Raw genomic sequence first — 240,901 nt, 5'->3', positions numbered from 1 at the left:
AGATGGAGAGACAGGAATAACTGAACATGTGGCAGCCCTGTCATATGTCTTATTTTACTGAGCCCTCACAAGTCGATGATAGAGGATTGATTGATTTCATTTTGCAGTTGAAGAAATGATAGTTCAGAGAAGTTAAGTAGCTTGTCTAAAGCTATCAGCCATCTTGATCTCTTTGGGAATATTTAAATTCTCTCATTAGCAGGATGACCTGGTAGTATCATTATTCATCTCAAATAAAGTTATGAAAAATTTTAATGAACAACTTGTATGCTTAAGAAATATTTAGTTGTGGAGATTTTAATGAGGCACTCAGTTGGTTTTGCCTCTATCTTTTCAGACATTTAGGCAAGCATTTGACAGAAGTGGAGACTGTTATGGGTCCTACAAAAAAACCCTGATGTCCCTGATTTCTGCGTCTTTCTCGCATGTGCGAAGGAATTTTTGAGTGATGTGAGGAGAAAATCAGAGGCCCACTAGGAGTCTGTAGTGGTGTCAATGAGGAGTGATTTTGCCCTTGAGAGGACCTTTGGTAACATCCAGAAACATTTATGGTTGTCACAACTTTGGAGATTGTGCTCCTGGAACACAGTGTGTGCTAAACATCTTACAAAGCATGGGAGAGCTCCCCACCCCCAGGCCCAATGAGGGATTATCTGGCCCCAAATGTCAATAGTGTCAAAGTTGGGGAACACCACCCCACAAAAAATCTGGTCTGCTTTCCCCTGATGCCTGGGATTCTGGGGAATTCATTTTCTTCTTTTTACATGTGGATAACATCATCTTTTTTCCCAGACCAGCTCCTTCTTGAGATTTCCCTGATGGCTTTTCTCTTCACCCAAGACTATAGTGGCCTTCCTTAACCACTGCTCACCTCTCTCATTCTGCACCCCTCAACATGGTCCCTTAAATTCTGTCCTATTTCCTCTGCAATGTTTTTCCTCCAAAGCTTCCCTCCTTCATTCTTACCCTTGGATCCATTTCATGGCCTGGGGTCTTCCCGAAACTATCACGACAGATTCCTAGTGGGCCTCTGTTTTTCTCCTCAGACTAGATCTGCCTGTGCATTACCACTGGACTCATCATCAAGAAGACAGCTCCTGACAACCTAAATCTCCTGCTTGGAAACCTTCAGTGGCTCCCCCATCATCTATCAAATTAGAAGTCCAAATTCCTCCACACATGGATCCAAAGCTATCCTTGCAACCTTCATGAACCATCACCCTCAAATTATTCCTGACATTCTCGGCTAGATTCTCCTGACCTTCCTCACACTTTCTCACTGCTGTGACTGTGCATGCTCGATCCTTACCTGGACTACCTTTATCCATCCTCTCGTACCCTTCTGCCAAGTGTCTTCTCAAATAGCATGCCCACCACAGATCCTTGGCTGATGGTCCCATCTGGAAAGTAACTCCATGTTATCTTTGAATCTTGCAAATATATACCAGCATTTTCCAGTTTTGACTCATACTATGTTTTTCTAGGAGCATGGGGTACATCTCAGTAATGAAAGTTTCTCTAGGGAAAATCCTGTGTCTGATCCTTCTCTGTAATCACCCATATCACTTAACACTGAATCTTTAATAAGAAATAGTATTCGATTGAGTGAACCTGTGAATCAACTAGAGAGAGTTTACTATTCATAATACTTTCAGGTATATTTTCTCATTTAATCTTCAAAATAATCTTGTAAGATAAATATTATCCTCAAGAGAATCCTGACAGAGAGATAGTGATTAAGAGGGAAAATGGAAACAAGGTAGCTAGAGTATCAAACCCTGTACCTGCCACTTTACATGGTTTTTTCAATAATCTTTTTCAATCTATTTAATCTTCACAGTGATCTTCCAAGGCCCGTAGTCATGGTGCTATTTTAAAAATGAGGATATTGAGTTCAGCCTGCTGTCACACAGCTGGTGAATCTCAGAGTCACAGATTTATAATCTTTCCAACTTCAAAACCTGAGACTATTTTGGGGTCTGGTCACAGAACTACCATGTGGCATATCAGGACAGGGCTTGGGTCTTCCAGCTTTAGGTCCTGTTCTCTGTCCATTATGCCTCAGCTCTGAGAATGAGTATCATTTCCCCGGGGATGAAGAAAGCAACCCAGAGTGAATGGAGGGATAACCACAGAATAGAAGCAAGAGAGAAGCTAATTCAAATGGGATCGTGTCATGCCTCTATGACTCTGTGTGTGTGTGTGTGTGTGTGTGTCTGTGATCATGATGATCTTCTGCCCTTTCGCTGGAGAAACCTACAAAATATTCAACACGACATCAGGCACAATGTCTGCAGACAGTGAGTGAGCAGCCCCAGTCCATTGGCTTTCCTTCCCCGACCTCCTCTCTCCATCCTTGGTGAGACCCAATGTCTGTGATGTTTGTTTTCCTTCCTGATCCTTTCATCAGGCCAGGCCAGGGCTGCAGCCAGCAGACAGCGGTGGGTTTTCAGCTGGAAATGAAGTGGGGCTGGTTTAAGTAATTGATCTCAAGAGAGGCTTTATAAGGGGTGGGCTAATGCGTGCCTCCTGCTTCCCACTTCATGTCCACGCTCTGCATTTGCATTTAAGGGGTGGGATGAGAAGGAGCCATCGTTGGGCTCATTAGCATAGAAATGCAAGATCTTTTCTCAGGTTGGAAGCAGCTCACGCCAAATCTGGGTGGTCCTTTGGGAAATTCACGAGTGTCCATTTTACACCTGAGCCAGTTCTCCAGGCTCCATGGTTGGATCCGCTTCCTTCTCTGTGATGCCTTTCCCCCGAGCACAGTGTGAGCCGTACCTCACCTCCATTCCCCTGCACCCTGGCCACAGCTCCCACCTGGAATTTCTTCCCCCGCCCCAAAGATTTCACTTATTTACTTGACAGAAAGAAATCACAAGTAGGCAGAGAGGCAGGCAGAGAGAAGGGGGAAGCCGGCTCCCTGCTGAGCAGAGAGGCCAATTCGGGGCTCAATCCCAGGACCCTGGGATCTTGACCTAAGCCCAAGGCAGAGGCTTATCCCTCTGAACCACCCAGGCACCCCCGACCTGGGATTTCTGTGAACGCCTGGAGACAGGGCTGTGCTGGCCCAGAGTCCGTGTGCAGCAGATGTACAGGTCTGGGAACGGAGCTAGCTTTCCACAGCAGGCCGACCCCACGTGCTCCAGGAGCAGGCAGTGAGGGACTGCCATGTGTGCACAGATATTAGAGACAATTCAACGCTCCATTCCTGCCAGCATCCCACTTAGGGATCAAGATAATTTCTGTTCCCCCAGCGCACTGGGAGCTTCAGGAGGACAGGGGCTGGTTTTAAATAACTTGTACCCCAGGGCTGGCACTACTAGATATTCCATACTTGGGTTTTACGAAGCCCAGTAGGAAAACTACAGCTTTCACGTACAGCATACCTGGATTGAAATCCAAATGCCACCATCGATCAACTGTGCCACTTCGGACATTCTGCCTTAATTACCCCTCCTGTATAATGGGCTTGATGGTTTCATATATACAAACATAACAAATATTTATATATTGCACACACATCATACCTAACAAATATTCACCATGGATGCCGTTTCTCTTTGTAATCAATCCCCTTACTTCCTGCCCTTTCTGTCACGGCCTGTACTCCATAAACACCCTCCTGGGGACATTCAGGAGCCTGTTCTCAGCTGGTACTCATGGCGCTATCTGAGAAATTGGTAATGGAGAGAGGGTTGCTGAGAGACAGACGCAGTAGACATTCATGTGTGCCATTTCCCTATATATTTTAGGCATCTTTATGCTATCTAGCCAGGTATCTACTGCTTAACTGATGCTTCGTAAAGATATTGTGACCTCTCAGCCTCAGACCACCAGTGACCAAGTGGACTGGTCCATCAGAACATAAGCGTTGGGGGGCTGACCAAGCCCATCTCATTCACCATCACGTAACGAAGTAGCTGCACATTCTAAGCAATCAGCTATTACATTGGCTCCACTGGGGGTTGGGGTTAGGTACAGGGAAGGGCACTAAATGCCCAGAGATGAAGAGAATGCAGCCCGGCACCCCCGTCACAGTGCATGACCCAGACTGAGTACCATGGAGATCAGCAGGGACCACGTGGGGAACATCCAGAAACAGCTGCTTCCTGCAGTTTGGGCTTTGAAGGAGGCAGGGGCAGGTAGAAGTGTCTGCAGACAGAGGAAGGGAAAAAACAGCATGAGCAAAACCACGAAGATGCAAAAGGGACACCATCAGTCATCTGGTGAGCAAAAGGACAAAGACCAGGTTGGTTGGTTGGTTGCTTGCTTGCTTTTTTTTTTTTTTTTTTTTGGCCAAGATGATTTCAGTTCATTCCATTGCTGAGGATGTGGAGGAGCTGCTGAACAGACTGAGGCAGCAGAGCCCCATGATCCGCCTGTACTTGGCACTCTGTGGGGCACACTCTGGGGCAGGATGGAGAGGAAACAGAGAACCCAGCTTGGAGACGACTCCCAGATGCTGGAACTCCATGCACCAGACACGGAGGGGAAACGCTGGAGGACAGAAGGGAACAGTGGGAATCAGAAGCTCCCCCGTCAGGCCTGGGATCCGTGTGCTGGCCTCACCAGGATCACACCGCATGACCTTGGTACGGTCATTTGACTTCTCCGGGCCTCAGTGTCCACACCTGCTGGCCGGCTCTTCTCCACTGCCCCCTGTAGGCTGAAATCCTGTGCACGGAGAGCCCCATCTAAGCCGCTCCCTCTAGAGCTGCAGCACTAGGAAACAAACAGATAGCTATTTCCAAACCAGGCAAGTCTCTCTTAATACTTTTATTCAGGACTTGTCTTCCCAGGAGACACTCCGGGCTGTCAGTCTGTAATTAGACTTTCTCCCGCTCGGAAAGCCGGGCTGTGCGGAGCAAGAGACGGAGCCGGATTAGCCCACTGTAAACAAATGTGGTCAGTCCCCTTCTCGCTGGTCTCGGTTCCAGCTGAGTGGATTTCTGCAGCTCCTGGGTGAATGTTAATGCCTCCAACGTACACGGTTGCAAGAAAAGAATCGCGTGTGCCTCCCTATCTCGAGAACGCTTCGCGAGCATCTCTGTGATGCAGCGTGGGGCACGGGGCAGCCAGCAGCGCTAAGAACTTAAAGGGCCTAAGGCAGGAGATGGGCACCTGTGTTTCAAGGGAAGCTCAGCCACTAATTTCCTTTGTAACCTTGCAAGAGTCACTTCAGTTCTCTGAGCCTCAGGTATCTCAACTGTAAAATGAGGCTGAGAACACCTGCCTCGCAGGCCTGCTGGAAAGTGTAATTGAGATAATGTCCATGAGAGCTTTTGGTAAAGCTCTGCAGGCACGGGGTCAGGGTCAAGGATGGCGGACTCAGCTTTCCAGCGCCAGGGGGCAGGGAGTCGGGGGAGGTACAGAGCAAGCGGGAGGACCAGGTTCCAAATCGTCATCAGCATCAGAGTCCTAGAGGATGGGGACAGGGGAGCAGAATCAATGCCCCCCTGAACTGCCCTCTGATGAAGATTGCCCTGAAATCAGATGCAGGTCCACCCCACCTCACCCCTCCCCCGCCGTGGGAGCAGAAGAAAGAGTGCTACCGCTTATGAGCATTTGCTCTTCCCGTAATCTTGACAGTGGCTTTAGAAGATAATGCTTATATCCACTCCACAGATGAGGAGGCTGAGACCAGAAAAAGAAGATGGGAGGGAGAGAAGGGTTGAGGCCAAGTTGCTCTGACATTTAGCCTGCTGAGGCTCCCTGTTTCTCAAATTATAAGCAGATTAGAATCGGCTTTAAATGGGGGACAGACATGTTGTAGGTCATTACCACACATGAAACAATTGGGGGATCATCACGAATGTTTTCACAGAGCATCAAGGAGGATGAGTCCATGTCATGAACCATAAGCATCACGAAGGCAGGGGCTGTACTTGCTGCCAGAGCCCAGGACCAGCAACACTGCTGGAAACAGAGCAAGCACTCTATGAATACTTGTTAAATGAAGACACCACCTCTCTGAGACTTACTGTCATCCCCTGGGCTTTTCTGGGTGATCACAACAGTAAGAAAGGAAAGCAAGTCCTTCATATAAATTGCCTGCAGATTCTGTATGCATTTGTTCCACTGGCGTTTCCATTTCTACTACATTTCTACTGCTGTGTAACAAACCACCACAAAACTCAGTGGCTAGAAACACCATGGGTTTATTATTTCTCAGGATTCTGCAGAAGGTCACTTACGGATGGGGCTGCATTCAGCCGAGAGCTCAGCTGGGGCTGGAAAACGCATGCGATGGCGTCTCATCACACAGTAGTCTAGCCGAGGCTTCTTCCCAGCCTATCCGCTGACTTCCCAGAGAGAATGCTTATGCTTCCATCACACTTGCTAACATCCCATTGGCAAAGCAAGTCACATGACCAAGCCCAGATCAGTGTGGGAGGGGACTGCACAGGGTGTACAGATCTGGAAGTAAGGTTCATAGAGATCAGTTTGATGTACGGATCTTCATGAGCTACACTTAGTAATTAACTTAAATACGTACAGCAGTTAGAAAGGTGCCTGGCACTTAGTTTGTACTCCTGAGGTATTAGGGATAGCTAAACCCGATTAATACCTAATTATAGTATATTATCATAATTATTATTAAGTTCCTTACTGGGACTGCCTTTATTTTTTGGAAAATGAAACGAGAGCCCCGTGCTAGGGATGCTTTGGTGTACCCTTCAAACTCTGAGCATATTAACCCTCTGTATTTCTGAAGCTCCACAGCTGTGTTTGAGCAGCTGGGTCGGCAATGAAAATGAAGATGAATCCCTCTTTCTCCTCTTCCCCTGAGCCCTTCATTTTTACATGGTTTCCCTAAACCTGGGTATACTTTTAGCTTGTTCCTAAAAGTGCTGTTGGAACGTAAAGGAGGATTACTCATCTCTGGAAGAATCCATTCACTCACTCAGCATTTTCCTAAGCCCATCATGGTAATCTCCTTCCCTTTTCCAGGGATACATTTGGAGGCGGATGTGGGATCCAGTTCTGGCAGACGAGATGTGGATGAGCTGCAAATCTGTTGGGTAACTTCTGAGGAAGGATGCCTCCCTTGATCCAAAGAAAAAGGTATGTCTTGTGTCCCTTCCTACTTTTGGACATGGTTGCCTGAGGGTATAACACTTGGAGATACCTTTTATACCTGTTGTCATATCATGACAAGAATATGCTCTGGATAACCCTCTATTCCCAGAGGGAAAGAGACCCATGAACTGAAAAACTCAGCCAGCTTAGAGACCTTCAACTTGAAACAGAATTGTTTCATCAGACCCAGACTCACTCTCACTGTCACAGCTTGAAGCAGAGCTCCGTAGCTGACCTCAGAAAACTGTCGAGTTTGGGGATGGCTCTTATGTAGCATTATGTAACAACAGCTAACCAATACAGCGTTGTATCCCCCAGTCTGCTGTCAACTGAGCTGCAGCATCAAAGGTGTACGCCCAGGACCACCCTAGTATGGAAGGCAACGTAAGAGAAATTTTGAGAGAGATTGCCCTTGGCCTTTAGGAACCAGAGCAGCCATGCAAGCAAGGTTGAGTAAGAGCCATGGAGTGTTGTGGTTGGGACCAGGAAGTTAAAATACTAGATTGAGTCTACCCTAATTGCTGAAACTAACCAAAAAGCTATGAATCCACCAATAAGATGTAAGAAACTCTATCTAAACATCTTAGCTGAAGGCAGTGACATAAAAATAGGTAAAACTCTATATCTGGTTTATACCCTTCATCCCAATTGTTCAGTAATTCTGCTCCACTTAGAAATTCTCTCTCTCTAAAAATCGGTGTTGCCTTTAACAGGGCAATGCCAGTCTAGGCTCTTTGCTCTAGACCATAACTAAAATTATGGACCTTCATCTCAATATGGCTCCCTTTTTGTTTCCATTGTATTTCCTTGTTTTGTATCAGTCTGTTGCTCATATACCTCGCTTTTGCAAGAGAAATCTTTCAAAGGATGTTTGACTCTATACATAATTTAAACCTTGTCTTATAGAAACTTTCAAGGAATATTAGGACTTTATTCAAGTGTGATCAAAACACTGTTACTGCTAAAATTAAAATGATTCATGACAGCGGTAGCAGCTACCATGTCCTGAGCACTTTCTACAAGCCTAGCTCTATAGAGGTGCTCTGTGTGCCATTTATCCAGGCTCATACCCATCAATTAGGTGGGTATGATTATCCCATGTTCTTCCAGTAATAATACAGCAGCATATGTCTGGCTCTGCCTCTACATTGGACATTGAATGGAGCCCTTTGCATGCCTTGTCTCAATGCCTTCCTACAACCCCTTCCTCTGGAATGGTAATTTTCCCATTTGTTAGAAGAGAAGGTTGATCCAGTGGGTGAAGGAGCTTTCTCACACCACCCAGTCAAGATGTCATAGTGTCAGGATCTGAACTGGTCTGCCATTTTCTAAACCCCTGTTCTTTCTGCTTCATGATTGTCTCCTAGACACAGAAGCCATGTTGCTATTCCTGCTACACCGACCTTTTGTCCCCAGTTGAGACTGGCTTGTGCATCTACTCCATAGATCTTTTCTAGCACCAAAAAGTTGGAAGGCAAGATTTGAGTGGCATCCCATGTAGATGAAATCTGGTGATCCCAGGGCAAAGGCAAACACAAAAAGAAAGGAAAAGCCCAATGACTTTTAGTTTATGTCTAACTAGCAGCCCCCTCACTTAGCCACACTGCCCCTCACCGCCCCAGCCTCCAGGCAGAGGGGCCCCTACCCTACTAATGGTGAGCCTTTGGGGAGAAGCCAATGGGTGTTAGCCAAAGAAACACAGACATTATTCTTTCATTCACAAAATTTAGAGTTTACAAGTACCTCATATCTATTTTGCATCCACTGTGTATGTCCTTGTATATAGTCTTGCAGCCACTCTGTGAAATAAACATCATCATGCCCAAAATATTGGCATAGCTCAGATTTCAAATTCAGCTCTCCTTTATTAGAGTTCAAGAATATGCCAGGGAACTTTCTGGACATTTTCTAGTATAAGACCTCATTTAAATCTCACCAAGCACCTATCAAGTCGAGATTATTATTCTCATCTTGAAGAAAGCAAATTAAGGATTTGGGTGACGGTGTGACACATTCACCGCTGCCCTTACAATCAGTGTGTTTGAGCCCAGGCCATCATTCAACAGACCTGTGCTCAGTCCACAGCACGAGGACATGGCCGGCAGGCTCTGACTGGCAGCCTGGCTTCCACTGAGCTCTGCTGTGCTGATGGCTTGAGTCTGTCTGTCTCACTGTCATATGTGGAAGTAGATGACTTGTCTGTAGTTGACAGGACTTCTGAGCAAGAGGGAGCTGTATGTGAGGAACTGTATCCAAGGAGATTGACGACACCTCAGGCAGATTAGGTGGCAAGACCCTGAACATTGAGCCCGAACCTAACACCATCATGGGGTGAGACCTTGCGGGATATTGGGAGGTGCTGGGTCAAATTAGTAAAGAATTACATTAAAAATGTAAATAATTTGTTGCCAGTGGGCAGAACTGTGCCATGGCTGTTTGTAAACATAGTCCAACTTGTTGATAGACTTTCCTTAGGAGTAGAAAGAGTCTCTGTCCCCTCCCACCAAATCTGGACTCTGGAACTGCTTGACCGATGGACTACGATGAAGGGGGGGGTAGTTTCAGGGCGAAGATTTTTTTTTTTTTTAGTTTTTTTTTATTTATTTGACAGACAGAGATCACAAACAGACAGAGAGGCAGGCAGAGGGAGAGAGGGGGAGGCAGGCTCCCTGCTGAGCAGAGAGTCCGATGCAGGGCTCGATCCTAGGACCCTGAGATCATGACCTGAGCCACCCAGGTGCCCACTGAGCCACCCAGGCACCCCCACAGGGCTAGGATTTAATGAATGGACAGTTTTCATTTCCTGTCTTTTGGGTCACCTACCCTTCAATTTAGCAGCCACACAGTGAGGAAACCCAAGCCACACTGTCGGGAGACCCACATGGAGGGGAGCGGACAGGCAGCTTTTCGAGAGCTGGGAGTGAGCTGTCTGGAAAGAGGTCTCCAGATCAGCCAACCCGGCCGGCACAGCATGGAACGGGGGTCTTGGCTGATCCCTAACCAAACTGCAGATTCATAAACAAAATAAATGATTGTTATAGTTCTACACCACTGTGTTTTGGGGTGCTTAGATACACAGCAATGGACAATTGGAATAGAGATGAGCCTGATTATCTGTGGAGTCTCTGCTATATGCCAAGGTCATACCGGTGACAATCACTTTGCATTCTTAGAGCAATGCACTTAGACGAAGAAACCAATGATCAGGAGGGATACAAGACTCGCTTGAGATGCTGTGTCTAGTGAGTGGCTCAACATGGATCTGAATTCAATCTGGATAAATTCTCCAGTCCCCTGAACCATGGGGCAGCGAGGTAGAGACAACCCCTCTCTAGCCCCCGAACACCTTCAAGGACCTAAGTATAAAACAAGTGTACAGCCCATTCTGTTTTTAGGCTGCATGATGCTTATTTGGGAATAGTAAATGTATCCAGGTTTGAATTCCTGGCACAATTCCAAGGAGTGCCCCCCCACCCCAGGGTAGGGGATCAGCTAAGCAACTGTCCGGCTGGGCTCATCACTTAACTTCCCTGATCCTCAGTTTCCCCGTCTATAAGATAAGGACACAAATGCTATCAGCCTCATAGGGTTGTTGCAAGGATTGAATGAGGACATATTGGTAAATGACTTAATACAGTACCTTGCCCCAAATAGATAACTCAAGACATCCCATATTCCTAATATTGAGGACTCAGAGAGAAGGCTTTTCTTCACACATTCCTTCTGACCCTAAAGAGAGAGCTCCGTAGGGTCGTGATGAGACAGATGCATCCCACCCCTGAGCCTCATTTATTTTAACCTCCTCGAAGGCTTAGCCCTTGTGCCTCCACTCCTGCAGCCCCTCCGGCCAAGAATAAAGCTCAAACCACAGCCCGTAAGCTTTGCTCACAAATTCCTCCTTCACGACTGACTGAGCCCCGATACTGGAAAGAAACATTCTGTTGAATCATGTAAATCCCCACTCATCTCCAAATTGGGTGCTGGAGTGCCTCGGGGAAGTGATTTTACAACCTCACTGACTTCAGCCAAGGTAGACTCCAATTGCTCTTGCAAGATAATTCAGCCTGCGTCTGGCAACAAGACCATGCAGGGGCTTCGTCCCTTCTCCCCTGAACTGAAGGGGAACAGTTTCTTCCTTAGGGAGGCAGAAGAGGGAGATCTTAAACCTGCCCCCGCCGGTCCCCCTCTGAAGCCCTCTCCAGATGGCACAGGTGAAATTCAGAGACTCATCACTCGCTCACCCTCTCACTTGAACAAAGGATCTTGGATACCGGCAGGGGTGGGGAGGGCCATCTTGAGAGATGGCATCTGCACTATGAGGTCAAGTTTGCCTGCGCTTTCCCTGACAGCCTCCTGGATTTCAGAGGCAGGGTACTGCTGTGATTCAGCTATCCTGACGTCCCCACGTGGGAAAATGCTTTCCAGTTGCTGTGCCTCTGGGGAGAACTGTACTCTTTTCTTGTACCCCTGCCTTTTTTTTTTTTAATTTTTATTTTCAAATCTAGGCCTTGCAATAGATCATTCCACCCACAGCCAATGGAGCTGCACATAGTACACACCCAGCCCTGTCTATCCCAAGATGCCGTGACTGTGTGGCCACAGACGGCACAATTCCTCAGGCTGTTTTGCAAAATAACTGTCCTTCCAGTGGCCCAAATCCCACTGCAAATATTAGAAAAACAGGTCAGCAGTAATCATAATCATCGTCATAAAAATCACTATCTGTTTTTGAAAGCTCCATCTCCAAGGGCTTAATAACCACTATGTTATGTGTTTGTTGCTTCCGCTTCAAAAGGTAGATCTTATCGTCTGTATTTCATGTATGCAGAAAGAGGCTCAATAACCAAGTTATTTGTCGAAGGCCATACAGCTAATATGTGGCAAAATTAGAATGTTTTTACTGAGGGATAATTGACATACAACATTGTATTAGTTTTAAGTGTGCAACATAGTGAGTCAATATTCATATACATTATGGGATGATCACCACAATGCACAGTTGTTAAAATATTATTGACTGTATCTTTGATGCTGTACAGTATATCCCCATGACTTATTTATCTCATAACTGTAAGTCTGTGCCTCTTAATCTCATCCACCTATGTCACCCATCCTTCCCATCCTTCTCCCCTCCAGTAACCACCAACCTGTTCTCTGTATCTATAAGTCTGTTTCTGGTTTTGTTTATTTATTTGGTTTTTTTAGATATCACAAAGACGTGAAATCATAGGATTTTTGTCTTTCTCTGTCTGCCTTATTTCACTTAGCAGAATACCCTCTAGGTCCATCTATCTTGAAACAAATGGCAAGATTTCGTACTTTTTTATGGCTAAGTTATGTTCCATTGTGTATATATTCTCCATCTTCTTTGTCCATTCATCTGCCAGTGAATACTTGCTTTGCTTCCATATCTTGGCTCTTGTAAATAATGCTACAATGACCAGAGGGGTGCATCTGACTTTTTGAGTTCATGTTTTTGTGTTCTTTGGAAAAATACTTAGAAGTAGAATTGCTCGCTCATATGGTAATTCTATTGTTTTTATTTTTTGAGGAACTGCCAGGCTGTTTTCCACAGTGGCTACACCAGTGTACAAGGCTCCCTTTTTTGCCACATCCTCTCCAACATTGTTAGTTCTTGTGGTTTTGAACAGGGATGAGTTTATTTCTCATTGTGGTTTTGATTTGCATTTCCCTGCATCTGTTGGCTATCTGGATGTCTTCTCTGGCAAAGACAGAGTCAGAATTTCGGGTCTTCCATTGTTGACCATTGATAACTATCTGGGGAAGGTTTTCTGATGGCTGTCCACACTCCAGAAGAACATGCTATCCAGACTGGCTGAGCCTTCCTCAGCCATGCTCAGCAGAAAGATCTTCAGCCATGGTTCACTTTCTCCATGTCCAGAGACGGTTCGGAACAGGCTCTGTCCTTACCAGCAGATGGTATCCATCATCTGTCTTGTAACCCCCAGCTCACTTTCTGGTGTGCTTGGGGACCAATGACCTCACCAAACCCAAATGACTACTGTTTTGGCCCAGACTGCATTCCACCTGCTTTCTAGGTCCTGCTCGCAAGACTATAGGTGGATCAGAAGAATTTGTGAGAGGATTGACCCATGATAGAGACTCCTAGGAGCTTAAAGGGACCAGAATCCACAGACACTCACAAATCATTCACAATGTCTTATGAAGAGCATACATGATTTCCAGTGTCTTCCTTGCCCACTGTCCTCTTCTAAAGGCAGTGGCCCTGCCCGCACACAGCATGACCCCTGAGCTGCCATGTTTAGCATTTGACTCCTTGGTAGCTCCCAACTGTGCTAAGTGTGGACACGTGACCCAGGGCCAGCTATAATGTGGCCAATATGAAAAGTTCTGTCCAGAGAGGGGTGAGCCGGCCAATCAGATTTCTATTCAGGGAAACTGAATGGAAAGATGTAAGGAAAATACAGTTATTTGTAGCAGAAACCAAGGCTGGCTGGATGCCCAGAGAAAAGCTATCAGGTAGAATAGAGACCCTAAATAAATTAATATGATATATAGATTAAAATTATAACAATATGAAAACACAAGTAAGCAGAAGCTCTGAGGAAGACCAAGGACATGTGAGGAAACCAGTTGTTGGTGGGAAGAGAAAAAAAGGTAGCACTTGCATAGAGCTAAGCACTGGGATGGAGATGCGCTGATCCTTTCTGCCCTGGATCCAGATGCCTTGACTGGGAGTCCTGGTCACACTCTGGTTCCTGCTCTTGGACTCCCTGTATAGCTCCTTCTCATTTATTGCCAAGGGCATCCTTATGGTGACACCTGTCCCTCCTCCTTCCTTCTAATGCTGTCTATATAAGTCTCTTTTCATTATTGCTAAGAGAGGGTTACTAAGACTTCCATCTCTGCACACTTGTAGTTGTGTGGGGGAATAGGCTTATTTGTATTTTATGGACTCTGACCTTCATGGATACTACACCGTATCCACAGGCATTTGGGGTAACATAAGAGGCTACAGGTGTGGCCTGCCAGTAGTCAAGTGGCGAGGGGGTGATGCTGGGTAGTTTTCTTGGTTTTGTCTTGGCTTCCAATGTATGCGTTTGTTCCTGGTTTTTTAATTCTACTTTTACTTTTGGTGCTTTCACATTTGATACCATCTGATAAGCTCCTTTCCAAAACATGAAAAGTCAGAGCCCTGATGGAAAACAGAATTCCCCTCAGGTGACTCAAAAGGAGAGACTTGAACACGGGTCTTCTCATGGAGGTCTGGACGAGGTGGATGCAACGACCAAGGGCTGTTGAGGCGCCCAGAGATTAGCAAGAGCAGGACATCATTATTGTCCAGACGGCTGGAGGAATGGGAGAGGAAAGATAAAGACTGGAGCCCAGGGGGCTTTCCTTCTAGGACCGTCGGCTTTGTTCCCGTGGCAGAGTGCTGACTTGACCCCCCGCGGTCTGGCACTCCCCGAGATGCCCGTCGTTCATCCTGGGCCCAAACCCTCGCGCTTCAACATCTCCAGATACTAGCTGAGCCTCTGGACTTGATCAGCTCCTGTCGTTCTGCTTTCCACACCATCAGGGAAAGGGTGTCTAAGAGGTTACTGCAGCTGGCAGAGAGCTTGGGGTATGTGTGTTCTCGTTCCTGCTCTCCGCTGCTTTGTTCCCCGTCCTTGAGAAAACACTTCTCAGCTCGGTGAAGTGCCCAGTTCTCTGGAGAACACGCACCTCCTCAGAGGGCCTGCCTGTATCCACACTAAGGGGTTCAGCGACACAACGTCCCCACACAGTGTCCCCCACTCCTCATTCCTGCCGTGGCTGCCACAGAGTAAATCTTCAGGAATCCAGACCCACGGATGCAGAATTTCTGAAGATGTAGACTCAGACTCAGTTTGAATTTATTTGTTGCAGTCTTTAGGCAAAGCAGAACAGATGAGAGTATAAAGCTAATATTTATTGACCGGCCCTGACAGGCTAGGTGCTCGTGTATACCATTTCATTTCATCTTGATGTTCATTCTGTGAGATGAGTACTGTAGAAATGGAATAGCAGAGAGGTTAATTTGCCCAAACTCTCATATTTAATGCTCCACAGAGGCAAGATTCAGGCTCGGGCTCTCTGGAGCCAAGCCCCTCCAAGCCCCTCACTCATCCCATTATATCATACTGCTGTTTGGCAAAAAAAAAAAAAAGAAAGAAAAAAGAAAAAAAGAAAAATATATATATATAAAATTAAAAAGGTGCTGATCGTTGGACTGGTTGGGGAGGACCCAAAGGCTCTTTCTCATACAGCAACCTGGCTTATTAAAGCTCCATCGTATCATATGTCTGCGGAGCTGAAAATCATAAAACTGTACTTCCTAGGGGCGCCTGGGTGGCTCAGTGGGTTAAAGCCTCTGCCTTCGGCTCGGGCATGATCCCAGGGTCCTGGGATCAAGCCCCATATCAGACTCTCTGCTTAGCAGGGAGCCTGTTTCCTCCTCTCTCTCTCTGCCTCCCTCTCTGCCTACTTGTGGTCTCTGTCTGTCAAATAAACAAATAAAATCTTAAAAAAAAAAACAAAAAACTATACTTCCTAAAATAATTTTATAATGTTCATCATTCAGTTGTTTGGACAAGATTATTCTGACTCACCTCCCTTGTGCTGGGGAAAGGATAAGGATTCACGTTTACTGTGTTAGCACGCGCGCACACACACACACACACACACACACACCCTTCTCCAGCCACCTCCCCCACACCTATCAAATTCCACTGCCTCCAGGCAAATATCTCCTGCCCACCAGGGCCAGAATTCACATCCTCTGATTTGAGTTTTAAAGACAGATTTACACAGGATTACAATCTTTTTTGGGGGGGGGGGGGTTGTGGTTGTTTCCAATTTCCATTGTCTGAATCATAGCCATGGAATAAATTGAATCTTTTTCTAACATAGAATATATTACTCTTGAAATAGTAGGAAATGTTGATAATTGCCTTTTATTGGACTCACAAATAATTTATAAGTTGGTCCAGTTTGAAAAAAATATATATATCTTGGTCTTTTATTTCTTTGGCTTCTTCCTTGAGGCTAGAAGCAACCTCTAAAAATAGCTGTTTGTGCGGGATGGGCCTAGCGCTCCGCCTGGTGGCCATTGTTTGGCATTGCGGGCTCGGTAACCGGGCCTGAAGCTGCAGACCCAGCGTTTGAATAATTCTCTCTCCCCTAAGTACACAGAGAAATTTGATTTATTCTTCACAGTCATGTCTGCATTACAGAGCACTTCTCCTTAGAAAGTCCATCTGCTTTGAGGATAAGTAAATGATCAATCCCTCATATACATTATCATGCAGTGAACATTTCTGTGAGTTAGTAACAGCTTCTGTGGTTCTACCAAATGTCAGGGAGGCTGGGGGTTTCTTCTTCCCTTAAGAAGATACTGAGAAAAAAAATACAAATTGATCTTTACATAAGCAGGGTAGCTACTTACTAAGGGTATTAAAGAAACACGAATGTGTGTAGCATGGGGGTGCGGCAGCGGAAGGAAGAGCAGAAGAAAGAGAAGTCCATGGAAGTGCCTTGCTTAGCTTAGAGTCCTGGCTCCACTTACAAGCTGTGGCAGGCAGCATGCTAAGATGCCCCTCCATGAGGGACACCCTCGCTGTTCCCCTGGGCACACTGGAAGGCTATCTCCCAGACCCTCTTGCAGCTAGGAGCTGTGTGACTGAGTTCTGTGGGAAGGGATGGACCTTGCTCCTAAAGCAGCTTTAGTCATTTTTCCTACACTTCCCATCTCTGTGTCCACACCACTGGAAACAAAGGAATCCAAGATGTCACAGTCACACCAGAGAAGAGAGCCAAATCCATGACTCATCACATAAAGGACACTTGTCCAGGAGAGTCTCCCGCTTCTCTTCAAACTATGAGGTGAGTGAGAATATACTTGTATCTACTAAGCCACTGAGATGTAAGGGCCATTCGTTACAGCAACCAGTGTTAATTACCCTATTAAAGCAAGTCTTAGCCACAGTTTCCTCACCTGAAAACAGGGACGTGCAGATTTGGTGAAACAATGTATGTGAAAACATTTGGCTAACTTGGGATTGATAAATGCTGGTCAAAGCAATTGGGTCTCACAGAAGCAACATTTTCATTCTGAAAAAATATTTTTATTGGTATCCCGCAGGTTCCTGATGCACGAGAAAGAAGGCCCGACTCCAACTGGCAAACCAAATGGAGATTTCATAGGCTCCCAGAGCTGGAAACTTCAGGGGTAGGTTAAACCACAGGGCTGGTTGAATCCAGCCAGCAGCTTGAGGACCCAGGTCCTTTCCATGGTTCAACTCCTTCTTCTTCTGCCTGGTAAGTTTCATTCTAAACCTGACTCCTGTAATGGTCAAAGATGGTTGTCAGTAGCCCCTGCTACTACTACTGTATTTTCCTAGCTTACTCTGGGAGCAAGAAGACATCTCATCCCACTACTCTAATGAAGAATCTTCTGATTTCTCTGATTCCGCTGGTTTGGATTACACGCTCACCCTGGAATCAATTACTTTGTTGGGTGGAAAACATGCTGATAACCTGCCTATTAGGACCCATGCCTAGAGCCGGAGCTGGGATCAGCTTTCCTTGAATCACATAATCTGTTGGGGAAAGAATGAGAGCATGCTTTTTTTTTTTTTTTTAAGGATGTTTTTAAGCAGAGGAAAGAAGGAGCAGGGGGACATGAACATTAGATAAGCTTCCAAACCTGTGGTTGCAATGGTTATATTTATTTCCTTAAGGCAAAAAACAAGTTGTACCGGAGCTTGGTGTTACTTGATCACTTTCAGCAATCCAACCTTTCAGAAATCTGTAAGTTAACTGGACATTATAGTTTTCAACTCCCTAACGTCTGACGATGAGTTCCCTAAAATATCCTCAGATATTGACTTCTTGAAATATACTCAGATATTGACTTCCTGTCTTTCTTGACAGTGCAGTGTTAAAAAAGAAAAAAAAAAGTCTCTTAAGAATAATTTGCTTTCTCCCTCTTCTTTCTTTCCCTCTCTTTGTTTCTTTGTGAGTCCCTTCGATTTCGTGCAAGCATTTTAGAAAGCGTAAGATGCTATACAATTGGGAGGGATTATTTTTTTCGTCGGCTCTTCATACCTAAAGTGAATCATACGATACATAATCATAAAATAATGAGACAGATTTCAAAACCAACTACGTAGCTGTTTGAATGTGTGCTGCTCTTCTGAGCAGTCACCTAAAGATACACTTCTCGTATTTCAGCGATGCAGCTGTAGCTCAAATAGTATTGATTACACCTCAATTTTAACCAAAAAAGTGCAGCGACTTGATCGACCCATGCTATGTAACCAATTCAGTTCTCAGTCCCTTCTAAGACCTTCAACAAAATGAATCTATCTTCCAAGCAAAGATTTGTCTTTTCAAATGACATAGCTTGGGATCAGAAGATAATTGTTACTGGAGGATTGCACACCTATTCTGAATAATCAGTAAAGAGTGAATACTGAGGAGAGCACGTGAGATTTACATGGTGGTTCTGCTCAGGCCATCGCCTACCCTGACCTCCTCCTGGGTTTGTGTCAGATCTGTGTCTCATTCAAGACCCAGCTCATCTCTCCTCTCCAAAATTGTTCTTAATCCTTTGCTGCCACAATAAAAGGACTTTGTTGCTCTTTCTTTTCTGATCTTGTTGCTTAAAAAAAAAAAGTCCATATCACTCTTACTTTTTCTCTTATACTATTTTCATTGATCATATCTGCTTGGCCTAGGACAGATTCTCCACAGATCCATTGTTCACCCCAGCCCAGCAATTTTCTGTGTGGCAGGACGACCTGACCCCTGTAGGCTGCATGGCTCAGGCTCCTGGGTCAGCTGGCTGTGCCTGGATTTGGCCAGTGAGAGACACTGGAAGGAGACTGAAGGACGGGAGGAAGGGAGACGACTGAATATTTCGTCCCTTCTCAAGAAGCCCCAGGAGCTAGATGTGCTCATGGCTTGTTCTCTCCTCCAGTGGTTCTAATCTCCTCTAGGTGGTCCCAGCTTCTGGGCTTTGGTGATACCACCTCTGCTTTGTCCCTCCAACCTAGTGGCTTCCAGTTGTTGCTAGTCCTCCAATTGTTGTGGCAACTGTTTCCTCACAGTTGGAGGAACTGTTCCTTACTCTTGGTTCCTTACTTGGTTCCTTACTCCTCCATCCCTGATGAGACCAAGCCTCTGCACTAAATCCCTTCTGTTTCAAATGTTTAGAGTGATTTCTGTGGTCCTGACTGGACCCTGACTAACACATCAGCTCTTCTCCCCCACGTAACAGTAGAGGATGGTTGATTTCAGGTATGATCGATCCGTAGGGATAGAGAGCCATGTTTACATGTCATACGCAGTTTTTATATGTCTGCTTTCTGAGATATTTTCATGACTCGTCCTGTCTATCTCTTTTTTCCTCCCATGGATAAAACTATCTTTTCCCAAGCTCTATCCACTTTTCCTAGCTGGATTTCCCAACCTCAGAGCCCTGGTCCAAGTTTCCCCATACTCGAGTCCTACATGGCATCTGCATTACTGACAGATGGTGAAGACATTGGGTCCAGAGTGAAATCATCAAGATTAGAGCAGTTGCAGAATCCAAAAGCCGAGGTTGTTGGCTGCTACCCACAGGACAATGGTGAAGGATTCATTATCTTTCCACTCTTCAGGTCTGATATATGACTTAAGCCAGAGCCAGGCCAATTTACAATTATTCCCAGAGCCCAGTGCAATTTGCAGATAAAAGGAGGATTCACATTTGTGGCCAAAGTGGAAGATGTGAGTATTGGACCGGGTGCTAAAATGCTCCCCAGTGCGTAAGGCTAGCCCACAGCCTGATGGTCTCCACATTGCTGCCCAGAGCATTACTTTATTTCCACAATCTGGACGCCAGGTGAATACAAAATAGCATTTGGAACGGATCTAGGAATGGCTGGGGGTTAAAGTTTCTGCTCCAGTGAAGAAGATGGTCTTCACTGAAGAGGATGGTCCGCCCAGCTTTCTGCCTCCTCCCGCCCCACGCATCTCTCCCCTCACCTTGACTCCTCCTGGCCTTGGCCATAAATGAGGTTGAGCAGCTATTGAGAAGACTCTTAGCACTAATGCAGGAAAAGGAAAATAAGACAATTTCTTGAAATCTCACCTGAGAGGTAACACATTTATTGTGCTTTGTACTGCGTTCGATACAGAGGATTAGAGTAAGTAAGAACCAACTCTTGCTCTGCTGTCTACTGCTGAGAGACAAACACAGACAGAGGGACAAAGGCAGGTTGATGGGCTGACCCAAAACCCAGATGATCTTCATGACTTTAACATCTCTGAGTCTCAGCTTTCTCATCTCTAAAGGAGGATTTAGTGCCTGCCTCACAGACTGTTGTGAGTGCAACATGAGCTTAAGCACAGAAAGTTCTTCATACCTTGTCTGATGCAATGTGAACCCAAGGACACTGATGTCCTCATGAGAGGCCCCCTCGATGATGGTGGTAGTGAGACTCCACCAATTGCTTCATGGGCTCTGGACATTGCAAGGAGGAACCAGGGCTGGAAAGAAAGACCACGGGGATGTCCAGTAGTGACTGCGGCTGACAGCCTGCTTGGTGGGCACGTAGGGAACCCCTTTTGAACATCCTCAGAACTCCTGGGAGCATGAGGAATTTATAAAGCATTCAGAGATTTTATCGCATGGACCTAAACTGGACTAGTCGTGTGGTCACGGTCGGGTTACGAGATCAATGATGCAGGAATTATGAGAACAGAGGCTTGAGTAAATCACCTGGCCTGCAATTGTCAGGAAAGGCTCAAAGCCAACTATGACCTGCACCAGTTCTGAAAGGTTCGGGGGAACGCATGGGTGGATGGCAGGCATGTCAGGGCACAGCATTCCAGGCCGAGGAAATGGGAGAGGCAAGTTTCCAGAGGCAAGAAATGGCAGTGCGAGCCCAAGAACGGAGAACTTCAGTATGGCAGGTGTGTAGGGAGTCAAGTGACAGGGGCTAAGGCTGGAGAAGCTCCACGGGGCTAACCAAGTCTGAAGAGCCTTGCGAGTCCTGGGACAGAGTCTGGGCTTTTCGCTGTGGCATGAGAGAGTCAGAGGAGGTTTTTAGTGGTAGAGAACACGGTCAGATTTGTGTTGGGAAAGATCTCTCTCGGGTAACACTAAGAAGGCCGATTTGGTGTCAAGTGGGAGATGGGAGGCAGGGCACCCCAAGCCTCAATGGAGGCTCCTAGAGGCAACAGGGAAGCAAAGTGATCGAACAGAGGTTTCAGAGTAGTCTGGTCACTTCCTGAGGTGAAGCTAAACTAGAATTGCCTTGATGGAAAGAACTATACCTCTTCTGTGCCAGAGGTCAGGTGCCCCACAGAACGGGCGGGGAGTAAAGATTTGCTGAAGATCCCGGGATGAAACATTGCCGGCTGCATTTGGGAGGTGACGTTGAAGGACTGATGGGGGTTGGGAAAGTCCAAGGTTCGTTTGGGGGAAATGGATGAGTTTGGTTTAGGAGATCAAGTCGTTGGTTCAGTTTTGGTTGTGCTCGAGTCCGAAGCGTCTCTGGAAACCGCATGTGAGCGGTCCAGCGGTAGTTCTGCGGACACACACCGTGAGTCCTCACCACAGAGAACACGTCCTAGCTCAACGCACTGAATACGTCGTCGGCTCAGCGAATGAGTGAACGGGTCTGGAGTTTAGGAAGGACCTAGACTCCTTGAACACCTTCTACAGAGCAGGGACCCTTGTCCTACTATTTCCTGCCATTTTCCTTTGTAGTACTCACAGGTGTGAACAATCATGCAAGGGCTCACCGGTGTAATGCCTGACTCCCTGTTTCCCTAACTGAACTCGTTAGCTACATCTTGGCCTAACCGAGCCCATGATAGAGATTAGGTGAACAGTTGTCGAATCAGTGAAGGGCTAGGTGCATGGACGTGTGCATGGGCAGGATGGAGACAGAAGCCGAGGGAATCTATGGGGCACGACAAGCTGGTGACGGGATCAGGCGTGGGGCTTCCGCATTCCAAGTGACGTGTTCGTTCCAGTCGTCTTCAAATGTCACATCCCCCGTCCACCTCTTCCACGTGCCACATCCCCAGAGTCCAACCTGGAGGCAGTTCTCTCGAGTCCCTCTCTGAGCGGCTGTTCTGTCATCAGTGAAAGGGGGATTTATTGCATACCCTTCCCCACTTTACTAGACGGCCGGGAGCATTAATGAACTCATTCCGTTCAACAAATGTTTACGTAGGTGGTTAAATGCCACAGTGATAAATACCTTAGAATAAAGTCCTTGACCTCCACACTCCACCCCACTTGGCTTGGAACAGCATCCTCTGCTCTGGGAGGCAGTGGGAAAGAAGATCTCTTTGACACTCACCACCTTCCTTCCCTGGAAGCCCTTCATTTCAATACAAAAGACCCTCACTCATTCTGCAGCAGGAACAAGGGCCAAATGGCCTGTCCCGTCCAGCAGTCCAGCACTGTATTCAGAGCTGACCGAGATCTGTCCCTCCGGGGCCGTGCTAGTGGGGCCTGGCTCCCTGCAAGCTGTTGCCCCGGCTCCTGGCAGCTTGCAGCCTGAGCTGCTGGACACTCTGGTAATGGGGCTCGCAAGCACAGAAAGTAGATCCTTAAAGCCCAAAAGGATGCACAGCCCCAATGCCTGCTGTTGGGTCAATGAAGGGTCTGGGACAGCGACTCCTGCAAACAGAGACCATGTTTCTTAAAATTTTTATCTCCCTGAAGGGCCCCCTTAGACTTTATTGTTGATGGCAGCTCTTTGCACAAGCTGTTCTCTCCCTCTGGACTACCCTACCTCCGAGGACTTCAGGACGAAGATCCAGCCTTGTTCCCATGATGAAGCCTCTCTTTACCATCTGGGCAGACACAGACACCTCCTCTTCTATGGACAGGAAAGCGGGGGCCCATCCAGGCTTTACCGAGTGTCAGTTAGGTGTCGATGACTCTGTGTGATTCTTCATGTACCTTCTACCTGTTTCATACACAGAACCATCGGCAAGGTGGAGTTTGCTGGCCCCATTTTACAGATTGGAAAGCTGAGGGTCAAAGACACAAGTTGCTTGGTCAAAGATATACCTACTGAATGGTGGAGCCAGAATTGGTCAAAAATCATAGATACACAGTGTTGACACAGCTCTTTCTCTGTATTTCTAATTGGGCGCTAATTGTGTGGTTTAGTGAGGGTCTCGGGGCAAAGATCCTCTTCTGAGGTTGCTGCCAAAGGGGAAGAGGAGAAGTAGACAATTGAGCAGATCTTGGCGGAACATTCATTCCTTCTTCCACAGCCCATGGACAAGAACATGATCACAGAGCCAAGTCTAATCACAATGGAGGTTGGAAAACAGAGTCTTATCATATACCCAAGAACTGGGACTTGGTGAGCACAAAGCATTTTTCGTCCATCTAACCTCCATTAATAAAACAGCCTCCAGAAGCCTGGTGAGGAGAGGTAGCGGTGCCTCGGTGAGCCTGAGGCTCCCATCAGCTCTCCTCCATCTTGTCAGCCCTGTGGAGTCACTCAGGAACCCGTGCTGTGGCCAGGCTGACCTCAGAGGCTGCTGTTCTCCCTCTGTCTTCATCTAAAAGTCCATCCTAAAAGTGGGCCAAGCTACTTCCTTTTTCACTCTGCCAGAGCTGAGGTTAAATGTCTTATTATATTAGATTTTACCAAAGATCAGCGAATGATATGTGAGGAACAGACAGAGTAAGCTATAGTTGCTAATTTGCTTATTATTTTAGGATTTTTTAAAAAAGATTTTATTCATTTATTTGAGAGAGAGAGCCTGCATGATCAGGGATCAGGGGGCAGGGGGTGAGGGAGAGGCAGACTCCCCACTGAGCAGGGAACTGGACCTAGGACTCGATCCCAGGACCCCGGGATCATAACCTGAGCCAAAGGTAGATGCTTAACCGACTGAACCACCCAGGCGCCCGCACTAGTTTGCTTATCTTTTTTAATAGAGTCTATGCATCCTCAGCTTGACTCTTCCGTAAGACCTCCTACCTGCCACATTCCTGTCCTTTAGCCCAGCTGAGAGACCCCTGACCCCGACTACACAGGAATGCCCACACATGTGTCTTAAGCCCACAAAGCATAGGCATGATGTTTACAAGGGAGCAGTTAGAGAAGGGGATATACCCCTGGGTGAAGGAAAGAAGCTGTGCCTCCCTTACTCCTTGCAAGGAAAGTGGTTCTAACTCTTCTCCTTAAATAGAGCTTTCAGACACATAGGAAATCAGCTCCCCAAATCAGGATTCACAAGTCACATGCCAGTTGGCCTGGAGATTTCCTGGGGAGACCTACCTATCCTCTGTCCTAGTACTCTGAGCCCCCAAGCACTGCAGTCATATAGTATTTCTGTGCCTTCAAATCTTTACCCAAGAAAACAAGATCCAAAGACAGAGAGAGAGAGATCCCTGCTTGAACTTCCCATCTGAGGACCCACTTTTCTGAATGATGGGACGTGAAAGTGGTTGATCTTGGGGATGATCCCATACTTTCAGGCAAGCCCCGTCTCCTTCCTACAGGGGAGTGGCCTTCCTTCAATCTCAACAAGATAAGCACATCAGAAAACATCTTAATAATTCATCTGAGTGACACATACATAATGTAATGGCTTTAGTGGAAAAGCCGGTTCCCTTACAAGAAACTGAAGTGTTGCTACAACCCCAGCTCCAGACACAGGACCTGGCACAGAGTAGGTGCTCAGACCCTTGGTTCAAAGGCTGTTAAAAGGAAAGCAGCTTGCCTTGGTCATGTTTGCTTAGCATCCTTTAAGAGAGCTCTTACTAAATCACAATACTCGATTAATACGATTACTTAGACAAGCACAGAATTGAGATGGGAGCTTCCTTCAAGGTGAAAGAAGAACCAGCTGGACTATAGTTTTCATAAGCTGGTAAAAAGGAAAGAGACCCTTTCTTGAGCTCACATACCTCCTGAGATAATTTTAGGCATTTTATCCTTAAATAATTTGCCTTCCAGTAGCTGTATGCCTTGCAGTAATCATTCCTTGTCTCTGTGCTGTTTTTCCACCCCTTCCTAACCTTCCTATCCGCTCTGTCCTGTGTGAGGCTATCCCTTTCAATTTCAACAATCCTACTGTACTTGATCTTGTGTTTCCCACTCCCTCAAGTCCTTCCGGGGGCAGCACAGCGTGGAGGAAGGAGCAGTAGATGAGGGCAGGGCAGATCGGAGCCGAGAATCAGACCCGTACTCTTCATGGCCAGGGCGTCTGCCTTGGCCATCCACCTTGACCGTCCTGAGCTCCCTCGTCTCCATTCATCAGCTAGGGCTACATCGGTGATCTCACCCCGTGGGCATGAGGAGTACAGGAAAATACGTGCAGACCAGGTACCTTGTCACACGACAGACTCTCCATAAATTTAAGTTCCTCTCCTCCTTCCTTCTCCTTTTGAAAAGAGTCATGAGATAAATTGTACATAGATAAATTACATGTTACACTGGAAATGCTCAGAAATGATCAATGTAACCAATAATAATTTTAATATTAATAATAGGTTACTTCGGCAGTGCTGCCCTAATTCTGACCATCAATCTACGTGCTCCAGCTCTGCCATCACAATAGCACGTAGTGGTCACAATTTACCCTAGAAAGAGCTGAGTGCCCCTAATTTCCCATTTCCAGATATTTTTTTTTTTTTAAGATTTTATTTATTTATTTGACCGATCACAAGTAGGCAGAGAGGCAGGCAGAGAGAGGAAGGGAAGCAGGTTCCCTGCTGAGCAGAGAGCCCAATGCAGGGCTCAATCCCAGGACTCTGGGATCATGACCTGAGCCAAAGGCAGAGGCTTTAACCCACTAAGCCACTCGGGCGCCCCCAGGTATCTTTTAATCCTCCTTTTCTACATCAGAGTATTCTGCTACAAATCATTACTTGTGGGGCAAAGTGTAGGCACTGTTTTTGCCAAGAAATGAGTGACACACATGAATGGGAATACTGCAAAGCCACAAGCAGTACCTGAAACCCAGTGTAAGGTTGGGAAGCATCAAGAATGTGCTGGAAACACAGATTTCTCTGGCTCAGCGGACTAAGCAAGCGGACCTCATTGGAGAGGATGGCACACCATCGCCATTCCCAGAAGCAAACTGAAACCAGGCCCTTGAAAGACAGAAATGCCTAGAAGTGTCTGCTGAGTTTCAGCCCAAGGATCTGCTAAGCTTTCTGCCGACTTCTTTCAAACTTGAGTTTGGGGAAAACGGCTAGAAGAAACCTTCAGGCTTCTAGATTTGTGTGTTTATTATTCTGTATTTCTCAAACATGTAAATGGGGCGGGGATGGGCTCCGGAGTCAGACCGCCTGGGCTGGAATATTTGTCCTTACGCTTGCTAACTGCATTTCCCAAAATCAGTGATGAACTCTGATGCGCCTCTGTTGTCTCAGCTGGACAAGGGGTGTCATGAGGACAGTGCGAGGAGGCTGGGGCACGGTCCTCGGGGCCGTAGACAAGTCAGTCGGCCATTTCCTGTCCATGATGAAGTGGGGGGCATGGGCAGAGTCCTCCTGGTCTGAAGCCAGAGGCAGGCCACCAAAGCCCCTTGTGTCTATAGTAGCATCTTTCTCTTCTTTATTCAATTTAATTCTTTTTTCCTATGGTATAATGAGATCTGTCTAAACTTAGACCGAACCCCTGATCTCACAGCCAGAGCCCCCCCACCACGTCTGTACCTTGTAACTGCCTTTCCTGTCCCCATCCTCCCATGACATGTGTCTGAGCTCCTGCATCGAGCTGGAGGCAAGGACCTGCTACCAAGGGGTGGGGACCATGAGCAGAATGGGATCCTTAGAGGGCAATAAAACAAAGCGACATCTGTACCCTCATGCATAGCATGTGCATGGGGACAGTGACACAGCCACCATGAACTGAGGACAGAGGGAGGGGGGGAGGGGAATGGGCATTGTTGGTGCCTATTTCATGCTCAGCGTGGTAGAGAGACTCACATGGCCCATGAATCCTTGGGCCAACACTGCCAACCCTCTTACCTGGTTTTGCAGATAAGGGATGTACATCATCTCAGAGATGGCTGTTAACATCCCCAAGGCCAACAGTGAGGGGGAAACAGAGTCTAGCACGTAGACTCATGAGGTACTAACAGGAGATCCTATGAGGTTCCATGAGTCACGGTTCTTAGGCCTGCTTGTAAAACTCTCCAAACAACTACCAATATCTGGCGTCTCCTACATCCTACCCCCTACCATTGGAGCTTGTCCTGAACCAAACCCAAATAGCACAGAGCTCATGGTCCCTCCAGGTGCAAGGAGGTGAGAACCCTCCCAACCCACTCTCCACCCCCAACCCATCCTCCCCTTCAACCTCCACTTCTGTAGGCCTGTCTGAAGCCATCGGGGGAGCCCCTAAGTAGAAGCAAAGGCAATTTGACAGCCCCCATGGCCAGCTGCTGTGGGGAGGAGGTGCCTCATTCTTTGGAGAGCTTCCACCATCCTTGATAGCAGTTGCAGGACCTCCTTGCCTTGAGCTGCAGTGAGAAGGGTGTGAGAGGCAGAGCCAGAGTCTTCAGCCTGTGCTGCGTGGAGCTCTAGGGCCTCCGATCTGACTGTGAGGACAGCAGCAGCGCGGGTCAAAGAGAGTCACGAAGTCAATACAGTGAGGTGTGCTGACCGTTGACGTCTCCAACCGAGTGTCACATCATGGCTCAGAAAAGAATGGAAAGGAGCAGCGCGATCACCCCCATAGTAAGAGTGATTCTCGTTTTGAGAAATTTGTATTTTACAGATTTTAGGATCTGGGTATGCATGTGTCTGTGCATCCGGTCATGATGCAGAAAATTTCTCTTCTTGCAAGTCATTAATTATTAAAACAAACCTGCAAAGCTTACTTAAAATCCATATTTCCAGGTCCTAGAATAGAACTGATTCTTATCTGCCCTGGGAGCTTGGAACCTGTATTTTTCCTAGATCCCCAGGTCCCGGTGGTGATCAGCCAGGTATCTATGAGAAATACCTGTGAGAGGTCATGGGTCCACAGATGGGCTTTCCTCACCTGCCTTCTACCTCCTCTTCTCAGACAGCTTCCCACTCGAGCTGAGCCCTAACAAGGTGGGAGAAGTCACAGAGACCTGGCCTAGAGCAGCTCAGGCTGGTGCCCTGCTGGCTTCCAATCCCAGGACAGCCCTGAGCTCTTAAGAACTGGGAAATGAAGCTTGGGTTTCCCGCACCAACTGTCCAAAACACAAAAGCAAAAAAACCAAAACAAAAAAACCCTTCCCCGACAACCCCCACCCCCAACACCTGCACCAGAAAAACAAAACTACTTTACAGTCAGCCAGACCTAGGTTCAGGCCCTGATTCTGGGGACCACAGGCAGGTTATAGGATTTCTATGAGCCCCAGTGTCCTCACCATTTAAACGGGAATAATAGCTTCTCCCAAGTGTGTGGCAGGATTTAATATAAGAACATGTCCACAGGCTTAGATAGGGTCAGCCCCCAGACAGGTGCTGTGTTATAGCAGCTCCCTTTCTGGCCCCCACTGTACTGTCCTGCAAGCTTAGGGACGCTCTGTCCCCTGTGGGAGCCTTGGGTGAAGTTAAGTAGCCATCTGAGGGGCGGGGCGGGGCCAAGGCTGTTATTCACGGAGATTACATTGTCCAGCCTGAGCATTTTGTTCTAACAGGAGTCCTGCCACCCGCTTCTTCAGCAGCTCCCCCGTGCCTCAGGCACAAAGTAAACTCCTCCGGAGAGTGACTGTTGGACCAGCCTGGGGTAGAGCCGCTTGCTGCAAAGGGCGGGTTTGGTGGGTCCTAGGTGAGAGAGGACCCCTTCCCTGCTGCAGCTGTCCGGCAAAGTTTGGCAGATGGAGTGTGGACGGTGCCCAGCCAGTGCTGGGAAAGCTCCAGTCCCCAGAGAGGGAGGAGCCGCTCCCCAGGTGGGGCAGGTGGGGCACCTGAGCTCAGGTGTGTCCCGGGCTCTGGGAGGTGATTGCTCCCTGGCTAGTGCCAACAAACCAAAGCGGACTCTTGGCCCCAGGATACAGCTCTGGGAAACTGCTTTTGTCTCACAGACTCTGCCTCGGAGGAAGGCCATGGAAGGGGTAAGGCGGGTCAGTTCCATCTCCGCTTTCTCTGTGTCCTTTCTAGAGCCTGCCCACGGCTGTGGGAAAGGGCTGCCTCTGCCTCCTGGAGAGGAGCAAACACATGTGCTGCTTGTGCAGTGCAAGGTGGTTCGCCCTGGCCTTGCTCCAGGGTGAGGGGACTTGGGGGGTGGAGCGTGAACGGTGTGCCTCCTGCCACCTCCGGGGGTGAGGGAGCTAGGGCCTCTGGGGAGTGGTGGCATGAGGGGTCCTAACTCTCACTGCCCTTCCCCCACTGGGTTTCAAACCTATCCCCCCAGCCTGGGGCTATGTGCCTGTTGGATTTTCTCTGTTTGTTTGCCCTTGTGGGCCCTGCTGGTCCCCCTGGTGATCAGAGGGTTTCCTGGTCAGAGGGCCGGGCTGCCCCGTGCTCTTTGGTGGCTGTGGCTTTACCGTGAGCTCTGTTCCTCATTAGCTGTGTGGTCTGGGGCAAGCGAGTTCCTCCTCCTGCGTCCCCTGTGTTCCTCACTCATAAAATAGGATGACTATTAGAGTAACTAGTTGGTGAGATTATTGGAAGTGCTTGTAAAATTAGAGATGACCCTGGGCTGGTGCCCAGCGCCAAGCCAGGTGGACCCGCGTTCCTGCACGGCGGTGCGCTGTTGGCGTGGTTGCAGAATTCCTCAGCAGAATGCCCTCCTCCCTTTCCTTCTCCAAGTCTTTACTCCCCTCTTTTCCCTTCTTCAAAGTCCATTTCTTTCCAAGGTGGGGGGCAGGGAAGTGTTTTTTCATATGTTCTTTATTAGACATTTGGAGTCAAGTCGTTTTCTCCCATGAATCATCTGGATTCCCTTCCCCGAGGTTTGGTTTGAAGTTGGGGGGTGGGGGAGGGACACATCTCCTCTGTCAGCCATCAGGAAACAGCTCCCTTTTGTCCCGCCCGGGGCAGGAGACCCGTCTCTCTGGCTGATCAGTCCAATCAGCTGAGTTTGGAGAAGAGGGAGCAAGGGCACGCTGGTATTCCATCTCCCTTCTGAATTCTCTCCCCCTAACCTGTGGCTCAGCAACGGCTGAGAAACTCCTCCTTGATGTGGAAATGTCAGGCTGAATGGAGTTAGTGTGGTCGTAAGAAAGAGAAGGTGACATATTTTGCCCTCTCTGATCTACTGAGGTGTGCACTGGCATCCGTTGGAGTCTATCTACATATTAGCACAGTTAGATCAATACCATTGGCCCCATTTTGGTGGTGGTTGCTGTTTAGTTTTTGCCAAGAGAGGAAACTGATGGTCAGAATGTCACTTACCCCGCATCCTACAGCGAGTTGGTAGCAGTGCTGGAACAGGAGGGGGGCTGGTCAATAACAAATATGGAGTGCCAGCTGTAAGCCAGGGATCGCAGGCCAGGATTCCAACAGGCCAGCCAGTGAAATGTTAGGCAATTGAGAAAAAAAAGTACAAAAGGGCATGTTAGCTAATGTCGTGATGCAACTTTTTCTGCTCACGCAAAGGAAAAAAATATCAGAGCAATATGGGTCATTTCTCATCTTGGAGGATTTTGTTTTGTTTTTAAGAAGTTGACAAAATATTCATCAGTGCCACCTGTGTGTACCGAGCCCCTGCACTGTCAGGTGTTGGTGGATGAAGCCGTGAGCCAACCAAAAATGCTGCCTTTATAAAACCTATTCTAGCAGAGGAAACTACAACAAATATATATATTTATTTTTTAAATCATACACATATATATTAAATATATATTTAAATATACATAAATATATGTCATATATAACACATTATATATAGCATACATTATGTAATATATAATATACATTACACAACACACATTATACATAAAATACATATTATGCACATATAATAGGTGAAATGGCAGTGATTACAATGTAGAAATGGAAAGCAGGGAAGGGTTTAAGGATGTTGAGAGAGCAGGCAAGGCTATTTTATTTGTTTAAAGATTTATTTGTTTTAGAGAGAGCGTGTACACGAGTTGGGGGAGGGGATGAGGGAGAGAGAATCTCCAGCAGAACCCCCAACCCCCAACTGAGTACAGATCCCAATTGGGGGGATCCTGAAATCATGACCTGAGGTGAAATCAAGAGTCAGATGCTTAACCCACTAAGCCCCGCAGGTTCTCCCAGGGTAAGGCCATTCATTGTAAATGGGATCGTTTTGAGAAAGGCATCCACAGGTGACATTTGAGCAGAAACTGAAGGTAGTAAGGGAGTTGGCCATGTGGGTGTCTTAGGGGAAAACTTTCTACAGAGAGAGAACAGTAAATGCAAAGGCCCTGAGAAGCTTGTCAGTGTGTTCAGGGGTAGCAAAATGTCCTGAATGGCTGGCCTGGAGGAAGCAGAGAGTGGTCAGATCATGCAGGGCCCCGGCACTTCTGCCTTTCCTCTGGGAGCGGAAGCTCTGTCTGAATGTTGTGAGTGCTGTAATGGAATGGTCCAGCTTGGATTTTCAAAGGATCACCTGGTTGTTGTTTTGAAAATAGATGAGAGGGAGAACAAGAGCAGACTCTGGCTGACCTGTGAGGAGGTGATAGCCCTCCTCCAAGCAAGAGGGCGTGGTGATGCAAGCCAGGGTTTTCGCAGTAAAGGTGACCAGAAATGCTCATGTTGGGGGTACAGCACCAACGTAGGGTCAGAAGAATTTACTGATGGAGTGGATAAAAAAATGTGGGGGGTGGGCGGGGAAAGAGGACTCGTCCATGACTTCAAAATGCAAAGCCTGAGCCCCTGGAAGAATCTGAGTGAGTTGACTTAGGATGGAACCTGTTTGCAAGATGTCCAAGAGTTCGTTTTACTTTTCCACGAAATTGTGGGATATGGAGAAATGACTGTTGCTTTGGGCAGCTCAGTTTGGGAGTGGTTTCTTCTGCGTCAATAGATATCTGAACGATGAGATATCCTTCGCTGTTTTTAGTCCTAAAAAAAGTATCCTTCTCCCCCATAGGTAGAAGTCTCGAGAGAATTCTGTAAGAATGTGCTTTATTATACAGTTTAGGCATCCAGACAGAAAGGTTGAGGAGTCTTCTCCAGAGCTGTCATGAAAGGATGCCTCGGTGATCTCCCCCAGCCACAGAGATTTGTACTTATGCACGGGGTCTTGGCAAGAGAAACGCTTGCACAGCACTTTTTGTTTTTGTTTTTAAAATATTTTACTTATTTATTTGACAGACAGAGATCACAAGTAGGCAGAGAAGCAGGCAGAGAGAGAGGAGGAAGCAGGCTCCCTGCGGAGCAGAGAGCCCGATGCGGGGCTCAATCCCAAGACCCTGGGATCATGACCTGAGCCAAAGGCAGAGGCTTTAACCCACTGAGCCACCCAGACACACCTACAAGAGCATTTTGTTTTTTGGGTTTTTTTTTGTTTTTTGTTTTTGTTTTTGTTTTTTTAAAGATTTTATTTATCAGAGAGAGAGAGGGGGAGAGAGCGAGCACAGGCAGACAGAATGGCAGGCAGAGGCAGAGGGAGAAGCAGACTCCCTGCTGAGCAAGGAGCCTGATGTGGGACTCGATCCCAGGACACTGGGATCATGACCTGAGCCGAAGGCAGCTGCTTAACCAACTTAGCCACCCAGGCGTCCCTACAACAGCATTTTGAACTGGGAATGCTTTTCAGTCAGGATGCTTACCAAATGGCACTTGAGTCTTGATGAATGAGCCTTGAAGTTGTAGTTGAAAGACCTGTATTGATGTTTACCTCTGCCTCTTACTAGTCAAGTGATTTCAAGCAAGTCCTTGAATAATAAAAGGTAGGATCTGGGAGATTTCTCAAAGCCCAAGCAGACTAACAACTCCCATTTCAGAGATGGGGAAGCTTGGGGCCCACGGGGAAACGTGGCCACACCCGTGGTGACCGCTTCCTCACTGTGCCACACATACAGTGAATGCCCCATGACTGTTCTCCTTGGTTTTGAGGCATCAGTCACAGCAGCCATCTAGTCACTCCAGTCTTGCAAGAGAGAATGTCAAGAAAACAGACAATTTGGGTACTAAATGAAAAGCGGAGTGATGAAGATATCTAAGTTTTGACAGGAAGCACTCAAAATGGATGCTTAACCCAAAGTGGGGATCATCCCAGGCTCATTAGAAAAATTGGTGAGAGATGGAGGAAGGAGAGATGGGGAGGAGGGAAGGGGACATGAGAGGGTGGATAGATAGGGAGAGGGAGGGAGACAGAGACAGGGAGACACAAAGACAGGGAGAGACAGAGACAGAGAACAGAGCCAGAGCCAAATTCCCAGAGGGCCAGATATCCAAAGACTGAATAGCATGTTCTCTTTGTCCTCTAAGCCAAGAGCGCCCGGAAGGGTCTTCACCTCCAGGATGGGAAGAGTGAACTAAATGTCACCCTTGACGTTTCCTTGCCCTCTGACATTCTGGCACCACGGGGCTTTTTCAGAGTCAAGGGTGGCTTATTTTTGACAGAGCTGAGTCTAGAACCCAGTTCTGAATGCCTGTAGAACTCCTTCGCAAGCCCTCAAGTGCAACTTCAGCGGGGTTTTATTTTGTTTTTTTGTTTTTTGTTTTTTTTCCTGGATCATCTGATTTTTAATGAGTAAGTCACAAGACAGGGTATGTGTTAAGAGAAGAAAAGAAAAAAGAAAAGTCGCCCAGCCCATGGAGAGGGATAGTACTGGAAAGGACTGTCTCCTATTAAGAGCTTGTTCTGGGGAGAGCAGAGTGCACTGGGGATTAAGATCAGATTGCCAGGGTGAGGTTTCTTGTGAGTTCCAGAAGAATCTCTGCAAAGGGGAATAGGGAAGCTCACTCCGCCATTCACAGTTCTGAAAGACTGGCCCCATCACTCCTGTCTATGCACTCCATCCTCCTGCCCCTCCCCCGCCCCTTGTGCCCCAGTCTGGCATCTCCCCATGTACACATTTCTTTCCAGAATGCTGATTTCTACTCTAAGACTCTACACAGCTAACACCTCCCTGAGAAACCTGCCCCAGACCCTTGGTCACAGATGGTCTCTCCTCACCTTGCAAGAGCTCAGCCCTTGAAGCAGACCCCATCCAGGTCTGGACTAGGAGCTCCCAGAGAGCAGGGATAGGTTTTACTCACAGACGCAGCAAGGCACGGACACCGAGCAGCCTGACTGGTCTCCTTTTCTGGCTCTGCCATTTACTAGCTGTTTGGCCTCGAGCAAGTTACTGAATTGCTCTGTGGCCCCATTACCTCACTTGTAAAGGGACATAATGGTATTGACTTCTTAGCGGTCAACTAGGTTTAAATAAGTTAATACATACCAAGAGCTTGAACAGCTCCCAAAGGCAGGTGATTCTACACACTAAAATATTAGTTATCATCGTAATGAACTGCTGTGTCTTGAATTGCGTCCCATCCTCCAAAATCCATACCTCGAAATCCTAACCCTTAGTATTTCAGAAGTGAGCTTATTTGGAGATTGGGTCTTTACGGAGGTAAGTGAAATTGAGGTTATTAGGGCAGGCCTCCTCCAATATGGCTGCTGTCCTTATGAATAGGAAGAGTATGGACATAGAGAAAGACCCAAAGGGAAGTCAGGGAGGAATCCATACAAGCCATGGAGAGAGGCCTGGCAGGCCTTCTCTCGAAGCCCTCAGAAGGAACCAACCCTGCCCACAGCAGGGTCTGGGCCTTCTTCTAGTCTCCAAAACTGTGAGGCAGTCAATTTCTGTCTCTCCAGCCGTGTAGTCTGGTGCACCTTGTTAGGGCAGACCCACCACACTCCTACATGGAGCTTCTCAGCTAATTAACTAAGAGGTAATGAGGATACTCTGTAGCCTCCCCTTACCAATCTGGGAGGTGTTTTGCACCATGTTGTTATTTTGACGGCTCTGTAAACAGCAGCTGTGCTTAGCTCTGCGGAGAAGAAATCTGAGAAGTATTTATTACCACTCGGCATGGGAAATGGACGGCAGGGCTCCGGGGACCATGGTCACGATTCCTCCCTGATCACTGACTCGTGGATTGGGTTTTTCTCGTCTGTAAAAATCTCAAGTGGCAGACTCTGGGGATGGTTTTTAAAGATTAACCCTAACCTTCTCTGAGGAAGTACCAAATACAAAAAAGTTACAAATACTGTGCTTCAGAAACAATAAGCAATTTTGGGATCCTAATACTGGAAAAACTCAGTTTTTCTTATTGCTCTTCCCTATTGCTATGAATACTACTGTTTCCATCTTCACTTCATCACTGAGACAGAATCAGGAATTGAACTCCTACTTGACTCCAGAGACCCAACTGTTTACCTAGTATTGGTGAAGGACCCACCAATGTATGCATTATTTCATTTAAACCTCACAGGACACATGAGCTAGAGATGATCCTCATTTTAGAGGAAGAAACAAGTTCTTTAGGGTTGCATGATTTCATCATCATTATTAATGGTAGCAGCTGACCCTGATTGCTTCTGTATGTTAGGCATAATTCTAAGGGCTTTATATGTATTAACTCACAGCAGTACTAGAGTAAGCACTGCTGTTGGAGGGTGTGTAGTTTGCTGAAGGACACACAGCCAGTCGGTGACGACCCTGGGATTCCAGACCAGAGCTGGAGGTTTCAAGGATGCTTTCTGCAAGGGTTCCTCTTTCCCCAGAACCTCCTGGATATTGGTATCATGCTGCTGAAAGTACAGAGCTAGCTAAAAACGGAGAGGCACCTAAGGCACCAAAGCTATTAAACCCAAGAACGCAATTTGCCTCTGAGTGTCCGCTTGGGAGGATAAAACAACCCACAGGTAGAATGACCTAGTCAACCCGTTCTTGCTGTCCCTCAAGACTCTTTTTCATAAAAAGCGCCCTCCCTTCATGCCGTGAATTCACAATAAAAACCTATGAGAACTCTCCCAGCAGAAAATCAGAGCCTGGCATCACCCTTCCCATGAAAGGTCACTTGAAGTCTCGCTATAGCTGTTGGGCACCTTCCCAGTCAACACTGTGAGCTACCAACAGGTGAAGCTACCATCAGGGACTATAAACCTCCCATAGCTTTACTGTTGCTGTGGAAGTACTTAACTGACTTTTAGCTTCACAAGACTGATGTGGAAAAACATATTCAAATTCTAGACTCCCTGTTGGGAACGTTTGCCATAAAACTCTGTGTTCTGCCCCAACCCAGGAAGGCAGTATGGGCTGGGGTGGGGGGCGCTGTGAAGAATCCCACGTCTTGCCCTTCCATACCCCCAGCACTGGGTGAGATAGGGTCCTATCCTCGCAGGGGAAACTGTGTAGTACAGGTGAGGTCATGGACAGGGCTTCCACAATTTCAAGTTTAGGCTCCACGTCTTGGGATACGAACCATCAGATCAGATTTCCTGTGTGAAACGTTAGATTGCCAATACATGGGTGTATCTTATTAAGATCATTCAAAGGTTTACAGGAAAGGCCTTTATCTCATTTAGTTCTCCTACCAGACAGGTCGGAAAAGTCCTGTTTCAGGAACCAGTCTTGGCAGCTTGTCCCTGTGACTTGGGGCAAGTCTCCAGAATCTTCATCTGTAAGATGATGGGTTGAATCAGAGGGTCATCAATCACCGCTCTGAGCGCTGACGTTAAAAGATTTTATACCTGGAGATGTATGGCTCATGCGGAGGTCAAGAAAATGAGTGGTGCTTGTTCTATTTGCTGGTAAACCCAAGGTTTTACTCCAGGTAGAATTTGAGACAACTTTTGGCTTAATTGTCTCCATGTTTGTTTATGCTTCTCTGGCTAGTGAGTTCAAAATGGAGTCTGATGGTCCTGAGTGTCTAAGAGCCTCAAGTCAAGCATTTGGTTCAAATTCTAGCTCCTTGACTTTCAAGCCATGTGTTGAGTCACGAATGGAGAGCCCTGAGTAAGCATAAGGAAGCAGAACGCCCTCCAGCTCCCATTAGGCTGTTAAAGTGTGTGTGTGTGTGTGTACACAAATGTGTGTGTGCACAAGAGCAACCTTTAGGTTAAATCACGGAGATTAGGTGTTGCTAGGCTACAACAAAACCAAACCTAACCTAACCTAACCACTATATGCTGCAAAGTTTTGTTTACAGAGCAAGTATGTTAGTTTCCTATTGCTCCTGTGAAAAATGACCACAAAGTCATTTGTAAGTAGCTTAAAGCACCACAAATTCATTCTCTTACAGTTTGGGAGGTTAGGAGTCTCCAGAAGGTCCGTAGCGCTGCGCTCTTGGAGGCTGTTGAGAGGAATCGTTTTCCTTGACTTTTTCAGTTCAGAAGTCACTCACATTCATGGGTCTGTGACCCCTTCCCCAGCAGCAGAGCACCGTCTCTTCTCTCTCACTTCTGCTTCCATCCTTACATCTTCTAAGACTCTGATCTGCAACCCCCCCTTCCTTATAATTACACTGTCCCCACTTGGTGCTCCAGGAGAGTCTCCCCATGTTGAGAGCTTTAATGCTATCACATTTCCAGATCTCCTTTACCATATAAGGTAATCTACCCCGTGTTCTGGGGATTAGGGCAAGGACATCTTCGGGAGAAGGCATTATTTAGCCTCCCACATTTGTAGACTATCATGACCATCATTCACCCCAAAGCTATCTTATTTTTCAGAGAGTGTGCCACATTTGTTTAAAAAAAAAAAAAGGTATGTAAATAGCTAATTTCTTCCATTTCAGATCATAAATTCCATAGGAAGAGACCATGCTTATTAGTCACTGTTCTCTCTGGTGATGTCTTGAATTGTTAACAACAATGATGACAATGGATAGCACTGTAGGGGCTAGGCCCTGTGCTTAGCTCTTCCTATGAATAATATAATTTAATCTGCATAGGGGTGCCTGGGTGGCTCAGTGGGTTAAGCATCTGACTTTGGCTCAGGCCATGATCTCGGGGTCCTGGGATCAAGCCCCACATTGGGCTCCCTGCTCAGTGGGGAGTCTGCTTCTTCCTCCGTCTCTGTGCTCTCTCCCTCTCTCTCAAATATATAAATCTTTAAAAAAAAATTTTAGTCTGCACAGGGGTCTGGCAAGGAGATGGAACATTACTGTTCCTGTTTTCAGGTGGAGAGATTAAGCCTATGTAGGTTTAAGGCCACACAAATATGAAGTGATCAGTCCAGTGGGCTCTCTGACCCCAGAGAGCTTTCATTTAACAGGCAACGCACTTGAGGCCTAGGAAGTAAAACATGATTTAGCCCTCCCTCAGATGGCTGAGTTTAAAAGGAAAGATGTACAAAAATAATATGGTGTGATAACTTTAATGTAATATGTGGATAATAATGTCCATATGTTCAAGTAACTGGCAGAGCTGAGAGGAAGAATGTTATTAGAATGTTTGTACTCAGCTTGGGTGAGTCAGAGAAGACTTTCACAAGGGAGATCATTTTCTCTCCCAGTTTTAAAAGATGAAAAGTGGGGCTCTGGGTGATTCAGCCATTAAGTGTCTGCCTTCAGCTCAGGTTATGATCCCAGGATCCTGGAATCGAGCCCCGCATTGGGCTCCTTACTCTGTGGGAAGCCTGCTTCTCCCCCTCCCCCTCTCCCTGCTTGTGTTCCCTCTCTTGCTGCATCTCTGTCTGTCAAATAAATAAATAAAATCTTGAAAAAAATAATAAAAGATGAAAAGTGTTCACCAAGCAATAGACAATGGGGAGGGCAAGGCATTCCAGGCATAGAGAATAGTACATGGGAAGAAACCTACGGGGGGAAACAGCAGGGCATGTGTGGGGCCACAGGGATGGGGCAGAAGAGAGACGTGGAGGGTCCCGTGCCTCTGCTGAGGACTGCATGCTCCACACAGTGCTGGACAGGTACAGGGGTGCAGAGTGGCTGGCAGGAAAGATATACTTGGGGCCAACTTCACTAAGCCCTTCTCTTCCTCATGTGGCTCATGAGCCTGTGGGTATGTGGTTAGAGAATTGCTTAATTCCAAAGTTTGAGATAATTTCACAGAATCGTTATAATGAGCCCTGCTTTAAACCACTCCCCTCCCTCTCCCTTCCCCCCACCAAATCCTGGCTCCCGTGAGATTTACTCATCCATTCATTAATTATGTATCATTTGAGTACTCTCCATGTGGTAGGTGCTGTGTGAAACACTGCAATCCAAACTCCTTCTCTTTGGTAAACCAGTTCCAAGGGTTAACCAAGCTTCCCATCTGGAAAATTCTTGTGCTGTCCGGCATTTATACATATTTAAGATAATGTCTTCAATCTGTGTTGGATTCTGTTTTTGTTTTTGTTTTTCTTGTGTTTTTTCTTTTTCTGATCAAAGTTTTGTCATATTTGATATCTGTGAGAACCTTGTGAGGTAGACAGGGCAAATACAATTATTTATATTTGAAATGTTACCGAAAAAAGAATTGGATTTTATATCTTCAATTCATCAACAAAGATTTTCACTAATGTTCTCAGGTCATGATAAGTTCTGCAAGAAATAATTTCTGTACAGTTGTATAAGATTGAGGTTAATGAATTTCACATATGCATGTTTGTGTAAAATTGCTGCTTCCTCTGACAGGTCACAAGCTAAACTCAGCGATTTCTAATCCTTACCACAAGTTTTCAAAACCAGAGGGTATCCCATTCTATAAATGAGCAAATTGAGGCTCTGAGAAGCTGGATGGGCTCTCCAAGATCACAGAGTGACATAGCAGATATTCAGATCCTGAGTTGATTCCAGTATTATTTCTATTTTCATTTTAGCCTCAGTGAGCCAAAGGCTTATACACTCTTCTTGAGGACCCAAGGTTACACATCTTACAAATAAGAAAGCTAGAGTACCTCTTCATTTTTCTTTCTTCTCTCAAAGCTAAGTAATCACCCATGTTTTTTTTTTTTTTATTCTTTTTGCCAGCATCCTGATGTTAAAGCCTTATTATTTCTTCTTGTCACTTCACACAGAGAAACCTCATTTAATGTTCCATGAAGCCTTGCAGTCTCATCAGCAGACCCTGACTCAGTCTGCCCTTCAAGTATTTTGGCTGTTTGCAGCAAGCTAGTAACGAGCTAAGTAACAAAGTCTGAACTGACACCCATAAGATCAATTCAAGACCATATACATCTCGTTGCCTTTGTCATTTTTTTTTTCCTTGCTGGGGTACCCTTTGGTATTTTCCAGATTTAGCTGACAATAAGCTAAGAGAAGCCTCCAGGAGTGAGTGCAAAATTGGGTGCATGAGTTAAAGGACAGCAGAACTAAATGCATAAAAGGGTGGACCCTGTGTTGCTGTCCATTGTTTTGAACTAGTATTGTTGACTTTGCTGAGTACAAGGTGGGAAAATGGGGTGGGTAATAAGGGAGAGAGGGCAATTTCATAGGATCATTTCACAAAATGAGTAGGACCAAGCAGTAGATTGGAATGTAAGCTCCAAGAAGGTCTATAGATACTGTGTGTCAGAAGAAGAGGAAGGCCAAAATGGAAGTATCTCTATTATTGGAAACCAAAATGGCCACCTCTCAGAACAGATACAATCTGTTCTGTATACAAAAGATTGTATCTGTTCTTTCCCATCTGAACCCACCAGACCAATTAATTCTGTGCATATTTCCTAAGTGTGTCCCCCTGTCACAGATAAGCATTTCATCATTGTCAGAATCACCATGATAATCACGATCATCATCTTTATCCTTGTCCCTCTCCTCCTTTTTCTCCTTCTCCTTTGTCTCCTTATCCATATCCCAATGGTCCTCATCAAAATTCCATTACTGTGGGCCTCCTTCGTGCCAGGCACCCGGCCGGCACTGATGTCATGGCAGTCCTAGGATGTGAAGAGTTGTGTGCCCATTTTATTCATCAGGAAATAGCGGACAGTGAACAGAAATAGTTTTGTGAAGGAGACAGAGCCCGAATTCATAGGGCTAGGATTCCGATCTAAGACTTTTCAACCCCGGAACTGAAGATCTTAATCCCATTGCCACACTTGAAGTAGCTTTTAGTCTAGGGAGGAAGGGAAATCATAAAATACAGGAGAAATGCAGGGCATCTTGGAGCACAGGGGAATCACCACCTCTTCTGCATATCTGATGGATGGTTTCCTCAAGGAGTTGCAACTGAGCCCGGTCAAGCAAGACAAACGTTTTTCATACAATGAAAAGGGAGATGAGCACTCAAGGCAGTGGGTGAAATGTGTGCAAAGGCACGGAGGCATACAGTCCTCCAACAAATACTTCCTGTTTCCTCTGCTCCAGGCACCATGTTAGGAAACCCGAGGATGAGCAGAAGACAGAAGAGTGCATCCAGTGTGGGACATGAACTAGGGGGGATAAAATGGAAGCTTCAAGAGCCAGTGGACAGTATCTAGAAGAATGATGGGAGGAAAAACAGCTATTAATAATGTTTCTGTATGATGCTTTACGATGCACCTTCACTTGCCTAGATCGTGACCTATTACATAGTAGGCAGTCAATTAGTTACTGAATGAATAATCTCTGTTGACCTTTAAAACAACAGATTTGCTTATAATTCCTTGAGGATGGAGAACACTCGCTCATCCCATCACCACTTGAATCTACAGTGGGACTCCTGAGTCCCACAACTCCAGGGGAAGCAGGTCACATGGTTGTCCATGTGACCACAGTGTGACTAGTGTCCCTTCATACAGCATGGGGGAGCAGAGTCAGATCTGGTTTAGGAGATTAACATTTGTGGACTGAATAAGCCACTGAATGAAGACGGCAGGAAGGATGGCGAACAGAGATCTCTGTTAGCAGTTAACTGTGCTGTGAATCAGCATCTTTTCCCCGCTGGGTGGAGAAGAGACCCACAGCGCCTGCCTCAACACCCCAGGTAGTGAGGGCAGGAGCCAAAGGGGACCCGGGGCTTTCTTGGTCAGTGCTTTTATACCACAGCACAAAGTTTCTCTGGGACTTCCATCAGTTCATGGTTCCCTCCAAGAGACGGAGGGGGCTGCTTTCCTAGGAAACAGCTGGACTGCAGAGGGTGGTCTTGGCCCCACACAGCTGGCAGCCTCCCAAGACTATGGTGACAGCAACGGTGATCTGGTTCCGGATGCTCAGAGACAGCATGCGACTGACTGGTGCTGTAAAGCTCTCTCGCAAGTGGCTCTGGCTTCTCTCGTTCTTTGAGTAAAGAAGATTCTGAAGTTTAGTGAGTGGATTAGCCTAATACTTATTCAGAAAGCACAAAGACTTTTGAGCCTCAATTTTGGCTGAATAAATTTTGTCATAAAGATAAAAAGGTCTTGCCTCCGAAACGCTCTTCGGCTACATTTTTTTGACTGTTGGCAGGCAACAACTGAGGCTGTGTTGGTGTATTCGTAGGAGCTAGGGGAGTGAGGTCAGAAGGTCTAGTGGGTCAGCTAATAAGCTCCCTAGCTGTAGGCAAGCACCTGGGCCCCCCAGCTTTAATGTCTTTGTCTGTGAAAGGAAGCCACTCACTTCTCCATTGCCCATGGAAAAAGAGTAGACAAAATGGTGCATGAAAAAGGACTAACCCAATGTGGTAATTAATACAGAGCTTCAATTTTGGAATCAGACCTCATTTTATTTTATTTTTTTTTTAAAGATTTTATTTATTTATTTGACAGAGAGAAATCACAAGTAGATGGAGAGGCAGGCAGAGAGAGAGGGAAGCAGGCTCCCTGCTGAGCAGAGAGCCCGATGCGGGACTCGATCCCAGGACCCCGAGATCATGACCTGAGCCAAAGGCAGCGGCTTAACCCACTGAGCCACCCAGGCGCCCCAGACCTCATTTTAAAAAGTCCAAATTTACCTATAGTAATGATGCAACTTCAACTAGAAACAATAACAACAATAATGAGAGTCATGGTAGTTAGCTAGCATTTGTAGAAAATATACTATATATCAAGCACTGTGCTAAATAAAGCTTAACATGGTTTGCCCAAATACACGGGCAACAGTAGTATAAATGTTGTTACTGTTGCCATGTTATTGACAAGAGCTGAGGTAAGGCAAGTATGGCTTAGTCTCCTGGTTAAACGTGAGAAGGCCAGGATCTGAACACTGACTCTGAAGTCTACAGCATGGTTTATGAAGCTCTAAGCTAAACTGCTTGCTCTCCAGGCCTCCGTTTTCTTGCCTATAAAATGGGGCTAGTAACACCTGCCTGGCCAGGCTGTTAGGACAATCTGAGCTTCTGTCCGGAAAGCACAGATTACAGCAGTACAAGCTCAGTGAATGGGGTGGTGGGTGATGGGAGATGGTGGGTGATGGTGGGTGGTGGTGAATGGGAGGCTGATGATCCGTAACAATGATGACAAGGGTCCTCCACACTCAGAGATGACGTCCATTACTTGTATTGGACAAGGAAGGTGCTGAACAGACAAGAGACCAGACAGAAGCTGCTTTCTCCTATTTGAAAAACAAAAATGAGGGCCATCTGGGGGGCTCAGTCATTTAAGCATCCAGTTCTTGATCTTAGCTTAGGTCTTGACCCCAGGGTCCTGAGTCCAAGCCCTGCACTGGGCTCCAGGCTGGACGTGGAACCTATGTAAAAGAAAGAAAAACATCTAACACCTGTAAAACTGTCCCACTTGCCTTTAGGATGGTGTCTTTGAATTCTTTGATTGTTGCTTCATGCAACTGGGACTTCAACATGAAAAGCAAACCTAAGAAATTAAAATGGCCCTACTGGCTAAGGGGTTTCCATCATAAGCTGGAGGGGGGTTAAGGCAGTAAAGTAGCTCAACAAAGTTCTCCAGCCCTTCACTTTCCAGCTTTCAGTAAATTGCACTTTAAATAAAACTGTCATGAACCCCAAGGACACCGAGTGGCCATTCCGTCTGGAGCCCGAGAGGGAAGCCCCTTCAAATTACACTCTGTATTCAACTTATTCTAACTTGCTGGCAGCAGGTTTTGAGGGAAGCCTCTTGGTTCTTGCCCCAAGTGACAGTGCCCAACGAGCAGAAGGGAACGTGATGGGAGGCTAGTCATGGGGAGCTCGAAGACGGGCCCATGTGCAGAGATCATCCATTCTGACCTGAGGACCTGATCTCTATCTGCTAACCAGTCCAACAGGAGCCCTTTTGCTGGGAGCCATGTTTTGAACTTAGCATCTGAGAATGTATAACCCAGCTTTCCTCAGAGACCCTTACCCCCACCATAAAATGCCATTGGTCAGCAGCGTTTTCAAATCTTAAAGAAATATGGAACCCACTGTGGTTTTTTGTTTGTTTTTGAGATATTGAGGATTTTCTAAATACCCACTTCCCTTTTATTTCCACTGTGCATGAGGGTTTAGTGTCTTGATTGAGGGAATTTGGAAGATGCAGAATACCGATTCCTAATTCACCCTCTCCCTCTACATTCTGTGACAGTGTTTTAAACCAGAAAATGTGAATGTGTGTTGAAAAGTCTTTTTATTTATTTATTTATTTATTTATTTATTTATTTATTTATTTGACAGAGAGAGGTCACAAGTAGGCAGAGAGGCAGGCAGAGAGGGAGAAGGAAGCAGGCTTCCCACCGAGCAGAGAGCCCGATGCGGGGCTTGATCCTAGGACCCTGAGATCATGACCTGAGCTGAAGACAGAGGCTCAACCCTCTGAGCCACCCAGATGCCCCGAAAGGTCTTTTTTTAATGGCTTGCAGGGCCTTTCAGGTGGAGCCCGATTCTCTCCCTCCCCATGTCACCGTCTAGCCACAGGCCCACTCGGGAAGGCCATACTTGCCACCCTTTCTCACAAATTTTCTCACAAATGTCTCCTATCTGTCGTGCACCCCCACTTGTTTTCCACATCTGGTTTTCTCCGGGAAGGTCTCGGTGCCCCCCAAGCCCAGTTCGGTTTCCCCCACTGCCTGCACCCAGTGCTGTCCCGTCACAGCCGTTATTGTGTTTCCCTCTCTGGCTTTTCCGTAGGACTGTGGACCCCATCATGGCAAGGCCTATACATCTCACTCATTTACATGACCCATGGTAGGCACAGCACATGATTGCTGGATCCATTTGGGAGTGAGTGAATGAAGATTTGTTCCTGGAGAAGAGGCGTGCCATAGCAGAGTTCATTTTAATGTCCCTGACCCCTGTCCTCGGTGCCACTCGAAGCCACTTGGGCGTCATATTATCCACCTGGATGAGGCCACGGGGAATCCTTTCTGCGGCTTCTCTTTAAACCTAAAGTTACTCCAAATAAAGAGGTTTATTCCAAACAACAATGACAATAAAAAAAATAACAAAACAGAACCACCCAGGCCTTGGGCATCAGGGCTGAGTTCCCTAACATTAGCTCAGACACTCATTAGCCATACAGAATGTTGATGCAAAAGGAGCCAACCTTTTTACAAATTTTAAAGCAAAAGGAACAAAGGTGTATTTGAACCCAAGTTAGGATAGCCCAGGATACTCAATCTTCACAAAGAAGAAGCTCCAAGGAAGGAACATTTGGCGCAAGGTTATTGATGTGTCTTGTTTTTGTTTGTTTTTACATGAAGAGTTACAAATCATCCTGACCAAAGATATTCCAGAAAGTTACAGACTTGATGCTTTCAGCATGTGCAACGCTATATAACTTTAATCCTCTGGGAATCAGGGAGCTTTTCTCTGTATGTTTGGAATGTTTCTTTTTGGTTATTTTTTTAACGAAGCAGATGTACAATGTGAGTCAGGGCAGAAATAGAACCCATGCTTTGAGGTTTGGCAGAATCATTTTAACCTTGGTAAATATTCGAATATTTTCTTACTAAGAGTAAATGTTCATTCTGGGGCCCGTGAGCTCTGCAAAGATAAGTGTGTTCTTCTACCTGCCTTCAAAGAATTCACAGACTGTTGGGGAAGATGGGGCATCTACTTGAGTAATTGCAGTCGGACCCGGGAAGTGGTGAGAGGCATGAGGCTATTAAGAGAAACGCTGTTGAGGTGCTGTAAGACATGTTTCCCAATCGATTCCTTGGACCAGGTGCTCAGCTGACCATACAGTAGGTCCTCCAGGTGATTCATGAAATAGGGACTTCCCGGAGATTCTCCTTCAAGGGGGCAGGTTCAGAAATCCACAGGACATTCCAAGGCACAGACAGACCTAAGAATATTACCAAATGAGGTCTGAGAAGGGTGACATTTTAGGCTACAGCAGAGACTAGCCAGGGAAGAAGTATTGAGGCCCAGGGACTCATTTGGTGGAACCAGCGATCTTCTAGAGACGGGGAACCAGAAGAGGCAAGTGGGTGAGAGACAGGATGGTGATCCAAGAGTTGGGTCCTTGAATTTGATGTGCTGGAGATGGTCCACTTATCGGTAATGACAAAGACTAAGATGGATGCATGTTGAATGGCGGCTGAGATGGGGAGAGACAAGATCATTAGGAATGAAGCCATCCAGTTGGGAAGGTTATCTAAATGGATTCTAAATCTGCTTACTGTCCTGGGAGTGGTACTAGATGGAAAGGAGTGTAATGGGCACTAAAAACTTCAGTAAATGAAGGATAGTGGCCAGGAATATGAAAGACCTCTTCAACAGGGAGAAGTGGGTTGGTGGGTATACCATTAGTAGGAGTTGGTGTCTGTGAAGAGGAAATGATGCAGAAGCCACAGCGAGGAGCTAAGAGAACACTTCATCACCCCTCCCCGCCAACACCCTGGCTCAGTGATAGAGTAGTGTAGAAGACAAAAGCCATGCTTGGGAGAGCATCAGGGGAAGCTGGGTCTTGAGAGGCGGTGTGAGTTTGAGTTAGAGCAAAGAGGTGGAGAACATTAGCAATTTTGCTAACCACTGACTGAGTTCCAGATAGCTACATGGAAGTGTTGCGAGCTGAGGGAAGGGTGAGAAATGGGCTTCATTGGGGGCATTAAAGAGGCCTGTGGGAGATGGGGCCCTTTGTTAATGGACTAACTTGGCTTTCTGGTGATGACCAGGGTAACAGAGATGGGAGGCATGGTGGCTGTTGCTTTAGGGAAGCAGGAGTCCTTGGTTCACCAGTGCCACTAGTAAGAAGTGGGGGCTTCAGGCAGCTCTAACAGTAATGCAGGGGGTGCTGTGGGGAGGGGGGCTTGGTGGTTTCATTAGGACCACGCAGGACACAGGGGCTTGCTCAGAAAGTCAGCAGTGGGCATCGTCACAGTTGAACAAGGAGGGATTTTACAGGTAGCCCCGGGGAGCTCTGGCTCTTTCCTTCCTGACATGCAGGGTGGAGGTCACCACTAGAGGAGAAGCAGGCTTACCAAGAACACCTGTCGGGGGCCAGACGCTCATGAGGCTTTGAGAGGCCTGGGAACTGAAACCTGACAGTCCCGGTGGTGGGCATCATTAGTCCCATTTTACAGATGCGGAGAGATTCAGTAGTTTGCTCGAAGTCAACATCTGGCAGAGCTGGGACTCCTGCCCATATGTAAACTGAAGGATGGAAAGTACTAATTTGGTCTGATAGGAAATGGGGCGGGAAATAACTGATTCTTACACCTTTACGATGGAAGCTTTTAACGTTTCTGTCCTGAGTTTGTTCAGAGGGCGAGTGGGAGATTCAGACAGTCCTTCTCTGCTCTCTTGTTCCTACCCCTTCCTTGGGGGCTTTGGAATTAATCACTGGTACCAGGAACATAGGCCGTTTTGCCATCATTATAGCTCTTGTAGTGGTGAAGGTTGGATCGAAGCTCTTTTATTCATGAAGGATGACTCAGATGCTCTTCTTAATCGACTTTTCTTTCTTTCCATCTTAGGAAAGGTTTGACAGCTATTACTGCCTCTTTTTCTGAGCTCCTAATTTCTTAGCTTCTGCTGCCTTTCTCTGGGCTTTGGGTTTTGAGTCTGCATTTTTCCTTAAGGCTCTTTCAGTTGCTTATCAGGAGAAGAATGTGCAGTGTATGGTAAACTCTGGCCATTGAGGCTGCCATTGTCCCTCCCTCCGGGAAGGCAATATTCAGCAATTTGCAGACATTCAGAAATGAGTCACTTTTTTTTTTTCTTAAATCAAGAAAAATGCATCAAAACAGTGTCTTCTCTCTTTGGAACTTATTTTGTGTATATTTTATGACGGAGACTGCCAAGACAGGAAACTCCAGGGAGCGTGTAGCAGCTTTCTGTACTCTTTTTGAACCCCGGAGTCAGAACGTGGGATTCTCATTGCAGATCTATTTTGAAAGGGTGTAGCACGGAACTGTATTTTGTTGCCTGGTTCTGCATCTTCATATCACCTTTAAATTACGTTACGTCAGAACTACCTTGAAAATGCAAGACACACAGTCACGACGTCCTAGAACGTTAAGAAATTTTTAAGATCCCATTAAAGCCATGCGTTATTAGATCCAATGTTTTGCTCATCTCTGTATAAATAACAAAATGTCTTGAGAGAGTGAATCACTTTTTGGATTTGCTTATTTATTTATTTATTATGGAGAGAGTGTTTTAAAGGCAAATGCAGATTGGTTCCTAGAATTATTGTTTGTTAAGAAATATGATTAGAAGTACATTTGTTATATCATTTCTAACGTAAGTGTGACATAGGCAAAATTGATTATGAAATGTCTCTGAGATAACAGAAGAGTTGTAAATTAGACGTTAATTTATAAATAAGGCATATTAGCAGAAGAGGGAAGAACAGTTCTACAGCCAAACAGACTCGGATTCAGATTCCTAACTTCTAAGTCTGTAAACTAGGGAAAGTTTCTCAATTTCTGTGTATCTATCTGCCCATCTGTGAAATGGGGCAATAGCAATAGCTCTGTAGGGTTATTGTAGAGATTATAAGGAAGAGTCGTTTAATAAGGATGATAGGGATAGGAGAAAAAGTGTAATTATCAATTCTCTGAAACTGGCAAAGTAGAAAAAGACTTCCCAGGAAGCTAATAGCACAGTATGTATATTCTTTTGATCAAATATTAGTCTCTAAAAAAAAAAAAATTAGCAAAAAAAATTCTAAAGACAACAACAAATTCTTGGCTTTAAGGAGTCCAGAATAGAGCATGGTTGTGAACCCAGATTGTGTGAGTTTGAATCCCAGCTTTGACCATTCCATACTGTGAACTTGAACAGGTTTTGTGGGTTTTCAGTGCCTCAATATTCTGGTCTGTATCTTAGGAAAACATTGGGCTAGACATAAGGCTTAAATGAGTTAAGTGCTTAGAATAGAGCCTGGCACATGGTAATGTCATATTAAGTGTGTGTGTGTGTGTACTAGACATAAATGCCTACTTTTGTTATAGTTTCTTAGATTTGTTTAAAATAAATATTGAATGAGAGACGTGTCTGCTGGAGTCTTGTCCCCTACTTGGGCTAAATATATTCATGTAAATATAATAATACTGCATTTAAAGAACCGACATTCAGGCTTGTAACTGTCTCACACTGGCCTCCTGATGTGTCTAAAATAGCATTATCTCTGTACTCTTGGCTGGTTGCTACCTCCTTGGTCAATTTCCATATCAAAGAGATAAACCCATTGTGTTTCCAGGACACCCCTACCTTTTATCTCCGGTTGTTCCCACAACATCTCTGAGATTGTTTTGGCCTTTGCCTCCCTGATGAGGTATTTATTTGAAGTGCTCCCAGTCTAGATCTCAAGTGCCCGTGCTGTCTTCAGGGCTATTTTCAGGGTCATCTTCTGACATTACAGCAACTGGAGAATTTGTTTCTGTGAGCCTTCTAAGCTGCCCTTAGCTAAAAAAACACACACAAACAAAACAAAACAAAACCAAAAAATTTTGTGTAGTTACAGCTCATGAATTACATAAACCTGCTAATTTTTTAAGTGTTCATTCACCAATTAATTCACCAAACATTTTGTGAGGCCCAGCGCTAGTAATGGGGGTACGAAAATAAATAAGGCACTGTCCCCATCTTGAAGGGCTACTGAAGGATTTGTCTGTCAAGGATTCATTCTTTCACCAAATTTTTACTGAGCACCTACTATGGGCCAAATATGCTTCCAGGCACTGGTGCTAAGGCACTGAACAGTCCTGACAAGGCTCCTGTCCTCTGGGAGCTTACAACCTATGGAGGGAGATGAGCTGTAGGTCAGGGGCTGATAGGTGCTATGAGGAAAAACCAGAATGTATTGTTCAGTGTTTTTTGTTGGAGACAGCCAAATCTGGTGTTGCCAGTTTGAGCAGAAAGGGGTTTATGATAGGTTATTTTAGGAATTTCCAGAGGGGCTGGGGAGGAGCTCATATGCTGTGGGTTAGGGAGAAGTCTCACGTGTATGTGGGATTATTCCAGTAGGAACACATTTGGGCTGCTGCCCTCTGCCCAGCACAGGAGCATCTCTAGCTGCTTTCCCGAGATCTGCTCTCCTGTGAGCCGCAATCCCCTCCACCGCTCACCCCCCACTCCTCCCTGGATGCCTCTGCTTGGCAGAGTTCTAGCCAAAAGAGCTCCTGGGAAGTGTAGTTCTTAGCGTTCCAGGATCTGGCTTAGGGGAAGATTCACTAGAAAGAAAAATTAATTAAAACCTTGCATTGACCCCGAATCCCATTCTAATTATCCTCTCTCTTTCTTTGGTCATGCCAGCTTCCTAAAAGCAAAAAAGTCAGTCATTTATTTTCACCTCCCCTCCCATCACTTCTGGGGGCCCCTGCACTTAGGCTGCTGCAGTGACATTCTTTGGCGATGTCCCTGTAACGGTTTCCATCTTGACCAAGTCCACCAGACATCTTTCCGTCTTTATATTCCTTTTTTTTTTTTTTTAAGATTTTATTTAACTATTTGACAGAGCGAGTCAGAGAGCACAAGCAGGGCGAACAGTGGGGAGAGAGAGGGAGAAGTGGACTCCCTGCCGAGCTGGGAGCCTGATGCGGGGCTCGATCCCAGGACCCTGGGATCAGGACCTGAGCCGAAGGCAGACGCCTAACCATCCAAGCCACCCAGGCGCCCCTCCATCTTTATCTTCTTAGAACCTCTCTGCTATACCACTGCTGGGCACTCATTTCTCATTAATACTGTCCACCCCATCTCTTATTCTCTTGATTAACTCTGACCTCTTTGTGTCTCCTCAGACTTTTTTCTTGCCCTCTGCTATTGTCCCTTGGCTCTGATGCCAGGACCGATTCTCCTAAGTGATCCCATCTAGCCCTGTGGTCTCGACAACCAGCTAGAATAGCCAGAGTTAAAGTTAGTGGGCACCTATTATTGCCTTCTGATTGCTTTATGTGTACTTAATAACTGAATCCTCCTAACAGTTGTATTCATTGCCAGCATTGTTCTGCTGTACCAAGTGACCACAAATTGAGTAGTTTAAAACAGAACAAGGTTATCATCCTACAGTTGCAGAAGCCAGATGTCTAAAATCAAGACATTGACAGGACAGCATTCCTTCTGGGGGCTCTAGGGAAGAATCTGTTTCCTTGCCTTTTCCAGCTCCTGGAGGTTACCTGCATTATGGCTTCTGGACCTTTCCTCCATCTTCCAAAGCAGCACACAGCATGTTCAACCCCCATTCCCTCATCTCTGTTTCATTGACCCCCCTCCTTGTCTCTTGCATCCCACTTATAAGGGCCCTTCTGATTATATTGGGCCTACCCAGGTCGTCCAGGATCATCTCCCCATCTGAAGATTCTTCGCTTAATTATGCCTACAGAGTCCCTTCTGGCTTACAAGGTGACATTAAATTTCAGGGATTAGGATGTGGCCTTCTTAAAGGGGCCATCATTCTACCTACCACAACAACCCTATGAGGTAGGGTATAATTACTATCCCAGAGAAGGCAACAAATGCAGAGATGTTAGGTCACTTGCTCAGTGTCCTAAAGACAATCAACGGCAGGATTGGAATTTAAACTTAGGCAGCTGGACTCCAGGGTTCATATTTTTAAGCTTCATGCTCACCAAGAAATGAATAACTACCAATTTAAATTTCTAACCCCCCAAAGATTCCATACATAACTAACTACCTGTTAGATGGCTTCCCTAAGAAGGTAAACCACATCCAGAACTGGGCTGATCATCTTTCCCCAGTACTGTTGTCTTCTTTCTGTCCTTAGGCTTAGTTTCAGGTACCAACATCCATCTTCTCTCCCAATTTAGAAACCCGGGAATCATCCTGGAATCCTCCCTCCCCTCTCTGGGTCTGGCTCATACCACCCCCTGCACATTTCTCTTCTCCATTCCTGCCAACACTGCCCAAGTCCCATCTTTCATCATTTGTACTTGGCCCTTCGAGTTGTCTCCTAATGTGTTCCTAGTCTCTAAAATGCATGAAGCGTAAACCAAAGTCTGTCCTAGCCCTGTGTCAAACTCATCAGTAGCTCTGCATCACCTCTGACGATTAAGCCCAATTACTTTATGAAGACTTGCCCTTGACTTTCTTCTCCAGCCTTCCACTCCGAACACTGGGGCTTTAGCAACATGGGCTTGCTTATTCCGGTCTACACGATGCTGCTTCAAACTGCCAAGCCTTCTCTGTTTCGGCTCTTCTTGATGTTGGGATCACCTTTCCTGCCACCTTCACTTGCCTGCCTCTTCCAGCTGAGTCATCTTTAGGGAGCCTTCTTTGCACCCCCACTGGCATCATGACCCATTCTCCATGTTCTCACAGATGTCACACTGTGTGTCTGATAACTGTCTCTCCTATAGGAAAGTGATCAGGTTGTGTCTTCTCCTTTGTTCCACTAGCTCTGGAAGTTCAGGAACACCTAATCATCGTGGTAGCCCTCATACCTAGACATAGTGGGAAACCAATGAACACTTTGAGGTGACGTGAGTTAAACTGTGAATAAGCAGGAAAGTGCTAATTCCAGAATTTGGGAGAGAGATGGGCTTTCCACGCAGAAGAAATAGTACACTCAAAAGCCCAGGCATGAAAAAGCAGAATGGGTGGGAGAACATGGCTACTTCAATGAGGTCAGAAGGAAGGAAGCATGTTGGGGAAGGACCGGCTATCATGGCCAAAATGAACAGAGTTGGGATTTGGAAGGGCATTATGTGTAAGCAAAAGAGTTTACATGGATGTGAAAGCTTTGGGGAAGTCACACTGAAGAACTTCGAACAAGGGACATACCTGATCAGACGTATGTTTTCTTATCCACTTTGTCTAATAGCTGGGGAAGTAGTGGATTGGAGGGATGCAGAGTAGAAGCAGACAGACAACGAGGAGACTATGGGTCATTGCAATGCATGAGGAGGACTCAGAGGCAGGGACCATGGCATGAAGAGGAGACAGGTTAGTGGGCAACTTAAGAGCTGACATCTGTGGGGCACCTGAATGGTTCACTTGGCTAAATGACCTTACCATCATTATATTCCTTTCAATCATCCTTACATTCCCTTAAAAATATTAACTGCTGACCACATCACACCTTTGTGATGGCTGCTGTAAAAATACTATGTTACGAGAAGGTAGAGCAGTTGGAATACTATGTACTATGTAGGAACACATAGGAATACCATGTAGGAGTAATGTAAGATGGTACAGCTGTTATGGGAAACAGTATGGTGGTTGCTCAAAAAAAATGAACATGGAATTACCACATGACTCAGTAATTCTACTTCTGGGCAAACACCCAAAAGCATTGGAAGCAGGGTTTCAAAGAAAAATTTGCATATCCATCTTCATAAGAGTGTTATTTAAAGTACCTAAAAGGTGGAAGCAAGACAAGCCTCCACCAACAGATGAATGAATAAGCAAATTGTGGTAGATTAGATAGATAGATCTAATAGAAATATAGGTAAATATATACAAATACTATTATTCAGCCTTAAAAAGCAGAAAATTTTGCCACATGCTACAACATGAGTGAAACTTGAGGACAGTATCCTAAGAAAAATAAGCCAGACACAAAAAGATAATTATTGTATGATTCCATTTATATGAGGTACTTGGAGTAGTCAAAATCATAGAGGCAGAGGGGCACCTGGGTGGCTCAGTTGTTAAGCCACTGCCTTCAGTTCAGGTCATGATCCCAGGGTCCTGGGATTGAGCCCCACATCGGGCTCCCTACTCAGTGGGGAGTCTGCTTCTCCCTCTCCCACTCCCCCTGCTTGTGTTCCCTTTCTTGCTGTCTCTCTCTCTCTCTGTCAAATAAATAAATAGAATCTTTAAAAAAAATCATAGAGACAGAAAGTAGAACAGTGGTTGCTGGCGGTAGACCGTAGGAAGAGTGGAGAATTATTGTGTAATGGCTGTGGAGGTTTTTTTTTTTGCAAGACAAAATGTTTTCTGGATATTTGCAACAATGTGAGTGCCCTTAACACCACTGAATTGTATGCATAAAATGGTCAAGATGGTGAATTTTAGATTATGTGCAACTTAACCACACAAAACCACAGTTTTAAAAGTACGGACACTGAGGTATGCATAGCTCTTTCCTTGATCCTTGAATGGTTAGAATGGTCCCATTTTATAGTGAGGAAAATAAGGCTCGGGGAAGTAAAGTGAATTGCCCAAGGCACATAACTAGAAAATGGGGAAACAGAGCCTCATGCTTGGATCTCCTGTTTCCGTGCCCAATGCTGGCTTCCCTCACATCAGGGGAGAGAAAGGATAGTTGAATTAATTTGACCTCTGGTTGAAATACATGCAAGAAATCAAGACTTAGCTATTTATGGAGGGAAAAATACTAGAATGCGTGTGTGTGTGTATGTGTGTGTGTGTGTGTGTGTGTGTGTGTGTGTTGGAGGGAGGGAGGGCAGGCAGGCGGACTGGGAGAGAGAGCATATAAGACAGCTCCCAGACACCTGCCTCATGCTTCTTCAATTTCCCTCCCTCCCTGGATCTTCAGAAGGCAGGTGTGAGTCAACTGTAAACACGGTGAGAAAAGGTCACCCGGCATTCCCTCAGATGACAAAATGAGAAGTGACTGGTGTGGATTGTCTGTCTACATGAAACTCAGCCCTGTAAGATGACCAGGAGAAGACAGTGGCTCTCTTCGAAATGGCTCCATTAGCTGTCCTCTCACACCCTACTTCCACCCCTGCCTAGCTCCTGGGGAGATGAAAGATGACAAAATGTGCTTATAAAACTAAATCAGACCTAGTAAGAGAAAAGGGGAGCAGCAGGAGCAGCTCTGAGAAGGAGTCAGGCACAATCCTACTTGCCCAGACCACCAACTCCCCGTGTAAGTCCGAGCACATCCTTCCTCAGCCCCAAGGGTTGGGCTGCTATTCCTACCACCATTTTCCATTACTGAATTCATACTAAATTTAGAAGGTAGAGCACACTCTCCCAAGGGGAGTCAAAAATACAAAAAAGGATCAGCTAGCCTTTTCAAAATAGCTCTAGTTCATCACGGGCTTACTGGCATTGTGATGGACACTTCACGTATATTAGCCCTAACCTTTCTACTACTTGAAAACTTTTTATCATGAGACTATACTGAGAGGTATTATCATATTGCCCAGAGTATTTGCCTAGAGGATAAAGAACAGAGTCGGTGTTTGTCTAGTTCCAAAGTTAAATTCAACAGCCAAGTTATATAGAGCTATGGAAGCATGAGGAGACAGGGAAGAAGTTAGCTCTACCTATCAACCCCTGGGAAAATCTGCATGGAGAAAGGTGGGCACCAAGGTTGCATGAAACCAATCAACAAGGAGACAGAGGGTGCATTTTGTGAAGTAAGTACACTTAAGCAAAGTCAGGTTGGTGGAGAATACAGATTCCTAGAAAATGGTAAATAATCCTATTTGGTTTAAGAGTAGTTGTGTTGGGCTGTGGTTGGAGACCAGAACTCCACAAGATGATGAAGAACTTTGAATGCTGTACTAAGAGGGTTAGAACTGACTTTTTTTAAAGATACTAATACATTTATTTTTTAAATATTGTTGTTATGTTACAACAAAATTTAAAAAATAAATGTATTAGCGTATTATTGTATATTATTGTAATATATATATGTGTATAGTATAATATTGTATAGTAATGTATATTAGTCACCATACAACACATCATTTGTTTTTGATGTAGTGTTCTGTGATTCATTGTTTGCATGTAACACCCAGTGCTCCATGCAATCCGTGCCCTCCTTAATGCCCATCACTGGGCTTACCCATCCCCCCACATCCCCTTCCCTCTAAAACCCTCAGTGTGTTTTTCAGAGTCCACAGTCTCTCATGGTTTGTCTCTCCCTCTGATTTCCCTCACTTCACTTTTCCTTTCCTTCTCCTAATGTCCTCCATGCTGTTCCTTGTGTAGAACTTACTTGTGTAGGCAACAAGTCACAACCAAAAATTTGTATCAAGGGATTTATCTACAATGATCAATATTTATAAGTTTATAAGTATTTTTATAAGTATTTGTTACATGTTATGAAGAAGTTAAACATATCAGAAGTGTTTATTTTTGTTGTATCTTACATAGGCCATTGCATCACCAGCTGACAGCACCTACCGGGTGAGTGATGGATGGTTTTGTACCCGCGTTGAGAACCCCTTACATGCACAGTGACGTCAACTAACCACACCGGTTCAGCTGGCTTTTCAAAATAGCTCTAGTTCATCATGGGCTTACTGGCATTGTGATGGACACTTCACGTATATTAGCCCTAACCCTTCTACTACTTGAAAACTTTTTATCATGAGAATAATGAGACATTTTGTTTGTTTGTTTGTTTTCTCTGATGCTTTAGGAAGGGTTAAGAAACTTCAAGGAACTTCGAGCCAAATTTCAAAAGTTTGACATGCCATTGCCTCCAGGACCTATTAAATTCTCAGCAGGTGTTTCTCAAAAGGGTAACATTGGAAACACACAGTCAACAAGAATTTTGGCCAATGGGAAATCCCTCTCATCCAGCCACAGTTTGCTCCCATTATGTTCTAGTGCTGAATCCCAGCTTCTTAAAGACCAGGAAACGAAGCTAGCCCAGAGAAGTGAGATTCAGAAATGTTCTAATTCCCCAGGACCTCTGGAAAGGTCCTCTGGTCCTGCAGTAAATTCCCAGAAAAGTTCTCCACTGTTAGACAGGAACCCGTCAAATGCTGAGATAACCAACAAGAGGAGAGTCACCATGAATGAAAGCTTCAAAGATAAGCTCTGGAACTGGGAGAAGTTTTCATCTCAGAAAAGTGAGTCGTCTTCAGCCTCTCTCCTTGCCAGGTGTGCTTGCAGGATCTGCCACGCGGAGGAGCAGAAAAGCAGAGGGCTTCTTCCAAAGGAGCCCAGGATAATGCTGGAAATAAAAGGAACACAGACCTTGCCTTCCCAGAGGCATTTAGTGGCTCAAAGAGAATCACTTACCTTTCCTGAAGATCCCACTTTTCTACTTTTTCAACATGGCAAGAAGAACCTAGAAAACCCTCTTCCTGAGAAGAGCCCGGTGAGGGGCTCCTGCCAGCTTGTCTATGAGAGTGAACTTTCCAGTCAGGCCCCAGGTGAGATGTACTCCCTGTGGTCCCAGGGGAGGGGCCACTACATTCTTCTAATTTAGACCCTGCTAATGGTCGTGTATGATCTGGGTGAATTTTGCTCCAAATGCCAGGGCAGGTTTGGGTAAAGTGCTTACTCTCCTGGAATTCTATTGAAAGGCAATTTGGGCAAGCTTGGGTTTGAATCCTAGCTCCGATTCTCACAACATGAATGAACTTGGGCAGTCTATTTCGTACAGCCTGTTCTGCTGTCCTGTAAATCGGATGTATCACCAATCTGCCCCAGCTTGGTAAACAGCACAGCCATCCTCCTAGTTGCTCAGGCCAAACACCTAGGAGCCATGCTCTATCCCTCTCTCCCCCTCACTTTTTGCATCCACTCCATCAGCAAGCTCCTGGTTCTACCACCAGAATATGTTCTGTATCCCTCCGCTTTGGTCCATTTCTGCCCTCTGTCCTATCTATACCGCTGTCATCTCTTACCTGGACCACAGTGGTGCAGCTGGTTTCTTTGCTTCCAGCCTCTTGCCCCTTCCTCCTGGCAGTCACAGTGATCCTCTAAAGCACAAATTAGATCACACCACCCCCCCTGCTCAAATTCAACCCAAGCCATCTTACACCAGCTGATGCCATTTGGCCCTTCCTACCTCTCTTACTTCCTACCTCTACTCTCTATCACATTGGCCTTCTTGCTTTTCCTTAGATAAACCAAGCTAGTTCCACCCCAGGACCTTTGTACTTGCTGATCACTCTGCCTGGCACATGTTTTCCCCAGGTCTTTGATATCTCTCTCCCTCACTTCATCATGGCCTCTGTTGAGGGTCACCCGTGATGAGTGGAATTTGTAAGTCGCCAGCTAAAATAACCACCCCACCCCCCTGAGTCTCTGTCTCTTTATGTTGCTTTAGTTTTTTTCTTTACAGCCCATCCTTACCCAGTATATTGTTACATATCTGTTTGTTTACCTCAGTAAAATGTAAGTTACATAAGGATAAAAACTGCCTTCTTTATCACCATAAAAGCACCTAAAAGACCAAAGCCAGGTTCAATAGGTCCTCAAAAACTATTTATTAAAAATACCTGATTGAATGGTTGGACAGATGGGTGGGAGGAGGGATCTCCTGCTTACAACCATGTATGGTTTCTCTCTGTATTTGGAACAGAACCTAAACCACTGACTACTGATTTCACGGCTCTGCACATTCTGGGCCCTGCTTAGGCATCTTACTTACTGCTTCCTGTCTCTTCCTGCTCCCGAGTGGACACACTTGGTTTCTTGATATTCCATGAAGAGACCTTGTTACACTCAGAACATTTCCATTAGCTCTTCCTCTTCCTAGAAACTTCCTCTCTGAGCTTTCTGTAGCCATGTTTAGGTCTAAATTCACATGACTTTCTCAGATAATCCTTCCCTAACCTCTTTATCTAAACCCACTGCTTCACCATCTGCAGGTGACAGTGTTTCCTATCAGCCTGTTTTCTTTCTTTCATGGAACTGACAGGTCTCTGTAATTATCTGGTTTGTGTGTGTGTTTCTCATCAGTCGCCTGCTATTAGCATGAACATTCCTGAGGGCAGGGCTCTATCTGTTCTTTTGTTTGTTGGTTCTTGTTCTTAACTCTATACCCAGCTTCTAGACCAATGCCTGGACTTGAGTAGATACATTGTTACCAAGGAAGGGATAGGAGAGAAGGATGAATGGGAGGAAGGAAAGAAGGCTGGATTGCCTGCCTGACAGAGCTGTTGAGTGGATTAAATGAGATGACCCATGTCCATCTCTTGGCACAGCACCTGGTAAAAAAAATTAGGAACCAAATTAGTAAGGGACCATTCATTTTCACTATATTTTCTCCTTAATTTGACAAAGACTGGAATTTCTGACATCAGGACTTCTAATTAAAGCCTAAGAAGAGAGGAGCTTAGTCCTGACTACTGTAACCCCTGCTGGAGGAGCAAGAAGGAAGCTTCCCTCCCTGCCTCTCTCCCCCATTCTGGCTCCCACAGGGCAGCAGGGCTCTGAGGAATTTGAACTGAGGAACTTGTAAAACACTGGCCAGTATCTTTATTTTTGATCTGGATGGTCCATGCAGTATTACATGAACCCCAAATCAAGGCGTTTGGATCATATAAGGTTTTGTGCTATTTTCCGTGTAAGAGGCAGATATGATTTTCATATATAATATTGGAATTTCTGTTGGAGTTTAGCTTCTGAGTACAGAAGGACGAAATGTATGAAACTGAGACTGTCCTGGAAAATTCCAGGACACAAAACCGCAAAACCCACATGTGCCATGTACCTCAAAGTTAGCCTTAAAGCTTGTCCCAGGCTATGAGTCCTGGAAACCAGAGATCAACTCATCCTGCTCTTCAGATCCCCCATGTAATTTGTATGTTCTCAGTGCTTAAAGCATCCTTTTGGGGGATAGTCACCATCCCTTTTCTCGGAAGTAGGCACTGTGCTTGATGCTGGCAGCCATCACTCAATGGGAGGATGGATTCACCCCTCCAATATGCCACAACCCTGATAGAGAGGTGTTCATGATACATCGTCATGGGGGTACCAAACAGAGAGTGATTAATTCTCCTCTTGAGTTTGAGAATGAAAGCTTCCCAGAGGAGGTGTCTTTGGAGCAGGGCCTTAAAGAATGAGTCTAAGACAGAAGTGAGGGGACATTCCAGAACCAAGAAGGGCATGAACAAAGTCTTAGATATACGATGGCTTTTTAAATCCAATTTGGAGAACTGAGAAGCCATTGGTGTGAGTGAAAGATATTTGGGTTTAAGGTTGGGAAAGTAGGATGGTAAAGTGTGGTAAGAGAAGGATCTGGAAATGTGGATTGGGGTCACGTAATATTTACATGCCAGAGGCTGGAGTACATACATGGATGTCAGGCCAAGGAAGCCAGGCTTCAGCCTCTGGGCAGCAGACTGGTGACATGATCAGCTTTGTGTTTTGATCAGGGCACTTTGGCCAGTAGGAGGATAATAGATTAGAGGGGAGAGAGATTGAGGCAGGCACTGGTCAGTTTCATCTGAGAAATCACGAAATGGAAATAGTAATAACATGTTTTTGTTTTTGTTTTTGTTTTTTTCTTATCCAGACTCAGAGAAACAGTCTGTTGATAAGCATCAACAACTTCTCAAAACGAAACCACTGCCTTCCATCGAATCCCTGGGGCCTCCTCCCCCAAAGCCTCCGAAACCCCCAGTTGTGAATCTCCAGGCCTTCCAGAAGCAGGCAGCTACAATTTCTAAGACCCACACAGAAGGTAAGGAAATGCACCAGCCAGCCAGCGTGAGTCACAGCCCCAATGCCCATGTCCCCACTATTACCTCCCTCTCCGCGTCAACTCCCAGGTGATAATGCCCAACTGCTTTTCCACGGGACCGGACATCCATCACTGGTTATTTCACATAGAGGCTGTGGCAGCTTGCCCGTGAAATGACAAATCTGCGGGAATTGGCCCCTTATCGCTCCCGGGCCAGCCTGCTTCCCCTGAGAGCATTGCATTTGATCATTGGGAATCTGTCCAAGAGGAAGAAAAAGAAAAGTAGTCGAGCAGGGAGCAGGCAGCTTTTGTGTTTCCTACAAAGCCTGTGTTGTCAACACAGTTGGTGCAGTAGAAGAGGGGAGGGAGTGGAAAGGGAGGAAAGGCAGTGTGAACTTGACCTGTGATCTTAATGCGGGTCCCTCAGGTCTCTGTGACTGGCCTTTAGTAATTAGTTGAAGGGCCCCCACCCCCACCCTCACTGGTCCTTTCCAGAAACTAAAGCTTCCTTGCAAGCTTCCTTTTTCTGTGTTCTTTTTGTGTCTTCCTCTGCAACTAACTTCCTTTCCAGAAACTAAAGCTTCCTTGCAAGTCCTTTTTCTGGGTTTTTTTTGTGATTTCCTCTGCAACACCTTCTCGTTCCCTCTCCACCCGCACTGTGGACACTTCAGATGCCTTTGCTTATGTTTGCTCTAATGAGACATGAGGGGAGCACACACTTTGGGGTCCTATGTAAGTGCTAACATTGATCTTACTGGGCCCACGAGTGCCAGCAGATGGTATGCTCAGAGAGCTAAGGCCATCTTGCATTGTTCTTTTTTTAATTTTTTTTAAGATTTTATTTATTTATTTTACAGACAGCGATCACAAGTAGGCAGAGAGGCAGGCAGAGAGGGGAGGGGAAGCAGGCTCCCCACTGATCAGAGAGCCTGATGTGGGGCTCAATCCCAGGACCCTGAGATCATGACCTGAGTCTAAGGCATAGGCTTAATCCACTGAGCCACCCAGGCGCCCCTGCATTGTTCCTTTGACCGCTTCGAACAACCTCATGGTTGTTACATTTCTTGAACTCACTTGGTGGTTCTCACACTTCAGCCTGCACCAGAATCACCTAGAGGACTTGTCAAAACACAGATCCCAGGACCCCATTCCCAGAGTTTCTGATTTATTTGGTCTGGATTGGCTGCGTAAGAATTTGCCTTTTTAACAATTTCCCCAGGGGGATGCTGATGCTCTCTGGTCCAGGGACCACACTTGAAGAACCACTGCTGCAGAACATCTAAAGTCTTATCCTAAAAGAAATTCTATATAATGAAATAGAGTTCTGGCTGCCACCTTGTGTCCCCTTGTGCATGCACCTAATCTCAGTTGGTTTGACAGAGACCCCTGAGTGCCAACTCTAGGCCCATTTCCGCTCCACCAAGATAAGAGAAACTATCATGAACCAGGAGAAACTCACCAGACTGTAAACCCAGGTGCGCATTGGTAGAAAAGGAACAGCTGGCTGGAAGAAGATGGCTCATAGAATGGTTACAGCAGATGATAAAACCTTAGTTCTCTCTTTCATTTAAAGATTTTACTTATATATTTGTGAGAGAGAGAGAGAGAGAGCATGAGAGAGCATGAGTGGGGCGGGGCAGGGGCAGAAGGAGAAGCAGACTCCCCACTGGACAGGGAGCCTGATGAGAGACTCAATCCCAGGACCCTGGAATCATGATCTGAGCTGAAGGCAGATGCTTAACCGACTGAGCCACCCAGGGACCCAAACCTTAGTTCTCCTTATGGAAGTTAGGGGTAAACAGTATCTCTGGTATTGAAGAAGTGAGTAAGTTCACAAACCAGGGAACCATGATCCTTTCCCACAACCCGAAAGTCTAGGCATCGGGGGCAGCGAACGCTTTCACCATCACAGGCCATGCTGAGAGGAAGCAGCTGACAGGAATGCTACCAGTGTCTTAAACCAGCTTAGTGCAGGAGTCCGACTAGTCAGAGAAGACTGGCTGAAGCTCTGGCCACACAATGCATGGATGGGACCACACCACTTGCTACCAGAGAAGAAGAGGGGGATAAGGAGGAAGAGGAAGAAGTTCCAGATCTTGTGGAGAATTTTGACAAAGCTTCCAAGAGTAAAGCAAACAGAATTAAGTCAATTTCTGAAGAAGATGGAACTTGAAGAGGTGACTAGAGCTGTTGTTTTATATGATGACTGCTTTTTAAAATTTTGTTAATGGATCTGGTGGACTCTAGAGCTCTAGTATTTTTAAGCTCACCCCCTTGGACACAGCAGCACTTTCCAGTTTTTGCTTAGACACTATTCATTCTTTGCAGCTCATTAAACTGAAGAAGCCTGGGAAGTTTGAAACAAGGTTCATGAAGTTCTTTACCTGGTTTTAAAAAAAAAGAAGAAGAGAAGAAAAAGAAAAGAAATGAAAGAGCTCTCTTATAAGTATACTTGAATAATAGTTTGGACACCTCCCTAATGGGGAAGACTAAGTATGATTTTTATAAACATTAAATAATTCAGACCTTAAACCCTCTTTCTGGAAGCGAAGAAGATTGTCAGAGAACATAGAACAAAGCACCAAGTCTTCTGTCATAAAATGGCCTTTATAAATCCTAGCCTCTCCCCTCCCCCACTAGCTATTTAAGTTTGCACATGTTACTTACTGAGCCTCATTGTCCTTATCTGTAAAACGGGGGTGAGAGTAACACTCCTCTCTCAGGATTTTTGTGAGCATAAATGAGATGAGTCACGGAAAGGGTTTAAACAGTGCTGGGCACACCAAGGAAGTGCTCAGTAAATGCACGGTGATCAGTTATCCTTATGGAAAGCTTGTGTTGAGCAGCTATGCTGTCCTTGCCCTGGACCCTGTGATGGACACAAGAGTTAAAGAGAGAACCCCCACATCAGTTCTGGTGCTCCAGAAGGTCAAAGTCTAATCCGAAAGCTCAAGCTTGTCTTCATAATGAAGCACCATATGGTGTGGGTGAGCGCTGCACTTCGGGAAGGATGGAGGGTCTCCTAGGTGCCGGGGTGGGCGGCACCAGTGAGTTACCACTCCTCATTTTGTCTCTGGGGTCTGGGCATTGCACAAACAAAGGCTGCTTTCATCAGGCTGCCGCCTACACCCCTTTTCACACTACCTTTTGCTCTTGCAGCAGCTGTGGAAGAGGGCTGCCTGCCTCCAGAGAGGTGAGTACCTTTTTATTTGTCGTGGGGGAGCACAGCACGTGGAGCATTGACAGGCTGCTTAGCCAGCCTGAGAGCAGGCAAAAAGCCCAAACCAGGTGTCTGGGTATCTCAGAAGGGTTGCCGGAAGAACAGATTTATAAGCAACAAACTGCAACTTTTGTTTTAGAGGCGAGATTAAATAAACTCCATTTAACTGCTGTGCTGACATTAAGTTGCAAAGATGGTCCTCTGAGGTACTTTTATTTATTATACAGCTGGGTTTGGTAAATTGAAACATCAGCTTCCACAGTAATAAATCGAATTAGAGGCTACAGAATGCTGTGGGCAGCTGGTGTGACATTAGAACTTGATAATGGGACAAAGGACCTTCTGTTTTTGCTGTACTTGTTCTGAGAATTTTGCCATGGAATCATCAGTCCGTTAATTCACTCAACCAAATACTATCTCTTGAGCCCTTTGATGTGTCATGCATTGAACTGGCTACTTTTTACACATTTTCTTACTTTCTTTTCTCAAGGCTGGAAAGTTGCTGCTGCTGTCCTTATTTTGTAACTACAGACTTGGGCTCAGAAAGTCTGGCCACTTGCAGAACCATGATTCCAACCCAAGTATCCCTAAACTATTTTTTTCTTTTGGCTATAAGGGAAACATAAGATTGTGTAAGTTTGAGATATACAAGGTGTTAGTTTGTTGCATTTACAAATCACAGTATGATTACTACAGTAGTGTTAGCTAACCACTTGATCACCTCACATAATTCTCATTTTTTTTGTGTGTTGAGAACAGTTAAGATCTAATCTCTTAGCAAACTTAAAATTTATAATACATTATATTTTTTACCATAACCACTCTTTGTACATTGGATCTCCAGAACTTACTTATCTACTATTACTTAAACAATCTCTCTCCAGTTCACCCACCCCTCAGCTCCTGGTAACTATGATTGACTCTGTTTTTATAAGGTTTGGTTTTTTAGATTTTGTGTATAAGTGCTACCATACAGTAATTGTTTTTCTCTGTCTGACTTATCTCACTTAGCGTAATGCCCCCAAGGTCCACCCATATCATCACAGATGGCAGGATTTTCTTCTTTCTTGTGGCCAAATAACTTTCTATTATATATATACTTCACATCTTCTTTATTCATTCATCTGTTGATGATCGCTTAGGCTGTTTCCATATCCTGGCTCTTGTGAATAATGCTGTCATATTAACATGAGTGTAGTGGTCTCTCTTTGAGATGCTGATTTCATTTTCTTCAGATACAGACCCAGGAGTGCTGGGTCATGCGACAGTTCAATTCTTAATGGAACCTCTCTACTCTTTTCTGTAATGACTGTACTAACAGGTATGACCAAACTGTTTTGATTGTATCATGTCCCTTCCCTCAGAAAGATATTCCTCTTCTCAAGAAGGTCAGCCTTCAAAAAGATATTCCTCTTCTCAAGAAGGTCAGCCTTCAAAGAAGTAAACATAAAAACAAATAATCCTATTATTTACTAAATTTTTATAATAGTAGAGTGTGTTTAGTTTTCTAATAGAGGAAATATTGTGCAAATAGGGGAGTGATCGCCTGTCCTTGGATAGGCCAGTGAAGTGTTGATAGAAAATGTATCTGTTATCTTCTGCTACAATCATACCACATAATAAGCAACAAAATAGCAATAGCACACAGCAGGAGTGTGGGGTCTGCTGGGCTGAGCTCTGCTGATATTGCTAGAATGTTGCAGACTACCCAGGCAGCTTTGCTGATATGGACTTGGGTTTCTGATGTGTAGGAGGATCAGCCTGTAACCAGCTGATCTAGAGTTGCCTTGGCTGGCACAAGGGGGGCAATATGACTTAGCAGCAGCTGTCTCACCCTCCAGCAAGTTACCTGAGGAACAATCTTCAGCCACAGCTGCAAAGCAAGACAATTCCCATTGCACAAACACTTTTCCAACTCTGCCATGTCATATTTGTTAACATCCTATTGGTTAAAGCAAGTCACATGGCCCAGCTTTGGAGTGGGAGGATGCCAAACTTTACCTATAGGGAGGCAGGGATCCAGGCAGGAAACATTTGCAGGGAGTACCAAGGATAGACACAGGCTGGGTGACATAGGGAGGGGCGCTGTAGGCAGAGGTGGGAGGTGTAAGGAAGCAGGTCCCAACAGGGAAAATCAGAAATAGCTAAGTAGACTTGGTGTGGAAACGGTGGTATGAATGGAGATAAAAGCTATCACGGAGGAAGACAGGAACCAAATCTTGGAGGTTCTTGTCTACCAAGGACTAGATACGATAATCTTGTTCCCCAAGGGACTGACCGTGTGGTGTTGGGCATGGTTCATGTGTCCCAGGATCTCCTAGTTTAGTCACCCATTCAGGAGAATAAAATGACAGCACAGCGTGGGTCACTGAAGCCACATGCTATGTGCATTTATGTGAAAGAGAAAATTTAGACAGCTAAGACAATGATTTGCACTGTTCACTTAATGAGCATGGGCCCCCCAGGGTGACAGTTTCAGTAGACACTATAATTCCGCTGTACTCTGAGCCAGTCTCGGTTCCGTCAGGACACACATTCTGTGAGCCTCTCAGCATGACTACTTGTGTGCTGTGATTGTAGTGTATGACTAGATGGGTCTTCTTCCTACCATTTGGCTCTGAACTAAGCTGACCTCTTCTCTGGCCCTTTACTCAAAAACAGCCGTCTGTCTCCACATGGAGGACAAAATTGCTTGACAGGCAAGTATTGGGAAACAGTGACGAGTCTCCAGTGTGACAGCTTCTTCCTAAGGGTTGTAGAAGGGCAGTTGGAATGTTGTGTCATTTCACACTGGCTCTAGAACCTAATCGTCATTGGAAATGAGGTTCGTTGTACCTCAGATTTGATATGGACCGTAGTGTTGTCAGAGTACAAAGCAAAACAGACCAAGGGGGACCCGGGATACTTAGGGGTGGCTTCATGGAGGACGAAAGATCTTCAGATGTCTTCTGTGTGATGTGTCTGAATTAGTAGTTTTACTTATTCCCTTTTGTGAGACTATACGGTAGGTGAGGGCAGAACATGGTTCCTGGCAAGAACCATATTCCTGACTTATCATTGGTTAATGGATGATGGATGGACCAATGGATGTTCAGCGCAGAGACAGACCATGACTGAAAGCAAGGTGGTAGGAAGAAAGTGGAGGACAAACAGACACAAAGTATTCTGATGTGGAAGAATAAGAAAGAAGGTTGGATCCTAATGTTAATCAGGTGCTATGCTGAGTAGTTAGGACCATGAGCTTGCATGAGGTAGTTTAAATGAGTAAATGCCATGATACTGAGCAGTCTTAGAAACAACTTCCATGGAAACCAGTGCTTGTTTGGAAAGAACATCTCCTGTGTTCATGGTATTAATCTTCAGTACAGATACCAGATTAGAAACAGAATACATCAGGTCTGGAGGGGGACCTGGCAATTATTAACAAGTCTGGGGTTTTTTCATCTGAGCCCTACCACTTCACACCTATGTAACCTTGGGCAAATGCCTTAACCACTGCAAACCTTAGTTTCTACTTACATAAAATGGTAGGCTGATAGGACCTAACTCATACAGTCGTGGTGATGTTAAATGCAACAGTGATTGTAAAGGGTCGAGTGCACAATTGAGCATCTGCAAAGTGTTCCGTAAAGCTTGCTTAGCTTCCTATAACCCCTCTAAAGGCAGGGATCCATGATCAGAACCTTAATCTCTTCTAAAATCCTTGAAGAAGGAGCTCGTTCCCTGAACAATAAGAGATATGAGGTTGGATCCTAAAGTTAATTAGGTACCATGCTGAGGAGTTGGGCCTATAGCTTATAATGTTGAGTTAGCTTAAACAAGTAATGTATTTGTCCTGTTGGGGCAGATTTTATTCATTCAACATTTTTTTTTAATTTAAATTCAATTAGCCAACACACAGTATATCATTAGTTTCAGAGGCAGTGTTCAACAATTCATCAGATATGTACTCAACGTGTATTTACTGACAGTGTACTATATTTTAAGGCCTCTTATGTACACTGAGAATATAGCAGGGCACACATGCACACTTATGGGCACACGTGCATTTGTTTTATCTATTCAAATGTCCCAATTGAACTGGGACCAAAAACTGGCATCCCTACCCCAGACTTCCAGCCATCTGTCCAAGATCTGCTCATTGGTTGAGTAGACAGGGTCTTTACCCTTCCTTACCTGGTGGCTCTTAAAACATCTAGGGACTGCATTGTGTTAAATAAAACTGTCATCATTTTCAACCTCTATTCCCCAAATATGTTATATGTTTTTGCCATATTTTTATGGATATATGTTTTTAATCATCTTGTCAGAAATTCAGTGCATTTACAGTAGCCACTTTCACCTTTGAACCTCTTCATATCCTCTATTAAATATGAGAAGCAGCATTGTGTCCTGCAACCAGTACAGGTCTGGAGTCAGACTCCCATAGAGCCAGACCCCTCCTCTATGCCTATGACCACTCAGAGCATTGATATACACATCTGTGAAGTGGACACAATAGTACTTCCTTGATTGTCATGAAGACGAAATGAGATAAATTGCATAAAGCATGTAGTATACAGAAGATGCTTGGTGAGTCTTGGTGTCCTCAACCCTTGACCTCTCCATCCCTTGTTATCTCTGGAATAAATATCTTGTTAGTTCCCAACAGTGCAATGACTCTTTGGAGATTCTTCTTTGTCATCACTCTTTCATGCAAACCACGCTGGCTGGCATCCCTCTTGAATAAGCAGCCCCTACTTGTGTGAGCAAAGCAGGTTAGTCCCAGGGCAGCAATTAGCGCTGGGTCTCTGTCAGTACTTAGCAGAGTCGGCTAATATTTTATTCATTAGCTATAAATATGGCTTTTCTCCCATTAAGCAATGTCAGAGGCTAGTCCTGACTCAGGAAATCTCTGACTCAGACACTAAGGAGGGAAGAACCTTATTTCAGAAGAGAAGACTCCTACGGATTCTCAGACAAGGATTCTTGGGTGGGTTCCAGGAGTCCACCATTTTCTCTTCTGAACTTTTTAATTTTGGGTCTCATCTTAATGACAGTCTTTAAAAGATAATATAAGTTTATTTTGAGTCTTTCAGATGATCTCACTCAACCCAATATTTTGGGACACGCTTGTGTTTTGATATTTCTACCTCCTGCAGAAGGAAAAACACAGATGCCTCCCCGGGCTGGGTGGATTTTGTGACTCTGTGTAGAACCCATATTAGACAACGGGAAGGAGAGATCCTATGGAAATGGGAAGAAATGCCTTACCTAAGGCATTCAATTAAAATATTGATAATAGGGGTGACTGGGTGACTCAGTGGGTTAAAGCCTCTGCCTTCAGCCCAGGTCATGATCCCAGAGTCCTGGGATCGAGCCCCACATTGGGCTCTCTGCTCAGCAGGGAGCCTGCTTTTCCCCTCTCTCTCTGCCTGCCTCTCTGCCTACTTGTGATCTCTCTCTGTCAAATAAATTTTTAAAAAATCTAAAAAATATATTGATAATAGCAGAACAACAATACTTGGTAAAACAAAATGCATCTCTTATCTTCACTTGAATGGTGGTAAGTGCTATAAAGAGAGTGTTTTAAAGAGCCTTCAGGTAGTAACTGGGGATGGGGAGTGGCATAAAGGAAGTGTCAGATGATCAGGCCTGAGGTCATGACTTGTGATTTGAGACCAGCATGATGAGGCCTCAGTCATGAAAGGTCTAAGAGATGGACATTCCAGAAGAGGGACCAGCTGGAGCAGCGTCTCAGGGGAGAACAGTATTGGCACACTGAGGTAACTAGAAAGGAGGGGGGACAATAGCTAAGCACAGTGCACTGACGGAATGGGATTGTACTGAGAGCTGTGGAATCTGAAGGCTGCTCTCTAGATATGTTGGGAAACCACAGGAGTTTTAAACCAGGGAGTGACGTGAGATGACATTTATTTTGTAAAGATCACTTTGGAGGCTGCATAAAAAAAAATTAGTGTGGAAACAGGTAGAGACAGCTTTAGAAGCCACTGCAACAACAGAACAGTAACAATAAATATAGTGATCTGCACTCGTACTGATGGTGTTCTACGCACTTTAAATATAGGGCTTCATTTATGGCAATCCTAAGAGATAGAGGGTATTGTAATTTTATAGATGAGGAAACTGAGTCACAAAAAGGTTTAATCTCTTGATATGGACAAGGTGGTAGAAATAGAGGGGGTTTTCTTGTTGTTGTTTAGAAAAAGAAGGGACTCAGGTTGTATTTTGGAGGGCATGCAGTGATTGTGGGATCAGCTGTGGAGAATGAGACAGGTGGCAAGAGAGGACTATAACACCCTTTCCAGGCGCTTTGCTGTTTCCATCATTGTGGGCTTCTGCACGTGTGGAATGTTTGATACATGGTCAGTGCTCAGTATAAGACTGAAGCTCCCCGAAAACTATTTGGGATTGTTTTTTACTTAAAACAAGCATGTCTTACATGTGCATGTAGGACCAGAAGCTCTTAGGACTAGTTTTTAATTTGTTTGGACCAACAGCATTCTTTCATAAATGGCTGCATTTCAGGTAGTCAAGACTGGTATAGACCAGCTCTGATTGACCAACAGCAAAACAGGTTCCTCATGATGGTATCTGGGAGGTGAAGGTGGGCCATCACATCCCAGTGTGCTAAACTCAATCACTACGGGGCAAGAAGGAAGACTGGGGATTTTTTTAAGCGTGTGCCTTATAAAGGTTTAGACTCAGAATATTCAGGTGGCTTCAGCTCAAGCCACTTCAGTTAATTCTTATTACCCCTTTTGAATTGGCTTCCAGAAACACAACAAGGCTACTGTTTGGCCTGTCTTTCCAAGGGCAGTGGCGGCTAGAATGGTACATTTATTTGGGGGGTTTCTTTCATATTTTCAAGGATTCTTCCTTCAAAAAGTTACCTTCCTTTAAAAAGTTCACCTAAGTTTCTGTGTGTTGAATACTTACCATAGACAAAGGCTTGTTCCCTATACTTAATGTCCCTCTCTCATTTTCCAACTCCCAACCACAACCACTCCATGAAGTTGGTGGCTAGTGGATGCTCTGACCACAGAGTCAGGTTAAGGAACCCAACCTGATGCCTCTGTGCCATCACTCTTGTAGAGTCTGACCTGGTCAGTGTGGCTCCAGAGCTTCACTTCTCACCCCCCACTGCAGACTGCCTTCCTGAGGATTCATGTTGGGGCTTTGCCTACAACAAAGGCAGCCAGGGTTTACCAGACTCCTGGTCTGCTCTGCAAGTTGAGCCGAGACATTCTCCAGGCAGGTATTCTTGAATACCTCTCCTGCCGTAGGATTTCCTTTTCTGTCTGCAGAGAGATCTGTGTGAGGGAGCCTGGCCAGGTTGGAGCTAAAGCATCGAAGCATTTGGAGCCAATTCTCAGCTTTTCTCTTTTGTTGCATTCACATGACAAGCTGGAAAGACTCATGAGTTAGGAAGAAACCAGGCAGTAATGTTGCAGAATTGGAGCCCCTTTTGGTACATAGGTTTGTTCAGAAAGGTTGACTGGAAACTAATCTTTGACTATGGGCACAGGCTAGGCATTGCTTGGCACTTTCCATCTGTTAGACTCATTTTAGTCCCATGATCATCTTTGGAGGGCAAAATTAATATTCCCATTTTGTAGAGGAAAAAGCAAGGGCGCAGAGACTTTTCATGACTTGCCTTAAAGTATACGATAGTACAGAGCTAATTGAGGATGTGAACTCAGGACTGAATGTTTGTAAGAATTTGCAACTGCACCGTCCTATCTCAGAATTTTCCCAACATGAGCGATTTGGGGAGGTTATCTGTTAGATTTTAAATTCCATGATTGACTGTCTCTCTCACCTTTCTCAGTTACCAGAAAGTAGATGTGCAAATAGTAATTATTTAATGACGAAGTAAGTAATGGACCAATGGAGTGACAGATTGAGGGAGAAGGATAGACAAATAAAATGATACCACCTTCCATGAACTTTTATATAAATAAAGCATTTCTAGGCTCTGTCATCTGTATATGTTGCATTGACCTACCTGTCCAGTATCATGTCCTTCTAATATGAAACAAAGGCAAATAATCAGGACAATCTGAGCTCTTCATTTGCCCTTGTGTGTCACGGAAGGACTCTTGCCTTGTAAAGATGTGGACTCCCCTGAGAGCTTCTCTGTCCTCTGTTCCTCCTCAGTCTGGCATTCAACTCCGAGTGAGCCTGCCACGAAGCTCATCCTTATTATTCTAGCCGTCCCGGAAGGCACTCCCCTCTCGTGCTCCATTCTGTAGTTATTTACTCAAACTAATCACTGAGCACTTCGCCTCCATTTTACATTCAGAATTAAAATTCAGGAACCCCAAACTCCATACCAGGGCCAAGAGGGCCCTACAGGTTCTGGCTACTCCTACAGGTTCTGGCTACTCCTACAGGTTCTGGCTACTCCTACAGGTTCTGGCTACTCTGTGCTCTCTCCCCGGTTCACCGCCTTCAGCCCCCTGGCTGGTCTTTTGGCCTCTCCTCAAACACAGCAAGCATGTTCCTACCAAGCACACATGTTGGCTGCTTCCTGGGAAGGAAGGAGAGTCATCTCCTCCCAGACCTTTAGCTGATGGCTTCTTCTCATCGTGCAGGATTCGTTCAGTCCGTGAGCTAGTCAGTGAACGTTTATTGAGTCCAGCTACGTGCCAGACATGGTTCTAGATGCTGATAAAGCAACAGAAAGCGAAGTCTCTGCCCTCGTGAATATACCTTTTAGTTGGGAAGAAAGACAGAGAAGCAAATAATGATAAAATACAAGGCAATGGTAAATGCTTACATGTCTACTTCCTCAATCACACCCGTGTCTCCTGTCCCAAGGCACCATCTGTTCCATGCAGAGGCCTGCTTAGCTCTTCTGTTAGTACTTACTAACGCTTCGAGTAATAATTATTCTGGCTTCTTTTCTTGGTTATTCTACACCATGAGAGTCTTGAGTTCAAGGACCTTGTCTATTATTTGCTTTTATATAATGGCACAGTACTTGGCACTGAGGAGCAGCTCAGTGAAAATGTTCATGATGTGATATCATCTGTCTGTGTAGGAGTTTTTAGTGTCAGCGTGAGTGTCAGAGGGGGTTCTAGACAACTGGGAGCCTATAGCATGCCAGGCATTGTATTTGTCACCAGGGGCCCAGCATTGAATGATCTATAAGATTGCAGAGCAAAAGAAAAAAAATTAGGGGCACCTGGGTGACTCAGTCGATTAAGTGGCTGCCTTCAGCCAAGGTCATGATCCTGGGGTCCTGGGATCAAGCCCTGCATTGGGTTCCTTGCTCAGCAGGAGCCTGCTTCTCCCTCTCCCTCTGCCTGCCATTCCCCCTGCTTGTTCTCTCTCTCTCAGATAAATAACATCCTTTTAAAAAAGAAAATTAGAGTAACAAGATTTAAAGATGAGGACAACTACTAAGTATAATATAAAGCAAAAGGTTATATAGTTACAGATGGTAGGGAAGAGGGCTATTTGGAAAAGGAAGTAGAAGGACTTTCTTGAAGGCATCCTATAAGGGGAGACCTCATGGTTGAAAAAGAGCTTGGCATACAGAGTCATTCCAGGTGGCAGGAAGAGCCTTTGCAAAGTCCTCGAGGTAGGAGAGAGTGTGGCATCCTTGCAAGACAGATGGGAGGCCAGTGTGGTCAGAGTGTCATGGGGGAGGAGAAGAATGGTTGGACAGGAGTTTGGAGAGGTTGCTTGAAATAAGATAATGAAGGGGAGGCTCTTGATGGTTTTGCTGCTGTTTTTCATTAAGAGTCATAGGAGGGGCGTGCCTGGGTGGCTCAGTCAGTTAAGCATCCGACTCTTGATCTCAATCTCAGGGTCATGAGATGGAGTCCTGTGCTGGGCTCCATGCTGGGCATGAAGCCTGCTTTAAAAAAAAAAAGAATCCTAGGAAGCCTCAGAAGACTTAAGCAGCATTGTGACAAGGTTCAGATCCTCTTTTTAAAAGATCATGCTGACCACTTTGTAGAGATGTAGACAATAGATTATAGAAGGAACAAAGAGAATGACACTTACTTTGTATTTTAAAGAAGTCAAAGTTGGTGAAGAGGCCATTGGTGGTAAGGATCTGACAAGCAGAAGAGTCACATATATGGAAACTAAGGGTCAGGAGGCACTCTGGTGTGTTCAGGAACCATCACCTGACATGTTTAGAATGGATGGTGGCAGGGTGAGTGTGAGGCAGTGCAGCACGGAATAGTTCATTAAATGTTGGCTGAATTAGATGGCACTTTGTGTACCTAACTGCGTATGATTATGTACAATCTGTTTTTGTTACTTCCCAGCTTCTCGGGTGTCCCCCACCCCAACCTTCCTGTCTAAATTAGAAATTCTTTGAAAGCAGGGAGAGGATCTGCCACCTCTTACCAGCTGCGTAACTGAAGTTTGCTTAAATGGAATGCTTTTGCAACCCTTGAGAATTAGAAGATCCAGGGAGTATGTTGTAAAGGGTTAAGAACAGAAACTTTGGATCAGATAACCTCAGATTCCTATTTTGAGCTCTGCACACAAGCTGTGTGATCTTAGGAAAGAAATTTAATATCTCTGAGTCTCCCATTTCCTCACATGGGGGATGGTGCCATCAATAAATCCTACCTCCTAGGATTGTTGTGAGGGTTGAGATAAATATCTTTAACTCCACAGCATGCCCGGCAGTGTTGTCAACACTTGATAAATGGCCACTCTTCGTTGTTTGTTGGGAGGAGTGGGGTTTGTCTGTAACAAGGTCTAGTGCACAGAAGGACTGGAGTCTGCAGACAGGGCTCCAACTTGAAGTCTGCTGCTAGCTCTGAAGATGACCTGCTCTCCCTCTCGGTGAAACAGGTGGGGTTGGATATTGTGGCCACCTCAAAGAGACACCCTGAAATTTGACATGCTGATATGTTACAAGCTGACCTTACTACTGAAAATGAGGGCTTAAGGTTATTTTTTTTCAGGCTACAGAAGTGGCCAGTATTTAAGACTCTGCTTTAGCGGTGGCATTACAGAAGTCAGAGTGCTTTAAGAAAGTCATGCATGCCTAAGGGGCTCCTGGATGGCTCAGCTGGTTGGGCGGCAAACTCTTGATTCAGCTCAGGGTCATGAGATCGAGCCCAGCATTGGGCTCTATGTTCAGCAGGGAGGCAGCTTCAGGATTCTCTCTCTCTTCCTCTCCATCTGCCCCTCCCCTGCTCATGCGTGCTCACTCATTCTCTCAAATAAATTAAAAAAAAAAAAAAACCGGAAAGAAATAACATTTAATTTGCACACCTTGTGGCCAGTCAGGTTAACACGTAGAATTATCACAGGCATCATAGTTTTGTGGCCCTTTATAGGAAGAATGAGGTTCTATATTTTCTATATTCATAGATTAAAAACAAGTACCTAGTCTCTAGAGTGATGTTGGGGGCATTGAATTTGTTGTTTGTTGCAGCTGTTATTGAAACCAAAGGAGAATTAGGAAGGTCATCATTAGTAAGGTTGAGCTTACACACACACACGCATATATATGTAACTCTACAGACACACATATGTATATATTGACGTTTAAACCACATGTATCAGGGTGCCTGGGTGGCTCAGTGGGTTAAGCCTCTGTCTTGGGCTCAGGTCACGATCCCAGGGTCCTGGGATCAAGCCCTACATCGGGCTCTCTGCTCAGTGTGGAGCCTGCTTCCCCCTCTCTCTGCCTGCCCCTCTGCCTACTTGTGTTCTCTCTCTCTGTTGAATAAATAAATAAATCTTTAAAAAACAAAACAAAAACACATGCATCATATACAGAGCTATGTATGCACAAGCGTGCTTGTGTGTGTTCTGTTGAAAGGGAGGAAGTGGTCGAGGTAGGGACAGTTGAGCACCAGTGGTAGAAGTGTGGAGTAGTAGAGTAGTAGAAGAGGAAACGTAGAGGACAGGGTTTCAACAGCTTGTGAAAGAAGAGTGTCCTTAAAAATGTATCGTGTATTTTTGTGAACCTGGTATAAACACATTCCGAGATCCGTTGTAGCATCTAGTCCTAGTCTTTTTTAAAAAGTCTCATCCGCAGTCACTTAACTCAAGAGGAGGAGTTCTTAAGGTGAAGCCCTGTGGGCAGAGTAGTCTTACCAAAAGTTATTTATTGGAGATGGAACTTGCCCAGTTTGGGATGTTGAAATAATTGACAAATCAGATGGTCTTCTACTTCCCTGTCACCAGGCACCAGCGGAATGTCACATAGAGCCATGCCTGGCTAAGCTACTCCTGTTCTTATCTGCAAAATGGATAGCCCACTGAAAGGAGAAGTGAAAGAAGCTGGGCTTTCTACTTTGCTTTACCTCCCTAATAAAATAAATACAAAAGTGCACCTAACAGGCTTTGCTGTTCAAGTCTCAGCTTTTCCACCTAATAGAAGCTCTTCTTTAGATTTTCCAGAGCCTTCTTGGTCTAGAAATTTTCATCTTACCCTCTTGTCCTGTGGCCACAGGAGAAGATGAGACAGAATATGTCTCATTGAGATTGTTGTCAGGCATTGACCACATGTTAATGGAGTTATTCCTACACTAAACCACAGTGAGCCAATGAAGAAATTAAGGTTCTGGGATCTTAAATGACTGCCTGAGACCCACACAGCCAGTAAGAGAGGATGTGACGAGTCTAAGTACGGCCCCTAACACATGGCGAACCTTCCACAATTGTAGCTAATAGTGTGGTGGATCCTTTCACCATTCCACTGAGTGATCAGATGTTGGAATGAGCTGTGTGAGCGGCTTCTCGAGAGCTTACAGCCTCATGGAGTTTGACTAGATTATTTTCCAAAAGAAGGCTGTGGTCTAGGGGTTGACATGGCAAGTGGAAACAACTATCAGAGGAGGTCACAGCCCATGATTTAACCAGAGACCCCCACTGTTCAAAAATTGATTTTGAAAATAGGATTCCAAGAATAATTCAAACATAATTGGAAAATTTCTTTTGTAAATCATCTGTGACACTAAGTCTGCATTTACAGAGCTACTGGTTCTTCTCGAACATACATAACATTGAAGATATCATTAAGAGACAATGTAATACTTAAGTTATTAGAGGTTTTCTATGAGAAAGTCAGAAAAGAGAGAAAGTTGATGCTCTATTATATATATAATAAATATAATAAAAAAATATATAATAAATATAATAAAAAGAACTTTCAAAAAAAACTTTTTCAGTTTGGTATAATTGACATGTAATGTTACATCATTTTCAGGTATGCATCATAATGATTATTTGTATATATATTATAAAATGGTCATAATAAGTATTAACATCTGTTACTGTACAGTTACAATTTTCTTCTTGTGATGAGATCTTCTAAGCTCTACTATCTTAGCAACTTTCAGAGATGTAATATAGTATTAACTGTAATCAATATGGTGTACATTATGTCCCTATGATTTTATTTATAACTGGAAGTATGTACCTTTGGCCATCACCCTTCACCCATTTCTCCAAACTCCACCCTACACCTTTGTCAACCATCATTCTGTTGTTCTCCATATCTGAGTTGGGAACTTGCTTTCTTTTCTTTTCTTTTCTTTTTTTTTTAGATGACACATATAAGTGAGATCAGATGGTGTTCGCCTTTCTATATCTGCTTGTTTCACCTAACATAATGCTCTTAAGGTCCATCTGTGTTGTTACAAATGGCAAGGTTTCTTTTTTTATGGCTGAATGGGTGTGTATGTTTGTATTCATTGTATATATATGTACCACATTTTCTTAACCATCTATCAGGACATTCAGGTTGCTTCTCTATCTTTGCCGTTGTAAATAATGGTACAATGAGCATGAGGGTGTTCGTATATCTTTTTGAGTTAATGCTTTCTGGTCCTTCAGATAAGAACTCAGAAGTGGGGACACCTGGGTGGCTCAGTGGGTTAAGCCTCTGCCTTCAGCTCAGGTCATGATCTCAGGGTCCTGGGATTGAGCCCCGCATCAGGCTCTCTGCTCAGCGGAGAGCCTGCTTCCTCCTCTCCCTCTCTGCCTGCCTCTCTGCCTACTTGTGATCTCTGTCTATCAAATAAATAAATAAAATCGTAAAAAAAAAAAAAACTCAGAAGTGAAATTGCTGGATCATATGGTTGTTTTATTTTTAATTGTGGAACCTCCATTTTGTTTTCTGTAACAACTACATCAATTTACATTCTCATGTAACAGCTCACAAGTGTTCCCTTTTCTCCACATTACATTAACATTTTTAGTTTTTGTCTTTTGGTAGTAGTTATTCTAACTTATATGAGATGATATCTCTTTGTGGTTTTGATTTGCATTTCCCTGATTAGTGATGTTAAGCATCTTTTGAAGTACCTATTGGCCATCTCTATGTCTTCTCTGGGAAAAAAGTCTATTCAGATAGTATGCCCATTTCTTTTTTTTTTTTTTTTTGACTTAATACTTAAATGATTTATTAATGCCTATGAAAGCCAAATACCCACATGTAATATAATAGGAGGATCAGTTTTTTGTTAGTTCAAATAAAGAAGAGTGATGGAGAATTGAATTACCACCAGAAACACAGCAATTTTGGCTTAACAAACTCAACAGAATCTGTGTCATGGTAGTCAATACTATATCTGGGTTTTTTAAAAAAATGTTTTATTGTTTTATAAATATATAATGTATTATTAGCTTCAGGGGAACAGGTCTGTGACTATATCTGGTTGTTTTTTTTTTAATTTTTAATTTTTTATAAACATATATTTTTATCCCCAGGGGTACAGGTCTGTGAATCACCAGGTTTACACACTTCACAGCACTCACCAAAGCACACACCCTCCCCAATATCCATAATCCCACCCCCTTTCCCCAACCCCCCTCCCCCCAGCAACCCTCAGTTTGTTTTGTGAGATTAAGTATGCCCATTTCTTAATTGGATGGTTTAGAGGTTTTAGTTACTGAGTTGTAGAAGTTCTTTATATATTTTGGATCATGACCTCTTGTCATAGATCTGATTTGTAAATATTCTCTCCCATTAGTAGGTTGCTTTTTTTATTTTGTTGATGGTTTTCTTCACTGTGCAAGATTTATCTTTTCAGAGAATCAGATCTTACATTTGTTGGTTTCTTCTGTTGTCTTTTAATTTCATTTATTTCTTCTTTGATCTTTGTAATTTCCTTCCTTCTACTGACTTTGAGCTTCATTTGTCTTTTTTTTCTAGTGCCTTGAGGGTTAGTGTTGGGTTGTTCATCTGAGATTTTTCTTGTTTCTTGAGGTAGGCATTTATCTCTATGAACTTTCCTCTTAAAACTGCTTTTGCTGCATCCCATAAGTTTACGTATGTTGTAGTTCCATTCTCATGTCCCTCAAGGTATTTTTTGATTTCTCTTTTCATCTGTGACAAGTAACATGTTGTTTAATCTCTATAAAAATATATTCATGAGTTTTCTGGTTTTCTTTTTGCAATATCTGCTTTTATGCCATTGTAGTCCAAAAAGATCCTTGATATGATTTTAATATTCTTTAATTTGTTAAGACTTGTTTTGTGGCTTAACATGTGATCTATCCTGGAGACTGTTCTATTCACAATTGAGAAAAATGTATATTCTGCTGCTTTTGAGTGGAATGTTCTTATATATCAGTTAAGTCCATCTGGTCTAATGTGTCATTTAAGGCCAATGTTTCCTTATTGATTTTCTCTTTGAATGATCTATCCATTGGTGGAATTGGGTTATCAAATTCCCTTACTAGTATTATATTACTGTCTGTTTCTTCCTGTAGGTCTGTTAATGTATGCTATCTATATTAAGGTGCTCCTGTGTTGGGTGCATAAATATTTACAAATGTTGTTATCTTCTTATTAGATTGGCCCCTTTATCATTATGTAATGCTTTGTCTCTTATTACAGTCTTTGTTTTAAAGTCTGTTTTTTCTAATGTAAGTATAGCTACCCCAACTTTCTTTTGGTTTTCAATTGCATGGACTATCTTTTTCCAACACTTCACTTTCAGTCTGTGTGTCCTTAAATCAGAAGATCAGTCTCTTGTAGGTAGCATATAGGTGGGTGTTCTTTTCTCATTCATTCAGCCACTCTTTGTCTTTTGATTAGAGAATTTCACTCATTTACATTTAAATAATTATTGATAAGTTTTTCTTGCCATTTTGTTAATTGTTTTTTCAGTGTTCTATAGTTTCCCTTTTTCCTTTACTCCTCTTCTTTCTCTTTCCTTTTGTGGTTTGATGACTTTCTTTAGAGGTATGTTTAGATTTCCTCATTTTTTTTTTTTTTTTGTATATACAAGAGGTTTTTGCTTTGTAGTTACCATAAGGCTTACATATAGCAATTTAGATTTATAAATTGTTTTAGATTGTTTTTAACATTCATGTTGGCTTTATGTGATTAATCCACTACCTTATTATATATTTATCTTTACCATATAGTTACCTTTACCTATACTTTTATATATTTTCTTGTTACTAATTAGTGCCCTTCCTTTTCACATGAAGAAGTTCCTTTAACATTTTTGGTAAAGTTGGTTAGGTGGTGATGAACTCTTTTACCTTTTGCTGGTTTGGAAAATTCTATCTCCCCTTCAGTTCTTAACATTAACTTTGCCAGGTGGAATATTCTTGGTTGAAGTTTTTTTTCTTCTAGCACTTTGAATAAATCATGCCATTCTGTTCTGGCCTACAAAGTTTCTACTGAAGAAATCTCATAGTTTTATGTGTGTTTCCTTGTATGTAACAAATTGTTTTTTTCTTCCTGTTTGCAGCATTCTCTTTTTCCTTAATTTTCAACATATTAATTATAATGTGTCTTTGTGTGAGTCTCCTTGAGCTTATTTCATTTGGAATTCTCTAGTCTTCCTAGGGGTGTGTGTGTGTGTGTGTGTGTGTGTGTTCTCCAGGTTAGAGAATTTTTCAGTAATTATTTCTTTCTGACCCTTTCTCTCTTTTCTCCTGGGAACCCTATAATGTGAACATTAGTCAGCTTGATGTTGTCCTATTAGTCCTTTAAGCTTTCTTCACTTTTTGCCATTCTTTTTATTTTTTACTTCTCTGAGTGAGCGAGTTCTAGTGTCTTGTTTTTGAGGTCACTGATCCTTTGTCTTGCTTCATCTGCTCTGCTCTTGAACCCCTTTACTATACTTTTCAGCTCAGTTGTGTTCTTCAACTTTGTGACTTCCATTGGTACTATTTACATTTTCTCCTTGTTGGAGTTCTTCCTGAGTTCATCCATTCTTCTCCTAAGTTCAGTAAACATCTTTATGACCATTACTTTGAACTTTTTATTAGTTAGATTGTTTATCTCTATTCCATGAAGGTTTTTTCCCATGGTTTTATCTTATGAGGTTGTTTTGTTTTTTTTGTTTTTTGTTGTTGTTTTTTTAGAACATATTCCTCTGTTCCTTCATTTTGCTTGACTCTCTGTTTTGGTTTCTGTATAGTAGATGAAACAGTCACCTCAACCAGTCTTGAAGGAGTGGCCTTGTGTAGGAAATAAACCTTATCATTCATGGCCCTAGCTCTTGGTATTCTCAAACTTTTCTGATCATCCAAGTAGCCTATTATATGTTTATATTTTTAATAGCTCCCAGTAGTGAGGCTATGCCAAGAACTGTCAGTGTCCCAAAGGAGAGAGCCTCAGTTAGCACCCAGATTTAGGCTGATTAGGAGCCAGACCCTCTGGCAGAAGTTTTCAGAGTATGCGAATATCTGCAGTCTTGTGTGACTACATACATAATGCCCCACTGGCTACCAGAGCTGGGCAATCTGAATGTGTTCCCTGGGTGACAGTCAGAACAGTCCGGGCTCCAGATGGGTGTATAAGCTCCTTTCTGGAAGACGCATGTGAGTAGTAGCAAGGCAGAGGGGGAGTACAAAGATGGTAGCCACTGACCTATGTTCCCTGAGAGCCCTTCAATAGGCCTCTAGATATATGGCACACCTGAGGACTGTCCTTCAGGGTGAAACTCCAGGATAAACAAATGGGCCTCTTTTAGAGAATGACTGAGGTTGTGTTTCAATCTGATGTTTATATAATACTCTAGGGGTGACAGCCTGCCAAGAACTGTCTCTCCAATTGTTCAGCTCTGTGGGACACAGGTACTAAGCCCCTCTGGCTGCCTGAATCAGGTGATCAAGGAGCATTTTCTGGATAGCATCCACAAAAACCATGGCACTAGACTAAAAACCAGGGCATCAGGTATGTGTAATAGCTCCCCTCTGAGAGATACTCACATGCCTGGAGCACAGCAGAGCAAGACTAAGAAGATAGTACCCACCCTCCAAGGTTTTTGGAAGGGATCACAGTCACCCATTAGATGTATGTCAAAACATTTTTTTTAATATTATAATTTCTGTCTTCCAATATAATAATATTACTAGCACACTTTATTGGAATGCTTGTGTGCAGAGAGCAAATATTTCATTCAATATCCACATTACACTTTAAATTAGATTTTATTATTACTGTTTTATAGAGTAGGAAACTGAGATTAAGGTATTTATTCAGTACTTTATAATTAGAAGGTAGAAGAGCTAAGATTCAAGTTTATATCTGTCTGACCCCAAGTTCTAAGTTTGTCTATAATCCTGTGCTGTCTCCCAATAATGTCTATAGTCCTGGAGACAGACTATAGACAGAAATTTTAATAAATGTGGAAACAAAAAATTGACAGAAAGATTTATTTAAATCACAGTTATTTCTTCTCTACAATCCAAGTTCTTTATATTGACCCAGGCTGTATTAAATCACAGCAGATTTCAGATCTGGTTTTAATGGACCAGGAAAAGGATAAAAGATATTCTCAAGTATAAAAAAGGAGGTTTAAATACATCCACAATATCTTTTTTCATTTTTAACATTAATCCTGGGACTACCCCTCTGTAAAGACAATTGATTTGAAAGATGCTTTCTTTTATATTCAGTTGAAATTCTTTTTGATCATCTAAAGTCAGATACTTATTCATTTCTGACAAAAGTAGTCCAAGAAATTGATTAGACATATTCTTTCAATTTTTCCACAAATTGTTTCTTATTAATAAAGTTAATTTACCATAGACCTGATGAGATTGTTAGGTCATTGGAGCATGAGATACATGGCATAGTCTATAATTTAAGAAAGTTTTTCTCGATTACTTTATGATAGGGGAGGGAAACAAAATAGAGGAGAAATTACAGATGCATTAGAGTTCATAATTTTTCCTTTTCAGCAAAATGAACTATTCATACATCTTTAGAGAATATGATTAAAAAAAAATCTGAAAATACCCAAGCTGGTCAAATGAGGGAAAACAATTGGATAGAATGTGGTTGTAATAATAAATGGGGAAGGGGGGGACAAGAAAAGAGAGAACTCCAGCCTCTTCATTATCTGTAACTGCAAGTAGACAAATATACCAATAAATGGATAAAATCAGGAAGAATACCAAAATACTAAGACCTCACTTGTGTTAAGGTAGAAAGATCACAGGTGATTCTTTTCTTTTCTCTCCTATGTGCCACATTTAGTGAAGTAGTGATTTTCCATTTGCTACAAATACAAATGAAGTCCCCTTCATTTCACTCCCTAAATTCATTCTCCTCCTTCCCAGCAGCAAATTGTAATATGGATATAAGAATGTGTCCATTTAGTGTATATCTTATACTTTAACTACAAATTCATATTTGTTAATAATACAGTATTTTACATTCTTTAATAAATGGCATCTTATTAACCTATTATATGATTTTTCCCAGAGCTGTGTTTTCATATTCTATCTGCATTGATGCATGAGTCTAGTTTATTCAGTATAATTGCATATTGTAGACATTCCATCATATGAACATAATACATTTCATGGGTTCCTTTACCAAGGGACATTCCAGTTGTTTTGAATGGTCACCCTTTCAAATGATGCTATAATAATCATCTCATATATGTGTAACCAGGTTTCCCTAGGTTATTTTCTTAGAAATAACTCCTAAACAATAGTAAACAACTTCAGTTTTACTCTATATTGAAAAACTATATTCCAAAATGGTCATGCCAGTTTATGTTCTCCAGCTAGTGTGAAGTTACAGTTTCTCAGTGTTCTTGCCAAATGAGATATTATTTTCAAACTTTGGGATTCTTAAATTGGTGGGTGTGAACTAATTCTCATTGTCTTCATTCCACTTCCCTGCTTACTACATGGTTGTGAATTTATTTTTAATTTTTTTGGTGTGAATTTATTTTTATGAGCTATTCAAAATTTCTCTCCTGTGGTATCTGTAATATCCATTTGTCCAATTTTCTATGAGTTTCTTTTTTTCCTATAGCAGAAGTTTCGAGTGGAGCTGAGATATTAACTCTTTGTTAGAGATATTAACTCTTTGTTAGAGTTCACAATTAAGATATTTGTTGGAGATTAATCTAGTTAAGAAAGTTTTCACTTTTAACATTAATCCTATCTTATTTTTAAACTTCTACAAGTTAGTCATTTTTACAGTTGATATGTACTTATATTTACCAAGAGCTTTATTAATTTATTTCTTTTTTTAATTAAAATATCATGAATACACAGTGTCTTATTAGTTTCAGGTACACAATATACTGATTCAACAATTCTATGTTATTCACTCACCATACTGTTATTACAATATTATTAACTATATTTCCTGTGCTGTACTTTTCATCTCCATGACCTATTTATTTATAACGGGAAGTTTGTACCTCTTAATCCCTTTCACCTGTTTAACCCATTCTCCTGCCAACCATCCCTCTGGTAACCACCAGTTCTCTGTATTTATGAGTCCATTTCCTCTTTGCTTGACATTTGTTTGTTTTTTAGATGCCACACTTAAGTGAAATCATATGGTATTTGTCTTTGTCTTTGACTTATTGCATTTAGCATTATACCCTCTGGGTCCATCCATGTTGCCACAAATGGCAAGATTGCATTTCTTTTTTATAGGTAAGTAATGTTCCATTGTGTATGTATACCACTTGTTCTTTATCCATTCATCTACTGATCACACTTGAGCTGCTTTCATGACTCGTTTATTTTAAATAATACTGCAATAAACATAAGGGTGTGTATACCTTTTCAAATTAGTGTTTTCATTTTCCTTGAGTAAATACCTAGTGGTGGAATTACTGGATTGTCTGGGAATTCTATTTTTAATTTTTTGAAGGAACTCCATACCTTTTTCCACATTGATCATACCAATTTACATTTCTACGAACAGTATATGAGGTTTCCTTTTTCTCTACATCCTTGCAAACACTTGTTATTTCTTGACTTTTTGGTTCTAGCCATTCTGACAGGTGTAAAGTAATATATTATCATGGTTTTAATTTGCATTTCCCTGATGATGAGTGATGTGGAACATCTTTTCATATGTCTGTTGACCATCTGTATGTCTTCTCTGAAAAAATGTCTATCCAGGTTTTTGGCCTATTTTTTTAAAAAAAACTTTATTTATTTGTTTGAGAGAGAGAGAGAGAGTACAAATGAGAGAGCAGAAGCAGGGGGACCAGCAGCAGGACTCTATCCCAGGACCCCTGAATCATGACCTATTCTAAGGAGAAGTGATTAACCAACTGAGCCACCCAGGCACCCCTCTCTGCCCAATTTTAAATTGGATTATTTTTTCAGTGTTGATGTGTATAAGCTTTTTATATATTTTGGATATTAACCCTTATCAGATGTATCATTTGCAAATATCTTCTCTCAGCCTTTTTTAAAAAATTTATTTATTTTCAGCATAACAGTATCATTATTTTTTCACCACACCCAGTGCTCCATGCAATCCATGCCCTCCATAATACCCACCACCTGGTACCCTGACCTCCCACCTCCCCCACTTCAAACCCCTCAGATTATTTTTCAGAGTCCATAGTCTCTCATGATTCACCTCCCCTTCCAATTTACCCCAACCCCCTTCTCTCTAACTCCCCATGTCCTCCATGCTTTTTGTTATGCTTCACAAATAAGTGAACCATATGATAATTGACTCTCTCTGCTTGACTTATTTCACTCAGCATAATCTCTTCCAGTCCTGTCCATGTTGCTACAAAATTTGGGTATTCGTCCTTTCTGATGGAGGCATAATACTCCATAGTATATATGGACCACATCTTCCTTATCCATTCATCTGTTGAAGGGCATCTTGGTTCTTTCCACAGTTTGGTGACTGTGGCCATTGCTGCTATAACCATTGGGGTACAGATAGCCCTTCTTTTCACTACATCTGTATCTTTGGGGTAAATACCCAGGAGTGCAATGGCAGGGTCATAGGGAAGTTCTATCTTTTTTTTTTTTAATTTATTTATTTGACAGACATAGATCAGAGAGTGAGGAGGAAGCAGGCTCCCTGCTGAGCACAGAGCTTGATGCGGGACTCGATCCCAGGACCCTGGGATCATGACCTGAGCCAAAGGCAGAGGCTTAACCCACTGAGCCACTTAGGCGCCCCGGGAAGTTCTATTTTTAATTTCTTGAGAAATCTCCACACTGTTCTCCAAAGAGGCTGCACCAACTTGCATTCCCACCAACAGGGTAAGAGGGTTCCCCTTTCTCCACATCCTCTCCAACACATGTTGTTTCCTGTCTTGCTAATTTTGGCCATTCTAACTGGTGTAAGGTGATATCTCAATGTAGTTTTAATTTGAATCTCCCTGATGGCTAGTGATGATGAACATTTTTTCATGCGTCTGATAGCCATTTGTATGTCTTTATGGGAGAAGTGTCTGTCCATATCTTCTGCCCATTTTTTGATATGATTGTCTGTTTTGTGTGTGTTGAGTTTGAGGAGTTCATTATAGATCCTGGATATCAGCCTTTTGTCTGTACTGTCATTTGCAAATATCTTCTCCCATTCCGTGGGTTGCCTCTTTGTTTTCTTGACTGTTTCCTTTGCTGTGCAGAAACTTTTGATTTTGATGAAGTCCCAAAAGTTCATCTTCGCCTTTGTTTCCTTTGCCTTTGGATACATATCTTGAAAGAAGTTGCTGTGGCTGATATCGAAGAGATTACTGCCTATGTTCTCCTCTAGGATTCTGGTGGATTCCTGTCTCACATTGAGGTCTTTTATCCATTTTGAGTTTATCTTTGTGTATGGTGTAAGAGAATGGTCGAGTTTCATTCTTCTACATATAGCTGCCCAGTTTTCCCAGCACCATTTATTGAAGAGACTTTTTTCCACTGTATATTTTTTCCTGTTTTGTCAAAGATTATTTGACCATAGAGTTGAGGGTCCATATCTGGGCTCTCTACTCTGTTCCACTGGTCTATGTGTCTGTTTTTATGCCAGTACCAAGCTGTCTTGGTGATCACAGCTTTGTAGTAAAGCTTGGAAGACCATTCCATGCTCTTGGATCGGAAGAATAAACATTGTTAAAATGTCTATACTGCCTAGAGCAATCTATACTTTTAATGCTATTCCAATCAAAATTCCACCGGTATTCTTCAAAGAGCTGGAGCAAATAATCCTAAAATTTGTATGGAATCAGAAGAGACCCGAATCGCTAAGGAAATGTTGAAAAACAAAAATAAAACTGGGGGCATCATGTTACCTGATTTCTCTCAGCCTTTTTGTTTTGTTGATGGTTTCCTTTGTTGTGCAAAAGCATTTTATTTTGATGCAGCAACATAGTTTACTTTTGCTTTTCTCTTACCTGAGGAGACCTATCCATAAATATATCACTAAGGCCAATATCAAAGGGATACTGTCCGTGTTTTCTTCTAGGAGTTTTATGGTTTCGGGTCTCACATTTAGGTCTTTAATCCATTTGAGTTTATTTTTGTGTATGTTGTGAGCAAGTTGTCCAGTTTCAGTCTTTTGTATGCAGCTGTCCAGTTTTCCCAGCACCATTTGTTAAATAGATTATCTTTTCCCCATTGTATATTCTTGCCTCCTTTATCCTAGATTAACTGACTATGTAAGCATTGGTTTATTTCTGGACTTTCTATCTTGTTCTCTTGATCTAGGTGTCTAATTTTGTGCCAGCACCACATTTTCTCGATTATTACAGCTTTATTGTATATCTTGAAATTGGGGATTGTGATACCTTTAGCTTTATTCTTGTTAAGATTGCTTTGACTATTTGAGGTCTGTTATGATTCCATATAAATTTTATCATTTACATATTTTACGTGCTATAAATATTTTACCTGCATTATATTAATTTATAAACAATTATTCTAATTCTATGAAAAACACTATTGGTCTTTTGATAGAGATTGCATTGAATCTAGATTGCTTTGCATAGTATGAACATTTTAATAATATAAATTCTGCCAACCTATGAGCATAGTATATCTTTCCATTTGTCTCATCTTCTATCTTTTTCATCAGTGTTTTATAGTTTTCAGGTACAGGTCTTCGTCTCCTTGGTTGAATTTATTTCTAGGCTTATTCTTTTTGGTACAATTGTAAATGGAATTATTGATTTCTCTTTCTGCTATGCCATTATTAGTGTCTAGAAATGCAAAAGATATCTGTATACTCATTTTGTATCCTGCAACTTCACTGACCCATTTATCAGTTTGAATAGTTTTTTGGTGGAGTTTTCAGGGTTTTCTATATATAGTATCATATCCTCTGCAAATAATTACAGTTTTAGTCCTTTGTTACCAATTTAGATTGCCTTTTATTTCTTTTTCTTACCTGATTGCTATGGTTAGGATTTCCAGTATTGTGTTGAATAAACGTAGTTAAAGAAGACATCTTTGTCTTCTTCCTGATCTTAGAGGAAAAGTTTCAGTTTTTCACTTTTGAAAATACTGTTAGCTGTTTTTCATATGTGGCCTTTATATGTTTGGGTCTCTTAACCCGAGATTTTTTTTTGTCGTAAATAGATGTATGGTTTTTTTTTTTCTTATTTTTTTGATGTATTCTGTCAAATGCCCTTTTATTTTGCTTCTGTTGAAATGATCATAAGGTTTTTATCCTTTCTCTTATTAAGGTGATGTATCATACTGATTGATTTCCAAATATTGAACCACACTTGCATCCTGGAATAAATCCTACTTGATCTTGATTTTTTTTTAAAGTGTATTGTTCAATTTGGTTTGTAAGTATTTTGTTGAGTATTTTTGGTATATCAGAAATATGGGCCTATAGTTTTCTTTTTTTGTAGTGTCTTTGTTTGGTTTTGGTATCAGAGTCATGCTGACTTCATAGAATGAAATTGGAAGTTTACTTTCTCTTCTGTGTTTTTGTTATAGCTTGAGAAAAATAGATATTAACTCTTCTTTAAATATTTTGTAGAATTTACCCTGAAACTATCTGATCTTAGACTTTTGTTTGTTGGGAGTTTTTATTTATTTATTTATTTTTTGACAGACAGAGATCTACAAGTAGGCAGAGAGGCAGAAAGAGAGAGAGAGGAGGAAGCAGGCTCCTCGCTGAGCAGAGAGCCCGATGTGGGGCTCAATTCCAGGACCCTGGGATCATGACCCAAGCCAAAGGCAGAGGCTTTAACCCACTGAGCCACCCAGGTGCCCCTGTTGGGACTTTTTTGATTACTGATTCGATATTGATTACTGATTACTAGTAATCAGCCTGTTCAACTTTTGTAATTCATCCTAATTTATATCTCTAGGACCTTATCCATTCCTTCTAGTTGTCCAATTTTTTGTCATAAAATTGTTCATAATGGTCTCTTATCATCCTTTGTATTTCTGTACTGTCAGATTTTACTCCTCTATTTCTGATTATATTTACTTAACTCCTCCAGTTTTCTTGTGAAACTTGGCTAAAGGCTTATCAATTTTGTTTATCATTTTGAAGAACTGGCTTCTTATTTCATCAGTCTTTTTTATTGTGTTTGTTTGTTTGTCTCAAGTTCATTTATTTCTGCTCTAATCTTTATTATTTCCTTCCTTCTATTAGCTTTGTGCTTTGTTTGTTGTTTTCCTACCGTTTCCAGGTGTAAAGTTAGGTCATTTATTTCAGATTTTTCTTGTTTCTAGAGGTAGGCCTCTATTGCTGCAACCTAAAGATTTTGGACCATTGTGTTTCATTTCCATTTATCGCCGTGTATTTTTTAAATTTTTTCCTTTATTTCTTGTTTGACTCATTCAGTGTTTAGTAGCATATTACATAGCCTCCTATAGTTGTGTTCCTTCCAGATTTTTTCTTAAAATTGATTTGTAGTTTTATGTTGTTGTGGTTCAAAAAGATCCTTGGTATGATTTCAGTTTTCTTAAATTTATTGAGACTTCTTTTGTAGCCCACTGTGATCTGTCCTAGAGAATGGTCCATGTGCACTTGAAAAGAGTGTGTATTCTCCTCTTGTTGGGTGAATATTCCGTATATATCTTTTAGGTCCATTAGGTCTAATATGTGCTTCAAAACTACTATTTCCTTGTTGATTTTCTGTCTGTAGGATTTATCCATTGATGCAAGTGGGTGCTGAAGTCCCCTAATATTGTATTACTCTCAATTTCTACATTTAAGTCTGTTAATATTTGCTTTATTTATTTAAGTGCTCCAATGTTGGGTGCACAGATTATTTTTTATTGTCTTAAATTTTAATTCCAGTATAGTTAACATACAATGTTATATTGCATAGATATTTATAATTGTTATATCTTCTTGTTGGGTTGATCCTCTATCATTATGTAGTGCCTTTCTTTGTCTTTTGCTAGTCTTTGTTTTAAAGTTTATTTTGTCTCATATAAGTATTGTGGCCCTGGCTTCTTTTTTTTTCTCCACTTTCATTTAAATGGTATTTGTTTTCTAGACCTTCACTTTCAGCCTGTATGTGGCTTTAGAACTGAAATGAATCTCTTATAGGCAGTATATACATGGGTTTATTTCTATATCCATTCAGTCAACCTGTGTCTTTTGATCAAAGCATTTGGTCTATTTACATTTAAAGTAATTATTGATAGGTATGTACTTACTGTCATTGTGTTAATTGGTTTCTGTGTGTATGTGTAATTCTTTGTTCCCTATTTCTTCTCTTACTCTTCTCCTGCAGTTTGATGTCTTTATTTAGTTTGATGTCTTTATTAAAATTTATTTAGTTTATTTATTAAATTAAACTTAATCTAATTCAATTTACTTGAATTCCTTTCTTTTTTTATGCATTAAAGGTTTTTTTTATTAGTGGTTACCATTGGGTTCATATATAACATCTTAGGTATATATAAGTCTTTATTAAGTTGATGGTCACTGAAGTTTAAACACATTCTAAAAGCACTAAATTTTTACTCCCATTCCATGTTTTTTGTATATGATATCGTATTTTACATCTATTTTGTGTATTCTTGATTATTATTTGTAGATATAATTGATTTTACTACTTTTGTGTTTTAATCTCCATATTGGCTTTATCAGTGATTAATCTACTACCTTCACTCTATGTTGCTTTTATCTGTGAACTTTTTTCCATTAACGATTTTGTTCTATTCATGGCCTTTTCTTTGCTCTGAAAGTATTCCCTTAAATATTTCTTATAAATCTGGTTTAGTGGTGACAAACTTTAACTTTTGTTTGAGAAATTTTTGCCTCTCCTATTCTGAATGAGAACCTTGATGGGTATGTTATTTTTGGTTGCAGGATTTTTTTTTCTTCAGTAGTTAGATATATCATCTCATTTTTTTTGTCCTTTAAAATACCTGCTGGAAAATCAGCTAATAACCATATGGGGTTTCCCTTGTATGTAAATCTTTTCTCTTGTTGCCTTTAAAATTCTCTCTTTATCATCGCTTTTTGCCACTTTAATTATTATGTGTCTTGGTGTAGACTTCCTTGGGTTAATTTTGCTAGAGTCTCTCTTTGCCTTCTGGATCTGGATTTCTGTATACTTCCCCAGATTAGGAAGTTTTGCAGCTATTATTTCTTCAAATCAGTTTTTGCCTCTCCTTTTCTCTTTCCTACTCCTTCTGGGACCCCTGTAATGTGAATGTTTTTGTAATAGATTATGGCAGTGAGTTTCCTTAATCTATTCTCATTCTTAATTTTTTTTTTCTTTTTGCCATGCAGCTTGGGTGCTTTCTATCCACCCTCTCTTACAGATTGCTGATCTTTTCTTCTATGTCCTCTAATCTGTTGTGGATTTCCTCTCATGTATTTTTTAAGGAGGTGAAGGACAGAGGGAGCGGGAGAGAGGGAATCCTAAGTAGGCTCTGTGCCCAGTGTGAAGTCCACTGTGGGGCTCAGTCTCACAATCCTGAGATCATGACCTGAGCTGAAATCAAGAGTCAGACATTTAAGCAACTGAAACACCCAGATGTCCCTCCTCTCATATATTTCTCATGCAGTTCAGTTATTGAATTCTTCATCTTTGACTGGTTCTTTTTATATATATATTTTACCTCTTTATTGAAGTTCTCACTGAGACCATCCACTCTTTTCTCAAGTCCAGTGAATGTCTTTATGACCATTACTTTGAATTCTTTATCTGATATACTGTTTATCTCAGTTTCATTTAGCTCTTTTATTGTGATTTTTGTCTTATTCTTATATCTGAGACATATTTCTCTGTCTCATTTTATCTAGCTTCCTCTATTTGCTTCTGTATATTAAGGAAGTCAGCTACATCTCTCGGTCTTAAAAGTAGTGGCCTTGTGTACAACAGGTCCAATCATGTCCTGTAGGACAATCCTTCTGGGTCACAAGAACCAGGCATTCCAGGGGTGCCCCCCTTATGGGATGTGTGGGCCTCACTGTTGTATCTGAGCTGTGATTGCCTTCAAACCAGCTTGTTGAAATGACCCACTTTCCCTATTGTGAGCACACCCCCAAGGTTTGGTCACTGAGCTGTTGAGAGCCCTGTCTGTCTTCCCCACTGTTAACTTCTCTTTTAATATTTTGCATCTCTTCATTTCTCCATGCTACATTCTGGGTGTCTTCCTTAGATCTAAGTAATTCCCATATTCTCTCTTCTGCTGTGTCTAATCTCTTTTTCAACCTCTACATTAAATTTCTTTATTATAAGAACTAATGATTTTTGTACTCCTTTCTCTTGTCCCTAAATCTATGTTCTTTTTTCACATTCTTGAAAGTGTTTTTTGTTTGTTTGTTTTGTTTTTTACCTAATGGATTTCATTCTTTGAACATTTAAAAAATAGTTATTTTAAAGTCACTTTCATGTCATTCTGTTACTGAATCCTTTCATTCTGTTATATCATCTGACTATGTGTGGTAGCTCATCTCTATGTGGTTTGCTTTCCTTTTTTTACTATAAGCTTGTTTTAAGTGGAAATTGTTTCTTTTGCCTACTGTACATGTCTTGGGTTGTAGAAGCAGCTTTACAGAATGATTTCAGATTTACTTTACAGTGGTTAGATTACAAGCACCATTTTGTCTCTGTGTCTCTGAAATACACAGTGTATATTTAGAGCCTCACCTATACTTGGCTTTCAAGTTCCCGATTTCTCATGGGTGATTCTTTTAGCTCCAGCAATCATACATGTATACTAAGCTTCCCTGTTATTCCCTGGGAAAGTGTACACATATCTTTTACAGTTTGTTTTACAGATCAAATGGCATTTTATGACTCTGAACTTTATGCTGATAGCTTGGTTCTAGCTTCCCATTCAGATGAGGCCTGTGGCTCAGAATTAACTCCTGACTCAAAGTAAATCCTCAACCATCCAGTCATTAAGATTTTTCTTTATCTGTCTCACTTTTCCTTTGCATGTAATTCTTACTTACATGTTTAGTTTTGTTTTCCTCCCTATATCTGGCACCTGGAGATTTTATTGATTTCTAGATGAGTTATGTATTTTTCATATAATTCTTTGTGTTGTTGTATTTTTCAGAATTTCTATATGTTTAGAGTAGGGGCAATGTCTTCCATATCTGTTTAAATCACCATATTTGTCAGATATATTACTTCTCTAATGAAGAAAAAATACAAAAAGTTTTAAAATATGTTTAAAGCAATGTTTTATTTTAAGTAACCTTTTTCTCCATGCTTCTCAGTGCTGAATTTGAAGAGCCACATAATTATGAGGCAACAATTTCATATCTGAAACACTCTGGCAACTCCATTAACCTGTGCACCGCAAAAGAAATTGCTGATTGTAAGTCTGCTAAGCCAATTAATATTGTAACCCTGTGTGGAATGAAAATGTGGCAAAAATGGTATTTTCCCTCTAGCTAACTATAAGTTTAAAAATTCAAAGCCATGCTGCTCTACCATCTCATTTCTTTTTTTTTCCCCTGCCTGGTCTCTTAAAAATATAAATAAATCCAGTTGGGCATCAATGCTATCTCACAACTCCTAGTGCTGCCTTCTCTCTACCACTTCTATTTTCTCCTTCACCAATCTACTTAGATGCCTTGCCTTCTGTAGATATGTGGGAGGGAAAATCAAGATACGATAATCCATTTTTCTTCCTTCTCCTATAGAAACTTCATCTCTCTTCTTGTGGTGTCTTTCTTGAACTCCCCTGGTAACTCCGTGTGTGGAGAGGGAGATAACAGACTATGAGAATTAGGTCCCTCTGTTTAGTCTGAATAGGAGCAGAGAATTCATTTAATGGATCTGACCATTGGTTCAGAGCTAAATCTTCCCGCCTCTGGTATTACCAACAAAGCTCAGACCTTTCTATGAAGAAAAGAAACCCTGTCAGGTAAGAAAATGAAGAAGCAGGGACTCATAACATTTCTACAGTTTCTGTGTCTTTGTTCTGCCTGTAGGATCAGCTGGTTCTCTACAAAAGGCATGAACATTTGTGCTGGAATAAACATTAGTATTTTGTGAACATATGCTATGGGTCACAGTTCAGTAGTAGGTTCTGTGTGTGCATCCCTGCTGATACAGCTTTTATTAGCCCACTTTTTGAGACAAGAAACTGAGGACCAGAGATGTTGAGTTGTACAAGGTCAGACGAGGAATATATGGTAAAGACATAATAAGAAATAAGCTCAGACTGCCACTAAGATGCATGCTGTTTTCACCGTTTTATGCTGCTTCCCATTCAAGGATGCTTTGCTTCCCTGGAGGGAGGGTTAGAGAGAGATCATCTGATTTATTTTCTTTATTGTATGGATAAAAAGCAGAAGAGTGTGGGAGAAGTCATTTGTCTGAGAATACATACATAAAAGATTTGTGAGGTAGGAGTTAGGATCCATTGAAATTTCCCTCCCCTTCCCAAGGCAATAAAGGGTTGAAGAACTACTGGAAAATCTCCCTCTCTCTTTCTCTTAGACTAGGCAAAGTCTCGATTCTCCCATATGGCTTATAAAATACTAGTCATAAGACAAGCAACTCCTGTCCCTTCTTACCCCCATAAGGCAACATTGTTCCAATTTTGGAGCATCTAGGCACCTGCATCAGAATATGATTTCTCAAATTCTAACACTTAAAATACAAATCATCTGGGGATCTTGCTTAACATATTCTGGTTCAGAAGCTGTGTGGTTGGGCCTGAGAGTCTCAATTTCTAACAACTTCCCTGGTGGTGCTGATGCTGCTGGTTTATAAACCAGCCTTTGAATAGAAAGGCCATGGGCCCTATTTGGACTAAATTCCAACTGTATGTCTTTCTGCAAAGGCCTCATAGGGCTATTTAGATGCCCTTGTTGGAGCCTATATCTTCCCTTTCTGGATACAGGAGACCCCCAGAATGCTCCTCCCAAGAGACTTGGGTCTCTTCCCTAAGTCCCAGGACAGAATGGGCTGCAGAGAGAGCAGTTCATGGGGGGTGGTGTGCTTGGGATTTGGACCTATGCAAGGCCCCTTTCCATGTAGGATGAAGCTGTGGATTAAAAGTGGGAAGCTGGACCAGACTCCTGTATTTGTTCTTCCCAGGTCATAAATGCTCAAAGTGGCCTGCCAGGGAAAATCACCTAAGGTACCCAAAGAAGGAGCCACTAACTCAAGCCTCTCTTGTCTTTCACTGAGGGATTTTTTGTGTACTTCATAAAGAGGCAAGTGTCTTTGGCTGAAAGAGAAAGGTCTCAGAAAATAAGCCACTGACGCAATTGAGAGTAACAGAGCATGGAGTAGTGGAAAGGGAGGAAGGTGGGAGACAGGTGAGGGTGGTGAGGATGTCCTTTGCCAGAGAGAACATCTTGGTGGGATATAGGAATAGACCTACCAGGGCTAAAGAAACTGAAGTACTACAGTCTGGGATCAAAAGGATCCTGCCACATGTCCCCACCCATTTCCTTCTTCCTCTTTAAAGGATAAAGATGCAGTTAGAAAAAACAAAAACAATAAACAAACAAGAAGGGGTTGAGCTATTTTCCCCCCACTTGTATTTATTCACTTGACTCTTTCTTCATTTATCTTCCAAGTATCTTTATACCACTTACTAGATGAATAACATCTGAGCCTCAGTGTCGTCATCTGAAAAGTGGGTATAATATCACCTTCATGGCTTTGTTCTGAGAGTTTGATAAAACAATACATTTAAATTCAAGTGAAATTATGCTTCTGGAAGGATGGAACATGTGTATTCTTCCTTATTCCTTCTGCTAAGTACAACTAAAACTGTCGGATATCATATGTGAAACAAACACACGAAAACTGGGAGATTCTGAAAAGTTAGAAATAAGAAGGTATAGCAGCTAGAGACCTAGAAACCCAAGTAAGAATAGGTGAGTTCCTTGGGATTTCTTCTTGTCTCATATATCCCAGACTTGGAGCCAAAGAAGCTGGCAATCCAGAAACACCAGTGGGTACAAACAGAAACATCTCCAGCAAAAGACTGTTCTCTCTAGCCTAAGAACCAGAAAAGGGGCAGTCTAGAAAAACAAAAAGCCTTAGACAATAACTGTTCTGTTCTAGCCAAACATTACAGTAAAAACTATGGCTCTACCCCACCAGCCAGTGATCAGTGAGGATCTTAGACACCCACCCTTATCAGGCTGCAGTTATGTACTCCAGCCCCTTGGCTGAGGTGGTGCAGAGAAAGCTATGTCAGAAGCTTGGACTTTCAGCCCTTCCAGGAGTAACAAAACTCCACCTATAATGAAGACCGCATGAGGAGCTTGTATTCCTGTCTCCCACCCAACAAAAGTACCCTTCTCCTCTCTGTTGGTCTGTTATTAGAGAAGACTCATTGGAGAATCAGGACTTTCACAACTACCCAGCAGTAAGTAGGACAAATGGGGAGCAAAAACAAGCCCTCCTACCACCAGGATGTTATCAGCAAAAGCTGAGTGGGGAACTGGAGTTCCCACCCTTGACCAGGAGCAGTGAGGAGCCTTGCCCTCAGTTGGATATTGGAAGGCCAAGAAGTGGAGAACCTAGATGTGTACCCTTTGCTGACAGAAAAAAGTCATCCCATTTCTGTCACCAGAAAAGCCAACTAAAACAGAAGTTTAAATAATATCCAGTCTCATAAGATAATACTTAAAATGCCCAGATTTCAACAGAAAATTACTCATCATATCACAAATCAAGAAAGTCTAAACTTGAATGAAAAGAGATAATCAAAAGATGACAACATTGAGACAATTGAAATATTAGCGTGTTCTGAGAGACAATTTAAAGCAGCTGTTAAGACTTCAGTGAACAATTATGAACATGATTGAAGCACACAAAGAATAGTTTCACTCTATTTTTAGAAGAAATGGGATGCCTCTGCAAAGAAATGGAAGATGTAAAGAAAAAAATAAAAACTTAGAAGTGAAGAACACAATAAGAAAAATAAAAAGCTCACTGGATGGACTCAACAGCAAAATGGGGAGAATAGAAGAATTCATAAACTTGAAAGAAATGATAGAAATTGCCCAATCTAACAATAAGGACAAAACAGATCAGGGGAAAACAATGAACAGAGCTTCAAGGATCCATGGGACTATAATGAAAGTCTTAAATTGTAGTACTGGAAAGAAGGGGGAAAGAGGATGCTACTGAAAGTACTTGAAGAAATTGAAAACTTTCCTAATTTGGTAAAAGACATTAAACAAAAGATTGAAGAAGCCAAGAAAATCCCAAGCAGGATAACCCAATCCACACAAAAACATAATCAAACTTCTAAAAATAAAAATAAAAAGTAAAAATCTTGAAAGCAGTAAAAGAAATGATACATTACCTATGGGTGAAAAACAATTTAAATGGCTGAATTTCTCATCAGAAACCATGAAAGCCAGAAGAAACTGGCACAACATTTTTCAAGTACAAGAAGAAAAGAACTATCAATCCAGAATCCTATTACCAGTGAAAATATCCTTCAAGATTGAAGGGGAAATCAAGATATTCTAAGATGAAGGAAAACTAAGATAATTTGTTCTAGCAGACCAATCCTAAAAGAATGGCTAAAGGAAGATTTCTAGACAGAAAATAAATGATGAAAGGAAGTACTTTGGACTTTCACTTCAGGCGAAAGAAAAAATGGAAAGAATACAAATGTGAGTATGACATATTTTCTTTCTTTTGATTTTTTTAAAATTATGTTTGATGGTTGAAGCAAAAACTCTTAACATTATCTGATACAGTTCTAAATGTGTATAAGAGAAATACATAAGACCATTATAATGAAAGTGTTAAGGGACATAGAAGGAAATAAGGTTTCTATACTTCACATGAACTGATAAAATGTCCATACCAGTAGACTGTGATTTACATGTATTTATAGTGTAATCCCTGGAGGAACCACTAAAACAGATATACAGTGAGATATTTAAAAAACATAAAACAAAAAACTATAGGTAAATAAAAAATAATTCTAAAAAATGTTCAAGTAACCCACAAGAAAGCAGGAAATATATAACACAGAGGCAAAAAAAAAAAAAAAAAAAACCTAAAGAGAAAATAAAAAATAAAGGCCAGATTTAAGCTCTAATATATCAGTAATTGCATTAATTACATTATATATAAATTGCCTAAATATGCCAATTGAAAGAGAGAGATTGGAAGATGTAAATTTAATCTAAAGAATATTAGTGTGACTATATTAATAACTGAAAAAGTAAATTTCAGAGCAAAGAAAATTACAAGAGATGCAGAGCGATATTATGTAATGATAATAGGGTCAATCCATCAAGAAGACAAAACAATCTTAAGTGTGTGTGCACCAAGCTCCAGAGCTATAATATATGTGAAGCACAAACTGAAAGAAAAAATAGACAAATGGACTCATAGTTTGAGACTTTAACACCCCTCTGTCCACATTGACAGAACACCTACTCAGAAAATCAGCAAGGATAGAGAAGAATTCAGCAACACCATCAGCAACAGGATCTAATTGATATCTATAGAAGGTGCACGAGGAGCAGAATATATATACTCTCAAGCATTCATAAACATATACAAGATAGACCTTATTCTAAGCCTTACAACAGTGCATTTTGAAAAATTGAAATCATAGTGTATTTTTTACCACAATGTAATCAGGCTAGAAATCAGTAACCAAAGGATAACAGAAAACTCTCTAAATACTTCGAAACAAAAGCCCACGTTTCTAAAAGGAAATCAAAATACATATTAAACTGAACAAAAAATGAAAACATATAAAAATCCTTGGGACAGAGCCTAAGGAATGCAGAAGAGAAATTAATAGCACTAAATGCTTACATTAAAGAGGAAAATCTTTAAACCTAAGATCCTACCTCAAGAACATAGTAAAAGAATAGAAAAATAAATCTAAAGCAAGTTGAAGGGAGGAAAGAATAAAGATTAGGAACAGAAATAAATAAAATTTAAAACAGAAAAGCGTAGAGAAAATCAATGAAAGCAAAAGCTTGTTCTTTGAAAAGATCAATAAAATTGACAAACCTCTAGCAAGACTAACAAAGAAACAGAAAGAAGACACAAACGAACAATATCAAGAATGAAACAAAGATATCATTACAAACTTTGCAGACTTCCAAAGGACTATAAGAGGATATTATGACTAAATCTACACGTCTAAATTTGACAACTTCAGGATGGAAGAATTCCTCAAAAACTCAGATTACCTCAGATCACTCAATATAAATCATTTTGATAGTGCTGTAACTGTTAAGGACATTGAATCTGTAGTTTTAAAAGTAAAACAAACAAACAACAAACAAAAAACTTAAAACACTGTATGTTAACTATACTGCAATTAAAATTTATAAATAAATTAATTAAGAGAAAATAGAACTCCGAAAAAGACCATCTCAAAGTCCTGGGAGATTTCACTGGAGAATTCTGCCAAATATTTAAAAATGAATTAACACTAATTCTGTACAATCTTTCCAAGAAAAATGGAACAGGAGGAAACCCTTACTGATTCAAGAAGCTGGTATTACCCTGACAGCAAACCAGACAGAGACAGTGCACAAGAACACTACAGATTAACACCCTTCAGGAGCAGAGTCATAAAAGTTCTTTGCAAAATATTAGTAAATAGAATTCAGCAAGACGTAATATGGAATTATACAACAGAATGCTGTTTATTCTAGGGATGGAAAGCTAGTTCAATATTCAAAGATCACTCAAAAAAATCAGTCAATGAACTCTTTATTGACAGGCTAAAGAAGAAAAATCACACAATCATAACAATCTATGCAGGAAAAGCATTTGACAAATTTAATACCCATTTATGATTAAAAAAAAAAACTCAGAAAAATAGGAATAGAGGGCCACTTTCTCAACTTGAAAAAAAAAGAGCATTTGCAAACAAACAAACAAAAACCTATAGCTAGTATACTTAATGGAGAAATATTGAATACTTTCCCCTAGAGACTGGGAACTAGGCAGGATGGTCACTTTTTTTTTTTTTTTTTAAGATTTGATTTATTTATCTGACAGAGAGAAACAGTGATAAAGGGAATACAAGCAGGAGGAGTGGGAGAGGGTGAAGCAGGCTTCCCACTGAGCAGGGAGCCTGACAGGGGTCTCAAACCCAGGACCCTGGGATTGTGACCTGAGCAGAAAGCAGACACTTAATGATCAAGCCACCCAGGTGCCCCAGGGATGTACACTCTTACCACTCCTATGCAACACAGTGCTAGAACTTCTAGCCAATGCAGTAAGTCAAGAAAAGGAAATCAAATGAATACAAATCAAAGAATTAAACTGCCCTTATTTGCAGATGACAGGATTGTCTAGATAGAAAATCCCAGGGAATTTACCCAAAAAAAAAAACAAACAAACAAACAAACTTAGAACTAACAAATGAGTTCAACAAGGTCACAGGATACAAAATAGAATTTTAAAATCCCATTTCTATATGCTAGCAATGAACACACTAAAATCAGAAAATACTACAACATTCACAAAAGTTAAAGAAAGAGAAATTGACTTGTGTTTAACAAAACGTTACAAGACTTAAATTTGATAACTACAAGTTGCTGATGAAATAATTCAAAGGAAACCTACATAAATAGGGGAGATATACCATATTTATGGATTGAAAAACTGCATATAGAAAAAAATATTCTCCCTTACAAAATTGTAAAAGGAAATTTAATGGAGGAAACATTGCCTTTCATGATGTTGGAGCAGTTGGATAGCCATAAATAAAAATCATCCAATCCATCAATCAATCTTAATATAAGTCTCACATCTTCTATAAAGATTAACTCAGAGGGGATCCTTCTTTCATTCTCTGCCCACCAAGGGTGAAGAATCTAAGTTTTACGTTTCTGGAGGAGACGGGGAGAGAGAAAGCGGAAAATAAGGGGAAAGATGAGGTGGTTAGCTTTCACTGTCACCGTTGTATGAGATTGTCCCTTAAACAATGCCAGGAAAACAAAGACCATCCCTTTGGGGTGCATAGTTCATCCTGGGTGCCTTTCTGAGGCTTTGCCCTTTTATATAGAATGTGGGTAAGCAGGATTTAGGCTGTTCTGGAAGTTCTGCAGAATTGTCCTCAGAGGTCATCTAGACCACCCATTCAGACCGTGCTTCCTAGGCCCTAGGGCTGTCCTGAGGGGTACTGGAGACTTTGAGCGTGACATCAAGCAGAGAAGTTTTATGTGTGCCCGCGGGCAATATTCCACTCAAATGAATTATTCCGTAGCTGGGAGGAAGTTTGAGAGCCATTTGCTAATGGAGTGACCTTGGGCAAGTTACTTCACTCTTTGGGCATCTGCCTCCTCATGGGTGAAATGCCAGTGTCAGTAGTGATCACTGAGTGAATTAAGTGAGGTCATACATTTAAACACGTAGCACAGTTCCTAGTATTTGTAAGTATAAAAAATGTTTGTTGCTTTTTTTTTTTAAAGATTTTATTTATTTATCAGAGAGAGAGGGGGAGAGAGCGAGCACAGGCAGACAGAATGGCAGGCAGAGGCAGAGGGAGAAGCAGGCTCCCTGCTGAGCAAGGAGCCCGACACGGGACTCGATCCCAGGACGCTGGGATCATGATCTGAGCCGAGGGCAGCTGCTTAACCAACTGAGCCACCCAGGCGTCCCTGTTTGTTGCTTTTTATTACTGTTTTTATATTATTAGTAACAGTGCTCTCGCATCCTAGTTTTCCAAGGTCACACAGCGAGTTAGTACTTGGAGAAAAAGCCTGCAAGCTGCGGTCATGTAATGGGGCCAGCAGTTGGAGGGTACTGAGGACCATCTTGTGATGAGTATCCTTTTCCCCCAGCTGGAACAAAGCTGTCAGTGGAGAGAATCGGCTCCAGTACTGTGGGTCATATCCTCCAGATAGGATTCCCTGTCCTTTCCTGACCCCATGGGGTAGAATCCTTTGTCTTTTATATTCCTTCCATTGGAGCAAGTTGTGATGGCAAAACTTTGGAGAACGTCTGGTTTGTTAAAAAATCATAATCAAGTTACGAATGCATTATTAATTCAGTGTGTATTTTTGTGTACTAGCCTTGACAAGTAAGCTTCCTCTGAGCCTTGGTTTCCCCATTTCTAAGAATAATATCTCCCCTCTCCCCAGGTGACAATGAGAAGCAAAAAGATCATGATGTGTTATTTCTTTGTAAAACAAAGAATGATACCTCAATTGAGGAAGGAGATTATCATTTTTAAAATTGGAAAGGAGACCCATATTTGGAATAGATATGGAGCAAACTGCAACAAAAGCAAATATTCATTGTGTATTAATAGCTAAACAGAGGCTTTAAAGTAAACTGGCAAAATAATACATTTTGATTAAAAAATCAGTAAAAAGAGAAGTGTACAATGGCTTCCATTGAAGTGCATGCTATGAATCATCCACAGAGAATTTTAGGTCTTTGTGTCAAGCAATCACGTGCAGGCAGTGCCTATAGAAAACCTAGGATTTCCTTCGTTTTATCAATGGATTTTGTGTGTAGAATAACAATGACCTTGAAACGCAACCTGGCTGGTTCACTTAGTTAAGCATCTGACTCTTGGTCTCAGCTCAGGTGTTGATCTCAGGGTCATGAGATTGGGCTCTGCTTTGGGCCCCACAGTGGGCATGGAGCCTACTTAAAAAATATAAAATAAAACATGTTTCTTGGTCACTTTTCTAAACTACAGCTTCAGGAACCTAGCAGCAAGAAAGAGAAGAAAAACAGGGGGGAGTCCTACTTATTATGCATGCATATTCATTAACAGTAGGGGGAAACTTTTAGAGATGACATTTCAGCAAAGAAAAGTCAAATAAGTAATTTTATCAAAAACCCATCACTTTCTATACAATATCTGGTGCTCTGCTAGGCATGTCCCATTTTTTTACATCATCTCCTTTAATCTCCCCATTAACTGTGTAAGGCAGGTACTAATTGACTGCATTTCTCAAGTGAGCAAACGGAGACTCTAGGAAATGAAGTAATTTGTCTGCAATCCCTCAGGTAGGAAGCGGCAGGACTGGGCTCTGAACCCGCATTCTTGCCACTACTTGTGTTTGTTATTAATGAAGGTCAGTGTCACATCATTCAATAAAATCCACAGAACAATCAGAAAAAAATCCAAAAGGAACTCAAACCTCAGTTGGTGGCCAGTCTCCTCTTTTCAAGCTGTGCTAGGGAAACAAAACAGTTAAGGAACAAAAACACTTGTGAGTGTGCTGTGGAGTTCATTTTGTTGAAGTGGGATCTAGGCTTTTTTTTTTTCCTTTTTTTTCTTTTTTGGAGGGGGGCTTTTTTCCTCTCCTTTCCCTTTCATGTTCCCCTTCTGACTGCAAACCACTAAATTTCAGCGCTGTCTCTTCAGCATGGAGTATGTATATCTATTTACTGAAACAGGAAACTGAAAATTGTTTCACATGTTTTCACTGACCATACATTCCATCCTGGAAATCCCCACAGAGATAAAAAGCCATGGTCAGTGACCCGACAACTCCCCACACAGACAAGGCCTCACACCGTTCCATTTTCCGGAGGCTGAGAAAACTGAACTCTGCCATCCTGCGTAATTGCTTGAATCCTGGGTGCTGTAAGAAATGGGTGAATAAACGGCCTCTGACATCATTTTTTTTTTCATGTTTATTTTAGCAACTTATGAAGTCGAAATTGAAGAACCCCAAAAGGTATTGTTCCCTCTTTTTACCAACTTCATAACTACAACAGGTATGCAGAATTGACGGTAGAGTGGTTTCTTTTAGGAGCCAGGAGGGAGGTCTTTGTTTTCAGTTTTCTCCCAATTCCTGAGGCTTTTCCAAGACTCCAGCTGCTAAGATTCTGTCGCCTGTAATAACAGAGATAGAAAAAGTGGTGTGGGGAGGAGGGAGGGAGAAGCTGGCCCTAATCCACTCCCGGCCTGTTATCTGTGGTGAACAGCATCAGCTGGCCTTTAATAACGGTCCCTTCAGAGAGGGGAGTGCTGTGGCCCAAGCCAAATTTGTACCTCCTGCGCTTTCGGGAGGATGGCCCGCCCTCTGAAGGCACATTTTCTGGCTCCTGGTAAGCCCAGTGCAAAGTGCCCCTTGGAGCCACTTGATTAGAGCCCAAGCAGAGTCCCTGCTGGCCCCAGTCCCAGCACCTGACCCTGTGATCTCAAACCTCCATTTCCTCACCTGTAGGATAGAGATAGTAGAAGTATCCACGTCTGGGTCATTATGGAAACGAGAGTGAGGTAAATTCAGGGAACCCGTGTGATGGTAAATGCCCGTACCTTTCCCAGACATTTTGCCTCTCTGGGCTCCTGCTGGGTCTTCTGGAAAATGGCGTCTTCTCTGCGAGGGCAGGAAGCAGATGCCCTGTGGCGACCGCATTTGCTGTAGTAGATGCTCAATAAATAAGGGGGTTTGTACTTGTTTCACTGAGTTGCTGAGAGAACTCAAAGTAGCTAAGCTCCCAGTACAGAGCCTGGCACACAGCAGAGCCTCCCCTCATGTTTCAGCTCGGTCAATGAGGGTCACTTTTTTCACACAGAGTTCATTTCGTCCAGATCTTTCATCTTTCTGCTTGTTTTCTTACACCTACTGGAAAGGCCTGTTCATTTGTGGTATACTTTCTAGCTAGAAAACTATAAATGATTATTCTTATTAATGAAAGTAGAAACATTCTATTAAAATGCTTCAATTATCTGGCAATATCTCCAAAATAATAAACTTTTCTGTACAAGTAAACTCTGTAAATAACTAGAGTTTATCCCATTCAAAAGGAAAAAAAAACACAAAAAGTATTTTTAACATGTTTTAAAAACATTTATTTATTTGAGAGAGAGAGAGAGATGGCGGGGGGGAAGGAAGAGGGAGAAAAAGAGAGAGAATCTCCAGTAGACTCCTTTAAAATTTTAAAATATATTTTTAAATTTTAAATCTTAACTTTCAGACATGTATTGCGTTCATCTCCGTGTTCTTGTCTCGACAGGTGGAATCTGATCTTACTCTGTCTTCATGACATGGAATCCTCTGTAACATAAGGGATTGAACGGCTACAGTTCAAGCTCTTCTTTATAAGATGCTCCTAGTTCCTTAGGGTGCCTGGGGGGTTCATTCAGTTAAGTGTCTGCCTTCCGCTCAGGTCATAATCTCAGGGTCCTGGGATCGAGCCCCACATCGGGCTCTCTGCTCAGCGGGAGCCTGCTTCTCCCTCTCCCTCTGCCTGCCTCTCTGCCTACTTGTGCTAAATCTTAAAAAAAAAAAAAAAAAAAAAAAAAAGAAAGATGATGTTAGGTCTTTCTCAGGTGTTCAGAGTTAGCTGTCTTTCCACCAAACCAAGTCTGTCTGCTGTCATTATTTCCTGTTCTCTGACAGTTTCGACTTCTCTATCAATATCTTTGTGTTGAGCAGGGAGTCTTTCACATGGGTAATTCTGTACCAAGATCTTGTTGCATTTCAGGCACTTGTGCAAAGGTGGGGCACTTCATCCTCCATGTTTCCCGGTGAGCTAGTATCACAACTTGCCTCTTATAGGTGAGGACTGGAGGCTTAGAGAGGTTCGGCAACCTGTCAGTAATGTAGCAAGGGTCCATCTGACCTGTCACTCTACCATCCATGTTGTTAGAATTATACGGGAGATAAGAACTAATCGTCCCTGAGTGAAGGCCTGCGGGGCCCTCCTCAAAGGAGGGCAAATGAGCTTTTAGGCTGGTCTTGGTCACAGCATGTTCAAGGCTTAGCTATTTTCTGTTTTCTTCAACGTTGTTGTCTAGATTCAAAATAATGAGTCAGATCTATGTGATGACTGAATCAAAGAGTTACGTTGTGGTCACTGGGACATAATCTTAACAGAACCAAATCTAGATTGTCTGGGAGTAAATTTGGGATCAGGGGGTGTGTGACCAGCCAGGGAGAATTCCCAGCATGACTTACACATTTGTGTTACTGACTCTGCCCACTGAAACATTGCTCTGATAGCCCAAGTATGTATTTCCCCAAATGATGGAAAGCTTTATTCTGCAAACATGTTCCTGGAACAGCATGCAGAAAACAATTTATACTTCTAAGTTAGATTATACATTCCCTCTGGCATGCTGCTTTTCCTTTTAAACTGACCTTCAGTTCCACCGGCCAGGGTTTCTGGAAGTTTCTGTTGTCCGTGTCTACCTTTGCTCCATCCTGAGACCTCACCTGTCTGGTCTTCTGGTCAAGTCTCTAATGATCTGTAATCACACATCAAAGGCATGGTTTGGATTGATTTATGAAAATGACCATTTCCCTCTTTACTTGCAGCCTAGGAAGAATGGTCTCCATCAAGAACTTAGGTGAGTTTTATCTTCAAATGTTAAAGTGTTAGTCCAACCTTTGTTGACTGAACCAGTTTTCTTAGATGGGTCAGCTATGCTTGCAGACACTGAGCTGGTCCAGCTTCCCCAGTGCCTAGTGAGGTGCCTGGTACAGAGAAAGGTACTCAAGGGTCCTGCCTGGCCTTTCCCTCCTGCCTTGTTCTAGGCCACACCACCCTCATTGGTAAACACTTACTGAGTCTCCAGCATGGGCCAGCCACTTGCTAACCACTGGGGGAGCAGCAGTGATGGCAACCTGGCTGCTACCCTCAGGGGCTCCTGGCCTGTGGGAATCACACAGTCGAATAGGTATATAACCATCATGTGACTGCCAAAGGACTTAGTTTCCAAAATGCACCATGCTGTTTTAAATCTCTGTGCCTTTGCTGCCTTAATTCATTAATTCATTCCAACTTAATGAACCAGTAAATATTTAATGAGCATCAAACATTCCCACCTGTAAGAAGCCTTCCTAATTCCCCTCCTTCAAAGAAAAGTAGCCAGACCCTCCCACCCACCCCCACCAAGGTACACAAGTTTGCACTAACCTCACTGCATGTCATTTGTTTGCTAACGTGCCAGTTTATCCTGACTCTCCTTCCCTTCCCTGCTTCTTGTGTGTGAGTTCCTTCTGAGAAGGGCCCGTGTTTCTCGTTCTTGGTGTTCCTGACACCTCTCATACTTCTGGGTCCAAAGCAGGGCCTTGGCAAGGCTGTGCTCTGACCCCCCTCTTCAGAGTCTGTGTCTATCATTCTTCTCCTGGAGTTACTTTTAATGCATTAGAGGAAACATGGTTGGTGAAGTCTAGAGAGGCAAGTATCAGAATTCCCTGGCTGAGGTTAAACACTTAAGCAGTGGATCATGAGGGAAACCATGTTTCATGTTTGTCCTTGAGTTCTGGTCTGCCTCGATTCATGCCCCCCACCCCGCCCTGTATCTGCCCTCTAGCATCTAGTGTGGTGCTGGGCGCTTGAAAGGTACATGTCACATGGTTAATTCAGCGTTTATTGAGATTTTACTCTCTCAGATGCTGCTAGATTCTAAGATACAAAAATGAATGGAGTATATTCTCTGCCCTTGGTTCCAGATGGGCAAGGAGGCTAGAATGGATGGGGGAAAGGGGCTATTTGGAGCGGGGGGAAATGATCATCTTAGTAGGAAGTTACAATATAATCAGTGATAAGTAGTTGTAGGAACACAGAGATGAGGCTCCAGGCATACTGTCTTGAAGAGTTGACAGCTGAATTCAATCTTTAAAAGACCTATAGGAGTTGTTGTAATGATTGTTCCAGGCATAAAGAAAAGTTTGAGCAAAGACATGAGGTCGGTCAAGGACTCCCCAAACAGGGATCATGCATGAGCATGAAGTGCAGTGTGGAAGCAGAAGGAACAAAGCCACAGGGAGTATGCAGAGCTGGGTCCAGGAGGGCCTGCACCCCCTAATTTACAATGAGACCAGCTCCGTCCAATGGAACTGTAAGGTAAAGCACAGATGTCATTTAAAATTTTTCTAGTAGCCAAATGTTAAAAAGTAAAAAGGAAACCCAGCTTTTGCATCAACTTGGACAGGACTGGAGGAGATTATGCTAAATGAAATAAGTCAAGCAAAGAAAGTCAGTTATCAGATGGCTTCACTTATTTGTGGAACACAAGGAAAAGCATGCAGGGCATTAGGATAAGGAAGAGAAAAATGAGGGGGAATCAAAGAGGGAGATGAACCAGGAGAGGCTGTAGACTCCAAGAAAGAAATTGAGGGTTTTGGAGGGGAAGAGGGTGGAGGATGGGTGAACCTGGTGGTGGGTATTAAGGAGGGCATGGATTGCATGGAGCACTGGGGTTTATATGCAAACAGTGAATCGTGGAACACTACATCAAAAACTAATGACATACTGTATGGTGACTAACATAACATTAAATTAAATTTTAAAATGTGAAAAGAAACAGGTGAAATTAATTATGTGTTTTATTAATCCCAGTGTATCCAAAATATTGTCATTTTTTTTTTAAAGATTTTATTTATTTATTTGACAGAGAGAAATCACAAGTAGACAGAGAGGCAGGCAGAGAGAGAGAGAGAGAGGGAAGCAGGCTCCCCGCTGAGCAGAAAGCCCGATGTGGGACTTGATCCCAGGACCCTGAGATCATGACCTGAGCCGAAGGAAGCGGCTTAACCCACTGAGCCACCCAGGCGCCCCAAAATATTGTCATTTTGACATGTAATCAATATAATAACTATTACTGAGGTATTTTATAGTCTTTTTTCTCTAATTCTTCAAGATCCAAATATATGTTATACTTATAGCTTAGTCTAGACCGGATACATTTCAAATGCACAATATCCATACATGGACAGTGGCCGCAGGTGGAGAGCACAGATTTAGACTTTATATTCTAGGTCAGGGGGAGCCACAAAGAGTTTCAAAGCAGAGATAACGTACTCCATCGCCTCATAGTATTCCTAGAAGTCACCATATTGAATTTAATTTGATAATTACTTATAGAGATCCAGTTATAAGTTACTGGATAAGACCTGACAAGATAAGATGGATTACCAAGGGCATGTACATCAACAAGGATTTATGTTTTAGGAGAAATACCAACAATGTGCAATGGGGAATAAGAACTGGGTAATTCTAACACAGCAAATGCTTCCATGAAGACAAGGATCCCAACAATTATTGCAGGTCCATTATGTACTCTGAACAATGCTGAGCTTTCAACATTTTTCTCACATTTCATTCTCCTGGCAACCATGGACATTGGCATTGTGACCTTTCATTTATGAATAAGAAAATATGATTTTTTTTTTAAAGGTTAACCATGGACTCGCAGAAAGAGGGATATATAGTGGAGATTAGAAGCCAGCCCTCCTAGGGTGCCTGGGTGGTGCAGTGGGTTAAGTCTCTGCCTTTGGCCAGGGTCATGATCTCAGGGTCCTGGGATCGAGTCCCTCATTGGGCTCTGCTCAGCGGGGAGCCTGCTTCCCCTTCTCTCTCTGCCTGCTGCTCTGCCTGCTTGTGATCTCTCTCCCTCTGTCAAATAAATAAAATCTTTAAGAAAAAAAAAAAAAAGAAGAAGAAGCCAGCCCTCCCCCACCGCCCCTGATCATCATGGAACTGGCAGATGGCCTTACTGGTGGGCACGGTGCTCAGTAATTACGTGAATGAATGAAACTCCTGACAATTCTTTCCATTGTCTTTCAGAACAGTACTGTCTCTGGTGCTTTTCCTCTCTTGTTGACCTCCTCTTCTGAGTTTCTTTGAGGGCTCCTCTTTTTCTGCCTTCCGTATGAATGTGGTTGTAAGTCTAGTTCACTGTGCCAGAACAGAAGTCCTCATCTCGGAGTTGATGACTCCTCCGCATTCATTCTCTCCTCGGACCTCAGGTTTCTCCTGACACTGTCCACCTTGCCTCTCTCTCATACTCTGTCCAATGCAGCTGTGGTGCGTGGTGGTCCTTCATTTCCTTAGGGAAGACTGTCTGAGTACCTGCCAGGCCCCATGCTGTTGCTACTCTAGATCACACAGCATTGGTGCTAGGAATACATACAGAAATATTGGAGCTCTGCCGCTTTATAAGTTGATTGTTCGTTTACAAGGCAATTGGAAGAACTGGAGGCTGATCCATAAACAGTGTTTTATAATACAAATAGAAGGACAAAGTGTTGGGGCAGCAGATAAGAAGGTATGACTGGGAGAATCAGGGAAGGACTCTCAGAAGTAAGATGATTCAGACAAATTGAGAAGGGTTTGATGTTCGCCAGCAAGATGCAGAAGGCATGTCTGTCAAGGGAAATGGCAACTAAAAAGGGAGAGTTGCTCAAACAAGGATGGTTGGTTTGGGGAATGTGAGTCTAGAGCAAAAGTTGAGGGAAGGAGTAGAGGGAGGTGGGGTTGGAAAGAAAGATTGCAACCACATCACGATGGGTTTATATTTTAGCCTACAGGCAATGGGGAGTTGCTAGGAGATTTTAAGCAGGGATTCCTTCTGGCATTGATTGGAGAGGGTAGAAACTCAGTGAAATGATCTAATGGGTGACCTGATCCTCATCTTAGAAGAAGGTAGGGAGAGAAGAGGAACTATTCAGCTGTTTACATTCACTTTTTCCATTCCTTTCTTTTAGGATTGGGTAGTACACTATGATCTAAACACTCTAAACCTCACTTTTCCCTTGTTATCTCTTCACATCTAAGCCCTAAATATGAAGATGAAGATGAAGATAAAAAGGAGAAGGAAAAAGAGCCATGTGAATTGGAACCTCAAAAACCACAAAAAGATTTACCTTCAAGTCATCTTTTCAAGGTATCAGTGTTCTAGGGTTCAGGGCCAAACAGTAAAAGTCCAGGGGTATCATGGGAGTAGTTCATGGAGTGACTTTTTAGAGCCTGAGACAGCAGCTCTCTACAGAGAGCATCAGAAGACCCTGGGGTGTTGGGTGTTTTCTCAAAGAAATGAACTTGACAGTAACACTGAGCTCTAGCCTCAGGTGTCTACTTTTTAGCCATGAAGCAGGCCTTAGGGGTGGGGCTGGGTCTAGTATGAGTTCAGCAAGGCATCCAGAGGACAAAACATAGACACTCATTTGGGTGTTGTACCCTGCAATTGAACAGCCCCAGAAGGAGGGCCTCCTTAAGGTGTGTGCTTGAGGGCCCTACTTAGAAGAACAACTTACCTCTGAGCTCAGTCATTTCATCTGTAATAGAAGAACAAATCATCCCTACTCAATTACCATCCGCAGTCCCACCCTGATTCTGTCTGGTTTATGTGGATAAGATAATGTATGTGAAAGTGCTTTGTAGACCATGAGATACCATAAAAATGTAAGGTATTCTTAATTATTACTTATTAGTAAATACTAGATTCATGTGTATACTCCTATCCAATCAATTGACATTGTCCCCCTCAGAACAACTAGAGTGGTCAGAGGCTTAAATTATCGATATCACCAGTGCTGCTAGTAATGCTCACAACATTCTGAAAACCTGTTTGAGTTGTGCCTATCGTAGAATATCAGATTGCTCCAGTCCCAGCTGCAGGGCTTGGGAAAATCAAGCAGCTTGGTGGTGTTTGTGGGCCTGAACTGGTGGGCAGGCCGGAGTTAGGGAAGGGGCATTGCATCCTGAAGCCAGAGAGCAGACAAGGCCATAAGTGGGTGATGGGGCCAGAGATCAGAAAGGGGTTATCAGGACCATGAGAAAGATAAAGGGGAAGTCACAGTTATGGACATTAACCATGAAAGAGAAAAGCAGGGATATGTTCTTTATCAGTGCTGGCCATTTGACAAGAGCCAGGCTGCAACCAAAGGGACATATTCCTGCTCTTTGATGTGGATTTGAGTTTTGGAAATTGTTGTAGGTGATTTGGATTATGTTAGGTAAAAATAGTGCGTGGCGTAGCTGGGCAGTGCTGTTTGGGGTCAGGTGTAAATGGAACATCAGTAGATACAAATTCAAACTGACCCTAGGAAGCATTCCCAAGGACAGGACAAGGGGAACCCACACACAGCCTTATTAGGGGCCACAGTGAAGGAAGGCAGTCACTGCATTTATGTGAAACTCTGACTTATTACTTTGTCATTTTTCCCCATTAAAAAATTGATTCTTGGCTGTGTGACTTGAAAAAATGCCCCTCCTTTTAGTTTGTCCAGACCACATCAAGAGCTCAGGAAAGCCCATACTTTATAACTGTTAAGTACTTCGGCTTCTTCCGACTGCTTTCAGATATATTGTCATAGTCAGTGCTCCTGTCCACTTGCCATCGGAAGGACGATAATCTCTCTCCTATCGCCATCTGATAAATAGCCAGAAAGGCTGTAATTCCCCTTGGTTTCCGGTGTCTATTCCGGAAATCCATCCAGAGCTTTCTGAAATGCACATCTGCTCCGATTGCTGCCTGGGGTTCAGTGAGGCCCCCATTGAACCTTGCACACAAGACCCTGCATTACTCAGCCTCATTCTGTCACATCTTTCTCACTCGTCTTTTCAACCTGTCCCTTCCAGTCTTCCCTCAGCATCAGCTTCTGTACACCCGTCTGAGGACCCTAACTTCTCCAGATACCCATGCGTTTGCTCGTGCTGATTTGTCCCTTTATCTCCTTGGTCCATCTCTTCCTTTCATTTTAAAGTACTCTTTAATAAGATCTGCTCTGGAAGTCTTCCTCCACCCTGTCTCCCAGCCGAGAGAACGGACCTCCCCTCCTCCGTTTCTGTCTCAGAGAACAACACAGCTGCAAACGGCCCTTGCCACGTGGTACCTTAAGGTTTGTGTGTCTTGTCTCCGTGATCAGTGTGTAGGCCACCGTGCCCATGGTGTCTCTCTATCTCCGGAACTCAGCATTCATGTCTGACCAACACTGCAGAGAGGGAGTGGGAAAGGAAGTACAGAGGAACAGAATGGCAGGGGGCCAGAAGAACTATCAGGTGAATGGAACACAGCCCCCCCTTGGTGGTCAAGAGCACAGGGCTCAAGTTCTGTCTTAGTAGACTACTGGCTAGGAAACCAGAGGATTTGGAGACCTGTTATTTAACCTTTCAAAACTCTTTATCATGTGGTCTAGTGATATTTTCCCAGTGGGGGGGGGGGGGTCCTGGAGATGAGGTGAGATAAGATATTTGAAGAACATTCTCTGTTACATGCTGCGGCCTCCTGTGGGGCTGCCTCCCCCGGGCATTCGGTGGCCGTTCAGAGGTGACCCAAAGACTTGGTGTGCATCCTTGTGAAACTTTGTCTAGGGGGACTGCGTTCAGTACCACAATAAGTCCTTGCTGTCTGTGAAGCACGAATTACGGAAGAAAAGCACAAGTAAGTGGGCAATGGAGCAGGTAAGTCAGAGCTCTATAGCACTCTCCCTATTGCGTGTGTTTAGGGGGCCACGCGTGGAGGGATGCTGGGAAGAAAGCAGGTGATGAAAGTCCTCGGAGGCCGCAGGAGCATGCTGCCCAGGAAGCAGGGCCCTGTGAGCGATGCCACCCAGACAAAGGCCTGCCTCCAAGACCCGAAGCTGGCCAGGCACTCCCTAGGCCACTGTGAGTTGCCTTTCTTCCTGGTTCTGTTCACCGTCATCACATGATTTACAAGTTGTGGGTGTCTAAGATGTTACTTTCTTTTATAAATATTTATTGAACATTTATTATGTGCCAGGAAACTTACGCTCATGAGGCAGTTGTGCAGTCATGGAAAGAGCACTGGATTTAGAAGTAGAAGACCAGAGAGAAATAGGTATTGGTTACACAAAGAAAACAGATACCCACTCCAGCCCAATAAACCATGGCAGACCACTGACATTTCATGTGTTACTAATCAGTTATAAGAAGAATAAATATGCAGTGATCATAAGATGAACTCCAGGTCCCTTAAAATATGCCTCTGGGCTAATTGGCCACATCCTTGCCTCGCAGGTCCTTCCCTGTATACTCTGCTGTATTCTGCATATCCTGTCTTAAGTGCTTAAATGTCCCTGTAATTTCACCTGATCTCTGTCTGGAATTCTCTACCTGCTGATGTCCTAGGCATCCTTTAAGTTCTATCTGAGAAGTCACTTCTTCTGAGGTCCCCCTTACCTCCATCCATTCTCCTCTTCCCTGCTCCCCAGGGACCACAATTCCTCACTCTTTCTGTTTCTGTGGCACTGAAACAGCAACCAAGTGACCGCAACTCCATATTAGGCTTTACAGTTAAGCATTTCTGGGACCCTATATACTAAGCCCATCATCTTAGAAAACTTACAGGGCTTCATGTACAAATGGGGTTGATATTATTTTCCAGGGCTATTTGTCAATGTTTGTAAACTGTATATTTCATGTGATCACTAACTGTTTGTTCTCTTCATTTATTTCCTTCTCTAAAAAAAAGTATAGCATACCTTACATTATAATACATGGGGTACGTGTTTGTCTCCCATGGTACACGGTGGGTACCATGTGATCAGAGACCATTTGGTATTTTTCTCTGTATTTCTGCAACCTGGCACAGTGTCTGGCACACTGGAGATCCCCCAACAAAACTTTGTTAAAGAAAGGAGTAAAAGAATAAATCCAGCTTCAGTGAAACTATGGTAGATTTGACAACATGAATTATTCTCTTGACTAAGAAAAGTAAAGAATAGATTTTTAGAAAATGTTTTAAAGTATCATAGAACAGATGTAAAAAGAAAGCATCCATCTACTCGCAGGAACCAGGAACCCTGGAAGGTGAGTGCCAGAGCTACTCTTGCCCTCGGGGTTTTTACTGAGATCTGAATCTCTTGAGCTCCTGTTTTGACTGTGTGATGTGCAGAGGACAGGAGCTGTATCCCAGGGCCTGCCCCAAGTGAGTTTATAATTGGGAACTCCTGTATGAAGTCAGGACCTCACAGGATTATGTCTACACAGAATGAATAAGACTGTGCCTATAGTAAAAAATACCATATTATGTACTTATAAATTTGTTATAAAAAGATTTCAAGCGTTCTGAACACAACACAAGTTTTTTCAAAAATAAATGGAAAAGGGAGGAAAAGACATTTTGATACTAATGACACATGAGAAAGCATAAAGGTGGCATAAAATAAAAAACCATGCCTTAAATTGAGAAGTAGGTAGACTTAATCTGGAATACGGGGCGGGGTGGGGGGGGGACAGAAGTAAGACCAGCTGAAGTGAACTAAAGAGTTACAGGAGAGCCTTGAATATGGGGCTGAAGGCTATTTTCATGCAATTGTGTACTGTCTGTGAGGAGTCACTATAGATTTGGAGATTATACCATGAAGAAAATAGTCCAAAAAGGATTATTCTGAGTAATCTGTGCATGCTGCTAAAGCACAAAGGGAGTTGCTGAGCCCGTCAATAGTTCTTTGCAGGACTTGTTTGAGTAGCACAAAATGTCTAGTCAAGGACAGTGGGCATAAAATCAGAAAGTTTTGAGAAGCAAAAATACAATAGAGTGTCTTTCTATACTCCTTCTATGCAAATAGACATCTTGGAAAGATGAATGAAATAAAAGTATCACTTCTTTTCGTTGAAAACAATTAACACAACATAAACCCTTGTAATCAAAGGAAACTTGGTGCTGGGCGAAGAAAAAGGAATGATTACCATAAGCTGATCCTCATATCCATCAGCAGTTCAAATCCCCACCACTATGTGTGTGGTCCAAAAGAAGACCATCTAACGTGATATCAGCTTGGTAGCTCTCCCAGACAACTGGTAGAAGCAAACAAAATCCTCTTTGATGGAACAAACTTCTATCCCAGGTTTAAATAATTCCACAATATATACTTCTAAAAATTAACAGTTCATAGACAGAAATTATTAAACACACAAGCAAACAAGTCACAGTGACTGAAAACCAGTGGAACAACAGACTCTAGGACCCAACCTGCAAGATAGTACAGATATTAGAATTATTAAACACAAAGTATAATATTTAATATATTTTAAAAATTAAAAAATATGAATAGGGAATAAACAGATTTGAAAAAGATAAATAATTTGATAAATTGATGTAGAAATGAATTAATTATATATCAGATTAGATACAGGAGAAGAAATTAAGGAATGAGAAGATAAATCTAGAGAAATTATTCAAAATATATTCCACAGAGGAAACGATAGGAAAGAATGAAAGAGAGGATAAGGGTCCTCCAGGATAAAAGGAGAAGACTTAAAATAACATCAAATCAGAGTTCTATGAAAGGATCCTAGAAAGAGTGGAAAGGAGGAAAAAATAGATAATGCCTGATAATTTTTTAGAATTGTTGAAAAATATCAATTTGTACATCCAGATGCCCTTAAGTTCTCAAGCAGCATAAATAAAAGAACTCCACACCTAGTTATATCTTAAGGAAATGGAAGGATATTGAAGAATAAGAAAATATCTTAAAATATCTTAAAAGCAGACAAAGGAAAAGGCCAGTCACCCAGAAAGAAACAAGCAGGCTGATTGCTGAGTTCTCAAAAACAAGAGTGTGTAACTTGAATACAACAGTGCTGTTGAAAGATATTGAATGTCTACCCAGATTTGTATAACTAGTAAAAATGCATGTCAGGAATGGAGGAAAAAATATGGTATTTTCAAACAAATAAAAAGAGATTTTAATCACAAAATAAAACCTTCTTTTTTTTTTTTTTAAAGATTTTATTTATTTATTTGACAGAGAGAAATTACAAGTACACTGAGAGGCAGGCAGAGAGAGAGAGAAGGAAGCAGGCTCCCTGCTGAGCAGAGAGCCCGATGCGGGACTCGATCTCAGGACCCTGAGATCATGACCTGAGCCGAAGGCAGCGGCTTAACCCACTGAGCCACCCAGGCGCCCCAAAATAAAACCTTCTGATGGAGATTCTAAAGTGTTCAGTTCAGGCAGAAAGAAGATGATCCCAGATGGAGAATTTTGGATACAAGAAAGAATAGCAGAAGTGTCAACCGAATAAAACAACATCAAACTATGGAGAGGGGGAAAAAAAATTGAGCGTTAATAGCACATACTTTGGGAAGGTGACTCAAAGCATTCTAAGGTCTTTAATTGTGAGTAACAATAGTAATTTATGCAAGCTTTAGAAGAGTAGCTAGAATATATTCATCAAAAGATACCAGGGTGAAAAGCAAGGCGCAGAGTGGGAGAAGTTACTTGATTTATACATATATTTGACAAAGGATTCCAATATGGAATATATAAATCTTCTATAAACATCACTTTATCCAGAAAATATAAAGTAGAAATCAGAAAAAGAAATTGAGAGACATGGGAAAAGAAGAGATACGTCACTCAAGAAGATACTCAAAAGGCAAATACATAATGGAGGAGCTGTTCACCTTCATTAAGTCTCCGGGAAATGCAAATGAAACCTACAATGTGATATCACTACCCGCCCACCCAAACGGCTAAAATAAAATCCACTAAAAATATCAAGTGTTAGAGAAGTTATGGAAGAACTAGAACTCTCCTACATGGCTGGGACTGTAACTGGGGTAATCACTTTGGAAAACTGTCTGGCAGTATCTATTAAAGCCCAGCATATGCATATCCTATGACTAGCAACCCCATGCCTATTCTTATACCCAATAGAAATGCATACTTCAATTTACCAAGACATATACAAGATGTTCACAGCAGAACTTTTTATAATAACCTCAAACTGGAAACCATCCACATGTCCATCTAAAGTAGAAAGGATAAATGTAGCATGTTCACACAATGGAATCGTTACAGGAATGAACAAATTACAGCCATGCGCAACAGCACGGATGAATGTCACATAGTATGGAAGAGAAGTAGGCAACACCAAGAGAACATTCTGAATGATTCTATTAACATGAAGTTCAAAAACGAGCAGAACTGACCTCTGATATTAGGCGGTACCATGGTGGCTCCCGTTGTGGGAAGGAACAAGGACTAGAACAGCATGGAAAGGGCTCGGGGGAACTAGCAGGGTTAGGTTTTTAGATGAATATGTTAGATTTGGGAAAATCCACTGAGCTTGACCTTTAAGATTTGTGCTTTTTCCTGTATGTTACCATTAAAATTTAAAACACACTAGGATATCGAGCTCTTTGCTTGGCAGGGAGCCTTCTTCCCTTCCTCTCTCTCTGCCTGCCTCTCTGCCTACTTGGGTTCTCTGTCAAATAAATAAATAAATAAATAAATAAATAAATAAATAAATAAATAAAATGAAAAATACTAGGATAACTATTAAAAGATAGCACATATTCCTTCCAAACAAACAGAAAACAAGAAAAAGGAAGATGAGGGGGGAAAATAGAACATACAAAAAGTATGTAATGAGATAGCAGGTGTAAAATTTAATATATCAGTAAACGTTATTAACTCAATACACAAAACACTCTAGTTAGAAGATGTACGCATTCAAATAATCCAGTATTAAAAAAATATGGGAGTGCCTTTTATGTGCCTGGCCCTGTTCTAGGTGCTGGGGTTACAACGGTAGACAAAACTGACCAATATACCTATGCTTATGAAGGTTGCATCTGATCAGAGGAGACAGATGGTAAATCTGTAAATAATGAAATACCCTGTCTGTGGAATGGCATGGTAGTAAATGTTATGGGAAAATATAACATGAGGAAAAAGCATCAAGCAAGTGGAGGCAGTAGCAGTTGCAAGTTTAAAGTTGTTCACAGGTGACTCCAAAGATGTCAAGTAGATGAGAGCCAAGTGTGTCTAGGATAAGAATGTTCTGGGGAGAGGGGAGAAGACATGCAAATACCTGAGGCAGGAACCTCCCTGATGTGGGGGCAGAAGAGCAGGAAGGCCGTGCAGCTGGCGCAGGGTATATTAGGAGATGAGGTCAGAGACATGACAAGGGGCGGGCCAAATAGCGTGGGGGCTCCTGTAGACCATTCCAAGAACTCTGGCATTTCCTCTGACAGATTTTTAAGAATGAATGAGAGGTTTTGAGCACAAGAACAGAATGATCCGATTGTATTTAAAGAATCATCCTGGCTGAAGTCATGAAAGAAGAAATGCGGAGGGATAAATCAGGGACCCGTTAGGAGCTCGTTGCGGTAACATGAAAGAGACGATGGGAGCCTGGAGGAACATACGTGGTAGACTTGAGATGCGTTTGGATTCAGGATAGCATTTGGAATTAGAGAAGGGACTCAAAGATGTCTCTGTGTTTGGGACCCGAACAACTGAAAGGACGGGTTGCCACTTTTTATTGAGATGGAATTGACTTCAGGAAAAGCAGATTTGCAGAGAGAAACTGTCAGTTTGGTTTGGAGCATAATGTGTTTAGACAACCAAATGGGAGTGGTGTGAAGGCTGATGGAGTATCTAGAATTCGTGAAAGATGTCTAAGTTAGAGATGTAAATTTGGGAATTGTCTGTGTTTTTAAAAAGATGCCATAAACTTTTACATATGCTGCAGCCAAAAGGAAGGATTCAAAAAGAAAAAAAAAAATGTCTTGAACTAGGAATTAAGCACCTGGGTGTTTAGCATCTCTACTTTGTGCTGGAGAAATTTACTGGTGAAATTTACTGGTAACTCCTTAAGGAAAAGGAGCACTTTATGGGATAATAAGGAGGTGACATGCTTGAGATGGTTCAGGGTCTGCCTGCTAACTGACTTCTGATGAGGGGGTAGAACGTTGTTGCTTGGTTCATTTAACTGACACAAGGCAATTTGCTTATTGCTTATTTCTCAGATGTATGTATCCCTTCTTCCTGATTAATAGTTCAAAAATGGTTCTGAGTCAATATTCAAAATATTAACCTATGCCAGTTGATAAAAGTGTGGCAGTTTTATGGTTATGACAAGTTTACAGCTCTGTAAAATAAACCAGCACCTGCAACTAGCTACTTGGGCCAACAATTCCTGTACATTTTTCAACCTGGCACACCATCTTCTGGCTAATTCCCTCACTAAGAAATAAGAAATGTTAACATGTTCAATCAACTCCTCTAAGAAATTTGAAGAAAAAAAATGCCACAAAACTGGATGAGTTCATCTAGATTTAAAGAGAGAGAAGAGGTGCCTGGGTGGTTCTGTCTGTTGAACATCTGACTCTCGGTTTTGACTCAAGTTATGATCTCAGTGTCGTGGGAAAGAGCCCTACATCATTGGACTCTGCCCTCAGTGGGGAATCTGCTTGAGATCCTTTCTCCCTCTTCCTCCTCTGCTCCTCCTCCCATGCACGCGTGTGTGCTCTGTCTCTCTCAAATAAATAAATAAATCTGTAGAAAAAGGTAGAAATTCCAGGGCTGTACCCTGGAGGATCTCACTATCTGAGGTCATAGATTAGAGAAGAGCCACCCAAAAAATTTACTGGTCAGCAGGGTAGGGGTAGGGTGGCTGGGTTATGGACATTGGGAAGGGTATGTCTACGGTGAGTGCTATGAAATGTGTAAGCCTGATGATTCACAGACCTGTACTTCTGGGGCAAGTGATATATTATATGTTAATAAAAATAATTTTTAAAAAATTACTGGTCACTCTTCATAAATACATATTCATCCTTGCCACAGTCCTATAATAGTTGGTGTTATTATTGTCCCAACTTCAGAGAACCATAACTGAGTCTCTGCAAGGTGAAGCGGTGTGCTAAAGAAGTGTACAGACCGAGATTATAACCCAGTTTCAGTGTATGAAATCTGCTTTTCCTATTCTCGCCTCCACCGCCATGGCATATGGAAATGCATTTATGGTAGCCGTGGATGAGTTATTCTTCGGGACTGTCTCTGCTTTCTTTACAGGTGGGTATGTGGAGACCTTGGAAGACACTACAGAAATGCCAGATGGGGGGGCCTGTAAGCCTCACTCCAACTCAGAGGAGACATATGATGACGTTGAGTACCCTGGGAGAGCGGGGTAAGTGTGGTGAGACTGGAGATGACTGTGGAGAGACTGAAGGTACGACACACCAGGTTAATGGTCTTTGCATTCTTTCTCCTTGCAGACCACAGTCCGACCTTTCTAACTCATTTGCTTCTGATAATGGTAAGTATAAGAAGACATTTGGAACTGTCAATAGGAAGTGCTGAGTGCTTCTGCGGCTGATTAGTGTAAGGTGTCTCTTATCTATATGTACTTTCAATAATGCCAGTCGGGCAGGGTGATAATAAGCTGGGTAGGAGAAGTGGTCCAAGGTATGTGTTAACAAATGCACTTAGAATCATGAAGGTGAAGATGCTAATAATGGGGCTCTTGTGGCAATAAATCAACTTCACTAGGAAATGTCCTCCTTCCTGACTGCTTCACAGTGCAGGTCTGATGATAGGAATGCTTTTTTTTTTTTTTTAATTTAAATTTTGTTAGCTAATATACCATGCAATATTGATTTCAGCGGTATGATTCAGTGGTTCATCATTTACATCCAGCACCCAGTGCTCATCATAATAAATACCCTCCTTAGTCCCCATCACCCTTCTAGCCCATCCCATACCCACTTCCCTTCATCAACCCTCAATTTGTTCTCTATCATGAAGAGTCACTTATGGGTTGTTTCCCTCCCTCCTTTGTTTCTTTTCCCCTTCCCATATGTTCATCTGTTTTCTCTCTTAAATTCCAGGAACGTTGCTTACTTAACACAGAATCATGGTTTCCCAATACTTTTAAGATCAACTTTTGCATGGTCTAGAGCCCTGAGTGGTTTGCCTCTACTTGCCATTGAGGACTCTTCACACCATACTCAGTCTTCACCCTCGAGATCCATTCTTGCCTTCTTCCTTTTAGCTTCTCTGACTTGCCACGCTCCACCACAGGGTGTTCTCGTGCTTTCCTCCTTCTTCCCTCCCCTGGGCCCCTTTGCCCATGTGACTCTTAATATTTCCTCTAATCCCAGCTCCTTCATTATTGCCCCAGAGAATACTGCCCTTGGTACACAGTCTCATCGGTCTCCTAGTACCTAGGCCCTCCCTCTTAGCACTTTACAGTTATAATTTTGCATGTATGCAATTCTTCCATTAATAACTATCTTCCCTCCTGGATTGTCACTTTCTTCATGCTTGCTACTTTTCCTAGCCCTTAGCATAATGCCAGGCACATCTGAGACACACCAAAACTACCTACGGAATGTGAATGGATAAAGAAATAGAAAAGGAGGATAATCAAATGCCACTCTGGTTGCTTTTGTCTTCCTCAGAATGTCAGAATTTTAGGTGGTAAAACCACCTCAGAGATCATGAAATCCCGTACGCCAGTTTAGAAAGGAACTAAGGCATGGAGAAGTTAAGGGACTCTCCTCGGCTCACTATGTGTGAGTCACATTGTAAACTTGAAAATCCTCCATTGCCGGGTAGCCTCAAAGTGTATCTATATGCTTTAAGCTCATGCGTTGGGCTAGGGGACAGGTTATTCAAGATGCCTTCTATTTCTCCATTATTGCCCCAACCTTCAACACAGCGTGTGATGTTTAATAGACTTTGAATGTTCTATATGAAATATGCAAAGGACGAGGGTAGAAAGATAAAATCTGTTAGTAAACCCACTTTCTTTTACTACAACAGATCAGACTTGGAATCAGGTGGAAGCCAATGTGAATTTTCGTTTTGTACATACTGTTATAGAGGTTTAATTATTTCTTACCATATGCTTATTAAAAAAACAAACAAACATGTGCCTGACATCATACCTAGCACCTGGTAGGTATGCAGTAATTTCTTATGAAATATGAATCTGAACTATTGTCATTATAATAAATGAAAATCATTTTTTTTAATTTCAGAAGAAAATAATGAAGAAATGTATGAAGAGGTCTATAAAACAAAGAGCAACTACCCAAAAATAGAGTGAGTTTCTGTCTTTCTCAGCTTTGTAGCTAATGGTAGTTCCCTGTGAGTGTAAGAAAACCAGAGTTCAAGAAACAACCCCCTTCCCTTGACCCTATCATCCTTAGGGAGGATTTGCATCAAAAGGAAAGATAAGATATTCTAATACTATATTGTGATGAATAAGAGACTTGTGATTGTATACGGTCATATGCTATAATTTTTAATTATATTGCTTCCTCTTTTGAGAAAATGTCCACCTCTCAAAGTATAGGGCTTTCATATTGTGTTAGGACATAAGTGAGAAAGGAGAAGTAAATATCAATAAAACTTGCTTCAGTTCTATCATAGCAGTTCCAGGAAGAAATCAATGGTTATGACTTAACTTGTGTCTTTGCAAGTTATTAAGACTGTCTCTAGGATTTGGGCTTAATTTAATATCCATGTTATCAGGAATACTTGTTCAAATGGGCATTATTCATCAATTTTAGTTAGTGGGGCACTTTGTGGAAATGAGATAGCAATGGTTGAAAGCAAGAAGGATGAGGGTTAAAGGGAAGAGTAGGAATCCATACTGCGTGGGATGCTGTGGGTGTATCATTCCCTCTCCCTACCCCCTAAAAAACCTGAGAGTATATCTGGAAGAATTTTAATCCTTAACTGGGCAGTAAATATACCACCATTGTTGTGACATCATTCAATAAATTAAAGGTCAATGACATAGATTTCAGGAGCTAGGAATTTCAAAACATATTTCCAGTATAGTTTATAAACTATGCTTCCCTAACTCATCTTCCCTAAAAGGAAGACCTTGCTTTGTATCCTCAAAATAGAGACCATTTGGGGTAGATGAAAGTTTGTACTGAAGTATAATCCCCTTCAAAGCTGGCTGGTATGTGTTAATTCATATTGGTATCTAAACAAAGAGGAAGAGCGTGGATGTTCCTGTCTCTTCCTGGAGTGGAGGTGTGTTCTGGGATGAGCCTCTTCCATCTCCAGGACTCTCTGAAATGCCATGTTATTTATATCCTCTGATTCCTCTTAGTTTAGATGGAAAAGAAGCACTGAAAAGACTGCGGAAATTCTTCAAGAAGGAAAAGGATAGATTTAAAATGAAGAAAAACAAGTTGAAAGAAAACGTAAGGTAAAAAGTCTTTCTTATCCCCCCCCCCACCAGGGGAGGCCTAGCTGTGCTAACCTGGTAGTTTTATATCCTATTCTCAGAAACAGAGCAGAGGATATCTGAACTAAAACCAAAGGCACTAGTTAACACCTGCCTCCTTCTTTCCAATTTGTGAGTGAACCATACTAATAAGACAGGGACCACATCCCTTTAGGAAAAAAAAAAAATTGATAATAAGTGGTTGTAAACAAGAATAAAAGGAAAGTCTTAAGCAAAGTCTAGACAGTAAATTTTTTCTATCACCTTTGGCTTATATTCCTGGAGCACTAACTATTATTAATTGTATCCTTTTATGCCTTCTTAGCCCTACAAGTTCCAGTGGATTTTGTTGTCTGCACTTGGTATTCTAATTTGCCTCTCTGGAGTGAGGCCGTGTGTATAGAGGGGAGATGAACTTTCCAGCTAAGTGGTTCATGTATCTCAAGGTCTTAGGACCCTCCCAGATCTCCCTATCTAATTACCAACATTTGAGAAGGTTACAGATTTACTAGCAGTAGAGATGGGAAGCCTGAATTCTGGATTCTAGTTTCAGCTCTGCCATTTTTCATTGTGCAGTCGGGGGCAAATCATGATCCAGCCCACATTTCCTCTTGCATACAAGGGAGACTCAGAGGTACTTCTCTAATATGTAGAAATGGATCTGTTTTATGAGGCAGGGGATGATAAAATAATTTCCCCAGTGTCATCAGGTATACTGGCATGGGACTGTTACTCTTCCCTGAAGTTCTTGTCAATTATAAAACCTCAGAGTTACATGATTTTAAGTCCAAATGTCTGCCTGATCTAGATCTACCAAGAGAGCCAAAATAATATGAGGTTCATAAATCATAGTCCTGACCATGAAAATAGAGCTGCAGTGGTCAATAAGAACTATGCACAAAGGCAATCTCTGGGCCTAACAGGTTAGATGCTTCTGACAAAAAATTATGATGTCTGTGGTCCCTTAGAAATTTGATCCAAGTGAGGGGCACCTAGATGGTGTAGTCAGTTAAGTGTCCAGCTCTTGGTATCAGCTTAGGTCATGATCTTGGGGTCATGGGATCAAGGCCCACATTGGGTTCTACACTTGCCATGGAGTCTGCATGCAGTCCCCCAAAGGGATTCTCTCTCCCTCTGCCCCCACCCACTCACACACTCTCTGAAATAAATAAATAAATCTTTAAAAAATTGATCTAGGTGAGAATGCTAATATTTTTAAATGCAAATCTGATTTCCTTTTTCTTAGAAATATTCAGTGAGTCCTTACAACCTTAGGACAAATATCCAGTACCTTCCCATGGCAAGTAAATACTTTACGGCCACTCCCTTCTTACCTGTGCAGTTTTATCTCTCACTCAGATTTCCATGCTCTACCATGCCCTATAAATGCCCCACAGATCTAACTGTACCATCATATTGCGTGCCTCTTGCCTTCCACCAGGACATTCCTTTGGTCTTAAATACACCTGCCCTCCCCCAACCTCCTTTGATTAGACTTGAAAGTTGTAGTCTTCCCTGAAAATATGGCCAAATAGTATCCCTTCCAGGACACCTTCCCTGAACCTCCCTACCCAAACCTGGATCTCCTGTTTCTCCTGTGTATCTCTCTAACATCTAGAGCATGTCTTATAACATCTATTAATACTCTGAAAAACCCTTTTTCTTAGAGTCAGAGAGCCTCAGGGTAACAAGAGAAATCCACATTATGTAGTCCAACCCAGTACAAAAGCTTCTCTGGAAACTTCCTAAAAAACCAAGTATCTGTGCCTGCACACCTCTATAAAAGCAAGTTACCACCTGCAGAAAAAGATGTTTCATCTTTAAGAAGGTCTCTTAAGATTTTTTCCCATAAATTTTAGCAAAATCTGCCTCTCGGCCTTAATTGTTTCATTTAATAACATGTAGCTATAACAAGGGAGGACAGAAATTTCATTATCTTCTGCTGAGCCTTTTGATTGAGGGCTCCTCTTTTGAACACCAACTCCTGTTGATTACTTTGCCTTCAGAGGGAAGTTGTAACCATGGGAATGTGACATTTAAAAGGAGTAAGGTTCTTCCAAAACCAAAAACCAAAACCAAAACAAAAAAAGAGTAAGGCTCTCTACCCTCTCTTTGTCTCAGACATACACACTGCCTATTAGGATAGTCATTAAATGGCTTGATTTAGGTATAAATAAGTCAAGAATTAAATGCCACCAGACGTAGCTATACTACAAATTTTATATGGGAGTTAGTTGTTAAAGCTGATCTCACTCCCTCTCCTCCAGATGCGCTGACTTCCTTGCTTTTCTTTTAAAGACCAAGCACACCTCTGCCTTAAGGTCTCTGCATTTGTTCTTCCCTTTCCCAGAACACTCTTACTCAGATAACCATGTGGCTACTCCCTACTACTCCCTACTACTCCCCTACTCCCTTCAGGATTCTGCTCAAGTCACCTTACCAGAAAAGCCTTCCCTGACTATCTTCTGAAAAATGGCAAACCAACTTTCAACTGCAGCTCTCCTGCCCCTTATCTTGCTCTACTTTTTTCAACTGTATTTATCTCCTCACATGACCCAATGTAAATTTCCTTGTTTTGTCTGCTTCACCCTACCGGAATCCATGAGGGCAGGGATATTGACTGTCTGGTCCATTGCTAGATCTCCGACATGAAGAACCATGCCTGGGACATGATAGGTACTCAATAAACGGCTATTGAATGAACAAATGACCTAAAGGAAGGAAATATTCTAGATTTTTTGTAGCCTGAATTTCTAGGTTTAAATAGGCGCTACATCCACTCTGGCCCAACTGAATCAGTGTTAAGAAAGTCTCCGTTGATCGAGGAGCCCTTGAGTGGAGAAGCCAAGGATATGTGCTAACTGGGCCTTGAGGACAAGGATGGTGAAGTGCTTCACATGCGTTTTCTGTCCAATCTTCACAATGACCTCATGAGATAGAAACTCTTCTCTGCATTTCACAGATGAAAAATTAAGGCTTTGAAAAGTTATGTGACTTGCACAGGGTAAGTGGGTAAGTGGCAGAGCTGAGAGTTGGATTCAGCTGTCTAACTCCAGAGATCACGTGCTGCTTCTCCTCTATTCTGACAGCACCCAGTCTGGTCATACAGTTACTGACATCAGGACCAGTGAACACCCTCAGCTCCTTGGCCAGGCACATCCACTTGGGTACACCCCACCCAGCTCTAATATTAATATTCACCCCGTGAGACAGAGCTGGTATGCACTTTAGAAATGAAGAAACCAAGGCTTGCACAAAGGTTAGCTGGTTTTTCCTAAAAGTGCTGTTTCTTTGGACAGTCCTGTATTGTGTTCCTATCACAGTGTTGTACTAACTTACTTTAGGTCTCCCTCATTAAACACTAAGCTACTTCAGGGTAGAAACTTGGTCTGATCATTTTGTATACACAACACATGGGCCTGGACCATGGTCATTGTCCCCTTAATACCTGTAAGGCTGAACTTAAATTAATTGCTTAAAATACATGAATTTTTTTCTACCACACCATACTTCCTTTCAGCTCCTTAACTGTGTAACCAGTCTACTTGGGCCAAATGTCCTCTCCCACTTAGCAATCTGCTATCTTCCATTTCTCCCTGGCTTGGAGCTCTGTTCTCAAGATATTCTTTTGGCTTAACCATATACAAAGGCAGGGTCCTGTGTCTGCAGAGGGTAGTTCTCTTTCACCATATTTATCCTACAGGGGATATCCAGCTGCACCTCAAGATATTGTGGGTTGGGTTTTAGACCACTATAGCAAAGCAGATGTTACAATCAACTGAATCAGATTTTTTGATTTCCCAATTCATAGAAAAATTGTATTTACACTATAGTGTGGTCTATTAAGTGAGAACAATGTCTAAAAAAATGTATATTACTTAATTAAAAAGTAATCTAGTGAGTCATAATCACTGATCACAGATCACCATAACAAATATAATAAAAGTGAAAATGTTTAAAATATTGTGAGTATTAACAAAACATAACAGAGACACAAAGTAATAAAATGCTGTTGGAAAAATAGTGCTGATAGATTTGCTTGATGTAGGGTTATCATAACCCTTCCATTTATACAAACCACAGTTGATGTATGAAGTGCGGTACAACCAATTACAATAAAATGAGGCATGACTGTATTTGGTAGGTATCTGAAGAGGTTAGAAAGCAGAAACAGGATCTTGTGGATGGACAAAGGCAGAGCCTGAGGTTGTCTAGTTAGGAAAGGGGAGCAGATAATGGGTGGTCCTTTATGGGATACATAAGCTCATTTTTAAATGGTGGTTTGGAATCGAGGGGAAGGTTAATCAGAACAAAGCTGTAGGGAAGTTTTGCTTCACAACTTTGCCTAGGCACACCTGCATCAAGAAAACTAGTCATCAATAGGTTATTTGAGATGGATCAACTAATCTCTCTGAACCTGGTTTTTTTCTGTAACCCTTTTGTGTCTTTTGTCAATCTACAGTGCATTTTCAATTTCGCTGCCTGATTTAGGTAAGTGACGTTCACTAATTGCTGGTACAAAACTATGCAGCATTACCATATTCAGGGGCAAGGAGAGAGGAGGAGTCATTCTTCCTTCATTCTACATTTAATGAAAAATTGATACATAAAAATCAAAGATGTTTTACACAACCTTATTCCTTACTTTGAGGAAGATGAGTAACGAGTAACGTTTCTTAAATAACTACTGTATACCAGGCCTCTTAAATTCCCAGAAAAATAGGGATAATCTTTTCAGGGAGGCTTAGACCCACATCCATACTTCAGTGATTTGAGATTTGAGATTTGTACCCAAATCTCTCTGATTACAAAGTTTGTGCATTTTACAGTATACCACATATCCTCTTGAAGGAATTGACAGCCAAATCACCCTAATTAAGACATAATAAGCTGGGCAGGATCACATTGCAGTACACATACTAATTGCATCAAGAATGGGTCATTGGAATATTCTTTGCTTCAATATGAAAAACTACTGTTTTTGTAGTGCACAAATTAGCATATTGCCTGATATACAGTATGATCTCAATACATGTTCAGTAAGTTGAATCTGTCAATAAAAGAGGGCTGAGTTGTTTCTCGGTTTTTGTTTTTGAGCTCTAGCCATGATGGTACTTTGAGTTCTCTCTGATTAGACAATTAAAATGTATATTATATTTCAGAAATATGAGTTCGCTGTTCTAAACCAATGAAGGCTATATAAATAAACCTGGTAAAATCACAGGTCTCCCAAAATTCCCTTGGTCCAAATAAAAATCTAAAAAGCCAACTTAAATGGTATTCATTAATGCCCACAATAGCCAAACTATGGAATGAACTTAGATGTCCATCAATAGATGAATGGATAAAGAAGATGTGGTATATATACACAATGGAATACTATGCAGCCATCAAAAGAAATGAAATCTTGCCGTTTGCCACAACATGGATGGAACTAGAGGTTATTATGCTTAGCAAAATAAGTCAATCAGAGAAAGACAATTATCATATGATCTCCCCGATAGGAGGAAGTTGAGAGGCATTGTGGGGGGTTGGGGGGTAGGAAAAGAATAAATGAAACAAGATGGGATCAGGAGGGAGACAAACCATAAGGGACTCTTAATCTCACAAAACAAATGAGTGTTGCTGGGGTGGGGGGTAGGGAGAGGATGGTGGGGTTACGGACATTGGGGAGGGTATGTGCTATGGTGAGTGCTGTGAAGTGTGTAAACCTGGCAATTTACAGACCTGTACCCTTGGGGCTAATAATACATAATGTTTTAATTAAAAAAAAGAACAGGTATGCATCGTACTGCCACCTAAATTTATGAATAATCAAATATGTATTATGAATAATTATACAAGAAGTTCTCAGACTCAAGTGGTGAATCACTTAAATAAACATTATGGATTCTGGGGCACTGGGTAGCTTAGTTAAATGTCTGACTCTTGATTTCAGCTCAGATCATGATCTCAGGGTTGTGAGATAGAACCTTGTGTTGGGCTCCACAATTGGCCATGGAACCTGCTTAAGATTCTCTCTCTCTCCCTCAGCCTCTGCACCACCCCCACCTGTTTAAAAAAATTGTGTAATTCTCTGTCGAGCTCCAGGAATGTGAATATCCTAAACTGAAAATGTCTAATTGTGATTATGCACTAAAATTCAATTTTATGCAAGATTATTATAGAAGTGCGGTTGCCCATGGTTTGAAAGAAAAATAATGGAAGAAAAATCTACATGAATATTCTCCTTAAACTGTCTTTTTCCCAGGAATTAGGAAAAGCCCTCTTACTATTCTAGAAGTAGAATATCTTTGTCCAGCTCCAGGATGATGGGAACCTACTCTGAAAATGATCCTTTCAGCAACGCATATTTTCTGAAAATCTGCAGGAAATTAAATTGATATAAATGTATGTCTGTGTTTGAGACATTAGGGCATGCTACTGTTTTTTAACCTCTCATTTAAATTTCTTCTCAAATGGAGGTTGTTTTTGTTCTTTGATCCTTCCAGCCTATCTGCATTCTATGATAAGATTTTGATAAAACAGTTGTGGGGATACACCTGGATAACTGGGTTTTGTGGATAATTTGTAAAGTGAGGGATTGTATAAACCACACCTAATGACTGTTTTGGTCCTGTCTTGAACCCAGAACTTAGGTCTCAGGAAGCTATTATCTATGATAATGTGGACATAAGTGAAAAAGAGTCAAGGTAAGTCATTTTACCTCATTGGTCATCCCTACTGATATGCAACATATATTTTCCAATGCTTTGTTAAATATGGTCAGAGGGCCACCTTTTCAGAGACGTAGAGACTGGATGAAAAGTCAGCCCGTGATATAATGTAGACAGTTAGTAGTAGTCTGAATCACCTAACATTAGTAGGTGATTCAGAAGTTACTGGAGCTTTTCAATCTGTTTCATATCTTCAAATCTAGAGGCTTGGAACTCATTTCAATGTAACACACCATTATTTAATAGCCTTTTATGTACCAGGCAGCCTGGAGGATAGCAAACACTGTCTGACAGAACCTCTGGTCTCAAATATGAAATAACTATAACATATCGAGAAACTGTCCTGAAACTCAATAACCTCTCTCTAGCTATTTGTTATCTGTGCTTTCTATCTGAACTAGATGACTAAAAATAAAGGTCTCCTGTGCACATTTTTTATTCATATAGGGTTCTGAATTTTTTGCACTTATAAACACTATTGCTATAAATATTCTTACTAATCTCTTCTATGACTATGTCCAAGAATTTGTCTAGGAGATACTTACGGGAAGGGAAATGCAAATTATGTAGAGAAGGCAAATTTATAAGAAAAAGGCCAACCTGATTTTCCAGGTTGTTATACCAATTTACAACCTTCCTAACCATTTCTAAGGGGAATATTGATCCACCTTCTCACCAATACTTACCACAGAGGAAATTCTTAATTTTCATCAATTTAGTAGGCATAAATTACTTAGTGTTGAGCCCCTTTTAATATGTTTATTCACCTTTCATATCTTTCCTTCTGCAGGCCTATTGACACTTTTTTCCTATTTTCCTATTGAGCTGATGGTCTTCTTATTTATTTGTAGATTTTTTTACTTTCTGAAAAATTATTATTAATACATAATGTATTCTTTACCCCAGGGGTGCAGGTCTGTGAATCATCAGTCTTACACACTTCACAGCACTCACCATATCACATACCCGCCACAGTGTCCATTCCCCAGCCTCCCTCTCCACACCCCTCCCCCCAGCAACCCTCAGTTTGTTTTGTGAGATTAAGAGTCTCTTCTGGTTTGTCTCCCTCCCTATCCCATTTTGTTTCATTTTTTCCTTCCCTACCCCCCACAACACCCCACTCTGCCTCTCAAATTCCACATATCAGGGACATCATATGATAATTGTCTTTCTCCAATTGACTTATTTCGCTCAGCATAATACCCTCTAGTTTCATCCACGTTGTTGCAAATGGCAAGATTTCATTTCTTTTGATGGCTGCATAGTATTCCATTGTATATATATACCACATCTTCTTTATCCATTCATCTGTTGATGGACATCTAGGTTCTTTCCATATTTTGGCTGTTGTGGACATTGCTGCTATAAACATTCATGTGCATGTGCCCCTTCGGATCACTACATTTGTATCTTTAGGGTGAATACCCAGTAGTGCAATTTCTGGGTCATTCGGTAGCTTTTTTTTAATGTATTTTAGATACCATTCTTTGTCAGTTACATATGTTGCAGACACCTTCTTGTACATTGTAACTTGACTTTGCAGTGTTCTTCCTAGTCTTCTAATGAATAGAAATTCTTAAGTTTAATGTATTTGAATTTATCAATTGAGTGTTGCTTTTAAAATCTTTTAAAGAAATCTTCATCCTAAAATCATATGATATTCTCCTGTATTTTCTTCTAAAACTGCTAAAGTTTTTGCCTTTTATATTTAAACCTTAGACCTATCTAGAATTGATTTTTGTGTTTTTGTATTATAATGAAGTAGCTAGAAATCCAATTAAATTTTCTACCATATGGATAAATGCCCTGTGTGATTAATTGACTAGTCCCACCTTTCCCCATGGAGGTACAATGCCGTCTTTGTCATACTAAGTTTCCATATGTCTGAAGGTCTGTGTCCACGCTCCCTGTTCTATTGTCCTTTCCATCTTAATTGTATGGTGCTCTGAAACATATTAAGATATTAGTAAGTACTAAATAATAAATACTAAAGTAATAAGATATAGAAGCATGGATAAGATATTAGTACACTGAGAGAGTAGTTGATATTAGTGCTTTTACATGTTCTAACATGTGATTTATGCCTAGTGTATGGTCAATTTTTATAAATGTTCTTTGAACATTTTAGAAAAACATGACTTCTCTAATTGTTTGGTACAATGATGTTCTTTAAAACATTCTCTTGTTAAAAATCTATTTATTTGTGCACTTTAAGATGCTTTACCCATCAGTATTTGAAAGAAATGGGTTGAAATCTTAAATAAACATGGTAGATGGGTCAATTTCTCCATAAACGTGGCTACTTTGCATGTCACACCTTGGTGGGTAAGGTATTAGATTGAGAAACCTAAACAGCTCTAGATAATGGTCACTAGATATTCCAGACCTCTGCTTTCATTTCCTTTTGTTCATTAGAATGTCTCCTAGAGACTTAGCAAGGGTAGGAAGAAGATGGGGATCTTGAAAAGGACACTGGTACATTTTCTACAACATGGCATCCATGGGACTTGTAGTATATTCTCTTAATTCTCTGAACCTTAGTTTCTTAACCTATGATTTGGTAATAAAAATCCTCATGTAGTGAAAATAAGGGCCATTTGTAGCCCAATGTTCATAGCAGCAATGGCCACAGTTGCCGAACTGTGGAAAGAGCCAAGATGCCCTTCAACAGATGAATAGATTAAGAAGATATGGTCCATATGTACAATGGAATATTATGCCTCCATCAGAAAAAACGAATACCTAACTTTTGCATCAACATGGACGGGACTGGAGGAGATTATGCTGAGTGAAATAAGTCAAGCAGAGAGAGTCAATTATCATACGGTTTCACTTACTTGTGGAGCATAAGGAATAACATGGAGGACATTGGGAAAAGGAGGGGAAGTCAGTTGGGGGAAATCAGAAGGGGAGACAAACCATGAGAGACTGTGTACTCTGAGAAACAAACTGAGGGTTTTGGAGGGGATGGGGATGGGGGTTTGGGTGGGCCTGGTGGTGGGTATTAAGGAGGGCATGTATTTCATGGAGCACTAGGTGTGGTGCATAAACAATGAATCTTGGAACACTGAAAAAAAAATTACAGTATTAAAAAAGAATGCCAGCATAAAACTTGACATGTAGGTGCTCAAAAAGTATTACTTCCTTCTATAATACTCTCTCCCCTCTCTGCATCATTTTTTAATGATCTTATTAAAATTTTTTTGTTACTGAGAATTCCAAATGGAAAATTGCATAGAATCTTATAATGAACTCATATATACCCAATACTCAGCTTTAAAAATTACTAGTTTGTGACGAACCTTGTTTACACTGTCACCTACCTCCCCATCTCCAGTATTTTTAAATTAACATAAAGTATTATATTAGTTTTAGTATAGTGATTAGTACAATATAGAGATTCAACAATTTTGTATATTACATCATTTTCAAGTACTCTTAATCCCCTTCACCATTTCAACCATTCCCCCCACCAACATTCTGATGGGTGTGAGGTGGCATTTCAGTGTGGTTTTGGTTTGCATTTCCCTAATGATGAAAGATGTTGAGAATCTTTTCATGTGTCAGTATGTCTTCTTAGGAGAACTGTCTGTTCATGTCTTCTGCCCATTTTTTAATTGAATTATTTAGTTTTTTTTGGTGTTGACCTTTGTGAGTTCTTTACATATTTTGGATACTAACCCTTTATCAGTTATGTCATTTACAAATATTTTATCCCATTCAATAGGCTGCATTTTGGTTTTGTTGTTTCCTTTGCTATGCAGAAGCTTTTAATTTTGATGTAGTCCCAATAGTTTATTTTTGCTTTTATTTCCCTTGCCTTAGGAGACATAACTAGAAAAATGTTGGTAGGGCCAATGTCAGAGAAATTACTACCTGTTCTTTCTTCCAGAGATTTTATGGTTTCAAGTCTCAAATTTATGTCCTTAACTTTATTTTTTCAGTGTTCCAAGATTCATTGTTTATGCACCAGACCCAGTGCTCCATGCAATACGTGCCCTCCTTAATACCCACCACCAGGCTCACCCAACCTCCCACACTCCTCCCCTCCAAAGCTCTCAGTTTGTTTCTCAGAGTACACAGTCTCTCATGGTTTGTCTCCCCTTCTGATTTCCCCCAACTGACTTCTCCCCTCCTTTTCCCAATGTCCTCCATGTTATTCCTTATGCTCCACAAGTAAGTGAAACCGTATGATAATTGACTCTCTCTGCTTGACTTATTTCACTCAGCATAATCTCCTCCAGTCCTGTCCATGTTGATACAAAAGTTAGGTATTCGTTTTTTCTGATGGAGGCATAATATTCCATTGTACATATGGACCATATCTTCTTAATCTATTCATCTGTTGAAGGGCATCTTGGCTCTTTCCACAGTTCAGCGACTGTGGCCACTGCTGCTATGAATATTGGGGTACAGATGGCCCTTTTTTTCTCTACATCTGTATCTTTGGGGTAAATACCCAGTAGTGCAATTGCAGGGTCATAGGGTAGCTCTATTTTTAATTTCTTAAGGAATCTCACTTTTCCAAGTGGCTGCACCAACTTGCATTCTCACCAACAATGTAAGAGGGTCCCCCTTTCTCCACATCCTCTTCAACACTTATTGTTTACTGTCTTGTTAATTTTGGCCATTCTAACTCGTGTAAGCTGGTATCTCCATGTGGTTTTGATTTGAATCTGCCTGATGGCTAATGATGATAACATTTTTTCATGTGTCTGTTAGTCATTTGTATGTCTTCTTTGGAAAAGTGTCTGTTCGTGTCTTCTGCCCATTTTTTGACGTGATTATCTGTTTTGTGTGTGTTGAGTTTGAGGAGCTCTTTATAGGTCTTGGATATCAGCCCTTTGTCTGTAGTGTCATTTGCGAATATCTTCTTCCATTCCGTGGGTTGCCTCTTTGTATTGTTGACTGTTTCCTTTGCTGTGCAGAAGCTTTTGATCTTGATGAAGTCCCAAAAGTTCATTTTTGCTTTTGTTTCTTTTTACTTTGGAGACATGTCTTGAAAGATGTTTCTGTGGCTGATGTCCTTATACTATTTTGAGTTTATTTCTGTGTGTAGTATAAGAAAGTGGTCCAGTTTCATTCTTTTGCATGTAGTTATCTGGTTTTCCCAATACCATTTGTTAAATACACTTTTCCCCATTGCATATTTCTGCTTCCTTGTCAAAGATTAATTGACCATATAATTGTGAGTTTATTTCTGGATTTTCTATTCTATTCCATTGATCTGGGTCTATTTTGTGCCACTACCATACTGATTTAATTTCTATAGCTTTGGTATATCTTGAAATCTGAGATTGTGATGACTCCAGTTTGTTCATCTTTTTAAAGATTGCTTTGCCTATTCAGGGTCCTTTATGGTTCCATACAAAGTTAAGGATTGTCTGTTCCAGTTCAGTGAAAAACGATATTGGTATTTTGATAGGAACTGCATTAAATTTCTAAATTTCTTTGGGTAGTGTGGATACTTCAACTATATTGATTATGCCAATCCATGAGCATGGGATATCTTTCCATTCATTTGTGTCATTTTCAATTTTTTTCATCAGTGTTTTGTAGATCTCAAATTATAGGTCTTTCATCTTCTTGGTTAAGTTTATTCCTAGATTATTTTTTGTGCAATTATACGTGGGATTCCTTTCTTAATTTCTCATTCTGCTGGTTCATTATTAGTGTATAGAGGTGTAACAGATTTCTTTATATTGATTTTATGTTCTGCAACCTTACTGAATTCATTTATCTGTTCTAGTAGTTTTTTTGGTGGAGTCTTTTGGGTTTTCTGTATAGAGAATCAGATCATCTGCAAATAGTGTAAGTTTGTTATTTACCAATTTGGATGCTTTTTATTTCTTTTTTCTTCTTTGATTGCTGTGGCTAGGATTGCCAGTACTATGTTGAATAGAAGTGGTGAGAACGGACATATATGCCTTATTTCTGATCCTAGGAGGAAAGCTCTCAGTTTTTCACCAGTGAGGATGATGTTAGTTGTGGGTTTTTTTTGGTTATGTCCTCTACTATGTTGAGGTATGTTCCCTCTAAACCAACTTTGTTGAGAGTTTTTATCATGCACAGATGTTGTAGTTTGTCAATTTTTTTTCCTGCATCTATTAAAATTATCATATGGTTCTTATCCTTTCTCTTGTTGATGTGACATATCATGTTGATTGATTTGTGAATATTGAACCACATTTGCATCCCAGGAATAAATCCCACTTGATCGTGGTGAGTGATTTTTTAAATATATTGTTGGATTTGGTTTGATACTGTTTTGTTGAGGATTTTTGTATCTATGTTCATCAGAGATACTGGCCTGTAGTTTTCTTTTATTGATGTGTCTTTATCTGGTTTTGGAATAAGGATAATGCTGACCTCATAGAATGAATTTAGAAGCTTTCCTTCCTCTTCTATTTTTTGGAATAACTTGAGAAGAAGGGGTATTAAATCTTCTTTGCAAGTTTAATAGAATTTACCTGTGAAGTTTTCTGTTCCTGGGCTTTGTTTCTTGGGAATTTTTTGATTATTGATTCAATTTCATTGCTGGTAATCAGTCTGTACAAATTTTCTATTTCTTCCTGATTCAATTTTGGTAGGTTATATGTTTTCATAATATTCTCTTATAATCCTTTCCATTTCTGTGGTATCTGTTGTTATTTCGCCTTTTTTTCTGATTTTGTTTGAGTCTTCTCTTTTTGTGAGTCTAGCTGAAGTTCTTATCAATTTCATGGATCTTTCCAAAGAAGCAGCTCCTGGTTTTATTGATCTGTTCTATTATTTTTAATTTTTATATTGCTTATTTCTGCTCTGATTTTATTATTTCTTTCTACTGGTTTGGATTTTCTTTGTTCTTTTTCTAGCTTCTTCATGTGTAAGGTTGGGTCATTTGAGATTTTTGCTTCTTGAGGTAGACCTGTGTGGTTATAGACTTCCCTCTTAGAATAGCTTTTGCTGCATCCCAAAGATTTTAAACCCTTGTGTTTCATTTTCATTTCTCTCCATATATCTCTTGATTTCCTCTTTGATTTCTTGGCTGACCCATTCATTGTTTAGTAGTATGTTATTTAACCTTCATGTATGCGTGTTCTTTTTAGATTTTTTTTCTTGTAGTTGACTTCTAGCTTCATAGTGTCATGATCAGAAGACACATGGTCTGACTGATTTTTTTTAATTTATTGAGGCTTGTTTTGTGACCTAATATGTGACTTATTCCAGAGAATGTTCCTTGTCCACTTGAAAAGAATTATATTCTGCTGTTTTAGGATGGAATGTTCTTAGATCCATCTGATCCAATGTATCATTCAAAGCCACAGTGTCCTTGTTGATTCGGTTTAGATGATCTGTCCATTGATGTAAGTGGGATGTTAAAGTCCCCTACCATTATATTACTGTCAGTTACTTTCTTTACATTTGTTATTACCTTTTTCATGTATTTGGGTGCTCCCATGTTGGATGTATAAATATTTACAATTGTTATATCTTCTTGTTGAATCATTCTCTTGAGTATATAGTATCTTTTTTTGTCTCTTGTAACAGTTTTTGTTTTAAAGTCTATTTTTTGTGATAAAAGCATTGCTACCATGACTTTCTTTTCACTTCCATTTGCATGAAAAATGCCTTCCCATCCCTTTATAATCAATCTGTAGGTGTCTTTAAGTTTAAAGTGTCTCTTGTTGGCAGCATATAGATGGGTCTTGCTTTTTTATCTATTCTGTCACCCTGTATCTTTTGATTGGAGTGTTTAGTCCATTTGCATTCAAAGTAATTTCTGATAGGTATATATTTATTAGAGTTTTGTTACTTGCTCTGTGGTTGTTTTGGTAGTTTTTCTCTGTTCTTCTCTTGCTCTCTTGTCTCACAGTTTGCTGGTTTATTTAATGATAGATTTAGATTCCTTTCTCTTTATTCTTTGCATATCTATTATTGGTTTTTTATATATGGTTACCATTAGATTTATGTATAACATCTTCTGCATATAGAAGTCTGTTATAAGTTAATGTTTGCTTAAGTTTGAACCCATTCTTTACTCCTTTTCTCCCCACAGTTAAGGTATATGATGTCATACCTTACATCCTCTTATTTTGTGAATGCCTTGACTAATTTTTATAGATATTTTTATTGCTTTTATGCTTCCTATTTTTCTTACTCCTACATAAAGTCTTTCCTTTCCAATCAAAGAATCTTCTTTAATCTTTCTTGTAAAATTGATTTTGTGGTCATGAATTTCTTTAACTTTTATTTGTCTGGGAAACTCTTCATCTCTCCTTCTATTCTGAATGATAGCCTTGTTGGATAGAGTATTCTTGATGGCAGGGTTTCGGGGGGTTTTGTTTTGTTGTTGTTGTTGTTGTTTTCTTCCAGCACTTTGAAGATATCATCTCACTCACCTCTGGCCTACAAAATTTCTGCTGAAAAATCAGCTGATAAACTTATGGAGTTTCACTTGTATGTAACTGTTTTCTTTTCTCTTGCTGCATTTAAAATTCTCTCATCACTACTTTTTGCCATTTCAATCGGTATGTGTCTTGGTGTGGACCTCCTAGGGTGATTTTGTTGGGAACTTGCTGTATCTCCTGGCTCTGAATGTGTTTCCTTTTCCAGATTCTGGAATTTTTCAGCTATCATTTCTTCAAATAAATTTTCAGCCCCCCTTTCTTTCTCTTCTCCTTCTGGGATCCCTATAAAGTGAATGTTAATGTATCTGATGGTGTCACTGAATTCCTTAAGTCTCTTTCCATTTTTGTTGTTGTCGTTGGTGGTGGTGGTGGTCTCTCTCCTATTCAGCTTAATTCCTTTGCATGACTTTGTCCTCCAGGTCTCTAATCAGTTATTCCACTTACTCTAGTTAACCCTTTATTCCATCTAGTTTATTTTTTAAAAAGATTTTATTTATTTATTTGAGAGAGAGAGCATGAGCCAGGGGAGGAATAGAGATAGAATCTCAAGTAGACTCTACACTGAGCAGAGAGCTTGAAGTGGGGCTGGCTCTTACCACCCACGAGATCATGACTTGAGCCAAAACCAAGAGTATGATGCTTAACCAACTGAGCCACCCAGATGCCCCTCCATCTAGTGTATTTTTAACTTCAGTTATTGAGTTCTTCATCTATGATTTTTTTTTTTTTTGGTCTTGTTTTCTCTTTGTAAAGGGTCTCACTGAGGTCTTCCACTCTTTTCTCTAGTCTAGTATCTTTATGACCATTACTTTAAATTCCCTACTATGCATACTATTTATCTCCATTTTGCTTAGGTCTGTTGCTTTGATTTTGTCCTGTTCTTTCATTTTGGACAATTCCTCTGTCTCCTACATTGTCTAACTCTTTGTGTGTTTTTGTGTTACAAAAGTCACCTACATCTCCTATTTTTGAAAGTAGGAGCTTTATGAAGAAGTCATATAGTATCCTGCAATGTAGTGTCCCCTGTTCACCAGAACCTGGTGCTTCTGGAATCTCTCCTATGTGTGTTGTGTGGCTCTTGCTATTGTGGCTGAGCCACACTGGCCTTTAGTCATCCCAATGGCTCTCTAACCTGTTGCAGGCAGGGTTTGGTCCCTGTGTTACTAGTGGGCCAGTCTGAAACTGCCTTGGGTTTGAGATGACTCAGACCAGGTATTTGCCAGAGGTGCAGTAGCACTCAATTGCAGGGCAGTTTCCCTGTATTGTTCCCTAAGAAGCTTTCATTGGTGGATGGGACCTGCAGCCAGACCAGATGTCTGCCCTCAGGACACTGCTGGAGCCACAGTCTGACCTATGTGTATGACTATCTTTCCCTCTCCTGGAAAAGGAATCACCCTGCAGTGGTGATGGTCCCTGCCGGGGCTGTTTGCACACTGCCAGGCTTCAGCCAAGTGCATATGGGGGGGGGGGGCATGTTCACAGGAGAAGGGTAGGTGCAGTGCCAGCAAGGTCTCCCCCCTTGCGCCATGGGAGGGGACCTGCAACCTCTAGGGTGAGGTAGGAGAGGTTGGAGGGGGTGGATCCCCAAAAGTGCATGGGGGCAGGTGAGTGGTGTTAGCAAACTAGGTGGAGAGTGTTCACAGCACTGGTTCCCAATGGTGTCAAAGCTAGGGGGCAGGGGAGGAAATGATGCCTGCCTGCTTCTTTGTTTCTGGAGAAGATTCTTATCCCTCCAGTGCCTATTCAGATATTGATAAACAACTCTCCCTCCTGCTTGCCCTAGGCATTTTTCAAACTGCTGCTTCTAGCCTATATCTCCTTGGAGCTGTTTGTTTTGCTTTCTTTTTAAGGGCAAGGACTCCACTTACTCTAGTCCTTTTGGTTCTCCCAGATTGAGCCTGCTGATTTTTGAAGTTCCAGATATTAAGCCCCACTGATTTTAAGAACTCATGAAATTTAGCCTCTCTGGTTTTTAAAGCCAAATATTGGGGTGTGGGTTCACCTTCCCTATTGCCTGGAGTGTCTGTTTCTTTCTTTTCTCCATGCCTATAGCATCTCTCCCTCCTGTGTACAGTCCTAAGGGTCTGTTTAGTTCCCTACAGTGACTCTGACCTGCCTACACTCTTCAGTATGGGTTTTTCTTTATGTTTAGCTGTGAAGTCTGTTCTGTCAGTCTTCAAATTATGTTCTGGGTTATTTACACTTATGTAGATGTTATCTAAGTTGATCCATGTGACAAGGTGAGCTTAGGGTCTTCCTACTCTGCCATCTTCCCCAACTCCTCCCTCTATCCTTTTCTGCGAGTGCTAAACACTAGATTTATCTGATCTCAAGGTAGTGGTTAATATTATTCCTGTTTTAGAGGCAAAGACACTGAGGCTCAGGAGGGGAAATGTGATTATAAGCAGGTTGATCTTGCTTCTGGTTTCAAATTTGGATCACCACACATCAGGGGTCAGCAAACTATGGTCTATGGGCCAAAACAGCTGGCCACTTGTTTTTGTAAATACAGTCACAATAGCAGAGTTTAGTGGTTACCACAAAGATGATATATTACCAAGCTTAAGATATATACAACCTGATCTTGACATGGATTATCCAAATATACTTCTAGGTGATGTTTTAACTTTTTTAAAATAAAGCCTTATTGTCCAAAAAGTACTGATGTTTCCATAAAAGTTTCAATTAAATATTTACTTGCTCAAAATGTCTTTCTCCTTAGAGATGAAAATAAACTAAAAACTTGGAAACCCAAGTTTTTGATGGCAAAGGAAAAGAAAGAGAGAAAAGGTGCTGAAGAATCAGAAAGGTAGGAGCACAGGTATACTTAGATTACTGCTAATCTGCTGAAATTTATACCTCTTAGAGCTGTGTGACTTTAGGCAAGTCATTAAATTTGATTGTCAAGTTCCTGATCTATAAAATGAGAATAATAGCACCTACCTGACTATAGTTGAAAGGATTAAAAGAAAAAAAAGAAAATGTAAAGTGCCACACACATTTCTCTTGTCATCATCCAGACTTTGGTAGATAGGGAGTAGGAAAGATTTTAAGCCAGCCATTATCAAGTGATGAAAAAACTTTATCTTCTTTTAGGCTGTATGAACTTTTCCCCTATAGATGGAATTTAAATAATACACCAGTTGGAACTTAAACTTTGAGAAATACGATCATATAACAATACTAATTTCCCTAAAACACAATTTTAGTTATGACTATATTAATGTTAGAATTTAAAAAAGAATGTTTTATCAACTCATGATCAAACCTTCATTCTTGTGATTCAAGTTTCCAGCTGACTGTTGCAGGAGGTGCTGTTTTTACTGTCTCAGGTGGTTACTATGTGATCTGTGCTCTGGAGCACAGGGCACAGGATCTGAGATACTTTTAACAGTTGTCTTAGGGAAATCCTTGTTTAAATAGCCATTGAACTGGGAACACTGTGTGGTCCGTCTGCTCTGGGAAACCTGTTTAGAAAAGTTTTAAAGGGGAAGCCCAAAAGAAATCAGACAACTGTCTATAACATATTTAAACACAGGGGATGGCACAGGATGGCCTTTCCCATAACCTTATTTTCTTTGGGCTTAGACTTGATGTAATTTACTTTCCCCAAGTTCAAAAGATGTAGACTACAAAAGCATCTTCCCACCTTAAACTTCATAATTTTATATAGCATACCAAAACAGAATTTCAAGAGAGAAAATATCCATGAAATTTTTGACACTTCTCCAGAAAAAAAAACGTTTAGTATTTCAATGTACACATATGTCTTTCAGGAAACAATTTTCTAGTGTTTTTTTTCTTTTCTTTTCTTTTTTAAAGATTTTATTTATTTATTTGACAGAGATCACAAGTAGACAGAGAGGCAGGCAGAGAGAGTGAGAAGAGGAAGCCGGCTCCCCGCAGAGCAGAGAGCCGATGCGGGGCTCGATCCCAGGACCCTGGGATCATGACCTGAGCCAAAGGCAGAGCCTTAATCCACTGAGCCACCCAGGTGCCCCTAGTGCTTTTTTTCTTATAACAAACTGATATTATAGTTTACTTTTACTTTCAACTGGATAAATTTTAAAATATGGCAAATTTTGAAATGTGGTATTGGAGCTATCATATTCCTGTAGATTGTTATATCAATTTTGAGTGCTTTTTGTTCCTTTTAAAATGGTTTTTTTTTTTTTAAGATTTTATTTATTTATTTGACGGAGATCACAAGCAGACAGAGAGGCAGGCGGGGGGGGGGGGGGGGGGGAGCAGGCTCCCCACAGAGCAGAGAGCCCAATGTGGGACTCAATCCGAGGACCTGGGATCATGACCTGAGCCAAAGGCAGAGGCTTTAACCCACTGAGCCACCCAGGTACCCCTTAAAATGGTTTCTGCCATAACATGTTCCACCAGTAAGAAATGCATTCTAGGTTAGTTCAACCCTTTTATAATCTTTTTATGAAACAAAAACGACAAATTTTCAGAGAAGTTGGAGAAGGATATCCCAGCAACAAAGGCATAGAAACGATAGCCCACTTTCTAAGATGTTCTAACATAGATGTGTGTGTGTGTGTGTGTGAAAGAGACAGAGAGGGAGAGAGAGAAGCTTGAAAGGTAGATTGGGGCTACCTTATAAAATGCCATGTGTATCACGCTAAGGAATTTGACTTTATCTTGTGGGCACTAGAGACAAAGTTTTAAGCAAAAGCGTGACATCAATTACATTTTAGAAAGATGGCTCTGGAGGCAAGTATGCAGATGGATTTGAGGAAGGAGAGGCAAGAGGAAGAGGTATTTCAGGTAAGAAGTGAAAATGTGGCAGTGGCTATAATCGGGACAGAATGAAAAAGATGTAGGAGACACTTCTGAATAAAACTAACAGGACTTGCTTTTTTCCTTCTGTCAATATATTGAACTGCTACAAAAGCACCAACGCCCATGTGAAGAATAGGAAGGAAGAAAAGGGAGGATTAAGAGTGTAATCGGCCTCTGCTGTAGGGTTATCTATCAACTTTTACGTGCTGATAATTTTGCACTTATTTTGTGGTATCTTACTTTACTTTTCTTAATCTTCTCCAGAACCATTCAGCAAATAGAACAGTTCTCTGATTGAAGTACAAAGATTTATGATTTTTTGAACAAGCTAATTATACTTTGAATCCGGATTCAGAGGAGTTTTTTGTTTAACTTAAATTGCTTACCCAATTTCATTTTATCCCTAATTATTATCTTGGTATTAAAAAAACCCCACAACATTTTTACTTTAAGATTTCATTTATTTATTTGAGAGAGAAAGAAAGCACGAGCAGGGTGGGTGGAGAGGTAGAGGAGAAGCAGACTTCCTGCTTCACAGGGGGCCAGATGTGGGGCTTGATCCCGGGACACTGGAATCATGACCTGAGCTGAAGGCAGATGATTAACTGAGCCTCCCAGGTGCCCACACAGCCTTTTTAACTATAGGAAAAAGCAATTGGTATTACTTATGTTGTTCAACTGTTCTGACACTCTACTCGAAATATGTGTTATATACATAATCATCTATAAATACCCATATATATATATGTATATATATATATGATTTTATATAAAAGTATATACATACAAAATTATACCTGAATTTATCCTGAAGTAGCATGAGTTTACAGATTTGGGAACTTAAGAGTTTTATTATGGTACACTTAACCTGACCTGCATATTTCTTGCCATTCTATGTTCTAGAAATTTCTTCCGAACCAAGAAGCAAAACTTAGAAAAGATGAGGATGGAAAAAGAAGAAAAACGTTTTAGAGAACAATTTGAGGTATGTTCTCCTCTGAAGGTAAAAGTTATAAACAGAAATTCCTAGCTTTTAATATTACTAAAGATCCTACAAGTGTTGCACCTCTGCCTCTGGGATAGATAGGACCCAAACTAAACAGCTGATAACGTTTTTTCCTGATGCATTCTTATATTATCATGCCTTTATACCTGCTATCCCCTCTGTCTGGAAAAACTAAGTAATTCTTAAGGCTCTGTTCAACTGTCACCCACTCTTCTTGGGAAAGTAATTAAGCACATTTTATCTGTTAAACACATATCTGTTCTAACACTGGTCTGTTTATAACACAGCCTGTATATGTGTGTGTATTCTGAGCTCAACTCAAGTACTGTCTGAGTAAAGATTTTGTCTCATTCAAGTTTGCTCCTACCTCCTGACATATCTGGACACATAGAATTCAGTGAGTGACTGAATGACGAGATAAACAAATGAAACAAGTGAATGAAGGAAGCAGTATCTGAAGTTTCTTAACTTCTTCTGTCATTATGAATCCATGGAGTATTTCCTCAATTCCAAGGTTCAAACAGTCCTTCCTTATAATTTCATATACTGTCACCATGAAAATTAAGAAACATATTGAATAGCTCCCAGGTCCCAGATACTGGATTGAGAGAGAGAATGTGGACATTCTGTTCACAGAATTTCTCCATGTCACTACTGCTCCCCATTATGAAATGGGTCAAGATTAGGCTTCTTAACATGATATAAAAAGCTCTTCATTTCATAACTTCTTGTCTTTCAGGTTTTATTTCCTGCTGTTCTTCACCTTGCACTTCAGGCTTTGGCAAAAACTCTTCAGTTCTGTCCCTTCTGTGAACATCCACTACAGTCCCTATCCTGCTACTCCCTTCCTCCAGGCATTTACTTGGTCTGCTCCAACTACCTGGTGATACTCTTACTTTTCCCCATCTGACTAGCTTTCATTCACTTATCAACACCCATCAAGGCATCTCCTCTCCTCCAGGAAGACTGACCCACATTTCTCATTAAGGAAATTCCTCTTCCTCTATATTCCTCTATATCTGAGCTTATCATAAGCATTAACATTATGGCAATTATGTGTTCACCAATTAAACTATGAGCTCTTGGAGGACAGGGTTATCTTTATATCCATGTGCAGAGCAGAATAAAAGTACCTTTGTAAATGTCCAAAAATGTTTTTGGACTGAACTAAAAAAGAATATACACAAATCCCTCATAATCATTAATAACTCTTGCTTTGGACCAAAGCTGATTAGAGCTGTTATATCTAGAAGCCATGATATGAAATTATTTACTGCAACTGTGATATTATTTTTTATAAAGATTTTATTTATTTATTTGACAGAGAGAGATCACAAGTAGGCAGAGAGGCAGGCAGAGAGAGAGAAAAGAGGAAGCAAGCTCCCCACTGAGCAGAGAGCCTGATGCGGGACTCGATCCCAGGACCCTGAGATCATGACCTGAGCCGAAGGCAGAGGCTTTGACCCACTGAGCCACCCAGGCACCCACAACTGTGATATTATTGAGAAGCATTAGTGTAACAATTACTTGCTGAATTGACCTTACATTCCATTTAGTGCTTTTCTCATTTTGTGACTGTCTCATATCTCATGTGTATGATTCCATTCTTCCTTATTACCTATGGTGACTTTTTCTTATATATAATTAGAAAAACTATGCCACATTAGTAATTTTATTCAGCTCAAATCACAAAAGTTTAGTGCCTCATTTGTGCTAGGCGTTAAGAGTACAAGGTTGTGGGGTGCCTGGGTGGCTCAGTGGTTAAACCTCTGCCTTCGGCTCAGGTCATGATCTCAGTGTTCTGGGATCGAGCCCCGCGTCGGGCTCTCTGCTTGGTGAGGAGCCTGCTTCCCCCCTTCTCTCTGCCTGCCTCTCTGCCTACTTGTGATCTCTGTCTGTCAAATAAATAAATAAAATCTTAAAAAAAAAAAAAGGGTACAAGGTTGAATAAAACTATCTTCCATTTTCATTTTAAGATAATATGTTTATTAAATACTGTAATAGGAGTATATACAAAGTATAGTTAAACAGAAAATTATACATTGCTGTTGTTTAAGTCTTCATGAGAAGTGGTTTAAGAGGAAAAAAGTGTTTTGGGCAGAGAAAACCACATGAGCATTGGCCGGTAAGTATAAAAGTAGCTGGTATATTCAGGACCATCATATAGCTTGATGTGACTTCATAATGGGACAGAAATGGGAGCATGGGAAATGACCATATGCCAAAGAACCTGAATGTCAAGCTGAGAATGTGGATCTCATCATGAAAGCAATGAAGAATCTTTAGAATTTGACAAAAAGCAAAATGACCTGATTAATTTTCATTTTAAGAAATCACTGTATTCATAATGAACAATGGCCTGGAAAAGGGTAAGAAATCAAACAGTGAGGAAGCTATCACTTTGTTAGACAAAAGAAAAATCTATCTTGTGGATCAGATCCCATTTGGTATAGAATGATGTATTTTATCATTCAAACTCCGCACATTTCTGAGAGTGGAAAAAGGCATACCTAATCCTAATTCTAAGTATGTGTAGAGACACTAAATATAAGCAGACTGTCCTGAGCAGAGGGAGATGTCTGGCCACCCTAATTTGGTTAAGTACACATCTGTAAATATAAGCTTTGTATTGTGGAACTTTTTCTGAGTCAACAGATATCAGTCCATTAGAAGGTAATATACCTAGAGTTGTATAGGCTGGCTAGTTTATCATACAGAAGAAAACCTCCTTTAAGGTCATAAATTGAATTTCTCATCAGTTTTTTCACAAATGCCTGTCTCTGACACCAGAAGAGTGGGAATTGCCCCCTATACCTTCTACTTTATATATAAGCCCACCCAGAGAGGAAGAATAGAAAGAGGGCCACTTAAAAATGCTAGGTATGTAAGGACATTATAAACTCTAAAGCGCTATACACAAGGAGGTTTTTTATTTCCCTCTTTTTTAAACTTCCCCATTCCTGAGTGGGGTGGTATCCTTATTACTGGAACACTTAACATCCATGGAAATTAATATATACCCATGTTATAAATATCTCATCCACTGGAATTCATTCTGGTACAACTAGATAAGAAGTATGAAAACACTTTGAAAATATGACTGTGCCAAATTAAATGTAAGATTGTAGCATTTTACTACTATTTTCCTATTCCTTTAGAGGTTATTTAATATTTAGTATTTTGAGTTTGAGGTTACTTACATCCTCCATTAATTTTGTTAGAATAAAAACTGCACACACAGTCTGATTAGTAATTTCTTCTTTCAGTATGACAAAGAGATTACTGTCATCAACACAGCAGTGGCATGTTCCAGTAATTCAAGGAATGGAATATTCGATTTGCCAATAACCCCTGGAGAAGAACTGCAAGTCATTGATACCACTGAAGAAAATCTAGTGATTTGTCGCAATTCCAAAGGCAAATGTAAGTTGCTGGCTTATCACCCATAAAATATGTCACTGTTTAAAAGAAAAATATCAAAGCATTCTTGCAGCATTCTGGCTATAACTTTCAGATTAGTAATGTGACTTTTGTTTCTACAGATGGATATGTACTGATTGAACATCTAGATTTCAAGTAAGTGGTTTGCTTTTATACTACAAATCATGAATTCTAAAAAACTTAATGCACTGTTGTGTACATTAGTCTCAAAGGAAGACTACTGAATTTATTTTAATTTAGGAAGTTTTAGGGATGACTTTGGAAGAGACTTTATTCTTGTCTCCTGAGTACATTATGACTTCTCTACAGAGTAAACTGGGTAAGAAATTGCCACTCATTACTCCATTGGCCTCTACTTTTCTGTCTTCTCAGGCATCAAGGCTGGTCACCTTAGGAAGATCAAGCTCCAATGGCAGGGGCTGCACTAGTAAGGACTAGTCTGAGAGCTCAGACCTGCCTCACCTCAGGTTCAGTTGGCATGTCAAATGGGATGGGGGATCTGTGGAAACGGAGAAGAGAAAAACAAACCCTCCACATTCAGATGTTGGTTTTACTCCTAAATGGTTATCTTTCAATGTCTACATCAGTCTCTGTTTCACTGCTGACTCAAGAGAGTATGAAACACTGTGTGTTAGCATTTGAGCATCTATTTAGTGAGCCATAGCCCAAGTTGGAAATCACGCCTTATGGCACCTAGGCAGCTGTGCAGATGGTTAGTTTCCTTCTAATATTAGCACATGAATGTTTATAATTTCCAGAAGATATTGTGCATTTAAATTGGGTGCAGTTTACTTCTGAGAAGTAAATAGTGTAACCCAGGTCTTTAAAATACTCAGATTTAAGGTATAATCTTAAAATGTAATTATGGCTCAGTTTATAAGTATCCTTAATCAAAAATATCAATGCTGTTCAATATTGGCTCCTTTTGGGAACAGCATGCTAAATAGTAATTTATTCCAAAATGAAGAGCCTGAATATATTTAACACAATTTAAATAATATACATATGCTGTCAATTTAAAACATCCTGTTGTCCAAAGTAAGAAAAATAATTCTATGCCTGAACACCTAAGAAAAAATGAGATGGAGCTGTAAATAACTGCCTAGCCAGGAGATACATTCTATGGGGGCATACAGCTGTTTTAAAAAATGTTGGCATTTTCAACACTGAAAAACTGAACAATTTTGCTTCATTTTTTTTTTTAAGATTTGTATATTTTAGAGAGAGAGCACAAGTGGGAGAGGGAGAAAAATCTCCAACAGACTCCAAACTCAGCATGAAGCCTGACACAGAGCTCTATCTCACAACTATGAGATCACCATCTGAGCTGAAACCGAGTCAGATGCTTAACCAACAAGCCATCCAGGCACCTCTTTGCTCTGTTCTTTGCCTTCAAGGGATGGAATTAGTCCCATGACCTCATTCTTTATACTGTGAGTCTTTTAAAAATTTTTTCTTAGATTCAGTTAACATACAGTGTATGTTTCAGAGGCAGAGGTCAGTGACTCATCAGTTGCATAGAACACTCAGTGCTCGTTACAGCACGTGCCCTCCTTCATGCTATCATCCCACCCACCTCCCCCCCAGCAAGCCTCAGTTTGTTTTCTGTAGTTAACAGTCTCTTAGGGTTTGCTGTGAGACTATTTTTTAAGTTTCTAGGTACTTTTATCTTCTTTTTCATGTTCCAAATGGTACTCACCAATAAAAGCCAAGCAGCAGAAGTATTCATAGAGGACAGGGGAATATGGCAGAATACAAGAACTCTAGGCTTGTTTCATCCCACGAATACATCAACCTAAATACCCCAGAAATCCATCTGAAGACCAGTGGACAAATTCCACAATTAAAGGTAGAGAAGAGGCCACACCAAAGAAGGTAGAACATATGGAAACACAGCTTGGGAGAGAAATGGATCATGGCCTCTGTGGTGGGGAGAGAGTCACAGTTGTCTTGTCAAAAAGTGCAAGATGAATTTCCAGAGCAAGTGGCTTGGAATGGGAGTGGGGCCAAATTCCAGCAGGGCTTAAAGCCTGGAGTTTTAAAGGTCAGTGTGCTTGGCTCTGAGAGAGCATGGAGGACACTGGGGCTTCTCTTGGAGAAAGGGCGAGACAGATAGCTCAGGAGCAGTGTGGAAACAGCCATCTGAAGAGCACCTGGGGCACACAGTAGGGAGGTTAGTTGCTTAGCTCTAAGCATGTCTCAGGAGAGCATTCAGGGAAGACCCCTCCAGGGACAAAGGAACTGATACAGCCATTTCTCTCTCCCACCCCTCAGCATAAGCACAGAGCCACCTGCAGGAACCAGCACAGCTCCATATTCACTACCTAACTTGCTTACACCAAGTCCCCCCCACCTACCCAAGCTTGGAAGAACTACTTTTCCTAGTCTGCTTGCCTCAATAGGGTGGCAAGCCTCATCCCCCAGAAGACCAGCCCAAATCCCTGGCAACATCCCATCTCCCAACCTGAGAGTTTTGTGAGACCTCAGTTCCAGTGGCAACAGTGACAGGTCTCATTTCTAGTTAAAAACACAACATTCAGCCCAGGGCCACAGCCCACAACAGGCAAAGAGAACCTCTGCAGACAACTGGCCTGAAGATAAACCAGCCAGAGTTCTGGAGACACTCCCAGAAGCACCAGGCCTGGGGAACAGGGGATACTATACTGCAGGACACTACAGAACCTCTTCTTAAAGCTATTACCCTCAAGAACAGGAGATGTAACTGACTTTCTTAATACAGAAACAGGCATAGAGACTTAGACAAAATGATAAGAAGAATCTGTCCCAAATAAAAGGACAAGCCATGGTTGGAAATCTAAGCAGAAGAGATACAAGTAACATGCCTGATAGAGAATATAAAGCAAAAATCATCAGGATACAGGACTTGAGAAAAGAGTGGAGGACATCAGTGAGATCCTTAACACAGAGATAAGGAATAACACAGAAGGGATAAAGGACTCAATAAATGAAATGAGAAATAGGCTTGGTGGAATGAACAGCAGGCTGGAGGAAGCAGAGGAATGTATTAATGACCTAGAAGACAGAGTCAGGGATAGTAATCAAGCTGACTACAAGAAAAAATATACAAAACAAGAACAGACTTAGGGAACTTAATGATTCCATCAAACATAGTAACAGTCATATTTTAGGAGTCACAGAAGAAAGAGAGAAAAGGAGGTAGAGAATTTGACGAAATAGCTGAAAACTTCCTTAATCTGGGGAAGGAAATGGGCACAGAGAACCACCAACAAAAGCAGATCTATATCAAGACATAATGTAATTAAAGCTCGTAAAAGCAGCAAGACAAAAGACTTACATACAATGGAAACCCATGAGGCTATCAGTGGACTTTTTTTCATAGAAACTTTGAATATATCATGCCATTCTCTTCTGGCTTGCAAAGTGCTGAATGGAAAAAATCTGTAGCCAACAATTCTCTAACCAGCAAGGCTATCATTCAGAATAGAGGAGAGAGTTTCCCAAACACTAAAGGAGTTCATGACCACTAAATCAGCCCTGCAAGAAATATTAAAGGGGACTCTTTGAGCAGAAAGACTAAAATGACAATATGAAGGTAGGAAACACAAAAGTGGTAAAAATGAATATTTCTGTGAAAAACTGGTCAAGAAATTCACAAAATAGAAGGATGTACAGCAGAACAACAATACCTAAAACATGGGGAAGAAAGGGGTCAAGAATGGGTTCAAACTTTAAATGACAATCAACGTAATGTAGACCCCCTACGCAGATATTACACACAAAACTAATGGTTACCACAAATCAAAAGCAACTAATAAATATGCAAAAAAAAAGAAAAGAAATCCAAATATATCACTAAAGAAAGCCAGCAAATTCTGAAAGACAAGGATCAGAGAAATCTTCAGAACCAACGGCAAAACAAGTAATAAAATGGCAATACATATCTATCAATAGTTTTTTGAATGTAAGTGGACTAAACAAAAAGCACAGGATGACAGAATGAATAAAAAAATTAAAAACACCCAAGACCTGGGGTGCCTGGGAAACTCAGTCCATTAACCTGCTCACTCTTGATTTCAACTTGGGTCATTATCTCAGGGTCCTGGAACTGAGCCCCATGTGTGGCTCCTCACTCAGCAGGGTGTCCGCTTCAGGATTCTCTCTCCCTCTCTCCCCTCATCCAAATAAATAAATCTTTTTTTTTTTAAAAAAAAAAAGACCCATCTATGTCTTGCCTATAACAGATTCATTTTAGACTTAAAGACACCTGCAGATACAAAGCGAAGGATGGAGAAACATCATGCAAGTTGATGTCAAAAGAAAGCCAGGGCAGTCATGCTTCTATCAGACAAAATAGACTCTAAAAACAAAGACTGTAACAGGAGACAAAGAAGGACACTACAAAATCATAAAGGGGACAAACCAACGAGAAGTTACAATAATTATAAATATTTATGCACCCAACACAGAATCACCCAAATACATAAAACAGTGAGTAAAAAACATAAACTAACCAATTCAATAACAGCAAGGGACTTTTAACACTCCACTGACATCAATAGACAAATCAACAGAAAATCAAGGAGACAATGGTTTTAAAGGACACCGCAATAAGACAAAAGAAAGAAATAAAAGGCATTCAAATCAGTAAGGAAGAAGTAAAACTTTCGCTATTTGCCGACGATACAGTGCTATATATAGAAAACCCAAAAGAGTCCACAAAAAAAAACCTGCTAGAACTGATAAATTCAATAAAGTCACAGGATACAAATTCAATGTACAGAAATCTGTAGCATTTCTATACACCAGTAATGAAGCAGCAGAACGAGAAATTAACAATCCCATTTACAATTGCACCAAAAATAATAAGATACCTAGGAAGAAATCTAACCAAAGAGGTGAAAGATCTGTACTCTGAAAACTATGAAACACTCATCAAAGAAATTGAAGACAACATAAAGAAATGGAAAGACATCCCATGCTCATGGATGGGAGGAACAAATAATGTTGAAATGTCTATACTACCCAAATGTCTATACTACCCAAAATACTACACATTTAATGCAAACCCTATCAAAATACCAACAGCATTTTTCACACAACTAAAACAATCCTAAAATTTGTATGGAACCACAAAAGATCTCAATTAGCCAAAGCAATCTTGAAAAAGCAAAGCAAAGCTGGAGACATCACAATTCCATACTTCAAATTATATTACAAAGCTGTAGTATAACAAAACAGTAACAAAAACTGACACCAAAACAGATACATAAATAGACAATGCAAAAGACTTCAGCAAAAGTTTGCTACTACTGCTACAGGAATTCAGAAAGTCACAGGACATAAAATCTATACACAGAGGCCAGTTGTATTTCTATACACTACCAATGATGCAAAAAAAGAGAAATCCAACGAATCCATCCTATTTAACAACTGCACCAAAAAACCAAAGAGGTAAAGGAACTCTGAAAACTATAGAACACTTATGAATGACATTGAGGAAGATACAAAGAAATGGAAAAACATTCCATGTTCATGGACTGGAAGAACAAATATTGTTAAAATGTCTATGCTACCAAAGCAATCTACACATTCAATGCAATCCCTATCAAAATACCATCACCTTTTTTCACAAAGCTGGAAGAAACAATCCTAAAATTTGTATGGAACCGGAAAAGACCCTGAGTAGCCAAAGGAATGTTGAAAAAGAAAACCAAAGCGGAGGCATCATAATTCTGGACTTCAAGCTGTATTACAAAGTTGTCATCATCAGGACAGTATTGTACTGGCACAAAAACAGACACATAGATCAATAGAACAGAAAATTGAGCCCAGAAATGGACCCTCAACTATATGGTCAACTAATCTTTGACAAAGCAGGAAAGAATATCCAATGGAAAAAAGTCTCTTCAACAAATAAGTGCTGGGACAACTGGACAGCCAAATGCAAAGAATGAAACTGGACCACTTTCCTACACCATACACAAAAATAAACTCAAAATGGATAAAAGACCTAAATGTGAGAAAGGAATCCATCAAAATCCTAAAGGAGAACACAGACAGCTACCTCTTTGACCTCAGCCACAGCAAGTTCTTGGTAGACATGTCTCCAAACGCAAGAGAAACAAAAGCAAAAATGAACAATCGGGACTCCATCAAGATAAAAAAAAAAAAGCTACACACATTCAATGCAAAGAAAATAGTCAACAGAACTAAAAGGGAACCTATGGAATGGGAAAAGATATATGCAAATGTCTTATCAGATAAAGGGCTAGTATCCAGAAATCTGTAAAGAACTTATCAACAACTTATTGCCAACACCCCAAAAACAAAAAAATCCAGTCAAGATATGAGCAGAGGCCTAAACAGACATTTCTCCAAATAAGACAAATGGCCAATAGACATATGAAAAAATGCTCCAAATTACCCAGCATCAGGGAAACAAAATCAAAACCACTGTAGGAAAAAAAAAACACACACATACACACACACAATGAGCTACCACCTCACATCAGTCAGAATGGCTAAAATCACTAACTCAGGAAATGACAGATGTCGGCAAGGATGTGGAGAAAGGGGAACCCTCTTATACTGTTGATAGGAATGCAAACTGGTGCAGCCATTATGGAGGCTCCTCAGAAAGTTAAAAATAGAACTACCTATGATCTAGCAATTGCACTACCAGGTATTTAACCAAAGGATACAAACATAGTGATTCGATAGGGCACATATAACTCAACATTTGTAGCAACAAAATCCACAGTAGCCAACTTATGGAAAGAGCCCAGACATCCATTGATGGATGAATGGATAAACATATGGTCTATATATACAATGGAACATTACTCAGCCATCAAGAATGAAATTTCATCAAAGAATGAAATCTTTCCATTTGCAACAATGTGGATGGAACCAGAGGGTATTATGCTAAGTGAAATAAGTCAGGCAGAGAAAGACAAATGCCAGATGACTTCATTCATGTGGAATTTAAAAAAAAAAAAAACAGATGAACACAGGGGAAGGGAAGGAAAAGTAAAATAAGATGAAAATAGAAAGGGAGGCAAACCATAAGAGATACTGAACTCTAGGAAACAAACTGAGGGTTGTTGGAAGGGAGGGGTGGTGCATGGGGAAAGGGATAATTGAGAGACAAGCATTAAGGAGGGCACTTAGTATGTTGTATGCAACTGAAGTTGTTGTATGCGACTGATGAGTCACAGAATTCTACCCCTAAAACTAATAATAGGTGTATGTTAAATAAATTGAATTTTAACAAAGAATAAAAAAACAGACACATAGATCAGTGGAAAAGAATATAAAATCCAGAAATAAACCCAACAATTACACGGTCAATTAATCTTCTACAAAGCAGGAAAAAAACATCCAACAGGAAAAAGATGGTCTCTTCAACAAATGGTGTTAGGACAGCAACATGCAAAAGAAAGAAACTGGACCACCTTCTTCTTATTATTTTTTTTTAAAGATTTTTTTTTTATTTACTTGGCAGACAGATCACAAGTAGGCAGAGAGGCAGGCAGAGAGAGAGAAGAGGAAGCAGGCTCCCTGCTGAGCAGAGAGCCTGATATGGGGCTCCATCCCAGGACCCTGGGATCATGACCTGAGCCTAATGCAGAGGCTTTAACCACTGAGCCACCCAGGTGCCCGTGGACCATCTTCTTATACTATACACAAAAATAAACTTAAAATGGATTAAGGACCTAGATGTGAGACCTGAAACCATAAAAATGCCAGAAGAGAGCACAGGCTGTACTTTCTCTGACACTGGCCATAGCAACTTTTTTCTAGATATGTTACTGGGGCAAGGGAAACAAAAGCAAAACTTAAACATTAGGACTACATCAAAATAAAAAGCTTCTCCACAGTGAAGGAAACACTCAAAAAAACAAAAAGGCAACCTACAGAATGGAAGAAGATATTTACAAATGACATACCTGATGAAGAGTTGATACCCAGGGGCACCTGGGTGGCTCAGTCGGTTAAGCCTCTGCCTTCAGCCTAGGTCATGATCTCAGGGGCCTGGGATAGAGCCCCATATCCGGCTCTCTCCTCAGCAGGGAGCCTCCCCCGCCCCACTCTGCCTCTCTGCCTACTTGTGATCTCTTTCTCTGTCGAATAAATAAAATCTTAAAAAAAAGTTGATATCTAGAATACATAAAGAACTAATAAAGTCACCCCCCCAAAACCAAAAACAAATAATCCAGTTTAAAAATGGGCAGAAGACATGAACAGACATTTCTCCAAAGAAGACATACAGATGGCCAACAGACCCATGACAGCATGTTCAACATTACTCATCATCAGGGAAATGCAAATCAGAACTATAATGAGATATCACTTCATACCTGTCAGAATAGCTAAAATCAACAACACAAGAAACAACAGGTGTTGTTAAGGATGTAGGGGAAAAGGATGCCTCGTGCACTGTTGGTGGGAATGCAAACTGGCGCAGCCCTTGTGGAAAACCGTATGAAGGTTCCACAAAAAGTTCAAAATAGAATTACCATATTACCCAGAAATCACACTACTGGATATTTACTCAAGAAAACAAAAACATTAAATCAAAGGATACATGCACCCAACAGCCAAATTATGGAAGAAGCCCAAATGTCCATCAATGTCCATCAACCAATGAATGAATAAGGAAGGGGTGTGTGTGTGTGTGTGTGTGTGTGTGTGTGTGTGTGTGTGGTGGATATTACTCAGCCAAAAAAATTAAAAAATCTTGCCATCTGCAATGATGTGTATAATGCTAGGGAGTATAATGCCAAGTGAACTAAAACGAAGAAAGACAAATACCATATGATTTCACTCAAATTCACTCAAATTTGAGGAAAAAAAAAATGAGTGAAGGGGGAAAAAAGAGACAAACCAAGAAACAGACTTTCAACTAGGGAACAAACTCATGGTTACCAGCAGGGAAGTGGGTGGGGGGATATGTGAAATAGGTGATGGAGATTAAGGAGTGTACTTGCCATGATGAGTACAGGGTAATTAAGAATTTAAAAAACAAAGTATTCAAAGTTCAGAGAAGAAAATAGGCAAAATTATAAATAACAGCGATAACAAACAAGATATGAATGAAATGCCTACAAGATTAAGATATGTTTTACAGATAAAATGACACTGAAATTTAGTCTTTATATGCAAGTATGTTCGCTGGACAAGGGGCACCCCCTGATGGAAAATCCATGCTGTGTCTGGTGGGAGATGGCAAGAGCTGCAATGGGGTAGAAGTTGCAACTAGAATATGACAGAATTCATTTGGGCTTTTTCCTTAGAGTGAGGAGCCAAACAAAGATCTTAAGCAGGAAAGCAGTGTCCAATGTTTAGAGAGGAAGGAAGAAAAACTATCACAGCAACACAAGTGATAGACTGAAGAAACTAGTTATTTTTGCAATATTCTAGACAAAAAGCCTTAAGTTAAGATAGCAGCAATAAAAAAAAAAAAAAGATAGCAGCAATAGAACTATCTAGTATAGGAGCCCCAATAGAAGTGGTAAAGAGAGAGAATGTCAGGGCACCTGGATCGGTCAGTCAGTTAAGCATCTGCCTTCAGCTCAGGTCATGATCCCAGGGTCCTGGGATCAAGTCCTGCATCGGGTTCCCTGCTCAGCAGCGAGACTGCTTCTCCCTCTGTCCCCTCCCCCTCTGCTCCTGCTCACTTTCAAAAATAAATAAAATCTTTAGAAGTACAAGTGGAAGAGAGAATTAGGGAATGACTCAGATTTCTTTTTTGAGAGATAAAGCTGGTACCAAAGACTGGGAATATATTTCTGCTTGGACCTCCTCTGAATTAAATCTGCTACTCAGTGCAAGTGTAGCCCTCTCCCATACTGCAAGAAAAGACCTGTTACAGTGTGCACTGTAGATTAGGCTAAGTATGGCCTGTGGGCAAGGTGGTAAGTGAGAGGCTAAGCCAAGACCTTTCTTGCAATAATCCTGTCCAAGAGTAAGAAACCATGAATCACTCTTGTCACCTCATCACAGGGTCTCTTGTTCTAATTTAATAGCTCAGCTCCAAGTCTCAATTTCCTCAGTAAAACAGGGCTAGAAGCACTCAACTTGTCTACTTCGCAGTGTTGTTATCACGCTATAATATATAAACAAAATATAAACAAAAATGTCTTAAAATCCTTAGTATGTAATGCCGTATAATTATTATTTAATACCTGGTCTTTCAGTAGTTGGAAGATGTTAGAAACAAAAATACGATTTTGACATTCAAATCTTAAGACCTGAAAGAAGGGCTGGGATATTATAGGTAAATTGAATATTTTCTCTGTTTTTAAAATATGAATCATTTGGTCTAATAGAAGCTAGTATCTAATTACTATTGATTGATATGGATAGGTTTTTTGAAAGAATAGCTGCTTCTATTGATTCTATCTATAATCAATGTGGTTATAGGTCTATTTCACTGATGTCAGCCACATTTCTTCCATTCTTTAAATCATGGCATTAAACTAAACTTCTCACTAATGTATCAGGTTTTTAAATGTAAACACTGTAATGTCGCTGCTGCCCAAGCAGATGCCATCTGTCTCCTAGAAACTGTAACCTAGCATAATACTTAAAGATGGACTTTTAAATTTTGTATAAAATATATCTTTGTATATATTATATACAATAATTGTATAATATATACAAAGATAAATAGATAACAACATTCAAAGGAACTTGATCCTAACAGAGGCTAACACGGGCACACTCCATTTCATTTATAGGGCCAGGCCTCCAGCAACCTGTAAACGTGTACCAACAAAACCTTCCCTTCCTCCTCCTTTTTTAAAAAAGATTTTATTTATTTATTTGACAGAGAGAGATACAGTGAGAGAGGAAACACAAGCAGAGGGAGTTGGAGAGGGAGAAGCAGGCTTCCCACGGAGCAGGGAGTCCGACACAGAAGTCGATTCCAGGACCACTGAATCATGACCTGAGCCTGAAGGCAGATGCTTAACAACTGAGCCACCCAGGCACCTTCCCTTCCCCCTTTTGAGTATCTCTGTGAAACACTTGGCTCTTCCAAGATGACATAGCATTCTCTTGACAAGGCCCTCTCCTGCACATCTTAAGAACATTTAAACACAGATTCTGGGGCACCTGCGTGGCTCAGTCAGTTAAGCATCTGCCTTCAGCTCAGGTCATGACCCCAAGACCCTGGGATTGAGGCCCATTTGAGGCTCTCTGCTTAGCAGGGAGCCTGCTTCTCCCCCTCAGTGGCTCCCCCTGCTTGTGCATGCACACTCTGTCAAATAAATAAAATCTTAAAAAAAATAATAAAACATAGATTCTAAGGGGGAGAAAAGGAGAAAACAATGACCATATAATGGCACTCCTAGAAAGTGCTTGTTAAAGGGTAGGAATGATATTTTCTTCAGTTTCTTCCAACATCCGTTTTCTTTTCAAACTTCCTATAATAAGCATCCATACCCATGCAATTTAGGAAAAAAGGAAAAACATTTTAACTAATCTAAACAAATATCTTTAAAGTTTGCATTAAGCAAATTAAAATCTTTACTTATATATGTTTTTAATGAGGGTTAGAGTACAATGTTTTTTAGATAGTTTCATTTAGATAAGTATGAATGGTGTATCATTATAAGTACATAGACTCACATCTACATTGTCCATTCTCTAGCGTAGGCAGCCCTTAGTGTGAAGTTCTACTTTTAGTCTGAGGTACTTTTCCTTCCTATTCTCTGGCTATGGTAGACAGATTTTTTTCCCTCTGTGGTCCTTGTGCCCTGGTGTTATTCCTGTAAACATGTGACTTAGCAAATGGGACTTTACAGATGAAATTAAGGTTGCTAGCCAGTTGACCTTAAAACCGAAAGATGATCTGGGTGAGACCAATTTAATCACAGGGGCCCTTCAAATCCCAAGAGTAAAGCAGAAGAGTCAGCTCCCCAGTCAGAGAAATATAGTGACAGAAGAGGTGGGAGAGATTCAAAACATGAGTCCCCTTTGCTAACCTTAAGGATGAAGGGAACCACAGGCCTCGGTATGATGGTGCCCTCTAGAAGCTGCAAATGAGCCCTAGCCAACAGCCACAGAAGAAATGGGACTTCTATCCCACAGCAGTGTGGAACTAAATTTTGCCCATAACCTGAAAGAGCCTTGAAACAGACTACTTCCCAGAGCCCAACCCTACCAGTGCTTTGGTTTTCAAGCCTTGTGTGACCTGAAGAAACAACACCGAAGTTCTGACTTACAGAACTGTAAGATAATAAATTTGTGTTAAGTCACTAAGTTTTTGTAATTTGTTATAGCATCAATAGAAAATATAACAGCTAAAGATAGAAACTGCAATGTATGACAAAAGTTAATTCTTCAAGGAAACCTAGGCAATATTTTTCTACAAAAGCTTTCTCTGTAACTATTAACTGACATGTAGAATATTAGCTTAATGACTCAGCAGAAACAAAAATAGCTTTCACATTAACCAGAGACTTTAATTTGATTTTGTGAAAAAAGCTTATAAGCAATCAAGCTGTTTTTCTCTTTTGTTTGTTACCTATAAGTATGCACAGTGCAAATATTAATCAGGGAGAACCTGCAACTATGAAATGCTATGTTGTTCAAGATGACATCTTTACCATGTGGTTACTGGAAGACAGAGCCTTCCCACTGATCATTTAACACCCACAAAAAATACATAACAAACAAAACTGAAATTTGAATCTATGGTTATTAAAACACAAAAGCATTTGAAGTCGGGGCTTTTTTCTTTTTTCCTGAAATAAATTATAAAGAGTGATCCCAATTTCAAAGGTTTTAAAAAAGATTTTAATAGATATATATCAAGTGCTTCAACAGGTGACTCAGCCTATGGAGTATTTTTTCTTTTTCAAAAATAGGCTAAGAAAGAATGAACATAGGATATTCTTGAAAATGTTTTGACTAATATCCAATCTTGCATTTTCTTATGATTGTCATGGTCATAACCTAATGGCTATCAACTTTCAGTTTTATTTGTTGCACTCAAAATTCACTGTATGATATTTAAGCATACATGACAAAGAACACAGGCATTCTTCTTAAAACAATATTTAGATTACTCTGCTTAGAGTTCACAGTTCTCTAACAATTTTACATTAAACACACAAAACATTGTACAACCAGAGAGATTTGTGAACAGTCTTGAGAGAAAGCTGTATTTTGGTACATTAAGGCAGACTCAGCCAACAACTTAAGAAGTTCTGGATATTTGTTGCCACAAAAGACAAGTTCAAAATTTGAATATTTGATGTTTTCAAGAAATTTTAAGTCACTTAAAATAAGAATACCATAATTCGTGAAACTGTGGTCTTAAACGTTTTTACCACTATATTCTTACCACATTAGACTTCTAAAATCAAGATAGTCATCCTATCAGTATCAAAGATTTCTATTAAAAAGAAGAAAGGAAGGGATTTACCTTAAATATGATGATAAACCCTGTATTTAAGTAAGGGCCCTCAAACAGTTTCTCACACACGTCTGTGAGGTAGGTTATCGTCCACATTTTGTAAAGAAAATCCAACCAAACTGAGAATCACATTCCAAATTAATTTTTGTTCTTTGCTCTGCATTATTTCTTGCCTTTACAAACATTTGAACTGTAAAGATTGTTAATCACTGCATTCATTTTAAAAACATGAGAAAGCAGCCAAAGTTTCACCAAAGTGACTTAAGAAGTAAAACAACATAAAGGCAACAGAAAAATACATCCAGTGAACAGCTTTTGACAGTATAGGGTGAGGTATAGTCAAAGGAGCCTGAAAACCAAACAGGCAAAAGCAAACAATGTAACCATCTGTGGAGGGCAGAACTGAGGGAAAACAAGAGCAATTAGAAAAAACAACTTCAGACAAATTTTTGACTAATTATTACTATTCCTATAATTTGAGAAGGCACAATTAAGGTGTTTTGTTTAGAGCAATTAATCTATTTTTTTTCCATTCAGGAAAATGTTATCCATCTAGAAGAATGGCCTTTCTTTATAACAAAATTAACTTAAAAGGGATTTTTAGTAAGAAATAAACTCTTATAAGCAGTAAAAATTAACTATGTAATTCACTGGGGCTAGACCATTCCTGTGCCTCCTTGAAATTTTAAATCAACACAAAGCAGTTAACCTTGCAAAATCACACAGATAAACCTTGTCAAAATCCTGTGTATGTTCAGAAAAGTTTTCATGCTAAGATACTCTACAAATACTTCAGCTTTTTTTCCTGGAAAGAACACACTATTCTGGGGTTTCCTTAATTGCACTTTAAATGTAAATGAAATTTACCTATCTTGTTTGTCCAAATACTCATGAGCTACCTCCGCAAAACCTAAACTGCTTTAAATATAAACAGTAGTTACCCAAAATCCCATCACAGTCACGGCTGCAAAACGGCACTGCTCTGCAAGTGGGGCAGTAAATACGAATACTGGCTCACTACGTTAATACCGGCCCACAGTCTGGTAACTTCTAGACTCAGGCTGACACTTATCAGGTTCTGGCTGAAAAGTTTAATTAAAACTCAGTCCAGTCTCAACTGTGAGTCTGGTTCTTTATGCTCTTACTGTTTACTTTATGCTATTACTGTTCAGTGGCATAAAATCCATCAAGATTATATGTGGAAAGGCTAGTAAGGAAGCCAGGAACTTGTTCAAGTAACGTATCATTTTTTTAAAGCTCATCAAACATTACATTTCTGGGAGAATATCAAGCCAATAATAATTAGGTAGTTCGTGAACAGAGATATACTCTATGAAAACAGTGTTTATCATCTAAATACCCATACAAAATGAAAAATTATCAATGTGTACATGAAATTTAGATAAACCTAATTCAGATAACAGTCAAAAACTATTATAATTTAAGATAGGGGCTGCAGCTAGTTTTACTTTTTATAAAAGACTGTGCTACAAGGATCAAGTAAATAAAATTAAAGGAAGAATCATGCTTAAAACACCTTCAGTATTTTATAAGCACCCTCAATAATTCAAAAGTACTGATAAATATCAATATACTAATCATAAATAATTTTAGTTAGTATAATCAACCAGTTCCAATAATTAAGAAATATTCAGTTAAGACTACTTTATGTCACTCAAAGACTTGAAAGCAATAAATCTGGGTTTATCTTTATTACTCAACTCCTCAGATGTTTCAGTGATTCAGACTGCTCTCCCCTTGAGGAAGGTGGGACAGAAAGAGCAGTGATCACTGCTGAATACTTGTATGGCATTAAAGCTTTATGAAGAGCTTTGTGGTCCTGCTTCCTCAACTACAAAATGGTTATACCTCACAAGGTTACTGTAGTGTATTAACTATATTAATAGACATGGTCTCTGGATCTAAAAATCACTATAAAAAAGTATGGAACACTTCTAATACTTCAAATCAGTAATATTTTGCTTCTGCCAAGTGCACATGATGTTTTAACACGTTCAGTTTTCTAGATGACTTTTTCCATTTGTATTCTAGAGGACAGCTGTATTTAAATTTTTTTTCAAGTATAAACCTTTAAAATGCCTCACCAAACAAATACAGAACATTGACACTAGTATAAAATCTCCAAATATATAAAAAGTGAACACTAACACAATCATACAAAAAAGGCAAAGACAGAACTTTAAAGCTCAAATGTACCTTGGAAGCCTTTTAGCCTATCCTCCCACTTTAGAGGTTACAAACTGAGGTCCAACATAGGTGTGATTTACTAACAGATTGCACATATTCCTCATCCAGAATTTCTAATAGAGCCTCTGAGAACGATTATTAAAATAAATTACCTTCCCTATTTAAAAAGTCACAGAATGACAGAATGACCAGGTAAAGATATGCCAGATTGAAAAAGTGGAGTTCTTTAAAAACAAAAACAGACAAAACCATGAACATGGTTTGCATTTAGATATTGAGATTTCACAGCCATCAACAGGATTTAAATTATTAACCAGTGGCAGACAAAGATACCTTGTCTGTGGGAAGCATATTCTAAGCTTTTCTATTTTATAAGTGGAAGGTACAGTGCTGATATTAACTCAGTATACTGCACATTAATAGAAGCAACAAATAAATTCAAACAGTCAGAAAACCTGTAACAGTTGTCTATGATTATTTTCTTAATTATGTCTCTTCCAATATAAAAACAAAAATAGTCTATGTTCCCTGAGTACAAACTGGCTAGAGAATAAGAAAAAGCAACCCACAATTATGCAGCTCTTATGGGAACCCTATTTGCAGAAAATGGAGAATTTCTGTAAAACATACAGCCAATTCTCTGACAGAGAAATACTGGTACTTCCAATTAATTTAGGCTCCTAGATTCTTGTTATAGCAGACTAATACCAAGGAACAAAACACTTGAGGTTACAAAAGTGTGCCAAAAGTTTGTTGATCAAAACAAAATCCAACTTGAAATAGGTTTGCCTACCTCCCCATTCAATTTATCTGTTCCTCCGTTAAAGATTACAGGAATTAGATCTAAATATGGTGTCCTGTATTTAGAAAATGTTCATGGACTATACAGTTTGAAAGTGAGAATCAATGTCATAGACTCATTGCCTACAAAGCCATAGAGCCATAATAAGCATTAGTCACTAGTTTCTTAGGCCTTTTTTTTTTTTTTACAAGTAATCTGCTTTAAGTTTTCTCAGCTATCCATTCAACACAACAATTAATAAATTTTGCTCCCAAACAATACCACAACCTGGTTAAGAAAATCAAGGTGCTATGAAACACATCATAGACACAAAATTTTGTTTAGGCCAGCATTTGCTCAAATGAGTATGTCCACAGGTTAAAATGAAATTTTTCTGATTCTGAACCATATTCTCTCCAGCAACTGGTAAGAAGATACCTTAATTCTATTCTTTCCTATGTTAATTATCATTATATAATTACATATATTATTATATATATGTAATATATATATTACATATATATTATAATTAACTAATTATAGCAACCTGGAACAGTAAGTTTCCTAAAATAGTATTTTCCAAATTTGCCTTTTCCCATGGAATATTAAGATTAAAAGTAGTTAAATTAATTTGGGGAAAGCAGTGTTAAAGTTTTCTTTTTTTCACTGAAGGACTTTTCAAAGTCTTTAATTCTCATATCCACTCCATCCTCAAGCAAGAGTGTGACATATAACACTTTCCAAACTTCTCAATGGACTCGTTTTTCAGCACAGCACCTCAGGGATACAGTGTGGGAAATGCTATTGTAGAACCTTATGGAGTTCATTTCCATGATGTAGCTAACTCTTTATAACCTAATAATAGAAGCTCTCCTCCAAAATCTTAACTTGAAGAAATTCTTCCCACCACAGATCTAACAACCACATACCACACCCCTGATTAACCAGCTTACAATATTGAAATGTGGGAATTTAGCAACTGATTCTTTCCCTTTTCCTGCCCATTAGCAACAAAAGCCTCCTCTGATATTATTCCGGCCCCTATTATGCCATACTGAGCCTCCTGAAATCTCCTTAATATAATGCAATTTACTGTACCTTCTAGATTCAGAGTAGCTGTGCTTTAAAAATGTAAGCATAAGAGAACTGAAACTGCAACCCTGGTTCTCCTAAAATTCAACAGATAGCCATCAAAATGTAGATATTCACAAATACTGGCACGAATGAGAAAATAGCATATAATATTTTTAATTCTCAATAAACATGATAATCACCAATATAAAGTATTTTTATATGAGTAAGTTCTTAATATCTGATTTATTCGACTAACAAAGCTAAAATGCCACTGTATTCCTTGCTGTTTTTCCACCTTCAAAATTGTTAGGGATTTTGTCATTAGGGATAAGGAATCATCAGAATTCCTATTTCTAAGATCAATCATAGTAAAGCAAATCGTATGAGGTGGACCTGTTCTTCCCAAAAGAGGTATTTACACATTTGAAGACGTTAAAATTATGCCCTATCTATAACGCACAGCAGAACGATTATCCCTCTAAAAACAATCACAAAAAGTACCCTTTGGTGCCACTAGATGGCAATCTTTCAAAGGTTTAAACTTAAAAAGAGTTTAATGCAAACCCACACTTTTTCCCAAATTGGTGAGCAAAGATTCCTTTAGATATTATGAAGTCAGACTTAAAAGTTACTTAACACCATTTTTAAAAAGTTCTATAAACCAATATGATGTGACACACTGCAAACTCCTGACTCGAAACTACTTAAAGACAGACATGCTTATCTTCCAAAAACATAAGAGAAACTTGGCCAAAGATTTTCATTTGCTTCTTGGTAGAAAACATTATTTTTGGCAAACAGAAACCTGTTTTCAAGAGCTTAATTTTATATAGGGTAAGTCAGGTGAATGAGAGTGTAATTATAACACATTAAACAAATGAATAAATACAAATTAGATAAATTACACATAATTGAAAAATTAAATACTTTGACTAAAACAATATAAGCAATGAGCTATTATCTAATCTGCTGTATATAGGTTTCTTTTTAAACTTAAAAAAAAAAAACCTGCACAAAGCAAAACAAAGAAACTGCTTGGTTTTTCCTTTAAAAGCACTGGTGTGTGAATACATATATGTATATATGTAAACAACACATACATTTATTCAAGAGAGAATTTTTTTTTTTTTTAATGTTTAAGGCTTCCCTAGCCTAACAGCCTCAACAGGTAAGGTCACAACCCACTAAGCTTTGGAGGTACAAAAAAACCCTTAGGGCCAGAACAGTGTTTTCAAACTGGATGGCTAGCAACCAAGATTCAGAACAAAGAAAGGGAACCAGAAAAGATTTAAAAGCTAAGTAAATCAGCCACTAAGGATCAGACAACAAAGAAACTGGTGGTGGGAAGGTAGGGGTGGGGGGAGGGCGGGGGGGAGGGAGATGGCTGTGATAATAAACTTGAACTTTAGATGAAGAATTAGCATTGTGGGATGCAGGGGGACATAGGCACACACTCCCCACCACCACATACATTAAACCAAAGGTAAAAGTTCTATTTTAAGGGACTGTTGGTATTTTGCTTTGTTTCATTTAACTATTTTATCATGCTTGTGAAATACAAAAATAAATAGAGGCAAAAAGAATTTGAGAAAGGTAGTTTTGAAGGCATGTTTTTAAATGATGTTAAGTTTAAAAAAATGTTTTTTATGAAAAACCAAAAATTGTAATTTCAGATGTTCTAATACTGAGTAGAACACCGAAGACTCTTAAGTAAATATATTATCCAAGGAAATCTCAAATAAAATCTCTAGCTGGTTATAAGCTGTTTTTTTTTTTTTTTTTAAATAAGCTGTTTTTAAGGAACCTGGAAACCAGTTATCTGTTTCAGGACCACAACCCTTCTGTTAAACACTAGGCAGTATTTTCAAAACCTAAAACTACTAGAAGAACTTGGCTTCTGAAATTCTGGGGGCCAGCCTTTAAGATTTCAACATTTAAATACCATCTTACTAATGGCTGTGTTAATTTTTTCTTAATCTTGTGCAAGAAGACTGGGTGCATAACACAGCTTAAAGCCTGCTGAACTTTAGGAAACAAACTGGATTTACCTACACTAAATAGTAGAGCAAAGAGGTATTGCCAAACCACCCTTTGACTGAGATGACTCACCAGTGAAGAAACTCACAATTTTAAAGTAACAATACTCTTCATCAATGTTCACCAATTAAAGATACTGCCTCTATGAATTTATCATAGGCAAAACAGAAGTATAGACGTCTATATGTAAATAAAATGTCGGAGTTTTTTGTTTTCAATAATTTCAATGTCATTGAGTGTCCCCTGGAAATACTCACGACTCTCCATCAGTATTCCAGAGTGTATGATATCCATAAGTAAAATAATAATTTTAAGAATCTATCTGATTTTCACAGTGCTATAACAGAAAGACAGAAACTAAAGAAACATCATCAACGGGCTAAAGTAGTGATAAGACTGGCACACATTTCAAAAAAATCCATGGTGTGACTGCCTAGACGGGGTGGAACTGAAGACAATGTGCTTCCAGTCAAAGAGCCAGTGAGAGAGCCAGAAAGTGAATGGCTCTCCGCAGTTACAGAATCAAAACTTGATCTTGGTCTATGTAAGCCAGCAGCAGAACAGGAACGCTGAGGTGTTGAAGAACCAGACCTCTGCTCCACCACCTCATCTGAAATGGATGAAAGAAGAGCAATTTATATGAAATGTGTATTTGCCCAAGCCCTTCTTATGAAGATGCTATATTCAGAAAACTGAGTAAACATATCTGAACAAGGGAAACTTCATGGATGGCATGTTTCAGAGTTTTAAGAGCAGGGGTAGCAATACCCCTTTCCTCTCACAATTATAACAGACATCACTCATCAACTACAACACTAACAGTCAAAATGTCACCCCTAAATCCTTCTCAGAATAGTATTTGGCATCCGCCTTGAATTTAAACTGATATCCCATCTGAAGACAGAATATCCCTGAATGATTATTTTTCTTGCAGCATATCAACAACAAAAAACAAACATTAAAATAAAAAGTTACCATTATACAGTGGTTCTGAACCTTCAGTACACAATGGTGGGGATGTGGTAAGGAAATCTTGTTAAAAATAAAGATTTCCAGGGGCGCCTGGGTGGCTCAGTGGGTTAAGGCCTCTGCCTTCAGCTCAGGTCATGATCCCAGGGTCCTGGGATGGAGCCCCGGAGTCAGGCTCTCTGCTCAGCAGGGAGTCTGCTTCCCCCTCTCTCTCTCTGCCTGCCTCTCTGCCTGCTTGTGATCTGTCTGTCAAATAAATAAATTAAATCTTTTAAAAATAAATAAATAAATAAAGATTTCCAGTTTCCCAGGACTCACCTCTAGAAATAAATTCTGATTTGGTAGATCTAAGGGTAGTTCCCAACAATCTGCATTTTACTAAGAACTCTGGGTAATTCTGATGACAGGCAGTGATAGCTCAGAATAAAATTTAACTGTTCTGTTGAAAACAACTTCCCTAACTGTGAACTCAGTTCTCCTCTGGTTCTGTCCTGCACCTGACCCTTGGTTTACTGTTTTTATCCCACTTGGGCCTCTGGACTGAACATATGGTTCATGAGGGTTTGACTTCTGGCACCCACTAAACACTTAGACACAAACCACAGCCACCTTCCTGATTCCTTCATCTCCTAAATGATTGGGGCATCAAAATCCAACCTGAATACAAGGAGAGACTCATTTGGCCAACCAGGATGAGGAAAGCTGATGAACAGAGAAGTTTAGATACTACAATCCTAACAATAAGAAAATATGAATGAAGAAATGTGACAAAGAACCGGACAGCATCATGTAATATTAGGTAAAAACTGCCTCCCTGTTATTCCTTACTTTAGCTCCACAACGAACACTGCAAGCGAGTTTTTTATGCCAAGGAGGCATGTCTTTTGAAGAAGTGCTGGGTTAGAGATATTCCACGTCTTCAATACTCTTCATTTCACTTGCATTTTTAGTTAACTCTAGATTACTTTAAAACCAGCATAGAAGACCCACCCACCATGTCTTTGAGATGATTTTAACATCTTGTCAACTAGTGCCAAGTTTTATCTTCTCAGAGCTCATGCCTGCATAGCTTCCTTACCATCAATGCTTTTAAAGTCCAAAAGATAGCTTCTGTTGTCAACCAGATAAAGTTGTAAGCTCATTTTCACATAATTGCCAGTCACTGGATTTTTTCTTCTTACACGAAGATGGTATGCATTCACTACCTAAAATGAGAAACATTTTTAAAGGAAAAATGTTAAAAATAACAAGCTACAGTGTCTCCCTTATTCTTATTGCAAAGAATATTGAAATAGCTGACAGGTGGGGTAGAGAAGGAATTCCTGAATCATCTTCTAATATTACATGACACTTTAATATTTATTTAATCTCCACTAATAAAATTGTCTGTGCAGATCACCAGAAATTTAAAGGGAACTCAGAGATTATAGAGTCCAGCCTTCATTCTAGCTATACCTTTGCTCTAAATGTCAACAACAATTCTGGTCACCCAGACTCAACTTGAATACCTTTACCTATTAATACGGAGTAGGAAGAATAAAACAGAACTAACGTTAATAGTTTGCATTAGGCAGTATAAACAGGTACTGTCACAAAATTTATTATAATTCTGTGAAGAAGTATTATCTGCCCTTTGAACAGAAGAAAACTGCAGCGCAGAAAAAGATGATTCTGGATTTTCAAAACATCTATCAGAGGAGTTTCAGGGCACCTGGGTGGCTCAGTCATTAAGCGTCTGCCTTCAGCTCAAGTCATGATCCCAGAATCCTGGGATCAAGCCGCACATCCAGCTCCCTGCTTATTAGCATGAAGCCTGCTTCCTCCTCTCCCACTCCCCCTGCTTGTGTTCCCTCTCTTGTTGTGTCTCTCACTGTCAATTAAATAAATAAAATCTTTAAAAGAAAAATTAGTTCCAAATTTTTTTCAGTATGGAATTTTAAAGAAATTAATGTCTTTCTTTTAACTAAATTGCTTAGGAAAAGCATATCTGTTTTTAAACGGTTTTAAGGAACTATTATCTTGTTTATTCATTTCTTGTACAAATAAAATGAAAATGAAATGATGTTTCAAACATGTCAAATGAATATACACAAGGTATATTTGAATATTTTTATTCTGTCATTAAAAATACATTCATAGTCCTCAAGAAAAGAAGAGTAAAAGATATCTGAAATGAAAAAAAATGCTTTCCTTCCTACATATACTCAAACAGAATTGCAATGAATTTGAGCACTAATTTAAAAAAAAGAAAATTGGGAGCTAAGAGTAAGAAAAATATACCATAACCAAGGATTAAAAGCACTAGCCAAATTAAAGAGATTTTCTTAACCTAGAGAAAAGTATTTGTTGACTGAATAAATATGTCCTGATGGTATCACTTGTATTGACCCCTAGCTGTTATAGCTAGTGGGAAAAAGAAAAGAGAGAAAAGTAAAACACAGCATCTTCAAAGACACATGACTTTGTATTGCTATGATGCAGACAGAAATAGGTGGACTATTTTCTCAGGTGATTTCAGGTTGATTACTTTCTGTTTCTTGGCCAAGACTGCTAGTCTCTAAAAATATTGTAGGTCCGCAGCATTAACAACTCTTCATGCTTTCAGAACTGTGTTTAGTTTGGAATGCACTTGGTATATTAATGGAAAAAATGGGGTTTATCATCCAGAAACACCAAGACCACTAAATTTGTATCTAAATCAAAAACAACTTTTTTAGAGACCTAAGTACTCAACTCAGTAGATCAGAGCAGCTTACTATACCAAAAAAAAAAAAAAAAAAAAAAAAAAAGCAAATGATCTTAAGATATTACAATTTCCTACCTTCCATTCAAAATCCAGCTGCTTCATAGCTCGGTAGACTTCAGCCATAATGTCATACGGTTTGCTTTGACTTCTGATTCCAAGATGCCACTTGGCTTTTTTCACAGCTAAAGATTTGGGCTTAGTTGTATTCAGTGCATCCAATGGACATCTCGCTTTAGGACTGTCTGCTATAAGGGGTGGCATCCTTTCTGGATGAGGTTTCAGGCCTGGGGGAATATGCATGGTACTATCATCCATAAAAGAACCAGATGGGGGACTAGAGGCGAGGTAGAACTCACTGGCTTGGTTCATTATTCTCCGATTGTCAATGATAAGATGATAAGCCACTGCAAGCTGGTCTTGAGGGTCACCACTATATAAACTGTTCATTACTTCTGATTCTGTACACTCAAATTTTTCACACACTTCTTTCACAGCCTCATCATCAATGACGTTAGCATCATAGGAGGGGTCTTCAGGAAATAAGTAACTGGGCAAATCTTGTTTAAACCATTCATGCTCTCTAGGAAAAATACCACAATACACTATTGTAAGAACATGCTTTGGCAAGTCCCAAATAATTTAGACATGGGGCAATAAAATATAACAGAATCAGAAAGACCTGTTCTCTATATGATCCTGAATGAGCTAATTAAACCCCACCCCTGAATAACTATGATTATTCAGACTTGGGTACTTGGCTGACATTTCTGAAAAATTAGTAAAATGAGCCTGTCACTTCAAAGGAAACAACTAGCAGTATTTTTTGCCAATGATAAAGTTCAACCTTTCAAGCAAAATTTTAGAAATTTATATAATTTGTATCTGCCTCCATGAGTTTGACAGCTTCCTACAACTTTAAGACTTTTCTAATAACTTTATAATGGTAACAATGAACATGGTTTTTAATACTTTATAATGAACATGTATGTCACCATTTGGAAAATCTTTTTAACTCAATAACCCGGTATTTTCAGAATGACCAAGGTAAAATATCTACAAGCCGGTATTTTCAGAATGACCAAGGTAAAATATCCACAAAACACACACAAAAAAAGACCAGTGAATTTTAATTAATAAAGTACAAATATACACTGAGATGTTTTCTAATTTATACTGTAACTAACAAGTTAAGCTTTGGCTTAAGATCAAAGAAAAATATCCACAACTCTCTGAAAGACTGTTAAAATGTTCCTCCTTTTCCAACCACTTATTTGAGTGGTATCAGATTTTCTTCATAGACTGCAACCAATACAAACATACTGCAACAGACTGAAGAAGTAGACCTAAGAACCTAGCTGGTGTCTCTCTTAGTAAGCCCAACACCTAAGAGACTCTGAAAAATAATTCTACTCTTATTACCATTTTTTAAATTTTTCATAAAAGATGTGTTATTTAGATTAACATGTAGTAGCTTTACTGTTATTTTTAAGTGAATTAAGTGTTTTTTTTTTTTTTAGGTTTCTCAGTTTCAAATTTTTATATGATAAATACTGATATGACCTGCATTAAACAACACAACTCTTTGGAAGCCTCAATTTTAAGACTATAAAGGGGTACTAAAACCAAAAAGATTGACAATCAGTCTCCTAAATCTTATTTTATCACACTTCTGAGCTTTTGCACATCCAAGAACATCCTGCCTCTTTTCATCTGACCAACTATGTATTATTCCTTCGAGACTACACAAGCACTGCTACATGATAGAACTGGGCACCCTCTAAACTAAATTCAGATCAATCTATATTTTGCTTCAATGCTTTCTATTGACTGATTGTTTCATTTATGAATTTTAACTAAGTATAGTATAGCAAAAAGACATTCTTCCTCTCAGATTATATTCTAGCAGAATACAGATAAATATTCACAAAAATAAATATATAGTTTCAAATATACAAATATGAAAATCCTGTGATAAAGATTATAAGAGGAAAACATAGGGTAAGATAAAAATATATAAATCAAAACGGGAGCCATGTAATTAGGGAAGCTATGGAGTAATATTTAAGCAGGTATCAGAATGATTAGAAGTCAGCTGGGAGCAAAGAGCTGGGAAACAGGTATTCCCAGCACAAAAAACAATGCAGGTAAAGACTGAGACAAAGAGTTGTGCCATGTTCCAGAACAGAACTGAGGCCATGAAACTCATGAAAACAGGAGTTATAGGTTGGAGGGGCAAAAGCTATCAAATATTTCTGACAGCTATAGGCTAGAAGAAAGATTCTGGGACTAGATCCTATGCTTGATGAAAATCACTGAAAGATTTTACAGAGACATGGGTGACATAATCTAATTTGCATTCTGTAAAGATAATCTTGCTTGTGATACAGAAACTGAAGAGACAAAAATGATGATGATGATAATGCTGATAAAATAGTCCAAGTAAGAAATGATGGTGTGCCAGGCCTTGAGGATGAATCTTCTACAGCTTCTAGTAGATCTTTCTATTGTAACACTCACACTTTCTTATAGGTATTGATTTTTTTCTTAATCTTACTCACCAAACTCAGAGCTCCTTGAAACAGAGACCATGCCTTATTTAGTTGTATTCAACTACCAAACACAATGTATATGTTCAATAAATGCATAATAAATAAGTGACAAATACATAAAATATGAAAATCAAAATTAATCCATTAATGTGTTTATTTCCTATATCATACTAAGCACCAAAGGCTTGGTAATAAAGATGCGATATATTAATTTCTCCCATAAAACAGGAGACATTATATATCTAACATTTTAAAAATATTAGTGACAAATAGGGAAGATGAGCATTTCCAAATGAACTCCAAAAATTCACTCTTCCATGAAATCATTCAGAGTACTAGCAAAAATCATCAAAATCAGGGCACCTGGGTGGCTCAGTCATTAAGTGTCTGCCTTCGGCTCAGGTCATGATCCCGGGGTCCTGGGATCGAGCCCCGCACTGGGCTCCCTGCTCAGCAGGAAGCCTGCTTCTCCCTCTCCCACTACCCGTGCTTGTGTTCCCTCTCTCGCTGTGTCTCTCTGTGTCAATTAATAAATAAAATATTTTTTAAAAATATCATCAAAATAACTTTCCTAAAACCATGGAAATTTACCAAAAGCCTGCAATAATCTGAGAAGTGTTTACTCAAGAAAATAGCTGATCTCAATAAAAACACTGAGATCTGAAACATTTTAAGTTGCCTTATACCCATCTTCCTTTTCCCACTTCTATGGTAGCCTTGAAAACCAGCAGTCTCACAATCATGGTAGCCCAGAACACCTAATAACCTAATAACGGCCTAACAACCACTAAAGGAAAGATAGGTTTAGAATTAGAGCAGAATAGGTTTAGAATTCTCCAAAAGTCCTAGCCTCAGGAAACTGTAATTATTTGACACGTCTGGAAGTTCCCTGGAAATCTCCATTTTGGATGCCTTGTCTTTTTCTGACCTGATTCAGAGTTCCCTCACTGCAAATAGCCTTCTCCCCAGGACATTTGTCAAAAACAACCAATGGCAGGCACCTGGGTGGTTCAGTGGGTTAAGGTCATAATCTCAGGGTCCTGGGATCAAGCCCTGCATCGGGCTCTCTGCTCCGCAGGAAGGCTGCTTCCCCTTCTCTCTCTCTGCCTGCCTCTGCCTACTTGTGATCTCTGTCTGTCAAAGAAATAAATAAAATCTTTAAAAAAAAAAAAAACAACCACCAATGGTAACTGTGACATCTCAACTGACTGAAGAGGCAGTAAGATTTGGGGCAAACAAGAAGCTAACCATAAACCTTAAAATGAAAAGTTCAGGAATAATAGTTCCACTGAGGTCTTTGAAATACTCTGATATATTCCTGGGACTCAAGCAGCCCAGGCATATATTATGCAGGGCTGTGTGCTTACCTAAGAAAGACCCTCATTTCTAATCACTGGCTGACTTTGAAGCTCTCTGCTAATGTGGAATAAAGACTAAATCAGAGTTAAAAGCTTCTCTTTGGAGCAATGAAGACATACTCCAACATGTACACACAATCACTTAGCAAAGGCTGTGAGACTTATTAGATCAAGGCATTTAAGGAAAACTGTAATAATAAGATGACCATTAAGCTAACTAATCAGAGATTTCAGTGGCCAACCATGACAAAAAGTACAAAATCTGGGGAATTAATTCAGTAAAATCACTAACAAAAGGAACAGCAACAAGAATTACAAATTAAAGGCATACATCCAAAAGAAATGGAAACATGTGACCATAAAAAACTTGTACATGAATGTGTATAGCAACATTATTCTTAAGAGCCCCAAAGCAGAAATAACTCAAGTATCCATTAACTGATGGACAGATAAACAAAATGTAGTGTATCTGTACAATGGAGTATTTTTAAAGAACAAAGGAATAAAGTACTATACATGCTACGCCATGAATGAACAGTGAAAACATTATGCTGTGTGAAAGTAGCCAGATTCCAAAGGCTACATGCTACAGGATTCCATTCATATGAAATTTCCAGGACAGACAAACCCATAAAGGCAGAAAGTAGATTACTGGCTTCCAAGGCATAAAAGGAGGGGGAAATGAGTAATGACTGCTAATGGGTATAGAGTTTCCTTAAGGGAATTAGAAAATGGTGATGACTATACAACTTTGTAAATATACTAAGAACCACTGAATTATACAATTTGAAGGGACAAATATACAGTATGTGAATTATATCAATGATATAAATGCTTATAAAATGATAAATAAGGAAATAATCTAAATATTTATTTCTAATTCATTCATTTGCACGAAGGACCATAATTATTTACCATAAGAAAACTGCCAATTAAAAAGTCATAGTCAGCTTTTGTTTTCAGGAACAGTTTCTGAATTAACTCTATCAAGATAAGCAGTAACCAGAATGTTTATGAGAGTTGGCCTGAGACAATATCAGTTCATTTCCCCATCAGAAATTAAGTCTTTCTATCACTATTACCTGATACTCTATTTTGGTACTTAAGACTAAATGACTTAAATGAGTTATGGAAACACATGAAAATGAGAACACAACAATCCAACATCTTCGAGATGCAGCAAAAGCAGTTCTAATAGGGCAATATAGCCCTACCTCAAGAAATAAGAAAAAGGTCAAATAAACAACCTAAACTTGCACATAAAGGAATTAAAAAAAAAAAAAAGAACAAAGTCCAAGGTGAGTTGAAGAAAATAATAAAGAATCAGAGCAGAAATAAATGACATAAAAATTAAAAAACAATAGAAAAAAATCAGTAAGAGGCACCTAGCTTGCTCAATAAGAAGAGCATGTGACTCAGTCTTGGGGTGTTGAAATCAAGCCTCACATGGGATGTAGAGATACTCAAATAAATAAATAAATAAATAAATTTAAATAAAAAATAGAAGATCAATAAAATTGAGAGCACCACTTTTATTCAATATGGTCCTGGAAGTCCTAACTACAGCAATCAGACAAGACAAAGAAATAGAAGGCATCCATACTGGTAAAGAAGTTGTTAAACTGTGACAGTTTAATATCCATCGAGTATGGATGCCTTTGCAGATGACATGACATTCTACATAAAAAATCCTAAAGACTCCACCAAAAAACTACTAGAATAAATTCAGTGAAATTGTGGGATACCTAGAAATCAGTAGCATTTCTATACGCTAATAACAAAGTACTAGAAAGAGAAATTAAGAACATAATTCCATTTACAACTGCACCAGAAATACTAAAATATAACAAGGAGGTTAAAGACTATATTCATGGATTGACAGAATTAGTATTGTTAAAATGTCTATACTGCCCAAACCTATCTGCAGATTCCAAGCAATACCTATCAAAATACCAAAAACATTTTTCACAGAACTAGAAAAAACAATCCTAAAATTTGTATGGAACTATAAAAGACCTCAAATAGCCAAAGTAATCTTGAGAAAGAAAAATAAAGCTGGAAGTATCACAATCCCAGATTTCAAGATATGCTATAAAGCTGCAATAATTAAAGCAATGGTATTGGCACAAAAATAGACACATAAACAGAACAGAATAGAGAGCCCAAAAATAAACCTATGCTTATGTGGTCAATTAATCTAAGACAAAAGAGGCAAGAACATGCAAAGAAGAAAAGACAATCTCTTCAATAAATGGTGTTGGGAAAATTGGAGAGCTACATGTAAAAGAATGAAACGGGACCACTTTCTAACATCATACACAAAAAATAAACTCACAATGATTAAAGACTTAAATGTGAGATCCTAAGAAAAACACAGACAATAATATCTCTGACACCAGCCTTAACAATTTTCTAAATATGTCTCCTAAGGCAAGAGGAACAAAAGCAAAAATAAACTATCAGAATTACATCAAATAAAAAGCTTTTTGCACAGTGAAGGAAACCATCAACAAAGCAAAAAGACACCCTACTAAATGGGAGAATATACTTGCAAATTATATATGCAGTAAGGAGCTAAAGTCCAAAATACATAAGGAATACAACTCAACACCAAAACAAAACAAAATAAAAAATCCAATCAATTAAAAACAAGCAGAGGACCTAAACACACATTTTTCCAAAGAAGACATGTAGGTAATCAATAGACACATGAAAGTATGCTCAACTCCTGTAATCAGGGACATGTAAATCAAAGCCACAAGGAGATATCATGTTACACAATTAACATTGCCAAGGACTAAAATAAAAAAGACAAGAAATAATAAGTGTTGACAAGGATGCAGAGAAAAAGGAATTCCACACTGCTAGTGGGAATGTAAATTGGTAATAGTCACTGTGAAAAACAGTATAGAAGTTCCTCAAAAAATTTAAAATAGAAATACCATATGACCCAATAATTCCACTACTGGGTTTTTACCCAGAGAAAATAAAAACACTAATTCAAAAAAATATAAGCACTCATATGTTTATTGCAGCATTACTTACAATAGCTAAGATATGGAAGCAACCTAAGTGTCTATCAACAGACAAACGGTAAGGAACATGTAGTGTACATATACAATGGAGTACTGCACAGCCCTAAGAAAAGATGAAATTGGGGGTGCCTGGGTGGCTCAGTGGATTAAAGCCTCTGCCTTAGGCTCAGGTCATGATCCCAGGGTTCTGGGATCGAGCCCCACATCAGGCTCTCTGCTAGGCAGGGAGCCTGTTTCCTCCCCTCTCTCTCTCTCTCTTTCTCTCTCTCTCTCTCTGCCTGCCTCTGCCTACTTGTCTGTCAAATAAATAAATAATCTTTAAAAAAAAAAAGAAAAGAAAAGATGAGATTGTGCTATTTATAACAAAATGAATGGACCTAGAGGGTACTGTGCTAAGTAAAATAAATCTGAGAAAATAAATACCATATGATTTCACTTATAGGTGGAATTTTAAAAAAAGATATGAAAAAACAAATAAACAAAAAGCAGCATCAGACCTATAGAGAACCAATGACTGCCAGAAGGGGGGTTTGGGGGAATAAGCAAAATGGGTGAAGGGGAGAGGGAGATGCAGGCTTCCACTTATAGAATGAATAACTCACAGGAAGCATATCTAATTTTCTTTCTAAGGAAAAGCCAATTAAGTGACTGAGGCACCTAGCTAGTTTGGTCAGTAGAACATTTGACACTTGAACTCAGGTTTGTGAGTTCAAGCCCCATGTTGGGTGTAGAACTTATTTAAAAAAAAGAAAGAAAGAAAGAAAGAAAAGAAAAGAAAAGAAAAGAAAAGAAAAGAAAAGAGAAGAGAAGAGAAGAGAAGAAAAGAAAAGAAAAAAGAACTGTGAACACAAAAGATTTTTTTTTCCTGCTAAGCACATTTCTATAACTAAACTTGGTGCTATATACAATTACACATTTCTTTTATGTAGGAGGCCTGGAGCACTTAAGAAAAATAAACCCTTCTTGCAGTCTAAGAGATAGGCAGCAATCACATAAAAAACCATGTCATCATTTAAACATTCCAGGAGTCAGTGTCTAAACAGCCATTCTGGCTTATGAAGATAAGAGGAGAGATTCTAGAAAGATGGCAGAAGAATGTGTTTGTAAATGAATAAACGATGAAATGTTAAGTAAGAATAAAAAAAAAAAAACCTCTAAGAAACATAACCTGGTAAGTAAGGAGTAAAAGGCAATGCATTATCGTGGCTTGTGTATGCTATATAAAGGTCATATTCATAATAACACCAGCCACTGCAAGTTCCAAGGTTTCTCACATAACAAGAAATCCTTCACAGTGCTAGCAGCTATTTTTGGATTCAAAATCTTAAAAAAACTTTTAATGTTTCATTTCATCAACCATGTGTAAAATACATAAAAGTCAGTCTGTATTACACATAAGATTTATTCAGTTTCTCAGCATATACTACATTCATGGGCCATCTAGCATTGTGTGTACTAAGATGAGTAAGACACTCTCTCTACCCTTATGGAGTTACAATTTAGAACTGGAAAAACACACACTGACATTTGAAATAATAATGAAAAAAAACATAAACAAAATGTGAAAATCACAGAAGTGGAAGCAATTAACTTTGCCGAGGGGAATCCAAATTGATTTCACAAAGGAGGTCATATGTAAGCAGAATTTTAAAGGATGAATGGAAGTCTGTCGGGTCAAAAGAGACAGAAATGGCATCAGAGGCAGTAATATAAATTAGAACATCAAGGCATAAAATACATGTTATGTTTGATGAAGAAGGAAAAGCTGAGTGTAGCTGAAGTGGGTGTGGTGGTAAGTGCAGGAGTGAAACCTCAGAGTAGGAAAAGGAGCCCGCTTAGGAAGGGCCTTAAAGGATTTGCTACCTCAAGGAAAAAGTATGGGAAACAATCTGAAATATTTAAAAGATAAGTGACATGATCAGGTCTGTGTAAAAAGGAAAGCAGAATTCCTATACAATAAGTATTAGAGAGTCTAACATAAGGCAGGCACTCAATTAGTGATACAATTATTAATATTATAAAATGTACATAACAGTAACAAAAAGAAGAATCACCTTATATCTTTGATGGTTGCTCGTTTCAGGGGATCAACCTGCAGCATATGCATCAAAAGAGTGGCAACAGAACGATTGAGATATTCTGGGATATAAAAAACACCCCCTCGGATCTTCTTAAATAACGTAGGTACATGCTCATCATCAAATGGGAGGGTGCCACAAAGAAGGGCATATAAAATAACACCACAGCTCCAGATATCAACCTCAGGACCTGCATACAATCTAAGAGAAAAGAGGACAACACCAACCTGAAATGCAAGTGCCATTTGTTCTCATCCAAGTATACCTGCTTTTGTACACACATGGTGTAGACTCGGTGTATATTCATTTGCAAGCCTTCAATGAAGTCCATGTCACACCTCAACACTCAATGCTTGTTCGCCATAAAAAATTAGTCTCGGCAGTTACTATTCAAGCTTTCCAAAAGAAAATGTTACTTTGTCACAAATTCACAACTTACTATGGTTGGTTTTCTTTTAAAGGAAACATCAAAGTAAATGACTATAAACTTGAAAAAATACTACTATAGTGTTTAGGCTAAATCCTTTTATCACAAAACTATAAGAAACAAAATTGCATATAAAATAGAATTTTCATCCCTGATGTGCCTATTTTAAAGAGTTTCTGAAGAATTAAAGTGCTGAACTAGTCCTGCAGCAATCTCTTTGACAGTATTTGTCCTGTATCATGTTATCCTGAGTATGACTTTTATTCTAATCACTTGTTAGATTAGCTCATGGAACTAAGATTAGCTTTGTTCCACATAACCTATGTCTAGAATATTATTTCTTTTTTCTCTCACCTTTCTGCATTAGTAAAATGTCTCTGATACCCCACTGACAAATTCAAACCTGGGTCTGAGGTAACAAAGGAAATCTCTACAATTCCAATTAAAAGAATATAAGCCATTTCAAAAAATTGCTGCCCCTCATTTATATCATTTGTGGTACTTGTCCAAAACTCCTATACCTGCTCCTTGCAATAATACCTTTTCTTTATTTTCTCTCAGCGAATTCGGTTAACTTTTTAAATCAGACATAGTCTGTAAAAGTCTTCTGTTTACCACTGCAATCTGTGTAAATATTTTTTGAATATACCAATGAGTAAGTTCCAATCCCTACTTAAACAGTTTAATTTCAGGAATGACAATACTATCCCTGAAAAATCTCATTCTTCTCAAGACAAAACATAAAATTATACTCTATACAGTACCTTATAAAAGAATATATAAATTATTATTTAAGGACAGTGTCTGGTAAGTAAATGATGACATTAAATTTAACAAATGCTTTCTCTTATCCATACTTTTCCAAAATGAAGAAAATCATGATTTGTTTCAGTCATTTTTTTTTTAAATGGAAGAACTCCTTAAATATACTCATAACAAAATCTAAACCAAATGTTTAAAAAATTGTTTAATATAATTGTTCTCTCTTCAACAATGGAACAATTAAAGGCACAATTTGTTCCTATTATGTTAACAATCTCATCCTCTGAACAGAACATATTTTAATTAAATGTTATTAGAATGAACAAAAGATTATAAAGAGCTTACTCTCTCCACTGATCTACTATTACCTGCCTGAGATGACTTCAGGTGCTGCATAATTTGGAGACCCACAACTAGTTCGCAGAAATTCACCATCTGACATCATATTAGACAATCCTGAAAATAAGAGTAATATTTACTTTGTGCTAGATATTTTTATACATAGACATAGATAAATACATGAAGAAAAATGTCAAGTCTTCAATGTTTTGTATATCATATTTTATAATTATTTTTAAAACAGTGGCAAGCACTTGAGAGACTAGAAGAAGACTATTTCAGAGTGCTTACACTCTGAAAAAAAAGATAACGCACATCACGAATGATTGGAATTAAATTCCTTATCTAACTAAAAATGTTGATTCACTTGGGTCACCTGGATGGCTGTTGGCTGAGCATCTGACTCTTGGTTTTGGCTCAGGTCATGATCTCAGGGTTGTGGGATCAAGCCCCATGTTGGGCTCCATACTCTCAGAAAATCTGCTTGGGATTCTTTCTCTCCCCACTTCCAAGGCCCTTCCCCCAACTGGTGCTCTCTCCAAATAAATTAACCTTTTTTTAAAAATGTTGATTCAGTTCACAAATATAAGGTTATTCTAAATTACATGAACTTTTCCAAACATAAAAGCATCAAAATATTATTTATCCATTTCTACAGTTGAAAGAAAGAAATAGAGACCATTACTTTTTATCCTGTACTTTCAAAGCCTTTTAAAACAATCTCTAAGTAGAAAACAGACATGCTCCAATTTATAAAAATTACATTCCAAAAGCTTTTAGTTTGGAAAGCTTTAATTCAACATAGAAAAAATAATCTATGGGGCGCCTGGGTGGCTCAGTGGGTTGAAACCTCTGTCTTCGGCTCAGGTCATGATCCCAGGGTTCTGGGATCAAGCCCCGTGTCAGGCTCTCTGCTCAGCAGGGAGCCTGCTTCCCTCTCTCTGTCTCTGCCTGCCTCTCTGCCTACATGTGGCCTCTGTCTGTCAAATAAATAAATAAATAATCTTAAAAAAAAAAAAAGAAAAAATAACCTATGGAACCAAAAATCTAGTTGAAGTATCATACTAAAGAGTTTTGTGATTTAGAGAAGGAAGAGAAATAAGAAAACTAGTTTCCTAGTTTTTAGATTAAAGACAAGGTACAGACAAAGAGTTTACATAAGCAACACTGAACTCGGCACATTTCCATCTGTCTTTCTATAACCTCTTACTTCCTAATCCTTTTGCCAAACACCCTACTATGGTACTCTTTCCAGGAATATTTACCCCAGAAACTGTTTGGTGCATTTAAATTTACATTTTGTTTTTTGTTTTATACCTGACAAAAACTCCTATTCTTTCTAGCAAGTAGTTAGATTTTACACTGAAGTCAACCCTTGATCAAATGGGAAAGGCTGTAAGACTTCAAAACTGCACACAAATTTTCAGGTATTTCTCTTTAAGTGCATTCATCAAAGGAAGTGCCCATATTTTCATTAGATTTTCTAAAGAGTTTGTGACCCCTCCCCCCAAAAAAGACAGGTTTTCCTTTAAGAGAAAATGCATATTAAATGGACATACCTTGAAACTGGTCCTCTAAACTTCTCTAGAACCATGTGAATTTTTAAAATTGTGTTTAAATGAACCTAACAAACCAACATGGAGACTGTGCATTAACCCCTTTTTCATGGTATCAGATTTATAAAATTGAAACTGCAAGTTCATAGTTCTTCAATAGTTGCTACTGACACACTTTAAAAGGCAACTAGTTCATTTCTGAACAACTATGGAGTTACATACCAAAATCGGCTATCTTGGCATTCATGTGAGCATCCAACAGCACATTCTCTGGTTTCAGGTCTCGATGAACCACCATATGCCTATGGCAGTAATCCACAGCTGACAGAATCTGCTGAAAGAGCCGCCTTGCTTCCACCTCTTCAACCTAGCAAGTATAAAAGAAGCTACACTAAGAATATTTGAGACATGTACACAGCAAGAGTTTTAGTTTCATAATCAGCCCAAATGTAACTGAGCAAGCTAATTAAATCAGGCTAGAATTCTCAACAAATCAGACAAAGAAATCAGAAACTTGTATTAGAGTTCAACATGTCAATCAATAAGGTTCTTTTTTTGCTCCTAGGCTAGGAAGATTTAATTTTCAATTAATATTACTAAATTTGTACAATGTTTTAGGCAATCAACAAGTAAAACATAATGTAAAACAGAACTTATGTGAAAGTGCTAAGAAAAGGAAATCCTCGAAGCTTCAACATAATGTTATGGAACAGATTTTTCACTGACATCATGTTGGCAATTAAGTGGAATATGTTCCCTAAAATCACTATTTTTTTTAAAGATTTTATTTACTTGCCAGAATGATGGCAAGAGAGGGAATACAAGCACAGAGGTGTGGGGGAGAGGCAGAAGCAGGCTTCCCTCTGAGCAGGCAGCCCCATGTGGCCTGGGATCATGACCTAAGCCAAGGCAGACACTTAATGACTGAGCCACCTAGGGTCCCAAAATCAGTATTTTGAAAGGTATATATGTATATTTTTAAGATTTTATTTATTTATTTAAGAGAGCGAGAGAGCAGGGGGAGGGGCAAAGGGCAAAGCAGTCTCCTCTCTGAGCAGGAAACCGGACAACCCCCGGATCATGACATGAACCAAAGGCAGATGCTTAACCAAATGAGGCACCAGGTGCCCCAAAAGATGTATATTATTTTAAGATTTTATTTTTAAGCAATCTCTATACCCAGTGTGGGGCTTGAACTTACAACCCCAAGTTCCAGAATCTATGTTCCATCAATTGAGCCTGCCAGGCACCCCTGGAAGGTATAATTTTTAAGAAAGAAAAAATGTCTAATATTCTGTATCTTTAGTTGGTCTTTATCACAGAAGCAACCCTGACTTTGAAGATATCTTTGTGGTTTGCTATTTCCTACTATCCTCTTCTTAGCTTAGGGGCTTACTGTACTAGATAATAAATTACTCACCCGTCCATGTTTACAGATGTAGTCAAATAATTCACCACCAGACACATATTCCATTACCATAAAAAAATCTGTTGGAGTGCTGATCACCTGGTATCTTTTTTGTAAATGAAAAAAATGATAAAAAAATGTTAGTTTTTTAAAAATTAAGCTGGTAATATTATTGCTACAATTTTGTATTCCAATGTTTTATAATATTTTAAGACAGCAACAAATTATGTTATCAAAACATCACAGAGATATAAACACAGCCTTACAAAATTCTCTGCTTTCTGAGGTTTATGGACTTCTCTTCAGATCCTTCCTTTCATGTTTACAAAATCTTTAAAATCCTTCATTCTTCAACAACTAAGCATTCATTTCTCCATTTATACAAAAAAATTTTTATGGTCCATAGAGATCAGGTATCATATTTAAACATAATTTAAAAATATTCTTGCTAAGCCTAAATGATACCACAAGAGATTTAATCAGTGAAATGCAGAAAGTGGTCAAATGACATTTTCTCCAACAAACAAAATGTGAAGGAAGGAAAGGGGGAAGGGAAGCCATAGATTTACAGTAAATCAAGAGACATACTGACCTACTGTCAAGAGACATACTGACATACTGATGAGTTTGCAGATTAAAATAGTAATATTTAGGATTTGCTTCAAAATAATTTGTGATGGGAGAAGTGGGAAGAAGCAGATAAAACAATACACTGGCAACTGCTGAAGCCAAATGACAAATACATGAGGCTTCATCACTTTGCTTTTGTATATATTAAAAACATTCCATAATGGGTAGGGCATATGGGTGGCACAGTCAATTAAGCAACCAACTCTTGGTTTCAGTTCGGGTCATAACCTTAGGATCCTGAGATCAAGCCTGGCATTAGGCTCCAGGCTCAGCATGGAGTCTGCTTCAGCTTCTCTCTCGCCCTCTGCCTTTGCCCCTCCCCTGTGCTCCCTCTCACTTTCTCTCTCAAATTAATAAATCTTAAAAAAAAAAAAAAGTTCCATAGTAAGAAATTAAGTAGAGAGATGAATGTATTTTTTTTTTAATTTACTTCTAGGCATTTAAAGCTGAGACCATTAAAAAGTGAGACTCAAAAAAAAAAAAAAAAAAAGGACTCTTAGCTGTATTTGAAAAAAATTTTATTAGAAGACAACTTCCCGGGGCACCTGGGTGGCTCAGTGGGCTAAAGCCTCTGCCTTCGGCTCAGGTCATGATCCCAGGGTCTTGGGATCGAGCCCCACATCGGGCTCTCTGTGAAACAGGGAGCCTGCTTCCCTTCCTCTCTCTTTGCCTGCCTCTCTGCCTACTTGTGATCTCTGTCAAATAAATAAAATCTTTAAAAAAAAAAAAAAAGACAACTTCCCGGGGCGCCTGGGCGCCTGGGTGGCTCAGTGGGTTAAGCCTCTGCCTTCGGCTCAGGTCATGATCTCAGGGTCCTGGGATCAAGCCCCACATGGGGCTCTCTGCTCGGCAGGAAGCCTGCTTCCCCCTCTCTCTGCCTGACTCTCTGCCTACTTATGATCTCTCTCTCTCTCTCTCTCTCTCTCAAATAAATAAACAAAATCTTAAAAAAAAAAAAAAAGACAACTTCCCCCCATATATCCAATTTTACCAAAGTTTTAAAAACAAATTAAATACAATTAATGTTTTAACTGAAGGTTACATTTAACACACATAAATGAACAACTGACTGACTTTTTAAATAGTTTTCTTTGTTTATAAAGGATTATCTATAATCTAGTTGATTATAAGCAATATCTAACTTATACTGAGTTACTATTTAGAGACACGAAGTATGTAGTTTTTGCATGGCTTACAGGCACCCAGTGAAGGCAGAAAAGGAGCTGAAAAGTGACCCTGATGTTACCCTTTAGAAGGTCTCAGAAGCAAGAGACCTTTGTGGTAAATTAGTCCACCCAGAATGGGTACCTTTAATTAATATGCACAACAGCAATTTTGTGCTATATGGTGGTTCTGGTTACTATTAAAGAGGAAAAAAAAAAAGGGCCAGGTCGTTGGTGATATAACTACATATTGCACATTTGAAAAAAAGACACATCATGTATGAACACTTAAAAAAAGCAAAATATTAAAGGTATAGTATGAAAATGATTATAGTTTCAGAAGAATTACTTCTAATAGCAATCTTCAGTCTTTGGGATGAAAAATGACAAGGTAACTCACTTTATATAAAATAAACTAACATAAATGAGTAATAAGGTTGAAATTACTTCAAATGAACTATGAAAAGGGAATTTTACCTAAGAACTCCAGAAGAAATTGTTCTATAAAAGCAATCTCACCAGGCACCAAACTCTAATTGCAAAAATTGAATTGTGTCAAGCAGGAGTACCTAGTCACCTTAATGTAGGCTAATATGATTTATTAACAGACTTCTCCATCACTTTTCTACCCTGTTACATCTTTGGGACTTATGAGAAAAACAGTGATGAAATTTTAATATATTTAGCTGCTGATTCTTTCAAGTATATCACAGGTCTTCAGTGGATACTGTTGGACTGAACTATTTCATGAAACCTCTAACTCCACAGTAGCCACTGTCCATGTCACGGGCCAATCTAGAGCAATGAAAATCACAGCCAGCCTTACTGACTTGCCATGTGCCAGACACTGAGCTATTAAATAGTGCTATCTACTCTTTGTTGAAAACCTACTTGTCTTGTACTTCATGAGATTGACAGCTCCTCTTTCTACTTGTAGAGCCTACAGCCATTCAGGAAGACACATATTAGACAATAATTCTTTTCAAAAGAATCTGTTCTTCAGTAGTCTCCTAATCAAAAACCAAGAAAACAAAGAGGCAACCCACGGAATGGGAGAAGATATTTGCAAATGACAGTACAGACAAAAGGTTGATATCCAGGATCTATAATGAACTCCTCAAACTCAACACACACAAAACAGATAATTATATAAAAAAATGGGCAGAAGATATGGACAGACACTTCTCCAATAAAGACATACAAATGGCTATCAGACACATGAAAAAATGTTCATCATTACTAGCCATCAGGGAGATTCAAATTAAAACTACATTGAGATATCACCTTACACCAGTTAGAATGGCCAAAATTAGCAAGACAGGAAACAGCATGTGTTGGAGAGGATTTGGAGAAAGGGGAGCCCTCTTACACTGTTGGTGGGAATGCAAGTTGGTGCAGCCTCTTTGGAGAACAGTGTGGGGATTCCTCAAGAAATTAAAAATAGAACTTCCCTATGACCCTCACATTGCACTCCTGGGTATTTACCCCAAAGATACAGATGTAGTGAAAAGAAGGGCCATCTGTACCCCAATGGTTATAGCAGCAATGGCCACAGTCGCCAAACTGTGGAAAGAACCAAGATGCCCTTCAACGGATGAATGGATAAGGAAGATGTGGTCCATATACACTATGGAGTATTATGCCTCCATCAGAAAGGATGAATACCCAACTTTTGTAGCAACATGGACAGGACTGGAAGAGATTATGCTGAGTGAAATAAGTCAAGCAGAGAGAGTCAATTATCATATGGTTTCACTTATTTGTGGAGCATAACAAAAAGCATGGAGGACATGGGGAGTTAGAGAGAAGGGGGTTGGCGTAAATTGGAAGGGGAGGTGAATCATGAGAGACTATGGACTCTGAAAAACAATCTGAGGGGTTTGAAGTGGCGGGGGAGTGGGAGGTCGGGGTACCAGGTGCTGGGTATTATAGAGGGCACGGATTGCATGGAGCACTGGGTGTGGTGAAAAAATAATAATACTGTTAATGCTGAAAATAAATAAATGAAAACAAAAAGATTAAAAAAATAGAACTATAAAAAAAAAAATCTTCAGGGGGTTCCCATTGCTCTTTGGTCCCAAGTAAATCATGCCCCTGCCTGAGTCTGTATTGTTTCCTCTTTGATGTCCCACCGTTGCCCTGTGTATTTCTTTCTTTCACTTAATTGTACTGCATTTCCTTCTGCCACAGAATCTTTGTATAAGCAGTTTCTGCTAACCTGAATCCCATACCTGACCTGTACTCCGCCCTTTAACAGTCTGCCAGTCATCCTTTCTAGCTTCGCTTAAAGGTCACTTCTTTAAGTCCAAGTCAGCCCTTTTTTGCTTGCACAAAAGCATTTCGTTAGCTTCAGAACATGTGTCTCAGTTTGTGATTAGACAATGATTGGGTGTGGACCTAGCAAAGTATCTGTAATCAAGTAGGCATTTAAGTAAACATATAAAGAAGCACTTTTAAATAATGTGAGCAGATTGGAGGAAAACCAGAATAATCTGAAACAGAAATTACTGCAACAATACGACAAAAATTCAATGAATAAAATGTCAATTAACCAGAATGAGGCTGAGACAAAAGGAAACATGATTTTTAAAATAAAGAAATCCAAATCCAGCTTCATATTGGGACTTAGGGAAAAAGGCAAATTCCAGGATTATGTTCTTAAATCTAGCCAAGTAAGCCAAATTTTTGTGCCCTCCAAAATAATAATAACATTGAAGCATTATAAGAAATCCAATAATGAAATTCATATATATAATACACTAATAAACTAACATGCTTTAAAAATTTTTTTCAGAAACAAGTATTTCTAATTAATAAAATAAAATTCAAATATCCACAAAAACCTCAAGCATTCTCCAGCTGACCAAGTTATATGCATCTTTAGGCAATATCCATTTATATAGCATATAGAACTCGGGAAAAATCTTTCCAAAGTTAGGCAAAAGTCAGTATTCATGAGTATGCCTTTTTGATGGTTATACCCATAGAGATTTCAAAATATTATTTCTATAGCTTCATATACAGAATAATATGTTTCTTTATTTAGAAATCAGTTATTAAAGAAATGTAATCATTATCCTTGGTTCATGGCACCTGTCTTTACTGGTCCTTGAATGGCATACTTTTATTTAGTTAACTATTTTTAATATTATAATAAGCACCTACAAACCCATCACCCAAACAAAAAACCTAGGACCTCAACAATACCTTCCATCTAACCATACAATGGAGCTGTCTTCCCCCTCCCACTGCTTCTCCTCAACCAAGTTACCCATCATCCTGAATCCCCTTCCTGCTTCCCTTGCTTTCTCTTTTATACAGTTTATATATATATACATATGTGTGTGTGAGGGTATCCCCCTGTCTTCATATATATGTAAAATTCATATTCTTATGTATATTTTTATTTTAATTGCTCTTAGCTTTAAAAAAGGGTATGATGTGGGCCCCCTGGCTGGCTTAGTCAGTTAAGTGTCAGACTCTTGACTTCAGATCAGGTCATGATTTCAGGGTCCTGGGATAGAGGAAGTATTGGGCCCCACACTCACCCCAGCAAGGAGTCTCCTTAAGGATTCTCTCTCTCCCTCTCCTCTGCTCCTCCCTCCGCTTGCATGCCCTCTCTCAAATAAATAAATCTTTAAAAAAATAAAAATAAAAAAGAGTATCAGGATATATGTATTATTTGGGGACCTGTTTTATTGAGATTCATCCACATTGTTGTGTCTGCTAGTTATCTGATGTGACCAATGTATAAAATTTCATTGTATTTATTTATCTACTCTCCTGTTAACTGAGAAGCTATTTATTCTTTCAATCTAGGGCTATTTATTCATCCAATCTAGGGCTATTTATTTACCTACTCTACCACTAGAGGGTAAATTGTTGCCACATTTTGCTATTATAATAGTGCTGCTGTAAACATTCATGTATGCGGCAAATTTTCTCTTTGATATATACCTATGAGTGGAATTGCTGAGTCATAGTTCATGTGAATGTCCAATTATAAGAGGTAATGCCAACTATTTTCCAAAAAGATTTGAGTAATACTAAAATCCTTACAAAGTTTGTGGATTTATATTTTCTCCAACTCCTGCAAAATATCATACACATTTCTTATTAAATGCTCACTCCTGCATCCTGTCCATTTTTATTAAATTGATCATGCTTTATTTATGCATGGATATACAGAATAAATCAGTATCTTTTCTAACACTCTAGAGTACAAGATTATTAATATGCCTTGATGATTAACTTCATAAAAAGTACGTTTTCAATCAATTCAAACTGAATGTGGCTTTCAGACACTCTGTAAGGAGATCTGTATATATCTCTAAAAAATAATCGCCTTAGGGGCGCTTGGGTGGCTCAGTGGGGTAAAGCCTCTACCTTCGGCTCAGGTCATGGTCCCAGGGTCCTGGGATCAAGCCCCACATCAGGCTCTCTGCTCAGTGGGGAGCCTGCTTCCCCCTCTCTCTCTGCCTGCTTCTCTGCTTGACTGTGATCTCTGTCAAATAAATAAATAAAATCTTTAAAAAAAATCACCTTAAAAAATGTATGTGTATATACCTGTGCATACTACTATCATGTACAAATGTAACAAATCATGAATGTCATCATATATCCCATCAGGTTTCCTGATTAGCTTTTATAATGCTTTTCTGGTATTTGTTTTAATATTTTGATTGAATTAGGATCCAACTATAATCTACACATTGTAATTGATTGACATATCTCATGTTTCTTTTAATTTATAGGGCTGATCCTCCACCTGTTTTTTTTTTTTTTCCTCATGCATTCATTTGTTGAAGAAGCCGGTTGACTTGTCCTGCAGAGGATTCCATGGTCTCATTTGACTGATCCATCCTCTATGGCAACATAAGGTACAGTTTATAGCACCCTCTTAGATCTACAGACTAGATCAGATTTCATTTTGATTTTTATTTTCCTTTGAAAGACTAGATGGTACTGGGCACCTCCAAGCAAAGGCATATAATGTCTGTCTTTTTTTTTGAGGAATTAGCAGCTATTGCTGATCAGATCCTCAATTTATTAATTCACAAGGAAAATTTAAATGCTGGCCAATTTGCATAGTCTGATAATATATTATGATCTAAAGGAAATCCTCACTCAAAATCTCCTTCCTCAAAAACTCCACTGTCTCTGAAGTACAGGCCATCGGATTACACACCCAATACCTTTTTTTTGTTATAGTCATCAACCTAACTCTCCCCACTCCCTTTCATTCTGACTTAATGTCTTTTTCCCCCATTGCTACTGTTGTACATGATACACACATGGATGACCTGTACAATATATGGCCTCTAGTTTCCTTGACCGCTTCATCATCCACCATACCCAGCCACTCACACCATGGTCATTTACTATCAAACAATAACTCTTCCAATTATTCTTCCTACCTACTAAAGGACTTGGTTTCTACAATTAGCTCTTCTTTCTCCTGTACCAGTCTCTCCATCTTGACCAAAGTATCCCCTTTGGTGTACAAGCATTCTATAACATCTTTCATCTTAAAAAAAAAAAAAAAAGACAACAAGCCCTGTTTAGAACCCACATTTCCTCTCATTACCACTATTTCTCTCTTTACCTTTTAATAAAATTCCTGAATTGCATATTATTACTAAGTCCCCTTCTTCAGCTCAAATTCTCTCCTAACCCCCTCAAAACAGGATTTTGCTTTCATCATTACAATAAACTGGCCCTTTGGAAAGACACTAGCAACCTCCACCTTGCCATATCTAATGGGTCAATTCTCAATCTCATCTTACTCAATACTCAGCAGTATAAGGAACAGCTAATAATCTTTCTTTCTTCAAATATATTCTTCACTTGGCTTCAAGATACCATATTCTCCTGGTTTTCCTCCAACCTCTGAACTGTTCATTTTCATTCTCCTTTGGTGGTTCCTCCTCATCTTGGACATCTTAATATCATTACGCCCTAGAGATCAATCCATAGACTTCTTGTTTATCTATACTCACATCATTGGTGAGTATTCAGTCTTCAGACTCTAAATATCTTAAGTACCACCTACATGCTGATGACTTTCAAATTTATCTCTATCTTAAACCTGTCCCCTTAACTCTGGAGTCATATATTCAATAACCTATTTATAGCTCTACTTAGATGCCTAATAAGCATCTCAACGTCACAAAACCAAAATCAAATTCTTGATACCATCCTCTAATACCCCACACCTCAAACTTGTTTCTCCCATAATCTTCTCCATTTCACTTAATAGCAACTCTATTCTTTTCTCCCCAAGCCAGATAACCATGGAGTCAATCACTGCCTTCTCTTTTTTCACAACCCTCATCTAATCTCTAAGCAAATAATGTTACCCTACCTCAAAAGTATATAGGGAAGATAGTTACTTCTCAACATCCTCCAGACTTTGCTCTATTCTAAGCCAACAACTCTTCTACTCCACAGTACTGCAACTGACTCCTAATTGGTTTCCCTGCTTCAATATAAGTCAGGTCATATCAGACCTCTGACCAAAACCTTCTAATGGCTTCCCATTTGGCTCAGAGTAAAAGCCTAAGTCCTTACAATGGTTTATAATACCCTACAAAATCTGGTTCCCCTTTATGTCTCTGTCCTCATCTCTTAGTACAATCTCTTAGTACAATTCCCCCTAGATCACTTTGCTCCCTTGATCTCTCCACCTCAGAGCCTTTATGTTCCCTCTATTTGTTATTTTCCTCCTCCAGATAATCTGCATGGCATATTCCCTCACCTTTTCATGGTCTAACTTACAATTTATTTTACTAACTTAAGTTTCATTATCTACCTACTCATTGCCTCTCACCCCCGGCCGCCCCATTATACCCATACACGTGAACAGAAGCTCCAGAGCAGCAGAGATTTTGCTGTCATCTTTTTGTTTGCCAGTATATCCCGAGTGACTCAGTGGTGTCATTTGCTAAATGAAGGGATGAAAAAGCTAAATTTCTGGACTCGCCTTCCTCCATTTTCCTACACATATTCTATTGGCCAGCCAAACAAGACAGCTGCTCCCAACATAGCATGTTCTTTATATTTTCATTATTTTGCTCTTATTGTCCTCATAGAACCATCAGGGCTTTGTTCAATTGGCACCTCTTTACTTATATATGCTGTAAGTAATTAGTAAATACCTATTACTGTACTAGGTGCTAGGGACATAAAGATGACATCTAATATCTCCATTTAGACGTCTAATAGGATTCTCAACTTAACATGGCTAAAACAAGTATCCTTAATATCCACCTGTACCCCAACATGACTCTCCACCATTCTTCCTACCTCAAAAAATAGCCTCATTATCAGCACTTAGTTGCTCAAGCCAAAATACAAAATCCCATTGCTTAGCCTCCCTCTTAAAAAACAAAAAAAAAAACCCGAAAACCTCAGTTACTTTATTAACCTCAGTAACTCATTAACTTAACCTACAAAATATTTATATTGAATCCATAGATTTCTCTCCACTTAGACCAGTGGTATCAAATAGAACTTTCTACAATGATAGAAATGTTTTAAATAGCCTTACAATAGTCATTAGCCACACATTGCTATTAAACACTTGAAATATGGTTTGTTTGACTAGAGAATGAAATATTTTAATTGATTTAAATTTATGCTACATGTAGCCAGTGGCCACTGCACTGGACAGCACAAATCTATAGACTGTCACTTTGGTTAAAGCCACCATAATCATAATCTCTTAGTTGGACTACACGACAACAGATTCCTAACTGGTCTGGTTCCACTTCTGCCTCCATACCCATTCTATACTATAGTAACATCATTACACTAGATGGCTAGATCTTAATAATCTCTCAGGTTTTAGCTCAAACTCTACCCCCCCCCCCAGTGAGGCCTTCCCACAACTTAATCTGAATTAGGACTTACTGCTTGCTAGTCACACCCTAGAACGGTAGTACTACCTTTCATTCTCCTCAAAGCACTTATCACTGCCTAAAGTAATGCTGTTAACTTGCTTACTCACTATCTAGAACTGTTAGATAGATCTAGAACAGAGGCTCCATAAAGGCAGAAACCTTGTCTTTCACTATCATATGCCCAATGCCTAGAACAGTTCCTGTTAGATACTAGGTAATCAGTAAAAGTGTGCTAAATAAAAGAAAAAACAAACATAATTCCTGCTTCTAAAGAACTTGGTCTTGTGGGGGATACTAATAAAAACAAATGAGCAAGCGCAAAATAATGTCTAGGGCCTTAGAAAGGCTGACTACTGTGGTACACAGACAATGATGCCTAACACAGACTTACAGAGTCACCTGTAAAGGCTAAGACCTAAATGGCAAATTGGAATTAGAAGCTTAGGGAAACGGAGGTGTGGGAAAAGCTTTCTAGGCAGAAACAATAGCTGAAGGACAATATGCAAAAGACAGTGGTGACAATAAAAGCAGAAAGAAATAGACTAAGAAGATATTTAGGGAAAGGGGCTGCAGAACTCAATGATTAATTATATGTACAGATGAGAGAAACAGAATTAAAGATGAGCCCCAAGTTTTAGGCTAGAAAATTGCATGAATGGTATTGTCACCTAAAACAAAACAAAACATTGGGATGCCTGGGTGGCTCAGTCATTATGTATCTGACTTCAACTCAAGTCATGACCCCAGGGTCCTGGGATTGAGCTCAGCCTCAGGCTCCCTGCTCAGCAGGAAGCCTGTTTCTCCCTCACCACTCCTCATTTAGGTACCCTCTCTCACTTCTCTGTCAAGTAAATAAATAAAATCTTTAAAAACAAAACAAAACAAAACAGAACAGAAAAAGTCTGGGAAAGAAAAAAAAGTTCAATTTAGTTTCAAATGATTCTATGACTTAAGAAGGGAAACATTCAATAAAGAGTTCAGTAAGTGTGTTCAGGATTCAGGCGAAATAGCTGGCTCAGAAATAATAGTTTTGGAAATCTTTAGCACAAAAATTGCAAAAGACAACCATCATAATAGATGGGGTCAACCAAAGGTGGTTCACTAACATTACTCTAGCTCACAATGCTGACATGCATCAATATTTAATGGCTATGAAGATAAAGAGGCCCATAAAAGAGAGTCTTAAGAGGAGAAGAGAATGAAAAAAGAAAATCAGAACACTGTGATGTTATAGAAACCCAGAGAATACAACATTTTAAGGAGGTGATGGTGAACAATGTTAAAGAGCTGTCTACAGGTTGAGTAAGATAAAACTTTAAAAAAAGTGAACAGACAAAACTAGGTCTACCAAATAAGTAAGTACTAATCTTCTGATTCGTTGAAGTGAAGTTCTCTAAAGCTGGAAAAGAACAGCAACTAAAACCTAAACGCAGCAGAAGAAGAGAAATGATAAAAATCAGAGTAGAAATCAATGAAATAAAAAGCAAAAGAACAGTAGAATATCACCAAAACTAGAAGCTGGTTCTTTGAAAATTTAATGAGACTGATAAACCCCTGGCCAGAATTTTCAAAAAGAAAAGAGAAAGGACCCAAATTAATAAAATCCTGAATGAAAGAGGAGTGGTCCCAACCAACACCACAGAAATACAATTATAAGAACATATTATGGGGGAGGGGGCACCTGGGTGGCTTTGGGGGTTAAAGCCTCTGCCTTCAGCTCAGGTCATGATCTCAGGGTCCTGCGGTCTAGCCCCGAATCAGGCTCTCTGCTCAGCAAGGAGCCTGCTTCCCTCTCTCTCTATGCTTGCCTCTCTGCCTGCTTGTGATCTCTGTCTGTCAAATAAATAAATAAATAAATAAGAACATATTATGGGCAACTATATGCCAGCAAATTAGACAATCTGGAAGAAAAGGATGCACTCCTAGAGACATATTAAACTACCAAAACTGAACCAGGAAGAAATAGAAAACCTGAACAGACCCATAACCAGCAAGGAAATTGAAACAGTCATCAAAGACCCCCCAATAAACAAGAGCCCAGGGCCAGATGTACAAAACATTTAAAAAAGAATTAATACCTATTCTTCTGAAACTGTTCCAAAAAACAGAAATGGAAGGAAAACTCCAAAATCATTTTATGAGGCCAGTATTACCTTGATCCCAAAACCAGACAAGGAGAATTACAGACCAATATCCCTGATGAACATGGATGCAAAAACTCTCACCAAAATACTAGACAATAGGATCCAACAGTACATTAAAAGGATTACTCACTACAACCAAGTAGGATTTATTCTGGGCTGTAAGGTTGGTTCAACATCCGCAAATCAATCAATGTGATACAATACATTAATAAAAGAAAGAACAAAAACCATATGATACTCTCAGTAGATGCAGAAAAAGCATTTGACAAAGTACAGCATTCTTTCTTTTTTTTTTTTTTTAAAGATTTTATTTATTTTTATTTGACAGACAGAGATCACAAGTAGGCAGAGAGGCAGGCCTAGAGAGAGAGGAGGAAGCAGGCTCCCCGTTGAGCAGAGAGCCCGATGCGGGCCTCGATCCCAGGACCCTGAGATCATGACCCGAGCCGAAGGCAGCGGCTTAACCCACTGAGCCACCCAGGCGCCCCGACAGCATTCATCTTGATCAAAACTCTTCACACTGTACAGAGAGAAGGTACATACCTCAATATCATAAAAGCCATCTATGAAAAACTCACAGCAAATATCATTCTCAATGGAGGAAAACTGAGAGCTCTTCCCCTAAGGTCAGGAACACAGCAGGGTTGTCCACTATTACCACTGCTATTCAACATAATACCAGAAGTCCTAGCATCAGCAATCAGACAACAGAAAGACATAAAAGGCATCTGAATTAGCAAAGAAGGAGTCAAACTCTCACTCTCTGCAGATTTTATGACACTTTATGAGGAAAACCCAAAAGACTCTACCCCAAAACTGCTAGAACTCATACAGGAATTCAGTATCAGGATATAAAATCAATGCACAGAAATCAGTTGCATTTCTATACACCAACAATAAGACAGAAGAAAGAGAAATTAAGGAGTTGATCCCATTTACAGTTGTACCCCAAACCATAAGATGCCTAGGAATAAACCTAACCAAAGAGGCAAGGAATCTGTACTCATAAAACTATAAAGTACTCATGAAAGAAATTGAGGAAGACACAAAGAAATGGAAAAATGTTCCATGCTCATGGATTGGAAGAACAAATATTGTGAAAACGTCTATGCTACCTAGAGCAATCTACACATTTAATGCAATCCCTATCAAAATACCATCAACTTTTTTTCAAAGAAATGGGACAAGTAATCCTAAAATTTGTATGCAACCAGAAAAGACCCCGAATAGCCAGAGGAATGTTGAAAAAGAAAAGCAAAGCCAGTGGCATCACAATTCCAGACTTCAAGTTCTATTACAAAGCAGCAATCATCAAGACAGTATGGTACTGGCACAAAAACAGACACATAGATCAATAAACAGAATAGAGAGCCCAGAAATGGACCCCCAACTCTACGGTCAACTAATCTTCAACAAAGCAGGAAAGTATGTCCAATGGAGAAAAACAGTTTCTTAAACAAATGGTGTTGGGAAAATTGGAAAACCACATGCAGAAGAATGAAACTGGACCATTTCCTCACACCACACACAAAAGCAGACTCAGAATGGATGAATGATCTATATGTGAGACAGGAATCCATCAAAATACTTGAGGAGAACACAGGCAGCAACCTTTTTGACCACAACCAAAGCAACTTCTTCCAGACGCATCGCCAAAGGCAAGGGAAATAAGGGCAAAAATGAACTATTGGGACTTCATCAAGAGTAAAAGCTTTTGCACAGCAGAGGAAAACAGTCAAAACCAAAAGGCAACCAACAGAATGGGAAAAGATATTTACAAATGACTTATCAGATAAAGGGCTAGTATGTAAAATCTATAAAGAACTTATCACACTCAGCACCCAAAGAACAAATAATCCAATCAAGAAATGGCGCCCAGAAGAGGCGCCTGGGTGGCTCAGTGGGTTAAAGCCTCTGCTTTCAGTTCAGGTCACGACCCCAGCATCCTGGGATCAAGCCCCGCGTCAGGCTCTCTGCTCAGCGGGGTGCCTGCTTCCCTTCCTCTCTCTGCCTGCCTCTCTGCCTGTTTGTAATCTCTGTCTGTCAAATAAATAAATAAAATCTTTAAAAAAAAAAGAAATGGGCAGAAGACATGAACAGACATTTCTGCAAAGAAGACATCCAAATGGCCAACAGACACAAGGAAATGACAGATGTTGGTGAGGATGTGGTGAAAGGGGAACCCTCCTACACTGTTGGTGGGAATGCAAGCTGGTATAGCCACTCTGGAAAACAGTATGGAGTTTCCTCAAAAAGTTGAAAATAGAGCTACCCTATATTACCCAGCAACTGCACTACTGGGTATTTACCCCAAAGATATAAATGTAGGGATCCAAAAGGGAAGTTTCACCCCAATGTTTACAGTAGCAATGTCCATTATACCCAAACCATGGAAAGAGCCTAGATGTCCATTGATAGATGAATGGATACACACACACACAAACACACACACAATGAAATATTATGCAGATTTCAAAAATGAAATCTTGCCATTTGCAACAGCATGGATGTAACTAGCTGGTATTATGCTATACGAAATAAGTCAATCAGAGAAAGACAATTATCATATGATCTCACTGATGTGTGGAATTTGATAAACAAGAGGATCATAGGGGAAGAGAGGAAAAAATGAAACAAGATGAAACCAGAGAGGGAGACAAACCATAAGAGATGCTTAATCTCAGGAAACAAACCGAGAGTCGCTGGAGGAAAGGGTGGGTGGGAGGGATGGGGTAGCTGGGTGATGGACATTGGGTAGGGTGAGTGCTGTGAATTGTGTAAGACTGATGAATCTCAGACCTGTACCCCTGAAACAAATAATACGTTTTATGTTAATTTAAAAAAAAAAAAGTGAAGTTCCTTAAGAACTACAGGGAAGAAAAGAAAACGAAGACAAAAATCAACAAATTCTAGTTCATGGGAAAGTTTGGAGTTTCCTTTGATTCCTGTTTACTCTTTTCAATTTTCTCCCAGTGGGATTGTACAATTTGAGTTAATAGAGAAATCATGCAATAAATATCCTACATTCTTGGTTTTTGGTTTTCAAGCTTTCTTGCTAGAGAAACTAGAGGCCCATTCTGTAATAAGGGACTATTCTTGGCAGTTAGTCCAAGACTGCACAAAACAAACAAAACCACTAAAAGGATCAGGTCTCTCTCCCTGTTTAAATCACTAACACTGTTAGAGGCTATGCCAGTAAGCTTGTTCTATAGCAAGGATACATGAGTACTTTTTCCTTTAATTCAGTCCGCAATTAAAGAGGCAATCTGGCTGAATGGATTAAGCCCAAGGCTGGAAGCCAAAAGCTTTAAACATTAAATTCACCTCTGCTAATTACTTTCTGATCAACCCTGAGAATGTTCTACATCTCCCTCACAAAACAAAATAGCAAATAGTTAAATAATTCTAAACCAGAATAAGATAATTAGCTAAACCAAAATTTGAAATAATAATTACAGAAATGAAGTCAAGAAAACACTGGTAGATTTGACATAAAAAATAAGCTTTTAAATCCTCATGACAGTTGCAACTGCGTACTTACAAAATTTGATTTGCATTTATAGGAACAGAACAGAAACTAGGGCTCATACTCTAAGTGGGCAAAATTTCTCTGGGGTCTTTCAGGGTTGGCATTCTAAAAAGGATGAGGTCAAGAAACAAGACAAACACAGAGATCTCTCCCTTCACACTCATTCTGGCATGTAATACTTTTAGGCTGGCTTTCCAGCTTTCTCCTCTTATAGAAGTGGCTGCTCAGTAAGGAAGAGCAAAGAGATTTAGCTTAGAAGCCACTCAGTAATCAGAATCAAGTCATTATTAACATGGAGTCGAAGTCAGATATGAACTGTTTTGAGTAGGGGGAAAAACAGTTTAGAATCCTGCAAGTGGACTGAAGTGAACTGAAAGCTTGTAAGTTACCTATTCCTACTTTAAGCCGATTGTCATCAAATACCAGGCATTATACCACTGCAGACACATCCCCATTTTAAAATTAAGGAAACAAAGAATAGGAGAGGTGGGTTACCAAGCTAGTAGCATAATTCTTATGCTAATCTTAAAAAGTCTGCATATACATTTTCTGGATCATCTGGAATATAGGTCCTAGACGATAAGCTTGTAATCAATCATGCACTGCCATGATCAGAGACCTCATTACTTGTTTATGTTGATGAAGTGAACTTCATATGAAGAGGACACTGAAGCTGTTAGAATCCCAGCTACCCAACAGCAGAACAAGCCCCTCCAGAAAAAGCCTTCTTGAACAATTAGGCACATATATATATTGTTGGTAAAATGCACTGAACATACCAATTTGCAACACTTCACTAACAATAAAGGTAGCTAGTATGAGTAAAGACTAAACACATGTTCCCAATCCGAGCAATAATTACTGGATAAGCCACTTGTTTAAGGATTTCAGGAATGCTCCCATATTAGTTTCCTACTGCTGCCATACTTCAAATTTGGTGGCTTAAAACAACAAAAATGTATTATCTTGTAGTTTTATATAAGTCTGACATATCTCACTGGGCTAAAATCAAGGTTGGCAGCAAGCCTCTAAAAGAAATAATTTTTATTTTCTAATTTTTAGAGAGCCTGCATTTCTTAGCTCATGGCCCTTTTCCTCCATCTTCAAAGTCAACAACAGCCAGTTGCATCCTTCTCACATTTTATCACTCTGACCTCACTTCACTCTCAAATCTCCTTCTGAGCCTTGACTCCCTCTTTCACTTTTAAGGAACACTGTGATTCCAGTAGAATCAGCACACCCAGAAAAACAAAGAAAATCTCCCTATTTTAAGATCAGCTGATTAGCTACTTTAAATCCATCTATAACTTTAATTCCCCTTTGCCATGTAATGTAACATATTCGAAGATTCTAGGGATTAGAATGTCTTGTGGGAGGGGAGCATGATTCAATCTACCACAGCTACTATGCTAGCCTTGTCCCAAGGCAAATAATGTACCTCTGCAGATTACCTAGCTGTTCCTTGTTGACACTGACATCCAAAGACTGCTCACTAACAAAGTTTAGGCTAAATATAATGTCTGATTATAATGAACTAGCAAACAAAGCCTCAGGGACATTAATGATTTTTTTTCCTTTAAATATTATTTGAATCAAAACATAAATAAGGATGTCCTTCTACTATTTAAATAACAATGATTTGGTTTTTGAAAAACATTATTTATCACATTATATTACAGATACTACTTCAAATTTCATTGACTTCATTGTCTTATATTTAAATTGTGAATTTATCTTGGTTTCATAATTGTGTCAAAGCTCTAAGGATATGGAGTTTATTACACCTAACTTTTACTAAGTATACTTAATATACTTAAGTATATACTTAAGTAACAATATACTAAAAATAAATCAAAACCAGGGATCCACAAATTTATTTTTTTCCTTAAAAGGAATTCATATAACTTTGTTTTGAGAAAGACTGGAGTACTGGAGTAAAGCATTAATAGCACAGCATTTGGAGTCAGATAGGAACTCAACTACCAGCTCCTCTACTTACTGGCTCTTTGACCTTGGATACATTGCTGATACTCTTTAGATATGCAATTTCTTTACTTATAAATTGAAAACAATAATACCTACTCTATAGGTATCATGAGGATAAAGTGAAATTGCATCTGTAAAATACTCAATACAGTTCCTAGCCACAAGCAGGTACTCAACAAGATTAATATTTATTTTACAAAACTCTATTCAAGCTTTAAGATTAAAAAGAAGAAAATTTTCAGTGTTTAGCATATTACATTTTCTCACTAAATATTATACTACAACTTTAAATGATTTCTAAGAATACTGTTACATACTCAGTATCTACTTTCTCGAGGTCTAATTAATTTTAAATTATTTCTTTCAATATAATTAATCAGCTTTATCAATCTCTTCATATTACCTTTTAAGTTTGTAACTTGTCCTATCAAAAAAAAAATTCACCTGCCTTCCTAAGAGCTTTGCTGCAGTAATTACTGCAGTTTTGGAAGTAATATATGATGATGGATAATCTTAAACAGTTACATTTTATCTTTTCCTAAAAGAAATCACTGTGATGCTAATGAAAAAAAGATTTAAAAAGATTTAAAAAGATGTAAAAAGAAAAAAAATTTAAAAATGAATTTAGGAATATCAAAGTCCTAAGTGCCCTTCGAAGTAAATACTAGAATAGAGTCAACTTCCAAGGCTGCATTCATCTCTTGAAAACAATACCAATTTTGAAAAATGACTTTTGTTTATAAACTAAAAGTATGCAAGAAAGGATTGATGGAGGCTAAATGAATTAATATTTGCTGAATGTAAATACTAAGATTTATACTTTCGTAACAAGTTAACTAAAGATACACAATTTTTTGTGAATTCATAGGAAATATTTCAAGACAGTTTATCTTTTGCATTTTCAGATACATAAATACTTACAGTTTGATAATATGAGGATGACGAAAGAGTTTTAGGTTTTGAATTTCTCGTTTTATTTTTCCAACAACATCTAAACTGCGAATCTTCTGTCTATTTAAGATTTTAACTGCCACTTTATGGCCTGTCAATTGATGTTCTCCAACTAAAGAAAAGAAAAGGAAAAAACTTGCTGTCATAGCAACATAATCATTTATTCATTCTTCCTTCTACTGTAACCCCAAATCTCTCTACTCATACACACCACTTTCATATAATCTACTGCATAGAACTTAAGTTCTTTTTACTTCTGTTTCTTCTACCAGAGTATGCACTCCCTGAGGAAAGAAACTACATCTTGGTCTTCTCTATATCCTAGGTACCTAACAGGAGATGTTCATTAAATATTTGTTGAAAGGATTACTGAATTTTTTAACACTACAAAAAAATAACCAAGTTTGGAACATCTTTCGGATAGAGCAGAATTCACTGTTTTATTAATCTCTTAATTTCTTCATTTCTGGTTAATGCTAGTCATTGTATATGAATAAATGACTTCTATAATAAATTAAAAACTTAAAACTGGTTTTATTACTTCTTTATCAGAAAATATACATGTAGCCCTTATTTTACATATTTTTTGTCTTTTCCATAAAGATTTCCTATTTCCTCCTATTTAATGGGGTCCCTACTTCTTTCAAACCTTTATAGCATGTTTACAAAGCTCATGTATCATTTTTCATTTTTAGGCTATGGTAAACATTTGTGATTTTAACAAATCATAAGACATGAGCTATGAACACATACCCATCCCGACCTTAAGTAAGGCAGTCAATATTCATTTGACTCTTCCGGAAGGACAAAGAACAGTATTTTGTACATAATATATGCTAAATAAATCTACATGGCATTAAATGAAACAATAGTCCTTCCCCTTTCATGTAACACATAGTATCCACACTACTAGTAATATCCAAATACTGCTCAGATGAAAAATCCCTCTATCAGAAAACAAACTTGTCAGCCTCCCCTTCTACTTCCTTCAATTACTATTCTAAACATTGACCATTCACCTCACAACACATAGTCAACCATCTACTCCTTATAGCAAATTCCCCTTTCATTTCTTTGGGGGCAATCACGTCCATAGGAGTGATTTCCTCTATCTTAAAGTCTTGGTTATATCCACATTTCTCTTCGCTCCAGTCTTAGATGTTTTCACCCTTCTCCTGTTCAAAGCCAGTATCACCAACTTGTGGCCTTGAACTCACCTCTTCTACACTCTCCTGACAATCAACCACTTTCTTTTCTAATAGCTCCTTTTCCTTAGCCCATCAATATCCCGTCCATCTTCCTCTAGTTTTCAACATTTGTCTCACCAGCATTTCTCAAAACAGCAGTGTACATTTATTGTCTGTGCCTCCTCCTCTTTCACCCTTCTAACATCACTGCTATCTGGCTTCTGCCTCCACTCCTCTATTGAAACCAAAGGTTCACAAAAGACCCTTTAATTATCAAGCCATGTATACCTTCCAGTTCTCAGATCACTGCAATCTCTGTTGCAATAGACAACATTGATTACTCCCCCTTTTTGGTGGCACTTCTCACTCCAGTTTCTTCTACTCACTCTCAGATGGTATGCTTTATGGCTTTTACCTATTCTTTAAAGTTTAGGGTCCCCAGGTTTCTAATCTATAACCAAAGTAGATCCTTAAGTTATCTAGCCCATCTCTCATAGTTGTAATTATCAACCATGTGCCAAGGACTCTGCCCTTTTCTTCAAATTCATGTATCTCAGTATAGTATTGTTCCACAAACACCTCAAATTCAGCATGTTCAGAAGTAAACTCAGCATCCCCTTTCCCTTCCTTTACCAAACCCATGTCCTCTATTTCACTTGATGACACACAGCCTATATGCTAGAAATCAAAGAGCCAGTTGACAATCTCTTAACCATTTCTTGGAGTCAAGTTCCACAATCATTAAAACAAATACATTAATAATAATAATAGATGTGACAACAACACTTATTGCTTATTCTGTGCCAAACATTATTCTAAGTACTAACTACTCTGCTCACTCAACCCCACAGCTCTATCAAGTGTTACTGTCCTCCACTGTAGTAATGAGAAACCTGAGGCACAGAGAAGTAACTCAACAGAAGTGATGCAGTACAAGCTGTCACAACATCTGATCCCAAGTTTCCTCACTTCAGTTCACAGGAAGCATGGTTAACTACATATAATAATGCTCCCAGTGAGAACAATTCAAACATGAAATGGGCTGACCTAGAAAGAACTGAGTTTCTTGTCACTGGAGATTATTTTTACCTTTATAACTTTCTCAAGTATTAAATTATCATCTCAAAAACTTTAGTGAAGCTTGAGAGTTATTTTACCTACATATAAAATAAACTGGTAGCCATCATATCAAGTTCAAGCAATCTATCCTAACATTCCAAAATACGTTTCTAGAACTCCAGAAAAATATCAATTTCAGGGACTTCCTTTTTCAGTTAATTTTTTAAATTCCAGTGTAATTAACATACAGTGTTATATCAATTTCAGGTGTAAAATATAGAATTCAACAATTCTAAACATTACTCAATGTTCATCAAATTAAGTGTATTCTTAATCCCCCTCACCTATTTCACCCAACCCCCCACTCTCCGCTCCCCCCGTAACAACCAGTTTGTTCTTTTTATATTTAACAGTCTATTCTGTTCTTTTTCTTTGTTCATTTGTTTATTAAATTCCACATATGAGTGAAATCATATGGCATTTATCTTTCTCTGACTGACTTCACATAGCATTGTATGCTCTAGGTCCATCCATCTTGTTGCAAATGGCAAGGTTTCATTATTTTTTATGGCTGAAATCAATTTCAGGGGATTTCTACTCAATTAAAATAACCTAAGTGGTTTCTTGATCCCTGGGTAGTTTAGTACTCACTTTTGGGAATTTCATAAAACCCAAACACTTGCCTACATGGCCTAAAAAATAGGTCTCTCTCCTCAAACGCCAGACAACCTCAATGAAAGTAACCAATGCTGCATCTCCTTGTCAATTAAAAAAAAAAAGAAAAAAAAAGAGTTCAATTCCTCTTTCCCCATTTGATAATTGAGAATACTGACTACTGAGAACATATATGCTCTTTCCAGAGCAAAGAGTGTAAGAGCAAAGACTGTAACAGTCAAACAGATGGATGTTTTGTTTTTTAATGCGATATGCATAAACCAAACAACAAAGAAACCAGAAAGTGAATGAAATTGCTCAAAAAAAAACCAAACAATTTAAAGATGAAGTATTACTGGGGCACCTCGGTGGCTCAGTTGTTAAGCATCTGCCTTTGGCTCAGGTCATGATCCCAGGGTCCTGGGATTAAGCCCCACATCGGGCTGCCTGCTCAGCAGGAAGCCTGCTTCTCCCTATCTTTCTCCACGCACTTTTGTTCCCTATCTTGCTCACTGTCTCTCCCTGTCAAATAAATAAATAAAATCTTTAAAAAAAAAAAAAGATGAAGTATTACTTTGTCAACAAATTCAATAAAGCTGCAATATATAACGTCAATATACAAAAATCAGTTGTGTTTCCATACACTAAAAATGAATTATCAGAGAAATGAAGAAAACCTTACAATTATATCAAAAGAAAATAATAATTGATAAATGTAACCAAGGTGAGAGATCTGCACACTGAAAATTTTAAGACACTGATAAAAAGAAGACACGATACATCACGCTCCCAGACAGAAGAACTGATAATGTTAAAATGTCTCTAAAGACAAAGCAGCCTACAGATTCTACACAATCCTCATCAAAACTCTAATGACATTTTTCACAGAAACAGAAGAAACAATCCTAAAGTTTATATGGAACCACAAAAGACCCCAAAAAGTCAAGGCAATCTTGAGAAAGAACAACAAAGTAAGAAGAATCACACTTCCAAACTTCAAACCATATTACAAAGTGATAGTAATCAAAATAGTCTAATACCAGCCTAAAAACAGACACACAGGTCAACAGAATAGGATTGAGAACCCAGAAATAAACTTATGCATATATGGGTCAATTAATTTACAACAAAGGAGTCAAGAACATATACAATAGGTAAAGGATAACCTCTTCAATAAATGCTGCTGAGAAAACTGGATAGCCACATATCAAAGAATGAAACTAGAACCCTATCTTACACATTACACACACATCAACTCGAAACAAATTAAGAAACCATAAAACTTCTAGAAGAAAACATAGGCGATAAGCTCCTTGAAATAAAGTCTTTACTTTTTTTTTTTTAGATATGACAAAAAAAAAAACAAGAAAACAAAAGCAAAAATAAACAAGTGGGACTACATCAAACTAAAAAATTAAAAATTTTTGGACAGAAAAGGAAACAAAATGAAAAGGCAATCTACAGAATATGAGAAAATATTTGCAAATCATCTATGTGATAAGGCGTTAATATACAAAATATATAAAGAACTCACGCAACTAAATGGCAAACCAAAAACAAAAAAAAAATGATTAAAAAATAGAGAAACTGTATAAACATTTTTCCAAAGAAGACATACAAATGGTCAACATATACATGAAAAGGTGCTCAACATCAATTATCACCAAGGAAATGCAAATTAAAAGCACATCTGCTAGAATAGCTGTTACCAAAAAGACAAGAGGTAACTGTTGCCAAGGATGTGGGGGGGAAAAGGGAACCCTTGTGCACTGATGGTGGGAATATAAATTGGTACAACCATTATAAAAAACAGTATGGAGGTTCCTTAAAAATTTAAGAGAACTACCATATGATCCAGCAATCCCATTTCTGAATATGTATTTTAAAAAATGAAAACAGGATATCAGAAAAATACCCCCACTTCCATGTTCACTGCAGCATTATTCACAACAGCCAAGACATAGAAACTACCTAGGTGTCTGTCAACAAATGCATGAAGATATGATACACACATACACACAGAGCAATATTTGCGACACCATGAATGGCCTTTGAGGCATTATGCTTCTGGCTTATAAGCCAGATAAAGAAACACTGCATGGTATTGCTTATATGTGGAATCTTTTAAAAAACGCAAACTTGTAGAAAAGTGGAGCTTGGTAAAAACACACAAACTTTCATCTATAAGATGAATAAGATCTGAGGATCTAATGTAAACTTAGTGACTACAGTTGAAAACACTGTGTTGTATAACTGAATTTGCTAAGGAATTTAAATGTTCATCTATATATAAATATAAAGAATATATATACATATATATTATTTTCATGTGTACTTTTACATGCATAAATAAAAAAGAGGTGACAGGTGTGTTAATTAACTACATGGGAGAAATCTTTTCACTATATATTATATATATATATATCAAATCATCATGAGGTACACTTTAAGTATCTACAATTTTATCAGTCATACCTAAATAAAGCTGAGAAAAACTTCTAAAAGTAATTTTTTTTAAGGCATGGCTTTTTGACATCTGAGAAAACAACTGATTCATCTATCTGAAGAAATTTTTCTCCATGAAACACTGGAAAAGAAATGACATTATCTCTTGAAACAGGAATGTTGATATGTTAATTGGATATCTAATATTGAGTCAAATGTACTGGGGGAGCCTAGCTGGCTCAGTCACTGAACCTACCGACTCTTGATCTTGGGGTTGTGAGTTTGAGCACCATGTTGGATATGGAGACTGCTTAAAAATAAAATCTTAAAAAAAAAAAAAAAGAGTCAAATATATTATGAATCCCTCTTCTTTTTGCTGAACTATATTGCCCCTATTGCCTAATAACATAAGTGCATAAGTGAATTAGTACTTTTAATAATTAAATCCAAATTCTCTCATCATCATATTCTACATGAAAGCCAAATGAATATTCCTAAAAATATTGTAAGAAAAACAGATTTAAGACCAAGAATTTCTTCTGTATTACACCCATAAACTCTTCTAAGGAAGTAATTGAAAAAAAGAAAAAGACTTGGATTCATCAGTTTTATTTCCATTCATTTATTCAATCTAAAAACATTTACTGAATACTTTCCACATACCAGGACTATGTTGATCAAATACACATGAAAAGAGAGGTTTCACAGGACTCCAAATTTTAGTAGGGGAAAAAATATCAGCAATAAAGGAGCTAAAATAAATTAGCTGGTATTAAATCTGTCTGCAGGCTATTAGGAATACCTTCTTTGTAAAGGAAGAACACAGATAAGAAAGAAGATTTTTTAAAAAATAGCAGGGATGGACAAATTTGCCATAATTTATCATTACTCAGAGTAAATATCCAGATCAATATAAGCAGTAAGGGATGTCTATTCATGGAACAACTATTTAATGAATGCCTACCATGGTAAGCACTGCACTAAACACATGAAAAGTGAACCAGTTAGTTGTGTCATACCCAGTATTTATTCCATCCTTCCTTCCCAGACAAAGACTCCTGAATTATACCCAAGCACATGGCTACCCAGAGTAGAGACTGCATCCTAGCATCTCTTAACTAAATTTGGCCCTATCACTATATTCTGGCCAATAATATGTAGGTAGAATGCCCCTCCTAAGCTTATTCATTCCTTCCTCCATCCTAAAGCCTGGAATGCCAAAGCCACCACCTTGAACCCTGAGGACAGGATTAGGCAGGTGGGAAGCAAAAGAAGAGAGAAACCCATGTTTTTTATGTCACTGGGTACAACAACATTCTGTCCACCTACTCAGATTGTTTTAAGAGAGAAAAATACTCTTGTTTAAGCCACTTTCCTGAAGCTGTCTACTATTCAGCTGAATAGAATTAATTCACTATTTAACATACTTTAAAATTCAAAAGGTGTGAACTTATTTCAAATGTTCAGTTTTGCTGAACTATCATCCCTGAACTAACAGAAATAAATTTATAGCCCACACAATTTCTTGGATTAAGTTCTACAAATTTACCATTCATTCGTGTTTCATTTTGCTTTTCCTCAATTATAGCCAAATTACACAAAATACTCCCAAAAGCCATGGAATTTTATGGGAAAAAATCCATACCTACACTATCTATGCCTTTTAGGATTTTTACATTTGATGAGATGAAGAGCTGTCATACAGAAGAATGAAACTCATTTATATTGTTCAAGGAGAGCTGTGATTAACTGGAGCACCTGGGTGATTCATTAAGCGCCACCTTCAGCTCAGGTCATGATCTCGTGGTCCTGAGATCAAGCCCCACATTGGCCTCCCTGCTCAGTGGGGAGTCTACTTTTCTTTCTCCCTCTGCTGCTCCCTCAGCTCGTGCTCTTTCACTTGGACTCTCTCTCTCAAATAAATAAAATCTTAAAAAAACTGATAGAAATTCTTTCAAAAGTCAGCTGCTCTAGGAATCCTCTCCACACCTCCCTTTTACCACTCCAACCTCTACTGAAAATTACCTCCACACAAAAAAATTTCCCACTTAACAATGTAGCCTGACTATACATTTTTTAAGTCATTTTATTGAAGTTTAAAATTTGCTCCTCATATAGTACCATAATTTTGGCAAACATGTATGGTCATGTAACTACTACTAAAATCAATTGTAGCTTACTTACAACATCACATAAAAATTCCACCATATCCTTTCATAGTTAGTCCCTTTCCTCCACCCCAATCCCTGCCAACTACTGATCTGTTTTCTGTTACTGTAGTATTTTTCTGAATATTCTACAAACAAAACCATACAGCATGTAGCCTTTCAACTCTGGCTTCTTATATGTTAATACTTCTGAGATTCATCCACTTTTGTGGATTTTTTTCTTTTTCTATACACCAATTTATTCTATTTTATTGCTGAATAATGTTCCCTTGTATGTGTATCTTACAATTATATACAATAAATATATCCATTCACCAGTTGATGGACATATGGGTAATTTCCAGTTTTTGGAGATTATGAATAAGTCTGCTATTTGTGTCTGTGGTGAGAGTATGTAGGTGAGGCCAATGTGTCTTCATTTCTTTTGGGTAGATTTCTATTTCTATCCAGTATTGGATTGCTCGGTTGTGTGGTAAGTTTATATTTAAATATAAATATAATATAAATGTAATAAATTTATAAATATAAAATATATATTCATTATATAAATATGTATCATATATTTAAATATATGATATATAAATATATTTATATTTAAATAAACTTACAAACAAGTCTATATTTAAACTTTCCCAGCTTTGTACTCTCACCAGTGGTCTATCAGAGTTCTAGTTCAGGGATGCTGAACTAGATGCTGGGTGTTCCAGTTAGTTAACATACAGTGTAATATTAGTTTCAGGTGTACAATATAGTGATTCAACACTTCCACACACCACCCAACGCCCTTCAGAGCAAGTGTCCTCCTTAATCTCCATCCTCCCACTGACTTCCCCTAAGGTAACCATCAGTTTGTTCTCTGTAGTTAAGAGTTTGTTTCTTGGTTTGCCTTTCTGGTTTTTTTCCCTTTGCTTGGTTGTTTTGTTTCTTAAATTCCACATAATTGTGAAATCATATACTGAGTGTTCCTTTCCTACAGGCTGTGCAACACTAACATTTATTTGATTCTCAGTTCATCTCTCAGTGGCAGATAGGAGGGGCTGGACATCAGATCCCCTGTAGTCTTCACCCACTGCAAGGGATAAAGCTACTACCAATAAGCAACAAGCCTGGAAAACGCAGCACAGAGAGGTTAAGAATTTTCCACAGCTGTTCAGCTATGAAGTGGTTAAGGCCAAGATTTAAACCCAGCAGCATGTACTGTCCAATACTCAAACAAAAGAAGCTCACCCATTTGTCAGGATTACCATTTGATAGACTCCGGCATTAAGTTACAGGTTGGACTAGAGCAAGTCTAATTCCCCTTCCAGCTCTAAGATTTTTCTTTTTTTCTTTTTTTTTTTAATTTATTTTCAGCGTAACAGAATTCATTGTTTATGCACCACACCCAGTGCTCCATGCAACACAGTGCCCTCCGTAATACCCACCACCTGGCTCCCCCAATCTCCCACCCACCACCCCTTCAAAACCCTCAGATTGTTTTTCAGAGTCCCTAAGGGTCATTCCACACTGAAGGATGTAAGTCTTTTATGCCACTCTACTCTCCTGATGATTTTAGTTGCCATTTCCTGGATGTTTTCCAGCTCTACATTTTTCTGGATACACAACATTTAGGACTTCATATAACTGTGTTATGTAGTTGTAAATACATGACTGTTTTGTAGCAAGATGAAATAAACTGTTCAAGTTTCTAGTCTTACCCGCAATAAAGTCTAGCATTTTTTACAAGCATAGACCCTACAATTTTATCAAGTATAATGGGAAACACTCTCTTCCTATACATTATTCCATACTATTCATAGTAACTACTTCCCATTCAATTTTAATATATCATGTAAGATTACTATATCCAGCCAGTAAAACAAAGAAAAAGAACAATTACAAAATAAAAGTATTATTTTAGGCCTGAATTATGATCCTTTTCTCTGCTAGGCTCAAATAAAAGCCAAGGGTTGTCAAATGTCCCTCTGCTGTAAAGGTCATGTACATATTATATAATAATTTGAACTATGTCACCAAAGACAAAGCTTCAGTCCACAAAAAATTTATTTAATTTTATATACTCCCCAGGCCCAATAGCTTCATATGATATTTCCTATCCCTATACAAAGTCCTGACCAATGTACAAAATGTGTAAGTTTTTCTGACCCTTGAAAAGTATCACCTCATTGGAACATGACAGTGCTATGCTCCACATGTAGTGGAACATGTAGTGCTATGCTCCCACATGTAGTGCTATGCTCCCATTTTATTAGCCTAAACAAATAAAATCAAGTCTATCACCATATTACTCAGTATAACTAAAGAAGTTTCTAAAATTTTCAGGGTGCATTTGGGATGACCTGACTTAAAATTTAGGCTACAAAAATACACTAAATCCCTCAGGAGGGTCTCTAAGTGAAAGCACGTTGACCAAGTACAAAAGAGATGGACATTATTCAGTCCAGGTGACCCATGACTACAGCTTTTAACTGCAACCCAGATCTTTCTCAGAAGCATATACAAACTTCAGATAGCAAGCTCCTGTGTGATTTTTAGTGGGGATTATTTGAGGATAGCTAATGGTTCTTTCCCACTAATCTGGGAAGGACAACTAACAGCTGTATGTCTATATATATCCACACATGGTAAACATTTTTACATACATTACTTCATTTTAACCTTATAAGAACCCCATGAGGAAATTTTACAGAAAACTGAGGCTTACAGACATTAAAAATGCCAAGTGATAAACAAAATCAGTCTTTAAGAAGCGTATGGGTAGCTCAGTTGGTTATGCAGCTGTCTTCAGTTCAGATCATGACCTCGGGGTCCTGGGACGAGCCCCGACACTGGACTCTCTGCTCAGCTCAGTGCCTGCTTCTCCCTCTTCCTCTGCCCCTCCCCCTGCCCCCTGTGCAAGTGCACGCGCTCTCTGTGTGTGTCTCAAATACATAAATCTTTTTCAAAAATCCTTACTTAAATCCAAGTCTGTCTGATTCTAAAACCTAGGTTCATAATGATTATATATTGATTACAGAGTATATTGCGTCCCATGATTACCCAACAGATTTCACTCATGTCTAAAATAATACTACTGTTAAAAGTACTATAGAATCTAATACTGTATATAATAATGACTTGGGGTTGGGTACAGTGGTACTCAGAATTCCAAGTTGAGATGCTAGGGACATAGCTCTTCTAGTTAGAGTGGGATTTTTCAGTGCCTTAGCTACAAGATTCCCTTCATGGCCTAGCAATCTTAGGGTGAGACCTTGAAACCGACCCTAGGTTTAAGGAGCAAGGGAGAAAATTTGGGGATACATTATGAAATATTCAATAGCAAGAAAGATCAGTCTTCTGTACACCCTCCAATGCAGATAAGGCAAGATGACTGAAATAAAAAGCAAAGGGAAGATTCAAGAACTTTTTATAATGGTGATGGACAGAAGTTCTGAGATAGATCAAATTATGGTACCACACAAAATGGAGGTTCCACTGATACTACTAGTAAGCTAAAACCTATCCTAGTATGTTCTGTGCACATAGTTGAAAAACTGGAACAAGGAGGTAATTTGAATGACTAATAGTAGAGGCTTCATTTAGTTTCATAGATAAGAAAAGCATTTATGTTATACATAGTTAGGCACCTGTGTACCTTTCCAGTATCATCTTTCACCATTCCTTCAACTCAAATGGTATACTTCAGTCATTTAGAACCATTTTGAATTCCCCATCAGGGCTGTGCTTTCTCTAATTTCCAAGGCTAACAATATATCTAGATCATGATAAGCATTCAGTAAATTTAAGTAGAATTTTGTTGAGTATAGTAAATGAATTCTGTTAAACATGTGAACCATTTGTGTCCCTGATCATCAATCTCCAATGTCTCACTTATCCAAGTTTCATTTGTCTTTTGAAGTTTACCTCAAGTACCATTCCAGTTAGCATTCCTGAAACACCACCCGCATTCCCCCATCATTCCAACAACTCAACTGCCTGGATTAAATGACCCTCCAATGCACAACTGCACTCCTCTCCATGATGGCACTTAACATCAAGGGCTATAATTACCTATCTAGTTGTTGCTATTGATCTCCCTCTTTAAACCAATCAGCTCCTTCAGAGCAGGGTCAGTGTCTCATTTTACTTTGTATTGCAGCATCTGGCACAGTGTTTAACATACAATTGACGTTCAGTAACTACTTTCTGTATGGATGGAATGCATGACTGACATTAATGGTTGTTTGAACATATAATTTAGGTTTCATATACTACTTGTATTGCAGCTTTAGAATTTGAGAGGGGATTTCAAATTGGGTGTGCTAATCTCTCATATATGAGAAAAACCAACAAATATCTGTCAGAGACAAAGTATAAAAGTATTATCTACACATTCTAAGTTCCAAGGAATCCCTTGTGGTACTACATTCCAGGAGCTCCTAAATGCGGAAAAGTATTAACAGAAGAAATCACCATCAGCACCAGGACTGCAATTTATTTAAAGTCTAAGCATTTCAGAAGAAATCAAATGTCTTCCAGGAAAATAAATTTGGTAAAGAGGAGATGTAGCTAGTCAATAAACACATAAAAAGGTGCTCAATATGTTTAGTCACCAAGGAAATGTAAATTAAAACAATATAATACAATATCACAATATGCCTACTCAGCAACAATTAAAAAAGCAAACAATACCAAGCCCTGGTGAATATACAGAGTAATGAACTTCTATATTGCTGGTGGGAATATAAATTATTGCAAACACATGGGAAAAGTGTAAATTGGTGCAGAATATGCAGTAACTACTAAAACTAAACATTTATACTCTGGCTCAGTGATCCACTCCTAAATTTCCGCTATGTATATACAGCAGAAATGTATACAGAGTTATCAAGTGCTTTGAGAGCTTTATAAAAAGCTATTGTCCTGGTCCATGGACTTATGCTTTCAGTACCAAAGATCCAAGAAATGGAAGGAAAATTATAGGGTGCTGAGGAAAGGAACCAGTGGGGTCTCCAAAAGCAAGGCAAAAGGAGCATACAAGTTCAGGGCTCAGGAAATAAAGGAATTTGGAGAAAAGTGGCTATGATATCAATAGGAAGAAAGGTACTTCTCAAAGGCATAAGATAATAATAATGAGTAGTTACAGCACACTGGGCACTTCATATATACGTGTGTGCCTACAAGTGTGCCTACAAGTACTTTGTATACTTTTTCTTATTTAAACACTACAAGGACTTGTGGGGAAAACTGAGGATCACAGAACTTAAGAAACTTACCCAAATTCATATAAGAAATTAATGCTAGAGCTGTGATTCAAGTATCTTGCTATCTCCAAAGCTATTCTTGGGGGGGCAGAGTTTGTTTCTTTCTCATTTTTCAAGAGTCCTAAAGAGTTCTGTTGCCACTGGCAAAATGACTGGAAACAGCACGTGGACTAAAAAATAAAACAATACAACAAAATCCTTTTCTCAAAAAACATACCACATATTCCAAACAAAACTTGATTTTTTAAAACCAAAAATTATACTTCAGAAAAAAAGAGATTCTTCTCTCAAACTCAAGGTCTCATAAACCTTTCATATTTAGAAAGATTGCTTCTAAATTATTTTGAACAAATAACTATGTAAAAAAGACACATTTGCCTAAACATGTATCAATCATTAGCTGAAAAAAAATCACTTGACCAAATTAGTAGACAACATAAAAGATGTTTATCAAGGATATGATAATATGACAATTATTCCTGAACAGTGATTTCATACTTACAAATGTAGAATATCTTAAATAAAATAAGCCTTATAAAGATCAAAGTTTTTAAAAAGCAGTATACTATGTGTTTACAACATTGTGAAATTCCTAAGTATAACTCTGTAAGACAATGAAAAACCCAAAGCTCTAATGTTATGTCAGTGGATACCTGTTTACAGTATTGTTCACAGATTCAAAATAACTTAAATAAAAACGAATGGGTGCTCTAGAAATCTATGGTTGATGATTCAAAAAGTGGCCCTTTTGGGTGCCTGGGTGGCTCAGTCTGTTAAGCATCTGCCTTCAGCTCAGGTCATGATGCCAGGGTTCTGGGATTAAGTCCCGCATATGGCTTCTTGTTCAGCAAGGAGCCTGCTTCTTCCTCTGCCGGCTGCTCCCCGTGCTTGTGCTCTCTCTCTCTGACAATTTAATAAATAAGGTCTTAAAAAAAAAAAAAAAAAAGTAGCCTTAGTAATGACAAAAATCTGAAAAGTAGGAAAAAACATTATTTCTAAAATACTTAAAGGATATGATTTTGAGTATGTATGCTTACCCATACAGCAATATGCTATGAATAGAAAAAGACATGTATAGGAATGTGTAAAGCATAGGCTCAGTCATTAAGTGTCTGCCTTCAGCTCAGGTCATGATCCCAGGGTTCTAAGAGAGAGCCCCGCACAGGGCTCCCTGCTCCACAGAAGACTGTTCTCCCTCTCCTACACCCCCTGTTTGTGTTCCGTCTCTCGCTGTGTCTCTCCCTGTCAAAAATAAATAAATAAATAAAATCTTAACAAAAAAATGTGTAAAGCAGCAATATTCATAATAAGCAAAATGTAAGAATTACCCACAGGCCTGTCAGTATCAGAATGGATAAAAAGGGGCACCTGAGTAGCCTCAGTGGGTTAAGCATGTGATTCTTGACCTCAGCTCAGGTCATGATCTCAGGGTTGTGAGTTCAAGCCCCTCCACAGTGGGCTCCACACTGGGAGTGGAGCCTAATTAAAAAAAAAAAAAAAAAAAAAAAAGGATAAATAATGGTATAGTCTTAATGTAATAATATACAGCAATGAGAATTAACAAATTACAACTAAATGCTGCAATGTGCAACAGACACAAGTTGAAGTGAAAGAAGCCCGTACATGACACAAGTTGAAGTGAAAGAAGCCCGTCACAAAATAGCTACTGTTTCTACAAAGTTTTTTGTTTTGTTTTGTTTTTTTAAATATTTTATTTATTTAGTTGTCAGAGAGAGAGTTGTCACAAGCAAGGGGGAGCAGCAGACAGGAGAAGCAGGCTCCCTGCTGAACAGGAAGCCCCATGTGGGACTTGATCCCAGGGCTCCAGGATCATGACCCAAGCCGAAGGCAGACACTTAACTGACTGAGCCACCGAGGTGTCCCTCTACAAACTTAAGGTGAAACTAATTGGACAGTAGTTACCCCTGGTGGGGGTGGAAGATGGAAAGAGTAACTAAAATGGGGCTCAAATAGGGGCTTTGTGGGATGCTGGTCATTTTCTGTGTCTTTAGTGATTTTATGTGTCTGTTTAGTTTGTGAATATTCACTAAACCTAAGATTATAGGTTTAAAAAAATCACTTAGAATGTATGTATCTTTGTATATGTGGTAGAGCTTAATAAAAAGGTTAAGAAAGAATGTTTGGATAACATTCTATCCATACTTAGGCTCTGACAAGTCAGCAAGCAGGGCCTTGACAAGCAGCAGCCATCCTTACTCAATTGTATCAAGAGCTTTCACTCTGGAGTCAGGAGAGTCATCTGAGGCACATATGTTCCAACCTCTACCATCTCCAGACTTCTGCCAAAATAACACAAGGCTCCTTTCTTCTTCACCCATGGTGAAACAAAATACAGACTCATTGCTTTTCTCCAAATTTCCTTTCCCTGAAAGCCCTTTAAAGTTCTCTAAAGAATAGTTCTGAACAGGAAGCAAAAAGACTTTATTCCTTTTTATCCACCACTGATTAAACAAGTTCTGTTAAGTGCTTTATATGTGTCTTATTTAATTCCCAGAACACTATAATGTAAATATTATTACAACCAGTTTAAAGAAATTCAGAATTAGACAACAGTGAGTGGCAAGATGCTATACCTGCCTGCAGTGCCCAAGCTCAAAATTCACATTCTTTTACCTCCCAACTATCAGCCTCTCTTGATTATAACATAACAAGAGTGTTTACTCCATGTTAATTGTTTTAACTCCAGCGCTTGAGTTGAGAAATTAGGGCAATGAAGGAATGAAGCTTAATTGTGATAGGCTAAGGAAGGAGGGACAAAGGATGAGAAGAGTCAAGTAAGGAAAACTGCTGTGTTCTGACAAAATGCAGGCTGGGGTAAGGCTGTACCCTTCGCTGTGGATCAGACAGGTTAAAGGTATTTATCAAGAGCTGCCAAATGTCAAGAAAATCAAACATGGACTCAAACAGTCCCACAGTACAGTATGTAACATTCACTCATATTTTTATTAAGAGAACAAACTCATATACTTGAAGATCTTTTTCTCCTAGTTGTTTTTACCCTCTGAGCAGCCATTTGTTCATTCATTCACTTGACAAATATTTTCTGAGTACCTAATGTGTACTAGGAATTCCTCCAAATGCTGAGAAAACAGGTATAAATGGAACTTATATTCAGGTGGAGAATACAAACAAACATAATATAATGGAGAACAATGAAAATAAAGTACCAAATGAGTGACAGGCTGGAGGTGGGAAAATGTGCTATTTTAAATAGATCAGGAAAGCCTGAAGGTGTGAATTTTTGGCAAAGGCTGTTCAGCTAACTTCTTTGAGAACTGATTATGTGATATGTTGTATTCAGCTTCATTTTTAAAAGTAATGTTTATACTGGCTTTACACTGTAAAAGTGTTCAAGTATTTCTCAATAGAGCTTATATAAAAAATAAGGTAAAACTGTGGAATGACTTAGCATTCCAAAACAAAATGAGAACCAAACTAATTTTTTTTTTTTTTTTTTATCCCTAGGGCCTTTAAACTTTCATTTCAGTGGTTACCCTAGAGATTACAACAAGCATCTCTGGCTTACCAGAAATCTAGTATAAATTAGTATCTTTACCATTTCCTAGACAATCAATGACTTCAGAACACTTTGGCTCTGTTTCATCTCCCACTTTTTCTGTTGTATTTTACTCCTATATATGTTTATATCACACAAAACATTATTATTTTGTATAGTCAGCATCTATTTAGTTACCCCATATTTGACCCTCGAGATGTTCTTCATCTCCTCCTGCTTCCATCGGGGGAAGCATGTTTTTGTTCTGTCTGAAAGAATGCCCTTTGATGCTCTGTTTACTGTGGGTCTGCAGGTGACAAGTTCTCTCAAATTATGCTAATCTTAAATGTATTTTGCCTTTAATTTTGAAGGATATTTTTGTTGGGTACAAAATTATAGGCTGGTGGTTCACTTCTTTCACCTCCCTGAAGATCCCATTCCATTGTTTCCTTGCTTTGTTGAAAAAATTGGCTTATTGTTCCTTTGAAGATAGTATCTCCTGGCTACTTTTAAGATTCTCTCTTCAGGGGGGCCTAGGTGGCTCAGTGGGTTAAGCCTCTGCCTTTGGCTCAGGTGATGATCACAGGGTTCTGGGATCGAGCTCTCTGGTTGGCAGAGAGCCTGCTTCCCTCTCTCTCTCTCTCTCTCTCTGTCTGCCTCTCTGCCTACTTGTGATCTTTCTGTCAAATAAATAAATAAAATCTTTAAAAAAATAAAAAAAAATTCTCTCTTAACATCTTCTCTCATTTCTGCATAGACAGATTCAGTCCACTCCAGTATAAAAAAACCTCAAGCAAAGGGAACTAATTTTCAGAAGTTTTCCAATGATGTACCTAAGAATTATTTTCCTCTATTTTTTTCTGCTTAGGTTTCACAGAGTTCTGAATCTGTGGCTTGACACGCTTATCAGTTTTGGAAAACTTTCTGCCATTATCTCTTCAAATACTGTTTCTTCCCCATTCCCTCTCTCCTCCCTCTGGAAATGCATAGTGTCCAAATCTGTATGATCATCAGTAGTCTTGGGTTCAAAATAACATGCATGATCACAGGGCACAAGAGGTAGTGACCTAACACCAGTTTTACTTAGTGTCTTAGAAAGATTTGGGACTAGAAACACAGCATATCAGTATGGCAGAATCAAACTCATCTTTACCAGTTCTTAAAACATCCAATCCTTGCCTCCAGACCCCACATCACACACGCAGAGTAGGTTGTGGGGGATGACACTCACATGAATGGATACCATCTATTCCAGCATTTGTATGTCTCAAACAGTAAGCACATCAAATAACTGCCCATTCATGAAGCTTCTAAGCCTCCCACAAGGGGGTGCACTGAGTCAGAAGAGACATCATAAAGGGAAGCTGGAATATCTTTTTCTGTACAAGTTTTATAATCGTGGAATCATGAAGTAGTAATACAGTTCCTTGGAGTATTACATGTCCCTTAAGAGACCTCTCAGTCCAGCTGTAATTTAATAATCACAGGTTATTTTCAAAATAAATATTGGTATTATGGTAATAGAACTGAGAAACCACATTTATCTTGGAAACTTTCTCAAAAGAAGGTAAGCCTTCTTTTGTCATCTTTCCATAGGGGAAAAGGATCCTAAGCCTATAAGGAACTGTTAACCTATAGGTTCCAATAATACATGTTAGACTTTTCACTGTTTTTCTACAGGTGATTTTAGACTGTTTTTCTGTAAAGGTAGACTTTACACTGTTTTTTTATACTTTCTATCGTTTTGCCTCCCTTTGTTTCAGTCTGGATATTTCTTCTGACCTATATTCTTGTTCACCAATTCTCTCTTCGACAGAATCTAATCTGCTGTTAAAGCATCCATGGAGTCCTAACTCAATTATTATATGTTCCAGTCACAAAATTCCTTTATTTATTTATTTTTAGAGATTCCAGATCTCTGCTAAAACTCTCCATCTTCAACACAATAATCCAGTTAAAGTGCACGAAGTGCATGTCTAGTAATTTTAACATCTGATTCACCCATGAGTCTATTCCTATTATCTTAGTATCTCCTGGAATGTTCAACATTGTACATGAAAAAGCTTTAGAAGCTCCAGGTGGTATGATCTTCCTCCAAAGAATAAAAATAGGAGGCGTATCATCTTAATAAGTGTGTAATTAACCTGATTCTAAAAAGAATTTCAGTCCTCAGAGGGCTGCAACCAGAAACCCAACTGTTTACCAGTGGCTCTCATCCTTAATTAGTTGTGAACTCCAACAGCTTTCTCTCCAAGACTCAACTTCTGCTTATCTCCTTTGCCTTTCAGCAACTGCTGTTTGGCTTCTTATGTGTATCATAATTACAAATTAGCAAATGGCTCAAACAGAAAAGCCAAACAAAAAGCAGACCTGCTCTAGTGCATTTTTCTTCTCACTGGGAAGATATTGACCACCCAAGTCCTGGCTGACTTCAAACAGATTTTTACATTATCCAGGTTTTATAATTTTTTTTAAAGATTTTATTTATTCATTTGACAGACAAGAGGTCACAAGAAGGCAGAGAGGCAGGCAGAAAGAGAGAGGAGGAAGTAGGCTCCCTGCCCAGCAGAGAGACTGATGCAGGGCCCGAACCCAGGATCCTGGGATCATGACCTGAGCTGAAGGCAGAGGCTTTAACCCACTGAGACATCCAGGTGCCCCTCCAGGTTTTATCATTTTTTTTTAATTGTTCTTGACTACAAGGTTGATTTAACACAAGTCTGAAGTCATAACAGGTGTGGAAATTAATCACATCAGAAAAACTATTTTTGCAATATTAGAATATTAAAGTTTAAAAAGACTTTATAAATTATGTATGCCAACCTTCCACTCAAAACTGGAATTTTGTGGGGAACCAGGGTGTTTCAGTCAGTTAGGCACCTACCTTTAGCTCAGAGCATGATCTCCAGGTCCTGGGATCAAGCCCCACATCAGGCTTCCTGCTCAGTAGAAAGTCTTCTTATCCCTCTGCACCTGCCCTCCCCACCCAGTCATGTTCAAGTGCATGCACTCTCTCTCTCCCTCAAATAAATAAATCTTTTTTTAAAAACTGAAATTCAAAAAGTATATAAATAAATAAATAAATAAAAATTGAAATTTTGTAGTAAGAATCTTGATGACCATCTAGAATATAAGTAAATATGTCAATGACAGAAATCTTACATCTTTTTTTTAAATTTTATTTATTTATTTGAGAGAGAGATTGTGAGAGTGGAGAGGTCAGAGGGAGAACAGACTTCCCACTAATCAGAGAGCCCAATATGGGACTCGATCCCGAGGCTCCAAGATCATGACCTGAACTGAAGGCAGTTGCTTAACCAACTGAGCCACCCAGGCGCCTTTTTTTTTTTTTAAGATTTTATTTATTTATTTGAGAGACAGAGGGGAGGGGGAGGGAGGATACAGAGGAAGAGGGAGAGGCAGACTCCCTGCTGAGCAGAAAGGCCAATGTAAGACTCAATCCCAGGACCCTGGGATCATGACCTGAGCCGAAGGCAGACCAACTGAGCCACCCAGGTGCCCCAGTGGTACCATTCTTAAACAAGTTCCTTGACAGACAAATCCTCATTATTCTGGATAATTTGCCTCCCTAAAATATTTACCCAATAGTCACAGCTGTATCCTTCAAAACATCACTGAATATGGTGACTCCTTTTCCTAGATGATGGTACGTTAGCTATTCAAAAACTGCTATTACACTTAAAAATACATGTTCTAATAGTACAAAAAATGTTTGCTTTACACTATCTCATACAGCATTCTTTTGGGGCTCGCCTTATTGGTCATTCTCTCAATGAAATATAATTGGCCAAGTTTTTCAAATTGTAGCATCAAGAAATGAACTCAATATTCAAACTTAAGCTTAATACAAACTACAGCAAGAACTATGATCCCTCTAAAACTACCAATTAATATACATCTATTTCCACTCCAATAACAATTTTTACATTTGAAGCACTTAAAACATATACTTCCTAAGCTTGTGGTAAGTTAAAACCCCAGCATCTCAGGAACTACTATCAACTGTTCTACTTTTATGTGCCTGCTTTTTGTTTTTAACTTAAGTGCTAGATTTGACACCTGTCCTTATTAAATTTCAACTTCTTGGATTTTGCCTAGCAATCCAAGAGTCAATATAAATTTAAATTCTGCTTCTGTAATTTGTCTATTAATTACCTCATCTAGCTTTGTACCATCCCCAATAAGAAATATTACTATCATTATTAAAGTAAATGTCCAAGATTTCCCTTTAGGATGACACCTACTTTCCTTGGGAATAGTTATTCAGCAGCAATAAGCCACAAAGAGCACATTTCTTCATCTTATCCACAAAGCTACTGTAAAACATAAAGTCAAATTCTTGCTGAAATCAAGTTTACAGCATACAGTATACCTGTCATGTCATCTAACTGTGAATTAGTAAAGCACTAAGGACAGCCTGGTGTAAATCTGAGTAAAAGGTAGATTTATCATATATTTGGCTTCAAATTCAAATGTGAGACAAGACTGAGTTAGGTAAATTCTCAATGATTACTTCCCACATTGTTTTAAATTAGTAAATCACCTATAGTAGTATCACTGCCACATTTTTAACTCTGGTAAAAATATTTTGCTTTAAATCCAACATGACTAAACACAGTAAATGTTAAATATATTTTAATTTTATTATCTCATTAACTAAGTCTGGAAGAAGTGAATTATGGAATAATTTATAGTGCCAAGTCATACTCAAACATATTTAAGAAGAAAGTGAAGTTAACTAATATTTATGGTATGTATCAAGCAAAGTAAGAATTTGGAAAAAAATTATAGTATATTTAAAATTTTTAATTCCAGATTTTCAATTATGACAGCTAGATAATTACCTTGTTACTAATTTGAAATTTAGGAATTGAGTGATGTTAAAAGAGAGCACATGAGTCGTGTTTTTAATACTACATAAAATTATATGAATAATATGAAGAAAAAACTCTGAAAAAAGCGTTTTCATAAGTCAATACATTGGCATTCACAATGAGACATGTTTATTGCATGATTTGATAATTTCTTTAACCATATAAAAGGTTGTTTAAAAACAAATCTAAGGGCAGAATTAAAAGGATTATTACCATTCTAAAAACAAAGCCACCAGTTAAAGAAATATGGTGAAATTTATCAGAGGCAAGGCAAACATGGTTAAACATAAGACAGCACTTAAGCAAGAATACTGTCCCCTTGAAGGGGTGAAAACATTTCTATTATTAGCAGAGATAAGAGCTGCCTGAAATTCTTTCCTTCATACACTATACTAAAAATAAATGGTTCACTACATTTCAAAATAAACACACTGCTTTATATATGCAGTTCAGTCATTTAATAAAATCCATAAAATCAACCTGATTCAAGGTGCTCTTGTATTTGTGTCTAAGACATACCAGGTAGATTTGCTCTATTTATAACATATTCAATATTTTAGGAGTCTTGTGCCACCCACTTACTCATTACCTTTTAAAGGATTTGAGATTAGATCTTCTGCCAGGTCAAATTAAATTATCACCTTGACTTAAAAAAATTAACTACTTTATCTACAAAATACTTTCCCTATCATCAAGGAAACTACAGGAATCTTGGAAGAATAAATGGGGCAGTGTCACCATTACAAATACTACCAATACTTTAAGGAAACTGACATGGATGACAAGATAAGTGAATATTTTGGCATATTTTTACCAAAATCAAAACCAAACAACAACAGCAAAGACAACAACAAAAGGAACACACCTAGATAAAGCAGCACTGTGTCAGCACTGGAAATGGATCAAAGTCCAAAAAACTAAGGTAATTGAGATATATGATCAAACTTCAAAAATCCTAACTTATGTAGATATATTAAGAGAAGTTTATTAGGAAGACATCTTTAGCTCAAAGTACATTTTCTCTAGTTAAAAAAAAATGAACTGTATAACTGTGCTTCTTCTCTAAGTAGACAGGGCACTGAAAATGACCCATAAATAAAAACTGCCTGCTGCTGCTCACATTCTCTTCCTTCTAACTTTTGCTTCTTCCTTTCAGGAGATCTGTGATTGCTAGCATAGGATCTAGAATAGAAATTACATGTTCACACACATGCATTGGGAGCAGTGTATGGGAGAGGGTGACAGTGAGCAGCATCTAGAGACTGAGAGTTTTCTGACCATATCAGGATGAATTATAAAAGGAGACCAGAGAAAAACAAAAAGCATAAGATAGTAAACTCTTCCTACCCTTCATTAAATAAATTTTGGTCTCAAAACCAGATCACAGGTTATTCTCAGAATTCAGCTAATTGTGAGTTTAAGTACACAGTAAGTACATAATTACATAAGATTACATAAGAGTTAAGTATTTATGAGTATCTTTTCACCTACATTTTTTCATGTTCTTCTCACAACAGTGTAAGCGAACATATGTTATTATTTTCTTTTTTACAGATCAAGTCTAGTTTAAGGCCACACAGCTGGTTTACAACATAGCAGAAGTTCCACATCAGGTCTTCCAAATCCATTGTTCTTTGTAATATATACAATGTTGTCTCTGTGGACTTACCCTGAACTTATCCCCCATTTATAACATTGTTTCTTATGGGAAAATATCTTTTCAGAGTCAGTGAATTGATTACACAAAATGAACAAAATCCATTCAGAAATTAAGGACCAAATTACCTATGTTGAAATCATATTAATGATATTTAAGTCAGCAAAAAAAAAAAAAAGGCTTTATTAAGAGCCTTTTGATTTGTGATTAGATCTTCTATAAGTCAAATTAAATTATCATCTTGATTTAAATTAACTACTTTCTCTACAAAATACTTTCCCTGTCATCAAGGAAACTACAGGAATCTCAGAAAAATAAATGAGGGCAGTGTCACCATGACAAATACTACCAAATATTTTAAGGAAAACTAACATGGATGACAAGATAAGTGAATATTCACCTAATTTTTGAGAGAATCACTGAACTGATTTTGATTCAACACTAACCTTCTAATAGTTGAGAAGAAATAGAACTTTACTACTCGGAACTACTATTTAACACTCATTTAGAATTTGCATAATTTTAAAAGTAAAATCAATTCAGCTAATAACTTAAATGAATATTCATTTTTTAAAAAGATTTTTGAATATTCATTATTATTTCCCTTTCACTCTTATTCATTTTTCAGATGGGGGGGATTACATGACTTATCCAAAAAGGACTAGCGGATTTTAATAAAAAACTAATAATTAAGTATTACGTAACAACAAAAATAAGTTAGTCATTTAGAACTTTCTTCAATGCACACATCCAAAACACAATGGCAGATTATTAGAGCTCTGTCTCAATGTTTCTATCAGAACTGAAGGCATTTCTAAACACAGCAAACATTTCTTAACACTTAACACATGGATACAGAACTGACTCACAAGAGCCATGTACATAGTTATCTCCACAATACTGCCACTCACCTGTATGGCAATTTATCTTTAAAAAAATCTAGAAGGAAAAATTAAAAATATCCATTTGGGGGAATTAAATCTTTTTTAAAATCAGTTTAATGATAAAGGCCCTAATATATTATTTGTTCTAGTGCTCTCCTTCAGGAGAAAAAGAAAACAAGCCCCAGGGAGGTTAAATGTCTGTTCAGGACTATGACACTACATGGAATCAAAAAACAATCATAACAAGGGCCCAATATGCCACATTCAGGTCCCACTACCAATATACAACATTCAGATCCACCAACTGACCAGATATTTGTCAAATTTTCAATTTATCATTTAGAACTTGGTATTTACATTTCAAAGAAGGTAAAACAGCTTGTTTTTTTTTTTTTAAAATGTAATAAAAATTCCATCAGTTTATCTTTCCTATTATATCTCAAAAATAAGTGAGGAATTAGTAAAATAAATACTTGATTTCTTGAAAGCCAATTCTGTGGGTCATTCAAGTAACTCTGAAAAACAGAGAAGGTAATTCCTTGATGAGACTTTACTGGCTAGAAAGAGGCTAGTGTGATTGCAAAGTATCTCTTGGTGTACAATTCTGATGAAGAATAAATATTTCATAAAGCAAATCTATCAGTACTCACCTTGAAAAAGTAGGCTTCTTTTTAAATAAATAATTAGCATTCTATTACATGTATTTTTTCTTGAACCAGTCTTTTCATAACACAAGGAACAAATCTATTCTTCCAGCATTTCTATCACCTTTACTATTTAGGTAAGAACTGAACAAGTCTAATTACAAGAGCTCATAAATAGCAGTTCTACCCTGTCCTGAAAAGAGTATGACCTAAATCAATGTGGAGAAAAAATTTAAGTAAGAAAAAGCATTACTTTTAAATCCTAGAAGCCCCCATAATTTGTTTTGATAGCACTCCTCTGGAAATCTAACAGAACAACAGAACAATGAAGAAAATCAGTTTAGAACATTTAAAATAAGCCTTCCATTATTTAACACCAAATAGAGGATTTCTACATATTTTTTACATATGATTTCTACATACTTTTTAAAAATAACTGGAGGGGCACCTGGGTGGCTCGGTTGATTAAGTGGCTGCTTTTGGTCATGAAAGTCATGATCTTTCTGGGTCCTGGGATCAAGTCCTGGTATCTGATTCCTTGATCAGTGGGGAGCCTGCTTCTCCTTCTCCCTCTGCTACTGTTCCCGGCTCGTTCTCTCTCTCTTTCGCTCTCTCTCTCCCTCTGTGTCAAATAAATAAATAAAATCTTTAAAAAGAATGAAAATTACTTGAAATGAGTGCAATCAAATGAAAATTATGCCACTCTGAATTTTCACTTATTGTACCCAACTTCAGTCTATAAACTGGTACATCTACAAGGGAAGTTAATTTTTTCAAAATCTACAATTAGCCTAACAGTTAAGAGAAAAGGCAAAAAAAAAGCCTATTTATTCCCCCATCTCCATGTTTTTACAGCCATATAAAACTAAATTATCTATGGGATGTCTGGGTGGCTTAGTTGGTTAAGTGTCTGCCTTTGGCTCAGGTCATGATCCCAGGGTCCTGGGATAGAGTCCTACATCAGGCTCCTTGCTGAACAGGGAGCCTGTTTCTCCCTCTGTCTGCAGCTCCCCCTTGCTCGTGCATTCTCGTGCACTGACAAATAAATGAAATATATATATATATAAAACAACTAAATCACCTATTACATTTTTTAGTAAAAACTAACTTTACAAAGTCTAAATCTATGTAATAATTAAAAGTGCAAGTGTTTTCAATACATACATTTCAACACATACTATGCTGGGACAACTGGATAGTCATTCAAAAAGCTGATCTTAGAACCTCATCTTATACCATACTCAAAAATCAACTCAAAATGGGTCATATACTTAAACGTAAGGGCTGAAACAATAAAAATGAGAAGACTTTTAGAAGACAACTTAAGAGAAAATCCTTGAAACCTAAAGCAAAGATTTCTGGGCTGTAACACCAAAAGCAAGGTCCATAAAAAGAAAAAAAAAATCAATAAATTGGACCTTATGAAAATTCAAAACTTTTATACTTCAAAAGACACCATTAAGAAAATGAAAAGTCAGATTAGTAGAAAATATTTACAAATTTCATCTAATAAGGAACTCGAATCCAGAATTTACAACAAATTTTTATAATTCTTCTCATGAGATAAGCAAAAGATAGGAACAGACATCTCACCCAATAAGATATATGAATGGCTAATAAGTACCTGAACATGTTCAATATAATTACTCATTAAGGAAATGAAATTAAAGCCTCATGGGACATAATTTCACACCCATTAAAATGCCTTTAAAACAGACTACAACAAATGTTGGTGAGGATGTGGAGAAAGGAGACCCCTCATTCACTGTTGGTAGAATTGTAAAATGGTAGGACCATTCTTGAAAATAGTTTGCAGTTTCTCAAAAAGCTAAACAGGAAACTACGATATGACCCAGCCATTCTTCTCCTAGGTATCTAACCAAGATACATAAAAACATGTGCCCAAAGACTTGCATGCAATTAGTAGTGGCAGCATTATTTATAACAGCCCATAAGTGAAAACAACTGGTGAAGGTATAGACACAGGTGGCATATCCACACAATGGAATATCATTCAGCAATAAAAAGGAAGAAACTCTTGACACATGCAATCTCATCCATAAACCTAAAAACACTGTTAAAGGAAATATGAAAGACTCCATATTGAATGATTCCATTTATCAGAAGTGTCCAGAGAAAACAAGTTTATACACACAGAAAACAGATTAAGGGTTTCCTGAAGCTGCTGGTAGGAACAAAGATGAACTATAGCATGAAGGATCTTTACTGTGGCAATAAAACTGTTTCAAAATTGATGTTTGTTCCATCTACGGTGACGGTTGCATCATTTAGTAAAGTTACCAAAAAAATCACTGAATTGTACATTTGGAATGGGTGAAAAATGTGTAAAATATACCTCAATAAAGGTGTACTTTTATTTTTAAAAATACATGTTCTTTTATTTCTTGTCCCCTGAAAAATTAAATAACTGAAATGTAGCAACTTCCATCATTTTTATTGAACAATGGTACTAATTCCAATCTTGGTAGGAAATCATAGCATAAATTAGAGGGGCTCTAACATAGTGTTAAAAACACCCTTCTGACTGGTTGCTCGCTAGACTGGGTCCTCCAGGAAAAAGATTTCTCATAAACCAATGTGCCTTCCATTGGTTTATATTTTAAGAAGCCAATGCCTGGATGCCGCACAAGAATATATGCAAAAGAGATTTACATCGGCCTTTGACAATGGGCCAATTGATCTGATGGGTGTTTTAGTCTACATACAGAGTACAGTAAAAGAATTCAAAAAGACAAACATTCTAACACCGTTTGAAAGGATGTAGGCAAAATTATGTAATTTTGAGAGTGTACATACCCAGATGGCAAAGGCACAGTTTGCTTAAGTATCTGTATAATATGGTAACACAGTAGTCCTCAGTAATGATATTTAATGACAGGTAACCTTCCAGGCATAATGCCTGGATCTTCCTATATTCATTCTGAACAGATTCTCTTAGCTATCCACTCAATTTATGAAGTCTTTTATAAATACCCCAGGACTTTATCGCCCACATAGGACTTCAAAGACTTTAATAAACTTAGCAGGGTTTTTTTTAAGTTTTTATTTTCATTTTTTTTTAAGATTTTATTTATTTGACAGAAAGAGACACTGCGAGAGAGGGAACACAAGCAGGGGTAGTGGGAGAAGGAGAAGCCGGCTTTCCGCTGAGCAGGGACACGTGCAGGGCTCAATCCCAGGACCCTGGGATCATGACCAGAGTCAAAGGCAGACACTTAATGGCTGAGCCATCCAGGCGCCCCAGCTTTTCAAATACCACCTTGACTGTGAGACTTTGCCTGACCACTTTACTGAAAATGGTTAACTCACAAAACTCATTCTCCCTTCCCCCACTCATTTTTCTCAGTAGCACTAAACATACTACATATCTCACATACATATTCTGATTATTTTTTGTGTTCCCCTACTGGAATACGCGCTCCACAGAAGGAGAGATTTTAATGTGGTTTATGTTCCTTACTGTATACCCACTGCCTAAAACAGCGTCTAGCACAATGTAGGTGCTCAATAAGGGTTTTCCAAATAGAAGAGCGTCAGCTATGTGGAAGTAAATAGAAGCTGATCTCTGCCATAGAAATGAATGAATCCCTTCTACCTATTCAGCATGCAAGGCTTGAGGCTAAATTACGAGTTTTAAAAGGAAATAGAGGCCTGAGAGTAAAATCTCCAGAATGCCTACCCAACATCTTTACAACAAAAAGAAAAAAAAAGGGGGGGGGGGGGGAGCTAACGTTTGACTTATAATTCTGAATTTACAACAATCAAACGTAAAATATTAATAAGCTGGCTCTAGTTCAGAAGACAGGGCCAATTAATTAAATCCCATGTGACTCATAAACAGCCAAAAGGGGAAAAGTTCAATACTTAACTAGTAACAAGTTAAAAAAAAAAAATTTTTTTTTTTTTTTTTAAACAAGCCTGTTTTTCTACACCCAAAATGGGATCCCATCACCGAGACCTCAGCAAAGTATGTCTTAGCAGTTCTGGCGGCCTCAGTCCTGAACGCTCCCAGGTCCAACCCCAAGGAACCTCTCCCCATCCCAGAAGGCTTCCTAGGCTTCCTTCCACAGGCCAAGCCCCCTTCAGACCCACAGCTCTTGTCAAGGCCTGAGCCCATACAGGGGCCTTCCTGCGTCCACGCCCCCACCTGCAGGCCCCCGGAACCTGCTCCAAAGCGTCGGCCCCAGCAACCCCGCCGGAGTGCTGGAGCACGAACGAGTCGGACGGCAGAGCCGTCCCCGGCCTGGCCAGAACTGGAAGACATTTTACACTTCATCCTGGTTCTGCCCATTTCTGCGTGACCTTGGGTACATTCCCAAGCCTCTAGGGGTCCGCGTTTTCTCACCGTCTAGGTGAGGACAACACCTGCACGGAGCGGCTGTGAGGATTAAATGAGATCCCACGCGAAGCACCCAGCGGGGCGCCTGGCGCGCTGGAGACTCAGTCACGAGCGGCGGGTACTACCCCGGCGCTGCCCACACCGTCTCAGCGGGAAGGCGCCCTGCCCAACAGCCGGACCTCCGGCTTCACGCTCCCGGGCTCTCAGGTCCGCGAGCGCCCCGCAGACCCCGGGACTCCCGTCGTCCCCGCCGCCGCCCTTCCCCGCTCCGCCGCCCTCGCGGGGCTCCCGGGCCCGCTCCACCTGCCGCCAGGCCCGTGCCCGCCCGCGGCCCTGGGAGCCGGGCTCCCGCCGCTCGGCCCGGCCTCCCGCGAGCAGACAGCCCCGCGCGGCGGCCTCGGGCGCGTACTCAACTCTTCACTTTGCCGAAGGTGCCGACGCCCAGCGTGTCGCCCAGCACGTAGTGTCCGATCTTCACGCGCCCGTCGTGCTTCTGCTTCTCAGCCATGTTCGGCGCGCGCAGCCTCGCTCCGCCGCGGGTTCCTCAGTGCGAGTGCGAGTGCGGCCGCTGCCGCCGCTGCCGCCGCGGGCTCTTCAGTGCGGCCGCCGCCTACCCACAGTGCAGCGGGCTCGCGGGGGAGGGGGGGCAGGCGGGGGAGGCCCGAGACGCCGAGGGGCGCGAGGCAGACTCGGCGCGCGGGCGGTGGCGTGGGGGCGTCCGGGCGCGAGTGGCGGCCTCGGCGGCTGTGGGCCGGGCGGGGCGGCGGAGGGGACGAGGAGCGCCGGGGGCCACCAGGTGTGCGGGGGAGGGGCGGCAAAGGGACCGCCCCTCCACCTGCGGGGTCGCCGAGCGCGGGGTGGGCTTCGGGGCCAGCTGTGAGAAACGGAGCGGAGCGGACGTGGGCGCCGAGAGGGCCGGAATCTCGGCGTGCGGCGAGGTGGGAGTGGAATGTGAAGAGAAACGGGCCTGCCGCCCGAGGAGAGAGGGACGTAAAGACTAAAATGTGGGTGTACGGGGAAATCAGGGGCAGGCGGCGGTGGGGAAGGGCCCGGAACCGAGGTCAGCCTGGGAAGCGCGGCGAGGAAGTTTCTTGAGTCACGGGCGGGGTATTTCTGCTGCAGGTCCGTGGCACAGGGAGGACACGACCCTGTGCTCTCCCCGGTTCTCCTCCACGTAGAATTCTCGGTTCTCCCGTCGTGTGGATGCGCGAGCCTCCCCCCACCCTCCCCCCCCAGCTCTCCATTCTAATTTGCGCTAAGTTCTGCAATAAAGTACAGTCACGAAATGTGCTCAATTGTAATTTAGCACACGCTTGTAGAAAGTGTAGAAATAGCTTGTCCTAGAGCTGCGCGAGAGGGAAGTAGTGAAAGAAACGAGGGAAACAATGCAGTGAGCAAAGCAAATCTATAGAGAGCACAAAGAGAATGGTAAAGAGCAAGGGCAATAGAAGGGCACAGTTGAAGAGAAGCAGAAGTCGGGAAGAACGGGAAACGTGACGCCCAGGCAGAATATTAAAAATCGACCAGAAATTCGTAATGAATTATCACTTCCCACTCTCCTTTCCTTTCTTCCTTCCACCTTGTCCTAGTCTTCAGTGTTGCCTTCCACGGCTCAAAAAGTATTTGCAGATCGGAAATAAATGTTTAAGGATTAGCTGAACATTTTTAACATTGTACATGACCCTAGAGTTTCAAGGTCCTGTTCCCCGAACAAGAAGCCTCTTATCATACTGTGTATGTATGAAGAGAGAAATGCATTGATCAGGAACAATACGGGATGATAGAAGTTTGTTTTCTGAGGAGTGGTAAATATACAAATGGCAAACAGACATCCCTTCTTGTTTAGACACCGAGACAATCTGATGAGAGATGATCACAGTTTATAAATTATAAATATCACAGCTGTTGAACAGAGGCTATTTTTGTTCATTCTTGGGATCATCTTTCTTGCTGACAAGAAGTATCATTTAAGAATCACTCTGCCTAGCTGGCAATTTGGAGAAAATAGCCAGTTATTTTTGATGATGAACCTTCATTGGTTAAGGGTCTCTCCTTCAGTATCCATTCAAGTGAGTAAGAAAACAAAATACCTATTTTTGATTTTGAGATATAAGACATATGTCTGGGGGCGCCTGGGTGGCTCAGTTGGTTAAGTGTCTGCCTTTGGCTCAGGGCTCAGGTCTCGATCCCAGGATCCTGGGATTGAGACCCACATTGGGCCTCTGGTTAGTGGGAGCCTGCTTCTCCCTCTCCGTGCTGCTTCCCCTGCTTGTACTCTGTCAAATAAATAAAATATTAAATTAAAAAAGAGTAGCATGTCTGTTTCTTGTTCTAATATACCTTTAAAAGACATTGAAAAGTCTTGTATTGTTCCTCAGATAGACCTGAAGGCAGATTATAAACAGAGATTTTTAAACCATTTTACATGCTATCTTAACTATTCACTGATAATTACAACTTAAGTTATTATATACTTCATAACTGTGATCCTTACCTAGCAACTGTGAACAACCTTGTAGCTTTAATATGCCAACAAAAATATGACACTTTGTTGATTAAAAAGTTCATTTAGGGTGCCTGTGTGGCTCAGTCGGCTGAACATAAATATCCGCCTTCAGCTTAGGTGATGATCGCAGGGTCCTGGGATAGAATCCTTCATAGGGCTCCCTGCTCTGGGGAAGTCTGCTTCTCCCTCTCTCTGCCCCTCCCCACTGTTCCTGAGCTCATGCTCTCAAATAAATAAAACCTTTTTTAAGTTCATGTAAACACAATTACCTCATTTGATTGCCATAAAAGAATCTTATTATTGCCCCCATTTTATAGATGATAAAATTTAATTTTTCACTTTCTGGCTTACCCAAGGCTAATCAACTAAGTGGTAGACTCAGAACTCATTTCCAGTTCTGACTTGTCCTTTTGTTTTTCTACTATACCACCACTGCCAAAGAAAAACAAACAAACATGGTGCTCTAAGAACATTTAAAATTTTCACAATAATAGTCTCATTCTCGTAGTTATTACTTCTAGGGCAAGCCGACAATGTATACTTTAAGCTTACATTTTTAGCTGTTTTTCTGACTTCTGTTAGCACGATTGAATGCTAAAAGGGCGAGAAGGGTGGGAAAGAACCCTTGTCACCATCAGGGGCAGCAGGCAGCCTTTTCTTGCCCACACATTTCAGATGTGATTCCCTATTGCTTCACCCTACTCAGCATTAGTTCATCAGACCATATATCGTTCAGTGCCATGCCCCTTGGAGGTCTCACCTCCACTACCAGAGATGTTCTGGTAAATATCATATTTCCCTTTTCATTATTTTTCAGTCATGTTGTACTGTCCCTGTGTTCTTTAGTACCAATCTCTATAAGCAGTGCCCCAGGCGGCCATTCAATTCTTAACCCTATCCAACTGTTACTGCTTTCCCCACTAGTATAGGGTCCTTGGGGTTATTTTATTTCAAATTCTCTATAGCAGGATCTGAATAAGAGAATAATGGAGTGCCACTAAACTAATATGCTACACTTGATTCCACCGATATTCTCAATAACCAGTTCCTTCAAGTCTTTGCTCAAAGTCACTGTCTCCATAATAAGACTTCCCCACTCTGACCACCTTATTTGATACTGCCATTACAGCTCACCCACGTCCCCCGCCCTGCACACTCCAACCTCTTAACCCTTCACAACTGTTTTCTATGGCACTTACCTTCTAATGTACTATTGAATTCCGTTGTTTGTTATGCTTTTGTTTTTTCTAACTATAAGCTTCATAAGGAAGAGGATTTTTTTCTCTGTTTTGTTCACTGTTGGATCCTTAGCCCCTAGAACAAGGCCTAGCATTATAGGCACACAAGTGGATTCAGGCTATGTGGCATCTGAGGTTTATATAATGAGGAGGACCTGTTTAAGAAAAAAAAAAACAAAGCTGGGTATGGGGAGTGAATATTTATTTGAAATAAGAGGACATAACTATAAGTTTTTTGAAGCTGACAAATAACACAAACATCCTGAAATCCAGAAAAATAACATTTTTTATGAGTTAACATCCCATATACCTTTATAATACTTGTTTTTACAATTTTGATAGTACATTCTTTGATTGTCTCTTCATATTTTTTAACATTCTTTATAAAGAATAGAAAAAGATAATTCTGTCCTTCCTCTGACATTATTGATCAAGTGTTACTTTTTTTTTAAGATTTCATTTATTTATTTGACAGAAAGAGAGAGAGAACAAGCAGAGGGAGCAGCAGGTAGAGGGTGAGGGAGAAGCAAGCTCCTTATTGAGCAGGGAGCAGAACGTTGGTCTTGATCCCAGGACTCTGGGATCATGACCTAAGCAGAAGGCAGATGCTGAACCAACTGAGCCACCCAGGTGTCCTATTGATCAAGTTTTTGATTACATGTTTCTCTTCAGGGTGCCTTTAGGACCTTCTTCAGACAGCTAATATAGCATCTATCAATTCTGTAACATATATTAATATCTCATACATTTTTCATATATACTTATATATAAATGAATATTTCATAGACATGTATAAAAATCACATACCCTCTCAGCTGTTCCTGAGCCTAACATGTTGAGGCTGAAATATGTGTTGAATTGAAATAAACAAAATATCACTAAACTACAGAATCAAGAAATAAGAATACAGGGCAGAACATTTTAAAGAAGAAGTTGGGTGGAGGCACCTGGGTAGCTCAGTCGGTTAAGTGTCCGCTTTTGGGGGCACCTGGGTTTTAACTAATTAATTAATTAATTAATTAAAATAAAAAAGAAGTTGGGGCAACCTGGCTAAGTCAGAAGAGCATGTTACTCTTGATCTCAGGGTCATGACTTTGAGCCCCACATTGGGTGTAGAGATTACTTAAATTAAAAAAAAAAATTTAAGATTTTATTTATTTGACAGAGATCACAAGTAGGCAGAGAAGCAGGCAGAGAGAGAGGGAAGCAGGCTCCCTGCCAAGCAGAGAGCCCAATGTGGGGCTCAATCCCAGGACCCTGGGATCATGGCCTGAGCCGAAGGCAGAGGCTTTAACCCACTGAGCTCCCTGGGGCTCCTTAAATAAAAGAAAAAAAAAAGTCAAAATTAATAGCAGTTTTATGAAAATGCATATTAAATAAAAAGCATAATTTTCCATCTCGGTGCAGTAGTCATTAGTGAGATTGAAAATAGGCATAAGGGGTGCATGGGTGGCTCAGTGGGTTAAGCCTCTGCCTTCGGCTCAGATCATTATCCCAGGGTCCTGAGATCAAGCCCTGCATTGGGCTCTCTGCTAGGCAGGGAGCCTGCTTCCTCCTCTCTCTCTCTCTGCTTGCCTCTCTGCCTACTTGTGATCTCTCTATTAAATAAGTGAATAAAATCTTAAAAAAAAAAAAAAAGAAAGAAAAAAAAATAGGCATAAGCCAGAACACACAGGACATTATAGATTCATGCTAACATGTTTCTGTTATTATTCTTCAAATTAAAATAAGAAAAATTGGGCATTCAGTGATTAATGAACTGTGTTGGTGGTGCCTTTTATGTATTATAAGTTCAATAATTACTGCCTTTTTAATTTTTATTATGAAAAATGTCAAACATACACCAAAGTAAAGTAGTAGAAATAAGCCCCACCCCTTGATGATTATCAATACTGTTAACAATAACCAGTCTATTTTTGCACTTTTTATTTGTTTGTTTTGGAAGTGTTTTAAAACAAATAACCAGATAGAATAGTTCACTGATAAATCTTTTAGTGTGGAGCTCTGACAGAGGAGGATTTCTTTTTAGCATCACCACACTACCACTATCACATGTAACAAAATTAACAGTAATTTCTTACTATCCTGGAATTCCCATTCTGTATTCAATTTCCCTTGATTGCCTTAAGAATGTACTTTTTTTTTAAAGATTTTATTTATTTATTTGACAGAGAGAGACACAGCGAGAGAGGAAATACAAGCAGGGGGAGTGGGAGAGGGAGAAACAGGTTTCTCGCTGAGCAGGGAGCCCAATATGGGGCTCAATCCCAGGGCGCTGGGATCACGACCTGAGCCGAAGGGAGAGGCTTAACCCACTGAGCCACCGAGGTGCCCCAAGAATGTACTTTTATGTTTGGTTTATTCTATTCAAGATTTTTAAAGTGTACAGTTAGCATTTTCTTGAAATGGATCTTATGTTTCTTTTAATCCATAATGATTTTTCCTCCCCCTGCCCTTTTTTTTAAATGTCATTTATTTGTTGAAAAATTGGGTCATTTTACCTGTTGATTATCCCAAACCCTGATGGATTTAGTTCAATAATTATTCTTGATCATAAACCATACTAAGGTATTTTAGATGAAGCACAGTATTTAGAAACAAAAGTCCTGAGTTATGCCCCAGCTTGCCACTGGAGCAGGGTGTCCTTAAACAGATCATTTCATATCTCACTGGCAAAACTAGTAGTGTTGAAATAGATTATGTTGAAAGTTCTTTTCAGCTATTAGGAAATTCAAGTCCTAATCCCACTCCCCATTTTAGAATGAAAGGAGCAAAGGGAAAAGATAAGATTACTAAAAAGTACGATGGGCAATAGTCCAAGGTATCCATAACCTGTTTGATCTTGGTATGTTATTTTCCCTACACACATTTTACCTCTTGACATTTATGGGGCCCAGCCTTCTTCAAAAAGAGAAGTAGATGCAATTCCTATGACAATATTTGAAACCCTTTCAAGGAAATGTACTATATAACTCTGAGGTGTAATTTTTAGGAGGTACCCTAGTATCATATTAAACTTAATGTAATCCATTTTCATTTTGTGGCTGAGTACATTTCTAAATTGCTTCAATATGGGTCAACACTGTAATTTTCAGTGTAGCTGAGAAAAATAAAACATTTGGATGGAATTTCTTCCATGAGCAGATGCATTAATTGGAATAACAAAGGTTGTTTGTTTTGCTGTATAAACATTATGGATCTGACAGCATTTTTAGAAATTTGCTTTCATGTGTGTGTTGACAGCTTGTCTGAAAAAAGCTCAAACACACTTTCAGATCAGTTAAATCAATTATTTCCCTCCTGGCATGGGTTCAGTTCCTATCTATACTGAATACTTTAAAACTGGTGAGGTCGAATAGAGGAGATACCAGTGTCACCTTGAACTGATTATCCACTTTGTTATGGCTATGCTTTGGAATTAAAACAAGCCTTGACAAAACAATACAGTATATATATTATTTGAAGTCTTTTGTAACCCACTTTTAATGACCTCAAGTGGGTGTTAATGCTTTGGTTTATAGGCTCAATCCTGTTAACATTAACTACAAAGCTTTGACATGATTAATTAGTATAAACTTAAGATCAATTAGGTAATTTCAAAATTTCCAAAGGTTCTGTAAATGATAAAATAATTCACCTCCTAATAAAGACCTTTAAAAATTAAACTGGGAATTCAGTTTCTTTTAATTAGAACATGGGCTTGCACTAGGTACCCTTAAAGAACTCTTAACTGTAAGGTTCTCATTTTATGAAATTAAATGTGTTAATTTTTTTTTTAAGATTTTATTTATTTATTGGACAGACAGATCACAGAGAGCCAGATGCCAGGCTTGATCCCAAGACACTGAGATCACGACCTGAGCGGAAGGCAGAGGCTTTAACCCACTCAGCCACCCAGGCACCCCTAAATGTGTTAATACTTTTTAAAATATTTACTGATAAACTTTTCACCCTCTGTTTTTAAAACATTGAAGTGTTTTAGAAATGTTATGAAATTGACTTTACCCATTAAGGATTCCCAAATTCTCTGAGTGTATCACTCCTTGTTCTAAATATATTCATTTATTGAACAAGGATGTTTTGAACGCCTACTGAGAGCTAGGCACTGAAGATACAGTTTTAAAGAAGGTAAGGTTTTATTAAGGACTGTTGCTGTATTTGTATATATATCCCTTAGGATAAGGACTACTGCAACGGGGTTTATAGTAGGGAGAGATTTGGCCCAATTCTGAATACAGTAATGAAAAGTAGGGTTTTATAGCCAAGGAACAAGGTGGGAGAGTCAGTAAGTAGAAAGTTACTAAAAGAATAGGGTAATTCAGAGTGCCTGACTGGCTCAATCAGTAGAGCATGTGACTCTTTATCTTTAAGTCTTGACATTGTGCCTCACATTGGGCATAGAGATTACTTAGAAAAGAAAAAAGAAAAAAAGAAAAGAAAAGGATAGAGTAATTCTTTGCTAAACTGACCTAACAAGTCATGTAATCTCTATGCATTTCGTGGTAAGTCATTTTGTTGATATGGATCTTATGTTTCTTTTAATTAATTAAATTAATTAATTTTCATTATTTATTTGACAGAGATCACAACTAGGCAAAGAGGTAGGCAGAGAGAGAAGAGGAGAAGCAGGCTCCCTGATGAGCAGAGGGCCCAATGCTGGGCTCCATCCCAGGACCCCAGGCTCATGACCCAGGCCCAAGGCAGAGACTTTAACTTACTGAGCCACCCAGGTGCCCCCAAAACACAAGGTTCTTTTCATTTATAATGATTTTTTTCCTCCCCCTCTTTTTTTTTTAATGTCATTTATTTTTTTGAAAAATTGGGACAATCCCAATTTCATACAATTACTAACAAGCCAAGGTGATGGTAAAGACAAGGGATTTTGTTGGGTAGTGAGGGTGGTTACTCTGAACGAACTTAGTAGTATTTTTGCTAAAACTGGGCTCTTGAGGACATGCCCAAGGATGGGGCCTAATTGGGCTCAGAGGAGTCTGACAAGAATCTGGTCAAGGAGAGAGTCTTTTGTTACATTCTAGTGAAAAGGGCAGATAATAAACAAGCA

At 39.9% G+C, this 240,901-nt stretch overlaps 2 protein-coding genes and 1 pseudogene across 5 annotated transcripts; 2 read left to right on the top strand and 1 right to left on the bottom strand.

The window, feature by feature from the left end:
• The first annotated feature begins 28,761 nt into the window (after positions 1-28,761).
• FYB2 (FYN binding protein 2) lies at positions 28,762-148,922 on the top strand. Its single transcript, XM_045064593.1, has 20 exons — positions 28,762-29,160; positions 56,539-57,280; positions 60,376-60,543; positions 63,703-63,736; positions 93,594-93,694; positions 103,957-103,991; positions 106,581-106,612; positions 110,827-110,935; positions 113,499-113,658; positions 120,822-120,936; positions 121,025-121,065; positions 122,792-122,855; positions 123,880-123,978; positions 128,459-128,487; positions 130,628-130,688; positions 141,825-141,911; positions 144,800-144,881; positions 148,169-148,325; positions 148,445-148,478; positions 148,716-148,922. Exons 1-20 carry the CDS (start codon positions 28,924-28,926, stop codon positions 148,735-148,737), a joined length of 2,409 nt encoding a protein of 802 aa, XP_044920528.1. The 5' UTR covers positions 28,762-28,923; the 3' UTR covers positions 148,738-148,922.
• Positions 60,552-62,716, top strand: LOC123387375 (annotated as a pseudogene).
• Positions 148,923-167,598: 18,676 nt separating the features above from the next.
• On the bottom strand, positions 167,599-232,716 carry PRKAA2 (protein kinase AMP-activated catalytic subunit alpha 2). Of its 4 annotated transcripts, none has more exons than XM_004751619.3 (9): positions 232,510-232,710; positions 203,353-203,494; positions 185,091-185,184; positions 183,893-184,037; positions 182,144-182,231; positions 180,563-180,787; positions 171,642-172,146; positions 169,899-170,025; positions 167,599-168,461 (listed from the first exon to the last, which is right to left on the bottom strand). In XM_004751619.3, exons 1-9 carry the CDS (start codon positions 232,601-232,603, stop codon positions 168,223-168,225), a joined length of 1,659 nt encoding a protein of 552 aa, XP_004751676.1. In that variant the 5' UTR covers positions 232,604-232,710; the 3' UTR covers positions 167,599-168,222. The 4 variants fall into 4 exon arrangements, 3 of the variants coding, with proteins under 3 accessions (XP_004751676.1, XP_004751677.1, XP_044920527.1); XM_004751620.3 differs by lacking the exon at positions 232,510-232,710 and adding an exon at positions 216,151-216,288; XR_006601759.1 differs by having other exon boundaries at positions 168,330-168,461; positions 169,811-170,025; positions 232,510-232,713.
• Positions 232,717-240,901: the final 8,185 nt, after the last annotated feature.

Source organism: Mustela putorius, unplaced genomic scaffold (assembly GCF_011764305.1).
Source record: "Mustela putorius furo isolate JIRA1106 unplaced genomic scaffold, ASM1176430v1.1 tig00003853_pilon_pilon_pilon, whole genome shotgun sequence".
In the NCBI taxonomy this organism is placed as follows: domain Eukaryota; kingdom Metazoa; phylum Chordata; class Mammalia; order Carnivora; family Mustelidae; genus Mustela; species Mustela putorius.
The sequence above is the reverse complement of the archived record's forward strand: the minus strand, read 5'-3'. Positions and strand labels throughout refer to the sequence as shown.

What these genes read in the sequence shown, in the direction of transcription:
- FYB2 (XM_045064593.1), top strand. Translation starts at nt 28,924, where the DNA reads ATGGAGTGTGGACGGTGCCCAGCCAGTGCTGGGAAAGCTCCAGTCCCC. An exon ending in CTTCAAGTCATCTTTTCAAG is followed by an intron (nt 110,936 to 113,498) that starts GTATCAGTGTTC and finishes GCGTGTGTTTAG; the next exon opens with GGGGCCACGCGTGGAGGGAT. An exon ending in AAGTTGAAAGAAAACGTAAG is followed by an intron (nt 123,979 to 128,458) that starts GTAAAAAGTCTT and finishes GTCAATCTACAG; the next exon opens with TGCATTTTCAATTTCGCTGC.
- PRKAA2 (XM_004751619.3), bottom strand. Translation starts at nt 232,603, where the DNA reads ATGGCTGAGAAGCAGAAGCACGACGGGCGCGTGAAGATCGGACACTAC. An exon ending in CATCCTCATATTATCAAACT is followed by an intron (nt 185,185 to 203,352) that starts GTAAGTATTTAT and finishes TTTACAAAAAAG; the next exon opens with ATACCAGGTGATCAGCACTC. An exon ending in ACATCTGTAAACATGGACGG is followed by an intron (nt 184,038 to 185,090) that starts GTGAGTAATTTA and finishes TATACTTGCTAG; the next exon opens with GTTGAAGAGGTGGAAGCAAG.